At 35.2% G+C, this 255,038-nt stretch overlaps 1 protein-coding gene across 1 annotated transcript; it reads right to left on the bottom strand.

Annotated features, from left to right (window-relative positions):
• Window positions 1-2,249: 2,249 nt before the first annotated feature.
• TAF3 (TATA-box binding protein associated factor 3) lies at window positions 2,250-241,255 on the bottom strand. Its single transcript, XM_074194165.1, has 7 exons — window positions 241,059-241,255; window positions 222,700-222,942; window positions 80,137-81,968; window positions 66,231-66,313; window positions 20,143-20,398; window positions 6,263-6,369; window positions 2,250-4,167 (listed from the first exon to the last, which is right to left on the bottom strand). Exons 1-7 carry the CDS (start codon window positions 241,222-241,224, stop codon window positions 4,053-4,055), a joined length of 2,802 nt encoding a protein of 933 aa, XP_074050266.1. The 5' UTR covers window positions 241,225-241,255; the 3' UTR covers window positions 2,250-4,052.
• Between the last annotated feature and the right edge of the window lie 13,783 nt (window positions 241,256-255,038).

The following is a 255,038-nucleotide window of genomic DNA, read 5'->3' on the forward strand; positions in this document are numbered from 1 at the left end:
TTACTGAGAAAGAATAATGTCCAGGAGCTTTCACAGATCAGGTCATCATAAAAAACTTATCTAAAAACTATGTTCAAAACACTGGATTATAATATCAGGGTTGTTCATAGTGAAAAGTCTAAAAGCTGCTCATAATACTTAATATTTAAATTACATGCGTATGCTTAAATCAAATTGGGAACAAGCTGTTTAACTGTTCCTCTAACTCTCCTGTTACAATGCTTTCTATTGGACTACACACTCGGATTAATAGTTGCTTTATGCTTTTTAGGTTACAACTGATCCAAGATTCCCAATGAAATAGATAGTTTCCTAACAGAATGCCTGATACAATTGTGGAGAGAGACTTTATTCAGAACATTATCTAAATCATTCTACAGGCAAGGAAACCCATCTACTTTTAGATTTAAACTTCTAAAGAAAATTGCTATGATCTAAAGAGATTGGCCATAAAACTATTTGTATTGAAAACTTAGCCAGCATACCTTTAGTGAACTTCATTCATTAGCATTCTTGCTGGCAAGGTTTCTATATCTCAGTGTTCATTTTATACTTTAATTTGGTTAGTAGGTCTTTGTTTAATCGTCCTATTCAAAGGAGAACAAAGGCGGTTTAGGTGATACAGTGGAGTAATGCACTATATTTTATCTCTGAAAAAGCCAGACAAAGTCAGAATACTCAGATACCCTCTGATTTTTTTCAGGACATTTGGAATCACAAATCATTTGGAGGATAAAGATCCTCGCTGTACTTAACTGCAGACACCTTCAGAAAAGAAACACCTTGTCAACCATAGAAATTATGCTTTGTGGGCTACACATGGTTCTGAAGGAAGATTATCTCTCTAAAAGAGCTTCTCAGTTACCTGTGAGTGAGGGCATCTCTCCGAGTTCCTTAAATCCCCTCCAGTAAGATCACTTGTCAGGACAATTTTTCCCCTGTGCTTTTAAACTGGATTCTTCTTAAAAGTCTTGCTGCTAAGGTCACCTAATTTCCTGAGTGTAGAAGCCATTGCAGCAGTTTATAGTTGATGATTTTTTGCTACACCTGGAAAACTATTAACCACCTGTGGATGGGGGTGGGGGGACAGATGGGGAGGGAGCATTTTAATATCAAACCCTACAGAGAGATCTATCATATAATAAGCAACTGGTTCAAGCAAATATTTTCACTGGGATTTCAATTGTTGTGGTTCCCCCAACTGTTCTCTACACCCACTTACCTTTTTTTTTTTAAATTTAGGTTTTTGCAAGGCAATGGGGTTAAGTGGTTTGCCCAAGGCCACACAGCTAGCTAATTATTATGTGTCTGAGACTGGATTAGAACCCAGGTACTCCTGACTCCAGGGCTGGTGCTTTATTCACTGCGCCACCTAGCCGACCCTACCCACTTTCCTTCCAAAGTCAACTACCTTCCTTTGCTCTTTCAGGGGCTTCTGGTCTGAGCTCAGTAAAATTCCCCCAATTAATGTAACTAATTTAAAAAAATATAAAATGTAAGTTTTCCTTTTATTGTTCGCTTCACTAAATAAGATAAATTAATATATTTTCATTTGTAATATATTTTAATTTTTACATTACTATCTTTTATTAGCAATCTTAAGAAACCTATTATATGTTCATATTTTCCAACTTAGCCTTTTAAAGGTAGTGTTTCATTTTCTTAAATCAATTTTTCCTTGTATTTTCCTGAACTCTCCTTGGTTAGTGATATGGACAGTTGTCCACTAGAGACTGAGACTGAGCTCATTTCACACAGGCCACTGCACTGCATAGGATGGTAACGGCTTTTGGTCTCTAGTGACCTGGGCTGGATTCAACTCAGTGACCTAGAGGTGAAAGGCTCCGTATTCCATTACTAATCCCTTGAGCTATCCAGCCCCCTGAAAATGATTCTTTGGTTTTATTACTGCAAAGACCATTTATAAAATCATGAACTGGATTTAGGAAAGCAACCATGAAATAGCAAGGGACAACAAGCTGATTGAAATTCCTTAAATGTAGTAATGTAGTATGGACTGAAGTCTCTCAGTATGATTGGCAAAAAAAAAAAAAAAAAAAAAAAAGTTAGAGACTTCTTTTCTTATTTCACTAGCATGACCTGCTCCTTTAAATATGGCAACTTTGGTTCCACCACCCATGTCTCAGGGAACAAACTCCTAAAGGAAATAGCAAAGCAAACTATGAACCAACCACCAATTTTTATTTGACCTCCCTCCCTCCCTCCCTCCCACCCATACACACCCCAAAAGAAAAGGACTAATAAGGAGAGTGTCATGTGTGAGAAAATGTTACAAAATGAAGAAATAAAATACAGAATGATCCCAAATTAATACAAAACAAGACATATTCTCAGATTAGTTGAGTACTTGCATAGATGGAACAATCTTTAGGGGTAGCATTAAATAATGAGAGGGAAATGCCATATTGCACTCTAAATTAACCTCCACTGATTTGCAATTTAACAATCATAAGAGAAAAATCTTATTTCTCTATGCAGACTATGTTTCCAAATATAATAAATTCATACTTAATATCAATTAACTTAACTTGTTTGACAGGTTAAAATTCTGTATGCTACATTCAAGATATTTATCACTTCACCATCCAAGGATTATTTCAAAACTAACAAAATCAGCCTTTAATCCAAAGTCCCCAAAACATAAATGTTCAAATTAAGTTTGATGTTCTCTATTATAATTATTATTTCCTTTATTGCCAAAACACTCAAATGACACCCCATAATCCATGCTAAAATAAAATTTTGTGACACCCTGAAATTAGATTTTTCTTCTTTAAAAATATTCATAGCAATCTTTATTTTAGTCTCAAATGATAAAACCAGTTAACAATAGGTATGCAGAAACAAAACATTATAAACACAAACTGCTACAGCATTGGTTTTCTGACCTTTAATGAATCTACATTGGAAAGAAACAAAAGTTGACAAATAAACAATTTTAAAGCAAATGCTAGAGATTTAGATCTCCTTGCTATTCTTCCAACTTTGAGGGTCCTTCCTCCTTCACAATGCTATTAGGCTGTTCAGTTACTTCTTAACCTAAATTCTTTTGAAAAATAGTTCTTTCCCACTTCTGGGTTCATGGAAAACAGTAATTAGAGACATGGCTGAAATCACAGAGGATTTCAAAGACAACTAGAATTAAACACGATAAAAAAATTTAAAAATAAGTACTTCATAAATATTCAATATTTACATTAAGGGAAATCTTTTAATTTGAAGTATTTTTATACAAATTGATGAAATGTACAAGTAATGAGAAGAGACATCAGCAGCTTAAAGATCAACAAAATTATGAAACAACCAAAAATATAAAATATATTACAATTAACAAAAAACAATCTGCACAAAAGAAAACTGGTCACAATAAAACCTTTCTTTAAAAAAATAAGATATTTCACCAAAAAAGCATGAACATGTTTACATGTAAGTACTAAAAAATTGTGGTGGTGGGGGGGAAATCATATATTCTTATCACAAAAATATTTACCAGCATCCCAACTGGAATTTTCTTTCGTGTTATTATGATTATTTGACTATGCAAAGAAAAAAAGCAGAAAACTATATTCAGACTAATGAAATCACTCCTTAAATTACAATCAAAGCCATTTACACATTATCCTCTCATCTAACACCTTAATGAAAAGGCTCTGGAGAGAAGAAAATCAAAAGGGAAGAAAGATGATTTTTTTTTTATTTACAATACTTGTCATTGCTACTATAGAAATGTGAGAGTGGAAGATGAATCATCAATTCAATTAGCCCTCATGCCACTCTATTTGAGTTTATCTTCAGGAGATGAAAACTTGAGATCATACGAAAACTGTATCCCATGGGGGCCAAATGCATTCAGAAGTTAACAGTCCAAGGTGGACCGCTTATTCTTGTTGCTGAATCATTCAAGATTCATAATATTTGTAATGTAAAGGAAATTGAGATGGAAGAACTGCACCAAGAACTCCCTCTTAGACAACAGAGAAGAAGCCCAGATGTGACATTCAGCAGCTGAAACCATGCCCACCATGGAAACTTCAGTGTGCTCGATGCTTCCTCTTCTTATGCTTTTTGTCTTTCTTTTTGTTGGCACACATAGGACAGAACCATTGCATTTCTTCTGGGGGTGCAGCCATTAGTCCAACACAGGGCCTAAGAATTTTTACAGACAACCCAAAAAATTTCAGTTAAACAATTTACTACTTTAAAGTTAAAATTTCTTTTCTACATTCTTCAGGATTTCTTTCTAGCTTGGAACACAACTTATAAAATTCTAAACGGTCAAATTGTTTACGTATTTTATAACGAAGAATATTTTTATTTCTTCTTACTGTCAATAGCCAAATTTCACTTACTTAGAAAGAACTTCATAGTATACACAGAAATGCTTTTCCAACATACTGCCTTTTTTTAAACTTTAAGAATTTGAGATGCTACACTAATATTAACATATTTTTAGAATATAAATGCTTCAAGTTCCCATCCCATATTTAAGATTTTACACACACACACACACACACACACACACACACACACACACACACACACACACACCCCTTCAAGGATAATGAGATATATCTTAGCAGAATTTGAAATTCTATTTGTATCATAATCTTAATAATTTACAATATCTGCTAAATTACTTACTAGATATTTAATTATTACTTAGTAAATATTACAGTAGTAAGGAGATTGTTTTCCTATGGAACACAACAATAACAAATATTTATTCCATTAATTCTCTCTATCATTTTTATATGAAGACCCTTAAAAGAAATTGTTATAATTCTTTTAGTAAATTGTACCAAGTTGAACTCTGGATGGTGAGACTTTTAACTTCCTCTTTAGTAGTCTTGGTAACATCAAAAGATATGTGAACAGTGGAACAGTGGTTAAAGCCTTTTCAGTTTTTTAAGCAAATAAAGCCCTTTAAACATCTTCAACTACTTTACAAAATTTTAAATTTTTTCCTTCAACTGCTCCTATTTTTAGCTCCTTTGTGCAAACATTAAAGTTTCTGAAAAATAAATTATTCTTCGTTTGAAAGAGGGGGTTTGGGATGGAGAGGAAAGTTTGGGGGGGAGAAAAAAGAGAAAAACTTTATATTTCCTCCTAAAACAGCTGTTTCGGTAAACAGAATATATCCTAAGCTAGTCAAGAAATATTCGAAACGCTCAAAAGTTCCATTTCTGACACTTGCCTGTGTGACCTTTAGTAAGTAATTTCTTCCCCACTCCCCACTCTTGATCCCCTTTACTTTTTTTTCACTGGTAAAATGGTGGGACTGGATGGGAGTCCTTGAGCTCCCTTCCAGCTCTACAATTATGAACCTTTGAGTTCTCTTTAATTCAGGATAGGGATAACAATACTACTGTGAACTGATTACCACCTTCATTTAGTAAGATACAGGAGACACTTGGATTATTTCTATAGAGTTTTAAGCTTTATGAAGGGCTCTCCACACATGATACTATTTGAAAATAAGTCTCCCTTTGGTGTTATAGTTGCAGACTCTGAAGCTCAGGTTTCTATATTACTTGGTAGGAGAGATGAGAACAAATTTAGGTCTGCTAATTCTTGTAGCTAAGAGTAAATCTATAGATAATACTTTTTTTTTTGATACTATGGGAATCATTTTAGGGAGTCCTTTTTTGTGACAAGATGATAGTAATTTTTAATGTTGTGTTTCAACAGTGAGTATGTCTGATGAGAAAATTCTCTATCCGATGTAGATCAGCAGCTGTATTCTTTTCTTTTTTAAAAAATATAAAATGTTTTTTTCAGATTCATTTTAAAAATGTTGAGTTCTAAATGCTCTCTCTACCTTCTGCTTCTCCTCCAACCCATGAGAACATAGTTGATATTCTTAAAGAGTTACCTGGATACTGAAAAATTAAATTATTTTTCCAGTGTCATCTACTACATGCTAAAGATGGGGCACTAGAATCAGAATAAGAGACTGACTCTCCAGTCATTCTTTCAACTCCTCTCAAATAATTGTTGAAAGGCAGTATCTGCTAACTTTGAAGGGAGTGTTACAAGTCTTTTTCTTTTAAGAAATTCTGAATAAGGGGTAGCTAGGTGGCGCAGTGGATAGAGCACCGGCCCTGGAGTCAGGAGTACCTGAGTTCAAATCCAGCCTCAGTCACTTGATAATTACCTAGCTGTGTGGCCTTGGGCAAGGCACTTAACTCCATTGCCTTGCAAAAAAATCTTAAAAAAAAAAAAGAAATTCTGAATAACTTACCAATGGTACCAGTCATCACAGTCATCACAGCCAATCATTGGACTGCCATCATCTGGTTTGTTACATCCAGGACAGATCCAGATCTGATTGCCCCATTCATCTCTGATCTGTTTTTTCAGTAAAGGGGAGTGAGAGAAGAGGACAAAACCACAGAAAGTAACAAAGAGGTAGTCATTATTTTATATCTTAAATACAAAGAAGAGAAAAACAAAACTGAAACTGAAAAATAAACATTTCTAATTAAAGGCACTGCCATTCTTTCTGTTCTTGTACTAGAAAGAAAATAACTAATAACTGCTTAAATGTTATTTACCATTTAAATGTTATTTACCATTTACCATTCAACATGAACTCTGACTTTCTAAATTGTTTGACAAGGCAAAAAAAAGTGTTTTAGCATAGAATTACAGCTAAGAAAGCGATGTGGCTCAACTACATATAGTTTTCTGCATGAGATACATGGATTTAATATACATAGAAAAACATGCATGTATTACTTTATTACTTATTAGCCAAACCTTTCTCCTGAACCAGCTGATAAGATCAAGGATATAAAAAAGTTGTTACTAAGTAACTTTCCATTCCCATTATGACATTTATAGTACAGTACAATCTACTAAAGGGCAAATGAAAAAAATGTTAAGTAGGCCAAACATTTACTCATTTAAACACTGGTTAGCTATATGTCTATCATATCCTCTCAATTTTATTTTGATCACTTAGCAGTTCTAAATTGTTTTGTTTATAATTTTGTTAGAAATTTGTCAAGAATTTCCTCAGAGCTCCATGTAAATGAAAACAATTTTAGAAAAGAGTTCTACAGATGCTTTCAAAAAAGACATAAAATGGCAAGAGAAAAAATTAAGAATTCTTATGATGGGATAGCTTATAATTTCATTTAGATAATTTCACAAGCATTTATTTATTCCTCTAATGACATTTTACTTTTATAGAAGCTTTATATAACAAAAGGGGGAAGTTCTTTTTGTTTTGTTTGTTTTTTTGTTCTGCTGATTTGCTTCTCACATAAGGCTTGTTTAAAACATCAATTTTGAAAAAAAACCATCAATTTTGAAGGACCTGGAAAAACTGTTTTCATTGTACAGTATACAAAGGCATACTGTACAGGCATTAAAGATCTTTGTAGGCTACTTTTTAATTTTCCCTCACTTGATGTTTTCAAAGGAAGATGTAAAGTGGGGTGAAAATGCCAATCTTTGAAACAGTAGAATATTTAGCCCTTGTTGCCTAGTTATCATGAAGTTCCTGGGTATATCTCATTGTAAGGTAACTATTTTATTGTTCTGTTTCTAAATAAATTTATATTTATATTTATAAATAAAATTTAATTTTAGTTTTGTGTATATATTTTATTTCCTTATTACAATAACCTCTGTAAGGATAGGGATGGAACTGTTTCTAGTTCTATGTGATTTGCAAAAAATACTATTATAACTATTTTGGTGTATTTAAGAGTCTTTCTTTTTGTCAATGACCTTCTGATAGTATAAGCCTAGCAATGTAATTTCTTAGTGAAGAGTTATGAAAACTTTAGTCATTTTATTGGCATAAATTCAAATTGCTTTTCAGAATGGTCCACCCACAATGGATTAACAGATCTATTCTTCATGACCCCTCCAAAATGAACTATTCTCATCTTTTGTCATCTCTTTCAATTTGCTAAGTGTTAGGTTAAATTTCAAAGTTAAAAAAATTTCATTTCTCTTATTATTAGTGATTTAAAGCATTTTTATGATATGGTTGTTAGTTTGTAATTCTCTTTTGAAAACTATTTATTCAAATCTTTTGTTTACTTAGAGGCAATTGTGGTACAGAAGAGAGAGATCAGGCCTGAAGTCAGAAGATCTGAATTCAAATCCAACCTTAGATACCTGCTAGCTGTGTGTATGCCACAGGGCAAGTTGCTGTGTTTGCCTCAGTTTCCTTAAATAGGGATAACGATAGCACCTATCTTACAGGATTGCTGTGAGAAAAAATAAGATATTATTAAAAGTGCTTAGCAGAGTGACTGGCACATAAAAAGTGCAATATCAATGCTCATTTCCCTTTATTTATTGGGTAGTAGCTTTCTCCCCATATTTGTGGATATTAGATTCTCTTTAGAGATAAGATACAAAGATTTTTTTCCATGTGGATTGTTTTATTGTTTTTATTTTTAAATTTTTTAAATTTTTATTTAAGGCAATGGGGTTAAGCGACTTGCCCAAGGCCACACAACTAAGCAATTATTAAGTGTCTGAGGCAGGATTTGAACTCAGATCCTCCTAATTCCAAGGCCAGTACTCTATTCACTGTGCCATATAACTGCCCTGCTCTTATTGTTTTTTAATGCATTAATTATGTCTGTGTAAAAGTTTCATCTTCTGCAATGTCCTTTATTTCTTGTTTGGTTAGAAATCCTTCCCTATCCATAGTTGTGAAAAGCATAGGAGCTGCTTCACTTCTAACTTTCTAATGGCATAATCTTTAACATTCAGATTATATCTACTTTAATATTATTAAGAAATATAAGACATTGCTGCAAACATCATTTCTGAAAACAAGCTTGGCTAACCAGAGAGTTACAGTTTTTAGAAAGTCCATTTTTATGTCCTGTGGAGGGGCTCTTACAGTGGTGTTTGGTCCTTAGAGTCCAGTCAAACCAAACTTCAATAATAAGTGCTTATTGTGTGACAGGCAAAAGACTGATAGGGGACATATGCAAACAGTGATACAATACTTTTTACATATATATATATATATATATACATACATATGTATGTTTATATGGATATATGTATTAATGTATGTACACATACACAGAGCTTGGAGAGAGATAATTTACGTATTTTCCTTTCAAACCCCCTCCCTCTACATATTTGTGAATAAATGCTTTCTTACTGACTTACTAGTACAGCAAGTGGCCAAAAATCTATTGGTAAAAGAAAATTATCAACAACAAAAATCAAACCCTGCCCTGAAGTCATAAAGAAGGGTGTCAAGTGTGAACACAAAGAACTGGTAAAAGCCAACATCAGGGCATGTGGAAAGCAGCTAAACCAAGTCTTTAAAGACCTGATATTCCACTTCTTGTTCCAGTGTTCTCTAAAAGGTACCAGATAATTGGGCCAGACTGCTTTCTGACCTTTTGCTTGCTATTTCTCTACAAAAAATCATCATTTAGAGTCTTTTGCAATAATGGAATAGTTCCTTGTGGCACTATTCCTCCTACCCCATCTCAATTATGGACAACAAATACCAGAATTATAGTTAGCCTTTAATAACTTTCAGAAATGGTACTGTGATGAGAGTTTGTTTCTATCTCCTCAGCTTTTGTTCTCCCTTTCTGTTGTGTCTTACAAAGCAGAGGCCTGGCAGAAAAGACTTGCCAATCAACAGCTTTCTACCAATGATTTCTAGCTTATCTAATACCTTCAAGTAGTTTCTTCTTCTGTTCTTCCAAAGTCTTTCCCTAAATACAGTGAAATCATTTAAGTAAACCAATAGTTCCAAGTAATTAATGCCACAAACCATGAACTGCTAAAAAAGTAGGAAGGTGTCCAAACTCCCCCCCCCAAAAAACAAACCTTTTGTGATATGTTTAAATTGGTAGATATGTTTAATATAGATAGAAAACATTAAAGTATTTTAAATTTTATTAGCTTAAAACTACATTAAGACTTTTGGGACCCCTATATAGGAAAAGTAACCAAAATATCCATACCATTCCCCCCTGAGTGATCCCAATATTTTACAAATATTTCAAAATTCAAAGGAAATAAAAGAGAAATAAAGGTCATAAAGATTTAAAGTATACTAAAATAGTCATAGGAACAATCTTTATAACAGCAAAACAACTGTAGTAAGACTTTCTTCTGAGAAATTAATTATCATCAATTGATGAATGGCAAAAACAAACCAAAAGACTTCCATATGGACTAATGGGGTATTATTGTAAACTAAGATATGACAAACATGAAATAATCAGAGACATGGGAAAATCAGCATCAACTGATGCAGAGCAAAATAAAACAAACTAAACCAACAAAATACTCAATGACTACAACAAAGTAAATGGGAGGAAAAATCATTAAAGTGACATCTGGCTTTGAGGAACTGAAAAAAACAAGTTAATAAACATTCTTCTCTCTAGTGGCATGGCAACAGGAATGATTAAGATAGAAATACAACATGTGAGGGGGACAGCAAGGGGGCAGCTAGTTGGCACAGTAGATAGAGTACCAGCCCTGAAGTCGGGAGGACCTGAGTTCAAATCCAGCCTCAAACACTTAATAATTGCCTATCTGGGTGACCTTAGGCAAGTCACTTTTAACCCCAATGCCTTAGATAAATAAAATTTTAAAAAAATACAACATGCTGTCACAAGAGGTCCCTGGATCAGATGTTTTTATTTATTCTTCTTTGTCACAAAGGAGGGTTCAGAGGAGAGGGAGGGAAATGACTGTGATATAACAATAGAAAGTTTCAATGAAACATTTAGAATTTAATTGACATCTACACTTCCTCTTTGTCTTTCTCATTAGATTTCTTCTTATTTCTTCAGAATTTCATTCTTGAAAGTTATCTGTTGTTAAAACATGACTAAACGCATTTGTTTCATTTTTTAACTATAAATCTTTGTTATAATGGATGACCCTGTAAAAGGAGTTGAAGAGTCTAAGAGTCACTGGGGAGTTATTATGCTATTTTTAAATATGAAGCACACACATATTTATATTTATCAAAGCATTTGGTCTTCATGTTATTCTTGTAAAATGGAGGTTTAGGCTATATGTTGGTAAAATTAGATGAATTTAGAACTTGCCTTGTCAGAACCAAAGAATAGTCATGAATGTTCACTATCAAGTTGGATAAAGACTCAGAGAGTATGTTTAATAAATTTTCAGGAGTTGCAGAGTTGGTGGAAAGGACAGAGTGTTATATTTTCTAGATCTATGAAGTAGCTCTGTTAGTCTGATTGGCATGACACTGATTCAAGTTAAATAATTTAAATATAATAATTCAACTTTCATTTTTATGATATAGGTCTGAGTCAAACAAGAACATATAATTACAATCCAATTATTCTGACAAGTGCTAGCCGGCATTGGGAATTTATCAGTTCTCTTTTCAAAGGTGAATAGCATTTTTCGCCATGGATGCTTTAGAATTGTCTGAGGTCACTGTTATGATCAGGTTAGCTAAGTTTTCAACAGCTGTTCATCATTACAACATTGTAGTTATTGTGTATAATGCTTTAGTGATTTTGCTTACTTCACTTTGCTTCAGTTCATATCAGTCATTCCAGGTTTTCCTGAAATCATCCTTCCCATTCTTTCATTACAATTATATATCAAAACTTGTTCAGTCATTCCCCAGTTGACAGATATCTCAATTTCCAATTCTTTGTCACCACAAAAAAAGAAGTGATATAAATATTTGTGTAAAAATCTCTATGTAAATTTTAATTATTTTGGAATACAGACTTAATAGTGGTATTTCTGGGTCATAGGGTATGCACAGTTTGATAAACCCTTGGGTGTAGTTGTAAATTTTACTCCAGAATAGTTCTATTAGTTCTCAACTCCACTGACAAAACATCCACATGCCCACTTTCCCACATCCCTTCTAGTATTTGTCTTTTCCTTTTCGGTCATATTAGCCAATATGATAGGTATGAGGTGGTATCTCAGAATTGTTTGAATTTTCATTTTTCTAATCAGTAATGATTTTGAATATTTTTCATGTGACTATTGATAGTTTTGATTTCTTCATCTAAAAAACTGCATGCTCCTATACTTTGACCATTTATCAAAGAAAGGTCATAATCAAGGAAATTTTCCTTAAAAACCTCCCCCTTAATTTTCCTATTTTTCTTCTTTTGTTTCTTCCCCCCAAAGCAATGGGGTTAAGTGACTTGCCCAAGGTCACATGGCTAGGTAATTATTAAGTGGTTGAGGCCAATTTTGAACTCAGGTCCTCCTGCTCTATTCACTGCACCACCTAGCTATCCCTTTCTGCTTTTCTTCTAATTTGGGGTTGTATTAATTTTGATTATGCAAAACTTTTTAATTTCATGTAATCAAAATTATCTATTTTACTTCTTTTGAGTGTCTCTGTCTCTTGTTTGGTCAAAAACTTTTCCCTTACCCATAAGCCTGATATAGTTACACTTTCCCACTTTCCCACATTCCCTGAATTTACTTTTTGATGACAAAATGTCTAAATCATTCATTCACATTACCCATTTAATATAATTTATTATATATTTGTTCATTTTAATCTTATCTTTGTATGTGTTGTGAAATGTTGGTCTCTGCTGAACTGTTTTAGTTTTAGTTTTCCCAGTAATTTTTGTAAATTGTTGAATTCTTTCTCCAAAAGGTGGATACTTGAGTTTTATCAAACACTAGTCTACTTTGGTCATTTACTACTGTGTATTGTATCCCTAATCTATTGAATTTATACCATTATTCTATTTCTTAGCCAGTAAGATTATGGCTTTGTAATATAGTTTGAAATCTGGAACTGGTAGGCTACCTTCCTTAATTTTTTTTCATTGATTCTCTTGATATTCTTGATCTTTTTGTTCTTCCAGATGAATTCTGATTTTATTTTTTTTCCAACTCTCTAAAATAACTGTCTGGTAGTTTGATAGGGTATTGAATAAATTACCTTAAGTAGAATTGTCATTTTTATTATATTGGTTCAGCCAAGCTATATGCAATGAATTTCTCCAGTTTGTTTAGATCTGTTTTTATTTGTGTGAAAGGTGTTTTGTTTTCTTGGCAGGTGGATTCCCAAGTATTTTATATAGTCTGTATTTATTTTAAAGAGAAATTTTTCTGTCTCTTATTGTTTTTATTAGTAGTATATAAAAATAATTTCTATTTATGTGAGCTTATTTTATATCCTGCAACTTTGCTGAAGTTAATTGTTTCAACTACTTATTTAATTGATACTCTAGGGTTTTCTAAATATATCATCATATCATCTGTGAGGAGTGATAGCTTTATTTTCTCACTGACTATTTTTATTCCTGCAATTTCTTTTTTCTTGTCTTACTGTTTTAGCTAGCATTCCTAATACAATACTGAATAATAATGATGATAATGATGGACATCCTTACTTCACTCCTGATCTTAAAGGGAAGGATTCAAGCTTATTCCTAACAGAGATAAGGTTTGTTTTCTGATAGATACTTGAAGTTATTCCTATGCTTTCTAGTGTTTTTAATTAGAATGGTTATTATATTTCACCAAAGGCTTTTTATGCATCTATTGATATAATCATAAGATTTTTTTTGTTATTGATAGGGTCAATTATGATGATAGTTTTCCTAATATTGAACCAGCCCTGCATTCCTGTTATAAATCCTACCTGGTCAGAGTCTATAATCTTTATGATATATTGCTGTAATTTCTTTGCTGGTATTTTATTTAAAATTTTCCCCATTGATATTAAGGAAATTGGTCCAAAGTTTTCTGTTTTTGCTCTCCCTGGTTTGGGTATCAAAATCCTATTTATGTCATAGAAGGAATTTGATAGGACTCCTTCATTTATTTTTTTCAAATGGTTTATACATTGGATATATACAATATTGGAGTTAATTGTTCCTTTAGTGTTGGTAGAATTGACTTGTAAATCCATCTGGCACTGATGATGCTTTTCTTAGAGAGCTCATTGTTGGTTTGTTCAATTTCTTTTTTCTGAGATAGGGTTATATAAGCATGCTATTTCCTCTTCTGTTACTCTGGGCAGTTTATATTTTTGCAAATATTCATTCAATTTCACTTAGAATGTCAATTTTATTGTCATATAACTGGGTAAAATATTTCCATGGGGGATTTTAAATTTGTTTTCTAGTTTTTTTTTTTAGTTGATCTGCTCTTTCTCTCAGATGCATGCATTTAGAGATATAATGTTCCTCCTAAATACTACTTTGGCTGCATTCCACAAATTCTGGAATGCTGTCTCATTGTTGCCATTTTCTATACTGAAATTGATTGTTTCTATGATTTTTTTTTTTTTTTTTTTTAGTTTTTGCTAGGCAAATGGGGTTAAGTGGCTTGCCCAAGGCCACACAGCTAGGTAATTATTAAGTGTCTGAGGCTGGATTTGAACTCAGGTACTCCTGACTCCAGAGCCGGTGCTCTATCCACTGCGCCACCTAGCCATCCCGTTTCTATGATTTATTCTTTGACCCATTCATTCTTTAGAATTAGTTTCCAATTAACTTTTAATCTATACTTCTAGCATAAGTACATTTTTAAAAATTGCATTATGGTATGAAAAGGATTTTTCTGCAAAAGACTGTGAGGTTTTAATGGTTGACTTTTATAAAGGTGCCAAGCACAGCTAAGAAAAAGGTAGACTCCTTTCTATTCCCATTCAGTTTTCTCCAGAGGGCTAGTATATCTAACTTTTCTAAGATTCTATTCATCTCCTTGAACTCTTATTTATTTTATGGCTAGAATTATCTAGCTTGAAAAGGGGAAAGTTGAGCCCCCCCCCATTCACTGGTATAGTTTTGCTATTTTTTTCCTCCTATACTTCATTTAACTTTTCCTTTAAGCATTTGGATATTATACTATTTGTTGTACATATGTTTAGTGTTGATATTACTTCATTGTCTATGATTCCTTTTAGCAAGATGTAATTTCCCTGTTTATCCATTTTAATTAGGTCTATTTCAGCTTTTGCTTTCTTTGAAATCCTGATTGCTAGTCCTGCCTTTTTTATTTCAGCTGAACCACAATAGAATCCATGCCAGACTTTTATTTTAACTCTGTATTATTTCAAGTGTTTCTTGCTTACAAGAAATCTGGTTTCTAATTCATTTCCATATACTTCCATTTTAAGAGTGAGTTTCTCCCATTCACATTTATAGTTACGATTCCTAACTACATTTCCTTCTAGCCTATTTTTTTCTGTTTGGGGCAGCTGGATAGCACAGTGGATAGAGCCCTGGCCTTGGAGTCAAGAGGATGGGAGTGTGAATCCAGCTTCAGATACTTGATATTCACTAGCTGTGTGACCTAAGGCAAGTCACTGGACCCAGATGGGTTTGAAGGAGAAAAGTTGATGACTTAGCACAGCAGCCCCTCACTCAAATCCAATTCATGTGCATGTCATGGTGCTGTGGTCTTCTTCAAGAATGAAGGACAAACATCATCATTTTCTTCTGTTTATTGTTTCCTCTTTCTTCTGAATTTGTATTTGTCTGGCCCTTTTATTACCCCTACTCCCTTTCTCTTATTCCTTTTCCCTACTTACCTATTGGGTAAGATATATTTCTATTATCAATTGCTGTGTGTGTTTGTGTGTGTGTGTGTGTGTGTGTGTGTGTGTGTGTATTTCTCTCTTTAAATCAATTTGATGAGATTCACTAATATCCACCCCTCATACTGACATTTTCCTTTCCACTGCAAAAGCTCTTGTTTCATTCATTTGAGATAATTTCTCCCATTCTTTCTTTTCCTTCCCTCTTCTCCTAGGGCATCCCTCTTTTTTTTCATTTATCCAATTTTGTTTTACATAATCAATTTTATTCCTGCACCTTCTATGCAGAATTCTTCTAACTGCTCTAATAATGCTAAAGTTCTTAGAAGATACATATAGCATCTTCCCAAATAGAAAGGTAAACAGTTTAACCTTAATGAGTCCCTTAAGATATCTTTTATTTTACCTTTTTATGCTTCCCAAGTCTTTTGAAAATCAAAATTTCTATTTTATCTTATTTATTTTTTTGCAATGGTACATGCAATGGTAGTTTTCAACAATCATTTATTTGCAAGGTTTTAAGTTTTACATTTTTCTCCCTTCCCTCCTTTCCCTCCTCCCCAGACAGAATGCAATCTAATTAAACTATACATATATCAATTTTAATTATATTGTGAAAGAAGAATCAAATCCAAACAGAGGAAAAAAGACAACACAATTGAAAATACTAAGCTTTGGTCTGCATTTAAACTCCATAATTCCTTATCTGGATATGGATGCTGTTTTCCATCACAAGTCTTAGAATTAATTGTCTTGTATTACTATACTGCTGAAATTAATCCATCATGGTTGATCATCACCCAGTGCTGCTATTAGTGTGAATAATGTTCTTCTGGTACTGCTCACTTTACTCTGAATCAGTTCTTGCAAGTCTCTAAATTTCTATTTTGTTCTGATCTTTTCATCAGGAATGTTCTATTTCACTGTCTATTCTTTCCTTAAAAAATTATACTCAGTTTTGCTGGATAAGCTATTTTTGGTTGTAATCCCAGATCACTTGCTTTCATATTCCAAGTCCTCTGCTCTTTAACCTATCAGGCACTAGATTTTGTGGGATCCTGACTGTGGTTTCATGGTATTTGAGTGGTTGATTTCTAACTGCTTGAAGTATTTTATCTTTCTAGAATTTGGGTATAATATTTCTGGAAATTTCCATTTGAGGATCGCCTTCAGAGTGGTGATTGATGGATTCTATTAATATTCTACTTTATCCTCTAGTTCAAGGATATTGAGAAAGTTTACCTTGCTAAATTTTTGAAGTATGTCTAGGATTTTTCTTTTATCATGGTTTTTAGATAATTCAGTAATTCTTAAATATCTCTCTTTTATTTTCCAGGTCAGCTGTTTTTCTCAGGAGACATTTCACATATTCTTCTATTTTTTTTCATTCTTTTGAGTTTATTCTATTGGGTTCTCGATGTTTCATGAAGTCATTAGCTTTCACTTAACCAGTTCTTATTTTTATGGAATTCTTTTCCCTGGTGAACTTTTGTTCCTCTTTTTCCATTTGGTCAATTATTTTAAAGGCAAGATTTTAATGTTTTTCTTTTTACCCAGCCTTTTCATAATTTTCTTCCTTTGCTTTCATTTATTTACCTAATTTTTCCTCTATTGCTCTTATTTGATTCTGAAAATCAAGTTTTTAGCTTTTCTAGAAATTCTATTTGAGGCTTTGCTTGTAACTGTTTTGACTTCATTATTTTCTTCAGAATTTGTATTTTCATCTTTCCTATCACCAAAATAACTTTTTATGATCAGGTTCTTTTTTTTTTTTTTGTTATCTGTTCTTCTTTCAAAACCATTTCTTGATTTGGAACTTTGTGTTAATATTGAGTTTTGTTGCCAGTGTGAGGAACCTATCAAAGGTTTCATACTTTCTATGCTGTAAGTTTTTGGTGCTTCCAAGGTGGTATGATCTAGAGAAAGGAGTGGTCCCCGCTTTCCTGTTTTATACTCTGGTCCTTACCCAGGAAGGGCCCCCTTGATCCTTTGGGACTGGAAATGATGCTGCCCCTCATGGTTTCTACTCTCTCTTGACTGAAAGTGTTGCTCTTGAAATGATGACCCAGAAGTAGGTATATAGTCAATTGCTATTGCTGCTTGTTACCACCACCTTGTCCCACTACTGGTGTTTCAGGTAGCTTCTAGGTCAGTCTCCTAATCTATGGCACAGATCTCACTTTCTGACTTCTTATGTTGTCCTGGACTGGAAGAATGTCTTACTCGCACCTCTTGTTGGTTTACTCTGCCATTCCAGAATTTGATTTTTATTTTAAAGCTGTTTAAAAGGGAATGTTGGGAGAATTCTGTTCTAGGCTTTCTCTATACTGCCATCTTGACTCTGCCCCTAGAAGGCCTTCAGCAAACTCTTTATATGCATATATGTGCAATCCCCCTCCCATCTAACTCAGAAGAAGGTGAGATTCATGAAATATTTTCTCCTCTCACCCTTTTCTCCACTTTTCTTTATTATTATTCTTGTGCATACCAATTATGAGAAATACTAAGTTCCATTTCCTTCTTTCTTAGTATATTTCTTTCCTCTTTTTAAAATTCTCTTAAGACTCTCAAAATGGAACTAAATCTAATAATAATAGCAATGACGATGATGATGATGATAACTACAACATTTATATCACTTATTATTATGCTAAGTGCTTTACAATGATCACATTTGATTCTCACAACAAACCTGGTAGGAAGGTGCCATTATTATCCCCATTTTACAGATGAGAGAGAAGACAAATGACTTGCCTAGGGTCACACAGCTAGTAAATGACACAGTAAGTGTCTGAAGCCAATTTGAACTCCCAACTTCTTGACACCAAGCCTGGTTCTCTGTCCACTGCACCACCTGGATTCCCCCCCTCCTCCCAGTTTCCCATATTATTAGATTGAATTTCCTTAGTAGGGAGCTCCATTACATGGATGAAATCATTGGACTGAAGAAAAAGAAGACCTCCAAAGCACAGAGAGATTGCTGGGGATATAAACACACACACACACACACACACACAAAGTGTCCTAGTCTTCAAGAAGCTTACATTCCTAGTGAGGGGAAACAACAATTAGTACAGAGACAGGTGTACTATCTGCATTTTGGAATAGGAAGAACAGTTCTATCTGAGGTATAGGAAAGGTCTCAAGCAAGAGGTGATATGAACTAGCCTTAGATGGGATTTAGATAGGTTGTGATTTACCTAAAATCAGTAGGACACAAATCTATCTATGTAGTGAAGTGTAACTAGAAAGCATATTTGAAATTTTAAAATTTGGCTTTGTTTTACCATCAAAAGACCTCTACATTCAAATAACCATTGTACATCTTATACCCTTCATACAAATCACCAACTGTATCTAATTAATTGCATAAACACAGTTCTACTGATTCTTAAGTTCCTAAAAAACAGAGGTTAGTAATAAAGGTTAGTGTGATACACATGAAAGAATATCAGAGGGGTGGCTAGGTAGTGCAGTGGATAAAGCACCAGCCTTGGAGTCAGGAGTACCTGGGTTCAAATCCGGTCTCAGACACATAATAATTACTTAGCTGTGTGGCCTTGGGCAAGCCACTTAACCCCATTTGCCTTGCAAAAACCAAAAAAAAAAAAAAAAAAAAAAAAAATCAGACTTGGAGTGCCAGAACCTGATCTGATTTCTAGCTCTGCCATTGAGTTTTTCTGGAACCAAGTCAGGGAGCTTTTGCAGCCCTGCTTCTTGTTCTATAAATGAGGGAGGTGGATTATATGAACCCCAATGTCAATTCCACCTCTACATTTATGATCAGCCATTATTGAACTACCTTTGATAAAACTTTCACTCAAAATTTACATTGTAATAAGGCATGGTAAAACTTAATAATTTATCTCCAAAAAAAGCAAATGCTAGAGGTCCAGTTATTCTACAAAGAATTTTGGAAATATGTCCAAAAAGCTATTAAACTGTATAGCCTTTGACTCAGTAATACCTCTATTAGATGTAACTTCAAAGAAATCAAAGAGGAAAAGAATTCATTTGTACAAAAATATTTATAGAAGTTCTTTTTTGTGGTAGCAAAGAATTGGAACCTGAGGGTACTGATTAACCAGTGAATGGCTGAATCTGAATGTAATGAAATACTATTGTGCTATAAGAAATGATGGTTTGAGAAAAATGTGAGAAGACTTTTATGAACTGATACAAAATGAAGTGAGCAGCACCAGGAGAATAATTTATACAGCAACAATTACTAGGAAGATAATAAACTCTGGAAGACTCAGGAACTCTGATCATCACAATGACCAAACACAATTCTAAAGGACTCATAATTAAATATGTTATTTATTGATCTTCAGAAAGAGAGGTTATGGAGTCAGGGTGCAGACTGAAATGTGTGTGTGTGTGTGTGTGTGTGTGTGTGTGTGTGTGTGTGTGTGTATTAATGAGTATATGAATGTATTTTGACATGGCAAAGTTGGGAATTTGTTTTGCTTCACTATGCATATTTGTAAGAAGTTTAGTTTTTCTTGCCTTTTCAATGGGTAGGGAAGGGGATATGAGAGAATATGGAACTATAAATAAAATAAACAAGAATTTAAGAAAAAGTAAATATTACATACCACATAGTTACTGACTGTTTCTGTGACAACACTACGAACAGGTGCTTTGGAGCCTCCTGGAACCATGATTGCAGGAGAAGGTGGAGGAATCATGGCAGGTGATACAGAAGCTTGTGGAGGAGGTGGTACAGGCACTGGAGGAGGAGTCATGTGAACAGGAGCAGGTGCTGGGGATGGTGCAGGTGGTGGTGATTTCGGTCTAATAACAGAAGGAGATGGTTTAGCCTCTGGCGCTGGAACCACCTTGCTGATGACACTGTTAACCCGAAAGAAAGAAAATTAGTTTATATGTAAGAATAAAATTGAATATTTAATTCAACAAATATTTATCAAGGGCCTAGATTTTAGTAATACAAAGGTCAAAACAAACAGTTTTTGTCAACAAACAGTTTATAATTCACTGGAATGAAACAATATCTAAATAAGATAAATCAATACAAAGAATTTCAAGTGATACAGAGCAATGACTCCTGGAGGAATTAATGAAGACTCTCAACTAGGAGGAACCTAAACTGCTCCTTGAAAGGCAATAAGGATTCTAAGAGATGGAAGTGAGGAAAATAAGTATTCTGTTATGATGTAAACAATATAGTTAATTGATTTTACTCATCTTTTAACAATTTAAAAAAACATTTTGATATAGAGAAGAAAAACTTCAAATTCAAAAGCCTACATTATTATCCTCCAAAATAGCATATTATAATAAAATTCTTTTCAAGGATTATTCTCCAAGACCTCACTCCCATATATATGTTAGGCTACTAGGAAGTTGTCCCTAAGACTGGTCCAGAGGACTACAGTACAAGTCAAGTTTCTATGAGCTGGTTTCCTGGACACTTTAAGGATTTGGAATCCATGGAGTTCCAGAACTTCAGACTTGTACAATGTCTCAAGCACATATAAATATTTAATACAATCTGCCCTGAGTCACCACTCTTTGGCCTGCTGACCAGGCAAGTTTTCTTTTTAGGCTAATATGCGAAGTTATATTATAATATCGTTCTATTTATCAGTTCTTTCTCTGGAGGCAGATAGGATCTCTCTTTTTTTTTTTCTTTAGTTTTTGTTTTTTTTAAGGCAACGGGGTTAAGTGGCTTGCCCAAGACCACACAGCTAGGTAATTATTAAGTGTCTGAGACCAGATTTGAACCAGGTACTCCTGACTCTAGGGCCGGTGTTCTATCCACTGCACCACCTAGCCACCCCTGATAGCATCTTTCTTGATAAGTCCTTTGTAATTAATTTAGGTATTTATAATAATCAAAATATATATTTGCACAAAGTTGTTCTTAAAACATTATTGCTGTTACTTGTATACTTCAAATGATTCTGACATTTCCACCATTATTTCAAGCAAATCTTGTTTTTCTTTTTGGCAAGGCAATGTGGTTAAGTGGCTTGCCCAAGGTCACAAAGAGCTAGGCAATTATTAAGTGTCTGAGGCTGAATTTGAATTCAGATCCTCCCGACTCCAGGGTTGGTGCTCTATTCACTGCACCACCTAGCTGCCCCCAAATCTTGTTTTTCTAAAATCATCTTCTAGTGTAGTAGTATTCCAACAAAATCACATACTACATCTTGTTTAGAAATTCCCCAACTAATGGACAATACCATAATTTCCAGTTCTTTGCCATGACAAAAAAGAGCTGCTATAAATAATTTAGTTCATATAGGTTCTTTTCCTTTTCCCCCCTTGGGAAACAGACCTAATAATGGTATTACTGGGTCAAAGAGTATAGTCAGTTTTATAACTCTTTGGGCATAATTCCAAATTATTTTCCAAAATGGTGGGATCAGTTCAAAGTTTTAACAACAATGAATTAATGTCCCAAATTTTCCACATTCCCTCCAACATTTATCACTTTCTCCTATTATTTTAGCCAATCTGAAAAGTATAAACGATATCTCGATTATTTTAATTTGTATTTCTTTTATCAATAATGACTTAGAGCATTGTTATATGACTATAAATGGTTTTGATTTCTTCAACAAAAACTGCCTATTCAGGGGCGGCTAGGTGGCATAGTGGATAAAGCACCGGCCCTGGAGTCAGGAGTACCTGGGTTCAAATCCGGTCTCAGACACTTAATAATTAGCTAGCTGTGTGGCCTTGGGCAAGCCACTTAACCCTGTTTGCCTTGCAAAAACCTAAAACAAACAAACAAACAAAAAAAAAAAACCCTGCCTGTTCAGATCCTTTAACCTCTTATGACTTAGGGAATAATTTGTATTCTAAGAGATTTGACAATGTTCTTTATATATTTCAGATATGAGACCTTTATCTGAGAAATTATCTATAAAATTCCCCTCCCCCCAATTTTCTGCTTTCCTTTTGCTCAATTGGCTTTTCCTTTGGTTCAATTAGTTTTATTTGTTCTAAGTCTTTTAAATGCAAAGGAACATCTCCAGTTTATACTTCTCAAAGCTCTCTATCTCTGTTCATAAATTGTTTGCCTATACATAAGTCTGACATATTCTATGCTCTTCTAATTTTTCTTATATTTCCCTTTATAAACTAGGCCATATATCCTTTATGACCTTATCTTGGGTAAATGTTTAAAGTATTGGTCTATGCCCAATTTCTGCCAAACTGTATCCAGCTTTCCCAATAATTTTTACCAAATAAAGAATTCTTATCCCCCAGATTTAAGTATTTATACTTGCCAAACAAAATTACTAGTCATTGCTACAAAATTGCTAGTCATTGTAGGTCTATTCTATTCCACTCATCTACCTTTCTATTTCTTGGTTAGAAATGGATAGTTTTAATAATTATTACCTTATAATCTAGTTTATGATTTAGTACTGCTAAACTTTTTTTATTAGTTCCTTTGATTTTCTTGAACTTTTGTTCTTTCAACTAATTTATTATTTTTTCTAACTCAGTAAAATTTTTTTTGGTAATTTAACTGTGATGGCATTGAATAGATAATTTTAAATTATCATTTTTATTACACTGGCTTTGCATATCTATGAACTAATTTTTTCCAATTATTTAAATATGATTTTATTTCTGAGTTTTACAATCTTGTTCATATGGTTCCTGGGTTTGTTTTATAGATATACGCCAAGGTATTTTTATCCTGTGCAGAATTATTTTAAATTCTTACTATCTCTTTGCAGGTTTTTTTCCTTTTTTGGGTGATATGTAGGAATGTTGATGATTTATGTGAGTTTACTATATATTCTACTGTGCTAAAATTATTGTTTTAGCTAATTTTTAAGTCTTTAGAATTTTTGAAGTATATCATCTGGAAAAAGATAATTTTGTTACCTCATTGCCCATTACTATTCCTTCTACCTCTTTTTCTTTTCTTACTGCTATTGCTAGGATTTCCAATGCAATATGGAATAATATTGGTAATAATGGACATACTTGTTTCACACCTGATCTTCCTGGGAAGGTTTCTAGCCTATCCCCATTACTTTCCACTAAGTAGGTTCTGTCAGTTTCTGATGTTATACAATTTGTCAGTGCCAAGAACTCTTTTGATTAGGTCTTCAATAGATGTGTCTGTAGCATCTGTAGAAGCCATTGCCAGACTGTATTTGCTCAGGGGCTACTCCCCAGGATGAGAGCTGAGGGTTTTAGGTCTGAAACATTGTTATTCCCAAGATTCTTGAGTCTTGAGCTATCTCCTTTAAGGGTTTGAAGGGAGATGGTGGTCAAAGTAGGAGTGGTAGCTTGGGGTCTCTCACATTAGAAAAATGCCACCTGAGAGTAGAATTATTTCATTCTTTATATCTGCATCCCTAATAATTAGCTTAGTTTGTCACAAAGTTTTTGTTCAGTTGATTTTTCAGTCCTGTCCAATTCTTCATAACCCTTTTTGGAGTTTTCTTGGCAAAGATACTGGAGTAGTTTGCCATTTCCTTGTCCACCTCATTTTGTTGTTGTTTAGTTGTTTCAGTTGTGTCCAACTCTTTGTGACCCGTTCTGGGATTTTCTTAGAAAAACTGTTGGAGAAGATTGACACTTCCTTTTTCAATTCATTTTCCAGATGAGAAACTGAGGCAAACAGGATTAAGTGACTTGCCCTTAGTAAGGTCTGAAGTTGGATTTGAACTCATGTCTTCCTGACTCCAAGGCTGGTGCTCTATCCAGTGAATCACTGAACTGGCACAGACTACGTTTTTAATAAATGCCTGCTTGCTTGATGGGTTGTTTTATTTAACTCTTCCTTCCAAAGATATTTTTAATCTCATTTTTATGTCAACCTAGCATTTTCATCTTCTTCTCACCTCAAAGTTTGTCTCCCCCAGAGAGAACTGGTTAACTGAACAGAGTTCTAGAGTCAAAGGACTTGGACTCAAATACCATCTTTGACACTGACTGGCTGCTTGATCTTCCCAGATCTCAGCTACCTCAATCATAAAAAAGAGGAGAAACCTTATCACCAATATTATTTCACATTGTATTAGAAATCCAAGCAATAGCAGTAAGAAAAGAAAAAGAAATAGAAGGAATAATAATGGGCAATGAGGTAATAAAATTATCTTTTTTCCAGATGATATACTTTGAAAATTCTAAAGACTTAAAAGTTAGCTGAAACAATAATTTTAGCACAACAGAACATATAGTAAACTCACATAAATCACCAGCATTCCTACATATCACCAAATACAAGGATACTATGAAGAATTACATTGAAGGAATTCCCTAGTGATTTTCAGAATAAATCAGGTAATCATTCCTATGTTAGTCCAGTAAGAAAAGGACTCCAAGGTCCTTCCACTCTGATATTGCCTCCTCTTCACTCTACATATCACGTCTATGTACCTAGCTATTTAAATGATGTCACCAGACACCTGCTCCTTGACAGCAGGGATGATGCTTGGCTTCCTTTGTACCCTCCCTCCCCCTCCCCCAGCATCAACCCAGAGTCCAGCACATAGTCTATCATTTCTGACTGGATCCTGTCTCTATACCTGTGACCACCCTCACAGTCACTGTTCCTCATTTGTCCTTCTGTTACTATCTGTACAACTGGTTTATATCATCTCACCACATTTATACTCATGTGTTGCTCACATGTGATTTTGTAGTATTACATGAAAATACCTTTTGTCTTTCTAGTTTGTTCAATTCTTTGAGGTCAAGCAGTAAGTTTTTTCTGTAGCCCACAGCACTTATAATTCTATTGATGCCTTTTTTTCTTTCTATCTCTCTATCACCTCAGAATCTATATATTTACTGAATGAATACATTTCAAACTCACTTCACAAGCTCTAACTGTAATATTTGAATTTGGTGAGCAGACATCTAAATCTTCATTGTAAAGCTACCTTACAGGCAGATTTATCACAGAACATAATGCAAAGTCATGCATAAGTCATCATATGTTAAAGGGAAAATGATAAGAAATCTCAAATTTTAAAATTATTAGATGTTCACCAAGGAAGTTACAGAGGCAAAGTATTTGTGGGAAAGAAGAGCTTTAATTGCATGACTACGAACAGTACTGATTAATTCTTTTGGGTCTCTGTATTAAGAATTCAACAGGGTGGCTAGGTGGCGCAGTGGATAAAACACTGGTCCTGGAGTCAGGAGTACCTTGGTTCAAATCCAGTCTCAGACACTTAATAATTACCTAGCTGTGTGGCCTTGGGCAAGCCACTTAACCCCATCTGCCTCGCACAAAAAAAAAAAAGAGTTCAACAACAAGCTGTTAATTTAACATTTCCTTTTTTAAGACAAGTAGGGAAATTATCAGATGTTTCCTTAGTAAAGTGACAGATTACAGTAATAAATACAAGAAACATGATTGCAAGCATAGACTGAATTAAAACAAAAAAACTAAGTAATTAAAGTCTACTACTTAGATGACAAAACTTTCATTAAATTGTGAAAAAATAATCTTTAACATAAAACTGGATTCCCAAAATACAAGGATACTGCAAAGAATTACAATGAAGGAATTCCTTAGTGATTTTCAGAATAAATCAGGTAATCATTCCTGTAAGAAAAGGTATATTACTGGCAAGATATGAAACTAAAAAAAAAGTTTATCCTTTTATAATTAATGTACTATTACTTTACAAGTACTTATTTAATTTAGAATAAGAGTGGAAAAGATATGCAAAAATCATATTCATCATATATAAAAACCAAATAAATAACACAAAAAAGGAGTTTTTAGTTACTACCATTAATCACTGCTTTTACAGAGCTCTTCAAAGAATATGTTTAGTAGTACAGAAAAAGAATATACTAATAAAAAACAAACTCTCAGTTATCCATGCACTTGAAAGAGTGTATGGGAAAGAATGGAAATGAGCAGTTCTATCACTCATCTGGGATGGGAGAGAATCTTACTCTTAGAACCCAGCTTCTACTCTGTGGCTGTTTTTCTTGAAAGTAAGAAATGGCTCCAAATCCAAGGCTTAGAACACAATATCCTATTTACCTTTTAAATTTAATGTGACAATTATTATTATTACCTATTTAAAAATTCAATTTAATAAACATTTAATTAAAGTCTTTTGTATAAATTATTATGCTAGGTACTAGGTCCTAGGAAGTAAAAAAAGAAAAGTAGTTATTACCCTCAAGAAACTTACATTCTATGAAGAAGGAGAACATATAACATGTACACAAGTAAGTGTAGAATAAAATACATGGGTTCAGTTTTGTAGATTTATATAGTGATTATGCTGGGGGGAGATGCCACATTTTTGTCCAAAAGTCACCATCACTTATATTTTCGTTATTCGTTTTGCTCACACGATCCCAGTTCTCTATCCTTCCCTAACCTCCGCACTTCCTTTTTCAAATCCCCTTTCCTAATGTAGTGTTTGAGTATGACAATATACTTTCACAAGCAGAGTTAATAAATGTACCTTAAAAATACATGTGTTTCTTTTTGATTATTTAAAAAAGTAAAAAAGTCTATTTTCTGACTTAAAAACTGGAAATATATTTATAGCCACACAGTTAAAGGGATCAAAAGATGTGTTTGTAGAATTAGTGACTCAGCAAATGAATTTCTGAACATTAGCACAGGAGTGACTAAGACAAGTGATTTTTAAACATTTGCAAGTAGTGATATTGTACTGATTGTTTGATGAGATGTTTTCTCCTTTTCCTCAAGAATGCACCATGGAATATACTTTAAAAAGTCATTAAGATCTCTGGGATAACTCAAGACATTCTAGGCTATTCAAGGCCATGAATCATGATGGAGAAGGTACAGTATTTGTTTAAGTATATTATTCTCTTAGTAAAGGCAATGTGTTGTAGTAGAAAAAAACTAGTGGTTTTGGAGTGAGAATGTTTGGTTTTTAAGTATAGCTCAATCATCTATATGATTTAGAGAATATTACCAGCCTGTATGAATTAAACAAGCAAGCAAACATGTATTAAATGTCTATTATGTGCCATATATTGGGCTGGGTACTGAGGATACAAAAAAACCAAGATAATCCCTACCTTCAAGGAGTTTATAGTTTTTCCTAGGGAAAACTTGGGTCCTCCTAACTCCAGGTCTGACATTCTTTTCACCAAGGTGCCCATAAATAAGACTTTACATTAATTATCTCAATTAAATTTATCTTATTAGATTCAGGCCAAAATGTCTAGTCTGTGAAGATAGTTTGAATCCTGCTGTTACTAAATTCTTCCTAGCTTTATATCATCCACAAATCTGATAATCATGCCATTTATACTATGATACAAGTCACTGATAAAAATGTTAAATAGCACAGATCTTTAGGACATTCCAGGGGAGATTTTCCAAGCTGAGTATGAAACTCTGGGTTTGGCTATTAGCCAGTTCTGAATTGATTTACTTGAACTATTAGATTTGGCCCACATCTCTTAGTTTTTAAAAGAAGAATAACCTGGAAGAGTAAGTAAAAAAAAAAAATTTTAAATCTGAACAAAACATATCTACAGCATTCCCCTGACCCACCAGTTCAATAATCTTATCAAAAAGGAAATGAGGTTAGTCCACTGTGACATGCTCTTATAAAAAAAAAACAAGCTAGATTTTTGTTATTTTTTTTTTAAAAAGTAATCATCCTGGTTAAAATATGTTTTTATGGTTTTTCTAGGAATCAAAGCTTGATAAGTCTAGAGTATGAGAATTTCACTCTCCTATTAAAAAAAAGGAAAGCTGTCTTTCTCTAGTCTGTGGTTTTTCTCAGAATTAAAAGATCATTGACAGTAGGAGCTCAGCAATTATGCCTTCCCATTCTTTCACATACCCTAGGATGAAGATTTTCTGGTTTTGGTGACACGGATAGCTAGACAGACAGACAAATAATTTATTTATTTTTTGACAAATAATTTATTAAGTATTTATTATGTGTCACACACTTTAATAAATACTGGGGATATGAATACAAGCATGAATATATCTCTGTGCTAAAGGAGTTTATAGTTTAATGGGAGAAAACAAAACAAAAAAGGAGATGGGGGACATGGAGGTACAAATGAGAGCATGCATGGAGTGGGCAGTAAAGTGACTTCCCTGCATAAAAAACTTGGGCCCCTGCAAAATAATAAGGCAAAAAAAAAAAAAAAAAACTTATCAGAGTATGGGGAAGAAGTAGAGGTTCCTGGTCTGAATAGAGGCAGCAGGAGAGTTGGAAGTCATTGAGAGAACATCATCAGTAGGTGCTCTCTTACTAACTTCCTATTAGACATGTTTAGTCTATCCTTTACAATCCAAATTCTCCTTGTCAGAGAAAAAAAGAAGCAAAATAAAAACAGTTCAGTCTTCCCTCCATTCTATCCACCGTCAACATTTTCTTTACAACTGGTAATTATCTTCCTATCCCTTCTTGGATATTTCTGTTTTCTGAACTATGATTAAGAACATTCTATTTTGGTGTCCTTAGATTTCCTTATCAGCGTGTTTTACATTTCAATGTGTTTTACATTTTACAAAGTCAATGTTTTTTACATTTCCTGACATATTTTTACAGAGTGTGCCACATCTCTATATACATGCTACTTATACTTGTTTTTGTCTTGTATGTTTAAAATATACATATATGTATGTGTGTATGTTGGTCAATGAATTCCACATATGGTCATATGAATCTTCTTAGACAATTCTCTCTTCTTTCTCATCTCAATTGTTTTTCTTTTTGTCTTATATTATTCTTGAGAACTTCCAATAAGTTCTTTTATTTATTTTTTGAGTGTTTTGGTGGTGGTGGGGTAGGCAATGGGATTAAGTGACTTGCCTAGGGCCACACAGCTAGTAAATGTCAAGTGTCTGAGACCAGATTTGAACTCTGGTCCTCCTGGCTCCAGGCCAATGCCCTAACCATTGTCAACCACCTACCTTCTCCAATAAGCTCTTTTACAGAATTTTAGTGGATAAGATCTTATAATTTCTCTGAATTCTCTGAAAATTTCTTCTCTAAAAATCTAGGTGTTGAACTATGACCAGCTTCCCCTCTTCTTTACCACTCTCCAGACTTTATTAGCTTTCAATTCACTCTATTCTCCATTAATATCCTTTACTTCTTTCATTTTTTTTTTTTTTTGCAAGGCAGTGGGATTAAGTGGCTTGCCCAAGGCCACACAGCTAGGTAATTATTAAGTGTCTGAGGTCAGATTTGAACTCAGGTACTCCTGACTCCAGGACTGGTGCTCTATCCACTGCGCCACCTAGCCACCCCCCTTTACTTCTTTCAAAGTCCAACTCAAGAGCCATCTGCTCTGAGTCTATTAGTGATCATTCAGAATCACCAAATTCAGAATTTAAAGGGACCTAGTCAAATCTAACACATACCCAAATGGAACTTCTAAATGTTTCCTGATAAGTTGTCAATGGAATTTAAAAGTCTATTTGCAGGGTGGTACATTCTACTTCTGGAAAGCCCTAATCATTACTGAGTTCTTCCTTTATATCAAGCCTAAATTTCTTTCCTTGCAACTGCTACCCATTGCTTTTTTTTTTTTAGGTTTTTGCAAGGCAAATGGGGTTAAGTGGCTTGCCCAAGGCCACACAGCTAGGTAATTATTAAGTGTTTGAGACTGGATTTGAACCCAGGTACTTACTCCTGACTCCAGGGCCAGTGCTTTATCCACTGCTCCACCTAGCCGCCCCTGCTTTTTTTTTAAATGTGTGTTGAACTGCTGAACAACTCATATATGATAGTATGAACTCAGTGGAAATGAATAGATTTATTAAATCTAGGCTTCAAGATTCATATTAAGTGTGAACATATCTATTTCATGGAAGGGAACATAAGCAGAATCTTTAGTATAACCTCAGTTGGACCATTCTATCCTAAGTAGTGTATGGGAGCAGCTAGGTGGTGCAGTGGATAGAAGATAGGCCCTGGAGTCAGGAGGACCTGAGTGCAAATCCGGCCTCAGATATATAATAATTACCAAGCTGTGTAACGTTCAGCAAGTCACTTAGCCCCACTGCCTTGCCAAAAAAAAAGGCTCTAAAAAAAAAGTAGTGTTATAATGGTTGGGAGAAATGACAAAGCTGCTATTAGGCAAAGTACTGCCCCCTATGAAAGTAATCAAAGATATCTAGCAAATTCATCAGCCTACAGGTTTTATTCCCATAAGTCAGGAGTGGCATCCACTCCCTCTAGCCAGCTGGAGAGAAGACATTGATTCTAGGTTTTCTATTTGAGTACTGCATACCCCAAACCCACCCCACCCCACTTTTTAAAAATCATGAGTCATTCTCTGTTTTAGGGAGAAAGCCTCTATTAGCTAGTCAAATAATTTATCTTCTAAGCTCTATAGTTTCCTGATGATCTCCAGTAAAGAAGATGTGAATCAGAATACCTTGGTCTCCAAGGAATTAATTCTGTTCTCTGAGGTCAAGCAGAACAAAACAATTCCCTATTACACATGAGAACTTTTGAAGACAGCTCTATCAGTCTTCTCTTGTCTAGGCTAAATATTCCCAGTTCACTCAAATTGCTTTCCAGAATAGTGATGCTAATTCTCAGCTTCAACAACAGTACACCAATATGCTACTTTTCCTGCAGTTCCCCCAACACTTGTCATTTCCTATTTTTTAATCAGCTTTGCTAATCTGATGGATTTGAGATGGAAATCATGACTTTTGTAATTAAGGGCATTATTCGTTTTTTTGGATGCCACATCACATTATTGACTCATTTTGAGTTTGACACTATCTCCTCCTCTCGTTTGAGCTTGAACACTACCTTCCCAATCCCCTCCAAGTATCCTTCCCATGAACTGTTGTTTAGTTATTAAATTTTTGCTCTTTTAAAACTGATTATTTAGAAGCAGCCTGTGGAGCTAGCTACCCAGCAGAAACCACCTGGCAGCTGCTCCCTGAGTGCTCAGCCCATAGAAGGTAAGAGAGTGGAAGGAGACTGCTGAGGTCTGTCCTCTGTCCTCAGGACAGGACTCTGGGCTTTCACTACATTCAGACCCTGATTGGGACCCTGGGGCCCCAAAGGGGTGAGCTTGTGACCATTCAACAGACCAGAAGAGTAATCAAAGCCTCAAATACTGAGATCCTTGCAGGGGTGTCCCAATAATACTCAAAAGCGAACTAAGCACCCCTCCACACACACACAGGATAGGGAAATGAGCAAACAGAAAAAAAAAAAAAAGGAACCTGACCATAGACAATTACTTCAGTCTCAAGGAGGACCAAAATACACAATCTGAAGATGAGAGAGTTCAAGCTTCTGCATCTAAAGACTCCAAGAAATATAGAAGTTGGGCTCAGGCTATGACAGAGCTCAAAAAAGATTTTGAAAATCAAGTAAGGGAGGTACAAGAAAAATTGGGAAAACAAATGAGAGAGATGCAGGAAAACATGAAAATGAAGTCAGCAGCTTAGTCAAGGAGATCCAAAAAAAATGCTGAAGAAAAAAAACATTAAAAACCAATTTAGGTCAAATGGATAAAACAGTTCAAAAACTTATTGAGAAGAATAGTTTAAAAAAGCAGAACTGGATAGATGGAAAAGGAGATAAGAAAGCTCTCTGAGGAAAACAAATCCTTCAGGTGCAGAATAGAGCTCAAGGAAGCTGATGACTTTGCAAGAAATCAAGACACAATAGTTCAACACCAAAAGAATGAAAAACTAGAAGAAAATGTGAAATATCTAATTGGAAAAAAACAACTGATCTGGAAAATAGAACCAGGAAAGAGAATTTAAAAATTATTGGGCTACTTGAAAGTCATGATCAGGAAAAGAGCCTTGACCTCATTTTTAAAGAATTTCTACAAGAAAACTGGCCTGATATCCTAGAAGCAGAGGGTAAAATAGAAATTGAGAGAATCCACCAATCTCCTCCAGAAAAGAATATTATAGCCAAGTTCCAGAACTCCCAAGTCAAAGAGAAAATATTATAGGCAGTCAGAAGGAAACAATTCAAATATCAAGGAGCTATAGTCAGGATCACACAGGATTTAGCAGCATCCACATTAAGGGCTTGTAGGGCTTGGAATATAATACTCCGGAAGGCAAAAGAGCTCGGAATACAACCAAGAATCAACTACCCAGCAGAAATGAACATCCTCCTCTGGGGCAAAGATGGACTTTCAAGGAACCAGGGAAATTTTAAATGTTCCTGTTCAAATGACCAAAGCTGAACAGAAAGTTTGATCTTCAAATACAGGACTCAGGTGAAGCATAGAGAGGGTGGATGAGAAAGACTAATTATGAGGGACTTAATGATGATGGACTGCATGCATTCATGCATGGAAAGATGATACTGATAATACTCATATGATGCCTTTCAATTAATAGAGCAGGACAAAAAGGCTTTTATAGATGAGGCACAGGAAAGCTGAGTTTTAAGATAAATTGTAAAAATGGAGTCAATGGGTAAAAGGAAAATGTACTGGGAGTAAGAGAAAGGAGAGGTAGGACAGACTAAGATATTTCATGTAAATGATATTTCATGTAGCTTTTCCAAGGGTATGGAAGGGGGGCAGGAGAGGAGGAATGAGGGAGCCTTCATTCTCACTGAAAATGGCTCAGAGACTTCCGGCCAAGATGGCGGAGAGAAGCCAGGTTCTGTGCTAATGTCTCCGGATCTTCCCTCACAAACGATATGAAACAAACCTCTAAATGGGAGTTCTGTTGACAAAACCTAGATAGAGAAGCTAGAAAACAACACGAACCTCAAGGTCTGTCCTCGGGGATTGGGGGGGGCTGAGTGCAGAGAGCCCACAGCCAGTGGGGGAGGGGCGAGAGCTGGACTAATCTAGGATCAGCCCCGGGGGCTTTCACTGTGGGAACCACTTCACTCTGAGAAACAACCAGAGAGTGGAGACGGAGCCGTGGGACTGACAGGCTGGGACTTACAGGAAGGGCTGGAGGGTAGGTTCCGGTCTCGAGCACCGCCTACTGGCAGGGAGGAGATATTACATTCATGAGAAAAGCCTCCAACACCCCCCCACTAGCCACTCAGTAAGTAAAGTCTCTAGGGATCTCAATACCAAACCTCTGTGAACCAGTCCCTTCCCCAACACAAGATCTTAGGAAAATGAAGAAAGGCCAGCAGAAAGGAGGGACCATAGAAAAATTCCTAGAAGGAAAAGACCCTAATTCAGAGAGATGTAGAACTCCTGAGGAGAATACGATTTGGTCTCCAGCACAGAAAGATTTCCTTGAAGAAATCAGGAAGAAGTTTAAAAATGAATTGGAAAATTTTGGGGGAAAAAAACCAAGAGAAAATGAACATCTTGCAACAAGAAAACCTATCCTTGGAAAAATACAATTGGACAAATGCAAACCCCCCTGCTCTCAAATTTAGATAAATCTAACTATAAAATAAACAAGGGGGCGGCTAGGTGACGCAGTGGATAAAGCACCGGCCCTGGAGTCAGGAGTACCTGGGTTCAAATCCGGTCTCAGACACTAAAATAATTACCTAGCTGTGTGGCCTTGGGCAAAGCACTTAACCCATTTTGCCTTGCAGAAGCCTTAAAAAAAAAACCCCCCAAAACAGATATATGCATAAATGTATATCCATCTTTTCGGTGAACAGGTGGACACTTGATAATTACCTAGCTATATGGCCTTGGGCAAGCCACTTAACCCCATTTGCCTTAAATCTAACAATTGCAGAAAGGCAGAAATAGTGAATACCTCTTTCTCAGATCATAGTGCAATAAAAATCATATGCAATATTGGGCCAGGGAGATACAGAACCAAAACTAACTGGGAACTGAATAACCTCATTTTAAAGAATGAATGGATCAAACAACAAATTATAAAAAGAATTAATTATTTTATCCTAGATAATGACAATACTGAAACAACATACCAAAAAAAATTTTTGCAAATAGGGTTAAGGGGCTTGCCCAAGGCCACACAGCTAGGTAATTATTAAGTGTCTGAGACCGGATTTGAACCCAGGTACTCCTGACTCCAGGGCTGGTGCTTTATCCACTGTGCCACCTAGCCGCCTAACATACCAAAATTTATGAGATATGCTCAAGACAGCTGTCAGGGGATATATTATATCTTTAAATGCTTATATGAATAAATTAAAGAAAGAGGAAATCAATAAACTACATATGTAACTAAAAAATTGGAGAAAGAACAAATTAAAAACCCCCAGTTAAATAACAGATTAGGAATTCTAAAAATTAAAGGAGAAATTAATAAAATTGAAAGCAAGAAAATTATTGAACTAATAAATAAAACCAAGAGCTAGTTTTGTTAAAAAACCAATACAATTGATAAACCTCTGGTCAATTTGATTAAAAAAGAAGAAGAAAATAAAATTACTAGTATCATAAATGAAAAAAAGGTGAACCCACCCCTAATGAGGAAGAAATTAAAGGAATAATTTGGAATTATTTTGCCCAACTCTATGCTAATAAATTTGATAACCTAAATGAAATGGATGAATATTTACAAAAATATAAGTTGCCCAGGTTAAAGGAAGCAGAAATTAAATACCTAAATAACCCTATCTCAGAAAAAAAGAAATTCAACAAGCCATTATTGAACTCCCTAAGAAAAAATCTCCAGGGCCAGATGGATTCACAAGTGAATTCTATCAAACATTTAAGGAACAACTAGTTCCAATTCTATATAAACTTCTTGGAAAAATAGTTGAAGGCAGAACTAAGCCTAACTCTTTCTATAACACCAATATGGTGCTGATACCTAAACCAGGAAGAGTTAAAATCAGAGAAAGAAAATTATAGATCTATCTCCCTGATGAATATTGATGCAAAAATCTTAAAATCTTAGGAAAACAACTACAACAAGTTATATCATTAGGATAATACATTATGACCAAGTAGGATTTATCCCAGGAATGCAGGGTTGGTTCAATATTAGGAAAGCGTCAGTATAATTAACTAAATCAAAAACAAACCTATCAGAAATCATATGATTATATTAATAGATGTTGAAAAAGCTTTTGACATAATAACAGCACCCATTCCTACTAAAAACACTGGAGAGCAAAGGAATAAATGGATTGTTCCTTAGAATAATAAACAGCATCTATCTGAAACCATCAACAAGCATTATATGCAATGGGGATAGGCTAGAGGCATGCCCTAAAAGATCAGGGGTGAAACAAGAATGCCCGCTATCATCACTACTATTCAATATCATATTAGAAATGTTAGCTTCAGCAATAAGAGAAGAAAAAGAAATCGAAGGAATTAGAATAGGGAAGGAGAGACAAAACTCTCTTTGCAGATGATATGATGGTATACCTAGAGAATCACAAAAAAATCATCTTAAAAACTACTAGAAATAATTAGCAACTTTAGCAAAGTCACAGGATATAAAATAAATTCTCATAAACCCTCAACATTTCTAAATATGACTAGCAAGATGCAGCAGAAAGAGCTATAAAGAGAAATCCCATTCAAAGTAAATTCAGACAATATAAAATACCTGGGAGTCTACCTGTCAAGACAGACTCAGAAACTTTTTGAAAACAGTTACAAAGCACTTCTCACACAAATAAAATCAGAGTTAAATAACTGGGCAAATATTAACTGCTCATGGATAGGTCAAGCTAATATAATAAAAATGACAATTCTACAAAAATTAAAATACTTGTTTAGTGCCCTACCAATCAAATTTCCAAAAAATTACTTTGAGTTAGAAAAAATTGTAAGTAAATTCATATGGAGAAATAAAAAGTCGAGAATCTCCAGAGATTTAATGAAAAAAAGTGCAAAAGAAGGTGGCTTAGCCTTACCAGATCTAAAATTATATTATAAAGTATCAGTCATCAAAACTGTCTGGTATTCGCTAAGAACAGAGTGATAGATCAGTGGAATAGACTAGGTGTGATAGCAGGAAATGATTATAGTCATCTGCTGCTTGATAAACCCAAAGAGTCCAGCTATTGGGATAAAAACTCTCTCTTTGATAAAAACTGCTGGGAAAATTGGAAGTTTGTATGGAAAAAACTAAGATGAGACCAACACCTCATACCTTATACCAAGATAAAATGAAAATGGATACAGGATCTAGACATAAAAACAATGTTATAAGCAAATTAGATCAAGGAATAGTTTACCTGTCATATCTATGGAAAGGGAAGCAATTTATGACCCAAGGAAGAGATGGAGAACATCATTAAAAACAAACTAGATAATTTTGATTACATTAAATTAAAAAGCTTTTACACAGATAAAACCACTGTAACCAAGATCAAAAGAAATGTAGTAAATTGGGAAATAATTTTTATGACTACTGTCTCTGACAAGAGACTCATCTCTAAAATATACAGAAAACTGACTCAAATTTTTAAATTGACCAGTTGACAAATGGTCAAACAATATGTAAAGGCAATTTACATGTGAGGAAATCAAAGCAATCCACAGTCATATGAAAAATTGCTCTAAATCACTAATTATTAGAGATATGCAAATTAAAATGTCTCTGAAGTACCACCTCACACGTCTCAGACTGGCCAATATGACCAGAAAGGACAAAGATCAATGTTGGAATCAATGTGGGAAATCTGAGACACTGATACATTGTTGGTGGAGCTGTGAACTCATCCAACCTTTCTGGAGAGCAATTTGGAATTATGCCCCAAAGGCAACAAAAATGTGCATACCCTTTCATCCAGCAATACCACTACTGGGGTCTATACCCTGAAGAGATTGTTGGAAAAGGGTAAAAACATCACCTGGACAAAATGTTCATAGTAGCTCTGTTTTTGGTGGCAAAGAAATGGAAACTGAGGGAATATCCATCAATTGGGGAAAGGCTTAACAAACTGTGGAATATATACATATATATCTATGTATCTATATCTATATCTATATCTATCTATCTATCTATCTATGTAATGGAACACTATTGTTCTATTAGAAACTGGGGGGGGGATGGGAATTCAGGGAAGCCTGGAAGGGTTTGTGTGAACTGATGCTGAGTGAGATGAGCAGAACCAGAAGAACACTGTACACCCTAACAGCAACATGGGAGTGATGATCAACCTTAATGGACTTGTTCATACCAACAGGGCAACAATCAGGCACAATTTGGGGATATCTGCGATAGACAATGACATCTATATCCTGAGAAGGAATTATGGAGTTTGAACATAGACCAAAGATTTTCTATGTACCTTTAATTAAATTTTTAAAAAAATTGTCTTATTATGTAATCCTGCTTTATCTCATACTGTATGTTTCTTCCTTAAGGATATGATTTCTCTCTCATTGCATTTAACTTAGATCAAAGCATACTATGGGAATGATGTAAAGACTAACAAACTGCCTTCTGTGGGGGGGGGAAGCAAGATTGGGGCAAAAATTGTAAAACTAAAAATAAATAACCTTTCTAAAATAAGGAAAAAAGAAAATGGCTCAGAGAGGAAACAGCATACATAATCAATAGGGTATAGAAATCTAGAAGAAAAAGGAGAGAAGGGGACAAGGGGGAGGGGGTTGATGTAGGTGATAGAGGAGAGGGTAGATCATAGGAGAGGATAGTCAAATATAACACATTTTATTTTTTATTTTTTGCAAGGTGGTGGAATTGGGTAGCCTGTCTGGGACCACAGGGCCAAATGGTTGCTGGGTCTATGGGGAGGAATGTAAGCTTGGGGCCTCCTGGTCCCAGGGCCGGTGCACCACTCGGCTGCCCCACAACACACTTGAAGAGGGACTGAGTGAAAGGAGAGAGAAAATATAATAGACAGTAGTGGGGAGGAATGGCTGGAGGGAATTACAATCAGCAATAGCAAATGTGGAAAAAAATGGAAAAAACTTCTATGATGGACTTATGATAAAGAAAGTCACACACCTGAGACAGAGTTGATGGTATCAAACACAGACTGAAACACATTTTTTTTCCTCATGAGGTTTTATATTTTTTGTGGGGGGGGGGGGGTATTATGTTTTACTGTTAAACAGGAATATTTTAATAATGTGTAAATAAATTAAAGAAAAAACTGATTATTTAAACCCAAGTACAGAATTTTATAATATATGCTCACTGGGCTATTTTCTGAATTTATAATCATACTTACAAGTTGGTAACATAGCTTATGAACCCCTACTGGTCAGCTAGTTTACTTAATCAGCTCTTAGCAAAAGCATTTACTCAGATGATAATAACAGATAATAATACTCAGATAGTAAAAACAGTACTTAGAAGTCATTCTCCACCAATACTTCCCTTTTTAACTGCTAAGTGCTTCTGCTACAAGTCAACATTGCTGCTGAGGGTTGGTGGAGAAATCTTTTCCCTTCCATCCTTTGCTGGAATTTCAAGGGGGAGAAAGCTTGGGACAAAGGGAGAAGTAAGAACTTATCCAGAATTCCCTATGTAATACCAAAAGTCACATGTCTCTTAAGGATTCGTACTAATATCCATCTCCATGATTCCCTACCTTATGAAAAGATACCAACCATGATATCAAAATGCATCAAGAAGATGTTGATTTAAGTAGTTATTTTCTTGCTCAATCCTGCTACAATTCAATCTATTTATTCTTCTTACTGGTCCTCTTGCTGCCTAAGCTCAGGCACTTTTACTCTGTGTGTGTGTGTGTGTGTGTGTGTGTATACTTTCATATATTGTCCTTTTGAAAGAATTTTAAACAATTCCAATAAAATAGTCCATAAAGAAACTACTGATTCTGTTGCAAGACAACAGAACACTAGGATGAATCAAATTTACTTTATACAAACAAAACTGCTTCCTAATGCATTTTCCACTCCCAAAATAAGTCTATATATGTTTGTTTGTTGTATATATGTATGTATTAAGGAAGCATTTAATAGCTTAAAACTTTTAAATTTTCAAACAACTGAACTAGTGCTATTTGACTTGAATTAGGACAGCCTCTTAGAGGTTCATCTTTCCCATTTCTGATTTTACTTCAGCATTTATTAAAGTCTGCCTCTGTCCAACACTGGCTATGTAACTGGACAAATTATTTAATTTCACAGAGCTCTTAGAAAACTCTTTAAGACTAAAAGTAGCAGAGATTGTGCCAATTTGCATTGGCAGAAGGAGTTTCATGACCTGGGGCTTCTCTATACCAATAATATCTAGTCTAGTCCCTATTTCTAGTGATTAAAATATAAACTGTGTGCAAGGAAACCTGCTAGGACAATTAAGTGGCATTATAAGTAGACAAAGTGCCTGCTGGGGACCAGGAATGCCTAAGTTCAAAATAGGGTTCAGAAACTTCCTAGCCATGTGACTCTGGGTGAGTCACTTAATGTCTATTTGCCTCAGTTTCCTTTTTTTGGTAAAACAGAGTTAATAACAGTGTCTACTTCCCAAGGTTGTTAGGATCAAATGAGATAACTGTAAAGCACTCAGCAGTGCCTGACACATAGTAAGCACTGTATAAAGTTATCTATTATTATTCTTAGAAATGTTAGCTTATATTATTATTAGAAATTATTCTTAGAGTTTATAATCCAGGAAGAAGTTTATAATCCAGTAGGCATTCAAGATTATTTCAATCCTGAATTTCCACTGTCTGTGTGTGTGTATGAGACAATCATGTATAGTGTTAAAACTGCTGTTAAAATTATTCCCTATTATTAATTTTCTCTAATTTACAATATTTTACAGAGTAACATTTTATATATAGCATACAAGGTAATAATGCTAATTAAATTCATCTCCTAAAGTTCTATAAAGTAATTTAGATTCCTATTAGTGCTCCAGTGAATATGCACATATCATTTATTTATATTCTTCCAAATAGGTATTGGGTCACTACATTTTTCTCCTGAAATTATCAATTTTTCTCTCCTACTTATTAAATGTATAGTAAACTTTTCTCCACAGTTTTCATTTGAATGAGCAATTTCTCAAAAGAATAAAAAAACTACCCACAGCTGTGTCCCACAATTGCTCCATGTTGCTTGCATTACATCTTTTTGAGGATTTTTGTCCTAGACTGCTATAAATACTAGTGTTTTTAATAAAAATGAGCAGGAGGAGGGTGCTTTCAGCAGGATTCCTAGAACCTGTTTCCCCAACACAAAACAGCGAAATAAATAGAATGGGTCCTGAGCTATTTTGGTTATAATATGAACTCACAACTTTTCAAGTTCATAAAGAGTCAATTCTCCCTTCCTTAGTAATACTCAGAAAGTCTAGGTTAGAAGCAAACTAAATTTGGGGATGCTCATACAGAGAGTTTAATGATACTTATTATTTGGCCATTGGGTGGCAAACAGAAGTCAGTCATCTAAATTATCAAAGTCTGAACAACTGGCATACAGATTTCAAAGCTCCTTTCCAATGATTACACACACACACACACACACACACACACACACACACACACACATATACCACACTAAGGGCAAAAAGTCACTAAAAATGATAACACAATCATGATAATAGTAAAAATTAACAAAAGCTTATATAAATGAATGTTGGTTATTTCAAGCTGTCTGACTCTTCATGACCCCATTTGGGGTTTTTTGGGGCAAGGATAAACGTTTGGCACTTTTCTCCAACTCATTTTACAGATGAGGAAACTGAGGTTTAAGTCACTTGCCCCCCGGGTCATGCAGCTGGTAAATTACAAGTTACAAGCCCACAAGGACTGGGAGGATGGTGGTGTTCTCTTGATAGGAAAAGGAAAGTTAGAAAGAGGTGGGGGTAGGTATAAGCGGGAAAGATAATAAGCAAGTCTCTGATGCCATGTTAAAGGATACCATGACTAGTGGATTCTAGTTGATTTTTATAATGAGTGCAGTGTGATGATATAAAAAAAAAAATGATCAGTGAATAAGCCACCTTAATAGGATAGGTAAGGAAGTCAGGAGAAAAAACTTTTCCCCACCATTTTGAGCATGCTACTTGGAACTCTGTTCCTCTCCCTTAGACTTCCATTTGGAGATAGCTATGATATCCAAAACTTCATGGCTGCAATAAAATGTGCCTGCCTGTGTGCCTAGGTGGACCTAAGACTGAATCTCAAGTCCCTGATGTCTGTCTGTCTCTCTCTCTCTCTCTCTCTGTCTCTCTCTCTCTCTCTCTCTCTCTCTCTCTCTCTCTCTTTTTTTTAGGTTTTGCAAGGCAATGGGGTTAAGTGACTTGCCCAAGATCACAAAGTTAAGTAATTATTAAGTGTCTGAGGTCACATTTGAATTCAGGTCCTCCTGACTCTAGGGGCAGTACACTATCCATTGCACCACCTAGCTGCTCCCTAGATATCTCTTCTGCTTTGTGTTTCTTTGTGGACAAGTCACTGAAGAGCAAACCTCAGATGAATGTTTCCAGTTTCAACAGCCACTTAATGAGTGGAGGAGGTCCACAGTCTGGTTTTCCTATGTAAGATGTTTCCAGAAGGGGACTACTAAGAGGATGAATCAGGTACTGGCTGACCAATGGCTTGAGATGCTTTGTATTCAGACCATACAGACTAAGGTGAAAGAGGAAATCTGTCCAGCAGGCTGACAAGTTTTCCAGTAGTTCTTCCTCTTTCTCAAGTTAACACAGGAGGAGACCTGCATTACTATTTCTTGTTTTACATATTTCTTTGATGAAACAGAAAACAAATAGCAGTTCTAACTCTGGTCTGTACCACTTTGCATAGTGAGTGTCATTCCCTCTTTTTTTTTTTAAGGTTTTTTTTGCAAGGCAAATGGGGTTAAGTGGCTTGCCCAAGGCCACACAGCTAGGTAATTATTAAGTGTCTGAGACCGGATTTGAACCCAGGTACTCCTGACTCCAGGGCTGGTGCTTTATCCACTGTGCCACCTAGCCGCCCCTTTGTGTCCTTCCCTCTTAATCTTTTTTTTAGGGGAGATGATTTTCCCCAGAGTTCTAATGTGGGGAAAAGAAGTAATGTGACACAAAGGGTTAAGAAAATGCTTGAATCCTTCCTTCTTTTTGAGATTCCATAGGATTTTCTTGAGCAGAAAGCCACAGCCCCTTTTTGCAGGAAATTGTTGGCCAAGTAATATTGATAAATTAGTTTACAATGAGCTATTACCCACAAAGTCTCAACTGGTCCTTAAAATCCTGTGGGACAGCTTATTTTTATCTCCTTAAAGGTGAGAAAAATGAGGCACAAGAGAGTTTAAGAGGCTTGCTAAAAATCACACAATAAGTACTAGGGATCCCTAATAACTTCCAAGTCCAGCACTTCTCATAGTACCACACTGCCTTTTTATTTTGAAGTCAGTTCTCTCAGAATTAGCAGAAATGTATGCCTTTTTTGTTTTTTTAAATGTACTTTCTTTTAAACACTCTAGGCTGACAACTTCTCCTCTGAACAACCTTTTTTGCCATCAATATTGCCTGAATAGTAAAAGGCCATCTCTAAAACAACCAAAAATTATTTTTCTTAAGCAATATTGGTTAATAATAAATTAACTGTATACCTGGGTTTAAAATAAATGTTAGATTAATATCTAGTATAGACATGGACTGCTTGAAAAATGAAATCAATTTGATAAAGTAGAGTCAAAATTACCTTGAAAAGATGAAAATTTGAAAGAATTCTGTCTTTTACCAAAACTTCACTAGCAAGTTAGATAGGTGTTAAAACTGAATTTCTGATTTTGGAAAAGTCAGATGTTTAAATATACAAATTCTTAAAAGGGCTACAACTCGAGATAATTCATTATACAAGTTTGTTTTTTTTTTAAATAATCTCCAGGCTGGTTCAAGATATCAAAAGATGTGTAGTAAGGCACAAAAGACAATAGAAAGTAAAATGATATATGAAAGTTGATTTCACATAGGTGTTTTTTTTTTGGGGGGGGTGATTGAAATTGAGATAAAGGGACTTGCCCAGAATCTCACAGAACTAGGAAGTGTCAGGTGTTAAGTGTCTTAGGACAGATTTGAATTTAGGTCCTCCTGACTTCAGGGCCAGTACTCTACCCTCTGTACCACCAAGATACCCCCAATAAGTGGCTCTTTCTAATTCATTCCATTGAAACCTGGGAGATTACCAACAAAAATTGAAGTTTTATCATTTCAACTATATCTTAATTAAACATTTACTAAGCACCTCTGAGGAATAAGATTGTTAATTTTAATTTTGTTGTTAATTTACTCTTAATATGAAATTACTAAATGAAATTATATTAAGAAAAACTTCATGTGGCCAAATTTTATTTATACTCCTAGTCCTAGAGCCCTTAGAGTTAAGTGAAGGTTTAACAGAATAAGAACTTCTGAAAGGATCTTGTGACTTTCTGAAAGGCATTTTGCTGTTATTAATTTATTGAAATGATAGAGGAAGCTTTTGAAAAAGAAAAAACAAACCTTTTGAAATGAATAAATATTCATTTTCAATATCTTCTAAAAGAAGTATATATAGATACTCTACCGAGAAAGAAAAACAACCATTTACAAAAGTACTCCTCATTAGGGAATGCTAACTAATGTGAAAGCTAATGATAACAGCAAACTTTATTTTATGGGGTTAAATACCATCCCAAAATTTATCACATAATATTATGACAAAAGTCAATATCCAGTACACTTAAATAATGAATCAGACTATGCTTAAAATTTTAAATCATAGTCAAACACTCTAATAGAGATACCATAAAATATTTGAATATCAAAATCAGCTAGTCTTTTTATCACAGGAATAGGTACTATTAATTAAAATCTCATTTTCCTTCTAAGAAACTCAAAGAAAGAAATTTCATCTCGTGAACTGAATATATGAGTTTAAAAATAGTGCTTTGGGCACTCTCAGGGTATTTTTTTATTATTTTAAATTTATTTTTTATTAAAGATAATATTAGAATTTTACAATTTTCCCCCCAGTCTTACTCCCCCCCCCCCCACGGAAACCAATCTGTCAGTTTTTACTTTGTTTCCATGTTGTACCTTGATCTGAATTGGGTGTGATGAGAGGGAAATCATATCCTTAAAGAAGAGACAAGAAGTCTAAGAGGTAACAAGATCAGACAATAAGATATCTGTTTTTTTCTAAATTAAAGGGAATAGTCCTTGAACTTTGTTCAAACTCCACAGCTCCTTATGTGGATACAGATGGCATACTCCACTGCAGACAGCCCAAAGTTGTTCCCGATTGTTGCACTGATGGAATGAGTGAGTCCATCCACTCTCATGTTGCTGTTAGGGTATACAGTGTCTTTCTGGTTCTGCTCATCTCACTCAGCATCAGTTCATGAAAATCCCTCCAGGCTTCCCTGAAATCCTATCCCTCCTGGTTTCTAAATAGAGCAGTAGTGTTCCATGACATACATATACCACAGTTTGCCAAGCCATTCCCCAATTGAAGGGCATTTACTTGATTTCCAATTCTTTGCCACCACAAACAGGGCTGCTATAAATATTTTTGTACAAGTAATGTTTTTTACCCTTTTTCATCATCTCTTCAGGGTATGCACATCTTTGTTGCCCTTTGGGCATAGTTCCAAATAGCTCTCCAGAAGGGTTGGATGAGTTCACAGTTCCACCAACAGTGTAATAGTGTCCCAGATTTTCCACAACCCTTCCAACAATGATCATTATTGTTGGTCATATTGGCCAATCTGAGAGGTGTGAGGTGGTACCTCAGCGAAGCTTTAATTGCATTTCTCTAATAATTAATGATTTAGAGCATTTTTTCATATGGCTATGGATTGCTTTGATCTCCTCATCTGTAAATTGCCTTTGCATATCCTTTGACCATTTGTCAATTGGGGAATGACTTTTTTGTTTTAAAAATATGACTCAGTTTTCTGTATATTTTAGAAATGAGTCCTTTGTCAGAATCATTAGTTGTAAAGATTGTTTCCCAATTTACTACATTTCTTTTGATCTTGGTTACAGTGGTTTTATCTGTGCAAAAAGCTTTTTAATTTAATGTAATTGAAATCATCTAATTGGTTTTTGGTGATGTTCTCCAACTCTTCCTTAGTCATAAACTGCTCCCCTTTCCATAGATCTGACAGGTAAACTAGTCCTTGATCTTCTAATTTGCTTATAGTATTGTTTTTATGTCTATGTCCTGTAACCATTTGGATCTTATCTTGGTAAAGGGTGTTAGGTGTTGGTCTAATCTAAGTTTCTTCCATAATAACTTCCAATTATTCCAGCAGTTTTTATCAAAGAGGGAGTTTTTAACCCAATGGCTGGACTCTTTGGGTTTATCAAACAGCAGATTACTATAATCATCTCCTGCTTTTACACCTAGTTTATTCCACTGGTCCACCACTCTATTTCTTAGCCAATACCAAACAGTTTTGATGACTGATGCTTTAACTCTCAGGGTAATTCTTAAAAAAAATTTCCATTTGCTTTAATATCTTTATTGGGATAATGATCTGAAAGACCACAGTAGTCTATTTGGCACACTATTTTCATAAATATTATATATAAACTCTAACAAATTTAAAAGGATATATTTTTACTGTATTTAGAAGCTTAGTTGTTGAATAATCTTTTTAAAAATGGCCCCCTTTTTTTGCTTTTTTGCACTATACTTTTTTTTACTATTGATTATCAAAAAAGAACCCTCCCCATTGAAGAAATCACATAACAACCAATGAAGTTTGGAAACACAGGAATGGAATGAAATTATGGGATTTTCATCTTTTAAAACATAATATAGAAGATTCTAAACTAGTATGGTTTAAAGGTAAAGAAAGCTAATATCAAAGAAAGCTAATATCAAGAGTTTCTTAAGACCCATGACAGAATCTAAAAACAAAGTCCAAAAGAAAAGTCAGATTCAATAAAATAGACAAGGAATAAAACGATCTATATGTGCGCACGCGCGCGCACACACACACACACACACACACACACACACACACATTTGAGCATTATGGTTAGCTTTTCCTTTGCCCAACTATTATTAAAACCAAATTTAAAAATTTTTAAATACTCTTGAAGAAAATCTCTTTCTTCTTGAGTTTCATTCCTAATGCTTTCTGAAAAATGTTTTCAGTTCTCTCTATAATGGTTTCTGAATAATATGACAGTTGAGACATCCATTTTACTTCAAAATGGGGGGGGTTCTAAAACTTTTTTTGTGTAATAGACCACTTTGGCAGTCTAGTAAGCCTATGTACCTTTTATCAGAAGAATATTTATTGCATGTATTCATTGAAATGCTAAATTTCAGTTAGATATTAATGAAAATAAATATGCAATTTTCCTATCAAAATTTATAGGTAACTCCCATTCCCAGAAATTCATCCAAAGACCTCTTAAAAGTCTATAGGTCCCAAGTTATGAACCCCTGCCTTAAGGATACAAACATTTCATTAGATATTATTGTTATGGGTAGATAGATGGTACAGTAGAAAGACGGCTAGCTTGGGAGTCAGGAAGACCTGAGTTCAAATGCAACCTCAGACACTTAATAATTACCTAGCTGTATGACCTTGGACAAATCATTTAGAGATATTATTCTTTTCCAATACAATGCAATTCAATGTACAGCTGTAATATGCAATGCAATGCAAAACACATAACAGGCACTATCAAATTAAAAAAAAAAGACAATCCTTGTCCACAAAGAGTTTACAACCAACAACAACAACAACAAAAAAAAAACTGAAAATGAAAGAGGAAGCAGTTCCTAATCTGTAAAATAAACTGGAGAAGGAAATGGAAAACCACTTCAGTATCTTTGCCAAGAACATGATACCAAATAGGGTCATGAAGAGCCAGATATGAATGAAGCATAATAAATGTTCTTTGGGGCAGCTGGGTGTCACATTGGATAAAGTGCCAGGTTTGGAGTCAGGAAGACTCATCTTCCTGGGTTCAAATCTGGCCACAGATATTTACTCTCTGTGTGACCTTAGGCAAGCCACTTAGGCAAGACCTGCTTGCCTCAATTTCCTTTTCTGTAAAATGAGTTGGAGAAGGAAATGACAAACCACTCAGTATCTTTGCCAAGAAAATCCTTAATGGGTTCAATGCAGAGTCAGTTAGACACAACTGAATGACAACAAAATTCTTTTTACACTATTCACTTATCCATAACCTTCTCATACCAAATCCTTTCTTGTAACAAAGAAAAAAAGAAAGTCAGCAAACTTCACCCTTTTCAGACTTTGTACACATTACTACCTTTCAGAACCATTTCTTCAATCCAGGCCTTATTGCAGATCCTCACACCTGTTATTAAAATGTATTCCTTATTCATCTCAGACTCTTAGAATCTCTAGTTTCATTCAAAGTTCATTTCAAATATCATTTCCTACTTGAAAAGCTTTTCTGGTCCTCCTAACTGCTAGTTCCCTACATTCTCAAACCATATTCAGAGATGTACTGAAGCCATCTTGAATCAATTTGCCAGGGTTAATTGTTAAATTTCAGTATTAGCATTTGTACCTGGTTAGTCAACAAATACTACAAATCAGAGGTCAATTTATTGTTTTGTTGATTGTCTAGACTTGAGACGTGATGGAGAAAATATTAATAAAGCTGATTAAACTAAAAATGTGTCACTTAACCTTTTTCCCTAGCGAGTTGGTTGTTAAATATTTAGTGGCACATTCTGATTATCTTTTATTTGTTTTATATATGCTTATATGTGCTCATGTTGTCTTCTTCTACACAATATATGCTGCTTGAAATATCAGAAGCTGCTTTTGTTTTGATATGCCCCATTTGTATGCCCCATCAGACATTCCCACTTTTAATGGCATTAAGTAGGTTTTCAAACTGATCAAAACTAAGGTGATCCATTTATATGACTTCCAAACTAGATCTGATAAAAAAAAAATCCATTCATTCACACAGGTCTTAATTGTGCTTTACAGTACTACAAAGTATCTTAAAATAAATATAAAACAATTTAATAAAAATCTTTATCAGAGTCCAATGTGAATCAAAATTATATTCTGTTACTTATTTGTAACATACCAAGCAATTCCCTATATTAAAGGAAGTCTGACACTAATAAATGTATTTCAGACAAAGTTTGATATTAAATACAGTCTAATAAAATTTTATAACTAAAAATAGGTAAAATATACAATATTTTAACTGTGGTGACAAGTTTTTATTTAGGCATTCTTCTAAAATTAATTGTCTAAGTGCAGGATTCAACATGATAGAGTTATAATTAATATCACCTTCAAAATGGGACATGAAAAATCCAAATTACTGAACTAAAACTGTTTATGTAACAATCCTGTAACAAATGCAATTATGTTGCCTTAAAAAAGTTTTAAAAACATTATACCAGGGGCGGCTAGGTGGCGCAGTGCATAGAGCACTGGCCTTGGAGTTAGGAGTACCTGAATTCAAATCCAGCCTCAGACACCTAATAATTGCCTTGGGCAAGCCACTTAACCCCATTTGCCTTGCAAAATCCTAAAGCCACCACCACAACAACAAAAAAACATTTTACCAGGTCTCTTTTTCAGGTTAATGTGGTACAATATTCCATATAAACAATGAGGAAAATAACTAATTATTAGTACATATTCTTATATGCTATGGATGGCTATTACAGAAAAGTTTTTTTTTTAAAAGAACATCTAAGATAAGGGAAAATTCTTAGGAGTTTTATATTTCAAAAAATTCTTTGAGAAGAATATGAGTGGTCAAATTCATCAGAACCTAATTGAGTTAGCCAGACATCAAGCATTGATTTGGTGCTTATATGCATCAGGCCCTGTGCTAAGGACTCGATGTACAAAGAAGGCCAATATATGGTCCCCGACCTCGGGGGGGGGGGGGGGGGGGACTTCCATTCCAATTTCTAAAATGTATAAGATTATATACGTAGAAGACTCTTCTTGTTTGTCCTCTGTTCTTGAAGAGGACCAATGACATCAGCAATGGGGCTTGCATCAACTGGATTTAGACTCTGCTCTGGAGCCATATATACAATGTAAATGAGGAATAATCTCATAAGAAAGGCACTAAGAGAGAGAGAGAGAGAGAAGGACAAGAAAAGACCTCTTTCAGAAAGTGGGATTTGAGTTTAGTCTTGAAGGAAACTAGGGAAGCTATGAAACTGAGGGGAGGAAGCATAGGAAAGAATAGCAGGAGCAGTGAAAAAGCATGGAGCTGTGAGATGGAGAAATCATGTGAGGAGCAGCAACAAGGCAGTTGTGGTTAGCCCTGGGAGTACCAGAAGGGAATTAAAGGAAGACCAGAAAGGTAGAAACAGTGAGGTTGGAAAGGGCTTTAAAAGCCAAACAAGATTCTGTATTTCATCTTGGGGTAATAAGAGAAACCCTAGAATTGGGGATATGGGAGGGGTGTCATTTGGTCAGCCTTGGGCTTTATGAAGCTTGAGCTGGGGAGTATTAGAGTGAGATGAGCCTGGATACTGGGAGGCCAGCCAGAAAGTTCCTGACATATCCAGGAGTGAGGTCATAATGGTCCACATCAGGGTGGTGGAAAAAAGTAATGTATTTGGAATGTAAAGACAGAAATGACAAGACTACCCGGAGCAAGTACAAAACAAGGACACCACCAAACCTGAGTGACCGGGAGGACTGTGGTTCACTTCAAATTCTAGCTAAAAGCTCATATTTGCCAGAAAGCCTTTCCTGCTACCCCTTAAATGTAACACTTTCACTCTGTGGATGATCTACAATTTGTCTGGCATATAACTTGTATGTCCAGTTGTTTCTGTGGGAGAGCAGAGCCTGTCACATGCCGTTCTTTGTCCTGCCAGAGTTTAGTGTCGTTCCTGACGTACAGGAGACACTTAATTGACTGATACAAACATCTGATAGCAATACTCAAAACTTCAACAGGGGCATCTCTGTAGCTATCCATAGTGTCTGCCTCTGCTCCTTTTTCTAACAGATACCAGATGTGATTGTCTGTGATGCACCTACCTACATGAACAAGAACTGATACTGGTGCTGGACTATGGTTATAACTTCATTAAATAATCAGTTATTAAAATATTCTTTCACTACAAAAGGAATAACAATTTTAAAGGTTTCAATTTTATTTTATTTATTATTATTATTATTATTATTTTAGATTTTTCAAGGAAGTGGGATTAAGTGGCTTGCCCAAGGCCACTTGGCTAGGTAATTATTAAGTGTCTGAGGTCGGATTTGAACCCAGGTACTCCTGACTCCAAGGCCGGTGCTCTATCCACTGTGCCACCTAGCCGCCCCTAAGGTTTCAATTTTAAAGATGTCCAAAGGAAGAACAGGAAAAAATTGTAAGGGAGAATAGAAGTCACTTCCTAAATTTTTATCCTACTAATGGTAATCTGGTGCCACAAATGGGCCTACATGACATGTCTTTTTTCATGATAAAGAGCTTAGTTTTCATGTCATGTACTGTAATCCACAGAACACTTAACTTCAAATATTACCTATTACATGATCCTAAGATAGAATTTTTATTTTCAACTCTTACTAGCTGGGTGACCTTGGGCAAATCACTTAACCCTGATTGTCTCACACCCAGGGTCATCTCTAATTGTCCTGATTGGAGGAGCAAGTGAGACTGGTGACTTAGCACAGCATCCTCTCACTCAAATCTAATTCATGAGCTTGTCATATTACCTCCTTAATGTTGTGGTCTTTTTCAAAAATGAAGGACAAACATTATTAGCTCTAACACCACCTCCTATAGGAGGACTTTCCTGGTCCTCCCATCTACTAGTATCTCCCTCTTAAAATTTTCTTGTACTTACTTTAAATAGATCATGTATAAATTTGCATGTCTTCTCCTATATAATATTAGCTCCTTTGAGAAAAGAAACTACGTCATTGTTATCCTTCTATGTATAGGCCCTTGCAGACTTCACCTGACTATTAATAGATACTTTAATAAATGGTTGCTGGTAGACTGAAAAAAGAACCAAAAATATCAAGAGTCAATTTTGGAGGGGGTGTGGAAAGACAAACACACTAATACATTTTTGGTGGAGTTGCAAAATGATATAAACATTTTGAAAAGTCATTAAGAATTATGTAAATAAAGTGATTAAAATATCTATAACCTGTGACTCAGACTCCATTACTAGATTTATACTCTAAGGAAGCCACAGTTAAGAAGTCCTTAAATACACCAAAATATTGATAGCAGCACTTTTTGTGATGGCAAAGAATTGGAAACAAAGTGGATACCTGAATGAAATTGAGTATTACTGTACCTTAAGAAAGTATGTTGGTGATGAATTGAATGAAGCATAAACAGCTCTACAAGAACTGATGCAGAGTGAAGTAAGCAGAGTTAAGAAAACAATATACATAATAATTACAACAATGTAAATGGAAAGAAAACATACTAAAAATTAATGTAAATTTATGACGATTATATGATTTGAATGAAGACATATGAGATAACATCTCCAACTTACTCCTTCCTTAGTCCACAGAAACAATACACATGTTTCTAGACTTCTTAAGCTACATTGATCAATTGTGCTAAGTTTGTTTGTTTTGTTAAATCCTTAAAACACACTACTTGTCATATGGGGTGACTGGAGTGGGACAGAAGATATTGGGGATAACTAGGATGGTTTAAGAAATAGAATATCAATAAAAATTTATTTTAAAAAGTTAAGACATAACCAATGAATATTCTACCGATGTTTTTATAATGTCAACAGAATTCCAAGATGATTCCTAGCATATATACTTCCTCATTCTTTCCCCCTACCAAATTTACATGAGTATAAGATCCAGATTCACACAAAAATGGGCAGGTGGAAACTGTTGTGATCTGCATTATTAGAGAAAATAGCCACATGGAGAGATCATTGATCCAATAGACTATTACACCAAAATACAATCATCCTGCTTGTTTCATTTTAAGCAGCCTATAAATCACTTAAGGAATTAAGTAATACACTTATAGCTAAGGGACTAGGTAGAGGAAGCAAATATATTGATTAGCTCCCCCTCCTCCATTCCAAGTGGTCACCTGCTTTTATTCTGGGGTCAAAAGGTTAGCTTCCACAATCCCTCTTCTTAGAAATTACAAAACTATTTTTAAATTGACCAAAATCTACTCCATTTTGTTACCTTACAGATTTATATAAGCTTCTAGAATGAAGATCATTCAATTTAAAGTGTGGTTCAATAGGCAAGACTCTCTCTCTCTCTCTCTCTCTCTCTCTCTCTCTCTCTCTCTCTCTCTCACACACACACACACACACACACAAAGACACAGTCCAGGTAGTTTATGAGACAGCTAAACACTCTTAGTTTTTTTTACCCAATACTTTGAAATCACCTACTTGAGGTGCTTAAGGAAAGTTGACTAAATTGACTAAATTAGAGGACCAATACACAATCTACCTTATAAGCAGAAAGCCTTGGGAAAAACAATCAATCAATTGTCTAATGGGCCAAGAACATTTCATGGAAATATTCTTAATTAAAGTATCAAGTCTTATCAGGAATGAAAAAAGCTTCTAAGTCAATTGTAGTAAGAAGAAGACCATGTGAGTGTTTTCATCTATAGGTAAATATTCTTTTTATACACTAGAAATAAGAGTAGTTGGATCAATTGAGGGGTGGGGAGGGGAGAGAGAAACCAGAGGATAATTTAAAGATTTAAAGACAGCAGCAATATTGCTGAATTATCTGTCATGGGTTAAAGGACATTAAAATTCAGGAAGTCTACATCAGCTTCATCTAGATAACAAATCTTAAGTACTTTCCCATAGTCACTCAATTAGTGATTCTGTGCTTTGATAACACTGAGGAGAAAAACTTTCTAACTATCATTCAAATCATATCTAAAAAGGTGGTCATAAATATTTTAAAACCTAAGTGAACTAATAAGACTTGGGCCCATTAAGGATAAGATCTTTTACAACAAATTAAATAAAACAATTTATTGAAGCCTGGACTAAAGATAAGCTAGATTTACTAGGTGACCTTTTATTCATTTAAGGAACAAAATTAGCTCTAATTGCATTAGAATGGAATCCAGTAAATTTTCCCAAGTCTTCTAATGTGGCATCCATGCAAGAACTACTGTAATTGTTTACAACTAAGATGGAAAAGGCTTGATTATAATCTTTCCACTTCTTTTTACTCACAGCACTAAAAGATTGAACAGTATTCCCCAAAATCTAAAGCTAGTTTTCCTAACATTTTCTTACTGAAAATATCACATCTTTTATATCATATGTTTTGTTGTAAATACCATACATATAAATTGCAAAATGTCGGGAATCATTTTAAAATTTAAAGATTTTATCAGACTTTGTGTAATGAATACCTCAAATGGAAATAATTGTAGAATAGTTAAAATCTCTAAAAGAAATTACTTAAACACTTAAAAAGAAAATTCTGTAATCTATGAAGTCAGTAATTGCATCAGTTTAATTTATATTAGAAATATTAAGGTATAAGGTAACCTGAAGAACTTGCAAAATTACAATATGATGCAGTTCAGCTTAATGGCTATAGTGAGTTTATTTGGTAAATCTTTAATATTAATACATTCCACCAGCATAAGACAAATAGTTTACCATGTCTCTTGAAAACACATGAACTCTTGTACTGAATAAGGACTGAACCTGAGGTTTCACTAATATAGGGAACTCCCTCATGAGAAAACTACTAATCCAAATTAGTATCTTCTATGTAACTTCTAATCTTAGGGAATAACCTACAGCACTCCTGTCATTAAGTGGAAGACATATGGAAAGTTGAATTTTGAGGGGGGAATGAGTGAATTCAAATCTTAGTTTCTTGACTTAGAGGTCATCTAGTTTATGTATTCATTCATTTAATAAATTTACTAAGTATTTATTAAGCACTTATATTGCTAGGCCTTGACCTATATGCTAGGTATAGAAAGACAAAATGAAAATATCTACCCTCTATCTGAAGAACCAATTTCCTTCCAAAGTATAACAAATGATCATCTATTTTCAGGTTGAGAAATTTAACACCACACAGGGAAGTCCAAGACATTTCTGAGCATCTTTTATTGTAAGAAAATTCTTCCTTATGTTGAATCTAAATTTGCTCAACTATAACTTCTACCTATTATTCTTCCATGTGACATATATGTTGAATTGAATTCAAATATTTGAGAAAAGTTATCATGTTCCTGCTAACTCTTCTCTTTTTCAGGGACAATATATCTTGCACCTTCAACTGAAATTCACATAACATAGTTTTGATTTCTTCTAGGTTGTAAAAAGCCTAGAACACCAAGTACATAAAAACACAAATATTTGCTATCCCCTTACATAAGGCCACAAAACTCTTGACTCACCTTGAGTAGTCCATGTAATACATAAACTAAAAGGAAAACAGGGAGATAGGGGAGAAAATGCAGACAGATCAATCTTCCTTGCTTTTGCTTGTCTATAGTAATGCCTAGCTAATATTTAGCATAATAAAGTATTATTCTATACAATATTCATATGCTACAACAGGGCTGTCCAACATTACCTTTAAAAGTTTTTATTGAAACAATAAGACAACATTTTGATTTGCCATTTTAGTAAGAGCTCTGTATAGCTTAACTAAAGCATTTAAGTAAACCCACAAGGAGTCACATAATATCATACAGTAGGCTTCAAGGGCAGTTTGGGCAGCCCTATGCTACCACATAAAAGGATCATTTGCATTAAAATGTGACAGTTATTTTGGTTTTATGTTTCTATTTGCATAATCCAAATGCTTTAGCTGGGAAAAGAGAATAAGTATTTATATTATGGCTACTATGTGCCAGGCTCTGAGCTAATGCTTTACAAATATTATCTTACTTGAAACTCACAACAGCCCTGGGAGGTCAGCATAGTTGGATTTCCATTATACAGTTGAGGAAACCAAGACAGACAACAGTAATGAGACTTACCCAGGGTCACAGAAGTTAGTAAATAAAGTTGCCTGAGGTCATATTTGAACTCAGGTCTTCCTAACTCCAGGCCTAGGGCTTTATCTACAGTATCACCAACTGCCTCTTAAGAAGATGAGATTACACAGACACAAAAGTGTCTTCAACCTTATGTACACTGTCTTCTCTTATACTTTTGTTTTGTTTTAAATTAAAGACCAATGTTTTAGCTTATAGTCTTCAAAATATATATTGGTGTACTAGAAAGTATAACCGATGAAAAATTCATTAATTTTAGGTTAAATTTTAGAAGTTAATACAGAAAATTGTATGATTGATGTGAAAACAATAACATTTAAAAATATTTATTAATTAAAGGTTGTTTTAATGAAAAGATTGCTTTTAATGAAGACATTTAGTGACACCTATAGCTGGGTCTCACTAAAAATCATTGTATCTTTTTAAAAAAAGATATAAATACCAGAAGGCACTAGAAATTATTTGGAATTATGTGTAAATTTAAAAAAAAATCCTAGTTGGAAAAAAGTATACTAACTAAAAACTTATAAGTGAAAAATGAAATTTAGAAATCACTGATAAATAAAAGCATTATTTTTACATCTATTAAAAGTCAATTTGAGCAATTTTAGCTTTGTGATCCTGGGCAAATCACTTAACATCTCTCAACTTTAACTTCCTCGTCTGTTAAAGGGATGTGGATTTGATAGTTTCTAAGGTTTCCCTCCCAATAAATCTATAATCCTATGTATTAGTATTAAATATTACTTATTCAGGAAAAAATGACTATAATAAATTAATTTCTCAAAGGATAATCTTGAAGTGATCTTGATGCATAACTAATATATATAAATATCTTTAGTTGAAGAAAAATGCCCATAACAGAAACATGTGTGTTTAGTTAATAAATTAAGCTGCAAAGTTATTCTAAGGAAGTTAAATAATTACCTTTCATTCCATCTCTGTTCCTCATCATATATGTTATGGCTAAACTTTGACAAAAACTTATATATTAATAAACACTTGATCAAAACTCAACAGAGTATACAGTAGGTCAAAATTTCATTGCTAAACAAAAATTTTACATTTCAGTAAATTGCTAAATGTAATACCTTCTTCCAGCTAAGATACACTAAAAAACTTTTTGTCAGAAAGACAGTAATAAGATTTTAAGTGATTAAAAAAAATTTTAAGTTGACAAAATAACCCTGGGTAAGAAAAGAGACTATTATGTCAATTTTTAGATTGATTAAAAATGGATCTACATTCCCAGCATCAGAGTTAGAAAGCCTTTTATTTTTTAGGAAAAAGAATTAAGGGTTGTCAAACTTAAAAAAAAAAGACTGTGATACTATGTTTGGTACAGTAAAGTATCCTTTTCCTTTTCCCACTGTCTCTTTTAGTCGTATGTGGCTACCTAAAATTTTCACCATCAGTTTATTCCTTTGGAAAGAAATAACTTATTAATTTAATGAGCAATTCTATATTAGTTCACTAGGTAAATTAATGGGACACAGAATCAGAGAATTTTAAATCACATAAGAAAAGGATAACTGAAAAATAAGAATATAGTTATAATTATAACAGTTCTCAAAATAATAATTCCAATCTAAGTCACAAGGCAAAAATGATGGTGAAAATATACTGAAAATGTCTAAAACACTAATTTTAAAATCAGTGGTGTAAAAAAAGGGGTCAAATTTTAAAATGGGAAATTATTTTATATTTTATTAAATATTTGTCAATCACATTTTAATCCGGTTCTCGTGCACTCAAGAATGTTGCAGGTAACAGGGTTAAATGTTTGACACCTCTGAGTTAAACAACATCACTGGAAGTCCAGAAGCAAATGGAATGTGGAAAAAAGACGAATAAAGCACAGAAGGGACAGAGAAAAGGAAAAAAAGGGATAGTAGTGTTCCAACAAAAACTATCTCAGATACTGTTGACTAGGACTTGTTTCACAGTTTGCTCTATCCCAGGGATTTCTATGACTATAATTGGAATGAATGATTTTAATATCACAGTTCTAGACATTCTCACTATATTTTCACCATCTCTTTATACCTTGTAACTTAGGTTGGAACTATTATTTTGAGAATTGCTATTAATATAACTTCTCTTATTTTTTCAGTTATTTTCTTATGTGATTTAAAATTCACTTTTCTGAAACCTATAAATTAAGCTAATTAGTTCCTGAGTATACTAATCCTTATTGATATAGAATTGGTCATTAATGGTTTAATTATGATATTCTTCCCCAAAGGAATAAACAAATGGTAGAAATTTTAGGTAGCCATAGAAGACTAAATGAGATACAGTAGGATAGGGAAAAGGATAACTTATTATACTCAACATAGAATCACAGTTTTTCAAACCAGAAGGGACCTTTGTGATCACTTAATTTATGGTAGAGATTCAAGAGCTGAAATGCTTTGGTCATCATGTGAATACTAACAGAGATGGGATTTTCAATGACACCATGACTTCAAATACATGGTTCTTTCCATTATGTTAATATATCTGCCAATATAGATCTAAAAGTCAAACTGGTCTCAGTCCCAAAGTTTGGTAGATCTTATTTTCCTCAGTCTATTCCACACTAAGGAATGATTTCCTTCTTTAGGTTTCACTGCAGTTATCTATCCAGGGTTATTATCTCCTCTGCAAATTAACCTTTCTAAAATCCATTCTAACAGCCAGTATCTTTGATTGAAGAACAAGATTGAATGGGAAGTGAGCTCTGGGTTAATCACTAATAAAGTAATTATATTTTACATATTATAAATTTGCCTTCTGCCTAACTTTTTATACAATGCATAATGAACTATAGAGAAGATACTAAGAGAATAGAAAAACCATGGGCTCTCCTAATATTAAAAAAAACAAGAGAACTATAGAAAAACATATGATTATATTCTAATATTTTGAAAAATCTTTTAAAATCTGTTCCATACACATATCAATAGTATCTGTGATGGAAATACAAAAAAAAAAAAAAAACAGACAGGTTTTTACAAATAAGATTTTACAGGAAACAAAAGCAAGGCTCATATCAGAAAGATATAAGATCAACAAAGGTAGTCATCACTGTATTGTAAGATGTTTTAATTAAGGTCCTAAAGAAGCAGGAATCTCTAAATATGGTGGGTCAGAAACTCCTGATGCTCCTTTCTGCAGGATACAGGGTTTTTAATTATATCAAACCCCAGAACACTTAAAACAATACATGTAGGAAACACAGTAAACTTTTAAATGCTTGTTGAATTTAACTGAATGGATGTAAAATATGTATGGTTCCATTTATAAGTGGTTGGATGGGCACTATCAACTATACAATAATAAATTAGTACAAATATCTGAGATAGGCACTGCAGATGGACAATGAGTTGAGTCTAGAAAAGAAAAGGAAGGAGAATGGATTATATCTGGCAAATTACAGGTTTCAATGATTTTTGGCTTTCCTACTTATTTCTTGAATGACCTTGAGCAACTTGCTGAGTCTCAGTTCTCATTTCTAAAATGAGGTGGTTGAATATCTAAAGTCCCTTTTCTATGATCCTGAATACCCACTGTTTAAATATCAAGTTTCTCCTAGTTATACATTAACATTGCAAATCTCAGAAAACCACCATTTCATAAGAAGGCACCCAGAAGGGATGAGTTAAATATGGGAATTACTTTATAGCAGTATGTAGTTAATTCAATAACAGATTCATGATATCAATGATGATTATTCTTGTCCTGTACAACATCTGTCCATCAAGTTCTAATGTGCTATGAGATTTCCTCTAGATTTGAGACCATAGCAGGAGTACCAAAAGAGCCTTCAGACTAATCATTGGACACATCTTGCTCTTACTGCCTGATAAGCTACAGCTTATTTTTTTCCTGGTGAATAGTAAGGGGTGGGGGTGGGGGTGCGAGATATAAGACTGAATAAATCCATTAAAAAGCATTTATTAAGCTTACTATGTGCCAGGCATTGTTGATACAAAGAAAAACTTTTAAAAATAGTCTCTGCACTCAAAACATGCTCCTTTTAATGGGGAAAGCAACATGTATATGCCATGGGTGTTCCCCAAAGCTTGGACCTGAGCTCTCTTTTTTTCTCCTTAGACTATTTTCTTTAGTGATGTCATCAACTCTCACAGATTCATTTATCATCTCCATGCTCTTTCCCCTTTCTTTGTCTCCCCAGTGCTAAGTACAGTGAATGTTACATAGTAGGAAATTTGAAAACCTTTACTGACTGACTGGCTAACTATGCACGTTCAGGACATATATTGTAGAAGAGGGATTTGATCCTAGTGGGAAGACAGGAGCATTGAGGTGAGGAGGTTATAAACATGAGGACATGAGGAGGTGATAGGGATTTCTGAGCTGACTTTTGAAGGAAGTTAGGAGGCAGAAATGAGGAGGAAGAGAATACCAGACATGGAGTTGTGAGATGTAGTATCAAGTTCAAAAACAGCAAGAGGGGTAGTTTTACTGGACTGCAGTGTTACATAGAAGGAAGCAAAGTTTGAAGAAGGCTGGAAAGTTTGTTAGGATCCAGGTTGCAAGAGACTTTTTTTTTAGGTTTTTTTTTTTTGCAAGGCAAATGGGGTTAAGTGGTTTGCCCAAGGCCACACAGCTAGGTAATTATTAAGTGTCTGAGACTGCATTTGAACCCAGGTACTCCTGACTCTAGGGCCAGTGCTTTATCCACTGTGCCACTTAGCTGCCCCAGCAAGAGACTTTTAAAAGTCAAACAGATGATTTTATATTTGATCCTAAAGGTGATAGGGAATCACTGATGTTTCCTGAATAGGAAAGGGTGATTTGGTCAAGTTCTGTGCTTAGGAAGACTGCTTTGGGAGCTGAGTACAGGATGCACTGAAGCAGGGTGACCAAATTAACCTTTCTAAAATCCATTCTAATGGATGAGGGTCTCCACCTGGGTGATAGTGAGATGAGGATGGTTACCACCAAGACTGATAAGACCCGAACAAAAAGTACAAGGGGGGAAAACCAAAATCAAAAGAGGATAATACATAATTGAATTAATTAATGAGCAAATTGAAACTGTTAAGGAAAGCCAATAAAATCAGAACAAGGGAGATGGATTGAGAGAATAGGAAAGAATACAGGGACTAGATAGATGTATTGAGAAAAAATAAAATATTTCAGGAGTGAGGCAGATGAAAAAAAGAGGAAATTAAGGAGAAGGAACTTTCAGCATTCATAATCATGGTGGTGAAAGAGTTATGAGAGATGGTGATTATTCCTTTAAAAAAATGAGGTAAAGTGGTACATTAGGGGATTGAGGAGTGACAACCAACTGGGTTTAGATGTATAAAGCCATGTCATTTACATATTGAAATCTACAAGAATGAGGATACAGGTCGGCAAATATTCAGAGCAAATTTCACCCTTGAAATCAGAGATTCCAATTACCTGTTATTTCCTCCATCCTATGGTTAGCAAAGTCACACCTACTGCTTATCCCTGATCCTCATGTTGATTTTCATCTCTCTTTCCTCTGCTACCTATCCTCATCTAGTTTAATCCTACAATTCCTAGTTCTATTTCTTCCCTTTACCCCTAAATTTATTAATCATTATCAAGTTTTCTTTCATCTTCTTTTTATGCTTCTTCCATTCTTTTTTATATTTGTGATTGAGAAAATCTTGTTCTTATTCCTTTTCTAATCCTTCTGACTCACTGCATCAGGAATAAGTATTGTCTAATTTCCTTGATTATTTTTCATAAGCAATAATACAACACAAGGAATGCCTCCCCTTTCCATACTCTCTAGGCAGCCCGACTGCCTTCCATGCTGCTCCTCACCCATGATATTCCCTCTCCCTTCTCACTCTTTAGCATTGGTGGTCCCTATTGCCTGGAGGGCACTCCTCTCTTTAACCATGGAATCTTTTCCTTTTTTTAGAAACTCTGTTCAAGTTTCACCTGTATATGGAACCTTTCCTGAAGTCCCCAACTATGAGAGACCCCTATAAATTTATCTTGTATTTATTCTATCTTAAAGATTCATTCAAGTATATGTCTTCTTCTCAGATGTAAGACTGTCTTTGTACCTGCTGCATTCAGAAGACTGCTTCTAGTGTATAGCAGGTGTTATATAAATGCATATTGTCTTCCCCATCCCTTGTTTGTCCTCCTCCCTTCCTACAAAAGGAGATCAGTTTTCTGAAATGACTGAGGCTACCTCTCTTCCCATTGTATCATACTGCTTCTTTTCTCAAATAGCTTTGCTGCAAGATATAAAAGTTAGCTTTTATCTATCTGCAAAGAAACAAGGCTTTAGGAAATTTAACTATAGTGATCTATTAGGTAGATAATAACAAAAATAGCTAATCTGTCAAACCGGTATTCTTTTATTAAACATTAAAATGCCTTTTAAGCCTCTGAAAAACACCTCACTTGTACAAACATTTAAATTTTGCAAATATTTAATTTCCAGATGCCTACTGACATGCAAAATCAGAGACTTATATATATGTACTACTTTTTTAAAAGGAAAACAATCTAGCTGTATTTGATGTTTAATTTTGGAAATTGAAATAAAACTTGGAAACATTTAGATTTTTAAACAGGCAAAGAGATACAGATGATAGGATGATTTACTTAGAAAACTCAGATTCAATCAATTAATTGAAACAATCACTTCAGCATCATTGTAAGAAACAAAATAAATCCATTTACATCATTAGCATCACTTTATAACAGCAACAAAACCCAGCAGGAAGAGCAAGAATGAGACATTTCGCTCAAAATAACTGCAGAAGGTATAAAAAGTGATGCAATTGTATCTCACTAAGATATATACTGAGAAACTTTTTTGAGGAATCTATTCATAAAGTATTCTTTGAAGACATAAAAACAGGCCTATATAATTGAAGAAATGTTAACTACCTATGGGTAGGTTTGGCCAAAAAATATTACATAAATTAATTTATTTAAACAGTGCCATTTCAAAATATCAAAGATTATTTTATAGTTAGAAAAACGAATGAAATTAATATGAAGAGACAAAAGGACAAGAATCTCAAGGTAATAATGAAAACTAGCAATCTAACAGTATCAGAGATCTAACTACACTCCAAACTAGTAAAAAAAAAAATGTTTATCAGTAGGTCAAAGTAAGTATATAACATCAGAAGCAAGATAACACAGCAGCATAATGCTTAAACAAACACAAATATCTAAGTAACTGGGACAGAGTCTAAAAGTAATTTGACAGTAAGTGGGTACAGACAAACATCATACACCTTATGTCAAGATAAACTCCAAAGAGATACATAATTAAAACATAAAAGATGACATAATGAGCAAACTAGAAGAGAAAATAAGAAATTTTCTTTCAGATATATGAAGAGGTGAAGGATTTGTGATATAGAGTCAAGCAATAAGAAGGTTCACAGAAAACAAAATGACCAATGTTTAATTATATAAAATTGAAATTATTTTGCAGTAAAAACTCTAATGCAGTTACAATCAGAAAGGAAACATAACTGGGGGGAAAATATTCGCAGCAAGTTTCTCTAATAAAGGTATATGTACACGTGTACATGTGTATATTTGTATGTATATCTGTGAGTATATAAAATATATATATATATATATATATTCACACACATACATTTTTTTTCATGGAAACAATTCTTATAGCAAAAAATATGGAAAAAAGTGATTGCTATGTAAGTGGGGATAGCTGAAAACTTATACATATGAATTCAATGGAATACATTTATGTAGAAATGACAAATATGAAGAATACAGAGAAACATAAAAAGATTTCATGAAAGATGCAGAGTGAAATAAGAAGGCAGAATATAAAGAATACAAAAATATAAATGAAAAGATCAATTAAAGGAAGTCAATGCTACTGAAAAACCATGGAAAGCCTTCAAGAACAGAAAACAAGGCCCATCAGTACAAGGTGAGGAATACAGTACAAAATCAGGATGTTGTATTACTTGTCATATCTTAGTTACAAAGGAATCTTCAACATGAGGGAGGGAAATACTTGAAGCTATGACAGTAATATAAAAACAAAAGACATTAGCATCAAAAACAAAAGGCATGCTTGTAAGTGGAATCCCATTACTGTCAAAGTACTAGAACTACAAGAGGAATCTGGCTATATAATCCTTGTGAATTCCTAGTTCTGAAAGAGAACTGTGAGGTTTACAGTATCAATAGCAAACAATGACTTACTGAGAATGAGAAAAAAGTTTCAGTAAAAGATCAAAAGGAACAATAACTATTCTTCTTGGTATTTAAAATGAGTCTCAAATCATTTTCCATGGCAAATACATCTCTGCCATGTTTCTTTAATGAGAATGATACATTTAAAAGATCTATCATATGCTTAAATAGCTAATGCAGAATTATTTTAAAAGTTAGAATGTTAATGTTCTGTTGAATAAATGATCAAGAAATGGTTTCCTCTTTGAAAAGAAAGACTAATAAAGATAACATTTACAGAAATGGTGAGTAGTTCCTTTGGTATGCTACTTCTAGAGGGGACTACTTCCTTGCTCCTTTGTCTTGTGGTTGACAACTGTGGCTAATTCTTGATACGAAGTGAGAAGAACACTGTACACTTCAGAACCTTTCTGGAAAGAAATTCAATGAATTATATTTTCAAAGTCTTTCAACAGAAATGTCTCCCATTGGCAGTTCTTTATAATCAAAACGATAAAGAAAATAGGGAAAATTGCTTACACAATTTCAGCCAGAACACTTGTTTTTCTTCTTCATTTCCAATTCTAAAAAATTATGTCCTTTTCACAGAGACTGTGCCTCTGATAAATCATCAAAAGATAGCAATAAGTAATTTTCTTTCTTTCTTTCTTTCTTTCTTTCTTTCTTTCTTTCTTTCTTTCTTTTTTTGGTAAGGCAATGGGGTTAAGTGGCTTACCCAAGGCCACACGGCTAGGTACTTATTAAGTGTCTGAGGCTGGATTTGAACTCAGGTACTCCTGACTCAAAGGCCAGTGCTCTATCCACTGTACCACCTAGCCACCCCAATAGGTAATTTTCAAAGAAAGAAATCCAAATTACCAATAGCAGTATTAAAAAAAAGGTTCCAAATCATCAATAATTAGTAAAATGTAAACAAAGTCTGTTCTGAATATTGTCTCATATTCCCTTGTACCACAACTACCAGTGACAAGAAAAAAATGACAAATGTTAGAAGGACTACAGAAAAACAGATACAATAATATTCTATTGGTGAGACTGTAAATTGATCCAGTCATTCTGCAAAGCAATTTGAAACTATATATAAAAAGTCACTAAATCATATCTCTGCCTTGATCTAGCAATACTATTAAAATCTCTTCACCCCAAAAAGATCAACAAAAGAGGAAAAGGACTCAAATGTATAAAATATTTAAAGCAGCTCTTTTTATGGTGATAAAACTGGAATCTAATAAGATTTCCATTGATTTGGGGGAATGACTGAACAAATTAAATGGCATATGAATGTACCAGAATAGTACTAGACTACAAAAAAAAAGGTGAAAGGGAAGATTTCAGAGAAACATGGGAAGATTTGTATGAACTGACTCCAGGGCTGGTGCCCTAGCCACCCCCGCAAAAATATATTTAAACAAAAAAGAACCTTTGCCCCATGAGGACACTTTTCTCTTATTGTAGTACTTTGGTGCACATTACTGGGAAATGGTCTAGAGGAAGTAGTAGAAGAGTACAAAATAGATTTTGGATGACATGAACCATTGAGAACAGGAGAAACCCAATTTTCTGCTCTCTTTTCTAAGTCAATTCTTGGATTTGATTGAAGGATGCACTCATAAACTGGAGGGTACTTGAGGTACTTGAATGCCTGAGACTCTACTCGATACCATTCTTTGCTGTTTACAATTTAACCTATTCTGGTTTTAAGATTTTTGTCTCAGGGACAAAAATTGGGACAAAGTGGGGGTCTAACATGGAATTCTTCTGAAAGATATCTAATGTGACACCAAAATAATGAGAATGATTTTTCCTTGTTGCTTATAGCGATAACTAACATTTTTATAATGGTTAAATTTACAAAACATATTTCTGATATTAACTATATGAAGGCTTTATTCTTTCATAATTACATTATATATCAGTCTTCAATTATAAAAACACAAATGAAAATCTCCAATTCTTTTAACTTGAAATAAGGGTGGGTTGATCCTGTAACTTAGTGAAAGTCATTCAGGATAATTTGAAAACCTGGATTCACATTTCCAATTTTACTTTATTTCTTAGTCATTGAGGGCTTTAGTTATTATTTTTCCATATATGTCTAGACAAGCCTCTGTTAGACTTTTGTTCTCTCTCTACTACAAAAGTAAAAACATTTACTACTTAATCTAGGAAAGAATCTTTTTTTCCTGAGTGATATCATAAATCAAGGATTTGAGAAGATATGACATTATATACACATATTCATTAATTATGTGATAATTCATTCTCTAGTTATGAGGTTCTTAATCTTTTTTGTGTCATGGGCCCCTTGGGCCAATTGAAGAATCTTATAAAGCCTTTCTCAGAATATGGCTTTTAATTGCATAAAATACAAAGATTACAAAGAAAACCAAAGGTTAATAAAAATGAAGATGTAAAATTTTTCCCATCAGAATTTATGAATTCCTTTAAAGTCTATCAGATCAGATTTGATATTCTATTTAAAAAATGCCTTATACCAGGCTTGAAATAACAATAACAAAATTCTATAGCTCCAAATCAGCAAAAATAGCTACATAATATAGAGCAAATACAATAATCTATAATTTTAAAACTGAAACATACAAATAAAATATACCAAAAAAGGATTTTATGATTGCAAATTCAAAGGTTTCATGCAACTTTAGATAAAATTTAGAAAAAATTAAGAAAATTAAGAAAGAATTATTTTTCTTTCTTTGATCTAAAGCTCTTTGTACTTACATTTTGTCTTGACCAGCACCTACTCGTAGTGTCAATCGGGGAATAACTGGGGACGGAGCTGGAACAACTGGTTCTACTTTTATCTATACAAAAGAGCACATTTGAAAATTAAACATAATTTTCAAAAAACTATTCTATTCCTTCCTCCCCATCCCACTTCTTAAGAACTAGATAAACAAATTCAAGTCTCAACTTATGATTAAATTAAGGGGAAAGAAAAGGATTTATATTGCTTATATACATATATTTATTTATTTGTATTTAACCTAATGACAAAATCAAAGACAAATAATGTTCACTTGATTATTTACTTTCACTTGATTATTATGGGATTGAATCTTTTTTTAATTTTTTTTTTAGGTTTTTGCAAGGCAAACGGGGTTAAGTGGCTTGCCCAAAGGCCACACAGCTAGGTAATTATTAAATGTCTGAGACTGGATTTGAACCCAGGTACTCCTGACTCCAGGGCCAGTGCTTTATCCACTATGCCACCTAGCCGCCCCAGGGATTGAATCTTAACAGATTTCTCAAAGTGACTGTATATCCTTTACTTGTCAGTATGCATTCACTTAAAAATATAGTTGGAAAGATGCTCTGAGGATACTCCACTATATGGTCAATAATATATTTTATTATAATATATAAACTGTCATTTTTATAATATAAAATAACAAAATCCCAAAGTGCCTGGCACACAGCAAGTGTTAAATAAATGCTTGTGTCCTTCTAATCTAAATCCATTGAGGAGGATTCAGGGTTTTTTATACAGGACTTTTCTCTTACAATCCATGGCCAGGCTACACTGCACTTTGAGGGGTTTGAAATAAATTTCGATAAGACTTGACAAGACAGTTGTAGGTCAGACAGGCAAGACAGTTGTAGGTCAGACTATACTGATGAACAACAATCTGGCATTTGTTAAAGTTTTCTCAGCCTCCCAACTTTCTTTTTTCATTTTAGTGTTCACATGGACTCTGCCAGGCAATGCCCATCACTGGATAAGCCTGCATATGTCCTGTTGGATATGATGAGACAAATTCCCAGTGGTAGGGCATCTGTGCTGTTATTCAGAATGGGGCTACAAAAGTTAGTGGGAGAAAGGAAGTCAATTCAAGACAGTCCTATATTCCTGAAGAATAAGTTACTGATAAAAGGGGAACAAGATTCCAAGATTCCACTCTTTCCTGGTCCACTTGACCACACTATGGTGCTGCATACAGTCCTGGCTCCATCCCTGAAGGAAAACATGCAGGAAGCACAGGCACTGGCATGACCGGGAGGAGCAGGAGGATTTGATGAGGAATGGGACAGTTCAACTTGGAGAAGACTCAGGACCCAGAGAGTAACATGAGACCTGGCCTCCAGTGCTGCTCTCTGAAGAACAGGGAGGTGCTCCAGCCGGTGAGCTTGATCAGCAGCCCTATGAACATTGCATAGTTGTTTAGAAGGAGATATTGGCTTAATAGAAGGAAAAATTCCTGATAATTAGAAGAGTCCAAAAGTGGAATGGGTTACCTCTGGAAGTAGATAGCTTCTGACTACAAGTATTCAAGCAAAGATTAAATAATTATTTATCAGGCTTGTTGCACAATAGATTGGCCTAGATAGTCTCTGAGGATCCTTTCTAACCCAGAGAGTCTGGAAAATCTGTGAAATAAAAGTAAGGAATAAAATGTCCAGCTATATAGTCCATTTCATCTGAATAGTTCTCTTTTCTCTAACTGAGTAGTTGATACAAATTATCTGTAGGTGGGGGCCATAATCAATTAGCATCTGGCAGTACAGTATCTAATGACTTCATTTATAGTCCCACTTTGTAGAGTAGCAAAGGACCCCAAAGTAGAGAAGAGCTCTTTTAGTCAAGGAGTTCATTTGTTGTCCCTATTCCCTCTAATTCTCCAAATTCTAAATACTAAAAGTTAGTTACTTATTGTTTATACATATTTGATCCCATCTTTCATACAAGTGTAAAATAATCTTCCTCAGGCAAAGATATAACCACATCACTTTCTTGTTCAAAAAACTTTAGTGGCTACCTATTCTTCCTATAGATTAAAATTCAAAATCCTCATTCTGTAATTTTTTTTTTTTAGGTTTTTGCAAGGCAAATGGGGTTAAGTGGCTTGCTGAAGTCCACACAGCTAGGTAATTATTAAGTATCTGAGGCTGATTTGAACCCAGATACTCCTGACTCCAGGGCCAGTGCTCTATCTACTGCACCACCTAGCTGCCCCCTCATTCTGTAATTTGACAGCTTTTCAACGTACCCTTCCAGTATAATAACTGGAGTTAAAAGTAAAAAAGACCTGAGCTCAAGTCTGGCCTCAGATGCTAAATATAAGATCCTGGGCCAGTCACTTCACTTCTTGTCTTTAGAATAAGGATAATAATAATCTCTACCTTGCAGGGTAACTGTGAGCATCAAATGAGATTCAATTGTAAAGTACTTAGCAGAGAGCCTGGTCCATAGAAAGCATTTAATAAATGTTTATTCCCTGATTCCTTTGCTGTCCTATTTCTCATTAGTTCCCTTCACCTCTATGTTATAAGCTAAAGTGGATATTGGCTGTTTTTCAGATTTGCTACTCTACCTCCTGTATAGATGCATTGGTATAAGTTGTAACCAATATCTAGAATATGCTTCCTCCTCCTCCTTCCCATCTCCCCAGGTTCAATTAAAAATTTAATAGAAAGAATGAATTGCTTCAATTAAGTAACAGAATATATTAATGCACAAACATCAGCAATAAGCCAGGGACCAAACCTCGGCCCCAACACAAAAAGCCTGGGACTATTTATAACCTGAAGCACAGCTCAAACTCTCAAAATGGGGGGGGGGGGGAAGGAGTGCTAATCATAAAAAGCTACTTTCAGATAGAGATGATAAAAATGCCATCTCAGAAGAAAGCAGTGACAAATTACCTACATGGGCAGTCTCAAAGTAGTTTATAAATTGGACTCAAATCCAAGACATCATGATAAGAGCTTAAAAAAGATTTTAAAAACCAAAGCAGAGAGGAAGAAGAAAAATGGAAAACAAATGAGTCATGCAAGAGAATTATGAAAAACTGACTGAAGAAATCAACTCTTTTAACTGGAAAAAGAATGTAATTCATCAAAAAATAAAATCAACCAATTTGAAAAAAAAAAGATTTTAGGGCTCTAATCAAAGCAATGGCCAATAATGATTTCAGAAGACTAATGATATCATATGCTTCTTTGCCTCTGAATGAAGAGGATTCTAGATGTAAAAGGAGGTATTCAATTGATTTCAATACAAATGTTTATACTTTTGTAAAAAGGGGTGGCTTTTTTCTTTGCATCTTAGAGATAGAATTTTGTTTCTTTTTTCCCAGAAGGGAAGAGGAAAGAAATGGGTGTCAATGAAATATCTGAAAAATACTCAGAAATAACTGGGATTTATTTATAGGAGGTATGGACAAGCAAGGCAACAATGGCACCCTTGCCTTAAACTTAAAGAACATCAAAAAGAAAAGCTATCTATCTATCTATCTATCTATCTATCTATCTATCTATCATCTATCTATATAAAATATTTGAAGTTTCAAGCAAAACCCTTATTTTCTGGCCTTTTCTTTGTATGAAATGTTTAAAATTTTTGCATTATTTTCTAGTTCATAATAACTCTTCAAAAACAATTTGCACAGGGGCAACTAGGTGGCACAGTGGTTAGAGCACTGGCTCTAGAGTCAGGATGACCTGAATTCAAAATCAAGCTTCAGACACTTAATAATTGCCTAGCTATTTGAACTTGGGCAAGTCATTTAACCCCATTGCCTTAAATAAATTTTTTAAAAAAGAAAAAGAAAAAATTTGCATAAAAGAATAATTAAATTTGGAGTTTCAATAAAACCTCATATCATGTTGCTATAATGATAATCAGTATTTTAAACTTCAAATAATAAATTGTTTCCAGTGTACAAGGCTCTGTGATGCAGGGAATGTAAAAAAAAACCAGTCTGTGTCCTCAAATAGCTTGCAATCTACTTTGGGGTACACACCTTTAATACAATGCTGGGAGTGAAGGGGCCTAAGAAAATATCAGAGAAAAAGCTTTTAAAAAAATGTGATGAGGGAGAGGGTACTTAAAACTAGAGAGAACAGGAAAAGCTTCATGAAGAAAAGTACTAACTGGGGTGAGTCCAAAAAAATAAAAAGATGCTGAATTACAGAAATAAAGAGGGAATCAATCCCTCCAGGCATAAGGAATTTTATAAAGGTACACAGGTAGGAAATAAAAGGTAGGTTCAAGACTAGCTTCAGTTTTATCAGGGTTGTTTTAACATTTCAGGTTATACATGTTGCACCAAAAGTCTCAGTGCAATGCTAAGCTTTAGTACTCTAAATATCTACATGCTTCATTTGCAGATGTTGGGTGTTTTCATGTTGAAGCAAGATAACTTCAAGTTCACATTTTAAAGATCAGAAATTTGTTTTTTAGCAACCAAAGGCTAAAGGCACTGAGCTGATAATAAAATAAAAAATGAGAAGATAGGCTCTACTAGTAGGGCACTTTACTAAGATCTTGTCTGCAGCTGATTACTGCCATCTATGTACATACATAATGTTCATAATACTGAGTCCCTTTCCTCATTAAGTATAGTGTTTATATGAATCAACTTGTTTGTGGGAATTATGTTCATACACATATAAATAATATAAACCCTACTGTTTGCTAGAGTGTGTCCTGCCTTGATATGAAATATTTTTTCAAAAACTTTTTGGCATATGGGACACCTGTCATATAGGAAAGATAATCCTTTCCCAAAAATATATACTTCTATAAGTTTCTGCTCAAACTAGAATTGAGACATCATTGTCAGTTAATGTATAATTATATATTTTACTTTCCTAAAAGTCTCTCTTATTTAATAAGCACATATTCATTGGTGAAGATGAAAGTATTTCAGCTACCTCCCAATATGCCTTTTAAGTATTCAGTTCAATGATTTCTCCTCTCTCCCCAAAAACCCCTTCTGATTGAAGTTATCTTCCTAGCAAGGAAAATAAAAATTCTGGCCTTTACAAAGGAAAAGGACTTTTATAAAATAATTTCTATACTTTTACAACTAAAATAAGAACATTACAGCTTGACATCTTTATGAAATACCTTGCATTTTTAATTTTTTCAATTTCTTGTCTTTGTTTTACCATTTCTTACTATCTCATGGAGTCAATTTTCCAGGTTTTTCTTCCGTAAATCTCATTTCTTTTTCAGTTCTTTCTTTTGAGCACTCTCATTTCACTTTAAAAATCATTTAAATTTGAGGGCCAGCTAGGTAGTGTAGTGGATAGAACACTGGCCCTGGAGTCGGGAGGACCCAAGTTCAAATCTGAACTCAGATACTTATTAATCTAGCTGTGTGACTTTAGGCAAGTCATTTAACCCCATTATCTTGCAAAAGTAAAAAAAAATCATTTTAACTCTTAAAAAATAACTAATCTTCACGTCTTCCAGGAATTCTACTTGAACTTGTGTTCAAGTTGTGTTTGGGGTTTGTTTGGTTTTTTTTTTTTGAGGCTTTACTTATAATGTTTTGGAGTAATTTTTTTTCCTTGGGTTTATATGTTAAGCATCCATGTCACCATAAGGCTCTTTATGATAGGATTCTTTTTTTTTTTCATTTCCTTCATTCAGATTTATTTCAGACTTATATTAGGGACAGGTTCTGCACTCTTTTGGAGAAAATGCTTAGATTGTGCTTGGTCCTGTGTTTTGTATTCTTTTCAGTTCTGCTATTGCTTTCTCTGGGTTTTGAATATTGTACTATTCTAGGATCTCAGGAACATCTCAGCCTGGGGATCTATACTGATAGACTGTCTGATCTTGGGTAAAGTGTGATCTTTACCCTCATGAGCTGAATTCTGCAAACTCCTGATCTCAGTTTGGGTCTAAGCAACATTACTGTTGGTTTTCCCCTAAATACAAAAGACCAGTAGATTTCTGCTAGACAATGCCACAGTCAGCCAGTTGCAAAGTTCTGTAGATTCAAAGTGACAGAACTTCAGCCTTTCTTTTGATTTGAGTTCTCAGTCATGAGAACTCAAGGTCATTCTAGTAAAGGCTATTAAATGAACTAAAGGTTGAATCTGAGATTCTAATTCTACTCTTTTGAATTAGAGTTACAGAGTTACTGATCTCTTTTGTTCCTGATCCTTTCCCTATATATACAGACTCAGGCCGAGGTCTACTGCTGACCATCATTTGGGATAAGATAGTCCTGCTATTTGCCCTCCCTCTAATGATAATAAAAACTAACATTATAATTGCTATTGCAAAGGATGACAGACTACTGCCCTATAGATCCACTCAAAATGTCTAGGATTTAAAGTTGAAGGTTACTTAAATAGAATATCCCTTCTTTGGCAATCACTACCTAATCTGTCATATGCTTGCTCGTGTTTTGTCTCCATCCAACTCTATCTTCCCCTTATATAACCATATTACTTCCTTAGGAAAAAGTTTAAAGTTTTTTGAGGGCAACTACTGTTTCACCTTCAACACTAAGCACAAAGTAGATGTTTAATGTTTGCTGAATGAGTGAGTTCCCTGATCTCCCTAGTTTATGTTCTTTTTTCTCTAACACTTTAGAATACATTATATAATCTCCCCTTTCTTCCAATAATTTTTCTGCCTATATCCTCTGTTTGTCCTCACCAACCTAATACAAGTTCCTCACAGCTGGTGTGTGTGTTGGGGGGGGGGGGGGAGCCATTTTATTTTTGGTTTGTATTCTTAGAGCTTAATACAGTGTCTTGCACAGAGTGCGTGCTTATTCAAATAGACATGAAGGGACCACCTGACTAGCTGAGAGTGTGTGAGGGCTAGGAATGTGGCTTTGAGTATGTTAGCATCACTGTCAGAGATAGAGATGTCAAAAAGAGGAACAAGTTATGGGAAAAGATGGTCAGTCCACTTTATGCATGTTCAGGGAGAGGTGCTGGTAGAATATCTAAATGAAATGTCCAACAGGCAGCTAGAAATTCAGAAAGATCAGAGCTTTAGTTACAAATTTGAGAGTTGTCCAAATAAAGGTGAAGTAGATGAGATTTCTAAAAGGAAAAGCAGCAGAAGAATGCCAAAGTCTACCCACATTAAACAGATGGAAAGAAATTAGCAAAGGAATAGGAATTAATTATTTTGTAATTGTTATAACAGATAACTGTTAGAATGACATGCCAATTTATAAATAAATATTGGTATACTCATATTTATGCTATACTTATCCTAGTAGAAATTAAAATGTCATATCTTAGAAATACAACTTGCCTCTCATATGTACCTTATTATTTTTTAACTAAATGAACAAAATCTAAAATGTTAAATCAAGCAATCAAAAATAACAGTCATGGACTGTATCCTTTGCAGCAGCAGAAGAAATATTTACAGGGAAATTGTGTGCAAGTAGGGGTTAAAATAAAAGAGCAGAACTCTGGAATAATACTGAGAATTGGGGCCAGCAGAAGAGCATTTACAGTGGATTACTAAGCTTCCCAAATCACCAAAGAGGTAAAGTCCAGCAATATAAGACTCCTTTGTAGCTAACTAAAAATACATTGTCAGTGGATTTGTCCAGTTTTATGTATAAGCAATACTTCTTTCACCTGAACTAATACTAGTAGTCATATAAGCCCCTTATTGCCATGTGCTGCATTTTTTTTGCTAATCTTCAAGGATTTAGCTTCTTTTCCACATACCTCAGGGCACCAACTGATAAAGCTCTAACTCTCCATTTTTCCAGGACACCAGCAGTGCGGCCTTGCAAAAAATGAAAATCGCTCAGGAGATTTAAGGGGGGAAATATATTTTTAAAATCCTGACTTGCAGCAAAGAGGTGGATTTAAAAAAAGCTTATCTATCAGGAATCAGTTTAAATTTTAATTCTATCTGGGAACTCTTTCATGCATTCTAGCTTTAAAGTTTATCTTTTGACAGGGACTTTTTGCCAAGGTAATGGGCAGCTTTGTCAATATAATCTATCCAAGTTGGGGGTTTTTTTATGTTAAATTCCTTTCCTTACAAATACACACACACACACACACACACACACACACACACACACAGAGCTAGGAAGGAAAGTGACACTAAATTCTTGATAGATCCAATTTCCTTGTATGAAAATATATTCAAAAATATAATTAACAGAAAAAACACATTTAATAATCTGTTATTTTAAATTATATAATGTGAACCTTGTAATTGTTACTATTCAATAAATAACTGTTGTTTTCAATTAGAACCATTCTCTGATCACAGAATACTTCAACTAAGAACAAGTCAATTTTATCATTCATTACACTGCAACAGCACAACTCACAGTCAATACAGGTATGAGACTAGTTTCTATTATATCTGGCAGGTAATTCTTACCCTGTAATACAAACTTCTGGGGAACAATAATCTTTTTATACTGAAGGTAAAATAAAAACTTGAGATGACAACCTGTTTAGAAGACACTTGAGAAAACACCCCTTCTCCCCCAAATTATAAACCCATAGAGAAAAAACTACTTTAGAAACAAAAGCATGCCAATATGCACAACACAAAAAGTGAAATGGCATAAGGAATACCTTCTTACTCTTTTTTTTTGGTTATTCTGAATTCTTCCATTTCAATAGCTGAATACTATTCAAAGGAAGGCAAGATAAAAGGTAATAACAGTTTAAACTCAATCTAAGGTAGATTTTTATAATCATGGGAAAATCAACTCTGTACTGAAAAACTTTCCTTCTTCTGGCTTCTGGAGACCTTCAGCAAATGGCAAAACTGAGACACATAATTGATGGTAAACCAAAATGACTGATGTTTATTGAGGGTGGGAGGGGGGATGGTTTATTCAGTGATCAATATCAATTTATCTCTGCTACTGGAAAAGCAATGACAATCGACTGCCCTATAATTCCACTGACAATATTTATGATTGTGAACCCATTCCCACATTAGAATGCAATCTCCTTGAGGTCAAGAACTGTCTCATTTTTATATTTCTAGCACCCTGCTACATTGCAAACTCTTAATAAATGATTGTTCATTCATGTCAAACTAAAACATCAACAATTACTATCAAAATTTGCATATTTTTCCTGGGAATTTACACATTAAAAAGAATACAGAGAAAAGAACAGAAGGAAACACAAACAAGGACAACTTTAAAAAGGGAAAAGCAAGTTATATACATTAGCAATTCACATTTCGTGTACAATCCTCTTTTTCTGTTATATTTTGTATAAGAAAGTGCTCATTTTAGTTGATGTTTGTTAAGTTCAAAATTAAAAAAAAACAATATGCCAGTCTCCTACTCTTTTTTCTGGTCCATCTCTCTCCATGACTTTGCTTAGATCACTCTACCAAGTTTTGGGCTTAATTTTCCTCTCTTCACCCTTAACTCTTATATTTATATTCTTCCCTTCCTTCAAGGCTACAAACTGAACACCTATAATCTCAAATAAATTAGAAATATCAATCTTTAGGAAAGGAAGAATGCTCACAAAAATGGAGAAATGGTCTTCATTATACTAACTGAACACCTACTAAATTTAATGCTATTAATACTATGGCATTGGCAAGGGGTGAAAGATGTCAAATTTTACATATGTATAGGTAAGTTAGCTTTTGTTTGTATTCTATGACCAGGTTTGGGCCCCTAAATTTGGCTAGTTGTATTGTAAAAACACATTTTTGCCTAGCATTGAACTATTAGGAATACTTCTAATAGTTCAATGCTAGGCAAAAATGTGTTGTATGGATTATTTTTATACAAAAATATAAATTTTTGCAGTGGCAAAGTAGTGGAAAATGAAGGAATGATCATCAATTGAGGAATGGCAGAACAAGCTATGGCATATGATTTTGATGGAACACCATTTTTGCTTTAAAAAATGATGAAGGTGGATTACCTAAATGGTGCAGTAGAAGAAGCACTGGCCCCAGAGTCAGGAGGATCTCAATTCAAATCTGACCTCAGACACTTCCTAGAAATATGACCCTAGACAAGTCACTTAACCCCAACTGCCTCATACCTCCCCTTCTCCCCTTCCCTCAAAATTATGAAGGGGACACAGTTTGAAAAAATCTACAAAGACATATGTGAAATGACACAATGTGTAGTACACAGAATCCAAAGAACAATGTTCACAGTAACAGCAATGCTGTAATATTAATTAAATTTGAAAGACTTAGCCCATCTGATCAATACAATGGTCCATGAAAGAAAACTGATGGATTCTGAGTGTAGCCTGAAATTTCTTTCTTTTTTCCCCACAATATGCCTAATGTGGAAATGTTTTGTGTGACTTCATATGTATAATGAGTATCTTATTTTTGTGCTTTCCCAATGGGTGGGAGAGGGATAGAGAAAAGGAGAGAATTTGGAACTGAAAAGAAAAAAATGTTCTTGGCCATAAGAATTTGTTGAGAATATGTTGAAAGAACAATATGTGTGTGTGTGTGTGTGTGTGTGTGTGTGTGTGTGTGATCATTATTTAAATGAAGGATAGTATCATTGTCTTTGCTGATGAGCAGCTTTACTGACATTGATAAATTTGATTAGAACTGAAAAAACTAATCTTGGTGCAAACCAGTTTTAACAGCTAGTTTTTGAAATGTTTTTGAAAAATGCTTTGTTGATGACTCAAGTCCATGTTTGAACCATTAAATGTTTATATACTCTTATGAGTAGATCAGGATGATGGCACTTTCACTCCCATGACTATCTACATTAAATATAGTTTAGAGAGGGCCATTCTTTCATTTATCCAAAGGGCCTGATTACTGAGTTAATGAGTCCCTGAAAGTCATTGTGGTTCTAGAACAGTGGTCTTCAAATATTTTTGATCAGGTATTATTATTGTAAATAAAACTTTGAATATGCTTCCCTAATTTTTGCTTAATCAAAATAATATATATCCTACTTTATTAACAATTATATACATTATAAAAATTATACAAAAAATAGAAAATAAAAAGACAAAATATAATTAAAATAATAGTTGTTTCTAGTGTCATTTGGGAGCTACTGGAATTCAGTAGAGTGCTAACAGGATTAGATTTGCCTTTTGAGAACACCAACTCAACAGCTGTGTGGAAAACAAGTTGGAGTGGGAATAAAGGTCTGAGGTAAGGAGATCAATCAGGAAGCTATTTCAATAGTCTAGGCAAGAGGTAATGGCAGTGGTAAAGAATACAATAGGTAGGAGATACATTGATGAAACAATAAGACTTAGAAAACTGTATAAGTGGAATAATTGACAAAGAAGAGTCAAGAAGACAGTGAGAAAGGAAAACTGGGTGACTGAAAAGATGGTGATTTCTTTAGTAGAAAAGATGGAAGTTCAGATGAAGGGTAGGTTTGCAGGAAGAAAAAAATGTAATGAAATCTACAATTTAAGAAGCAACCCATCTATGCTGGCTCACCATACAACTCACTTTCTTACATAAAACAAACAGGAGAGGAGGGAGGAGTTCTTACTCCCTGAGCAATAGGACCTACCCCTGCAGTGATAAGATTATCTAGGGAGCAAGGATTTTTCCTGAGCAATTATTTAAGATTTGTATTCAGTTAGATTATATATTCCTCTAGGCTCTGAGAAGTCTACAGTCAAATGGTCAAAGGTGGTAGGGGGTAAAATATAACTATAAAGTGATCTGTAAAGGATATGATACAGTACTATAGGAGATAAGATCACTTGAGCTACTGTGGGGAGAGAGTCATCCCTTCCTCCAATTGGCTGAATGATTCTCACTTTGGAGAACAGCAGTCCAGACCCTGCTTCATTATTTCAAGCATATTTTTGTTGGTGTAGTTTTGTTGGTGTGCATATTCCCTCTGCTAATATAGATCTTAATTCCTTTATAACTTATGATCAAAGGTTCCTAGATGAATAACTAAGAGATTATCAAGTCTAACCCCCTAGCCTACCCCCATTTTACATATAAGGTAAGTAAGGTCCAAGGAAATCAAATGACTTGTAATTTATGTCTTCCTAACTTTAAGTCCACCATTCTAACTGCTGGCTCTGGGACAGTTTCCTATTTCATGCATCTCCCATCTTAGACAATATATACACTCTAATATTTTTCAGAAGAGTCAAAGCTCTACTTCCTTATAGCCCATGTTACCTCCAGACTATGATGAAGTATTTTAGTAGACCTGAAAGTAAATGGCACTAATAAGAGGATGAACAGGGTTAGAAAAGAACGACAACCATAGCACTGCTCCAAATTAATGTCCTATATTTCACTTCTAACAAATTTTTCACGTATCTTACTTGGGTTTTGACCTTTTGAGTAGGGCTCAGATGTAACTAATGGCAAGGTAGCAAATAAGATTTTAACAGGGAAATTTAAAAGCACAGCTGATTTGTGTTACCACACCAGATAGAGAATTAATAGGGAAAATGTCTATGTTTCTATTGAATCTGAAGTTGCCAATATGAGATCTAAATTGATAAGAAGTAAGCTATAAGGCAGGGCTACCATTTCTGCAAATTTTGTCAATTTTCCTAATCTTGAAGTGATTAGAAATTAAAAAGTGGGGAGGAAAATAAAACATAAAAAATTCATCAAAATTCATGAATATTTAACAATTACTCTGAAATCTGTCCTAAAATGTGTCACATCTGACCTATGTGTCACATAACGGACGTGATCTATATTTAAAAGTATTATATAAAACTTTGCTTAAATCATGAAGGTCTATGGGATAAGCATGACAACAAAATAATAATTCAAATTTATATGGTACTTTATGATTTATAAATGGGACTACTGAATTTCATTTAGGGACTAATATCAAAACTATATTCCAAATGACTATTCATACTCCTTAATGTAAAGCAAAGATGATAGCAAAAGAATGAATGCCCTACTTGATTCCCTATGAGATTAGTGGCCAGAGAAGAAGCCATGTGACTAGCAAGAGACCAATAAATTTTCTTTAAAGTAACCAAGATACATGAAACCAAATTGAATAGAAGTAAAATGTAAAACACTAAAATGTTAATGAAATCAACTGGGTTAGCCACCAAGTGGAGAGCTTTTTCCATCAGAATTCTTCACCTGCCAACTAGTTTGGTGCAAATAATCACCATGAAAAAAACTGCCTTACTTACCTCAATATGCCCTGATGTAGACACTTGAATCTAAAATTCTATTTCATTTAAGAGGCATCTGATAAGATAATGTATGTAAGATATCAATTTAAGGATTGAGAGAGTACTAACAATTAGAGATCTCAGGAAAAGTTTTAAGAGATAGCACCTGAAATGAGTCTTGAAGAAAGGATTCTGACACATGACAATGACAAAATCTAATCCAGGTATGAGTTTTCATAAATGAATGGAGGGAAGAGATGAGCAACTCCATTTTAGAAACAATTGATCAATTTGTTTAGAATATAGAATTTGGGAAGGGAAGTAGTATGGAATAGATCTGAAAAAAGTCAGTTTAAAAGTCAGACTAAGATGTTTTTATTTTAATCTAGAATCAAGTGAATAATGTTGATAAGATTTGAATATTACTTCCATAGTATTGTTCAAGCCAAGTTATGAATTTTAATATGCTTTTCATTGTATAGAATGCCCAATCACAAGTAATAAGAATCACCAAATAATATGTGTAGTGCTGAAAGGGACTTCAAAGGTTAATTCATCCTCTTCATTCTGAAGAAGAGGAAACTGAGACAGTTAAGTGACATGTCCAAGAATACACAGATAGTAATAACAGGATTTAACATTTTCAAATGTTAGGTAGATCAATCTAAAAATACATCGTGAACTGATTCCCCCTCCCATTTTAAAATCAGCCCTTTTAGTAAGGATAACTGGTTTACACTCAGTTTTCAATACACTTTTGTTCAGATAATGTATAAGGATAAAAATGGCTTACCTTTTCATGCTTGTGTTTTTCCCTTTCCTTTTCTTTTTTCTCTTTTTCCTTTTTCTCTTTTTCCTTTTCTTTCTTTTCCTTTTCCTTTTCCTTTTCCTTCTCTTTCTTTTTCTTCTTCTCCTTTTTGTCTTTTTTCTTATCTTTCTCTTTAGGCTTTTCTTTTTCCTCAAACAACTTTTCAGGAAGAATTGGGGACAAAGAAGGCAGCATTGAAGGTAACCTCATTGCTGCTGCAGGACTGAACATGGGCAAAGCCATCTCTTTAGGAGGTAATACAACAGGAGTTTGTGGAGTTTTTACCTTATCTTCCTTTCCTTTATCTTTTACTTTCTCTTTCTCTTTCTCCTTCTTCTCCTTTTCTTTTTTGCCTTTCTCTTTTTCTTTCTTTTTATCTTTATGCTTCTCTTTCTCCCGCTTCATGATACCATCCTTCAACCTTACTTTTGCATCAACATCATCAAAGTCTTTTATTTTGAATTTGTAGGGATCTGAATCTTCATCTTTAATAAGGTCCTTCCAAGGAAATTTTGTTTCCCGGTTGACTTCTTTCTCTTTCTCCTTGATTTTTTCTTTCTCTTTGCTTTTCTCTCTTCCTTTTTCCTTCTCCTTCTCCTTGTCTCTCTCTTTCTGTTTTTCTTTCTTTCTCATTTTTGTCTTAAGCTCCTTTTTCAATTTCTTTTTCACTTCCACTGATGAAGCCAGCTTGGTTTTCTCTTCATATACTTTGAGAAGAGGTTCTGGGGTAGGGGGAGAAGCAGAAGGCGAAGAAAAATATGGAAAATTGGTGGGGATATTGGAAGGAGTTCCCATGTTTGCTTTTCGAATAACCTCATCAATGGAATCATCCATTGTCCATGAAATATCTGAGCTTGAAGTTCCTCCTGAGGGAGGGATAGGGGTGGATCCAGCCTTATTGAAACTGTTGGAAGATACTGAGGCTTTGGGAGTAGTAGTCTCTGAAACAGAAATCCTCTTAGGGCTGGTAAAAATTTCTCCTTCTGATTCTGAGCCTGAGGAAAATTCAAAGGGATCTGGTTCACGTTCAGCACAAGCTCGTGCAATCACAGCATCAATCGAATCATCAATAGTTTTGTCAGTTACAACAACCTTTTTAGATTGATTCTCACTGTTCAGTTTCCCAGAATCGGGCGGTGTTTGAGTTTGTTTTACCTGGATATTCTCTTTACCAATTTTGTCACTTAATGCAGCCAAAGGAGTTCTATTTGGAGTTTCAACTTTGACTGGTACTTGAGAAGTATGAATTAGAGCTTTAGGACTCTTGGGACTCTTGGGACTCTTAGCCCGTCCAGGTGATTTTTTCTCTTTGGATACAGTTTTTGGTGAACGGATAGGACTTCCAACCATTGCTGGTGATTGAGAGGTTTTAGGTGATTTTGTCTTTTGTCCAGGAGAGCTAGTTTTGGCCTTGGTTTTGGGTGTTAATGTTTTTGTTTCTAATGTTTTTGGAGTTGGCATCTGTGATTTTGCAACTGGAGCCAACATTGGTGGTTCTGGTGAGGGAGGGACTAAGTCTGTATTGTCTTGTACATGAACTGGAGAAAGCATCGGTGGAACCTTTTGGGTATTTATTGAACTAAGTGGTTCTCTTGGTTCCAATACCATATCAAAGGTGTCTCCTTTAGTACTTGCTAGTCGTGGTCGTTTCATGGCAGGCAGTTCTTCAGCTTCAGGACTATCTAATGGTCTCTTGCTCAAGAAATTTTCATCATTAATGGTTTCATCCTCCTCCATCTCTCCTTCTTCCTCCAAAGGAACCTGCATGGCTTCTGCTGATGTGCCCCCATCAGTAGGCACCTGTTCCTCTTCTTCCTCTGTTATAAAGCAAAAAACAGAAATTGCTTTTGGAATTTGCCTAATGCATAATAACAGTGCCTCAAAACTGGATCACTAATAGAAATGTTGCTAACATAATAGATAATAATCAAAAGCTTCTCTAAATTGCAAAATCTAAAATACTAGGTTAACAAGTGAAAGAGATTAAAATAGTGAATATATAAATAAAAGAAACAATATAAAAATAATAAAATTCTATCATCAATTAAAAGCATAATTTTGGATGTCTTAGAGACTGTTAGGAAGCTAACTGTAAAATTCTTTATTGATATAAACATGTGTCAAAATAAAGACCTCACATGTTTTAGGATGACTATAAAATGTACACAAATAAGTAGTATTAAAAGTTTGAATTGATACATTTAGTTAAAAGTAGGAGTGGTCTTGACAATAATTTGTTAAAATGTTTTCCTTTGCACTTCTATCTATCTATCTAATAATCATTAGTTGATACTTATTACAAGAAAATAATATAATACATATTCTGTTTCTCCCTTTTCCATAAATGTAGCCTCCTGAACTTTTATTCTAGCACTTTTTAATTTCATAGAAATTTATTATAAAGCAATGAGCACAAAGGAAAATTAAAAATGTGAATTCAACTGTTTTAAAAAAGAGAGAGACTCAGATGTAGTATTATAAATGAATAACTAGGATGGGGGCACAGTTGAAAATATACATAAACTGGGGGCAGCTAGGTGGCGCACTGTATAGAGCATTGGTTCTGGAGTCAGGAGTACCTGAGGTCAAATCCAGCCTAGACACTTAATAATTACCTAGTTGTGTGGCCTTCGGCAAGCCACTTGACCCTGTTTGCCTTGCAAAAACCTAAAAAGAAAAGAAAATATATGTAATCTGAATTTTTTATTTTTAGGTTTTTGCAAGGCAAATAGGGTTAAGTGGCTTGCCCAAGGCCACACAGCTAGGTGTCTGAGACCGGATTTGAACTTAGGTACTCCTGACTCCAAGGCTGGTGCTTTATCCACTACACCACCTAGCTGCCCCGCAATCTGAATTTAAGACAAAAAAGCATAACTTTATAAATGTAGTCTTTAAAACAGCCTTTTCTTCTACAAAATATTTTACTCAGTACAGAGAAGTTCGAAATTGACTCTACAGTAGAAGTGTAAGTCTAAGAGTTGTGCTCCTATAATTCAACTTTGATGAGAAGCATCATGACACATGTCCAAAACTGAACTTATCTCCACCACCTCCACCACCCTCCTTTCTTTCAAACTTCCTTATCATTTTCAAGGGCACCACAATCATTCCAGTCATCCAGGCTCAAAATCTAAGTCTCATCTTTGACTCCTTACTCTCTTTCTTTCCCATATGTAACCTGTGCTAAGGCCTAGCAATTCTACCTTAATGATAATTCTCTTATATGCCTCCTTCCCTTCTCCATCATGGTATAGACTTCTATTATCTCAGGTTCATTCACCTTCACCCCAGATATTCAATCTATTGCCAAATCTTGTTTTTATCTCTGCAATATTTCTTACATCTAATCCCTTTTCTATTTATATGACCAACACCCCTTTTTTTTGGTCCTCATCACTTCTTGCCTAGACAATGGCAAAAATCTCATAATTGTTTCCCCAGTCTCAAGGCTCTCTGCTCTCCAATCCAAGATACTAACATGATTTTTTCCTAAAGTTCAAGTTCAACTTTTTATACATTTTATATATATTTACTTTTTTATATAAATATACATATAAAAACCTATGTCATTCCTCTATTCCTCTCAGCTGCCCCATTTTTCTGTTTGGTTTTTGAAAAGCATTTCACTACCTGACAAAAATTCCTTCTCCCATTTTCTACATGCCATACAAACTGGTCCATTTGCAATTCCTAGCACATAATACTACATCTATGGGTATTTGCACAGGTTTCATGCCTGAAATACATTCTCTCTCATCTTCACCTCTCAGAACCAATACCTTGTTTCTTTGCAAAATTGCTCAGGTGCCACATTCTACATGAATCAAAAGTTACTAATGTCCTAGTCCCCTTACCACAAAATAATATTCTTTTTATTTTGTAATACTTGTTCATATATACATTGTCCCTTCAAATTAATGTCTCCCTGAGGACAAGTTCTACATCACTTTTGTGTCTATATACCCCAGAACAATCCTTGGCATATATTAAGTGCTTAATAAATGCTTATTGGCTAACTAATAAATACTTGGGGCACAAAACAACAGTCTTCTATGACATTCAGAAAGGACTTGAAGGTTATGTTTTTCTTGTAATGGATTCTCAGCTTTGCAAATTCTATGAATTATAGTTTATTTTAGAATATTCAGAAGATTATAAAATGGAAAAATAAATCTAATCTACATTTGGATTGGAGAATTGGTTTTAATCTATGTTTCCCATGAAAAACCTCAAAGCTGTGCTCTAGCTGACAATAAGAAAACAAATGTAAATTGAATATTTGATAGCTGCTGCTTATTACTTGAATAACTTCTTTATCCTCAGCAATCTGCCCATTCAAAGTTGATTTTTTTTGGAAACAGTAATATAAAATGTATGTACCTATGGCTAAGCAATATTTTAGTATCATAAAACATTGGATTTTAACATGCTAAACAAGAAAAAAATGATAACAGGGAACACAAGATTCATTTCTGAGACACAGACATTTTAATACAAGTACCAAGTCTGTATGATCAAGAATTAAAAAGAATGATGCAACAAATTTTAAGTTCATGTAAATACCACTCAATTGAAATGCTTTAGAAAGTATTCACAGCTGAAATGATCATATTTATTTGTCTTCTAAAATGCCAATATTTTGAGGTAAGAAGACAAAATTGATTTTTTTGCATCCCTTTTCACTGAAAACATTGGTTTCATACTACTGTCTAATTGCCTGGAAACTCTCTTCTCTCTTTTCTTCCCTCAACACATATGAAGTTCACATTTCAGAATACAGATCTATCTATAAACTCCCATAAAAATATATGTATTTGGTGTGGATCACTTTATCAACATTCTAGTTTTTTTCTTTTGGGTGACATAAAGCTATGGCTTTAGATCATCCAAAATATTCTAGGTCATTCAGTGGACAGAGCACTAGCCTTGAAGTCAGGAGGACAGGAATTCGAGTCTGACCTCAGACACTTGATTCTTACTAGCTGGGTGTCCTTGGATAAGTCACTTAATCCTGGTGGCCTCACATCCAGGGTCATCTTCAGTTGTTCTGATTCATATCTGGTCACTGAACCCAGATGGTTCTGGAGGAGAAAGTGATACTGGTGTCTTAGCACAGCATCTCCCTCACTCAAATCTAATTCACATGCTTGTCATGGCATCACCTCCCTGATGTCATGGTCTTCTTCAAAAATGAATAACAAGGGTAGTTAGGTGTCACAGTAGATAAAGCACCAGCCCTGGAGTCAGGAGGACCCAAGTTCAAATCCAGTCTCAGATACTTAATAATTGCCCAGCTGTGTGACCTTGGGCAAGTCACTTTAACCCCTCTGCCTTGCCAAAAAAAAAATGAAGGACAAACATTATAACATTTACCCTCTCAAATAACCTCTATTTTAACAAGGACTTATGAACTCATGACCTTAATCAATAAAAAAGAAATCTCAAATTTCTACAGGTCAATAAGCATAATACAAAAACAAATAAGAATCAAATAGGGAGAAAGGTGAACTATTTGTTGCTAGATTTTTAAGCAAGTAGCCAAAGCTCTTGGAAGTTAAATTCATTTATCTTGAATTTATCATCAATGATAGAAATATATACAAAGAAGGAATAGAAAGAGTAGGATTCACTTGATCTTCACTTACATCTGAACTAGTCAAACAGGTCTTCTTTGAAAATGAATAACAAGGGCAGTTAGGTGTCACAGTAGATAGAGCACCTGCCCTGGAGTCAGGAGGACTTGAGTTCAAATTTGGCCTCAGACATTTAATAATTACCTAGCTGTGTGACCTTTGGCAAGTCACTTAACCCCTAGCCCCCCCAAAAGGAATTAGTTATAAGTCAAACAAACCATAATCTTGAAAAGTGAATATTAAAAGGAAAAAGAAAAGGTAAGAACTTGTCATAAAGAGGGAGCAAGTTGTAGTTAGAAGAGAATAAAAATGAATAGAAAGGGAGGAAATATATTATTACCTCTTCTAATTGTGAATGTGAACAGTATGAACAATTAATCAACAAAAATTTATTAAGAGACCACTTTGTGCCAGGTGCTAGTAATACTGATAAAAATGAAAAATGTCTCTACTCAGAATGAATTTAGGGGGAGTTAAAAACGCTAAAAAATGCCTACAGCATAAAGTTAACAAATATAAATGTATGCAAAATTATTTAAACACAAGGTAGTTTAGGAAGGAGGACATTAGCAATCAGGGGAGTACCAGAAAAGGTCTCAGGCAGAAGACAGTGACCAGGCTGCACTTTCAAGGAGGAGGACAATTCTGTGAGGTGGAGGTATGAAAGGAGTAGCTTTCAAATATAGAGAGTAGCTAATGCTAAGGCACAGGCATGGGAAATAGACCACCCCGCATACAAAAGAGGGAAAGGTGCAGTTTGTCTGGATTAAAGAATACAGAAGGATAGTAATATCCAATGAAACTGAAAAAGATAGGCTGGGGCTAGGATCTTTAAAAGCTAAGCAGATGAGACACTGGAGTTGACTGAATAGAAGGAGCACATAATCTAGTCTTTGCTTAAGGAAAATGGCTTCAGCAGCAGTGTGTAGTATAGACTGGAGTGGTGAAAGACTGGAGGTAGGAAGGTTCATTGGGAAGCTGTTGTAATGACACAGATGAAAGGTGAAATAAGGTGGGAATTGTGTAAGTGAAGAAAAGGTGCATGACATGAGCAGTAGTATGAAAGTAGAAACAGAAAGATTTAGCAACTGATTGAATATATGGGATGAAAGAAGGTAAGGAATCTATGATAATGCTAAGATAACAAACCAGAAATTTTGAATGATTGTGGTACCTCCAATAAAAATATGGAAATCAGAGAAGGGAAAATTTAAGAGCAAAAATGAGTTCAGCTTTAGACATGTTGAGCAGATTTTGTTGGGATATCAAATATGTAATATTCAAAAGGCAACTAGTGATATGGGACCAAATCTCAAGGGTGAAACTGTGGCTTTGCTATGTAGATCTGGAGGGTCATATGTATAGGGATGATAGTTTTTAAAAGTTTTGTATTTAAGTCAATGGGATTAAGTGACTTGTCAAAGGTCACACGGCTAGGGAATTATTATCAGAGGCCAAATTTAAACTCAAGTCCTCCTGACTCCAGGGCCAGTGCTCTATCCACTGAACCACTTAGTTGCTCCCCCACTCCCCACCAAGGGATGATAGTTAAGTAGATAGTAGATGATGATCTAATCAAGACAGACAATAGAATAAGAAAAGTCCCAAATCAGAATCTCAGGGGTCACTCATAGCTAGTGGATAATATGGATTTTGACTCAGGAAAAGAACATGAAAAAGAGCAGTCAGATATGTAGAAGGTGAATCAGGAAAGAATAAATGCAATGAAAACCCACAACAAGAATATCCTAAAAGAGAAAAGTAGTAATAATGTAAAGTAGAGAAGAATGCTCAAGAAGGATTAGAACAAAGAAAAGATCATAAGATTTGGCAAATAAAAGATCACTAGTAACTTTGGAGAAAACAGAGATGACCAAATGGAACCAGAGATAGGACCCCTTTACACTGTAAGGCTGTTTCTAGAAGCAGTGAGAAGGGAGATGATCTTGGAAGGAGGAGAGCCAAGGGGTCCAGCAACTAGCACAATGCCAGATCTGGAAAGTACTGATATACTGTACTTAAGGTCCCTAATACTCTGATCTGAGACACCAAACAAATTCCTGAAGATCCTATGATCTTTGAATTACTATGAACTTCAAAAACTCAGAGGATCCAGAGTAAGTCAAAGCAAAGTTGAGTAACCCAAAGTCAAGAATAAAGGGGGCAGCTAGGTGGTACAGTGGACAGAGCACCGGCCCTGGAGTCAGGAGTGCCTGAGTTCAAGTGCAGCCTCAGATGCTTAGTAGTTGCCTGGCTGTGTGACCTTGGGCAAGCTACTTAACCCCAATGCCTTGCAAAAAAACTAAAAAAAAAAAAAAGGGGGGGGGGGGGGGACCTGGTTCAGATACAAAGATCTAACTTAGGAATTAAAGGCAGAAAGATGTCAAATCAAAGAAAAAAGTAATCAGTATAAAAAAAATTGTAATCCAAACTCTATTAACAGCAAGCAGAGACTTAAAAGGAGGAAAAAAAAAGAATTTAAGAGAAAAAAATTTTAAGACTATCTTCCACTCTTTGCTTAGGCTAATGGTATAAGGACCACCAGACTAACCCCTCTGCTGCTCAGCATAGAAGCTTTGATCTGTGATGTTCAATCATCCCTTTTTGAATCCTTGGTAAGTTCCCAGGGACTCGTCAAGTTGTCAAGAGACTTAACACAAGTACCTCTCAAATTCAAATAATTCACTAGTCTGAAGCATGGACTATGTGTGCAGTTATGCCTAGTTAGAAAAACAGCTATTCATATATTTCCATGAGGACTACATAAATATCTGGAAGAAATGAAGAGATTTTTTTAAATGAAGTAAATGCTCTTAAAAGAAATGAAAGAACACTGAGGAACTTGTAAGAGAAATGGCAAACATAAAAAAATGGAAAACTAGAATAGTCAAAATCAAATCCAAATAGAATCCATGAGATATCAAGAAACATTAGAACAAAATCATAAGACAGAAGAAAAAGTAATATATAAAATATAAAAAACAACTATCTTGGAAATCAGACTATGAAGAGAAATAATTTAAGAGTCAATGGAAAAAAAAAGCGTCAATGGACTCGGGGAGGCTAAGTGGTACAGTAGATAGAGCATTGGCCCTGGAGTCAGGAGGACCTGAGTTCAAATGCGGCCTCAGACACTTAATAATTACCTAGCTGTGTGGCCTTGGGCAATCCACTTAGCCCCATTGCCTTGCAAAAACCTTAAAAAAAAGTCAATGGACTCTTAGAAAATTATTTTTTTAAAAGCCTGGACACTACATTTTAAGAAATACGAACTGAAAACTGCCCATATATATTAAAACTAAAGGGCAAAAGTCAAGACAGAAAGAATTCATTGATTACCTCCTAACATAAAAGTAAAGAAAGAAAAGTCTTAAGAATATCAAGAGTCCAAATCCAAAATAAAAGATCCATATCAAAATTCTATATCAAAGAAAATATAGAACAAGCATCCAGAAATATGTTATTCAAATATGAAGGATAAAAAAGATTACAATTTTCCCTTCCACATCACAAGGGCAAGGGGTAGGGGTAGAATGTTCCCCCCACCCTGAGATCTGAAAAATCCCCTTAAATTGTTTGGCTCCCTTTGTACCACAGAAGAAATATGAATTTTTCTTTTTTTCTTTTAAGGAATGTTTATAAAATTGCCATAGGCTCTGTGCCATCTGCTGGTCTTTGAGTATCACCTGTAGCTTCCACAAAACTCCCCTAAAATTTCCATTTAATTTCTTATGCTAATCCACAATACAGTGGAACTGTGATGCAGTGTAGAAGGAATAATTGTACATAAAACTTAAAACCTGAGGATATTTTAAAATATATTCCAAAAGGTAAAAGCTATTGGCCCACAATTAAGAGCACCTTACCCTACAAAAGCTGAACATTACTCTGGTTAGGGAAATGGATCTTTATTGAAATAAAAGATTTTCAAACATTCCTGATGAAAAGACCAGGGAGCTTCAGAAGAATTCTGAAATAGAAACACAAAAGTACAGAGAAACCTAGAAAGGTAAATTTAGTTGAACTGGACAGTTATATGATGATGTAGGTATTAACATGCTAATAAGGGGAGAAAAAATAAGTCTCTTCAGAAAAACAGACTTTCTGGGAAGTAGTGGGGAGGGGGACTGTTTCTTTTTCAATGGTTTTAAGATAGGAGGTAAAAGGAGTACAGAAAGGAGAAAGAAAAGGGTGGAACTTGATAGTTCTCATAATTGGAATGTGAGAGAATTGTATACAAATATGAAGAAGGACTTAGGGAGAGTGAATGGTTACCAGATGAATGTCATTCTTATCTGAAATGGGCACATACATTGGGCACATATATATCCATGTGGCTTGGTAAAGAAATACATCAAACGTAACAAGGAGACAAGTGGGAATAGGAGAGAGGTTAATAACAGAGAGGGAACACTCACAAGAAAAACAAACTTACTATCCTTAAAGAGAAATTCTTAGAGGGGATCAGAAGGAAGGACAGAGAAAAGAACTAGAATTAAATAGGGACTTAGATTGTCTCAAACAATTGGGGAAAGACTGAACACTTGTAAAAATTGTAATAAGAAGATTACTGTGCCATAAGAAGATGATTTCAGATCATCTTGGATGGTATGAAATGATAGAGAATAAAAGTAAGCAGAACCAGAATAATTTATATAAAGCCAACACTGAAAAGCAAAATAAAGATGAAAGTCTTAAGAGGTCTAAATTCAATTATTTACCATTTCTCTAGAGCATTTCTCAACTCCAAGAGGAAAGATAATAAGCACAAACATGGGGCAGACAAATGAATTTTTTGACATGATCACTGTTTGATTGCTTTTGTTTGAGTATATTTATTTGTTCCACAAAAAATTCTCTCCTTTTTTTATTCTCAGTTTATGGCAGAGATGGGGATGGGGGAGAAGAATGTGCAACAGAGAAGGGAGGGAAGCAAAAGTGATGTACAAAAAGGAAGTACAATTGCAAGAAGGAAAACAGAAAAGTTCAGAAGAAAGAACAAACAAGACTGAAAGTAAAATGCTAAATTTATTTTATACATTTTTTAAAACTAGAGAGTTATGGTTTCACAAGAAATACATTTTGTGGCATAAGAAAGTGAACCTTTTTGATGTGTATGTTTAGAATTTTTTAAAAGTCTCAAACAACCATTTTTACAATATGCTCTCCTTAGCTTAGCAATGGCTTGTCTTGTACTTTTTTTTTTTTTTTAAGATTTTTGCAAGGCAATGGGGTTTACTGGCTTGCCCAAGGCCACACAGCTAGGTAATTATTAAGTGTCTGAGGCCAGATTTGAACTCAGGTACTCCTGACTCCAGGGCTGGTACTCTATCCATTGCGCCACCTAGCTGCCCCCTGTCTTGTACTTTCAATGGAAAAACAAAAAACAAATTAAAAAAACAAATTTCACTAACTTACAAAAAGATGGTCCCCAAGGACAGCCAATTTGGGGAACGCATTTTTTATTTTGTAAAACATATTTATTATAAACAGTACAGAACACTAATGTGATCAATTAAACTTGCTGTGCAACTACTTACATTTAGAACAATACAATTGGATACACAAAATTGTAAATCAAATTTACAGTCACTACTTCCTTATTTGCATCAAGATTCTTACATGTCACATTTAATAATTATTTAATGGGTGATAAATCTTCAATCTTGAATCTTTACTCAACAACTTTTTATTTATTTCATTCAAATGAAGGAAGGTTATATTCCCTACAAGAACAATATACATACTCTCACAAATAAATGTTTAATTTCATTGTTTAGACTATATTGTTAATTATTAACAAAATTATGGATTTATTTCTCCAAAAGTCAGCTTGCATCATGGAATTGAAATTGTGTAAAAAGATTATACTCCTAACTGTGGCTCACAGTTCCCCATGTATGCTTTTCTATTGATGAGAGAATGTGGATGTTTCATCACAGATCTATTATTACTATTAAAAATGAGAGGTTCTTTTGAGGGTTAATCAGTTGATTATGTTAAATTTGTATCAAATTTAAGATGATTATGTTAAATTTGCATCAAATAAACAATCTTTTTAATTAGAATGGTGCCTCTGGAGTCAAAAGATCTGGGTTTAACATTCAGTTTTGATCAATGTATAGCACGGAAACAATGTAAAGACTAACAAACTTCCTTCTGTGGGGGTCGGGGGAGGGAAGTGAGATTTGGATAAAAATTATAAAATTCAAAAATAAATTAATAAATTTTTTTAAAAGATCTGGGTTTAGACCATACTTCTGATATTTACCATCTTGGTAACTTTGGCTAGTCATTTCTCCTCTTCAGGACTCAGTTTCTTCATCTGTAAAATGAAGAAATTAGACTAGGTGGCCACTGAAGTCCCTTCAAGTTCTACATTTATGACCCTACTTTGTAAAAAAATCCCCAAATGGAGATATCTTCTATATGTTACACTATTTCCCCTCCTTCAATTTCTAAAATAAATTACTCAAATTCTAAGCATAATATATATATATACACATATGTACATATATACATATAAAGTTTACAACTCCACAAATAACAATAAGACAATGAAAATGAAAAAAACAAAGATAAGAAAAAGCATAAAAAGTTTCAAGTCCAAGAGGTAGCTTGAGGGTTAAATTCTAAGCCAGTGTAAATATTGACTTAGAACAAAATACTTTCTTAACCAAAACTCCAAGTGTACTTAAAGCAACACTTATAATCTAAAAAGCTTCTGGACATAAAAAAGGGAAATTGTTTTCATATGGCATGAAAGCTTTTTATCTCCTTAACTACACAGATGCATGCAACTTTCAAAAGCCATGGCATTTCCCCAAAATAAACAGAAAAGGCACTTGCAAATCCGATCCTAACTTGTATCCCTAAAGCCTAAACATATAGAAAAAAATGCTATTTACCCATATTTATCAGAATCAAATGTAGTGCTCTTTCTTTCTTTATTGTTATTCTTTATTATATTAAAATTGCACATTACTCAGATTGAAATTTCAAGTCACAAATCCTTCATGTAAGCAGTACTTAGTATTCGTCAATGGTGACAAAAATGTATTAGACAATTAGAAGTCCTCATTAGTTTATGCTTCATATTACTTTTATGTTATATATTCTTCTTATATATTTGAAACCTCATATTTTTGAGCCTCATATAGTCCTCTGAGCTCCTCTAATCCATTTACCTGTAATACTCCGTATTATCCTCATCTATAAGGGCATATTTGAAACATAAAAATTAAATATACCTGCAAACATATTAAGCTCCTTCAAGTGACTTAGTCTAGCTAATATTCTTGGGTGGGGTCACCAGATGATCACATCAGACATCCACTTAATAGCAGAATGATATAATAATTAATGATAATTTGGTGCTATGGAAAGAAAACCTCGAAGATAGTAATTCAAAGTCCATTAGGTGACTAACTTACTTTACAACTGAGCAATTTATCTGAATATGTGTTTCTTCATTTGTAAAAAGGAGCTATGAAATCATGGGTCAAGATCAAGAGGGTGAAATTAAATAACATAGTTATTTTATTTTCAAGGCTACAAGATGATGAAATGTTTATATTCTAATTGGGGAGAAGTTTTCTCTTAGAAAACTAATGTCTTCAAGGGTCATAAAGAAAGTTAAATAAACCATTTGGAAGATCTGGGATTGGTTTTATTTATCTATTTTATTACACTAAGAAGGAAATTAAAGGAAAAGAATACAAGGGGAATAGCAAGGAGGAGAACTTACTATATTAAGAATATGTTGAGATAAACAATATACAAACATAGAAGGAGTGACAGAAAAACAGGCATATCCCATGAATCTCAGCTTCATATATACTAGACTAAGGAAAGCTGAATATAGTCAGGCACTAAAGTTCCTTCCAGTACTAACAGGCTGTGTGATTCTACACTCAAAAGAAAAGAGAGCAAAGCCAATCATTAAATAGCTATGTGGTATGACCAAAAGGTGAGAGAGCAAGACACAACTTTTGAAATTTCTACTAAAATAATTTTTCCTGTTTCCTGAGAGTCCCAGTTAGATTACCTGAGAGGGGAAATGTTAACAAATTAGCATACAAGGGAAGCACAGAAGACTGGCTCTGGAGTAGGAGTACTGATGCTGCTGTTCAGTCTTGTCTGACTCTTCATGGCCTTATTTAGGGATTCTTAACAAAGATGTTGAAGAGGTTTGCCATTTCATACAGGAGGAAAGTGAGGCAAACAGGGTTAAGCCTTGCCCAGTGTCACACAGCTAATGTTTAAGGCCAAATCTGAACTCAGGAAGATGAGTTTTCCTGACTCCAGGTCTAGTGCTCTATCCACAAGCATACCTGGCTGCTCTGGAGTAAGAGTACCTGGATTCTCTGACTGCTAACCACATCTGTGAATTTGGGCAAATCACTTAACTTTTGAAGTTTGAGTTTCCTCATCTGTAAAAAATGGATGAGGTAACTTCAGAAGTCCTTCCGACTCAAGTTCTATGGCACTAATATTCTTTTAGGATCCTGTGAACACTTATGAATTTTCACCTAAAATGAACAGAAGAGTCCTAAAGAAAGGAAAATAAAAAGAAAACCAAACCCCTATCTGGAAGTTGGGGGTGGGTGGGTGAAGGAATTGTGTAGGACTACTTTTCAAATAGGGGAAAAGGTGAAATATCAAATTATTCTGTAGCTTTTTACAAAATAATTTTTAATCTGTCATATCAATACTGTATCAATTTAATCAAATGAGCATTCAACAGGTATTTATTAAGTGGCTACTATGTGCCAGGAATTCTACAAGGCACTAGGGATACAGAAACAAATAAGATACTTAGATACAAAGATAAATTAGACACTTATCACTCCATGTACAGGTTACAGTTTTTCAAATGAACCTATTTGACTTTTAAAAATGAAATTATTGACAAAGACAAGATAATTAGGCAATGACAATTCATACAATATAACCAATCAATAACACAGTATGTTAAGAAGAATAGACAGAAGTATGAAGATGATGATATGTTATAAATAGCTACATATATATATATATATATATATATATATATATATATATATATATGTTGACCCGTAAAAAATGCAGTTTCCCTAACATTCTGTACAATGAAAAACTAAAATGCTATATAAGCAAGCCAACCTGCAATGACACCTAGTATTATAAATGGCCTAATCTATATGTTAATACTGTTGTATCACATAACTGCAGCAAGACTAAGATAACAATATGACTTTGGGGTTTCTATGGCTACATCCTGGGCTAGCGTGCCTGAAAGGGTTTAACTGCTGACACCACACACACATTCTGAGTGCTTCTCTTTGGTTATTTATGATATGATTTATGATAACGACAACATCTCCTATTTTCTCTCCTTGTCAGATAGAATAAATTGCTATCGTTAATCACCCTTCTTGGTTCAGCTATGATTACAATAATATAATAGGACCTACCTATGGGTAATATCACGTATTAATTTTTTAAAGAAATGCACAAAAGTAGATTTCTTTGGGCAGTGTCACTGAATTATTTCTTAAATCTTCATTTAATTACTTTTGAATAAATTCTATTTATTGATTCTATGTCCAAGATTCTATGCAGTTACTATCCTCTACATAGATTGAATTCATCATCAGATCTTACAAATCACTATTTCTTACTTTCTTAAACTTACGACAAATAAAACATTTTCCCTTTAAATTTAAAAATAATGGCAAATTTTTCTATATTGCCTTGATGCTAAATTTTTTCACATATACACAAAAATTCAAATTCCTATTGTGAATAGTATCAAATTATTTTGCATGCAACTGTTTTAAAATAAAAATCACAGGGTATTTCCAGGATTTGATTATTTAACATATATGAAATGCATACTTTATAGAAAAAAGTGACATTAAGAACTCTACTTTAAAAAAGCTCATTTTTCTAAATCAAGCTCGATATATTTTATTTAGGAATCAAAGAACTTGCCATTTATCTAAATAACTTCTGAATTTTCATGTTTTGATTTTTGATATTTTCTTAACTATCAATAAATTTGACTTTTCTAAAATTCACTGCAATCACTTCATTTACACTAAGCAAGCCAACCAAATTAAAGTATAGATCTCAGATTATTGTTCAAGCTATGAATGGTAGTTTCACTTAGTGATGCAGTGCAAAATATTATTATTTTAATTAAAATTACTTTAATACTTAAAAAACTAATCATTAAACTTTTAGAATGAAGAAAAAAGAAATTTTGAAATGTATGAAATAATTGAAACTAAAATATGTCTAACATTAAGGGAAAAAATCTAAGCTACTACTACTGTTAAATCACTTTTATGCCTCTCTATATTCTTGAATTCTACTTTTTCTTTCTCTTTCATTTTGCATATCTATACAGAAAAGACTTCACCAAGTAATGGGTCTTAAATATTAAATGCTTTTTTACTAGTGTACCTTGCCACATTGTCACTGAATTTGGACTAGAAATTATAGGAATAAAGCTTTTAATTTTAAGCCTTTCCTAAAAATTATACCATTACTAGTTCTTCTCATTTTCTACTATTACTCTTGTTTGTTAAAGTTTTTTGCCTCAGTTTCCTCAGTTATAAAATGAATTGGAGAAGAAAATGGCAAATGCTCCAGTATCTTTGCCAAGAAAATCCCAAATAGGATTATGAAAATTCAGAAAAGACTTTAAAAAAATGACTGAGCCACAACGACAACAAAATTTATAAGACATTCTACAAAAATGGAGGAAAACAAGTCGATATGATTACTTAAACTTTAGAATGAGAATAGTCTAAGGCAGAGCTGTCCAACCTGATTTTTAAAAGTTTTTATTGAAACAATCGACAATATATTTTGATTTACTATCTTAATGAGAGCTCCGCAGTAGCTTGGTTTCATTTACTAAAGCATTTAGGTCAGTTGCAATAAACTGCACTGCCAGACACTGGCATTTTGGACAGTCCTGGTCTAAAATGCTAACACATATGGCACAAGAATATATGTACAATATACCTTCCCAAGCTTTGCAGATAGAAATAAAATAGCCAACTCAACAGGTTATGGGGGTGTGGGGGAAAGAAATAAAATTTTAAGCCTCTGCTCTTAGTGAAAATATTTCTGTACTATGCTCCAACTCTTAAAAGTCACAATCTTCAGGAGATGGTCTATAAAATATGCTCCCCCACAGCACTTCATTGACCATGAAAATATTCTCAAATTTTAACATTCAATGCTGCCACCAGCAAAGGTAAAGCACAAAATAAACATTCACATAAGCTTCCTAAGTTGTAGTTAGGAAAACACTGGAAATTATAGAAAACTAAACTGTTATGACATGGCAAATAATTAGGAATTCTGGTTAATGAAACCTGAGACTGAATTTTTTCATATACAAGAATAACTTTTTTTTTTAACAAAGGATCAGAATACAATAAAACATATAACATTAAAACTAATAACCTTTAATAGATGAAGTCATAGCAGAAGTCACTACAAGATGTTACTATGCCTCAGAGTTGTTATTACAAAAATCAATATGTGTGAATACTGAAATAGAAAGTTCTAGCTAAAAGAATGTCTGATTAAGATGTTTGTTACTGAGATTATGCTAGAAATAAAATTTTTATATATTAAATTCAGCCTGAATTAAAAAAGGTGAATGTGTACTATAGACAACAATAAGTCTGACCAAAAGAAGCACAATATGATTTTACTTTTACATAGTACTTTTTTTCTGGATTGACTTATGATTCTTGTTGAAAAAGTTGGAATTTCTGATCCTGCTCGGCAACTGAGAGTTATAGAGAGTTGTCTGAGGGCACTGAGAGATTGTGACTAGTCCAAGATCACACAGTCAGTTTTATGTCAGAGATGAAATTTGAATCCAGGACTATGAGACTAACTTTAACCACTAAGTCTCTATTGGCACTTGAATATCTGTAAAGCACTTTTGATACAGGATTTCATTTGAGTCTTACAACAATTATTTCAAGTACTATAGACATTATTACCCCATTTTTCCAAATAAGGATAATGAGATGCAAAAAAATTAAGTACCTTGTCCAAAGATGTTTTATTTATTTTATTTTATGTTTTTGCAAGGCAATGGGGTTAAGTGGTTTGGCCAAGGCCACACAGCTAGGTAATTATTAAGTGTCTGAGGCTGGATTTGAACTCAGGTACTCCTGACTCCAGGGCCGGTGCTTTATCCACTCACCACCTAGCTGCCCCGTCCAAAGATGTTTTTAACTGTTTTCTTTTTGTGGGGTAATGGGGATAAGTGACTTTCCCACGGTCACACAGTGAAGTAAGTATTAAATATCTGAATCTGAATTTGAACTCAGTTCCTCCTAACTCCAGCACTGGTGCTCTATTTACTGCAACCTAGCTGTCTCCAAACTAATATTTGTAAGTGTTAAGGAACTGAATTAAGGTCTTTCTTGAATTCAAGTCCAAGACCCTTTCTATTATAAAATGTGCCTCTTTCAAAGTATATAGTAATCAGAGGAGAAAACAATAGAGAAAAGGATGAGAAAAACATTTTTGTTCTCAGATGTCTCTGTAGTGGATATATAGAGTGAAAGTTACAAATCAAGTCAAATTGAAAAGTTACTACAAGGAAATAAATATAAAGTGATAGATATAGATATAAATATAGATATAGATATAGATATATCACTGGACCTTGGGAAGGCAATCATGACTGGAAATTACCACTGGAACAATGTGTTGATTTGTTTTGTTTAACTATCTGCATTTGCTATAAGGGAGAGTTTGATTTGAGGGAGGGAAATTAATAGGCAGTGATAAATCTGCAAAAAAGGGAAATAAAAAGGACATAAAATGTACAAAAGAATGTAAAAAGAAATGTACAAGGAGAACACAGAGCAATTTTGTTAAAACTTGACCAAATTTTATATATAATATATATGTATTTTAAAAAACACAGAACATAAATTCTATTTCTTTTTATAATCTTTTCTTGTTCTCCGTATACTAAATTTTATGTTTATTGAGTCAACAATAAAAAGAAATATCAGAGACGAAAATGATGTATAAGAGTTTGCCAGTTAAAAGAAATAGGGCTAATAGAATAAATAAGAATAGTATTTGATTTGGAAAGGACCCTGGGCACCTCTTACCTTACTCTCTCACTTCAACATCCTTCAGGTGCACCAACTTATCTTCACCTGCCACAATAAACCCTGGGGCCTTTCCCTTCTCATTGATGATCCCTCTCTCTGGGACAACTATTTTGAGAGACTCCAACCATGCTAGCCTTCAGTCTAGCCTTGTCTATCTCTAGACTCTACCTCCTTTTCCTTCCCTGCAGCACAGCCAGTGCAGGTACTTTTCTTCACTCTCCAACACCTCTTCATGTGTTAGAAAATGTAAGCTCCTTGAGGATAGGAATTCTGTTCTGCTTTTTTTGTTTTTATTTCTCCATCAGTTAGCATAGTGCCCAGTACATGATAAGGACTAAATGCACTTTCACTTTCTCTCTCTCTCTCTCTCTCTCTCTCTCTCTCTCTCTCTCTCTCTCTCTCTCTCTCTCTCTCTCTCTCTCCCTCCCTCCCTCCCTCCCTTGCTCTGTTGAAAATATAAACTTGCAAGAAAATTCATGCACCTTAAGGTAAATATGTGAATGCTCTGCATTCACTTTCGTTTTTTTGCAAGGCAATGGGGTTAAGTGGCTTGCTCAAGGCCACACAGCTAGATAATTATTAAGTGTCTGAGACCAGATTTGAACTCAGGTCCTCCTGACTCCAGGGCCTGTGCTCTATCCACTGCACCACCTAGCCGCCCCTTCTGCATTCAATTTCAAACAAAAGGTGAAAGAAATCAAAAAACGACTAAGGACACAAATCACAAACCACTCTGTGAGAAGAGTATAAAGAGGATGTTTTCCTATTACAGATCATAAAGTGAGCACACAAAAAATTAAGCATTCATCATCTGAAACTCACCATGTTCCACAGTGAACCCATCAAGCTCTGTATCCCCAAACCCCAACTCTCTCCTGGCCTTCCCACTGAAGCAACATCCTCCCAGACCTCAAACTCACAACCAAAATGTCATCCTTGCTTCCTTATTCTCCTTCCCCATTTTCTGTTAAGTTTAACTCTGCTACATGTCTCAACGACCCCCTTTTTTCCTCCTCTGACAGTGTTACCACTCTAGGGCAGGCATCACCTGCTACTTGGACTACTGAAATAGCCTGTTGGTGGCTCAGCCTGCTCCATCTTCCCCCACTCCAAACCATCCTTTATTCAGCCACTAAAGTGATTTTCATAAAACATGGGCACAATATCATGCCACCCCCCCAGATCCCCTCCCCATACATACTCAACAAAATGCAGTGGTTTGTAGTGAGTATCAAATGAAATAACTGTAAAGCACTTAGCACAGTATTGACTCACAATAAATTTAAAAAGGTTTGTAACTATTATTATTATTAAATAAAATTGTTCTTTAAGTATTAATATTATTAAATCATTATCATAAAATAGAAATTTTCTTTGGGACTGCTAGGTGAATAGAGAGCACTGAGTGTGGCATCAGAAAGATTCTCCTTAGCTCAAATCTGACCTCAGATATTTTGAAGCTGTGTGACCAGGGACAGGTCCTTCACCCTGTTTACCTTGGTTTCCTTATCTGTAAAATAAACTGAAGGGGGAAATGAAAAACCACTCTAGTACCTTGCCAAGAAAACTCCAAATGGGGCCACTGAATAACAACAAAATTTCTTTGCTATTCAGAACCTGCCCCCCCCATTACCAGTCTTTTTAATACCTTAAATACCACACCCTTCTATATATTCTTTGATGATCTCCTTGCTATTTCTCAAACAAGACACTTCCAACTGGCAGTGCCTCATGCTTTCCCTCATCTCTTCTTCCTGGCTTCCTTCAAGTCCCAAATAAAATCTATCTTCTATAGGAAGCCTTTCCCTATCCTTCTGGATTCTAGTACATTTCCCCTGTTGCTTATTCAATCTTTATACCATATATAACTTGTTTGATTTGTACAAAGTTGCTTGTATGCTTTCTCCTCTGTAAGGTTATAAGTTCTTGGTGGAAGTGAGGGAGAAGACTTGTTTTTTGCCTTTCTTTGTAATTCCAGCACTTCTCATTGTGCTTGGTACATAGTAAACACTTAAATGTTAACTATCTATTATGTTCAAATCACTGTGCCAGGCACTTAAGATACACATTGATGAATATGGCACTGTTCCTACTCTTTAGGATGAAACTTAGAAATAGATAACCACATTATCTTACTTAAATATTTTACTTAGATTCATGATTTCATTGATGTAGTTGTTCAGTTGTTTAATGTTTACTAACTTTCTGATCCCCATTTGAAGTTATCCTAGCAAAAAAACCTGGAATTTGCCAAGAAATAGTTTGCCATTTCCTTCTCCAGCTAATTTTACAAATGAGGAAACTGAGACAAATAGGGTGAAGGACTTGTCCAGGGTCACCAAGCTAGTAAGACCAGATCTGAGGTCAGATCTGACCTCAGGTCTTCCTGACTTCAGGTCAGGTGCTCTATCCACTGTGCTAGCTACCTGTCGCTCGTTGATGTAGCATTCCTTTTATTGATTCAGATGACAACTCAACCATCTTCCTCATTCTGGGTAACTTGTCCATAATTCCCCAAAAGAGATGGGAAATCATATATTTTTTTGATGCCATCCCTTATATTTCACCTGAGACTAAGGGAATGACAAGTACTTTTAGACCTGTAACTAACTTAACTTTTAAGAAAAAAGATTCAAAACGTTTTAAGAAAAGCAACTAAAGTGACCAAGAAGCTGTACAGTGATTTAATAATGAGTGAAAACCTAGGATTACTCCTGTGCTATTCTATAAGATTCTGTCCTTGGTCCTAGATGGTTACAGATTTTTATCAGTAACAGATAAAGATGCAGAAGGGAACAGTTAAATTTTTGGATGATGCCAAGCTAAGCAGAACAGCTTATGTGATGATAGATGGTAGATAGAATTTGAATCCAAGAATACCCTGAAAAGCTGACACTACAAAAGAAATTTAATAGGAAAAAAAATAAACTTTTACCATTTAAAAAAATCAAATGCATAAGTATAAAATAGATGGAAGAAATCTGACTAAATAGGAATTCAAAGAAAAAGAGTTGAGAGTTTCTATTAACCATAAGCTCTGTAGGAGAGGCTGCATCATTTAATAGTAATGGAACTGATCTTGGAGTCTTGAAGACCTGGGTTCAAGTTCTGACTAATATCTATGGACTTTGTAATTCTGGAAAAGTTGCTTAACCCCACAGAACCCCAGGCAACATTCCAAGACTATAATTGCAGTTCAGCTACAAATCCATATTAATAGAGAAGGTTGCTTCACTCACTAAGTGTTCCAAATATCAATGAAATCACTGATGCAGAAACACACACACACACACACACACACACACACACACACACACACACACACACACACACAATGAGCTAAGTAAACATCCATAATATGGTGTGAGGGTTTTAAAAGCCTAATCAAAGGCTGCATTACCAGAACTATGACACAAAGAACAAAGGAGATAAGAGTTCTACTGACCAAACTATAATCTAGAAAATATTCAATTCTAGGTTCCACATTTTTGGTGGGGCATTTAATGACTGGCACATAGCCAGAGAAAAGTAGAGGTCTGGAAAGAATGTTGCTTAAAAAAAGATGAAGGAACAGGGGAAAAAAAGATCAGAAAGGATAAAACAAGGGAAAAATATGACAACCATAAACATCTTATGGGTTTTTATCATACAGAGAAGTGCATAAACTGGTTGTTCTGGCAGGCTGATCTAATACCAATGAGTAGAAGTTACAGGTAGACAGATTCTGACACTACACCTGGATGAATTTTCCTCAACTTATCCAATCAAAAAACAGAATTGGGGGGGTGGCTGGGTGGCACAATGGATAGAGCACCAGCCCTGGAGTCAGGAGTACCTGAGTTCAAATCCGGCTTCAGACACATAATAATTCCCTAGCTATATGGCCTTGGGCAAGCCACTTAGCCCCATTGCCTTGCAAAAACCTTAAAAAAAAAAAACAGAATTGGTTCACCTGGGAGTAGTTAATTTTGGCTTCCTATCAAAAATTTAGACAAAAAAAAAAGAAAGAATACTGGACTTGCAGTCAGAATAGAGCTATGTTCTAGTTCTAGTTGGTTCATCGATGGAACAAGGGAATTAGAATAAAGGATCTTTAAATTTAAAGTCACTTCCAACCCTAACTGAAGTGAATTTTATTCTCTTCTATTCTATACCAGAATAGATGATTTCTAAAGAATTCTAATTCTTTCATTCATTAAAAAAATATGTAAAATAATTTCTATAATGCTAACTACAAATTTTGACAAGCTTCAAACTAATTTCTCAATCAGCTGAACCAATTTTACATTCATTAAAATTGAGATGTATGGTCATATAGTAGCAGAATAAGAAAAAGTCTTACAATTTTTACATACATCCAGAAATTGTTAGGGGGGAAAAAACCATGAGAAATGAAAAAACTCATTCTACCAATGCAAAAATATTTATAAAACAAAAGAAGCTTAAAGTAACATAAAATAATCACAATTGAAATAGCCAAGATTTTTTAAAAAGTTCTTCAATATAAAGTTGATACAGCAGGGGGAAAAAATCAAGAGTTACATAAACTACTACCCACATAAAATACATTAAACATGCAAGACCAACACTACTATCCAACAGTTGCATGGTAAGGTAAATAACTCAACTACAAAACTTCCAAACCATTCCTCTAATGCTGTTATAAAAAGCCTGAAGCCCTGCCGACTAAGGAATTTAGATCAAGAGAATTTGTTTATCTTTGAGAAAATATTCCTATTCTGTTCTGCACAAGTCTCACTACCATGAAAATGAATATAAAATGAAGAATTTTCAAGTGTCATTATGATGTTTGATGCTGCATTATCATATAGTACTTTTTCTTACTTTTACCCATACCTCTTTATTTCATTGCAAGATTTTTCCAGTGCTATGATTGACCTTGACAAAATTCTAGAAAAAATACCTTAGGTCCTGGGGCTGTAAAGCTATTTTAGAATTAGCTCTGAATAATTGTCCCACAATATGAGTTTCTTGATTAATTGCTTAAGATAAGGTCTCATTTTCCTTGCTGGCCTCCAGTGGCTCCCTCTACTTCCCATAATCACTTTTGTCTCATTCTTTATATTGGAAAACTAAGAGAAAAATCTGATAGGCAATTCCATTACTTGAGGATTAGCTAAGAGATAACCCTTTGTATTCCATTACTGACCATTATTTGAGTAATTATTCAATCAACTTTTATATATTTGAAAGATGCACTAATTGTTTTCTAAAGCTCAGTCTGGTTATATAACAACCTGAAAAAAAGTATGTCCTTTAACACTGTAAAACTATTTAGGTTACAAAAGAAATAGTAGTAGTAGTAGTACTTTTTTTATTTAGTTCTATATTATTTTTTCAGGCAAATAGGAAAAACCAAACTAATCATGATTAGATAGACATTGAGACACTTCAACAATCTAACTAGGAAGGTGGGACTCTATTTTGACTAGATTTATACCTTATGAGGGCCATATTTCTGCATAATATAGACAGAAAACTGGCAAGAGACAGTTATTCCATCTAATTTTAACAAAATTACTATTCACCCCCCTGAATTTTGGCAGAATTACAGAATATATATATATATATATGCATATATAATATATATGTATATACATACAAACACTCACTCTGTGTGTGTGTGTGTGTGTGTGTGTGTGTGTGTGTATGCATACATACACATATACACATATACGTATTCAGGAAGCAAGAATTACACTGAAAGAGGAAAACTGGCAACCATACCTAAACAAGTCAATTTCCACATTTTTTAAAAAACAAAAAAATAAAGCTTAGAACATTTAAAAGTCCCAGATATTTACATGAATAATTCCACAATGTCTTATTTACCCCCTTTAGGATTGAGTTGGATTAGAGATCATCTATTCCAATCTCTTTAAGGTTGGAAAAAAATGAGATCTGGAGGGGTCACTTGATTTGTCTAAGCCTATATAGATAATAAGTAGTCAGGATCTAAACTTAAGATCTTGTGACTCCAACTCAGCACTCTGGTAAAGATAGAATCAAATATATCAGCTGTTGCTTTGAAATGTATCACAGAAAACCAAAAATTGGCATGACTAAAATCTTTAACATTCAAAAAACCTTTTCAATTCTCTTCCATTCAAAAAAATTTTTTCTGTTTCCTACCATAATCAGTGTTAGGCTTGATGATATAAATACAGAAACAAAACAGTTCCTGTCCTCAAGTAGTTAACATTCTGTTTGGGACATTTAACTTATATACAGATTATTAATAAACAGAAAGGAGGGAAAAGGGAGGAAAGGGGAAGGGGGGGGAAGAAGGCTAACATATCATAAGTTTAGAGGGTAGGAGACTCAGAGATATCTAGTTTTAATCCCTTCAATTTCCAAATGAGGAACTGAAGTCCAGAAAGATTTATCCAGGAGGCACATACGGAAAGGAGAAAGAAGGAAAGGCACTTTGGATCCCAGTCCTGTCCCCATCTCCCCAAAAATAGAAGGGACAAAAACATGGTGCCGCTTTAGGGCAAAATCTTGGCCCAGATAAAAAAGACAATCAAAACTCCAAAACTATATGTTATTTGGGCTTAAGTCTCCTATTATATAAGCTTTTGCAGTATACAGGAGCACACACACACACACACACACACACACACAATCAATGGGAATGTCACCCCCTCTTCAGTCCACTTCTTGTCATCTTATATTATTAATTTCCCCAAACATAGTATAATGCTAGGGATCATATTTCATATTATTATATATTATCTCTACTTTAATAAAATTTGGTCTTTAAAATTAATATGTAGAAAGAAATAGAAATTACTTTGTCCAGTTCTCTCAACTAAGACCTATGTTCCACAGTACAATTCCTAACATAATTAATTTAAGAGTATCACGAAGTGATTTTTTTCTCCTTCATTCTAGTCCTTAAAAAGATAACAGAATACACCCACAAATAAATCATGATTCAAAAATCCTGATAATGCTGGACATTAAATTTAAAATATTGCCTTGGCCAAATAATAATTTTAAAAGTCCTAATTTAGAAGTAATCAAGAAAAATAAAGAAAACCCCAATTTTCAACAAATTTTCCTGCTGCTTTACTCGCTATATTTTTGTGTTATTACAATGTCATTCCATTCATTTTGCTTAGTATATAGTATAAGCCCACAAGATTAATCTGTTCTTATGTTTCATAATGTTTCTTGGCATTCAATATACTTTAGAAATGGGTAAGATTCCATTGCTGGATACATTACTACTTTCATGTATCAAATTAGAAATCCAAAAAGTAAAACAAATTGTCAGAGAATTTTGTCATTTTTCCCATTTAATAATATTTCTGTTCATTTTGAGCAGCTAGGTGGCACAGTGGATAGAGCACTGACCTTGGAGTCAGGAGGACTGGAGTTCGAATCCAGCCTCAGACACTTGATACTAACTAGCTGTGTGACTTTTGGCAAATCACTTCACTGTGGTTGCCTTGCATCCAGGGTCATCTCTAGTTGTCCTGATTTCTATCTGGCCACTGGATTCAGATGACACTAGAGAAGAAAGTAAGGTTAATGACTTAGCACAGCCCCCCCCCCCCAAAAATCCAATTTATGTGTTTATCATGACATCACCTCCCTGATATCATGGTCCTCTTCAAGAACGAGGGACAACAACCATCAAATGAAGGACAACCATCATTTATTAAAAATTATTTCTACGGGGCAGCTAGGTTGCACAGTGGATAGAGCATCAGCCCTGGAGTCAGGAGGACCTGAGTTCAAATTGAACCTCAGATACTTTAAAAATTACCTAGTTGTGTTTACTTGGGCAAGTCACTTTAACCCCATTGCTTTGCAAAAACAAAAAAATTTAAAAATTATTTCTAAATTATTTCCTAATAAAATAAATCATATAAATTAATATACATCAAAATATAAACTTTTTGTGAAAATATACTCATTTTCCAGTCCTAAACCAATCAAGTGTTCCATCTTCAGTTCTGTTGTTTGTTTCTTGATGTACATACAGGTTTCTCAGGAGACAAATTAAGTTGATTCGGTACTCCCATCTCTTTGAGGATTGGGCACATTTTGTTGTGATCTACATAGTCAAAGACTTAATGTTGTCAAAGTAACAGAAGTAGATTTTTTTTTGGAACTTCCTTGCTTTTCTCCATAATTCAGCAAATTGCTGGCAATTTGGTCCCTAGTTCTGCCTCTTTGAAAATCAGCATGTTCTTTCGGTAATTTTCATTCTGGTTCAAATATTGCTAAAGACTAGATTGCAAAATCTTATGCATAATCTTGCTGACACGTGAAATCAGTGCAACTATTGGGTAATTTTAACATTCCTTGGTGAAAAGGTACAGAATAAATAGAGAAGAGGGGCCAAGAAAGGGTTGGAGATACCCATGGTTTTCTAACAAGGATGTGATAAAGAAACAACAAAGGAGAAGTGGTCAGACAGAGAAAGGGAAAAAATGGAAGACAGTGAATGAAAACCCAGGAAGAATAAAGTATTCTGGAAATAATCATAAGCATTACATGCAATGAAGAAATAATGGAAACTCTCCAAGTAAAGTCAACAATGAAGCAAGGATCCCCATTGTCACCACTGTTGCTTGACATAAAAATACCACAATCTGGGAGTTAACCTAACAAGACATACAAAGAATTTACATAAATATGACTATAAAACAAATTTCTCACAAATAAAGGAAGACTTGTGAATAAAGAGAGGTTCAGTGTTCAAGGATAAGTTGAACCTACATAAGAAAAATTATAAAATTCCCTATTTAATCTACAGACTTACAACCACAGAGTAATTAATCAACTAAGTGGATATATCATTATAACTAAGTTTTATGGAATAACTAACATGAAGAATTCAGAGAACAAGGAAGGATAAATTATTAATAAGAAACTATCAGCTGGTCAACTAGCATTTATTAAACACCAATTATGTACCAGCCATGGGGGGATAAATGAAAAGCAAAAAATAAAATAGCCTTTCCTCCCAAGTAGTTTACATTCACCTGGGGGGATACAACATATATACAAAGAAATAAATATAAATCAGTAAATACAAAGTGATTTGGGGGAGAAAACTAGTTAACACCTAGAGGAAACCAGCAAAGGTCTATTAAAGATGGTACTTCAGTTGAGCCTTGATCTGAGCTAGGGTCTTCCAAGAAGCAGAGATGAGGAGAAAAAATATTCCAATCATAGAAAATACCAAGATAATGAGGAAGAAGACAGAATGTTGTTTATGGAAAATAGCAAGAAGACTAGTGTGGCTAGTCAGTAAGGGAATCGTGTAGTCAAACAAAGAGATTAGCCAGTGCCAAAAAGAGGGGTTTGTATTTTATCATAAAAACAACAGGTAGCAAATAAAGCTTCTTGAGAAGGGGAATAACATGGATAGAACTGTGATTTCAAAAAACTAATTTGGCATGCTTGTGGAGAACAGTCTGGAAAAGGAAAGAAGCTGGATGAGGAAGGCTACTGTAGGAGTCCAAGAATGAGGTGATGATGGCCTGGACTAAGATGAATGTGGTGAAAAGAAGAAAAATGCAAGAAACATCGAAAATAATGTGAGATAAAGCCAGAAATGTATACAGAAGAGAAAGAACCATCTTCTTCCTCAGCATCAACTCATCCATGTCACTCTTCTTTACCTATACAAGACAAGCCCTAAATGCTCAACTTAAGCCTGGCCTCTTCCAAGTCATTTAAAAACCATAGTACAAAATTATAGGTTTTATAGCACAAAATTCTAGGTTATTCTATCCACTGCTTCCATAAACCTAAAGTATTCTTTCTGTTCTACAAACCATTACTAGCCTAAAGTGGTCCTTTTTCTTCTTTGAATTCTAGCAGAATTTTATTTATTGCTATTTATTTATATATATTATATATAATGTTATAATTATTTATTTATTGACCGTATCACTATATTAGCACTTAATCAAATGACATGCACAAATAAAATCAGTTCTGTTATAATATCACATATCATTCTCAAAATCACTATGCTATACAAAATCGTGTATTCAAAGCCACAGGGCTGATGGGGAAACTAGGATTGGAACAAAACACTCAAAAAATGTATGTAATAAAAAATATTAGCACAATTTTATATATGGTAAATGGTTAAAAGATACACAAATAATACAATAAATAGTGTCAATATCTGCAGTTCCACTTTCACCAAAGACCCAGTCTTAACAAGCAGACAGCTGAGGTCAAGTCCTCTTCAATTCAGAATTCCTATTGCACCAGAAGATATACAATAAAGATAGCATTTTACTTTGAGATAGATCTAAAATTTGCTTATGGATGTGGCATAGGAAGGGTGGCAGCTTGTGAATTATTGTGAAGTACTATGGTTTTTTTACATGATAAAATTATGTATAAATAAATGAGAATTTACCTTATGCTCAAATTGTCCCCTAATACATCAATTGTGTTGGAACAAATTGTGTCACAGAAGAACTAATTATATTTAATTTTGCATTAATAAATTTCATGTTTGTTCCAAATACTGTGTAAGTTGAAGGCTAGGTATGTCTTCAATAAAAATAAGCTGAATGAATTAATTTTAATTTAGGTGGAGGCATAAAAATATTGCCACTTTTAGATTTCATTATTTTATATATTATATAGAAATTCCATACTAAATGAATCATATAATTTATATTTAAATATAAATTGTATATTTCATATATTATATTAAACTATATTTATCTTATAGTATTTTACATTAAAAATATTGCCATTTCTAGATTTTTATTTCCCACAATTTGGTGAAACAGTAAGAATAATATAAACTATCTATTGTTGCATATTAGTCGCCTAATCTTTCCAGAATTTCAATTTATTGTCCTTTTTGTACTTTATTGTCTTATTTGTACTATGGATCCAGTAAGATTGAAAATATAATTTATCTTCAAGTTAATATAACATCTAATAAACTGGAAAATGTAAGAAGCTGGATGAAGAATCAGAAGATTACTGAAGGAGTTCAAGAAAGAGGTGGCCATGACCTGGACTAAGGTGAGTGTGGTATGAATGGGCAAAAGAAGAGAAATGACATTAAGTAAATATTTAGTAGTTGTATTAATACCACAAAAACTACATCTTTTTTTTATTTTTAAGGCACTGAAGAATGTTTTCTTATTGCAGATAATGGCCCAAAAAGTCATGATGGGAGAGAATATTTCTGAACATCTATTTTTATGATCTCCTTTCTTTGTCCTATTAAAGATTACAGAAGAAAGAAACATCAACTTTGAAGACTAATAAAAGATAGCATTGATTTAGGGGAGTAAGAATGCTGGAAAAGTTCTTAATATCATTTCATCTTTATGAATGGATAATAGTCTTCTTTTTCTCCCTGAGAGGAAACCTAGCATATATATTCTCCTTGAAGATATTATCTGAATCAGAAAAGTTTCGTTCTGGTACAGAAAAACATCATGAAATGTAACTCCTTAGGCTGTATCTATCACAACTGGCAATACAACATTTGACTCTACATTGGATATTTCTATTCTTTGGGTAGTTCAAGAGGATTGCTGCATTGAAGAAAAAAAAAGCATAATGTGAAGATGAAGCTATGGAGTCTTTCCATTCTGTACTTACATTATAGAATTTATTTTATCCAATCACTTGTATATTCAGCATAACTGACCCTTCACACAATATGAATGTCTAACTGAGCAAAATCCAAAATTTGAGTTTTTAAATGCAATTCATGTTTTACTTTTAAGAATATTTTGTTTGCTTTTACATCACTTTGATTTCAAAATTTATTTCTCTTCCTCTGTTCCTCACAGAACCATCCCCTGATAACAAAAGAATTAAAAAAAAGAAAAAGAAAAAAAGCAGTTCAGCAAAAACTAACCAACATATTGGGTGAATCTGTCAGAATAATCTGTGTTTCACACCCATAGACCCCCATTTCCTCAAAGAAAAGAGAGAGAGAGAGAGAGAGAGAGGTACAGATTCTCAATTCATCTTTAGAGTCAAGTATGGACATTATAATTCTTTTGTTATATTTTTTTTAGGTTTGTTTTTTTTTACAAGGCAAACAGGGTTAAGTGGCTTGCCCAAGGCCACACAGCTAGGTAATTATTAAGCGGTTGAGACCTGATTTGAACCCAGGTACTCCTGACTCCAAGGCCAGTGCTTTATCCACTACGCCACCTAGCTGCCCCTAATTACCTTTGTTATAAAGCACAGGTTTGCATCACCGCACAAAAAAGTAAAAGATACCTTATTGGTTTGCAGCAACGATTTTGTACCATCCAACACCTTAATTTTCAAGCTCAAACTATCTTCCTTTTAAATGAAACACAGGTCTTCTTCCAGACCTACTTACATAGTAATTAACTGGAGTCCAAGCTTTTAATAAAATGAGTTCTAAGCACTTACTAGCTAGGCAAGGGACCCTGGGCAAGTCACTTAACCTCTCTGCTTGGTTCAGTTTCCTCAAATGGAAAATGAGGATAATAGCACCTAACTCACAAGGTTATTGTCAGGATCAAATGACATAATTTATGCAAAGTGCTTTAGCACAGCATCTGATTAATAGTAAAAATAAATCCATAAATACTTATTCCTTTCTTCTTCTTCTTCTTCTTCTTGTCTTTTTAGTACTAAGAACAGAATTAATGCTCAATTTTAGGATGACTTCAGGAGGCAGATTTAACTGCAGAGTACACTTTTTTAAAAAATGAGCTTTCCTTATTTTGGTGATAATATAGCTCATTCCTGATTCTGTTTTGTATAATTTACCAACGAACACATGGCATTTTTTAACTTTGGTGATTGTTCACTGAAGCAAAATATGTTGGCACTTTGAGAATGTCTTTAACCTCATGAAATACTGACTAGTTGAAACACCCAATGGCAGTTCATTAAATGAGTTATATTCTTTAGGACAAAAAAGAAATTTTTCTGTCCAGGTAAAAATTAATAGTTTTTTTTTGAGGTGAATGATCTGTTCATTTAAGTATAAGTTGGTTGTTATATTGTTTAATATTAATTATTTATCCTTACCAAAAAAAAATAGGAATACATCTTAAGGGGAAGCATTTCAAGACTTAAAGCAATAAGGAATATGGAGCAAAACTAAACAAAACCAAAAAACCCTGAAATTTGAGCCTTACTTTTAACTGTGGCTTATTTATCACACTGTAGTTTTCAAAGTCTTGTCTATTTGCCTCAAAATGAATTTTAAAAATCCTACTCACTTCACTTTTGAGAAAGCACCTAAAATATGAATTCATTAGTCTGTGACCTCCTTGACGGCAGAGATTATCTTCTACCTATTTTGATACTGTACCCTTTAATACAGTCCCTGGCAAACGATAGGTGCTTAATAAATGTTTTATTAATTGGTTGACTAAATGAATCCAAGAAAAATTCTTTTCCTTCCTTTTTTTTATTCCCAAGGATAGGTACATTTCCTACTGAAATTTAGGAATTAAAATCTGTAAGAAATTAAAAACTACATAAAAAATTAAACTACATATTTTTGCAGGTCAATCTGAGAGTTCATTAATTGAATGTTCCTTCCACTGGTGTTGATCACAACTCATGCTGCCTTGTCATTCTCTGCAGTTCTCATCAATATAATCTGATATTCTCAATAATTGTTATATACCTTCCTAAAGGTCTTTCCTATTAAGACTTGCATAAATTGATGCTGAGTGAAATGAGCAGAACCAGAACATTATACACACCAACAACATGGGATGATGATCAACCATGATGAACTTGTTCATTTCAGCAGTACAATAATTAAGGACAATTTTAAAAGACTTGTGATGGAAAATACCATCCATATCCAAAGAAGGAACTGAGGAGTTTTAAATGAAGACCAGAGCTTATTATCTTCAATTTTTAAAAGTAGTCTTATATATTATTTCAATTTTTTCCCCCTCTAATGTTTTCTGTTTGGATCTGATTCTTCTCTCACAACATGATCAATAAGGACCTATGTTTAACATGGTTATAAATGTAAAGTCTATATCAGATTGCTTTCTGTCAGGGGTACAGGGGGTAGGAAGAAAAATGTAAAACTCAAAACCTTGCAAAAAAAATGATTGGCAAACACTACCAATGCATGTAGTTGGAAAAACAAATAAATAAATAAAATAGTAAAAATAAAAAGGCCTTTCCTATTTGTGGAAACTAGTTTTGTACTCAGCCTATACTATCTGTTTATTCTTCATTCTTACACATTTCTATACTACTATTTCCCCACTCAAATTTGCTGGATGTCTTTTGATATTCTGAATTCAATATGTAAAATTGATCAAATTTTCAAAGTTTACTCTGACATCATCAGAAATCCTAGAACAATTTAAACATATATTTTTTTCTTATTCCCTTGTTTCATATAAACTACCTAAAAAAGAAAAAAAGGAAAGAAAGATGATGGAAAAAAGTCTATTTTTTTGAATCACTAACTCCGATTGTACTTGTTTATTCCACATTCACATTCTGGAGACTAAATGTTCTCATTTCTTACAGCTGTTGTTTCTATGTAGCTAGACTGCAACCTCCTTCAGGACTGGTCAAGTGTCCTGATGCCTTACAGAGATGCCTTATATAGTGTGCTTGTATTCATCAAATAAAAGAGAAAATTCCATGCATCTAACCAGTCATCAAATATGTCAAGACTGATCAAAAACAATTTTCTTTTACAAACATTTATTAAGCCCTAATCATGTATAGAAAGCTCAGTAGGAAAAGATTCAATCCCACATATTATCAATTTATGACTCAGTAAGAGAGCTATACACAAAAATTCTTCTAATATACAAATATTTAATTTTTTTTAACGTAATTTGCTTGAGAGGAGAAATTGCTTCATTCTTTGTACTTGTATAAAAAGGATCTATCACAGTGCCTGGTACATAGTAGGGACTTAATAAATGCTTGATATTTGATAAAATTTATAAATATTTTATATAATTAATATTAACATAAAATAGCTATGTAAATGTAAAATGTTATGAACAATGAAGAACTCTTATAATGTGCGATATTCGCAACACTATAACATCAGATTCTGGGAATATGCACTTCTTAGCCAACAAATCATCTTAAGTCTTCAAGTTTATTATTAGAACCACCATAGTAAGATGCAGCATTGCATAGGGATAGAGATCTAGCATTAGAGCCAGAAAGACATGGATTTGAATCCTGACTTTCATATTTACTAGCTCTTTGGCCCCAGGCAAATCACTTACTTAAACTGAAAACACACTAGGCAAGTCTCTATGACTACAAGTTGCAGAAAAGGTGCTGACTTCCAATTGGTGGAGGAAGTTATTCCCTAAGAATTTCCTATACTAATGAAATTAAAGGTCCTATTTCTAGGACCTCCTCTTACCAACTGTGCATCACATGACCCCTAATTACTGTTCGAAATCTTCACTTCTTTTCTCCACCCATCTATAACATCCCTACAACTGCTCTCTCTTTGAAGAGGATATTACATCACATTTCACCTAAGATATGGAGGATATCCATTTCAAATTTCTTCTTTTCAATTCCTCATTTTATACCACCCTATTCACTCTTCCTTTGCTCTAGGTTTCATAGAAAGAAGTAGTTCTTTTCTTAGATATCATCTACTTTTCTTCTTCTGCCCTTGTCATCTCCTTTGGGAGTCTGAACATTTTGTTTTTTTCACTTTCTAAATTTCAGTCTCTCTTAAAATTAGTTCTACATACAAATGTGTCCAGATGTGCTCCAAACAAAACAAACAAAAAAACCCTTTCATTAGACCAAGTCAATCCTTTAAACTACCATCCTATATTGCCACACCCCTTTAAAGTCAAATTCATAGAAGTAAAAATTTGTTACCTCTCCACTCTGTCATTTCTCAAAACCTTTCAATCTGGCCAGTCTTCATAAAGATTCCCGAATAATTAAAATAAGGGGCTGGTACCAATCTATCATGGTATACCTAAACTCAAAAAAGCATGTGTAGAAATTATCCTCAACAAGAAAAAAAGTAAAAATATACTTGATTAAACGAGGAAATAAAAGAAACTACACTGCACTTAAAGGCACCATAGATAATGAATTAGTATAAATACTTTATATATAAACTTAAATACTTAAAGAAAAATACTTAAATACTTAAAGAAAATACAAACCAGAAGGAGAAACATGCCACTGTGGTGGCAGCAATTCTCCCCTTTCAGATTTACATAAACTGAGGAAGAAAGGAAAGAAGGGAAGAAAGGAGGAAGAAAGAGAGGGAGGGAAGGAAGGAAGAAGGAAGGGATCTGAATAAAATTTTAGGAGTAGTGGTCACAACAAAGAGAATTATCTAACCCTGATCAGAAATAAGTTCTGTGCTGAGAGATTAACAAGGTTATAGATGTATTCATATTAAAATGTATAAATGACTTACAAATTTGGCTTATATTTTTGTTACTGTTTGATGGGTTGGGTGTCAGACTTAATAAGCAAAGTTTACAGGGACTCCAAACCATTATAAAATAAACAAAGATACAGTTGACTCCATTACAAGCCACTGATGCATGTAATTTAGAAAAACTAGCTATAGACAGAAGGCCTAAGGAGAAAAGTCCTAATTACTGGAAGTAGTTCAAAATTTTAAAAAATAAAACAAAGAAACTTTAACTCCCTCAATACTATATGTGGAGCAAAATACATCATAACTAATTTTTCCAAAACAATACAGATTTTCTCTCCAAAAATAAGATTCAATTTGTTTCCTCAATGTATTCTCTAAAACACCATGGTACCAAACACAGAATGATATATAATAAACACGTGTCAGATTGCGATCTTCAGAATTATACATACCTTGGATTCTTTTTCTTATATTTTATGACAATTATTGCTCAAGTTACTTCCTTGACTCTACCAAGGTTTTCTAGTGGATGTACTCTATTACTTTCCAACGCCTACCAAAAATAACAAAATCCAAGACCTTTTAGTATTATATTTATGCTATCAATCAAAATGAAAAGAGAAGATATGAGGGGAGGGGAGTCAAAGAGAGGGAAGGAGAAGAAGGGAGGAAAGAAAGAGTAAGGAGGAAAAGAGAAGGAAGGAGTTGTGTTGTTCAACTGAAACTGGTCAGTTGGGTCCCCAGTGGGGCAGCTTGTACTATTCACGTACATTGTTCGTCCATTTTCCAAGAGAACCAAGACATCAGGAAGATGATGATTTGCAAGTGAATAGGTTAAGTTATTGAATAAGCATTACCTCAGTCAAACTGAAGCCTGGGAAAGATTTTGGTTTAAAAAGGCCAAGGTCTCTCACTGTATCCTGGGGCATCTATATGATCTGATTTATATCTTACCACTCAAGGAGAAAGTCAGGCTGGAGATTTTGCACAGCTCTCCCTCTTTTAAATCCAATTCACTTGCAAATCATGGCATCATCTTCCTGATGTGCCAGACCTCATTGAGAACAAAAGGGGCTAGAACAAAAAATAGCTAGAAACAACAAAACAGGACTCAGAATTGTTCATATTTCAACGAATTTTGTTTTAAGAAAAGTCTTAGAAAATCATGTGTGTATAGAAATATTAGAATAGGTTATATGCATTTTAAATGCATTAGCAGAACCAAGCACTTAGTACAGAAAAAATATAAAGATTAGTTCACATATATGTTATCAAGGTTATTAATTATTTGAAAAACTGAATAGATTAGATATTATATTCTCTTTTTACTATACTCAGAGTTAATGATAAAATAGTATGTAGCTTTGAACGACTATTTGAATGTCTATGTCACAGATTTTACTAGTCTAAAAATGAAACTAGAGCACTATTTACAAAATTAGCTTATGGTAATTATACATACTAAAGCACTTAGAAATAAACAAGCTCATGTGATTTAATCTGCCTTTAAAACTTATTATATGGAAGGAGCAGAGTAATCTGCTTTGTGTAAACAATAAAATCTGAATTTCATGGAAGTAAAAGTTAAAGTACTTTGTATCTCTATTCAAAAATTAAATTTCATTAATCAACACATTTTAATGTATTGTATGTGAGGATCTTAAATGATATCTATTGCATTTCCTTTTTTAATATCCCTGTACTTCTTCTCTTTAGACTTATCATCTCTATTTTAGAGATGAAGACCCACAAATCTAGAGATATTAAGAAATTAGACATTATAAGCCTGAACAACAGCACCAAGAAAAACTTCTACAAATTTCTAACTGCCAATTTAAACCCTCCATAACCTTATATTAACTACTAATAGAGTCATTTACTATATTTAAAACCCAAGGGCAAAGGTTTTCCAAAGTACTTTACCAACTAATAATGCTCACAATTTAAATGAGCCAAGATAGAATCAAACTGGAAGGTATAAGGGAAGGAAGAAAGAAAGTTTACATCTAATACAGAGGCAATCAATTAGGAAGAAATCTTCAGCAATGGGATTACTTTGCAAAAATTAAATAATTTTTCAAGATTCTGGGAATCAGTATTTGTCTTAATTGCCTTAGCATTTAAGAGAAATAATAGTCCATGATTAATTTTAAAGGAAAAAAATACACTAAGATTTACTACTAATGCTCACATATTCACTGGTCATAAATAAATGATAGAGGGTAGAGCCAAGATGGCAGAATGGAGGGAGCAACCTAACTGAATTCTTCTAACAAATGTTTGAGTCATTAAGCTTCCATCTGACCTTCAAACAACTTTTAAATAAAGCCTCAAATTGAATTCTGAAGCAGGAAAGCCAAGTCAAGGTCAGAGTGAGATATTATTCTAGTTTAGGACAACTTAGGAGGCTGGCAAGAGAGGTTGGTGAGACCAAGATGGGGACTGGACTAGAGTACCAGCAGAGTGCCTTGAAGAAGGCTGCGACAAACACAGCAGCAGCTTCAGGAGCACTCTGGCAAGAGACAATAAGGAGAAATGTATGACTCAACAGAAAGGGATTACAGAGGACCTTGTGCTGGCACCGAACCCCAGGAAGGACCCTGTTGCATTGCCATTTTGAGGGCAGAGAAGAATGCTTGTCATAACGGAGCAGGAGCCTTGTTTGCAGTCCCAGGAGCAATAGGAGTACTCACACTTGCAGTTGCAGTGTGGCAGGGGTCATTCTTGGGTCAAGAACCTGAGCACAAACAAAGACAGCAGGGGACCGTACCTTCTCCCAAATCACACAACCTTGGAAGAACCAAAAACTTCCCAGAACCTCAGAACTAGGTCTTAAAAACAGCAGCACAAAAAAAAAAAAAAAATCTAAGGCTTGGGCCAATGTTTCCCTATAGCCAGGTGAGCAGAACCCAAATTTAACATAAACTTTAAAATCAAGAAATAGGCTAAGAAAATAACTAAACAACAATAGAATTTGATCATGAAAAGCTACTATAGCTGGCAGGGAAGATCAAGACATAATCTCAGGTGAAAATAAAATGGAAATAGCTAGAAGCAAAGACTCAAAGAAAATAGTTAATAGAACATAAGCCCAACAAGAATTCCAGGAAAGCTAAAGAGAGAGATAAGAAATAGTAAAGGAAAAATTGGGAAAACAAGAGAGATACAAGAAAATTATGAAAAGAGAATTAACAACTTACATAAAAATGCTGAAGAAAATAACATCTTAAAAATAGAATTGGTAAAAAGAATCATAAAAATTCACTGAGGAAAAGAACTCCTTAAAAAAGAATAGGTCAAATAGAAAAAAGGTACAAAAGTTCACTGAAGATCATAATTACTTAAAAATTAGAACTAGGCAAGTGGAAGTTAATGACTCAAGGAGAAATCACGAAACACTAAAACAGTCAAAAGGGAATTTAAAAATAGAAGAAAATATGAAATATCTCATCAGAAAAACAACTGACCTACAAAATTGATCAAGGTAATATCATTTAAGAATTGTTAAACTACCCAAAAGTCATGGTTTTGAAAGGAGACTAGATATTACATTTCAAGAAATTATTTTTAAAAAGCTGCCCTGCTACTTTAGATGTAGAAGGTAAAATAGTAATTGAAAGGATCCATTTATCACCTCCTGAAAGAGATCACAAAACAAAAACTTCCAGGAATATTATAGCCAAACTCAAGAACTTCCTGGAAGAAAGGGAGAAAACATACATTTAATGAAAAAAAAAAAAGAGGGTTTTTCAAACATTCATGTTGTAAAAATTAGAGCCAAAGAGAAAATCTGACACTGAAACACAAGACTCAAGAAAAGCATAAAAGATAAACATGAAAGAAAAATCAAAAGGGACTCGATATTGTTAAACTATTTATATTCTTATAGGGGATGATGATACATATTGCTCCTAAGAACTTTACCATTATTAGGGCCATTAGGAGCAGCCTATTTAGACAGAAGGCATGGCTGTGAATTGATTTTATTGGGATAATCTAAAAAAAACACAGAGCTAAAGAAAAGGATGCACAAGAGAAGGTAAAAAAAGGGAGAGGTAAAATAGGGAAAATCATCTCACATAAAAGAAATGCAAAAATAAGAGCTTTTAGAATGAAAGGGAAAATGGGGAGTGGCAGGCAATACCTGAACCACTTCTCAAAGGTATTGGCTCAAAGAGAGAAAAAATTATACGTGGATGTGTATGTGCAAGTTTAGAAAATCCAATCCAGGTGTTCACATGGTATATTTGTACCCAATCTATGGTACAGCATTCCAAGCTCATATGGTCTAATCAAAGTCCCACACACTGTAATTTGTCTCTACATAGTGAAATCATTTTGATCTTCTCTGACAAAAAAGGACAAGGATCAACCAACCAATGAAACATAACTCAGTAGAATAAAGACATTTATTTTACCCAATAGGGAAGCAAAAAGGAAAAAAGGTAGCAGAAGGGGAAAGGAGATGGAGTGGGTGTAGTAAGAATCAAAACAGTCTTTTGAGGGGGATAAAAAGAGAGAGAATAAATAGAAGAAAATAAAATGGAAAGAAATACACAGTAACAATAACCTATAAATGAGTAGGATTAATAGATAACAGAATGGATTAGAAACCAGAACCTAACAACAGGCTGGTTATAATTATTATTATTATTATTATTATACACTTGAAACAAAAAAAGACACATTGAGTTAAAATAAGGGTTGGAGCAGAATCTATTATATGCTTTAGCTGAAATAAAAGGCAGGATTAGAATCAACATCTCAAAATAAAAGGAAAAATAGACCTAATTAAAAGACTTAATTAAAGATACTACATTTTGTTAAAAGATACTCATAGACAAATAATATCAAAAATTTTGGCAGCAAGTTTCTCAAGTTTCTGATAAAAGCCTCATTTTTATGAGAAATAGTCAAGGAACAGGTAATTTTCAGAAGGAAAAAATCAAAATTATCTAGTCATATAAAAAATGCTCTAAATCACTACTGATAAGAAAAATGTAAAATTAAAACAACTTTGAGGTACTACCTCATATGGATCAAAAATTACAAATGCTGGAGGGAATGTGGAAAAATAAGTACATTAATGAACTACTGGTGGAGTCGTGTACTGGTCTGATAACTGGAGAAGAATTTGGAATCATGCCCAAAGGGCTATATGTGCATATCCTTTGACCCAACAATTCTATTACTAGATCTGCATCCCAATGCCATCAAAGAGAAGGGAAAGGAACCTCTATATACAAAAATATTTATAGCAGCTCTTTTGTGGCAAAGATTTGGAAACTGAGGGGATGGTAATCAGAGAATGACTAAAGAAGTTGTGGCATATGATTGTGTTCTAAGAAGTGATGAGGAGGATGGTTTCAGGAAAACATGGTAAAATCTATATGAAATTTCAGATGAAAAAAGGAAGTAAGCAGAACCAGGAGACCATTGTACAAAGTAATAATGCTGTAATGATAATTAACTGTGAAAGAATTGGCTACTTTGATCAATATAACAATCCAAGAAAATTCCAAAGGACTAATGATGAAAAATACCATAAACTTACGGAGAAAGAACTGATGAATGCAAACTAAAGTACAATATTCTCATTTATTTTTCCTTCTTTTTGTGATATGACTAATATGGAAACGTTTTACATGATTTCACATACAGAACTAATATACTGCTAAGTCTCCTCAGTGGGTGGGAAGGGGCAAGAGAAAGAATTTGGAACTCGAAATTTTAAAAAATGCTCAAGATAAACTAATAAATATAAAAATAAATGAATAATAAAAGTAGGAAAACAAAAGATACTTCAGATCTTTTAAAAATATTATTCCTCCTAAAAGCCAAAAGTCCTCAGAACTTTCTTTTAAGCCTTCAAAATAATTTGGCCATAGTAATCAATAAAACCATCATGTTTCTAGATATCCAATATTTCAAGTGAAAATACCTTAAACTATGCATATAGAACAATAGTTAAACCTAACTTGAAAAGAATTAACAAATATCAAGGAATATTTTTTAAATGTTCCAAAAAGCTTTAGGTCTCATTTGTTTAAAAAAAAAAAGCAATGTACTATTTTTTGAGGGGGAGGATTTTCAAAAGAAGTGGCAGTGAATCATGAACTAAAACAATACTGTATCAGAATTTTAAAAAAATCATGAATGGGTTAAGGAGAAAGGTGAGAAAACTTCAAATCCATTATTTCTTTCCCTTAATTTTTTAAAGCTAATTATGTCATAATAATTACATTTTCAAAACACAGCAGGTATTAGCAAAAAAAAAATCAAAGTTTAATTTAAAAAATAAGAAAAATAAAGCAATTTCTAAGATTTAAGTCTTAGAAAGAAGCTCTTGAGAATTATCCAGGGAATCTAACTTCTTTTAAATGGAACACCACTAATATTCTCCAGATTTGCTGACCCTGCCTGGAACCGTCTAGCAAAAATGTTTATGTTAAAATCAGGTTCAAATGAAAGGTCACCTAACTTGAAGACTTAGAAAAGAGTAGTGACTTTTTAACTATAAAGTGAAATATATCCTGTAGAAAATAATTCTGCACACCAGTGAAAACTAATTTCATTATATTTTTAAGTCACTAAGTTCCTTACAAACATTTTTTTCCACTTATAAACATTTTTTGATAAAAAGTCAACTACATTTCCAAAAAGGTACTATCTACACATAAAAAAAGCTTTTGAGATTCTCTCACTTTTCCCCCTAAAACTATAATATGGAAATAATAGACACAGTCTTGTACAATTAGCTGTGATTTTTATCTCCTTTGTGACTTTGAAACTGCACATGTATATCAAGTGAACAAGATAAGGCATTTATATTATGCAAATTAATACACTATTCTTTAAAAATTACCTCTGTGAACAATGTACACCAGACAACAGGAGATTATTTCCTATTTCATTATATACCACACAAAAATCAATACAAGTTCATTTTATTTGGACAATACTGTTAGATACACATTTTATCATTTATATCTTGAGACTAAAAGGACAACACTAAAGTGTAACGTTTCATATAAAGATTGAGATCATGTAATTCATCTAATCACACTGCAAAGCAAGCACCAAAAAAAAACAAAACAGGAAGTACATCATATAGAAAATAGAAAAAAGAGTTCTCAATGAAAGACAATAATTAAGTTACTCAGTTATTAACATGACTTTAAAAAGTTATTTATTGAGTAAAGGGAAAGGGACCAATAAAAAGAAAACTATAGACAGCATAATTTTTGAATGCAGATAACTATATAAATAGGTAAGTCCTCATTTAATAAGACAATTTCATTCCTTTAATCATTCATTCACAAATCATTTACTAAACACCTACATGCAAAGTATTTTAGGTGCTTAATTTTAAAGCTATGCTAATGAAATATTTATTTGTGCAGCTTAAACATGTTTAAGAATAGGAATTCGTAATCTACTTGGGTTACTTTACAAGTATTAAATTCATTAGCATAATGAAACAAATGAAAAAGTATAAGAGGGAATTGTTAGCTTTAGTTTTTATCCTAAAAAATAAACACTGGGTATAAACAACTTTCCAACTGAAATTTTTCAAATTGCATTTAAACAATTTAAAGGTGTTTGTATTTTGCTGCAAAGAGTAGACAGACCAATTAGTCTGCAAACATAAAGCTTTTTTAGTCATACATAACAATTTAGTCATACGTACATACATACAATACAATTATTAAGCTGAGCCAAGAAAACAAACTTCACTGAGTTAAAAAAAAAAACCTCCTCAAAGGAATTTTTCATAATGTTTTTTACAACACAAGAAAAACAAACATACACACACACACATAAACTTATTTATTCAAATCAATTGGGAATTAGATAGCCTTTGGGGGCTATGTAGTTTTAAAGAACATTAGCCCAAGTCAGAATTCTTGTTTAAATATTGATTCTGACATTTAGTACCTCTATGAACTTGGGCATGTGTAACCTTTCTAAGATACAGTTTTCTTATCAATGAATTCATCAACAAGAATTTATTATTAAGCTTCTTTTCCTAACACATAGTACTGTGCTATGTACTGGGTACATAAAGGCAAAACAAAACAGATGCTATCTTCAAGACTCATACATTTTAGAGTGGAAACAATATGCATACTTCTTGATCAGTCTGTAGCATTTGACAATTGTGGACCTCCTGGATACTCCATTCTCTCTTTAGGATTCTTTCTATTTTCCTGGCTGTTCTCAGTTTTCCTTGATATAATATCACCCATGTCATACTCTTTTACTACAGAGCACAAGGCTCTGTTCTGGACCCCCCCCCCCCAATTTGTTGATCTCAATAGGTCCTAGTGAGTTCAAAATTATCATTTCTGGGCAAATAACCCCCAAATCTATATTTCTAGCCCCTAGCTTTTCTCTGGTCTGATATCAATAACTGTCTATTGGGAACTTCAAATGAATGTCTAATCAGTATTTGAAACTCCGCTTAACCAAAACAGAACCCAATCATTAATTACCTTTGCCCCCAAATTGACATCTTAAAAAACTTCACTATTTCTGCAGAGGAAACCATCATCCTTCTAATCACCCAGACTGCAAAGCCTAGCTAGCATCATGTTCCACTCCACTATTTATATGTCAGAAAGATTCCCTTCTCTCCACGCATCCACAAATAAAATACCCTGGTTGTTCAGACCATAATCACCTCCTGCTTGAACTACTGCAATAACCTCTGAATTTTACTCCCTGGCTTTAAAGCTGCCAAAGTAAGATTCCAAAGCACAACTCTGTCTATGTCATACTTCTGGCTCAACAATAAGCAGCAGTGGCTTCCTATCACCTCTAGGATTAAACATAAAACTCCTGTTTGATAGTTAAAGTTCTTCACCAGCTGGTCCCAAGCCATCTTTCCAGTTTTATTCCACAACTCATCTCCATACATACTCTATCCAGCTCAGTCACAGGGGCCTTCTTATTTCTTTTAGTACATAAGATCTCATTTTTTGTCTCCATATCCTGCACTGGTCATTCTCCAGGTCTCTGATGACTTCTTATTTCACCTTGATATCTTAGAATCCCAGATACCTTTAAGACTCTGCTCCAAACTTCATTTACTACATGAGGTGAGTGCATGTGGTGATCAAGAAGACAACTCTGGTGTAAGAGCTGGTCATCTATTTTTGGTGTCCACCTTTTACCCCACTTTCATATGTGACCTCCAGAAGGAGTCACACCTAGTAAAACTGTCTTGGCAGATAAACTAAAACTGATTTAGGGCAACCAATAGGTTACATTGATGAGGTAGGGGAATGGCTAGACCAAAGATGAGAACATTTTCCCCATCAGAATGGGTGGATGAGAACAATTTGTTCCAAAGACCATGAAGGCGGCTGAAGCAGACACTGCGGAGTGCTTAGAGTTTGGTCAGATAGCAAAGAGGCCAAAGGCATCCACTGCATCCCAGGCTTTGGCAAGTAGTCTTCACTTTTGTCCTGCCACTGGACTACAACTTTGTACTACTCTGTCTCACTTAAATTCAATTCATATATAAATCAAGACAACACTCATGCTGTCATTAGTCCTCTTCAAAAATGAAGGACCACCAACAACTATTAAGAACTACATGAAGCCTTTTCTGACTCCCCCAACAACTTATGCCTTCCCCATCAAAATTATCTAGAAGCTATTCTACATCCTATCTCGTTAGAATGCAAAAACCCTTGAGATTAACAGACAAGACAGTTGCCTGAACAAAAACAGACTGCCCAGATAACACCATACCTACTCTTAATAGAAATCTGATATTTATACTGGCCTAATGCTCCAGAAGTCCAATGAAATACTACAGTAAGTGATTACTTTGATACCAGAAATGCACGAGTCACTCTGAAGGCCAATAGGAAAGAAGGTTGCCAGCAAAGTCATCTAAAGCACAGAAAAATAGGACATCCAAAGGTGATCTGGAGTCACCTAAAGCCTGCACGGTTCTATATCCAGAAGTACTGAGAGGAAAGGGCTCTCACCAGAAAATTCTGGGAGAGGAGGAGGCGAAATGGAATCTTTGGAAGCTCAATAGTGTAACAGCAACCAATGCAATGCAATAGTGCTCACACATGAGTTGCTTGGAGTACCATAAACTTGGATAGGAAAAAAAATTACATTTGTTTCACTATAACTAGGCTTCATGACCAAAAAAAAAAAAAAAAAAGAAACCCTGCAATCCAGGGGAAAAAATAAACCTTTAGTAGAAAAAAAAAAAGGCCTTTAAGTATTTCTGATACAAACACAAAAGTCCAGAAAAACTTAGAAAAGCATTATTTCAGCATTTGGAAAGGGCTATATGATGACCTAAGTGCTAATACTAGTAGTAAGAGGAGAAATAAGTATCCCTTTGGAACTCTTAAGTTTACAAAGAGTCCTGAGTTAAACAAGAAAAATAAAATGGGGGAGGGGAAGAGAAGAGAACAAAATGTTCTGTTCTAAAGAAGAGTGTAACTTACCATTATTCATGACTGGGAAGTGTAAGAAGAGTATACATAAAAGAAGTGATGGAAGGAACAAACATCAGTTGGACCTCTCATCAGAAATGGACAAAGGAAGGGTGAACACACATATGCATAAGTACTTGGTGTATAAATGCATCAAAATGATAAAGAAAAAGGAAAATCTTTTTAGGAAGGCAAAGAACTGAATAATTGCAAAGATGACTATCAAATGGGGAATGCTGAACAAGTTGTGGTATATGACTTTGATGGAAAACTACTGAACTATAAGAAATGATGAGCTTGGTGGTCTTAGAAAAACATAGATAGACTTGGACAAAATAATAAAGAGAAAAATGAGCAAAACCAGGAGAACACTGTATATAGTAACAGTAATATTTTTTTAAGAACAACTTTGAGTGACTAATTCATTTTGACTTCTACAAATACCCAAAATAACCACAAAGAACTTATAAAGGAAAAGACTATACACAGAATGGTTTTACACACACACACACACACACACACACACACACACACACACATATTTGGGCCTAATGGTAGACATTTCTAGGGTAGGGGGGAATGGAGAGGGAAGGAAAAAAGTTTAACAATAACTTTATTATATATTTAAAAGGAATAGCAAGTTACATATGGATTTGCAATTTCATGTATAATTATCTTTTTTATATTCTATCATACTATGGAAATGTTTGTTTTTTTTTTTATTAAAGTTGAGAATTAAATAAATAAAAATTATCAATTTAGCGGGGGGAAAGGAAATACCTCAAACTCAGAGGGAGACAACAAGGATAGAGTGGAGTGGGAGTGCAGTAAGGTTTTAGAGGAAGGATAATGATAAGAAGGAAACAACCAAAAATTCACATGTTCAAATATGGCCTCAGATACTAACTAGCTTTGTGACCCTGGGCACATGATTTAATCCTGTTTGCCTCACTTCCTTATTTGTAAATTGAACTCAAGAAGGAATTAGCAAAACACTTTTATATCTTAGGCAAGAAAAATCCAAATGGGTCATAAGTCAGGTACAACTGAAATAACTCAATAATTATCAATTTGTAGGATGACTGAACAAACTGTGGTACATGAACAATAAATGCTTATTAATGTGCTATAAAAATCAATGATTATTTAGAATTTTGAGTAATATGAACTGATGCAGAGTAAAATCAGCCAACCAGGAGAAAAATTTATGAAATAATAATAATAATAATAATAATATTGAAAATCTAAACAGCTTTGAAGGAATTAAGAATTATGATCAAGGCAATGAGCAGTCATAGCTCCAGGAAACCTATGATGAAACATTACCCACCTCCTGATCAAAGGGTACATGAAGAAAAATATATTTTGGAGTATAGTCACAGTATGAATTTATTTGCCTTGAACATTTGTAAACAAGTTTCCCTCTCTCCCATTCATGTTCGTTCTCACTCTCTCTCTCTCTCTCTCTCTCTCTCAAAGGTTGGCTACCTACAGTGATTTAAAAAAGCAAACTACTGAAATATTAGTTTTTAAAATCATAAAAGAGGGAGCAGAAATAAAAAGGCACTGTTAAAAATAATGTGTAGAATATTAACACCAAATACTTTTTTTAGAATGTAGGCAGTTTGAAATAGATATTCATAGTTTCATTCAATCCTCTTTAGGTTCTACTCTGCATATAGAAATATTCAATTTTTTATTTAAGTTCAAAATTTTAAAAATCAAAAAAATTTTAAAAGAAAAAATAAGCAAGTTTCTTCAAGACAGCTGAAGACAATGTCTTTGTGTCCTCAAGGCCTAACATATAGTAGAGGTTTTATAAATATTTGTTGAGTGAATGAATAAAAGATCTAAGTAAAATTCCATATATATCTAAAAAAAACTAATATTTTTGGAGAGATGTTATTAGCTAGGGAAAATCAAAAAAGATCTTGGGGGGGGCAGAGCTAAGTTGGCAGCATGAAGGCAGGAATTCCCAGAAACTCCTTCCCCCCCCCCGCCCAAAACTCCAAAAGTTGTCATATTATGACTCTAGCCAAAATTTGGAGGGGTAGATCCCACAGAAAGACTTAGTGATACAATTTCCCAGTCCTAGACAACTTGGAAGTTCTGCAGGAAAGGTCTGTTTCACTGGGATTAGGGGTTGGAAAAAGCCACTGCAAGCAGCTAATGCAGTGCAGCTAGGCAGGTGCCGAGATTGCTGAGGGCACCTGGGTCCCGGAAAAGGGTGCAGTTTCTAGACTTCCTGGCCCCAGGATCATCGAGAACAGCTTGAAAGAGTGGGAAGAGAACTGCTGAACCAGAGTTGAGTGCAGAGCAAGCACCGACCTCAAAGCAGCCCTGTGGTGAGCATCTGTAGCCTGGATCAGGGAAGCCAGCCTGTATCTCCAGGCCACAGATGGGAAGGGGGTCGGGGGAGACTGCAAAGGTCTTTCTTCTCTCCCTGGGGCAGGACTCTGCTATATGCCCACACTCAAATCCAGGTTGCAGTCTGGACCCCCATACTACCACAGCTGGGCAAGGACCATCCTCACAGTAATGGGCAGAGGGGAGGCCCTGTGGTCAACCACATACCAAAACACAGGCAAGAGAGCAGTCAGAGCCTTTCATAAGACCTTGAAGGAATTAAAGTCCCAGTGGGTTGTCCCAAAATTTCCCCAAAGCCTTGGAAGCGCAGTAAGTCAGTCATAGGCTGAGGAAATGAGCAAACAAAAGAAATCTGACCATAAAAAATTATTCTGATCCTTTGGAAGATTCAGAAGATGACAAAATTGAAGCTTCTGTATTCAAAACCTCCAAGAGAAATAGAAAATGGGCTCAGGATATGGATGAACTCAAAAAAGACTGTGAAAAGTAGTTAAGAGAGGTAGAAGAAAAATTGGGCGGAGAAATGAGAGTAATGCAGGTAAATCATGAAAACCAAATCAGCAACCTGGTGAAAGAAATACAAAAAAATACTGAAGAAAATAACAAGTTAAAAATCAGTTTAGGTCAAATGGAAAAAAACAACCCAAAAGGCAAATGAGAAGAATGCCTTAAAAGAAAAACTGGAAAAGGAGATTAAAATTTTCTGAAGAAAATAACTTTTAAATGAGAATGGAACTAAAGGAAACTGATAACTTTGCAAGAAATCAGGAAGAAATAAAACTATTCCGAAAAAAAAAATCCCAAAATTAGTAGAAAATGTGAAATATCTCATTGGAAAAATAACAACATCGAAAACAGATCCAAGAGAGATAATTTAAAAATTATTGGGATACCTGAAAGTCACATCCAGAAAAAAGTCAAGACTAAAAAAATTATCTTCAAGAAATAACACAGCAAAATTGCCCTGAGATCCTAGAGGCAGAGGGTAAAACAGAAATTGAGGGAATTTACCGATCACCTCCAGAAAGAGATCCCAAAAGGAAAACTTTCAGGAATATTATAGCCAAATTCCAAAACTCCCAAGTCAAAGAAAAAATACTAAAAGTTACCAGAAAGAAACAATTCAGCTACCATGGCTCTATAGTCAGGATTACATCTACATTAAAGGCTTGCAGGGCTTGGAATATGATATTCTAGAAGGCAAAAGATCTTGGATTACAATCAAGAATCAACTACCCAGTGAAACGGAACATTCTCTTTCAAGGGAAAAGATGAATTTTCAATGAAACAGGGACTTCCAAACTTTCCTATTGAAAACAAGCAGAGCTGAAAAGAAAGATCTCCAAGTACAGGACTCAGGTGAACTAAAGAGAGGGCAGATGAGAAGTACTAACTATGAGGAACTCAATGATGTTGAATTGTTTATATTCCTGCATGGGAAGTAAAATACTGATAACTCATGAACTTTCTAATTTGTAAGAGGAGTTAGAAGGAGCACACATAGACAAGGCACAGGAAGGAGCTGAATATAATGGTATAATAGAGTAAAAAGATGGAGTCAATGAGTGATAAAGGAAAGCACTGGGAGGAAGCGAAAGAAGAAGTGGCTAAGGTACTTCACATCAAAGAGTCAAGAAAAAGCTTTTACAATGGAGTAGAGGAGGGAAAGTGAGGGAGAATGAGTGAGACTTTACTCTCATCAGAAGTGGCTCAGAGAGAAAATAACATACACACTTAATAGGGTATAGAAGTCTATCTTACCCTAGAGAAAAATGCGAAGAAAGGGATGGGGTAAGAGGGAATGGGGAGAGGAAGGGAGGAATAGGTGACAGAAGAGAGGGAAGATCATGGGAGTGGGTACTCAGATACCACACACTTTTGAACAGAGACAGAGTGAAAGGAGAGAGAGTAGAATAAATGAAAATGGGAAAGAATAAAGTGGAGGAAATTACAGCTAATAATAGCAACTGTTGGAAAAATATTGAAGCAACTTCTTTGGTGGACTTATGATAAAGAAGACAACTCATCCTAGAGACAGAGCTGTTGGAATCTGAACAGACTAAAGTATGCTTTTTTCCCCCCTCTCATTATTCTTGAATTTTCTCATCTTTTTTTTTGGGGGGGGGGGTTTACATTACTCTAACAACTAGATTATTGTAATAATATAAAATAAATAAACCAAAAAAAAGGGAAAAAAATTCTTATGGGGAAGGAACTACCTGAACTTTGGAAAAAAAATGGGGATTCTAAAGAGTAGTAAAAGGAAGAAGTGACAGATTCCAAGAATGAGATGCATCCTGCACAAAGACATAGAGAGACAGGAGATTGAATGCATGTATAAGTTACAACAGATAGACCAGTTTGTCAAAAAAAAATAATAAGACTGTAACATGCAGTAGGTTCTGGAAAGATAGCCTTGTGGCAGACTATAAAATGCCTTAAATGCCAAATCTTTGAGTTTGTATTTTATTACAGAAGAAAGAGAGAGCCACTTTTTGAACAAAGGAATGAAATGATTAGACTAGTACATTAGGACCCACTTTGGCAGCTCTGAGGAAGATAGATTGGAAAGAAAAAAAGATATAAGGGCAGGAGAATAATTTGTAGTCCAGATAACAGGTGATGATTACTTTTCTACTCTGATTTAAAACAAGAATAAAATGAAAATAGTCATCCTCAACTTTCATAGTAGTAGCATTCCTGAATGCTGATACATTGAACCTAAAGGAAATATATAATAGGTACTTTTCCTAGCACAGTAACCAAAAAAGACCCAATAAATGTAATCCCCAGAATAAAATTGGTAAAATGAAAATCATCGTTTCTCATTAGTAATTCCCTAGAATTCTATGATCTTTTGTGCTAACATCTCAGTTTTTTAATAATTTATTTCATACATTATTTATTTTTCATAACACATGAAATGTATAATATCATAAATACAGCAGAGCAAATAAAATTCTTAAAACTAAAACTCTTTTTTTGACAGTGTGAATGCACTGCACTGTATACTACATTACTATAAACCTCTTTACTTTGACCACCCTTTGAAAACCAGGAGAGAGGTTGCTGGGATTTTAGTTGCTACTGTAGGAAGAAGTCAAGACTAGAGAGTTCTTAATATCACCTCTAACACTATTCTTTTTGATTAGTGGATGGCACTGGAGACTGTGAAAGAGACACCAGCTTAAAGTAATGTTAGTGACATTGTTTAAGATCCTTAAGGATCGGGACAGCTGAGTGGATAGAACACTGGTCCTGGAGTCAGGAGGGCCTGGGTTCAAATCCAGCCTCAGATACTTGATAATTACCTAGCTTTGTGACCTTGGGCAAATCACTTTAACCCCACTGCCTTTAAAAAAAAAGATCCTTAAGGATCTCATGGCTAGCAACAGCTGCAAACAATCCAAGCACAAAGTTTATCACCTTCTTTTTTTTTTAACTGTCACATCACCAATCATGCCAATAACTATCCTTTGAGATTCCAGGTTGAGAAATTTATGATTGTATTAGCAGACTTGATGATCTATTACCTATCAGCCATTGCTGAAAGAGTTCTAAGCTACAGCATGAAAACTTTATGATCTTTAAGTAATTGTCTTTCAAATGACAAAGAAAGAACTAGGGCTAACATAAGTTAGTGGTGGAACCAACATATCAGTATCTTAATTCAACCTAAAAGGGCCAGCTAGTCAATTGTTGAGTGTACTCTTTTCAGAAAACAAACCCTTTTACAATCTGGAATGGTAAGAATAAGAAGGAAGAAAGAATACCTGAAGTCACACTGTTCTGAGTCCTAAGAAGACCTCCTTCTTATAAGGTTTAATTATCACCATTAAGTTTTAAGATATTTAATTTGAATTCTTAAATGATATGAAGCGATTTGAGCCTGGAGACAAAGTGGGTGTCACAATATTGAACATACTGAATATCTCCACCTCATTTGAATTGATCTTTAAGCAGATGTTATAATACAGCAATATCTACAATTTTGAAGAACTTTGAATTTTGTCTTCAAAGAAGAAATTACACATCTCTGCTTCTTGGAAGGTGTCTATAATATTGTCAAGTGTCTTTTTGCAGACTGGATTAGTAATCTGTTGCACCATTATCCCCAGTCTATCATAAAGGAAGAGTAGGAGGAGTCTGATTAAGACATGAGTTTTTTTTCCTATTTAATTAGCCTACAGGAAACAACTATTTCAGCTAGGTTTGTCTTTGGAACAATGAAATAAAAGTACTCATTTATCTCTGTCAAAAAAAAAGGAAAAGAAAATTTATGATCAAACGTGAAGATGGGATGGTCACGTGGTCAGCATGGATAATCAGAGGAATGAATTTATGAAGGAAAGACTGAAGGAATGAATGAATGAGTAAGCATTTACTAATTGCAATCTTGCTCTAAACACTCTGTTCTAAGTGCTGGGGATATAAATAAAAAAATTAGAGAGTACCTATCCTTGAGGAACTTAACTGAAAATAAGTGGCAGGTAGGTGGCACAGTGGATAGCTCATTGGTCTTGAAGTCAGGACAGGAGTTCAAATCTCTTACTAGCTGTGTGACCTTGGACAAATCATTTAACTTTGACTACCTAGCATCCAGGGTCATCTTCAGTCACCTTGAACTATACCTGGCCACTAGACTCAGATGGCTCTGGAGGAGAATGTGAGGCTGGTGACTTAACACATCACGTCCTCACTCAAATCCAATTCACATGCTTGTCATGGCATCATATCCCTGCTGTTGTGGTCTTCTTTGAAAATAAAGAACAAACATTAAACTGAAAACAATTTGTATAAAGGAGTGATGACCCAGGGAAGGGTACTTGGCCCGGGAAGTTGTGGGAGGATTGCAGCAGTAGGTAGTTACATAACATGCTTTTTTCAAGAAGCAACTAAAAATCTTGATTTGATTATAGTCCTCATTATAAGAGATAAAAGGAGAAGGGAGAGATTACATGAAGAAACTCAAGATTGAAAAAAAGCCAGGATGAAGAGGTCCATCCCAAGAAGCTCAGAGCTGAATGGACTAGTTCTTCCTAAGCAGGTTTCTGGAAGACATTCTCTAGAGCAGAGCATTAAAACACAGAGCAGTCACACTGCTACTTTGTGGTTATAATACCCCTAGTACATCTTGACCAGATTAAATGTAACTGGGAAATATTATGGAATGATTCAACCTTTTAGTAGAGCAATTTGAAACTATGCCCAAAGGTCTTTTAAAACCATGCCTACTCCCAATGCCACTACTAAGTCTGTATTCCAGGAGAGATGCAAAAAAAAAAAAAGGATCTATATGTACAAGGATATTTATAACAAATCTTTTCCGGTGGCAAGGAACTGGAAATTGAGGGGATGCACATCAGCTGGGGAATGGTTGAACAAATTATGATATGTAATTATGATGGAATGCTAATCTGCTATAAGACTGGATAAGCAGGATACTCTGAGCAAAACCAGGAAAAACTTACATGAGCAGATGGCAAGTGAAATGTACTGAGTATAAAGTAACAGCAACATTGTAGGATGAACAATTGGGAATGACAACGTTTTTCTCAGCAATACTGTGACTCAAGACAACTATGAAGGACTTACGATAAAGAATCTTATCCATCCCCAGAGAAAGAGAGAAAGAGCAGGTGGTGTTCAAATACAAATTGAAACATTTTTTTTACTTTATTTTTCTTGAGGTTTCGTGTGTGTGTGTGTGTGTGTGTGTGTGTGTGTGTGTGTGTGTTTAGCAGGAGGGGGGGACATCATGTTTTTCATGACTATACATTTATAATCTATATCAGATTAATTGTTTTCTCAATTGGGGTGGGGAAAGAGGACAGAAGGGAGACAATTTGAACCTCAAAGTTTTAAAAGCAAATGTTAAAAATTATTTTTCTATGCCACTGGGGAAAAGCACTAAATAAATTAATTTTAGAAATCCTAGAATACTCTAGATTGCTAGAGCTAACATCCCTGAAAAGATTTTTTAGAGATAACATTCTGAAATAGGATGGTAACTTTACCTTCTTGTCACTAAGAGTAAGGGCAAACATAAAACTTTTTTTTACTTATATATTAATAAAAAAACATTGCTACTAGTAATAGACATTTTAATAGCAATAATAAAAATAACAATAATAAATAGCATTTTAATAGTATTGCGGATATGGCAAATTAAGTCATTAAAAAGATAACTAAGCTAATATTAGGAATCAGAGGTAGGACATGAACTCAGATCTTCCTAGCTTGAAGACAGGCTCTCTAAGCTATGTCACACTGATGTGATTTAGAGTGGGGGACTGTCAACTGAGTAGCACAACAGTGACAATCCTGGAGTCAGAAAGACTTATCTTCTTGAGTTCAAATCTAGCCTCAGTCACTTGTGTCTCTTAGACAAGTCACTTAACCCTGTTTACCTCAGTTTCCTCATCTGTAAAGTGCAACTGGAGAAGGAAATGGTAAATCACACCAATACCTTTGCCAAGAAAACCCCAAATGGGGTCATACAAATGAAATAAAAAGTAGCCCAGTATGGCTAGATGTAAGAGACTGTGGAAAAGAGTAATGTCTAAAGAGAATTTGAAAAATAAGAATAGTTGAGAATATTTCAAAGGAGAAACATGGAATAACTGAAGCAATAAAATGAAGCCACTAGAGTTTATTGAGAAAGAGTAGGAGATGAGCAACAAAGTGAGACTTTTGCATCAGGAAAATCACTTTAATAGTTGTGTGGAATTCTGAAGAGTAGAGGCAAAAGAGACAAATTAGAAGGCTGTTGGAGCAGTAAGGAAGTCTCAGGAGGAAAAAAAAAAAGCAGCATGTCCCAGACAAGTCAAACCACCACCACCTTGACCAAAAATTCCCTTCAGACAACTAATGCTCCTGATAGAAACAACTCAGGACCCTGAACTTAAGAGCTTTTGGAATAGCAAAGCTTCCAACTCACTATCTAAGCTATCATCCTGGGAAGCAATTCCTGTGGAGATGTGGCCTTGAAATTATGTCTGCAGGTACTATAGCTGTATTTATTGAGATCGCAGACAGCAAAGTTCTAGGCACTATCAAATGATATCCAAAAAAATATTAGAAAAAGATATGACTTTATCAGTGTAAGTTAAATTAAAGAAAAAAACCATTTATACCTGATTTGCCACTGAACCCTAAGGACCTCAGGACTTTTGCCATCTGATTTGCAACTGAAACCTTCCATATCTGTTTCCAAGGACTTGTACAGGTGAGGAGGAGGCAGAGGGGGCAGAATTGAGCCTCCTCACCGCTGACTGGGATGGGTTGAGGACATCTCTGCATCCCCTCACTGCATGTCCCTGTTATTGTCTTAGCTTTTTGTATTCTCCACACACACTTAGCACAGACTTTTGCACATAGTAAATGCTTAATAAATTTTTCATTAATTCATTCATTGGGTTTCCCAATTAAACAGTTCCAGTATAGATGAGCTCCCACGTTCTACCAGTGGAAAGGTACTTGTGACAATGGAATTAAAGATGCAGACTACTATTACTCCCCAACCAAACAAAAAGAAACCCCCAAAACCAACCACCTTCACTAAGGTATCCAATATCTCAACTCTTTCTAATCAATTCAATTCAATCATTCCTTTCTGGCTATATTTGATTTGCCAAGTTGGAATTTTGGGTCAGTCACAGTTGCTATTTTCCTTTCTAACATTCTAGCCTTCTGATGAAATAATCTCCTTGGTCTGAATCATCCTTACCATCTCCTTTGTTCTTTCTGACAGTAAATTAAAATGTCCCTAAACAAAGACATAGGATGCTACTAACTTGGATTAATAAAATATGTTAAATCCATCTGCCAGTCATTGTTGTCTGGAAACCTTTTAAAAAATATTAATCTCTTGTTAATTACCTAGAACTACAAACCTTTTCTAATCTCAAGGCCTCTACCATCTCCTAACACCTACATTCTTTTTTAAAAAATATTTAGAAGGTTGATCATTTATTTTCAAAATTGATTTATTTATTTTTCAAACTACATGTAAAGATAGTTTTCAACAATCATTTTTGGTAAGGTTTTAAGTTCTACATTTTTCTCTCTCCCTTCCTTCCCTACTCTCTCCTCTAAAAAGAGAATATAATCTAATATAGGTAATTCATGTATAACTATTCTAAACATATTTCCTTTTTAATCATATTGTAACATCTACATTCTTGACAAATAATGAATGCTTCTATTTTATGACAGACAATCATCTTCTTTCCTCTTTACCTCAAGATATTTTCCTCTTTGTCTCCTATCTCAGTGGAGGTAATTTCCCTTTCCAAAACTAACTTGCTCCATCTGTACCCTTATTCCTATTTCCTTTGACCTGTATGAACTAATACAGAGAAAAGTAAGCAGAAAAATAAATTATACAATAGTAACACTAGAAAGAAAAATAATTTTTAAAGATTTGAGAATTCAGTGCAAAGACAACCATATTCTAGAACTGCAATGATGAAGCCTGGTATGGACTTCCTGAAAAAGAGGTTCCTGATTCAAGATGCAAAATTAGACATATAATTTTGGATAGGGCCAATACAGGTATTTGCTTTGCTTGACTATGAGCAGGTGTTACAAGGTCTCTTTTGTTCCTTCTTATTACTTTCTTCCTTTCTTTACTCATTGAGGAGAAAGAGAGAAAATAAATGTTTGATAATTGACAAAAAATAAAATTAAAATCTGTTCTCTCTTCTCTAAATTTGCCTAAAAATTATTGTATTTCCATTAATAGCCACTATTGGCTCCTTCACTTCAGCAGTCTTTAAGTATGTAAAGCTCTTCCCTATTGTGAAAAACAATTAAAAAACCTTATACTTGGTCTGCTCCATCTAGTCTATCTTTCCCCTTCCTTCCCTGTTAAACTTCTTAAACCAGCATTCTACTTCCATTTTCTCTTTTTCATCAAACACCAACAATTTCTCCCACCCTGACAATTTAATTGAACATAGTTACAAATTTTAATATCCCTTCCTCACTGTTCATTCTCTGAAATCTCCAAGTATCATATGAAAGAGTTGATCATTGTTCTTGAAAGTCTCTGGGTTTCTGTAATATCATACCAGTTTGAGATTCTCTTTCTACATCCTTGAGCTCTTTTTTTTAAAAAATGCTTTAACTATGGAATACTTTAACTATGGAATATTCCCTACTTTTAAAAGTTTATCCTTTGGAGCACTAATATAGTCACAATTTAATAACTATTTCTATGTGGATAATTCTGAGATCTATCTCTAGACTTGACTTTAGATCTTTATACCTGGATATGCTCTCATAACCTCAAACTTAACTTACTTTGCTTGCAAAAGAGGCCCTGCCTCCAGCCTTCTCCCCAGTTCAGTAATAGTACTAAAACTCTCATAAATCACCTTATCCAACATCTATGAATGATCTTTGACTCCTCTTTCTCACATACTCTGCTTGCCATTTTCAAAAATTAAGTAATGAAGACCAGTCAATTATTTAGAGAAAAACAAGTGAAAAGGTTGGAGGTACTAAAAAAATTTTAGAGTAGTAAAAACAAAACAAAACAAAACAAAAAAAAAAAAAAACTTTAGGCTAAAGTAGGTTAGGGGAGACAAGAAAAAGGAAGTTGGACTTGAGATGGACATTTAAAACTGTACAGGTGAACTAAGAGTATGATCATCAATTGAGGAATGGCTGAATATATGATTGTGAAGGAATACTACTGCACTATAAGAAATGATGAGGGAATTGGGTTCAGAAAAACTTTGGAAAGATTTATATGGACTGATGCAATGTGAAGTGAGCAGAACCAGAACATTGTACAGAGAAACAGTAATGTTGAAACAATAATCAACTCAGAGACTTAGCTATTCTGATTAAGACATTGATCCATGATAACTCCAAAAGGACTTAAGATGAAAAGTGCTATCCACCACCTCTTGATAGGGAATTGATGAAGTCTAACTGCTGCTTGAAGCATTTTTTTCCCCACTCTACTTTTTTTCCTTTTTTTTCCTTAAACAACAAGGCTAATATTGTTGGAAATTTTTTGCATGATGACAATAAGCAGGATCATCACTACCCCCATTCACATTTATAATAAATATACTATATGCCTTCTCATTGGTGGGGAAAAGGCTAAATACAGAGAGAAAATCTTAACCAATTTTTAAAAAATGTTTTTAAAAAAATCTATGGGAGAGGCTAGGTGGCACGGTGGATACAGCACTGCCCTGGAGTCAGGAGTACCTGAGTTCAAATCCAGCCTCAGACACTTTCTAATTACCTAGCTGTGTGGCCTTGGGCAAGCCACTTAACCCCATTACCTTGCAAAAAAATTTTAAAAAAATCTATGAGCTAAAAATGCCAAATGACAAAAGGAGAAGAAATAGGAAAAGTCACTGGGTAGACAATCTAGTTACCACATATCTATTCTAGCAAAATACTACAATTCGACTTCCAGCCAAGATGGCGGAGAGAAGACAGGCACAGTTCTAAAGTCCCCTGATCTCTTCCCCATCTATCACATGAAACAAACCTCTTAAAAGAAATCTGAACCAGGAAACCCAGAAAGAAAAGCCAGGAGAGGAAAATCTACCTCAGGATTTGTCTCCCGCAGCAGCCTTGGCTGAGTACCAGCAGGTGAATCTGGGCTCCGAGGGAAGATCAGCTCGGGATCAGCCAGATTAACAGCTGAATTGGAACCTGGAGTCTGAGGGCCGGAGGGCCGGAGAGCCGGACCTGCTGGATCAGCGGTGGGACTGGACTAAGGGGGCTTGGGTCTGCGGGGAAGCAGAGGCGCTAGTGTTGGGGCTGTCACCCTGGAGCTCCGGGACCAGGCTGGGGGAAGAGTTCTGGTGCAGGAGAACAGCAGATACCATCCCTAGGCTTCCAGGGTCTGAGAGACTCTGAGGGCACTTCTCCATAGTACAGAGGCTTCTCCTCAAACAAATGCAAATTACTTCTGCCTCAGGCCCAGGTGTGTGAGCAGAAGAACCAGCCCAGCTGAGGAATGACCTCAGGCCAGGGTAAAGCCCACCATTGATTAAAGGCAAAAGAATTCAATAGCTCCAACTCCTGCCTTCCAGCAAAGGTAGAAGGCCTCCCAACCAAGGTCACAGACACTCCAGAGAGGGCAACCAGCACCTCCTACTGGCCAGCCAGAGAAACTGCACTCAGTAAAGCCTTTAGCGATCCCAAGCCCAGGTGAACCAGCACCCCCCCACTCAAGGTCTTAGCATATTGAAGAAGGGTCAGCAGAAAGGTGGATGCATAGAAAAATTCCTGGAAGGGAAAGACCCCAACTCAGAGAAACCTGGAACCTCTAAGGAGAATACAATCTGGTCTCCAGCACAGAAAGACTTCCTCGAAGAAATAAGGAAGGAGCTTAAAAATTTGGGAGACAATACCTTGCAACAAAAAACAAAACCTTAGAAAGTACAATTGGACAAACACAAAAGGAGAATAAATCTCTCAGATCTTCAAATGATCAAATACAAAAAGAAATTAATTCTCTCAAAACCTCAATTGGTCAAATGGAAAGCTCTTTCAAAAGTAGCATTGACCAATTGGAAAAGGAGTTGCAAAAGGTTAATGAAGAAAACTCCTCCCCTCAAAAAAGAACAGAGTCTACAGAAACTAATGACTCCATGAGACAGCAAGAGTCAGTTAAACAAAATCAAAAAATAGAAAAAATAGAAGCAAATGTAAAATATCTCATCAACAAAACCACTGACCTCGAGAATAAATCGAGGAGGGGCAACCTGAATATTATAGGACTTCCTGAAAACATTAAAGAGAAAAAAAGCCTGGACTTAATATTACAGGATCTAGTGATGGAAAACTGCCCTGACATCATGGAATCAGAGGGCAAAAGTAGTTATTGAAAGAGTACATCAATCCCCACAAGAAAAAGATCCTAAAATGAAAACACCAAGGACTGTTGTGGCCAAACTCCAGAATTATCAGATAAAAGAGAAAATCCTGCAAGCAGCCAGAAAGAAACAATTGAAATATCAAGGTGCCACAGTAAGGATCATGCAGGACCTGGCTGCATCAACATTAAGGGATCGAAGGGCCTGGAACAAAATATTTTGAAGAGCAAGGGAGCTTGGAATGCAGCCAAGAATCCACTTTCCTGCAAAGCTGAGCCTTCCCTTCCAGGGAAAAGGATGGACATTTAACAAAATGGAAGAATTCCAAAATTTTCTGATGAAAAGACCAGAGCTAAACAGAAAATTTGGATATCAAACAGGAGGTTCAAGAGACACATGAAAAGGTAAAAAAAAAAGGGGGGGGGGCGGTAAAAGGAAAAAAATGCAATCCAGTAAGTTGAAACTGGCTATATTCCAGCATTGGGGGGGGGGGGGACTCTCATAAATCCTGAGAAATATAACTCTAACAGAGAGAATACACCTAGCCAGAAATGATGGACATCCATGACCTACCCATGAGACTGCTATCTAATGGGATGTAACTGGCTTTAACCCCACTTGGGAGAAAGAATAATAACTCTCAGGAATTTTGACTCTATTCGATAGAATATACTGAACTAGAAGGGACAGACACTCAGCATTTTCTATGACTTAGATAGAATGATCTAAAAAACACTAACTCCTTAGAAAGGGGGACAGGAAAGAGACTGGAGGAGGGAGGAGATTGAATGGGGTAAATCTCATTACACTAAGAGGTACAAAAAACCTATGGTAATAGTGGGGAAGAAGGGAGCAGAGGAGAAACACCTGAATCTTCTTCTCATCAGACTTGGCTTAAAGTCAACCTACACATACTCAGTTAACATACAAAACATCTAACCTTTCAAGTATTAAAAGGGGAGGGGGGGAACAGAGAAAGGAAGGGGAATGGGGTAAAAAAGGGGAAATAACAAAAGGGAAAAAAGGGGAGGGTGTGATATAGGAGGGCAAACACACTGAAGGGGGTGGTATTCAGAAACAAAATACTGGGGAATATGGATAAAGGGGGGGAAGGGGAAAAATACAAACAGAGGGAAGATAGAAATCCTATATAAACTCTTTGGAAAAACAGGGAAAGATGGAACTCTGCCTAATTCTTTCTATGAAACCAATATGGTACTGTTACCTAAACCAGGAAGAGTTAAAACAGAGAAAGAAAATTATAGACCTATTTCCCTGATGAATATAGATGCAAAAATCCTAAATAAAATCTTAGCAAAACAACTACAACAAGTCATCACTAGGATAATACATTATGATCAAGTAGGATTTATTCAAGGAATGCAGGGATGGTTCAATATTAGGAAAACTGTTAGTATACTCAATTATATCAATAAAAAACCTATCAGAAATCATCTGATCATATCAATAGATGCTGAAAAAGCTTTTGACAAAATACAGTATCCATTCCTATTAAAAACACTAGACAGTGTAGGAATAAATGAACTGTTCCTTAAAATAATTAGCAGTATCTATCTGAAACCATCAACAAGCATTATATTCAATGGGGAGAGGCTAAAGGCATTCCCAATAAGATCAGGGGTCAAACAAGGGTGCCCATTATCACCACTACTATTCAATATCATATTAGAAATGTTAGCTTCAGCACTTAGAGAAGAAAAAGAAATTGAAGGAATTAGAATTGGGAAGGAAGAGACAAAACTCTCACTCTTTGCAGATGACATGATGGTCTACCTAGAGAATCCCAAGAAATCATCTAAAAAACTACTGGAAACAATTAGCAATTTTAGCAAAGTTGCAGGTTATAAAATAAACCCCCATAAATCCTCAACTTTTCTATATATGTCTAGCAAGAAACAGCAGGAAGAGCTAGAAAGAGAAATCCCATTCAAAGTAACCTTAGACAATATAAAATATTGGGTAGTCTATTTGCCAAGACAGAATCAGAATCTTTTTGAAAACAATTATAAAACACTTCTCACACAAATTAAATCAGATTTAAATAACTGGGCAAATATCAACTGCTCATGGATAGGGAGAGCTAATATAATAAAAATGACAATTCTACCAAAACTAAACTATCTGTTTAGTGCCCTAACAATCAAAATTCCAAAAAATTACTTTAATGAGTTAGAAAAAATTGTAAGTAAATTCATATGGAGAAATAAAAAGTCAAGAATTGCCAGGAGCTTAATGAAAAAAAAAAATGCAAACGAAGGTGGCTTAGCACTACCCGATCTAAAATTATATTATAAAGCATCAGTCATCAAAACTGTTTGGTATTGGCTAAGAAATAGAGTGGTGGACCAGTGGAATAGACTAGGTGTAAAAGCAGGAGATGATTATAGTAATCTGCTGTTTGTTAAACCCAAAGAGTCCGGCCACTGGGATAAAAACTCCCTCTTTGATAAAAACTGCTGGGATATTTGGAAGTTAGTATGGAAGAAACTTAGATTAGACCAACACCTCACACCCTTTACCAAGATAAGATCCAAATGGTTACAGGACACAGACATAAAAAACAATACTATAAGCAAATTAGAAGATCAAGGACTAGTCTACCTGTCAGATCTAAGGAAAGGGGAACAGTTTATGACTAAGGAAGAGTTGGAGAACATCACCTAAAACCAATCAGATGATTTCAATTACATTAAATTAAAAAGCTTTTGCACAGATAAAACCAATGTAATCACGATCAAAAGAAAAGTAGTAAATTGGGAAACAATCTTTACAATGAATGATTCTGACAAAGGACTCATTTCTAAAATATACAGAGAACTGAGTCATAGTTTTAAAACTCATCCAACCCTTCTGGAGAACTATTTGGAACTATGCCCAAAGGGCAACAAAAATGTGCATACCCTTTGACTCAGCAATACCACTACTGGGTCTATACCCTGAAGAGATGATGAAAAAGGGTAAAAGCATTACTTGTACAAAAATATTTATAGCAGCCCTGTTTGTGGTGGCAAAGAATTGGAAATCCAGTAAATGTCCTTCAACTGGGGAATGGCTTAGCAAACTGTGGTATATGTATGTGATGGAACACTATTATTCTATTAGAAACCAGGAGGGATGGGATTTCAGGGAAACCTGGAGGGATTTGCATGAACTGATGCTGAGTGAGATGAGCAGAACCAGAAAAACACTGTACACCCTAACAGCAACATGGGAGTGATGTTCAACCTTGAAGGACTTGCTCATTCCATCAGTGCAACAATAGGGAACAATACTGTGCTGTCTGCAAAGGAGAGTACCATCTGTATCCAGATAAGGAGCTGTGGAGTTTAAACAAAGTGCAAGGACTATTCCCTTTAATTTGGAAAAACAAAAAATAAATATCTTATTGTCTGATCTGGTTACCTCTGAGAATTTTGTTCTCTTTAAGGATATGATTTCTCTCTCATCACACCCAATTTGGATCAAGGTACAACATGGAAACAAAGTAAAGACTGATGGAGTGCTATCTGTGGGGTGGGGGGAGGGAAGCAAGATTGGGAGAAAATTGTAAAACTCAAATAATATCCTTAATAAAAAAAAAAAAAAGAAAAAAATACTACAATTCAAACCAGCCAAAACAATGATCAAGAAATACAAAAAGTAACAATAGCTTTAAGTGACTTCACTCACCCCAGAACTGCAAAAAATGTTGGTTATGCTCTCCAGGCAATCACCAGTGCAATCAGAAATAGGACATATATAGCTAGAAAAGTTCTGTGTCTCAAGGTATCAAGAAAAGAAGACTCCCTGAGAAAATCCTAGAGTGATTAAAAAAAAAAATCCTAGTCCTTCTAGGAAGGGTAGTTTGGAAGTCCTGGGGGAAAAAGAAACTAGTAGAAACCAGCAATCTGCATAGTACCGACCGGCATGGTAGTCATAGCGGTCATATCAGATCAAATGAAGGACTCTGAACTTCCAAGATCCAAAGGTGCTGAACTCCAAAAGGTGCCCAGCCTAAGGGATTCAATGATGACAATAAGCAGGATCATATCACTCCCCCAAAACTCAGGAAGGAACAATGCCTAGTCTTGGCACAAATACCTAATTCAAAGACTAAGGTTGTAAAGATGAGTAAACCAAAGAAACTATCAACCATAACAAAAATTAATGCAAATCAGGGCAGCTAAGTGGCACAGTGGATAGAACACTGGTCCTGGAGTCAGGAAGACCTGAGTTCAAATTTGAGCTTGGACATTTAATAATTGCCAAGCTGTGTGACCTTGGGCAAGTCACTTAACCCCATTGCCTTAAATTAAAAAAAATAAAAATGAATAAACCTTTATTAAATACCTCTATGTATTAGGCCCTGTGTCTAATACTGGGCACACAAAAAAGGGTAAAAGACAATCCTGTCATCCAAGAGCTCACAATCTGTTGGGGGGGCAACATGTAAAGAACTCTTTACAAACAAGTGGTAAGGCAGGGGAAGGCTCCGGGAAAGGTTGCCTTGCAGAAAGTGAAGTTGTATCTGAGTCTTTTTTTTTGTTTTTGTTTTTTTTGCAAAGAAAATGGGGGTTAAGTGGCTTGCCCAAGGCCACACAGCTATGTAATTATTAAGTGTCTGAGGCTGGATTTGAACTCAGGTACTCCTGACTCCAGGACCGGTGCTCTACCCACTGAGTCACCTAGTCATCCCTGTAGTTGAATCTTGAAGGAAGGCCCAGAGACCTAGTGATGAAGTGATGAAGGAGGGCACACCAGGCATGAGGACAGCTATGGAGGTGGGAGCTGGGAAGCTGTACTAGAGCAACAGCCCAGAGACCAGGGTCACTGGATGCCAGAACATTGTGGGAGGTGGGAAGGAAGAAGCAGGTATATGAAGACTGGAAGGAGGGCTGTGAACACCAAACAAAAGATTTCTATTTGGTACTGGAAGTTTTAAGGAACTGAATTTCACTGAGAAAGGTGGGCTGTGTGGACAGGTTGAAACTGTGCTGAGTAAAACAAAGAGGGCAGCACACTACCTTAGTAGTTCCAGCTGAAGTGATGACAGCTGGGTCAGAAGAGAGAAGACATATGATAAAGAGGGCAACTCATCCCAGAGGCAGTACCACTGGAATCTGAATAAAGACTGAAGTACAGTTTTTTCCTTTGTCACTATTCTTGAGGTTTCTCTATGGGGGGGAGGGATGTTTACTTTCACAACACGATTATTGTAATAATATAAAATAAACTGTCAAAAAAAAAGAAAAATTAAAAAAATAAGAGAGAAGACATTAGATACAACTGGTATTTCAAAGATAAAATATGGTGCTTAAGTTCAAAATTTAAAACACTTTTTTAAAAAAGAATTTGCTAGACAGAACTAGAATAACATTATACACACTAATAGCAACACTGAGAGATGATCAATTATGATGATTTGTTCATTTCAGTTGTACAGTTATACAGCAGTATAATAATCAAGACAATTCTAAAATCGAGTGATGGAAAACACTATTCATATCGAGAGAAGGAGCAGTGGAGTTCAAAGGAAAGGGGGGAGCAAAAGAAAGGAGAGAAAAAATGTAAAACTCAAAATCTTGCCCCCCCCAAAAAAGATTGTTGAAAACTACCATTCTATGGAGTAGAAAAAATAAATATTTATTTTAAAAAAAAAGTGAATTTTCTGAGATGAATAAGTACATGGCTTAAAATCCTATGTGACAAACCTGCAAGCAGATAAGGAGAAGCAGTAAAGTAGAGTGGGCAAAGAGCTGGAGCTCTGATTGACATGACCTAGCAATGTGAAATTGTGTTATTCCTTTAACCTCTCTTGGACTCAGTTTTCTTATTTGCAAAGTTAGGATATTATATTGGAGGTCTTCTACAATCCCATTCTACTATAAAATGACATTTATCACCTGTATTTCTAATACTTGTTCTTAAGTCCTAGTGTGCTCCAGTCAGTTAGAATCATGTGAACTCAGATCTTCAGCTTCATTTGCAAACTAATACATGGGGGGCTTATTATAAACATAGAATCAGAATTTTATGGCACAAGTTGAAACCCAACTGACTACATCCCCATTGGTAAACACTTTTTGGTTGACTGATTGATGGGGAAAGCAAACAAATTGATCCCAAGCAAAATAAGTCACACCTATCATTCATTGTTTACCTAGTAGCACTCAAATTGCAGGTACAATTGTTCTTAAGAAATAAACAGCTTTGGAAGAACAAACCTGGCAAACCAAAAACAAATGTATTAAGCATAATCACACTAAACACCACATATGGAAAAGCCTTTAAGATATCAAAACTAGGGAAACTAAGGAACTTTGTACCAAGGCTATGTTGTTTCTCCTAATTTAAAAAAAAAGGGGAGGGAAATACAATGACCAGAAATCTTTAAAATTCCATAAAACAGAGAATTTACTGTAACTGTGTAAATTTATACAGCAAAATAATTCAAGTAAGCCAAGGATCTTAATGAAATTATATCATATGCTGTTACCATGCACTGATCCTGTATAAGAATTATACACCTACCATCAGTTCAACTACTTATCTCTACCTGAAAGAAAATAGTGGCACACAAAAAACAATTAACCTATCTTAGTTCTTTCAAGTTTAGGTATTAGCCATTTGACCTTGCTATATTACCTGTTATTTTACTGATAAGGTAGTAATGTCACTAACTGAGTAGAATGCCATCTTTCAAAAATCAAATTAAAGGTACTATGTTATAAAACAATAGCCACTGCCAAAATGAAAGAAGAATAGGGAAGTTATTGAAAAGGAAACAGTAATTACAAAAGGGAGGAAAAAACATCACATACAAAACTGCTAAAGCAATCACTTCAAATGATTTAAAAGAAAAATGATCATATTTTCTAGGAGCATTCTTAATCATTCTTAATGCCATTTTATTAAACCAAATTCTATTTACTTTCCTTATATCCAACTAAGCAATATAATAGTTACTTACTAATCACTTTCTAGTCTTCATCAACTTTTTCTATTAAAATTCACTTCCAAGAATTTGTCCAGGCATTTATCAGAGCATTTCCAAAAGAGCGTCTGCTCTGTGATGTAGAATGTTGAGCTCCAATCTTTTCATTTTCAACTTAAATAATTTTGTTTCCAAAAGATCAACAGATAAGTCTTTCCTTATTAAAACTCTCAGTACATACTGAGATTTTGTGGACCTAATATCTTAATTTCAGAACAACTTTGGAATATGACATTTGACTAGAAAAATATTTAGGACCTTCTCTGACATTTTAGGCATTGTGGAGGAGAACTGAAATCAGGATCAGACCTGGGTTAAATGTCCTTGGTCTATCATCTCTTAGTAGTGAAACACTGAACAAATGATTAACCTCTTTATACATTAAATTTCCAATCTATAAAATTGTAGTAATAATAATAATCAACTTTCTATCTCACAGAGCTCTTGTTAGAAAGCTCTTTTATTTAACTTAAAATGGTATATAAATTTGAACTGTTATTATTTCAAGGAAATGGAACATCACTTTAAAGCCATATATTTGAAATAGATACTTGTGAGACAAAGCATCATAAAAATGTTGAATCTGACATGTTGGTTCAGACAGAAAAAAGTTCCTAATATTATAAATTATTTTCTGTAACTACAGTTGTATGGTAAAATCTAATTTTGAAAAAGACAGGAATAAAAGTAGCAACTTTCATACATATGAGCTCTGCATCATCAAACCGATTTAGTCAGCATTTACTAAGCACTTTCTAGATATCCTGACAATCATGTAAAGAAAGCATTATTAATATCAGTATTATATTTATATGATTTCTTCACACGATTGTCAGGATACCTAGAAAGTATGAATGTGACAATGTGAAATTATTACCAAAAACAAATATTAGAACTGCATTTACTTTCAAAGTGAAGTCATAAATTGTCCTTTATTAAAAAGGGGGGGGGGGCGGCTTAGGTGGTGCAGTGGATAAAGCACCAGCCCTGGAGTCAGGAGTACCTGGGTTCAAATCCAGTCTCAGATACTTAATAATTACCTAGCTGTGTGGCCTTGGGCAAGCCACTTAACCCCCATTTTCCTTGCAAAAAAAAAAAACTAAAAAAAAGAATCTGGAAATTGCCTTCTTTTATGTTAAAAAAAATAAAAACATGAAGATGAAAAATGAGGGAAAACTTCAGAAATGATACAGAAATGCAAATAGGAGCAATTTATATAAGAAAAACTATTTTGAAGTTGATTGGCCTTTATACCCCCCTTTCAGTTAATAAGATATGAAAGTTCATGCTATTACATTTTTGCAATGTCTTAACACAGAACAACCATTGATTTAAAACTATTTGTTTGCCACTAACAAATTACTGAGGCTAATTCTGCTCTATGTAAAATGTCCATAAATTAACCATCCCAAATGCACTGCATCTTACACTGAGGATAAAATATAATTAGTTACTGAACTCAAAGATCATGGGAAAAAATGTTGATGGCCAACAGTAACTGACCATCTAAACAGATTCAATACAATAAATACCGTTCCACTTAAGACCAGTTTCAAAGGAAAGTAATTTTCAATGGTTGGCTGGTCAAACACAACATTAAATAGCAAGCACTAAAAAGTTAATTGAATGTTTGCCAGGAGAAGTATGACCCATTTTTATACTGGATAATTAATTTCTTTGTTTTTATAAGAATTTTAAAGAGTGACCAACATGCACCCTGAGGGTAATTAGCTTCATTCAAGGGAGACTCCTAACTTGCCTCCTTTATATTTGGAAATACTCCAAGAATAATTTACATGAGCATTTGTTTTTATCAACTTACACCTTGTAATATCTATTTTATCTTGTGTTATCTTAAGGAATACATTATTGTGGTGTAGTCTTTAAACTCAATTATCATTTTATAAATCATTTGCAAATTATTCCTGTCAGTCCTATGTAAAATAGACATGGATAAAGAATAATATATTTTAAAATACAATCCCTGAGGAAAAAAGGCTATTATAAATTGAATGCATTCAAAAGGAACAATACTGCTCAACCTACAACAAAATGATTTATTTTATGCAACTGTCATGCTCTTAGAAAATGACAGACAGGAAGTAGGCAGGATGAGACTGGTAAATTGTTTGAGTTCAAGAGTTCTGAGCTTCAATAGGGTTAAAATTGATCAGGTCACTGCATTAAATCTGGCGCTAGTAAGGTGAGCCTTAGGAAAAAGTATACCCCAGGTTGCCCAAGGAGGAGTAAACTGTCCAAGACAGAAAAACAGTAGGTTAAAGCTTCTCTGTTGATCAGAATTAGGTTTCTCCCTGTGAATGGCTGCCTCACTTCCTGGGGCAAAGAAGGAGATCCAGTAAGAAGGGGGGGATAAATTATAGAGACTGCTATTTAAAAAAAAATACTATGATGAATTTCTTTATAAACATTAAGAAATTAGTAATAATATGAAAATATGCCTCCTAATATTCTGGTTTGATCATCTGAATGTTTTTCACAAATCATTAAAACAAAGTATTCACATGATCACAAATTCGGAACTGGAAGGGATGCTACACGAGGAACTGAGGTTAAATTAATAGCACAATGTCACACAGGAAATAACAGAGGTAGGATTTGAAGCCAGATTCTCGAACTACAAAGTCATTGCTTTTCCCCAAAAAACCAGAACACCTCTCTCAATACAACATTATATTCCTAAAAAGCATCCTTTGGAAGTTTTCAAACTACATGTCTTGTGTTTTGAAGTTGTTTTAAAACTGTTCATTTAAAATGAACGGACAATCATGATTGATATGATGTTTGCTACTCCAGGAGAAATGCCAGAAGCAGAACAAAAGTTCATTGATCTGACCAAGTTAATGTTAGGCAGAATTCACTTGTGAATCTATCTGGCCCTGGGGTAAAGTGACAATCTTTCAAACTCTACTGCAGAAAGTATAACTCCAATGGGCTGGTCATGTTCCATTGCCAAACTCATGTTTGCCTTAAAGACTATTTTATGTAGAACTCACACAAAGCAAGTGTTCACATAGAGATCAGAAGAAGCAATGCAAGGACACTTCTCATGGTCTCTCTGAAGAATTCTGGAATCGATTGCAGGACATGGTAAACACTGGAATGCTCAGCATAGCATGTCTGCATCAAAGAAGGTGCTGTGATCTATGTGAGCAAAGCAGAATTGTAGTAGCTTTAAAAAAAAACCCCAAAACAAAACCTGAGATAAACCCATTTAGAGACACCTTCACTCCAAATGTTTGTGTGAACTACTTATACCCAAACCTGTGGCAGAGTATTCTGAGCTCATGTTGTTTGGCCTAGCCAGAATTGGATACACTATACTTGATTCCACTAGAGTGATGTCATTTTGATCTTCTTTGAGAAGGAAGGACAATAACCCCCACCATAAAACAATTTCTGATTTAGAGCGTTTGATCATTTTATTTTCAACCATGAGGCAACAAAAGATTACTTGAAAAATACTAAAATATTATATTTCTCTTTGATTAACACTCAAAATAATTTAAAACTAAAGTGTTTACTAAGCAAGATTGGAGGGGAATTGTAAAACTCAAATAATATCTTTAATAAAAATTAATTTAAAAAAGTAAAAAAAGTGTTTACTAAAAGCTGTGGTAGTTATTCAAGGATTCTTGAGATTTATAAAATACAACAAATCTTATTTTTCAATAAGAAATGACATGAAAAGGATTATAATATGTTACTGAATTATATAATACTAGGTCCAAGGTAAAGATTAAAAAAAAAAAAGTCACAAGAAAATATTCTTGTTTACCTTGAGTGTATCTCACTGTTATAATAGTTGGAGGATCTTAAAAACTGGCAATAAAAGGAGCACAGTTTAAAACTAAAATGAAATTTCATTTAGTGCCAACAGTTTTCAACTATTTCATTTTTTAAAAAAATCAAACCCAGTCCAATTCAGCTCAACAACTATGTGCCTGGTACTCATGGAAATTTAAAATAAAAAAATCACTCTTTTCCCAGGAGTTTACATTCTATTAGAAACTAAATATCTGGAAGTAAAAATAAGTAATCTCCACCATACTTGATATTTATGAGTGCTGGTTAATAGCAATATAACAAAACAGACAAAAACTAACAGAAAAATTTTCAGATATCAATCAAAATGAAAAAGAGGGGCACTTTTGGTGATTGTAAATTTAAATTACAACAATGAAATTTTCTCACTTATTTTTACTCATGGCCCAAGGAAAAAATTTCACTGAAACCAACCTCTTCAAAGAAAAAAATAAGATCATAATACTTAAAAAGAATTAAAGCAATAGTTAGATTAGTACACTAATTTATTTTGAATGCTTACCTAGTGATACTACTACCTTGTCATTATCTGATGTTAAAAACTACAGCATTGTATCTCTTATACTTTATTTTTTTTTCTTAAGGATGTTTTCTCTCTAATCACATTCAACTTAGATCAATGTATACCATGGAAACAACTTAAAGACTAACAGACAGCCTTCTATGGGGGTGGGGGGAGGGGGTCAAGATTAGGGGAAAAATTGTAAAATTCAAAATAAATAAATTTAAAAAATTACAGTGTGTGATACTTAAGAACTTAAAGCAATCTGTTGTTGGGACAACAGCAGAAAATTTAAATCAATTTGTTATTGGGACACAAGTGCAGAAAATTTCACAATTGTTTGCTTTCAACAAATAATGACAGCTCTCATAAGTTTCTAACAGACCTACTCACAGACTAACCCCCCAACTAAACTGGACTTCATTTTTTTCAAGTGATTAATTACCTCAGTCACTGTTTATTTTAATGATTCATAACTTGCTTATTTTTTCTATTTATTTGCTTGTGGGACATTAAAAAGTAATAGAAAGAATACTGGACTAAGGATTCAGAGATTTATCAAATCTTAACTCTGTTACTACTGGTGGTACATAGCCTGAGTAAAATCACTTTATCTCCTAGGCTATGGGAAAGGAGAGGTTTGGAGAAAATGATCTTTAAGACTCCTCCCAACTCTGAAAATCTAGAATGATTTTGTTTATATTTCAGCTTCCTGAAGACAGCCCTAAGGCTTAACCCTCACAGATGAATTTAGTGATTTGGTGATGAATTCCTTGACCATAACAACCCCTGAAATAAAGAAATACAAAGTACCTCTCAGTCCCAAGCACACTTCTTCCATATACATTTGCAGTGACTATGACAGAGGGACAGAAAGTGGGATAATTTATAGGGTACTAGGGATCACATAGTATTTAGATCATTTTAAACTTAACTGTATTCCGAGCATAAAACCCTGCTAGTAGAGCATAAAAAGTAATAGAGGAATTGGATCATAATGAGAGGGTCATTCAATAAGTCAACAATTATATTATTTATTAATCACTTATTATATGCCAGCTACCATGATGGATAAAAAAGAAAGGCAAAAAATACAGTTTCTGCTTTCAAGAGACTCACATGCTAATGTGGGGGAGATAATACAAACTATGTACATATAAGATATAAATAGTGTAAAACTGGAGATCATTTTAGAAAGAAGGCATTAATTAGCAATAGAGGAAAAAGAGAAAGTGACATGAAAAACTAAAACATAAGTTTATGTAAAAAAAATTACTTTAAAATGAAAAATGTAGGATTTCACTTGGTCTTAAGAAGTCAGGAAACAGAGGTTAGAAGGAAAAGTACTGTATTATATGTATGGACAGCAGCCAACGAAAAAGGCACAGAGTTGCAAGATGAATACAATGTGCCAAGAAATAGCAAATAGCCCTCTGTAGTTGGATCTCAAAATACATGAGAGGGAGTAAAGTGGGCAGGTAGGAGGTAGGAAGGGGCTGGGTTGTAAAGCAAGAGTGTCCAACCTGCTGCCCTAGGGTTGCATTCAGTCCTCAAAGCCTATTCATGTGGCCTATGATCCATAACAGGAAAATGAAGGAAAGGGCGAGAGCATGAGTCAATACTACAACATCACACTCCAGCTTAACCCTTAACTAACAAGGCTCAACTTTTTCACATAATTAACAATGTTCGGTGTCACAGACCTCCAGAATTATATTTTAATTTTTTTATTAAAGATATTATTTGAGTTTTGCAATTTTCTCCCCAATCTTACTCCCCCCCCGCCCACGGAAAGCAATCTGTCAGTCTTTACTTAGTTTCCATGTTGTACATTGATCCAAATTAAATGTGATGAGAGAGAAATCATATCCTTAAGGAAGAGACAAGACTTCTAAGGACCTCCAGAATTTTAAAAGAAAAATCTACACCTCAATTTGAAAATGAGTACTGGTTGGCTGATTTGGTATTTTTAGTAGATCACTGTTCATTTAAAAGAATTGAACACACATTTCCAAGGTGAATATCAAATAATAAATAATGTTTCAAACAGTGATGGCACTCAAAATGAAACTGAAATTGTGGCAAACTCAGATTAAGAACGGTAACTTTATTCACTTTAAAACATTTTCTGAACAAAGCAATGTAAACAATGAAAAATATACAAAAATTTCAGACAAGTATCTTGAAAATATTCTACAACATCTATCAAACCAGATAAAGACAGATACAGTTAGATCAAAAAAGCAGACTTAACAATGGCATGTTCTTTTTTTGTTTAAAAAATAAATTTTTGTTATATTATTTTTATTATCACACTCATGGGTAACATGAGTTACACTGTAGTCATAAATATTAAAATCTATATGTAGTTGCTGACAAATTTTTGTTGGGTGCTGCTGCCTAGAGCTAAAAGAATGGATAACTACAATGTAAAGATTTTTTAAAGCCAAATAGAGAAATTTATCTTTGATCCTGAAGGTAACAAGAACTTTAGAGTTTATTGAGTAAGATGACCTGGGCAGGCCTGTGCCTTGAGAAAAATCACTTTTACAGGAGGATGGAATAGAGTAGAGAAAGACTTGAATCAAGCAGACTAACCAGACAACTCCAGTAATATTCGAACTTTAAGCAAAGGAGACAAAGCACAAAGGTGGCAGCTAAGTGAATAGAGAGAAGGGGAATACACTGGAGATGTTATAAAGATAGAAACAAGAAGACCTGACAAAAGATTGGCTATGTAAGATGAGAATGAGGCTTTGAGGATGACATTTAAGTTGTCAACCTAGATGATTGGAAGGATGTTTAAACAGTACTGACAGGGAAGTTCAGAAGAAAAAAATGGTTCTGGAGAACAGAATGATTTGTTGTGGTCATGTTGACTTTGAGATTCCTATGGGTATCAATGTCCAAAAGGTAATATAAAATAGAATTCATGAAAGTGATAGGGTTGGAGATATATATATATATATATATATATATATATGTATATCCTGGGAATGATCTGTATAAGAATGACAACTAAACCCATTGCAATTGATGAGATCATCTATCAACATAGTATAGAGGAAAATGGGGTCTTGGAGGGCACTCACTGGATGTCAAAAAATGAAGCAAAGGAGACCAAGAAGGAGCAATCAAACATGGAGAATGAGGAGCAATAATCTAGGAGAAAAGAGTAATTAACAATGTCAAATGTTGCAGGGAGGTCAACAAGAATAGCAGAATTAATATTTTTGTTGTAAATTAAGAAAAGTAAAAGCTGCACCAAATGAATAGATGGCTTATGGGCTCTCCTAAAAAAAGGCAAATAAAGGACAGTTGCTTTTATTGTTATGCACAAAAAACAGTTTAGAAGATGAGAGAATCAAGAATAGGAATATTCTTGATGCAAAAAAATCTCAAATAAAATCTTAGCAAAATGATTACAAGTTATCACTAGGATGATACAGTATGACCAAGTAGGATTTATCCCAGGAACGCAGGGTTGGTTCAATATTAGGAAAACTGTTAGTTATAATTAATTATATCAACAAAACATCTATCAGAAATTATAGGATTTATATCAATAGATGCTGAAAAAAGCTTCTTATAAAATGCAACACCCATTACTACTAAAAACACCAAGAGAGTGTAGGAATAAATGAACTGTTCCTTAGAATAATAAACAGTATCTATCTGAAACCATCAACAAGCATTATATTCATGGGAATAGAATAGAAGCATTCCCAATAAGATCAGGGGTGAAACAAGAATGCCCACTATCACCACTACTATTCAGTATCATATTAGAAATGTTAACTTCAGCAATAAGATCAGAAAAAGAAATAGAAGGAATTAGAATTGGAAAGGAAGAAACAAAACTCTCACTCTTTGCAGATGACATGATGGTATACCTAGAGAATCCCAAGAAATTATCCAAAAAAAAAAGTACTGGAAACAATTAGCAACTTTAGCAAAGTTGCAGGATATAAAATAAACCCTCATAAATCCTCAACCTTTCTATATATTACTAGCAAGATACAGCAGAAAGAACTAGAAAGAGAAATGCCATTCAAAGTAGCCTCAGACAATATAAAATACCTGGGAGTCTATTTGCCAAGGCAGACTCAGAAACTTTTTGAAAACAATTATAAAACACTTCTCACACAAATTAAATCAGATTTAAATAACTGGGCAAACATCAACTGCTCATGCATAGGTCAAACTAATATAATAAAAATGACAATTCTACCAAAACCAAACTACCTATTTAGTGCCCTACCAATCAAATTCTCAAAAAATTACTGTAATGAGTTAGAAAAAGTTGTAAGTAAATTCATATGGAGAAATAAAAAGTCAAGAATTTCCAGGGATTCAATGAAAAAAAGTGCAAAAGAAGGTGGCTTAGCCTTACAAGATATAAAATTATATTATAAAACATTAGTCATCAAAACTATCTGGTATTGGCTAAGAAATAGAATGGTGAATCAGTGGAATAGACCAGGTGCAATAGCAGGAAATGATTATAGCAATCTGCTGTTTGATAAACCCAAAGAGTCCAGCTATTGGGATAAAAACTTTCTCTTCCATAAAAATTTTTGGGAAAATTGGAAGTTAGTATGGAAGAAACTTGGATAGGACCAATAGCTCACACCCTATACCAAGATAAGATCAAAATGGATACAGGATTTAGACATAAAAAACAATATTATAAGCAAACCAGGAGATCAAGGAATAGTTTGCATGTCAGATCTATGGAAAGGGAAACAGTTTATGATCAAGGAAGAGACAGAGAACATCATTAAAAACAAACTAGATAATTTCAATTAAAAAACTTTTGCACAGGGGCAGCTAGGTGGTACAGTGGATAGAGCACCGGTCCTGGAGTCAGGAGTACCTGAGTTCAAATGCGGCCTCAGACACTTAATAATTACCTAGTTGTATGGCCTTGGGTAAGCCACTTAACCCCATTTGCCTTGCAAAAACCTAAAAAAAAAAAAGCTTTTGCAAAGACAAAACCACTGTAACCAAGATCAAAAGAAATGTAGTAAATTGGGGAAACAACTTTACAACTAGTATTTCTGACAAAGGACTCATTTCTAAAATATACAGAGAACTGTGCAGATTTTTTTTAAAAACAAGGTATTCCCCAATTGACAAATGATCAAAGGATAAGCAATTTACAAATGAGGAAATCAAAGCGACCCATAGTCACATGAAAAACTGCTCTAAATCACTACTTATTAGAGAAATGCAAATTAAACCATCTCTGAGGTACCACCTCACACCTCTCACACTGGCCAATATGACCAGAAAGGACAATGATCAACGTTGGAAGGGATGTGGGAAATCTGGGACAATAATACATTGCTGGTGGAACTGTGAACCCATCCAACTTTTCTGGAAAGCAATTTGGAATTATGCCCAAAGGGCAACAAAAATGTGCATCCCCTTTGATCCAGCAATACCGCTACTGGGTCTACACCCTGAAGAGATGATGAAAAAGGGCAAAAACACCTCTTGTACAAAAATATTGATAGCAGACCTGTTTGTGGTGGCAAAGAATTAGAAATTGAGTGAATGTCCATCAATTGGGGACCGGCTTAATAAACTGTGGTATATGTATGTGATGGAACACTATTGTTCTATTAGAAACCAGGAGGGATGGGAATTCAGGGAAGCCTGGAAGGATTTGCATGAAATGATGCTGAGAGAGTTGAGCAGAACCAGAAAAACACTGTACACACTAACAGCAACATGGGGGTGATGATCAATCTTGATGGATTCACTCATTCTATCAGAGCAACAATCAGGGACATTTGGGGCTATCTGCAATGGAGAATACCATCTTTATCCAGAGAAAGAATTTTGGAGTTTGAACAAAGATCAAAGTCTATTACTTTTAATTTTAAAAAAACCCATTATTTTATTATGTAATTTTGCTCTCTCTAATACTTTATTTTTTCTTTATGGATATGATTTCTCTCTCATCACATTCAACTGAGATCAATGTATACCATGGAAATAATGTAAAGATTAACAGACTGCTTTCTGTGGAGGGTGGGAAAGGGAAGCAAGATTAGGGGGAAAATTGTAAAATTCAATATAAATAAATAAATTTTTGAAAAAACAATAGGAATATTCTCTTTTATCTTACTCAAGCCTATAGATTATAAATTCTTTTTTTAGAAAGATTACTGGGAGACATTGAAGATGGCAAGCTTAAAATACCCCTCCAAAATGAAAATGACTCAGACAAGAAACATCTAGGTAGGAATACAGGAGTCATTTTCAAATCAGTTGTAGGTGTAGAGTGAGGGTATCAATTGATTGGAACAAAGATTAAAATGAATACCATAACAAGATGAAAGATTTAAAATGAAAAAAAAATGCATCATGAAAGATGTGACAACTCTAATCCAATCTATTTCTTTTTTTAAAATTTTACTTATTTAAGGCAATGGGGTTAGGTGGCTTGCCCAAGGTCACACAGCTAGGCAATTACTAAGTGTCCGAGGCCAGATTTGAATTCAGGTACTCCTGACTCCAGGGCCAGTGCTCTATCCACCACGCCACCTACTTGCCCCCAACCTATTTCTTTTTAATTAAAGGAAATCTATTTTCTCTCTTACCCTCTCCTCATCCTGTTGGGTAAAAAAAAGGAAAGAAAAATGAATTCCTTGTGACAAATATTCACAGTCACACAAAATAACTTCCTTGATTGAGTTTGTTCAAAAAATGAATGTCTCTGGGGCAGCTCGGTGGTGCAGTGTATAGAGCACTGGCCCTGGAGTAAGGAGTGCCTGGGTTCAAATCCGGCCTCAGACACATAATAATTACCTAGCTGTGTGGCCTTGTGCAATCCACTTAACCCCACTGCCTTGCAAAAAAAAGAAAAATTAAAAAAAAAAGAATGTCTCAATCCATCCTGAATCCATCACCTATCTTTCAGAAAGTAGAAAGCATGCTTCATCATTAATTCTATTGAATAACAGATGGACAAAAAATCAGTTGTTACAGCTTTCAAAGTTGTTTACTTTGCTGATTGTTGTGGGTATTACATAGATTGTTCTACTGGTTTTGTCCACTTTATTCATCGCCAGTTTGTAGCAGTCTTCAAATAAGCAGTCTTCTGCTCATTTTATAATAATCAAATTATAGTATAAGTTGGTGTCCTGGTTCTGCTCACTTAACTCTGCATCAGTTCACATATGCCTTTCCCTGTCTCTACGAATAAAATTGTCTAATTCCTCATTTCCTACAGCTCTAGAACTTTACATTTATATATATTTTAAGTCATTCCCCAAATAACAGCATTCCCTTAGTTTCCAATTTTTGCCTCCACAAAAAGAGCTGCTATAAATATCATTCTATATAAGACTTTATCCTTTTTCTTTTATTTATTTTGAAAACAGGATTAGCAATTGTATGGCTGCATCAAAGTGAACATGTACAGTTCAGCAATGTGTGTGTGTGTGTGTGTGTCTGTATGCATGTTTGGATACCTATGATCTTGAGCAAATCACTAAATCTCTCTTGGCTTGTTTTTCCCATTTGTAAAATGAGGGGGTTGGACTATAACCTCTAATGTACTGTCTAGTCTAACCTATAATCACTATATGACACAACAAAACTAGAACCATTAAGATATAGCATAATATGAGTTTTGGCCATGTCACAAGAATACTTTTTCATCTTGAAAATTGTTATATCTCACTAATACCATATTCAATCCAATTCCCATGTATTAACTACCTAGGATCAGAAAGTACTTGTTTCCAAAATCAATCCCTCTCTCCCCTCAAAAAATTTATAATTTAACAGGGAATATTTGACATACACATAAACGAAGCAATGCAAAGCATAATTTAGGGAGTGGAAAAACACTAATGTCTAGTCAGGGGTGAAGACCGTGGTGAGGGGAAGGTGAAACGGGTAAAGTTTTACAGCAGTATTTATAGTAAGGAAGAAGTACATTTCAGGTATGGGAGACTTAGTGATTTTAAAGAGAAGAGTAGAGCAGGAAATAGCCCATTTCACTGGAATGGAAACTGTGAAATACAATAAAGTAAAATCTGAAAAGGTGGGTTGGAGATAGTTAATACAGGGTCTTAAAGGTCAGGTGGAAAAAGGTTTATTTTATTCTATATGCAATAGGGAGCTACTGAATGAACATGTCAAAACTGTGCCTTAAGAAGGTTATTTTGGCAATTATGTGGAGATCCTGTGATCTCTGAATCTAAGTGTTACCCATATTCAGATGACTCCCAAATTTAATGTAACCAGTCCCAATTTTTCTCGCCTTAATTGCACTCTCACACTGCTAAATAAATATCAGTAAATGGCTGCTGGCATCTCAACTTAAACATTTTTAAATTGAAGTTACCATCTTTTCCTTTAAACTTCCACTTTTCTATACTTCCTTATTTCTGATTCTTTCCCTCTCTTTACTGCCCCCACCACAGTCATTTGACAGTTTTTGCTGTCAATTCTACCTTCTCAAATTTGCCTCCCTTTATTCTCTTCACTTTGCTGCCCCCTCAAATTCAGATTCTTGTCATGTCTCAAGAGAACTATCCTGATATTTTCCTAATTTGTTTTCTTTCTTCTAGTGTCATCAGTCTTCAATTCATTCTTTGTTGTTGTTTGTCATTCATTCTCAAAAAAGACAGGATCATATTTATTTAGAATTGGAAAGAAATTTAGAGGTCACAGAATCGTAGAGCTAAAGCTAGAAGGGAACTTGTTGCTTGTCCTTCATTTTCTCTCTCTCTCTCTCTCTCTCTCTCTCTCTCTCTCTCTCTCTCTCTCTCTCTCTCTCTTAAGGTTTTTGCAAGGCAAATGGGGTTAAATGGCTTGCCCAAGGCCACACAGCTTGGTAATTATTAAGTGTCTGAGGCTGGATTTGAACTTAGGTACTCCTGACTCCAGGGTTCGTTCTCTGCCCACTGTGCCACCCAGCCACCCCCTTGTCCTTCATTCTCAAAGAAGACAATGACATCAGGGAAGTGATGCCATGACATATAACAAAAATTGGATTTTGACTGTGCTATGCAATGTCACCAACCTCACTTTCTCCTCCAGAGCCATCTGGCCAGATACAAACAACAGGACAACTATACTGGCCCAGGATTTGAGACAATCAAGGTTAAGTGACTTGTCCAAGTTTACACAGTCAGTATCAAGTGTGGAGGCTGGATTTGAACTCAGGTCCTCTTGACTTTAGGGTCAGCACTCTATCTACTGCATCACCTAAGAGGTCACTGTACGACACCCCCCCTTTATTTTATAGAGGAGCAATGTGAGGCACAAGAAGTCTTAGTGACTTGCCTAAGATCACAAGAAGTTAAGTATTAGAGTCGGATTCAAAAATTAGCAATCACCAAGAGGGACTACAGTGAAGAAATGTGGACAAAGAGTAAAGGCCTGGGGGTCACATGCTCAGGGTCTGGGAAATAGATGGTAATCAAGTAAAAACTGAGAAGAAATGATAAGAAAATCAAAAAACAAGAAAGTGAGACAATCCAGAATAGGTTAATGGTGGAAAATGTCCCAGGAGCTCAAAAATAATAAATACCGAGAAACAGTCACTGAAATTCAAAGTTCAGGCACAACTGAACAAAGTATTTTCAATATAATGGCAATCAGAAGCCTGATTGGCAGAAAAGAGTTAAGGAACTGGAAGCATAGAGCAATGTTAAGTGACTAAGTTGTGCAATGCAGAATAAAATTACATAAATAAAAAGGTTCTCGAAATGAAAATTTATCATAAATGACCCCAATTTTTTTCAGTAAAGTAGGACCATCTGCTGGGAAGGAAGTGCTTAAGGATAAATAATTAGTTGGTTCTTGTCCTTCATTATTGAAGAAGACCAAAATGACTTCACTCACTAAGGTTTAAAATGTCAACTTAGGAGGCAATAAGCATGCAGAAAAAAATAAAATTATTGAATAACAGTGAGGTTTGGCCATGTTCTTTGACACATTTTTCTTGTTCATTTATACTTTTTTACTTGTTTATCTCATCCACTCCTATGGATTCAAATACCATCTCACTTTAGAAGCATTCAGAAGCTTGGAACAGGAACTCAGAGAGAGAAAGATGATTGCTAAGGATGATTTATGCTAATGAGGCTGCCAGAGCCCAAATATGTTGAGGGCAAATACTTTTAGAGTCATATATGGTCATTGAATCATAGATTAATAAGGATCTTATTAAAAGTCACCTAGTATAATGCCTTTGTTTTGAAAATAAGGAAAATTATCTTTCTAGGTAGAGTTCAACAGTGCGTGATACACTGAATGAATGAAGCATTAATTAAGGGTTTATTACATAAGCATCATGTTAAGTGTTAGGGATAGAAAATAGAAAAGAGATTTTCCAAGGAGCTTACATTCTAATGGGGTAGACAAAACATGGAAGATTTCAGCTACAATTTAGATGGAAAAGTTCTTTAGTCTTTAGAATACAATGACAAAGCAGGTGATGATGATGATGATTTTTTGTTTTCAGGATTAGAATCTTTTATTAGCCCAGGACATATGGCAGCCCAGAACAAGTCTCCCCAAAAGCTTGGGCCTCCCCACATCTGCTCCTGTCCACCTGCTTCCCCCTTTGGGGAGCGCCCTGGCCCCATATCTGAGCCAGAGCTAACTTGGGGCCTTAGGATTTCAACTTTCTGATTTGAAGCAGGGGAAACCCCAGGCCAATGCTTGTTCAATGCTCGTTCCTGCTCTGGTCCTCCCTCCCAAGGACCTGTCCTGGAGTCAGTCTGGTCTGACATAGGTTGGCCTAACCATGCTGCTTTGAGCTCCCTCCTTGCCAGCCAGCCACTCCAACTGCTTTGATCCATAAAGTGCTTTGAGATCCCCAGTGGCTTGTCTCCAGAAAAGTGGGGTCCTATTTGGAAGAATGGGTCTGAGTAGCCCCTACTCATATTCTTCTCTATCTCCTGGATGCAGTAAATCAGTTAAGTTAAATGACAATCTCTGATTAGGTTTCTAGGGACCACAAGTATTTAGCAAGCTCATGGCCAGTCTTGTTCCAAGCTCAGGCCCAGATGCCCAGTTCCCTGCCAGGTGCTTGGCTCCTCCTGGTAGCTCAGTCGGTACGGGAGGCAAGGGCCCTGTGGCCAGGGAGGCAGTCCCAGTGCTTGAGGTAGGACAGGTAGGTATCCCAGCCCAAGGTCATGCTGTTTACATACATCACTCGGTAATGGGTGGGCACATAAAGGAAGTTCACCAGCTGAGTTGCCAGCCACAACCACCAATCAGCCTTGTAAAACTCCCAGAATTTCTCCTGCAGCTCCTGGCAGGCACTGTCCAGGCTCTGGCCCTCTAAGCAGCCCATCCCCAGGAAGTACCAGACGCCCAGGAGTGGGGAGGACACCAGCTGGGCCATGAGGACCTTCTTCAAGATGGTCTGGATGCCTTTAAAGCCCACGGCAGGGAAGAGCTTGTTCAGCCACTGGTACCAGTAGTGCAGGAAGGGGCCCATGCTGCAGCCCACAGCAAACATGCGAGCTGCGCCGTCACTCCCAAGCCTGGCACACACCATCCCCCGCTGCCATCAGGCCACTGCAGCCCAGCATGTTGATGAGCAGCAGCAGGCGGCCCCGGAACAGCAGCCCACAGGCGGCCAGCAACCCCGCGGCGCTGCCCAGGGTGGAGGCATCGCCGCCCCTGAGACCCGCTCAGCTCGGCTCCGATGCCTCATCTTTAATGGCATTTCCAATAACAAAATAATTTCAGTTATGATGCTGAACAATTTTAAGTGTCAATAATGTTGATGACAAGAACTTTTTTTCTTCTGAGTCTTTAAAAGATATGGTCATAGAATCAGCAGAATAGTCGCAAGGCTGCATCCCCTAATAATTGCTTTCCAGGAGATTGATTTCAGACAGTAGGATGGAATCACTAACATTTCAAAAGTGCTTGGACTCAGGGGAATCAGTTGTCTCCATCAAGAGTTTTATCAAGATGATGGTTAAGGTGGTAGTAGTAGTGTAGGCTGACTTGTCTGGAACATAACATAGCCTCCTGTTTCTTACTCAGGTAGTCTTGCCACCTCAGCTAGACTGGCTTGTCTGCCCTGTGCATGGCAGTTGGTACTAGCTAGTGGGGATGGCTTGCCCTTTCACTTCAGACGTCACTTCCCCAGAAGACTGAAGTGAGGACTGAACTACAACTAACTAAAAATCAACTAGATATCTTAAATATCCAATCTCAGAAAAGGAAAGAAGAATCACAAAAGGGAAAAAATTACTGGTCCTCATGGATTCACAGGACGATTTTATCAAAATCTGCATTTTGCAAAAAATATATTTCCACAGAACAATTACTACTTAATGGTATACACATTATTCTAAAAAACTGAAAGAACTCTATTCCAATTCCACTCATTAGAATTGGTTCATATAGGCAAGAGTATATATACTCAGTTGAGTAGAGATCTAGCTTACTATTAGAGAAATAAGAAGAGAACAAGAGATGAGATATAAGGAAGGGGGTAAGGATAATAAAAGGGAGGACGGCTTAAGAGAGATAGTGGTTGCAAGCAAAACAGTTTGGGGGGGGGATAGAGGAGGAGGAGGAGCATAAATGGAAGAAAATAGAATGAAGGGCCATAGACAGTATCATAACTCTGAATATGAATGGGATGAGTTCAACTAAAATCTAAGCAGAGAACAATCAATTTAGAAACTAGAATGCAACAACATGCTGATTACAAGAAACACACTTGAAACAGTAAGACACATATAGAGATAAAATAAAGAATTGCAGCAGAATATGCTTAAGCTGAAGTTAAAATAGTAGGAAAAGCATTCACTATCTTAGACAAAACAAAAGCAAAAGGATATCTAATTTAAAAAAGATAAAGTAACAAAATACTGCTGAAATAAAATCCATACCCTCTACCAAGAGAAGATCAAAATGAGAACATAACTTCGAGATAAAGGGGTGATACCCTAAGTCAATTAAGAGAACAAGGAATAATTTATCAGATCTATGGAGAGGAAAGGAGTTTATGACCAAATGAGAGAAAGAAAATATTACAAAAATATAGAATCTGTTATTTTGATTACATTAAAAAGGTTTTGCACAAATAAAAACAATATGATCAAGATTAGAAGAAACACAGAATGGTGCAGAAAAATTTTAAAATCAATATTTCTGATAAAGGACACATTTCTAAAATATTTAGAGAATTGAGTCAAATTTATAAGAATACAAGTCAATTGGGGCGGCTAGGTGGCATAATGGATAAAGCACCAGCCCTGGAGTCAGGAGTACCCAGGCTCAAATCCGGTCTCAGACGCTTAATAATTACCTAGCTGTGTGGCCTTGAGCAAGCCACTTAACCCCGTTTGCCTTACAAAAAATAAAAAAAAACCCTAAAAAAAAAAATACAAGTCAATCCTCAACTGATAGTCAAAGATTATGAATAGGCAGTCTTCAGATGAAGAAATTAAAGTTATCTATAGTCATATGAAAAAATGCTCTAAATCATTACTGATTAGAGAAATGCAAATTAAAACAACTGAGTACCATCTCATACCTATCAGATTGGTTAATATAACAGAAAAGATCCATGAAAAAAGTTAGGGGGGATACTAATGCTGATGGAGTTGTGAACTGATCCAGTCATTATGAAGAGCAATTTAAACTATGCCCAAAAAACTAAAAACTGTGCCTACCCTTTGATCTAACAATACCACTATTAGGTCTATAGCCCAAAGAGATCATAAAAATGGAGGAAAGACTCACATGTACAAAAATATTTATAGCAATTCTTTTTGTAGTTTCAAAAAATTGAAAATTGAGGGGATGTCCAGCAGTTGGGGAATGGCTATGGTGGTATATGAATGTGATAGACTACTATTGTTCTAAGAAATCAGAAGCAGGTTGATTTCAGAAAAGTCTGAAATACATGAACTGATGCTGAATGAAGTGAACAAAATCATTGTACACATTAACAGCAACACTGTGTGATGATCAATATTGAAGTGCAACAATCAAAAATAATTCTAAAAGGCTTGTGATGGAAAATATCAACCACATCCAGAGAAAGAACTATGGAGTCTGAATACAGAACAAAGCACACTATTTTCACTTTTTAAAATTTGTTTTATGTTCTTTTTCTTTCTTTCTCATGTTTTCCCCCCTTTATTCTGCTTCCTTCACAACATGTCTAATATGAAAACATGTTTAACATGATTGTATATCTATAACCTATATCAGATTACTTGCTGTCAGGAAGAGAGGGGGAATGGAAGGGAGTTAGAAAAAATGTGGAACTCAGAATTTTACAAAAAAACGAATGTTGAAAAACTACCTTTACATGTAATTGGAAAAAGCAAAATAAAATAAAAAGTAACTTCAGACAATGAAATAATAATTGATAGGCAATATCAAAAATCTTTTCAGCTAGTTTCTGTAATAAAGGCCTCATTTCTTATATAGGAAACTAAGTCAATTTTTTTAAAGTCATTCCCAATTGATAATGTCAAAGGTTATCAACAGGTGGTATTCAGAAAAAGAATGCTCTAAATCACTATAGATTAAGAGAAATGAAAATTAAAACATCTCTAAGGTAGTACCTCACACCTATCAGAAATGAGGAGATTAAGGAAAATAGATAAACCAATAAATTGTTGGTAGAGTGGTGAACTGAACCAATAATTCTAAAGAACAACTTGGAACTAGATTCAAAGAGTCATAAAACTATGTATACCCTTAGCAATATTACTACTTTGTCCCCAAAAACGATCAAAGAGAGAGAAAAGGACCTATATGTATAAAAATATTTACAGTAGCTGTTTTTACAGTGGCAAAGAATTAGAAATTGAAGAGAAGCTTATCAACTGGAGAACTGACAAATTATGACATATGATTATGATAGAGTACTATTGTGCTATAAGAAATGACAAGGGGAATGGTTTCAGGAAAAAAAACAACACAGAACTATATGAACAGATGCAAAGTGAGGGAGAAGCAGAAGATCACTGGACACAATAATAGCAATGTTGTAATGATCATCAACCATAAAAGACTTGACAAATCTGAACAATACAATGATCCTAGACAATTCCAAAGGACTCATGCAAACCATCTTCAGAGAGTAAGAGAAACTATGAACTTTGAGTGCAAAAATGAAGTGTAATTTTCTCATTTTTTGGATATACATCTTATAAGGAAATATGTTTTACATGACTTCACATTTTTAACTGAAATCACTTTATCTGCCTTCTCAATGGGTGGGGGGATTGGTGGGTGAGAAGGAATTTGGAATTCAAAATATAAAAAAAAGAATAGAAGGTTAAAAAATAAATTTACTTTAAATGAAAATAAAAATAAAAATATATTGGATGTCTTTTGATAAGGACAGATATTGGGAGAAAGTCTGATATAAATTTTAAAAGATATCAATAATATTTTTAAGAATTTTTTTAAAGAAATCTTTTCAAACATCATAGACATGAACAACAATATTGTGAGGTGATCAACCTTAATGGGTGCAGCTCCTCTCAGCAGTTCAGAGAACTAGGACAACCCTTGGAAACCTGTTATGGACAATGCTATCCCTACCCAGAGGAAGAAAAATAAAAAAAACAAAAAACCTTCAGAATCTGAATGAACACTACATTCACTTTTTAAAAAATTTCTCTTATGTATTTCTTTCCTATCTCATGGTTTTTTTTCTTTTCCCTTAATCCTAATTCCTCATACTGAAAATGACTAATTTGTAAACATGTTAAACACAAATGTTTTTGTTCAATATTCACCTGTTCACCACTGGAGGGGGAGTGGGAAGGAAGGGTGGAAGGAAATTATGTAACTTAAAAATATGCATATGCATGTGGATGAATGTTGTAAAACTTTCATAACATGTGATTGGAAAAATAAAATAACAAGTGTAAAAAAATCTCTTCATTATACTCTACCATCTACTATAGTTATTGCCCTAAACTGATCTTCTATCATCCAAACTCCTTGAAAAAAATGATCTCATTACTTCCATTTCATCTCTTCTCACTCCTCAACACTGTGCAGTCTGGTTTCTTACCTTATCACTTAACTGAAACTGTTTTTCCAAAGGTCATTTCTCAGTTCTAACTATCCTTAGCCTATCTGCTATATTTAGCACTCTGACCACTCTTCTCCCTGGATATTCTTTCCTCTCTGGGTTTCTGTAAACCTACCCCCTCTCCTGGTTCCCCTTCCTCCATGTCTGACCACTCCCAACGTTTTCAGTCTTAAAATCCATATTCAAAGTATAAGAGCTGCTCTTCCTTCTATATTCTCTTTCTTGGTAACCTCATCAGCTCTCATGGATTTAACTATCATCTCTACGCAAACGATTCCTAAATCTATATACATAGGCTCAATCTGGACTGAGCTTTAAAATTCTATCACCAGTTGCCTATTTGACATTTCAAATATATTATCTTTCCTTCTCCCCAAATATCCCAGTTCTGTCAAAGTTATCATCTCTTTTGTATCTTAGATTTGTATTCAGAATTATTCTGGAATTTTCTCTCTCTGTCATTTCACAAACTCAATTTTCTTATTTCTTATTTTCTTTAAATTTCTTATTTTTATCCTCACAATATTTCTCATATGTGACACTTCCCCTTGTCACATTTTACAATCAAATCAGTCAATAAACATTTATTAGCTACCTGTTTTATATACACTAGGAACTGTTATAAATACTGGAGATTCCAAGAAAAGCAGCAGTTGCTATTCTCAACAATCTTGCATTGTAATGGGAGAGATAATATGCAAACAACTACATGTTCAAATAAGATAAATACACAATAAACAAGAACTAATCAATAGTGCAAGCGCTAGTATTTAGAGGAATCCAGAAAGTCTCTTAGTATAAGGGCAAAAGTTGAGAAAAGAAAATTCAATCAAGTATTGAACCATTGAGAAAAGAAGTGGAATCTCCTGAAGGTCTGAAGAACTCTGACTGGGTGGTAGAGAGATGGACTGAATGAAACTCAAAGAGATTATTGAGTAAAGATAGCAGAAGGTGAGCCTGCAAGTGGCAAAGGAAATCAAGGGATGGTCCAACTCCTCACCTTGATGAGTCAGAGTGCCCCCTCCCCCAGTATCACCATGGACTTGAGTGAAAGTATAATTAATGCTACAAAGGGTCATCAATGAAGTTGTGTCTTCAGAAGGAAGTTAGGACTCAACGAAAACCACAAGATGAAAGGAGTGAGAAAGGAAAATATTTAAGATAAAGAAAGTTTGTTATCTATGGAACAAGCATTGCAGAGAGCATAGTTTAGAATAGGACATCTGGATTAAGGGAGGACCAAAGAGAGGCAATGGGTAAAGGAGAATCAAGTTTGCATAATGACAGCCTGAAGTTCAATATAACTAGGATGAGGAGGGGGAGGTTAATCATGACAAACTAGTTTTTACCTGACAAATGACTTCCTATTAACATAATTAGAAACTTAAGGCAGGGTAGAATATTCTCAGGTTGTCAAGCAGCACAGGTGAGAGGACAGGTGAGAGGAACTGAAGGAATAGTATTTCTCTTCTTTTCCTGAAGGCAGGTCTGGCCAAACTACATTTAGGTGATAGTCAAAGTAGGACAGAATAGTATCACTCTACCCCCACAGGAAGGGTACCTTGCAAGTGGGCAGAGGTCAGTCTTGGAGACTGATTGATGCTAGAAGGTCAAACTGGCTTTCTTGGTTCTTCATATATATAACAATCAATCTTCAATGTCTGTGCCATTATACTGGCTATCCCACATGCCTAGAATTCCTTCCTTTTTTAGGAACTTCTGTCTCACAGTGCTACTCTTCCATCCAAGATACAGTTTAGGTACCTTCCTTCTTCTGAATAAAGTCTTTCCTGATTCCCCCTACTTATTAGTGATCTCCCTCCTATTCTATATTGTATATAGACACTTAGAATATATTTGTATTTATTCACTTTACATGTATGCTGTACAAATTTTTATACATACTTATCTCTCTCAGTAAGTTTACTAGGATGATTTCATTCTTTGTTCTTGTTTCCAACCTAGCACAGCGCCAGGTCTAAAGAAAACATCAAATAAATACTTTTAAGTTGAGAATACAATTAATTATTTGACAAATTGAATAGACAAAAATTATTGCTTGGACTAATAAATAAATAAATATATATATATATATATATATATATATATATATATATATATATGTATATAGACACAGGCTTTGTGAAGGAGATCAGAAAAGACCTCATGGGAGATCAGAAAAGTCCCTCATGGGAGTTAAGCTACATCTTGATGGGGACAGGAGCTCTCTGAGGCAAAAGAGAAAAGAAAATTCCAAGAATGGGAGATAGCCATAACATTCAACTCAATAAACACGTGGCTGAGATGATGATGCTTTTGAAAACAGTCAAGAACTTTCAACAACACCACATATAAATAGCATGCATTTATATAACATTTTTAAAGTTAACAAAGTGTTTTCCAAATATTTATCCTCATTTATCCTCACAACAAGTCTGGGGTGTAAGTGCTATTATTATTCCCATACTGCTGTTGAAGAAATTGTGACAAAAAAAGGTTAAGTGAGTAGCCCAGAATTGCACCATTACATAAATGTAGAAAGCAAATATAAATAAAGGGCAGGACCTTAACTCAAGTCTTTCTGACTCCATGTCCAGCATTCTACTTTTATCCAACAATGTGGGGAAAATAAAAACAGAAAAAAATCATTGGCAGTATTATTACTCATGAAAAGGTTACTGACATATCAACAAAGATTTACCACTTTAACTTCTAAGAAGTCAGTATGAAGTCATTACATATATTGAATACCACTATAAAGAAAATATGAGACATGAACCAAGTAAGTTTTCAAATACTATTTCCCTTTGGCAAATGTCATCAGATTCAAATCAATTAAAGATGTCTAATAAGTACCTATTACGTGCAATATACATGGTTAGGCACTGAGGACACAAAGACAAAAACGGAACAGTTCTTTTTAACAAGAATTAACTAATAAAACTATCTGAAAGGTAACAAGAATACAAGATATTCCTGTGTGGATTGTTTATTGATTTTTTTTTAATTTAAAAGAATCCAAGTCAGTAAACCAAAAAGCAGATTTAAAGTTCTCCTGTTTCCAGTAACTTTTTAAAGTTCACACAAAATGTACTTAAAGATTCACTAGGGGAAACTTTATTCAATAATTTTATGTTCAATAATTGTATGCTGAATGAGTTTACCATCTTAATGAAGGATATCCTTCAAAGCATCCAAAGGGAAGAAAGTTTCCCCTCAGGATGACTGTACATGGCATAGAAACTTCTTAATCTCTTCAATGAACTCCAAAATAAATTGGGCTAGAAATTCACACTGGAAAAATAAATAGGAAAATAAGTACTGCCCAGATTATGACCATAAAGCTGGATGATCATTCCAATAAATTAGCCCATTAGTATATTCAATTTGAGTGAGCCTTAGAGACGGACAATTATTTGGGCCAAAAAAATGACCTAGAAGAAAAGAATTTAGAACTAGGATTAAAAATATTTGGTAAAGATTAGTACAGACCCTCCAGAAGGAAAGAAGTTAGTAGATATAAAAGAAAACCTTGATTAAAAAGTATAATACATAGAAACATGATACCAGATCAGGGAAGTAAAAAAGAAGAAAATGGCAACAAAGGGGAAGATGACCAGACAAGAGAGATGGAGAAAAACTAAGGCACAGAATGACTGAATGACTTGTCCAGTGTCAAAAAGTCTGATAGGAATCTGAACTCAAACTCATCCATTCTGACTTTGCAAAAAAAGTGCTTCCCCACCCAAATTCTATCATACTTGAGAGTTTATCTGCTAACACAAAAACACACTCAAATTTAAACACCCATTCATTCATGCACACAATTTTTCTGATAAAATTCTCTTTTCAAAGGCACATAAGGAACTGACTGGATAAGTAATAAAAACCAATCCCTAAATAATTAATGGTCAAAGCATATGAACAGGTAGTTTCCAGTGGGAGAAATACAAGCTATCAACAGCAATGTGAGAAAAAAAAATGATCTAAATCACTAAGAATTAGAAAAAAGAAAACACAGTATATGAATATCATGGAGTATGATTGTCTCTAGGAACTTTTGGAGAGAGTTGGAGAGAAGACTAGAAAGTGAAATTAGTAGAACCAGGAAAATAATTTATGTAACACCTATACTGCAAAGGCAAACAATATTAAAATATTTAAGAACTGATTAATGCAATGACGAACCATGATTCCAGAGAACTCATAAAGAAACATACTCTCTTCTCAGAAAGATGATGAATTCAAAGTGCATACTGACACCTAGTTTTGTTTTTCTCTTCTTATTTTTAACAGTCAATAAAGGAATTTGTTTTACTTGACTAAAGCATCTGTAACAAGAGTTTTGTTTTTCTTTCTTTTTCAATATGTAGAAGTGGGAGGGAAAGGAAATAGTCATTAATTGAAAGAAATTTATTTTTTAAAAATAAAATACTTAATAAACCCTTAAAGTACAATATAAGTTAATATTAATACCAGTCCAGCAGGAATTCTTGCATAGTCCAACAGAAAATACTAGTAGAAGAAAATTGAAATTTTTATAATTGACTTTATGCTCATCTTTCTTGACTTTATGCTCATCCTTTTCCAAAAATGAATGCAAGTAGAATAACCTGAAAAAAATTTTTTTTATAACAAAGCATCTTAAATACTTGAATACAGCAGATGCCTATATCTGCAGAGTTTAAATAAGTTGCCTTGTTGAACTCCTTTTCTTTTCCTTATTTCCTGTAAACCTATGTTTGAGATTTTTTTTACCAAATATATAACAAGAAATTTTTTCATAATTAAAAGTATCTAAAATGTCAACAAATTATGTAATTAAACTTTACTATGATAAACCAAAAAGCATGGCCACCACATAGAGATAATCTTCTAAGGAAAAGAGAAAAAAAATAACATAATCACAATGCATAGCTGGAGTTCTACTATACCAGAGAGTTTTCAAAAATAAACAGGCTGGAAATACTGCTACAACCAAGGAGAAAAGCTGTGTCTACTATGTATGCATACTCTGTACATGGTAGCTATTCAATAATTTTTATGGAATAATTAAATATTTAGGATTAAGAATTAATGAGACAAAAAAACTGAGAGAAATTTATTTTTTTAATATATAAGATCACAAAATTGGTTTAAATTTTAAAGTTTGCTACACTTTAAGTAACCCTCAGTAAATACATATATAATGCCATGTATTGCTACTGTACTGAATTAACAAAGCAATAGCCTATTTATATTGGCAAGACTCCACATATAACAAAGCCAAGTCCAGTAGATGCAACATTTTAGAAATGCATGTAAACTATTTAGATGAATTCTTTCTACTGACAATCCCAAGGGAGAAAAGAGAAAATGAAGTGTTTTACCCCCTAGAGCTCAACATTCTCTTGGGAAGTAATTCAATTGAAATTTTACATTCAGTCTAGCCAGGCAGTGATAAACAGATGCATAAATTAGCTGTATTATGCCATAATCAAATCTTTTTTAAAATAAGTTTCCAATAAACAAGTACCAATGGAAAATAGAAAGGAGAAAAGGTTTTCTGATTTTTTGAAAAAACAGTTTTCACATCTTTCAGAAATATAATATGGCTACAACCACTTCTCAAAATACACTTCATTTGACAGCATACTGATTTATTTCTAAGGCACCATTATTTTAGTATTCATAGTAATGACACCCCAAATCCCATTATTTGCTAGTAAATTTTATGATAATCTATTTCTTTTTGAAAATAATATATTTGGATTCTATTATCTTCTTTTTTAAATGACTTTATATATAATACAAAGTTTCATTTTAGATGGGTTGATCTGAGGAGAAAAAGATTATTTTCAAATTAGTTGTATATATAAGATGAAATATCTCAAAAGGTTATCTTACTGTGGCTATTATTTGCTTTTTTATCTGGGCATTCTTTGTTGTCTAATCTATAAAAGGTTGAAAAAAGTACTATAAGGGAAAAAATAAATTTCTGAATTTTCTTCAACAGTAAGCTATATATAAATTTGCCAAAAATTGATTTGGGGAAGATTGTTTTATGCTTTGGCAAAAAAAGTTTTTTTTAAAGCAGAAGTTAAAAGATTTTATTAAATCATTCTCATAACAAATTATGTGTAGAGATAGAAATTATTTGCCAAAAAGTTCTGTTAATGCACTGTGAAAACTATCTTCATTGAAAGCCATTATATTCTATATAATATAGAATCTAAATCTCCAATCTATTTTTATGAGTTATTGTCCCCAAAGTATCCTCTCAATTTTTCCCCATTACAGATCAACTTTTCATGATACCGCCTAAGTATCCTTTCAATTAGTCACTCAACACATATTTACTAAATGATTACTAAGTGACAGACACTGTACTAAGTGCTAAGAATAAAAATGTTTGTCATTCATTTTCAAGGAGGACCACAACATCAGGGAGGTGATACCATGACAAGCACATGAATTGGATTTGAATGAGGGCATGCTGTGCCAAGTCAGCAGCCTCACTTTCTCCTCCACAGTCATCTGGGTTCAATGACCTGATATAAGTTAGGACCATTAGAGATGGCTCAGGATGTGAGGCAAACAGGGTTAAGTGACCTGACTGAGGAAACACAGCAAGTAAGAGCCCAGGCTGTATTCAAACTCCCATCCTCCTGACTCCAGCGTTGATGCTCGATCCACTGTGCCACCCAGTTAATGAAAAAATAGCAATATTTCTGACTTCAAAAAGCTTGCATTTTATATACAAATAATAATGTATATATAAGATATATAAAAGAGGAGGTACTGTTGGGGATGGGCAGGAAAGACCACCTGCATCTAAAATAACTACAGAATTCATCTATTCATCATAAAAGCAGCAACAACTCAGAAAATCTAGGACTTCCAAGCATCAGCTATTCACCACCTGGCTCTTTCTTCCTCTTTGAGCACATATCCTACAACCAGTCACATTATTCTTCCTTTTCTCTGACATTCCATCTCCTATTTCTGTGTCTTTTCATCAGCTATTGCCATGGACTTGAATGCTTCTCCTCCCAATCTCCAACTCTAAGAATTCCTAGTTTCCTTCAAAATCCTCATGCTCCCCTTCTCCAGGCCTTTCCATATCCTCTTAGCCATTAATGTCACTCCCTCAAAAGCTATCTTCCATCTACTTTGCATTTATCTTTTATGTGCTGATGAATATATACAGTCCCCCATTAATTTGTAAGTTCCTTGACAGTAGGGTCTTGATGTTGCTTTTTAGGTTTGCAGAATGCCTGACACATAGTGGGAGCTTAATAAATGCTAGTTGTCTGAAGGATAATCTTACATTTAACACCACCCCCCTTCTATATGGAGTTATTCAGATCTCTCACATGTATATTCTTACTAAATTCTAGCAACCATCTAACCAATAACAAATCAGTGAATTTATCAAATATAAAATTTCCTTCATCCCTATTATATACAGAACAATGTATTAAACTCTGAGAGAGATAAGAAATGGAATTTATGGTTTAGTAGAAGAATGAAAAATAAACACAAAATAAACATACCTCTATGACTGAAGTAATTAGTTCCTGGAGGAACTAATATTTGAGTTAGAATTTTAAGAATGTACAAGCATTCAAACTGTGAATATCAGAGAATGAAAGGAAAGAAAAAGAGGAAGAATTCCAATATCACCTAAGCACATCAAAGTAAAACATTATCACATTGGTCACAATGAAAAATGCACTTTTTATTCTGCATATGAGTCCTTTATTTTTGTCATGAAGTGCACAACATTCTTTCTTTTGATCAGTCTTCCGTAATCTAGTTTATCATTTAGGGTCCAGAGTTTTTAAATCTCTCAAAAAATTACTTTTTAAAATAATACTGATGAGAAGCAGCTAGGTAACACAGTGGCTAGAGCACCAGCCCTGGAGTCAGGAGGACTTAAGTTCAAATTTGACTTTAGACACTTAATGATTACCTAGGGCAAGTCACTTAACCCCACTGATTTGCAAAAATCCAAAATAACAACAACAACAACAACAACAACAACAACACTGATGGAAGTGCTGTTCTGCTCTTTTCAGTCTGCATTCACAGTTCTTTGAAGCCATCTTTACCCTTATTTCTTATAGCATAACAGCATTCTATTACATTCACATGACACCATTTGTTCGTTCATTTCTTAACTGATGGGCTTCTGCTTAAATTTCCAGTTTTTTGTTACTATTAAAATGACATATAGATTTCTTTTCTGTTTCTTTCCTCTTTTGGGGTACAGGGCTATATCTTCTGAGGAGTGGGTTTAGTCATGAAATAGTTGAACCAAAGATATGCACTGTTTAATGATGTTTTGTGCATAATTCCAAACTGATTTCCAGAATAATCATTCCACAAAAACTGCAATGTGCCCATTTCCCCAAAGTCCCTTAAATATTTGAAATTTTTCTTTTTTTCCCTTATCTTTGCCAATCTGATGAATGTGGCAGAATCTCAGAAATGTTTTAATTTGTATTTCTCTAAATTACTGATTTGGAGCATTTTTCTCTTTGATAATTCCCTCCCCTCTAGTTGTTACCCTCCTAATTTTTGTTATATTGGATTTGTTTTTTTATAAATTTTTGTTTTTCCAACAACATGCAATTTTTTACCAGTCATCTTTTGCAAGGTTTTGAGTTTTACATTTTCTCCCTTCCTTCCCTTACCCCTCCCCCTAAAGGAAAGCAATCTAATAATATAAGCTCTACATGTGTAATTATGCTAACCATAGATACAGATTAGTCATGTTGTAAAAGAAGATGTTGTATTTGTTTCTGCAAAAAAACCTTTTTAGTTTTATGTAATTAAAATTATCCACCTTATCTTCTGGGATCCTCTCTATCCCTTGTTTGGTCATGAATTAATTCCTATGCATAAATGTGATAATTTAGTAATTTGTTTATGATGTAACCTGGTAGGTAGAGAGACAGATACTCCACAAATTTGTTGAAAGTGATATTTAAAAATATCAGTACTCTCTTAATTGTACCCATTCTTTCAATTTTTACTCTTTGCAATTCTGGAAATAATGAAAACTTTCTTTCCTCCTGGATTCTATCTCATACTTGATTTTCATAACATTGCTCATTGTAGGTTCTACTGTTTCCTGTCTATTCTTTCTCAAGAGAATCTCCTTAGATGGATATCTGATCAGAAGTATAAATAGCTCCTTTTTTCTCTCTATATCCTCTCTTTTGATGATCTTATTCATTCTCATGAGTTTATAGCATTGCCTCATACATTGGAGGTTATTTAATAAATGTTTACTAGTTGACTGGTGACTGTCAGATTTATAATATGTATTCTAAATACTCTTCTGTACTTGAAAAGTTCAACATTTAAGAGCAGCTAGGTGGTACAGTGGATAAAGCACCAACCCTGCAGTTAAGGGGATCTGAGTTCAAATCTGACCTCAGACACATAATAATTATCTAACTGTGTGATCTTGGGTAAGTCACTAAACCCCATTGCCCTGCAAAAAAAAAACATTTAAAAATGTATTTGGAAAATATTTAACAAAAAATACACTAAAAAATAATATTACAATTTAAAACTAAATCAATATGTGGCAGGCAGGGATCCTTAATGTACAAATTAGTCACTGCCATTTCTAGTTGACACCACTGATGTGGAAGACAGAATGAAGGAAAGAGATCAATTAAGAAGCTACTGCAGAGGCGGCTAGGTGGTGCAGTGGATAAAGCACTGGCCCTGGAGTCAGGAGTACCTGAGTTCAAACCTCAGATACTTAATAATTACCTAGCTGTGTGGCCTTGGGCAAGCCACTTAACTCCATTTGCCTTGCAAAAACCTTAAAAAAAAAGGAGGAGGAGGAGGAGGAGGAGGAGGAGGAGGAGGAGGAAGGAGCTACTGCAATAGGACAGGTGAAAAGTGATGAATTTTTGCATGAGTAAATAAAAGAATGAATGAATGAATGATAAATGAATAAATGGGAAGGGTGCAAGATATAATAGCAGATGACTACTTTGAGTTTTTGTCCAGTATTTCCATTTTAAACATACAACATTTTTATTTTGTGCCATGGGAAATATCTACAACATTGAAGAAGAGAATTTAAGTTTCTACTATAGGAGAAATGGTTGGAGAGTTGGGTATTTTAGAATTTGAGATTTTCTTAAATTAAACTGTTGAGCAATTCATCATTATAGAATACCTTCCAATTAATCAATTATTTTCATTTCTCTCAGGTTCTTTTAACTACTGCATTTATATTTCAAAATTTCTATAACGTATAGGCTTTTTCATCAGGAATATTTGAAAAGTCCTCTATTTTATTAAAGTTCCATTTTTCCTTCTAGAATTATACTGTTTTGATGGATAGTATATTCTTTGGTCAAGTCTTTATCTTTTGTCTTTTAAAATATTGTATTTAAATTCTCTTTTCCTTTAGATTGGAAGTGTCAAGTCCTTTGTAATATGTCTGTTCCCTGGAACTTGACCTCATTCTTTTCTGCTGCCTGCAGTTTCTCCCTTGACCTGGAACGGTGGATTTTAGATATAACATTCCTTTAAGTTTTCATTCTGAGGTTTCTTTCAGGAGATGATCAATGGAGTCTTTCTATAGTTCTGGTATTTTTTTTTTTATTGTGAGTTACTGAATTATGATTATCTAGACCTTTTTCTTGTTATAAGTTTCTGAGAGTTTAGTGTTTATTCAATAATTTCTCCTTCATCTGTTTCCCACACTGGGTTTCTTTTTGATACCATAATCTCAACATAGATAGGCAAATATACATGTATGTGTGTGTGTATATATATATATATATATATATACACACACACACACATGTTTGAATGATCACTTTGATCACTGAGTGAAAGTTGGACCAGAATAGGGAGAGACTTAGTTTAGAATGACTAACAAGCAAATTACTGCAATAGTCTAGTCATGAGGTGATTAGGAACAGGACCTAAGGTGGCAGTTTCAGAAGAGAAAAAGTGACATATATGAGAAATATAAAAGTCAAACAACAGGCCTTAGCAATGGAGTGGATTATGGGGAAGGAGTGAGAGGGTAAGGAATTACAGATAACACCTAGGTTTCAAGTTTAAGTGCCTAAGAGATGGCATCCTCAACAGAGTTAGGGAAGTTTGAGAAAGGGGAAGTTTTGTGAGAAACAAAATGAGCTCAGTTTTGGATGTAATGAGTTTAAGATAAATGTAGAATGTTCAGTCCAACAGGCAGTTAAGAGATGATAGAAAGGAGACAGAGAGATTAAGCTGAATAGGTAGATATGAGAATCATCAGCCCAAAGATGGCAACTGAATCCCTAGGAGCAAATGAGATCATCAAACGAAGTAGTCATAGAGTTAAAAAAAAAAAATAGAACCCAGAACAGAGCCCTGGGAACAAATGGAATAATGTAGATAAAGATCCAGCACAGAGGACTGAGAAACAGCAATCAGATAAGTAGGAAGAGAACCAGAAGTCCGTAGTGTCACAAAAACGTAGAGAGAGAGGTATCAAGAAAAGAATGATCAATATTGTGAAAGACTGCAAAAGGATGAAACAGAGAAAAGTCATTAGATTTGGTAATTAAGAAATCATTAATTATTTTGGAGAGAGCAGTTTCACTTCAAGGATGAGACTGGAAGGCACCTTGAAGAAAATTAAGAGACTAAAAAGAAGTGGATGAACTGATTGTAGTTAGTCTTAAAGGAAGTAATTCAAAGAAGGGAGGAGAGATATCAGAGTTAGCAGGGATGAAGAGTCTAAATCAGGGGTATGTGAAGATGGGGAAACATGTTTATAAGCAATAGAGAAGCAGCCAGAAGATAGTAAGAGATTGAAAATGGATGATAGGGGAGATAATCCATTTGAAAAGATGGTATGAAAAAGAAATACTTGTGCATGTAGAGAAGTTAACCTTGGCAAGGAAAAGAGCCACCTTATCTCAAAGAGATAAAGCTGAAAGAGAAGATAGTGGTGGAATTGATCTGAATATTGTGAGGTGAGGAAAAAAGAGGGAACCTTTAGTGAACAGGCTAATTTTTTTTTTTTTTTTTTAGTAAAATATGAGGAAAGGTTCCCAGCTAAAAGGGAAGAACAAGGAAAACCATGAGCGGTCTGAGAAGGTATTAAATGGAAAAGAGTAAACACTTATTAAATGTGCCAATTTTGATCCTCACAACAACCCTAGGAAATAGATGGTATTGCTATTTATCCCCATTTTACAGTTGAAGAAACTGAAGCAGGTGGCAGTTAAGTGACTTGCCCAGGGTCACATAGCAGGTATCTGGAAGAAACTGATGCAGGTGGCAGTTAAGTGACTTGCCCAGGGTCACACAGCAGGTATCTGAAGCATGATTTGAACACGGATCTTCCTGACTCCAAAATGAGCAATCTTCCCCACTGTGCCATCTAGTTAGGAATGGAAGAACCACGACAGTGAGTGGAACAGTAAGGTAATTAAGGAAGTATAAAAGTATTACCAGTTGAGATTATACAACATAAATTTAAACGAATTTAGTCACAGATTGTGGTTTTCTTTTTTCTTTTTTCTTTATTCTTATTTTCTACAAATTTTTTTTATACATTACTACAATATTCTTGTTTAAGAGTAAACATAAGGGGTGGCTAGGTGGCACAGTGGATAAAGCACTGGCCCTGGAGTCAGGAGTACCTGGGTTCAAATCCAGTCTCAGACATTTAATAATTACCTAGCTGTGTGGCCTTGGGCAAGCCATGTAACCTCATTTGCCTTGCAAAAACCTTAAAAAAAAAAGAGTAAACATAACCCCCCCCAAAAAAATAGACCTGCATGGGCGATAAAGTAAAGGAGGGGAATTAAAATTAAAAGAAAATAATAATAATAATAATATAATAATAATAACAATAATAATTATGGCCAGGTGGCACAGTGGACGGAGCACTAGCCCTGGAGTCAGGAGTACCCAAGCCCAAATCCAGTCCCAGACACCCAACAATCACCCAGCTGTGTGACCCCATGAAAGCCACCCCAACCCCACTGCCCTGCAGAAACCAAAAATAAAATAAAATAGTAATAATAATAATAATAGTAGTAGGGGCGGCTGAGTGGTAGACAGAGCACTGGCCCTTGGGCCAGGAGCACCCAGGGCCAAATCCAGCCTCAGACACCCAACAATCACCCAGCTGTGAGGCCCCAGGCAAGCCACCCAGCCCCATTTGCCCTGCACCCCCCTCCAAAAAATAATAACAAAATTGTGCTTCAGTCTGTGTTCCAACACCACCAGCTCTGTCACAGGTGGATCACATTCTTTATGGTAAGTCCATCACAAAAGTTACTTCCATATTTTTCCACCATAGCCATTGCTGATCGCAACTCCCTCCATTCGTATTTCTCCACTACAATGTACTATATTTTCTCTCTCCTTTCACTCTGACTCTGCTGTAGGGTAGCTGAGTGGTGCAGCAGACAGATCCCTGGTCCTGGGGCCAAGAGGCCTTGAGCCCACATACCACCCCATAGGCCCAGCATCCACCTGGCCCTATGGTCCTGGACAGGCCAACCAATCCCAGCCCCTTGCAAGAAGTAAAAAAAGAAAATGTGTTATATTTGACCACTCTCCTCCCATGGTCCATCCTCTCCTCCATCACTCCCATACCCCCCCCCTTCTCCCTGTCCCCCTTCTCTCCTTCTTACTCCAGATGTCTATACCCCATTGAGTATATATGCTGTTTCCTCTCCTAGCCACCTTTGATGAGAGCTAAGTTTCCCTCATTCCCCCTTGCCTTCCCCCTTCCATATCATTGCAATAGCTCATTGTAATAAAGAAAAATCTTATTATATGAAATATCTTAACCTATTCCTCTTCTTTTTTCTTTCTCCTATTACATTTCCCTTTTATTTATTTATTGACTCTATTTTTACACCACAATATATCTTCAAATTCATCTTTCTCCTGTGCTTCATCTATAAAAGCTCCTTCTACCTGCTCTATTAAATGAGAAGGTTCATATGAGTATTATCAGTGTTATTTTTCTATACAGGAATACATGTAGTTCATCATCATTGAGTCCCTCATATTTTCCCCTTCTCCACTCTCTATGCTTCACCTGAGTCCTGTATTTGAAGATCAAACCTTCTGTTCAGCTCTGGCCATTCCAAAAGGAACATTTGAAATTCTCCTGGTTCATTGAAAATCCATCTTTTTCCCTGGAAGAGGACGTTCAGTTTTGCTGGGTAGTTGATTCTCAGCTGCATTCTAAGCTCTTTTGCCTTCCGGTCTATTATGTTCCAAGCCCTACGAGCTTTTAATGTAGTTGTTGCTAAATCCTGTGTGATCTGACTGCAGCTCCATGATATTTTAATTGTGTCCTTCTGGCTGCTTGTAATATTTTCTCTTTGACCTGGGAGTTCTGGAACTTGGCTATAATATTCCTCAGGGTTGGTTTTTTTTTTTGGATCTCTTTCTCAGGGAGATCGGTGGATTCTCTCAATTTCTATTTGAAGTATTGAGTCCTGATTTCTCATAAAATCAGCAACCTCCCTCAATTCCATTCTTTGTCTGAAGGATTTGTGTTACTCAGAGAGCTTTCTTATCTCTTTTTCCATCTGGCCAATTCTGATTTTTAAAGCATTCTTCTCCTCAATAACTTTTTGAACTGTTTTATCCATTTTACCTTAAGCTGGTTTTTAGCATGTTATTTTCTTCAGCATTTTTTTGGATCTCCTTGACTAGGCTGCTGACTTCTTTTTCATGTTTTTCCTATATCTCTCTCATTTCTTTTCCCAATTTTTCTTCTATCTCCCTCACTTGATTTTCAAAGTCTTTTTTGAGCTCTGTCATAGCCTGGGCCCAATTTCCATTTTTTCTTGGAGTCTTTAGATGCAGATACCTCCTCATCTTCAGATTGAGTGCTCTGATACTTCTTGGGATCACAAGCAAAGTATTTCTCAATGGTGCTCCTCTTTTTTTCTCTGCTTACTCATTTCTCTAGCCTGTTCTTGGTTTTGGGGTGCTTCCTGAGCCTTTGAGTGTGTGAGGCTCTGTCTTCCCTCCTGGTCTGTGAATGACCTTAAGTGCCCCCCTCTCTGCCACAGGGCTCAGGTGGGGGGGGGGCCTGCTGTTCTATGGGGGGGCCTAGACTGTGATCAGGTTCTGAATGTGGTCAGAGCCCCAGAGTCCTGTTCTAGGGACAGAGGACAGAGCTTGGCAGTCTCTCTCCACTCCCCTACCTAGGCTCAGCACTCAAACCCTGGGGGCTCCTGCTTACTGGCTCTGCCTGCTTCCGGTTTCTGGATCCTGGCTGCCAAGACCACGCTGCTCGCTGTGTACCCTGAGGACTGGGCTTCACGTGCTCGCTCTGACAGAGGTACCCCGCTGATCCCCCAAGTTGTGCCTGGTGCTCCCTGGGGTGTAGATCAGGAAACTGGCCTCACTGCCATGAGCCATGGCTCCCAGCACCCTGGGGATGCCTCCAGGAGGCTGAAGTTCCTTTGCTCTGGCGCGCCACCCCTCTGGTGGACCACCTCCCCCTGTGGAGCCGAGCCTTTCCGCTCTTTTTTCAGGTTACCTTGGGTTGGAGAACTGCCTCACTGGGTCCCTCTGTGGATTCTGTCTCTCGAAAATTTAGTTAAGAGTCCTTAGTTTATAAGTTTTGATCGAGAGCACCTAAGAGATGGTGCTCTGTTACCATCTTGGCTCTGCCCCCAGATTGTGATTTTTCTAAAGCTTCATTTGGGAACACATAAATAGAAGTAAAAGCAACAGGTACTAAAAGTAATATAAGGCTGAGACTTGATAGGGCAAGATCATTGGTAAGGACTTCAGAGACTTCAGTGTAGAAATGAAATGGTTCACCAATGGGTCAGGATGCTGAGAAAAGAGTGGCTAATAGAGTCTGAGAAAGAACTGAGGGGATGAGGGACTAGAAGTCAAAGTGTGGACAAAGAATAGAGTTTGGGGTTGCAAGACAGAGGAAGACTATCAGATAAGAAAATGTCAGTTCATGAACATGGTAGAAGTGAATTTGTGATAACAAATTGTGATAACAAAATGAAGGGCTTCTTTAGGAGTAAGTCATAAGAAATAAGTAAGCTGAGGAACTATGATATTAGGGTATTTGAGGTTGAGAAAAAGACAAGAAATTGGTCAATGAACCCACTGAGGAAAGAAGGACAGTGCCCTGGAAGTCAGAAGTCAAAAGCTATCAGAATTGGGATTGGGAAGTCATTCTAGATTGATTGAACCTCAAAGGAGTGACAGTGAGAGGAGTACCTGAAACTGACAATGGAAAAAAAAGTACATTCAAACTCCCCCATTTCAACCAGTTATGGGGGGGGGGGAATGAGGAAATGATTGCAGGAGCAATTATGGCTGGAAAGGAAGGGGGGGAGGCTGAATCATCAAAAGGGATTCAGATCTCAGTGAAAGCAAGAGGAGGAAGAGTAGGGAAGAAAAAGATTTAAAAATAAAAGCAAGTTTCACCTCTAGAGCAGGCAAATCCAGAAAACACAGTGGAAATGGTAGATGGCAATCTAACCCATTCATCATTTTGCTGTCACAGTAATATTTCTCAACTGCACATCTGATCATGTCACTGAAATAAACTCCAGTAGTTTCCTAGGACTCCCCACGATCAAATATAAAATCCTCTGACTAATCAAGTACTTCATAACTTGCTGCCTTCCTATATCTTCAGGCTTCTTACAACTCACTTCCCTCTGTGTACCAGTGACATTGGCCTCTTTACTGTTTGTTCCTTGAATGTGACACTTCAGCTCCCAACTCTAGGTATTTTCATTCACTGATTCTCTCCCTCTTGATCTCCAAGCTTCCTTCAAGTCACAGCTAAAATTCCACCTTCTACAAGTAGTTTTTCTCCATGTTCCTTAATCTGAGTACATTCCTTCTAAGATTATCAATTCACAGATATATCTTGTTTATACATAGGTATTTACATGTTGTCTCTCCCCATTAGATTGTTAGGTCCCCAGAGAGCAGAGTTTATTTTTAAATTTTGCCTCTGTGTCCCCAGGATTTTACACAAAGGATACAATTAATAGTGGTTATTGACTTTAGGAAGTTCAATTCCTCAGTAAGGTTTAGCATTGCCTATTCTATGCTTTTCCATGCCATTCTACCCTTCCCAGGTGTCATTTCCTTTGGCATTATATTGTGTTATTTCATTTTTTTGCTGGTATTCTTGGTAGCTGGGCATTTTTCCTCTCTGAAGTTCCACTTAGAATTGTAGTGCAGCTGTCTAAATCTTCAAGTTTTATGCTTGAGCTTTTCTTAGTCCAGAGGCACTATTAATTATTTAGACCAGGGGACAATGCTGTTAGCTTTCAAAACTATCAGGTATGTAATGAACTGTTGGTGGAGTTGTGAACTGATCCAGTATTTCTGGAGAGTAATTTGAATATATACCCAAAGGCAGTCAAACTGTGCATATCTCTTGATCCAGCAATACCACTACTAGGACTATAGCCCAAAAAGATCATAAAAAGGGAAAAAGACCCACATGAACAAAAACATTTATAGCAACTCTTTTTGTAGTGACAAAGACCTGTACATTGAGGGAATGGCTGAAAAATTGTGGTATATGAATATGATGGAATACTATTGTTCTGTAAGAAATCAGGGGCAGGTTGATTTCAGAAAAGCCAGGAAAGAACTAATGCTGAGTGAAGTGAGCAGAATCAGGAGAACATGGTACACATTAACAGCAACACTGTATGATAATCTACTGTGAGCTCTTCTCAACAATGCAGTGATCAAAGACAATTCTAAAAGACTTGTCATCACATCCATTGAAAAGACCAATCACATCTAGAGAAAGAACTATGGAGTCTGAAAGAAGACCAATATTATTTTCAATTTTTAAAATTTTTTTTGTTTTTCTTTCTCATGTTTTTTCCCCTTCTATTCTGAGTCTTCTTTCATAACGTGACTAATAAGGAAATACGATTATTTCTCCTATGCTCTTGGATACTGTATGTAGAAGCCTTGTTTGGTCCTAGAAATAGTAGTTAAGGCTGGCCCTGAACTCCTATAGGAATGGCTTTTGGCTCAGTATCTTGACTCTATCTGTGTCTTTCTCATTTCACAGTCTCAACCCTCAGAGATGGCTCCATTCCTTACTGTGACTGACTGGCACCAACCAAACCAAATGTTAACTGTACTAACTGGTAGCAAATTCCTTCAAGACCTGGGAGATCTGGTCTGAACTTGTTCTCTTGATACGGACTGGTTAAGAACAGCCCCAATCTATGCACTGCTCTGGCCCAATATCCTGCCAGGGTTGCAGGGTAGCTAGAGCATTTTGCCTTTTACCTACACTGAATTTCCAAAGATCATGGCAGCCTCCAAACAACCTGCACTGAGCTGAGGCACTTGTAGCTATTTCTTTTGGAGTTTTCTTTATTATTGTTCCTTCTGGTGAATTTTTGGAGCTTTATTAGAATGTTTGTAGAGGATCCCTAGATGCTATCATTTTGAGTTCATACTATATATTCATTCAAAAACATTGCAATTTCCTCTTCATAATAATCCTGTGAAATGGGCTAGAGGAAGAACTGTTCTGCTGATTTTTGTCCTTCATTCTCAAAGAAGACCATGATCAGGGAGGTGATGTTAAGCACATGAATTGGATATGACTCAGGAGGGGTACTGTGCTAAGTTCATCAGTTCCATTTTTCTCCTCCAATGACATCTGAGTCTAGTGGCCAGATATGGATCATGATGACTGGAGATGGCCCTAGATTAGAAGTAATCAGAGTTAAGTGACTTGCCTAAGGTCACAAAGCTATTAAGTGTCAAGTGTCTGAGGCTGAATTTGAACTCCAGTCCTCCTGACTTGAATACCAGTGCTCTATTCACCCAGCTAGAAGCACTGTTCTAAAAATGAGAAAAGGCACAGGCAGCCAGGTCTAGCCTATAACTATTTGCTTAGTTGTACAGGATAGGAAGAAAGAGATCTCTTTATTCACTATAATTAATTGTCACACAAACCAAAAATTACTATAAAAACTTTCAGCAAAAGAATAATGATCTTATTAAAAGTGGAGGATAAGCAATGCAAAAGACAGTATTTTTGGATTAGCCTCCATGCTTTGATGATGCCTCTAGAAATGGTGGGTGCTAACCATTAAGTGCCACCATTCCTCAGAAAGATTAATTATAAATGACCAGTCAGCACGGAGATAACAATGTGAATATTCTCTGAGTTCTTAGCCTTGAGATTTCAGAACGATCCGGTCCTAATACACTTTTTGATCTTCACATCATAATGCTTACTTTCAGGATTCCACATCATAGCTACTGGATTGCTGGATTACTAGCTGCTCCCTAAAATACAATACTTCATCTCCTACTCCTTTACATTCCCAGAAGATCCTGCTATGTCTAGAATGCATTTTCCTCATATTCCTCTCTAAGAATCCCTACTCCCAAAAAGTCTGCTCAAATGTTATTGCCTCATTGAAAAAATTCCTGATCTCTTGCCACCAAACATTACTCTCTACCATGGATGTCTCCCTCATCTCTATTTCTTAACCTGGATGGGAGGGGAGAGGAGAATTTTTGTTTTTGCCTTATCTCTAAAGCACCTAAGAAAATGTCTTGAATGTAGTGAGGAATTAATAAATGATCATTAAATGTAAAATGCTTTTCTCCAGGTATTTGGAGGAGTGGAATAAAATATGAGATAATAAGACTATTTGAAAACAGCAGATATCTTTAATAAGTTCCAAAATAATAGAAAATAAAAGACCAGATATTCACACAAGCACTAGAAATATAATATGGTTTTTTATATTACAAATATTTCAGAATTAAATGGCAAAGTGCCCCAGCAATACTTTTTCAATATGTACTAGAGAACAGGACCACTTAAATAAACATTATCAGTCCCACTAACAAATTATGATGAAATATATATTTATTTCCTCTATTTAAAGTTTTAAATGGAAAAATGTTCAACAGGTAGGAAAAGTCCTTGGATATGTCCCCCACAAATTTTTAATAAGGTTTTAAAAGTTTGCTGTTCTAGTACCCTATTAATTTCTTTAAAAAGAATTTATAGGTGATGTTTATAGATCCAAAACTGAAAATTTTTTACTTCTCTTACCTGCTTTCTCTCCAGACTATTCCCAACTAAGAGATTCCTTTATTATTCTATAAACTCACTATGATTATGCCTGTAGGTATGAAGAAGGGTAAGATTAAGGAAAAGGAAGAAAATTGGAAAGCCCCTGAGAAAAGATTTAATATACAGGAAAAAAGACAGAAAGAGAACCCCCAAAGGAAATCCAAAAGAAAAAAAAAAACTTTAGATTTAATTTACAGATTTTTAAAATGAATAATAAGGTATAATTTGAGTAAGAGAATTCTAAAAAAAAAGAATGGAAAATGAGCTGAGTTTTAAGTTAATGAGATAAAGATAGGGGCAGCTAGGTGGCGCAATGGATAGAGCACCGGCCCTGGAGTCAGGAGGACCAGAGTTCAAATCCTACTTCAGATACTTAATAGTGACTTAGCTGTGTGGCCATGGGCAAGCCACTTAACCCCATTGCCTTGCAAAAAAACCCCAAACAAACCTAAAAAAAAAAACCTAAAGAAAAAGATAAAGGGAACAAATCATATTAAAATGGTCAAAAAGAAAATTAAGAGTAGATTCTGAATCTCCTAAAGTATAATAGCTATTTTAGAAAGGGCAAATAAGCTGTGGAAGAATAGATTTTGCCTCATGATGAAAATGAAAACACATAAAGAGAAAAATATTTAACTATTTATTTTTTTTCTTTGGATTAATTACCCACTTACCAAAGTATTAAGTGATTACTGCTAAAGTATATCAGTTGTTTTCAGACTAACTCCAAAAGTAATCTTCTGACCAGTGATTTAATGGGTTTAAGGAAATAAGGATGCAGGGAATATATTCCATCTATACAGATCAACAGCTCCTGCTTAACTTATAGTCTGATGCAGTCGCCTGAGGCACTGAATGGTTAAATGACCTGCTCTGGTTCACAAGATCTGACCACTTGTTGTCCTCTCTTTATTCACTATATTTAATTGTCACACAAACCAAAAATTGGTGTAAAAACTTTCAGTAAAAGAATAATGATCTTAAAATGTCTGCAAAATAGACTGTTTCTCTTCAAATAAGACAAAAAATCACCACATCCCTAGCTAAGGTTCAATTTAGAAACTGAAATGTTAATATAATAGAATAAAATATCCCTGTAGGCAAGCCCTGTTTGGCTTTTGTCTTTATATGCTCAGCACTAGTATGGTGCATAGGACATAAAACTGGCACTTAATAAGTGCCTGATGAATTGAAGTGGGATTGAACTGAAGTGTGAAATGAGAAAACTATCTTCTACTTTGTACCCTTAAAATGAAGCCTCTTTTCTGGGTAAGAAGAAAATGATTAAAACAAGATGAACACTTAATGTGCCTTCATTTAGGAAATCAGGAGTATATATGGTAGTGTTAATTAGATGTAACATCTTTTTGAGGTTTTTAGTATTTGAAGTTTTTTCCCTATGGATAAATTTAGGCAGTGATATAACAAGAATCTATAAACAGAGAACATTATATAAGATTATTTGATAAGTTATATAAATGTAAACATTTTCAGTTTACTAAAAATAATTGTCACTTATCCCCTTTTGAAAATCCATTATCAAGAATGTCAACTAATTAATAGGATGGTTTTTTAAAACAATATAGGTTTCAATATACTATAAAATAAAAATTAAAACTTAAATCAGTATAACATTAATTTCACCTCTGAAAGTAGTTTTGAATGACTGAATTCAGTCTTATGACCTATATATTTTTATTTGTTTTCTTTTGAATTCCAAGTACTTTCATTGTCTTTATGATTAAGTGTAATGAATTAAAAACTTCTCCATGTAATGACATGAAATCGTTACTTTTTTTTGTCCCATACTTTTTCCTTTAGTAGTAGATAAGGGTTCCGCTCTCCCCCACACACACTCCCCCTTCTTTCCTTCCTTCCCCGTCCTTTTTTCATTTTTAAGTCACAGACACCAGATACTTTAGGGGAGGGGGGTTGTGAGGAAGGAGAGCAAATTAACTAAACTAGTAACATTTTTTAAAAGGACCATTGTTCTATTTTTAAAGCTCTAATTTTCTGAATATTGGATTAGGACTGCCTTACAAAGATAACCTTTGAAAACAGTCAGCCAATTTTTATTTCATGTTACTTTACAACTAGATTCCAGCAAGCTTTCTATGTCTACTCCAGGAAAACTTCTATAGTAGCTGTCCCCCACTGTGATACCCCACCCTTTATTTGTTTTATTCTCCCCACCCAAGTAACTCCCAAATAAAAATAAATAAAAAGTAATGCAGTACTAAATGGAAATTTCATTCTTTTGTAGAGGAAGAAATGGAAAAGCCAAAGATTCAGACACCTTGTAATATATGTATTTAAGAGTGATTCAAAGCATAAAAAAGTATAAAAGCAATTTAAGATTCAGCATAAAACTTATTTTAAAAAATTTGATTGTCTCTGGAAAAAGTGCTAGATGTGTGAATTACTTTCAATTTCACCGGTTGAATAAGAAATCAAGAACAAAACTACAGAGAAAATAGTGGAAAACAAGAATTATGAAATTCTAAATTGTGACATACAGTATTCATCTACATTCTTAAATGAAAAAAAAAGAGGGAGTACCACCATCTTAGTTCAATTAAAAGCTTTAGTTAATCAAACTTCAAATGTAATCATGAGAAAACTTGCAAAACAAATATCCAAGGGTTCATACTGTTTCTCAGAATCAAGTATTAAAAGTCGGCAACTGCAGGACAATTTGAGATTCTTTCTATATTAAATTTATATGGTCTTACCATTTAAAAATCATAGTATTAAATAAATAATAAAATCTGGGATACATTGCACAAATTGTAAATATTTATTATATTAAACCTTTCTTTACTGGGAACTAGTCTTAAAAGGAATTTCTTTGTAACCTAAAGCTAGAGATCAAAGAAATTTAAATCAATAAACCTGCTAACATTTTTTGAATGTTATATTCCTCACTTTAAATTGAGGGGCAAAAAAACAGATAAAAAAATAGAACACCAAAAATATTTCCTTTGTACAATACATACATACATACATACATATATACATTTAAACATAAAGATTGTATCTCATTATTTTACCAATAAAAAGGATGAAAACTTTTCACAAACATATCAACTCTAAGTATTTAAATAAAGAAAAAGTTTACATTCAAACCAAAGTAGTTTGAAAATTCTTTGAAAAAACTATAAACTATATCAAAATTAAAAATATTACCTTTAAATGACATCTCAGTATATTTAATGAATTTTGACAAAACAGAAAAATTGATGCAAGCCATAGTAGCCCATAGCTGATAAATACGAATTGCATTTGTAAAACTGAGACCTTAGCTTGCAAGTAGTATAAGACCATCATTACATTTGCTAAAATTAAATTAATATACCTTTAATTATCAGTAGTGCTCACTTGTAGTTTATGTGTTCCACTTAGGTAACTCATTTTTCTTCTGAAAAGGAGAGATCTCATACTGTCACTTTTTTCTTTAAAATCTACAGATTTAAATCTACAGAAATGTATCCACTTTATGTGTATAAACATACAGAAATTTATCTACTTTACAATTAGGGAGTTTACTAAACGTTGTTTTAAAACAATTCCAGATTTTTTTCAAAATTCCCATAAAACTAAGAGTATTAATGACTGTCTAACATAAATGCAGAATTCTATGTTTTATTTTACAATAACATAACCTTTAATACTTCATTTAGAGTTCCGTAATAAATACTGTCAATGTATTTTACTGAAACCTATTGATCCTAATGCACTTGACTTATCTGTAGTGATAAAATGTATCTTGATCCTGTTGAATACAAATAGCCTCAACTAAAAACCTTTGATAGCCTCTAGAGAATAAACCACTGTGATAACAGAGAGATGATATAAGAACTGTAGTAGTTCGTTAGTAATGCTTCAAAGTGGAAATTTATTTCAACAATGCTTTAAGATTGAGAAATAAGAACAATAATAATGTCTATGCCCAAAATATTTTAAAATGTTTGTAATGATAATAAATTCATGGACTAAATAAAGCAAAACCTCTCTCATGCTATTTTGCTGCATGTTCCTCATTCCTTATAAAATGTGTCAACATTCACTGAAACAAGTATACTTTTCACAAAGGATGGGCAAAGAGGAATAGTACTAATAAGGAGGAAAAGTACTATATAGCTTAATTTTGTGATCATAGCCAGATCAACCACAACAACAACAACAAAAAGCAACTCTGCCTTTTTTGAGTTACATTAAAAATTTAACATCAGAATTTCTCATTTCAAGTCCCTCTAAAATTTCATTTTGCAGTAATTATTTTGTAATAATACTTGTAAGCTTCTAATGTAGAGGATGCTATAAAAAAAGAAAAAATTTTTACAGTTATCTCAGAGAACTGCAGGGGAGGACTTTCATCCGATGCTTTTTCTTATATCATAATCTAAATGTTGTCATTTATATTCTTGTTTTATAAGCAAGAAATTATATATATGTATATACATATGTGTGTGTGCTAATAAATCACTTTCCACTTACACAGGTCTAACAAATTAAATGACTTCAGCTGTGTACCTCTCTATTTGTAAAATAAAGTAGATTAGAGGTAAAAATAAACAACCACTTAACTTTTAGATAGGAGAAACTAAGTTCTAAAAGAAAATGATAGTTCAATTTTTATACTTAAGTCTATATGCAAATTTAGCAATTAAAGAATAACTGGAGAAAACCATTAAAATGCCTAACTCCCAAAAATATGTTATTTGGGAAATCATTTTTAAGTAGAATGAAATTAATTTGGAAATAATTATATGGACAGATAAAGAAATATTTTGAATAAAATAGTTCAGTGACAACAAAATTTTACTAAAATGAGTTGCTTGTACACAAGCATACAATATCTGGATATGTGGATAAATCGTAAGTTTATAAGATACCTTCTTAATTTAAGATTCAATGGCTTAATTCATTCTATTCCAAATTCCTCAATAACAACAACAGGTAAGTAACATTAGCTCAATTTAAAGTCATAGTTACACCCTGTTTAAAAGAATTAATATAATTTTAATGAGTTCTTATATTCCATTTTTTCAGTCTCCAAATATCAGGATGATACCATATGATTTTTGAAAGCACACAGAAGAAATTATATAGAGGAAAATTTCTAAGAAAATAGACTAAGTTTCTCAACCCAGAGCATTAATGCAGGTTTTGTTTTTATTTTTTTTTTTGTTTTTTTCCCAAACAACCTGCAAGAATTAGTTGTTCTCTATTATTATTCAAGGCACCTGAACACAAGATATTATTACTATGGCACATTAACTCTGCTATTTCTCAGCCAGAACTCAGAATTTTAAACATTCTCTATCAAACAATTTGCTCAGAGCAACTAAGTGAAACAGACTGCAATTTTATATGTTTCTATCTATAAATATATTACTAAGTTTTTGATAAACAGCAATATAACTTTCTATATTTTAATAGGCAATAGTCTGGCATTAACTATGGGCAAGTACAGACTGAAAAATAATGCTATCCACCAACTGTGCCACAAAGAAAAAGGCTCCATTGCTAATTATACAGGGAACTGAATTTAATTACATGGAGAACATTACTTTTAAAAACACTTTCCAAATTGCAAGGGGAAAAAAAAAATTGAAAATCTTCTTTCATGTTACAACAGTGCCCTCTACTGATAAAATACATAATGTACAGCTAAAGTAATGCATTTGATTGAAGGAAAAGAAAATAAGTTCTTTCTTTAATCACTGAAATTTCAATGATTTCTTTAAGATAAATGTGTATTATTTTTGTGTCCTTTAAAACTAGAGTAATATTTAAAATCTTTGTTTCTTCTTGATCTTATGCTGATGTTTGAAGTTCCAAACAATAATTAGCTAAGATTAATTTAAATTTAGGAAAAATTATGGAATCCACTTTTTTATACACATATCACATTACTACCTACAAGAAATGTGGAATGAGATGTCTCAAAATAGCTAAAGAGTTCTCTTCCATTAGAGACCTTCAAGCAAAGGCTAAACGATCATGTTTTAGAAGAGATACTTTTTTCAGGTGATTCTATGATTGATTTCATTTTTATCATACAGTGACAACCATAAATAGTATATGGTTTTTCAGAACAAAACACAGTGATAATGTCACTAGCTTTCATTTTAAGTAAACAAAGTACAAAGTAAACTATAAACTATAAAATTTATAGTGAAGTGTCCCTGTGTGCTTTTTTCATAACTCTAACTGCATGATATAATTTATAAATAAAATGTTAAAATGAATTTATTCAAGTTTAATAACTTCACAACATAAGTAGCAGATATAGTAACAGCTTTGAACTGAGAGGAACTAAGTTGTAATCCTCACTTGTGTCTACTATCTTGGGACAATCTCTCTGGGCCTCAGTTTCTTCATATGTAAAGTGAGGGAATTAAACTGTATGTATATCTTTAAAAGTGTCACTTCTGGATCTAAAACATGATTTTATTATGAGTTCATACACACATACAAATATATACATATACACACACAGGAACTATGTCCTATGGTTGATAAATTTAACTGTAAGGCAGAAATTACATTTGTTTATACATATGGTTCTTTTTTTTTAGGTTTTTTGCAAGGCAATGGGGTTAAGTGGCTTGCCAAAGGTCACACAGCTAGGTAATTATTAAGTGTCTGAGGCCGGATTTGAACTCAGGGATTCCTGACTCCAGGGCCGGTGCTCTATCCACTGCGCCACCTAGCCACCCCTATTCATATGCTTTTATAGACTGTTTCCAATATTCATACAAGTTAAACAAGGACTTTATTACAACATATTATGGAGAACCTATTTGTTTCCTATATGCTGAAGTCTCCAAGTTAAAGAATTTTTTAAGTCTAAATATACTATTATCAACTCCTATCACTCATAATAGCATAGAGGTAACCCTGGATTCAGGCAAACTTTGCCAGGGTCCTGAAAGCTCTGATATTCTAGCTAGAAAAGCTTTAATTATGATTAGGGCGGTATTAGACTACTGTCGGTCTAAGTTACTAGAAATTCATTGCCATAAATCTGATCAATAAAACAAGTTTTGGACACAGCAATATATGAAACCATTTGCTAAGACATGTGGGATGGTGAAGAATTTGTGAATGTGCAAGGAGTACCAACATTTATGAAATTACAATTCTTCTAAAATATTAAAGTATTGAGTCGACAACTGATAATATGACACTATAGTCCAGAACAACTAGACACAATTATGGAATGAAAATCAGAAAGCCTGGGGACAAGGTAAATTTCTATTTTTCTTTAGTTTCTTAGGAAAGAGAAAAGTAGGACTTAGGGAAAAAAACAGCAGGCAAAAAAATTCAGCTATAAAAGAAAAATGGGGGAGGGAGGAGCAGGAAGGAGGAAGCGGTATTAAAATCCCTAAACTGGTGACGTGATTCTCATACTCCATAACACCTAACTTTTCACTGCAATGGTTGCCATTTGAGTTTCTACTTTTTCTAATTTTACCAATTTGCACCCCCACTCCTAAAAGTAAATTTGCAGATTTATAATGCTAGTTGCAATCAATGAGAAATCCGCTGAATGTATATTCACTTCATAGATAATTTTCCATAATGTAACTAGTTTATAAAGCAAAGGAAACTTGTATAAAACAAATATTCAAAAACTCATAACTGACTGATCATTAAGAAAATGGGTTGAATCAAAGTAATGAAAAGTAGAAGAAAACTTTGTCAGAAGTAAGCATGGAGAAAAACCCATCTGACAGGTTTGTATATTCAAAGGAAATTCCCAGGATGAAAGGACAAAAAAAAGATCTTGAGGGTATTTTTTCCTTTTCCACTCTTTTCCCATTCATCATATTATGATAAAGAAAAAAACAGGTTAAGTTGTCAAAGTAGATGTTAGTTATAGTAATTATATTTGTCCCTGTTGACATTTCTATTCAGATTAACCAGCATGCTCTCTTGGAGATCTTTAAAAGTAAAATCAGGGTTAATGCAACCATATGGTTTTCCACATAGAACTTATCGTTCTAAACAGTTTGCTATCTGAGTCTAACAAAGCTTATGCATCAGGAATGAGCACATGAAATATGCTTATATTTCTTGGATAATGAACAGATTGGATAGTGGAATAAGTAAAGAACATGAGAAAAATTGATGGTGATTTTGTCTCATTAATGTGAATAAACTCAGAAGCCAAAGTATTTTTATTTAAGTTGCCCAATGTAATAAGATTCTACCACCTGCCTTTGGCTAACAGATAAGACAAGGGAAAGAACAAATGAACAAATCCTCTCTCCTACCTAAAGCTGTGAAAGAAAAACAGCTCCTTCCCTTAAAAAATCTTTAGCTGTCTCTTCCCCATTGTATTTATATGCCAAGAGAATGGAGTGTACTTTCTCTATATTCTAGACAATATCTACCATATTTCAGGATATAAAAAGTTGATCGATAATAAATAACTTGTACAGAAGAAAAAGAAGTTCATCAGGAAAGACAGACAAGCAAAACATCTTTGAAAAAATGTCTATTATAAAGCAAATTTAAAGAACGAAAAAGAAAATTAAACTATATATTATATATATTTACATCTTCAAGTAAAATCTGCTTTTTTGTTCTATTTTGTGAATGGTAATGTTTACCTTATTTATTATGTTCAGAATAAGAAAAAAGAATAATAATAAAAGTAATATATAGTTACAAATCATGACTCATCAAAAAAGAAATATTTGTCAAGCATAAATAGGCTGCCTTATGTTACCAAAGGTGACTTGTGAGCCAGTGAAATAAAAAAATAGTATCCAAGAAATCTATAATCATAAAAAGACATAAGACCAGTAATAGAATATTAAGAAGGAATAATAGCTAGATAGCCAAGTGCTACATAGGTATCTAGTAAAGATAGAGATGATGTCATCCAGAGCTTTGAATAAATTTTCTGTGGGGAATTTATGAAGAGATAGGAACAAAAAAGGTCCAGGAGAAAAAGATGTAAGATGGGAGTACCCCTGAAATGGTATCACAGATCCATGAAGGTAACAAAGTTTAAACTCACTTACCAGCCCCACTTACCAGATTCAGATAAAGCCAAGAGATGAAATCAATTAATAATATTAGCATTACTCAAGGAAATACTGAATCATTAGAGTAAGTTAAGCATGTCCTAGTCTGAAAAATGGAAATGATAATAAATTAAAAATTGTAAGGAATTCTGGGGTCATGTAAATAAGATAGAAAGGTAGACTTTTTCCTCTGATCCCATAACCTCTCAAATATCTCCAAAATATAAAGTTAAAGATAAAGCAATTTCAGCTGTCTACATGGTCTAGGATACCCAGAATCCAAAAGAAGGTTAAAAAAAAAACTATCAACTGATGCCCCTTGACCCTGAGGCTCACTCAATATTCCTCTAATTACCTCTCATTTTACCAGCTACATTAGCAGACTCAAGGAATTGACACATGGTTCAGGGCTTACAACAAAATCCAACACCATACTCTGGTTGTTCCCTTTCCTCCTTCCCCCCCAACTCCCCGAATGCCTTGGAAAGGCCTCAGCTCCAAGCTAGTGAAATTTGCTTGGCCAGTGTCAGCCAGTTTGGCAAGAAGCAACATTTCAGAAACAAAAGTCTGCTGGGAGTCCCCAATCCTGTCAGCACCAAGGTGGATAACTTTCAAAGCACCAGGGTGATAACCCTCCTGTTGTAGGGGTAGACAACCCTGGAGCACTAGTGCTGCAAAATTCTGAACAGTGCAGGTATAGGGATGGACATCCCCAGAGCAGCAGCAAGGTAATTCTTTGAACTGTCCAGAGGAAGCAGGCAGGACACTAAGAAAGGGGAGGACAGAGAAGGGTAGGAAGAGAGCTATGCAGCACCCTACTATGACTGAAGAAGAGCAGTCAATTCTTACCACCCAAAGGACAGCTGGGGCAGAGACCTTGGCTGCCATAAATTGCCCAGTGTTAGAAGAGGCTGACACACTTTCAGATCCAGTCTCTAAGGAAACCACCATTAGAGGGGAAGGAGTCAGAAAATATATATATGAAAATCAGAAGTATTTTTTTTAAAAAGACAGAAATTACCAAATATTTCAGGAAGAAGTAAAAAAAAATTGGGGGGCAGCTAAGATGACATAGTGGATAGAGCACCAGTCCTGGAAATAATAAATGATCAAGAGAAAGACTTTCAAATACAAAAGATATTCAAATTCAAACTACTCTGAACCCCCTAAGGAAAAAAAAAAGATGGAAAAATGTGTCCTAAAGAGCAATGGAACATTAGAAACAGTTTTAGAAAAAAAAAAATCACAACTGAAGAGATTATTTACTTCTTGAATAGGTGAAGGCAGATAATAGTGAGATATTTTGGATAGAACCTGGCAACCTGGCTGCCCTCAGGTGAGTGAATGTTGTTTGTTTTTATGGACTACTTTATATAACATTAGCATTGTGTGAGAGTGGACAGGAGAGCAAGGTGATAGAGATGAATGTAGGATATACTGGGGGCAAATCGAGGGACAGCAATATTAGGAAGATGATCCCCACTTTTTCATAAAAGAGCCTACAAGAAAGTGAGGAGGAGAGAGGACTGAAAAAGGAAGGAAACAGAATTTGCTTTGGTGGTGATGGGGGGGGCGGGATGTTTCAACAGATGAATACTACCACAGAAGAAGAGAAATGGTCTGGAAAGGGAGCTAGGGACCTTGCTCTAGGTATAGTTTGGATAATTTGGTGCTTGAAGTCTACTCATCCTGCCTCGGGATGGGGGGTAGGGGTATGGGGAGACATGAACAGAGTTGGAACTGGGGACGGAGGGGTGTATAATTGGCAGCTGGTTAAGTGGAAGAAAAAAGAGTCAGAAAAAGATTTAAGGCAATTGGAGAAGAAAAAGGTAACTATGAGAATATTACGGATCAGTGATGGGCCTCATAATGAGGTATTAAGGAAGAGCCCCAAAATGAAGCAGGGTCCTCTCTGACACCTGAAATAACAGGTTTTATTCCCTGAGTGATGCACACAAAAGGAGACTCTACAAGACAAGCTCTACAAGGCAATAACAGAAACTGCCTAGAATGGATACCTGAGAAGCTTTGATTACACTAAAAATACCAAGAAGAAAGAAATCAAATAAATATAGTGCTCATAAATCAAAGAATAAAGGTTTAGAGTAAACACTGAAGATGGATAATGAATAGAGTCCGAAACTTTCATTTTGAAAAGGGTGCAAAGAAATGAACATTTAAAAATTAATGATCAGGGCAGCTAGATGGCGCAGTGGGTAGAGCATCAGCCCTGGAGTCAGGAGGATCTGATTTTCAAATCTAGTCTCAGACACTTTATAATTTACCTAGGTGTGTGACCTTGGACAAGTCACTTAACCTCATCGTCTTGCAAATGCAAAAAAAACCGAACAGAACTACTTGAAGGTAAGGAAAGGAAAGGGGAAATTTATTTGACTGAGAGTTAAGAACTACAAAGTCAGATAAAATCAAGGAAGAAAAAGAAAAAAATAGGCAAAACTCCAAAGGGAAATGGGTAAAAAATGAGAAGAGGAGATGAAGACAGGGAATGAGGAGAGGGGATGAGGAAAACAAAAGCCAATGGGAAAAGGACCATCTTAAAAAATAAATTGTTAAAAATAAATAAATAAATGAATAAATGAATGAATAAATAAATAAATAGATAGATGAATAAATAAATAGATTGTTTATAGCAGAAGGGAAAAAAATTATAACATGCAAAAAAGATATTGGAGGGGTGGCTAGGTGGCGTAGTGGAGAAAGCACAGACCTTGGAGTCAGGAGTACCTGGGTTCAAATCTGGTCTCAGACACTTAATAATTACCTAGCTGTGTGGCCATGGGCAAGCCACTTAACCCCATTTGCCTTGCAAAAAAATCTAACAATAAAATAAAATAAAATAAAATAAAGATATTGGAGACAAACTGGGGAAAATAATGAACCTAACTTTAAATGTGAATGGATTAGATAACTAAATAAAACAAAAAAAAGAGGGATAGCTTGAATAAAAAAAACCTACAATCTGCTGCTTCAAGAAATACATTTAAAGAATAAAGACCTATACAAAATCTAAATAAGGGAATGGAAAAAAATTGTACTATGTATCTAGTGAATTAAAAACAGTAAGAATTGCAATTATGCTATCTGACAAAGACATTTAAAAAATAAAAATAAACAAACAAGGAAATGATATCATTTTGAAAGAAACCATATAGGTGGAAAGCAGATAGAGCAGCAGCCCTGGTGTTAGTAGGACCTGAGTTCAAATCTGATCTCAGACACTTGACACTTACTAGTTCTGTGAACTTGAGCAAGTGACTTAACCTCAGTGTCCCAAAAAACCAAGGAGAGAGAACAAACAAAAAAACTGACAATGCATTGATTTCTGTAATAAATTTAAACTCTCCAAATATCTCAGCATTCAAATTCATTAAGAGAACATTGCATAAGAAAATAGTTACAGGGCGGCTAGGTGGCACAGTGGATAGAGCACCGGCCCTGGAGTCAGGAGTACCTGAGTTCAAATCCAGCCTCAGACACATAATAATTACCTAGCTGTGTGGCCTTGGGCAAGCCACTTAACCCCCACTGCCTTGCAAAAACTAAAAAAAGAAAAAAGAAAAGAAAATAGAGTTACACAATAGTAATAGAAGACTTCAATATCCCTCCCTCTCGGTTTTAGATAAGTCTAATAGGAAAAATAAGCAAAAGGGATTATATAAAACTGAACAAAAATCCTGGAGAAACTAGAATTAAAAGATTTACAGTATCTTCCAAATAGGACCACAAAATAATATACACGTGTGTGTGTGTATGTACTTTTACATATACATTACTGAAAACAAATGTAAAATGCAAAATTGGTTAATGCAACATTTGCAGATCATAGAAACAAACCAAAAAAAAGATACTTAACAATGAAATCCTGAGTGGGTAAAAGAACAAAACACAAAAACAATAACTACATAAAAGTATAACAACAATAATACAGTAAAATTTATTTTCCTTGAAAGTAAGCTGGTTTCAGAGATGTTATAAATACTTAAGCAGCACTGGCAGCTGTGAACATCAATCATTAGTTTTTTGCCTGTATTGATGTAAGATGTGTCTTTAAAGGTGAAATGAAACAGACAAATAAATGTAACATAAATTAAAAGTACCAAACCATACAACCAGAAGATAATCCAGTAGCTAGTTTTGGATTTTCTGACTACCAGTCCAGTATCCTTAATCAACACTGGTGGTATAACATAAAAATACTTAATATCTGTTGAATAGAACTTAATCTTAGTTAACCTAATATAACCAAGAATAGAGAAAAATTAGCTCAAGTTAAGTCTATATCAAGAAAGCTACATCCAAGAATAAAATGAACTTGTCAATGACTGACTCTGTCAAGTTAAAGGATCTAAAAAGCTGTATTAAAGTTATGTCATGCAGAATAAGAATTAGAATTCTAATACTAATTAGAAAAAGCAATTTGCTTTCCTGAAAAGTACTTATCTAAAAATCACTTCTTTATTTGAAGACTTGTGGAATCAAATGTAGCATTTTATAATAGATATGTAAGTTTCACTAATCTACCTTTAACATCCTAGGACCAATGAACACACAGAAAGGACAGAGTAGTTTTATATTTTGTTACTCTGGAATTTAAAGAAAAGTTTAGTGTATGATATGATCTGGAGTTGCTGGCAGCAATAAAATAAAACATTAGGAATATTCCAAAATTAATTTTATGGTAAGATCATTCAAACCTATTTGTAGCAATTAAATCACTCAACCCACACCACCTCTTGTTTTCTTTCCTTTCTTCCCTTCCCCTACAATTAAACTGACAAATAATTATTTGGGGATAGTCCCAAAAAGAGGCTATTTTAAAAAGTGGACCATATAAATAATGAAGATTAGAATATACAATACTATGCAATAACACCATTATAAACTTCTCTAATTTTCTCTTAACTCTCTTTGTTAAAACTCCTTAACAAAGCATCAAATAAGGTACTGAAGTAAACAATCATGATTAAAAGCTAGGAGAAACTAAGAGGCTTTGCTAGAATGACATTTATACCTGTGTGAAAGGAAAAACTCATTATTTCTCTCAAATAAAAATACAATTACCCTTTCATGAAATAATCTACAAAAAAGGATGAAGAATTCAAGCAACATAAAATTGAAATGCCTTTTTAAACTTAGAAAAGGGCCGAGTAGAGTTCTGTAACATTCTACCAAATAATGCACTATCTTGTATCTACTTTAATACTCCAAGGACTGTCAGGCACCAACATTCCTACACCTTGAGAGTAGTTCTTGCAATAAGGCTGGCACAATGCCAATTTCTCTAATTCCACAAAATTCATGTCTAGGCTATCTTATGAGAGACTAATGGTGATAACCCGCTCTAATTTGCAAAATAAGACAGACATATAACAAATAAGAAAAGACCAGTTTAAAAAAAAAAGCAGCAGGTAGGAAGTCAATCCCCTGAGATTCTGAAGTTTAATCCAATTAAAATTTGTTCTTCCCCCTCTGCCCACCCCCTTCACAATAATTTATCAGGTACCATTATGACTAGCAAAATAAGTCACATCAAAAACAAAAGTGATCCCAAAAGCTTTTCAAAGTAAAGAGTGAACAGATCTGATTCCACTGTCAAAGCAGACTGAAGAAATTCCATAACTTTAGTTATTGAAATTCAAAGACTATATGATGTGTTCTTTTTTGTAAATTAAGAGACTATAACATCTTTTCCATGGTGTTGCTGGTTATATCGTCCTCATTACTCTAGTGAATAAATAATTTAAATTTAAGAGACTGTTTTTAGTGTCATATTCTCAAACTCTTATGAACATAAAGATTTAGAATAATCTGAATATAGGTGATACTTGAAGTCATGGAAATGGCTGAGTTCACTCATAGAATGGAAACAAAGTAAGTAAGTGCAAAAGGCTAAAGACAAAGGAGAGAGCTTGTGGGGGAAAGGGGATAAGAGATTCTTGACTATGAAATTGGGAAGAGAAATCAGAAAGTTGAATCCATACACAACAAAAGAATAAACAATCAGGGAATTCTGTATGTTTTCCCTAGCCATCTGTTCAAACAAGAATAATTAGGAATATAATAAGAATTAGGAAAGTGTATGACTTGAAGATGGGGGGGCAGTACAAGCAGCTAGGAGCAAAGAATTAAGCAATCTGAAACAATACAGGTTATGTAAAATATCATAGAGGAGACATAAAGGATTGGCACCCAGATATACAATAAGTATTAATCCTCCTTTAGGATTAATTATTAATTAGTATTAATATTAACCATTAGTATTAATCCTGCCCAATTAGGCAAATGTAATTAATAAATTACACTTACTCAAATTTTAAAATTTTCCTAGAGGAAGAATTCCTTTTAAAAAAATTATAAAAAATTCCAGCCAAGATGGCGGAGAGAAGACAGGCACAGTTCTAAAGTCTCCTGATCTCTTCCCCATCTATCACATGAAACAAACCTCTTAAAAGAAATCCAACCCACAAAACCCAAAAAGAAAAGCTAGAAGAAAGAACATCTACCTAAGGATTTATTTCAGGCAGCAGCTTTGGCCAAATTTGGGTGGGTGAGTTTCGGCTCAGAGGGAGGATCAGCCCGAATCAGCCCCAATCAGTGAGATTAGCAGCTGAACTGGAACCTGGAGTCTGAGAGCTGGAGAACCAGAGAGCCAGAGAACCGGACCTGCTGGATTAGCAGTGGGGCTGGACGCCAGGCTTGAATCAACTAGGGAGCAGAGGCTTTGGTGTTGGTGCTGCCTCCTGGGAGCTTGCAGGCAGGGCTCGGGGGAGAGTTCTGGTGCAGGAGAGCTAAGGACTTCATCCTGGGCTCCTCTGGTCCCATTACAACTCAGACCTCCTCAAAAACAAACAAATGCAAACTATTTCTGCCTCAGGCCCAGGTGTGTGAGCAGAAGAACCAGCCCAGCTGAGGAATGACCTCAGGCCAGGGTAAAGCCCACCATTGATTGAAGGCAAAAGGATTCAATAGCTCCAACTCCTCCCTTCAAGCAAAGGTAGAAGGCCTCAGCCAAGGTCACAGACACTCCAGAGAAAGCAACCAGCACCTCCTACTGGCCAGCCAGCGGAACTGCACTCAGTGAGTAAAGCCTTTAGCAATACCAAGCCCCAGTGAACCAGCCCCTCCCCAACTCGAAGTCTTACCAAAATGAAGAAGGGTCAGCAGAAAGGTGGATGCATAGAAAAATTCCTGGAAGGGAAAGACCCCAACTCAGAGAGACCTGGAACCTCTGAGGAGAATACAATCTGGTCTCCAGCCCAGAAAGACTTCCTTGAAGAAATAAGGAAGGAGCTTAAATATTTGGGAGAGACAATTAATACCTTGCAACAAGAAAACAAAACCTTAGAAAGTACAATTGGACAAACACAAAATGAGAATAAATCTCTCGGATCATCAATTGGACAATTACAAAATGAGAATAAATCTCTCAGATCCTTAAATGAGCAAATGCAAAAAGAAATTATCTCTCTCAAAAACTGCAATTGGTCAAATAGAAAGCTCTTTCAAAAGTAGAATTGACCAATTGGAAAAGGAGTTGCAAAAGGTTAATGAAGAAAACTCCCCCCCCCAAAAAAAAGAATGGTGTCTACAGAAACTAATGACTCCATGAGACAGCAAGAGTAAGGCAAACAAAATCAAAAAATAGAAAAAATGGAAGAAAATGTAAAATACCTCATCAACAAAACCACTGACCTCGAGAATAGATCAAGGAGGGGCAAACTGAAAATTATAGGACTTCCTGAAAACATTGAAGAAAAAAAACCTGGACTTAATATTACAGGATCTACTGATGGAAAACTGCCCTGATATCATGGAATTGAAGGGCAAAGTAGTTATTAAAAGAGTACATCGATCCCCACAAGAAAAAGATCCTAAAATGAAAACACCAAGGACTGTTGTGGCCAAACTCCAGAATTATCAGATAAAAGAGAAAATCCTGCAAGCAGCCAGAAAGAAACAATTGAAATATCAAGGTGCCACAGTAAGGATCATGCAGGACCTGGCTGCATCAACATTAAGGGATCGGAGGGCCTGGAACGAGATATTTCGAAGAGCAAGGGAGCTTGGAATGCAGCCAAGAATCCACTTTCCTGCAAAGCTGAACCTTCCCTTCCAGGGGAAAAGGATGGACATTTAACAAAATGGAAGAATTCCAAAAATTTCTGATGAAAAGACCAGAGCTAAACAGAAAATTTGGACATCAAACGGGAGTTTCAAGAAACACATGAAAAGGTAAAAAAAAAAAAAAAAAAAAAATCCGTGGCAGTAAAAGGAAAAAAAAATGTAGTCCAGTAAGTTGAAACTGGCTATATCCTACCATGAGGGGAAAAAAAAAAAGATTCTCATAAATCTTGAGAATTGTAACTCTAACACAGAGAATACACCTAGCCAGAAATGATGGACATTCATAACCTATCAATGAGACTACTATCCAATGGGATGTAACTGGCTTTAATCCACTTGGAAGACAGACTAATAACTCTCAGGAATTTCAACTCTATTCGACAGAATATACTTAACTAGAAGGGACAGACACTCAGCATTTTCTATGACTTAGATAGAATGATCTAAAAAACACTACCTCCTTAAAAAGGGGGACAGGAAAGAGACTGGAGGAGGGAGGAGATTGAATGGGGGTAAATCTCATTACACTAAGAGAGACAAAAAACCTATGGTAACAGTGGGGAAGAAGGAAGCAGAGAAGAAACACCTGAATCCTCTTCTCATCAGACTTGGCTTAAAGTCAACCTACACATACTCAGTTAACATATAAAACATCTAACCTTTCAAGTATTAAAAGGGGAAAAGGGGAGGGGGGACAGAGAAAGGGAAGGGGAGTGGGGGAAATAAGGGGAAATAACAAAAGGAAGGGAAGGAAAAAGGGAAAAAAGGGAAAGGGGAAAGAAAGTGGAGGGTGTGATATAGGAGGGCAAACACACTGAAGGGGGTGGTATTCAGAAACAAAATACTGGGGAATATGGATAAAGGGGGGGGAATACAAACAGAGGGAAGATAGCAATCCTATATAAATTCTTTGGAAAAATAGGGAAAGATGGAACTCTGCCTAACTCTTTCTATGAAACCAATATGGTACTGTTACCTAAACCAGGAAGAGTTAAAACAGAGAAAGAAAATTATAGACCTATTTCCCTGATGAATATAGATGCAAAAATTCTAAATAAAATCTTAGCAAAACGATTACAAGTCATCACTAGGATAATACATTATGATCAAGTAGGATTTATTCCAGGAATTCAGGATTGGTTCAATACTAGGAAAAATGTTAGTATAATTATATCAACAACAAACCTATCAGAAATCATATGATCATTATCAATAGATGCTGAAAAAGCTTTTGACAAAATACAGTATCCATTCCTATTAAAAACACTAGACAGTGTAGGAATAAATGAACTGTTCCTTAAAATAATTAGCAGTATCTATCTGAAACCATCAACAAGCATTATATTCAATGGGGAGAGGCTAAAGGCATTCCCAATAAGATCAGGGGTCAAACAAGGGTGCCCATTATCACCACTACTATTCAATATCATATTAGAAATGTTAGCTTCAGCAATCAGAGAAGAAAAAGAAATTGAAGGAATTAGAATTGGGAAGGAAGAGACAAAACTCTCACTCTTTGCAGATGACATGATGATCTACCTAGAGAATCCCAAGAAATCATCTAAAAAACTACTGGAAACAATTAGCAATTTTAGCAAAGTTGCAGGTTATAAAATAAACCCCCATAAATCCTCAACTTTTCTATATATGTCCAGCAAGAAACAGCAGGAAGAGCTAGAAAGAGAAATCCCATTCAAAGTAACCTTAGACAATATAAAATATTGGGTAGTCTATTTGCCAAGACAGAATCAGAATCTTTTTGAAAACAATTATAAAACACTTCTCACACAAATTAAATCAGATTTAAATAACTGGGCAAATATCGGCTGCTCATGGATAGATAGAGCTAATATAATAAAAATGACAATTCTACCAAAACTAAACTATCTGTTTAGTACCCTACCAATCAAAATTCCAAAAAATCACTTTAATGAGTTAGAAAAAATTGTAAGTAAATTCATATGGAGAAATAAAAAAATCAAGAATTGCTAGGAGCTTAATGAAAAAAAAGTGCAAAAGAAGGTGGCTTAGCCCTACCTAATCTAAAATTATATTATAAAGCATCAGTCATCAAAACTGTTTGGTACTGGCTAAGAAATAGAGTGGTGGACCAGTGTAATAGACTAGGTGTAAAAGCAGGAGATGATTATAGTAATCTGCTGTTTGATAAACCCAAAGAGTCCAGCCATTGGGATAAAAACTCCCTCTTTGATAAAAATTGCTGGGAAAATTGGAAGTTAGTATGGAAGAAACTTATATTAGACCAACACCTCACATCCTTTACCAAGATAAGATCCAAATGGTTACAGGACATAGACATAAAAAAACAATACTATAAACAAATTAGAAGATCAAGGACTAGTCTACCTGTCAGATCTATGGAAAGGGGAACAGTTTATGACTAAGGAAGAGCTGGAGAACATCACCAAAAACCAATTAGATGATTTCCATTACATTAAACTAAAAAGCTTTTGCACAGATAAAACCAATGTAGCCAAGATCAAAAGAAATGTAGTAAATTGGGAAACAATCTTTACAACTAATGATTCTGACAAAGTACTCATTTCTAAAATATACAGAAAACTGAGTCATATTTTTAAAACAAAAAAGTCATTCCCCAATTGACAAATGGTCAAAGGACATGCAAAGGCAATTTACAGATGAGGAGATCAAAGCAATCCATAGCCATATGAAAAAATGCTCTAAATCATTCATTATTAGAGAAATGCAAATTAAAGCTTCTCTGAGGTACCACCTAACACCTCTCAGATTGGCCAATAAGAGCAAGAAGGATAATGATCATTGTTGGAAGAGTTGTGGGAAATCTGGGACACTATTACACTGTTGGTGGAGCTGTGAACTCATCCAACTTTTCTGGAGACAAATTTGGAACTACACCCAAAGGGGAACAAAAATGTGCATACCCTTTGACCCAGCAATACCACTACTGGGTCTATACCCTGAAGAGATGATGAGAAAGGTTAAAAACATTACTTGTACAAAAATATTCATACTAGCCCTGTTTGTGGTGGCAAAGAATTGGAAATCAAATAAATGTTCTTCAATTGGGGAATGGCTTAGCAAACTGTGGTATATGTATGTCATGGAACACTATTGTTCTATTAGAAACCAGAAAGGACGGGATTTCAGGGAAGCCTGGAGGGATTTGCATGAACTGATGCTGAGTGAGATGAGCAGAACCAGAAAAACACTGTACACCCTAACAGCAACATGGGAGTGATGTTCAACCTTGAAGGACTTGCTCATTCCATCAGTGCAACAATAGGGAACAATATTGGGCTGTCTGCAAAGGAGAGTACCATCTGTATCCAGATAAGGAGATGTGGAGTTTGAACAAAGTGCAAGGACTATTCCCTTTAATTTAGAAAAAAACAGATATCTTATTGTTTGATCTTGTTACCTCTTAGACTTCTCTTCTCCTCTTTAAGTATATTTCTCTCTCATCACACCCAATTTGGATCAAGGTACAACATGGAAACAAAGTAAATACTGACAGAGTGCTTTCCATAGGGGGTGGAGGGAGGGAAGCAAGATTGGGGGGGAAATTATAAAACTCAAATAATATCTTTAATAAAAATTAATTTAAAAAAATGAAAAAAAATTATAAAAAGAGGGGCAGTGTGGTGGTACAGTGGATAGAACACTGGCCCTGGAGTCAGGGGTACCTGACTTCAAATCCGGCCTCAGACACTTAATAATTACCTAGCTGTGTGGCCTTGGGCAAGCCACTTAACCCCATGGCTTTGCAAAAAAACTAAAAAAAAAAAAAAGAAAAAATTATAAAAATAGCCTAATTCAGATTATGATTGCTCCTAAAAATGGTACCAATATCAACAAAGAAAACCTAAAACTATTTTAAAAAGATAATTTATAAACTACAAAGCACCATAAAAACCTTTAATAATATGTAATACTAATATCATCTAGATAGAAAAGTTTCATTTATAATAAAATGACAACTGTTTATAATGTATGTTCATCACATAATTTTTCTATACTAAATAATTATTTCAGACAGTGAGGATTTTAAAAAATGAAAAATTACATAGTCTCCAATTTCAAGAAACTAAAAATCTAATAAAGAATTAAGATGAGTACAAATAACTAAAATCAATTTTGGAATGTAATAAATACCTAATAGAAATTAAACAGAGCAGGATAAATGGAGAAGGGATTATTTCAGGGGTAAGAGAGGAAAAAAGAGAATCAAGGTTTTGAAGGAAGAGAAGGATTATTTCACTAGGTAATGTTATATACATGGAGCCTGCTCCAGGCAAGGGGGGGAAAAGGCCCATGCAGATGAAGAAGGCTAGAAAAGGTAAAAAACAAAGTTAGGTTTGGTATTACAGTTTGTGAAAATGGGGTGAAATAAGGCAAGGCAAGGCAGGCAGGAAGGAAGGAAGGAAGGAAAGGGAGGGAGGGAGGGAGGGAAAGAAGGAGAAATGAATGAAGGAACTGGGAAAGGGTTAGGTTAACAATTTTAAGGTAAAAAAAAGCAGAGTCATTATAAAATTTTTTCAAAAATGCACAAAGAACAGAGGAAAATTCAGAAGGCAGCAAATAAACAGAATAGTTTTTAAAGTAATGCAAAAAATTTATTATATGTTTTGTTTTAAAAAGTAAGGCATATAAAATGTACATTCATAGTCTTGTATAGAATCTTTCAGTTCTGCTACACATGGAAATGCTCTATTTTTTTTTATTTCTGAATTCAGAATAAAAAAGAATCTACTCATCAAACAAAATACTGAATGATATTGGTTAACTGTAGAAAAACAGATCCATGAAGCAGACCTAATGATCAAACTCAACAGAGTTTGATAAAACTTTTGATAAACATAAAAATATAATAAAGTTGGGGAAGAACTCATCTGATTTTTTTTAATCTTGATAGAAAATAGTTTAAAAGAAAATAGGTTCTGATCAATAATTTTATACTATTTACCACATTAAGAACCAAATGAATATATGATGAAACTCTAAAAAATCATATCTTTTTTTTAAAAGGGGGGCATTAGGGGTGAGAAGAAATGAATGGTGATATCTTTCACGACTGTAACTGGGAGAAAATTTCTTTATTACACAAGAGATAATGCACAGATCAGTGGTTCCAAACTCAAATAGAATCAACTCCCTATTGCTCCCATATTGACTTAGAAAAATACAAATTAACATTATGTTATAGTGTATCTTTAATCTTTTTTCCATTTGCCTATTACATTTTAATCTGGTTTTAGATGCACTAAGGAGATTTGCTATATTAGTGTGAGACCTCTACAGTGGATGGATCACAAAATACAGATTATATTGTATTTATTGTATGAAATTAACAAACTTGGGCAGCTTGGTAGTGTGGTGGATAGAAGGCTAGACCTAGAATTAGGAAGACCTGAGTTCAAATTTGACCTCGCACACTTAGAAACTGTGTGACAATGGGCACATCTCTTGGAACCTGTCTGCCTCTGTTTTCTAATGTGAATAAAAATAGTTCCTAATTCACAAGGTTATTATGAGGATAAAATGAGATAATAGTTGCAAAGTGCTAGCATAGGGCCTGACATATTATGGGTAGTTAATAAATAATGCTCACTTTTTTCTCTCCTTTTTAGAAACAAAATCAATGTGTTTGTTTCTTTCTATCCAGCATCTCTGATAAAGGTTTGATATCAAATATATAAGGGATAAAAACATGTATATATATAAAATACCAAGAAATACAAAGTAAATGCCCAACAATTATGGGCATTTTATTATTATGGACAGTTTAATATAATGGACAATTATGAACAGAAATATTGTAGTATATGAATGCAATGGAATATTGCTGTGCTGTAATAAAAATGATCAATCCAGAGAAGTACAAGAATATTTATATTACCTGACAAAGTGAAAAAATGAAACCAGGAAGGAACAACATCAACAAAAACAACCAAAAATGAATGCTGTAAAAATGATAAATAATAATCATGGCCCTAAACAAGAAATATGAGAAGATACCTGACCATGCTACTCCTTTATAGAAGTAAAAAGGTCTATTATGTGGAAAATCACGTATCTTTTCTAACTTTTTCAAAAAGCAATTGCTTTTTATTTACCCTTTTCCTCTTTTTTCTTTAAAAAAGTCTTTATTGTATGGGATGCCCTAGTGAGAGAGAGAGAGAATAGGAATACCAGGGAAAATTTAAGCAATATTAAACAAAGATATCAATAATCTTTGTTTTATTAGAAAAAGGCCAAGAATAGTTTCCCAATAGAAAAATGGTTCAAGGATATAAATAGTCCTCAAAAGAAGAATTACAAAATTACTAACAACCATATGAAATAATTATGGGGGGGGGAAAAATTAAAAAATTCTAAAGTCTCATCTCACACCTTAGAAATTGATTTTTAAAAATTGGGGTTTTTGGTGTATGTGTGTATAAGAGAGAGAGATGAAAGATAAAAAGAGTAAATGATAAAGAGGAAGAGAAGTATACCAGTAATGTTGTGGAATTATGAATTCCAACCAATCCAGAAAAAATAATTTGAAATTATGCTAACAAAGTATTTAAAATGTCCATATTCTTGGAATCAGCTGTTCTATTCCTTGTATATTGTGTAAAAACATTAGAAATAGAAAGAAAATATTTATAGCAGCACTTCTTTGTAGAAGCACAGAATTAATAACAAAGTTAAATTCTATCAATCAGAAAATAACTAAACAAAATGTAGCACATTAATTTAGAGGAATATTACACAAAACAATAAAAGTAAGCAAGAGAAACATCGTAGAAAACTAGGCAGCAGGAGTCAGGAGGACCTGAGTTCAAATCTGCCCTCAGACACTTAATAACTGCCTAGCTGTATGACCTTGGGCAAGTCACGTAACCTCATTGCCTTAAAAAAATAAAAGTTTAATTAAAAAAAGATTAAACAGTAAAACCAGCAGAAACACAAAAATAGATAAATACAACAATACAAACAGAAATAAATAAAACAAAAAGAAACGCTTGATAATTTTCAAAGTATCTTAAAGTAGTTCCAACCTACTTTTCAGATGCAAGCTGTACTGGGCAGAGTATTAAATATTATTATTTCTATTTCCCAGATGAGGAAATAAGATAGATTAGATGTCATCAACAACTTAAAGAAACATTTATTAAGAATCCATTATGTGCTGATTATGTATCTATAACCTATATTAGACTATTAGCTGTCATATGGAGGGGAGAGAAATGCTCACCAAAAAAAAAAAAAAATGAATGTTGGAAACTATCTTTGCATGTGATTGGAAAAAATAAAATAACATCCAAAAAGAAGAACCCATTCTGTACAAGGCTTTGTGCTAATCGCTGGGGAAACCAGATGAAAAATGAAACTGACCATACATAACACAAGGGCTAGAACATGTACACAAATAATTGTAACACATGGTACTTTGAAAAGGAAAAGTTTGTTTTCTATATATGACTAGCAAGATACAGCAAGAAGAGCTAGAAAGAAAAACCCCAAAGAAACTGCAGACAACATAAAATCCTGGGCGTCTTATTTGCCAAGGCAGACTCAGAAACTTTTTGAAAACAATTACAAAACACTTCTCACACAAATTAAATCAGATTTAAATAACTGGGCAAACATCAACTGCTCATGGATAGGTCAAACTAATATAATAAAAATGACAATTCAAGCAAAACTAAACTATCTGTTTAGTGCCCTACCAATCAAAATTCCAAAAAATTATTTTAATGAGTTAGAAAAAAGTTTTAAGTAAATTCATATGAAGAAATGAAAAAGGGATTAAATGAAAAAAAGTGCAAAAGAAGGTGGCTTAGCCCTACCTGATCTAAAATTATATTATAAAGCATCAGTCATCAAAACTGTCTGGTATTGGCTAAGAAATAGGGTGGTGGATCAGTGGAATAGACTAAGTGCAATAGCAGGAAACAATTATAGTAATCTGCTGTTTGATAAACCCAGAGTCCAGCTATTGGGATAAAAACTCTCTTCGATAAAAACTGCTAGGAAAATTGGAAGTTAGTATGGAAGAAACTTAGATTAGACCAACATCTCACACCCTATACCAAGGTAAGATCCAAATGGATAGAGGATTTAGACATAAAAAACAATACTACAAGCAAACTAGAAGATCAAGGACTAGTTTACCTGTCAGATCTATGAAAAGGGGAGCAGTTTATGACTAAGGAAGAGATGGAGAACATCACTAAAAACAAACTAGATGATTTCAATGACAATAAATTAAAAAGCTTTTGAACACACAAAACCACTGTAACCAAGATCAAAAGAAATGTATTAAACTGGGAAACAATCTTTACAACTAATGTTTCTAAAGGTCTCATTTCTAAAATATACAGAGAACTGAGTCAAATTTAAAAAAAAAGCCCTTCCCCAATTGACAAATAGTCAAAGGATATGCAAAGGTAATTTACAGATGAGGAGATCAAAGCAATCCATAGTCATATGAAAAATTACTGCAATCATTACTTATTAGAGAAATGCAAATTAAAGTTGCTCTGAGGTACCACCTCACACCTCTCAGACTGGCCAATATGACCAGAAAGGACAATGATCATTGTTGGAAGGGTTGTGGGAAATCTGGGACACTATTACATTGCTGGTGGAGCTGTGAACTCATCCAACCTTTCTGGAGAACAATTTGGAATTACACCCAAAGGACAACAAAAATGTGCATACCCTCTGATCCAGCAATACCACTGCTGGGTCTATACCCTGAAGAGATTATGAAAAAAGGGCAAAAATATCACTTGTACAAAAATATTCATACTAGCCCTGTTTGTGGTGGCAAAGAAATGGAAATCAAGTAAATGTCCTTCAATTGGGAAATGGCTTAGCAAACTGTGCTATATTTATGTCATGGAACACTATTGTTCTATTAGAAACCAGGAAGGATGGGAATTCAGGGAAGCCTGGAAGGATTTGCATGAACTGATACTATGCAACATGAGCAGAACTAGAAAAACACTGTACACCCTAACAGCAACATGGGGGTGATGATCAACCTTGATGGACTCACTCATTCCATCAGTGCAAACTCAGGGACAATTTGGGGCTGTCTGCAATGGAGAATACCATCTGTATCCAGAGAAAGAACTGTGGCGTTTGAACACAAAGAACAAGGACTTTACCTTTAATTTAGGAAAAAAAAAAAAACAACAAACCTGATATCTTATTGTCTTATACCTTATGCTTCTTCCTTAAAGATATGATTTCTCTCTCATTACATTCAATTTGGATCAATGTATACCATGGAAACAATGTAAAGACTGGCAAATTGCCTTCTGGGGGGGAGGGGGAGGGAAGTAATATTAGGGGAAAAATCATAAAACTCAAAAGTAAATAAAATCTTTTAAAAAAAAGGAAAAGTTTACAGAAAGAAAGGCCACTTCACAAATTTTTATGTCATCTATGTAGATCACATAAATAATGAGTAGTGGAGCTAATCTTGAGCAGAGAGCTACAGATTCCATGTCAATGCTCTGAGTTGCTGAAATTCTAATCTGTACACTCAATACTTCAAGAAGCATGTGACAGTGCATTTGATCTAACTTTGATTTTCTTTTTTTTTTAATATAACTTTGATTTTCTTTCAGATGGTTGGACAGACTCAATTTTGGGGTGATGATAGTGAAGCCTTCCAACTTACAGGGTCAATCTTCATGAATTAGATGATTATATTCTCAGTACTGAACCTGTCATATCTCCACATCAAATTCCTTCATTTCTTATTAGCAAGAATAATGTACTTCAATTTCCTCAATCCAGGAGTAAAGATGCAGAAGAAAGGAAAGATTAAATTCCTGATTATATGCCACCCATAGTCTCAATTTAGAAAGGTATGCAAGAAGGAAACAGTCAATGTTGGAGGAATGGTGAGAGTTTAAGATGGTGACAGAAAATGTCACAGAGGAACATAGTTCTCCCATATATTCCAGAAAACATATCTATAATGGCATCAAAAAGAGCAAGAATCAAGAAGACTAAAAAGATACACCAATACAGTACAAGAAGATGACCAGAAGTTCACAAATGTTTTGCAAGCAACTGAGATAGAGACAGGGAAACCAATAAAAATACTTAAAAATGGCTTGAAGCTTAAGGTTATTAGAATCAGAGATGTATCAGGGCAGCTTGTCAAAGTAAAGGCAGGTGTCTTCTCTAACTCACATTTGAGGCCAAGCTTATACATTATAATATTACAATATTCAGTTTCTATTGTTTTGTGTTGGCTATTTTTTTCATTTGCATTGCTATAATCATTGTGTATGTTGTTTTTCTGGTTCTGTTTTCTTCACTTTACATCAGTTCATGTAAGGTTTCCCAAGCTTTTCTATAGTCACCTTGCTCTTGGTTTCTTAAAGCACAGAAATATTTCATCACATTCATACGTCACAATCTGTTTAGCCATTCCCCAAGTGGTGGACATCTATAGTCTAGTTCTTTGACATCACAAAAAAGGGCTATCATAAATTATTTTGGTAGAAATAAAGTCTTTTTTTATTTTTTTGCCATACTTGCCTCCTTGGGGTACAATGCTTAACGGCAAATTCTCTAGCTTAAACAATTTAGTCACAAAATTTTCATAATTGCAATTTGCTAAGCAGTCATCTTGGAAGTTCATGAAGTTGTTAATAGCTTTCATTTCTTTTGATAAGTGCCTGTTCATATTCTCTGACCACTTCAATAATGAGGTACATAGTACCTGTAAATAATAGGCATTTTAATAAATGTTTGATTATTAAGTGACTGATTAAAGATAAACTGGAAAACCACAATAACAATGCTAGTTTCAAATGTGTTTCAGCATCCTTTCTGTATTATTTCAAATTGAGCATTTTTGTTTTCTGACCACATAAAGTCAATTTAAGCAAAGTGGACAAAGAAATGGATCTGTACATAGAAGCTGACTCCCAGTTCTGTCAGGTGTAAGTTACTTTTAACGCTCCAAATGTCATTTTCCTACTTTCTTAAATAGGAATAACAATAGCACTACCAGGCTGTTTTGGGGGATTGGTAGGTTAACAAGCATTATTAAGTGCTTACCATATTCTAAACATTGTAACAAACACTAATATAGGCAAACATAAAAATAGTCCCTGCTCTTAAAAAGTTTACATTCTAATTGAGGAGACAACATATCAAGAGTTGATAATATAAAGCATTATGTAATCAGGAAGCACTATACAGAGCCTATCATTAATATTATCATAGAAAGCACATATGAGGCAGCTAGGTGGCACAGTGGATAGAGCATGGGCCCTAGAGTCAGGAGGACCTGAGTTCAAATGCAACCTCAGACACATAATAATTGCCTAGCTGTGTGACCTTGGGCAAGCCACTTAACCCCATTACCTTAAATAATGGTAATATGACATATGACCAATTCTAATAGAGAAAGCCAGAAAAAGTCACAATGAATCATTGCCCAGTCTAGGTCATCATTAGGAGATAAATGTCTATAAATTCCAGACAGGGTCTAGCTAGGAGCATGCAACTCTTAGAGTAACACCTAGGGAAAGCTGTAACTAAAGGCAAGAGGAGGTCCCAAACCCATTGGGGGACCCTAAGGAAGAGTCCACAGCTTTGGAAGGAACTACCCAGTTCAAAATCGTAGAACCAGTATGGACTAGGAAGAGGACCTTGCACTTTGGAGATGATAAGACACTGAAAAAGAGTACCAAGTAAGGAAGACATAAAGAAGCAGGTAGTAGTATTGTATTGTATTTCAGACCCCAGAAGAACAGAGAGAGATCTCAATATAAGCACTCATCCCAGTTTTAAGCTAGCAGATGAATAACCAGGGCAGGAACACCAGGACAAAAGGAAGACTACAATTCTATCACTCTGAACCTACATAACTTTCCAGCTAATTGATAGTGCTTGAGTGTAGTACCATTCTGCTGTTGCTAGGGCCAAATTCAGATAAGAAATTTGAAAAATTCCTGCTTGGGGCGGGGGGGGGGGGGGGGGGGGGGGGGGGGGCGGCCCACAATCAGATATCAACCTGGAACCAAACACTCAGGGAACAATGAAAGTTTGTAATTCTCTGAACTGTCCCTCAGATCCTGGAATAACACAATATTCAATACCCCAAGAAAGCAGCAACAGGACTACTTTAGACCTTCCCTCCAAAATACGCGAGGAACCTGGCTCTAATATCAAGTCTCAAGAGAGGAAACCAGTTAAAGAACAAAAAAAACTTCTAACATAATAAAGTAACAAAAAGCTACTACAATTACAGGGATGCCCAAGATATAAACCCAGAAAAAAAGAATAACTCCAAACTATCTACTAACAAGCTTCAGAGAAAAATACAGTTTGAACACAAATCCAACTAGGATTCCTGTAAGAGATTAAGCAAGAATTTTTAAATGCTTTTATAAATGAAATGAGTGTTTAAGGAAAAAATGGAAAAACAAATAAGAACTATGGAAGAAAGAATCTGAAAGGGAATTAATAGCTTGGCACAGGAGGCCAAAGTAACAAACTCTCTGAAAATCAAAGTAGACTAAATAAAAAAGTAAATGATTCCATGAGACAAGAAACACTGGGAAAAGAAGTCAAAAATTGAAAAAGGAGGAGGAGGAGGAGAAAATGTAAAGTATCTCATAGCAAAAACTGACCTAGAAAACAGATTAAGTACATATATTAAGAATCATGGGGGTGGCTAGGTGGCACAGTGGATAGAGCACTGGCCTTGGAGTCAGGAGTACCTGGGTTCAAATCTGACCTCAGACACTTAATAATTACCTAGCCGTGTGGCCTTGGGCAAGCCACTTCACCCCATTACCTTGCAAAATCTTTTTTTTTCTTTTTAGGTTTTTGCAAGGCAAAATGGGGTGAAGTGGCTTGCCCAAGGCCACATGGCTAGGTAATTATTAAGTATCTGAGACCAGATTTGAACCCAGGTACTCCTGACTCCAGGGCCAGTGTGCCTTGCAAAATCTAAAAAAAAAAAAAAAAATAAGAAAAAAAGAAAAAAAAAGAGAAGAATCATAGGACTCGGGGCAGCTAGATGGCACAGTAGATGGAGCACTGATCCTGGAGTGAGGAGGATTTGAGTTCAAATTTGACCCCAGACACTTAATAATTACCTAGCTAGGTGACCTTGAGCAAGTCACTTAATCCCACTGCCTTCTGCCAAAAAAAAAATCATAAGACTATCTGAAAGCCATCATCAAAAAAAAAGTCTAGATATCATGTTTCAAGAAATCATAAAACTGCCCAATTTTTTCAAATCAGAAAACAAAGTAAAAACAGTATCAATCACTTCCTGAAAGAAACTCTAAAATGAAAACATGATAGTCAAAAATTCCATTTCCACATTAAGGAAAAATATTGAAAACAGAAAGAACTCCAGAACCAAGAAACCAATCAGAATCACACATGGCTTAGCAGTCATCCCTATGAGGGAACAGAAAGCCTGGAATACAATATTATAGAAAATGTATAGTCAATAATGATTTACCCAGCAAAACCGCCAATAATCTTACAGGGCAAAAAAAAAATGACTCTTTAAGGAAGCAGAGAGACTCTCCAAGAATTTCTGATGAAAAGATCAGAGCTTTGTAGAAAATCTGGTGTTCAATCAAAGGTGTTAAGAGAAATATAAAAAAGGTAAAGAAAAACACTAAACTAAACAAGGATAAACTAGTTACATTCAAATATGGGGAGAAGATACATATATCCCCTTGTAACTCTAACATCATCAGGGTTTTAGAGGAAGTCTAATTAGAAAAGGCTGGGAGGGTTTCTGTTATATCTTTTTGAGCTTAAGAGAGAAATAGAAAAGTGAGAGGAGTAATAAACTGAGAGGTTGGAAAGGAGAAAAGAAGGGAAAGAAAGGTTAGGGAAAATTATCTTACATAATTAAGATCCACAAGAATCTATACAAACAAGGAGAAGGCACAGCTGACATTTCAAACTGATCTTTTCAAAGGAGAAATAATATATGAACATAAATACAGAAAAATACAGAATTGGGTACAGAAATACATTTCATTCAAGAAAAAAGATGAGGGAAGAAAGATAAAAGAGGAGGATATACTAAGGGAAGGATTAGATCTAAGCAAAACCAACCCCTAACTAAAAGTGTGCAAAAATATTTCTCTTTGAGGGACAAAGGATAGGAATCTGAGGGGGGGGTGCCCATAAACAGAGTAATGACTGAAAAAGTTTTGGTAAATAAATGTGAAGGAAAACTCTTGAGCTGTAAGAAATGATGAAGGGAATGATTTCAGAGGAACCTGGAAAGAACGGTATGAACTGAAGCAAAATGAAGTAAGCAAAACCAGAAATAAAATGTATATACAATAATGACAATATGGTAAAGACCAACAGCTTTGAAAAAAATTAGGAATTCTGATAGGCATAATGTCCAATAACAATTATAGATGATTAATGATAAAATATGCTACCCACCTCATAGAGAAGTAAAAGATTTAGACTTACAAAATTAGATTTTTTGGGGGGGATATGATCAATACAAACTTTGTTTTGCTTGATTATACACATTTATAACAAAGGTTTGGTTTTTTCTTTTGCTCTAAATTGGGGGAAGAGAGGGAAGGCTGAGCAAATTTTTACTCCTTGAAAAAAATGCAATTTTTTTAAAAAAGAAAGGAGGTAGGTGGCTAGGTGGCACAGTGGATAGAGCACCGGTCCTGGAGCCAGTCAGATCCGAGTTCAAATCCAGCCTCAGACACTTAATAATTACCTAGCTGTGTGGCCTTGGGCAAGCCACTTAACCCCATTGCCTTGCAAAAACCTTAAAAAAAAAAGAGGGTGGAGCCAAGATGGTGGCATGAAGGCAGGAATTCCCAGAAACTCATTCCCCAAAAGCTCCAAAAGCCATCAAATTATGACTCTAGTAAAAATTCAGAGGGGCAGAACCCACAGAAAAGACTGATACAATTTCCCAGTCCTAGACAACTTGTAAGTTCTGCAGGAAAGGTCTGTTTCACCAGGACCAAGAGTCGGAAAGAGCTGCAGAACAACGCAGCCGGGCAGAGAAAACCAGCTCCAGCCTTACAGGAGCAGCCCATATGATACCTGGGCCCCTGGCAGAGGGAGTGGTTTCCAGTGGTTTCCCCTTGGCCCAGGGATCAATGGGGACATCTAGAAAGAGTGGTGAGAGAACTCAGCTGCACCAGAGTGAGCGCTGAACAGAGTGTCGGCCTCAGAGCATTCCTGCAATGAGAACCTGCCGTGGGAATCAGGGAAGCCACCCAGCACTTCCAAAGCTCCTAGTCCACAGATGGTAAGGGGGTCCAGGGAGACTGCAGAGGTCTCTCTGCTCTCCCTGGGGCAGGACTCTGCCGTTTGCCTACACTCAGATCCAGGTTGCAGTTTGAGCCCCCACAACACCACCATAGCTGAGCAGGGACCAACCTCATAGTTCTAGGGCAGAGGGTAGGGCACCTCCCAAAACCCCACCAAAGCCTTGTAAACCACTCATAGACTGAGGAAATGAGCAAACAACAGAAAAGAAGAAATATGACCATAGAAAATCACTTTGTTTCCATGGAGGAACAAAACATACTCAGATGATGACAAAATTAAAGCTTCTGCATCCAAAACCTCCAAGGGAAATAGAAAATAAGCTCAGGCTATGGATGAGCTCAAAAAAAGATTTTTGAAAAGCAATTAAAGGAGGTAGAGGAAAAATTGGGAGGAGAAACAAGAGCTACACAGATAAATCATGAAAACTAAATCAGCAGCTTGGTGAAAGAAATACAAAAAAATGCTGAAGAAAATAACAAGTTAAAAATCAGTTTAGGTCAAATGGAAAAAAACAACCCAAAAGGCAAATGAGGAGAAGAATGACTTAAAAAAAGTAGAAAAGCTAGAAAAGGAGATTTAAAAAGCTCTCTGAAGAAAATAACTTCTTCAAATGTTGAATGGAACTAAAGGAAATTGATCCCCAACTAGTACCATGCCTTATGATAATCCAGTATATTATAAAAGTAAAGCAAATGAAATTTTATTAATAAAATTTAAGTCAGAAAAGGTTATTGTAATTGCTTTTCAGTTAAGTATAAGTCAATGCTTTCAAAGAAAAAATTTTTTTTTAAAAATTCAAAAGTTCATTACCATCAATTACCAATTATTCATGTATGTCTCACTGGCACATATAAATAAATCTAAGGATTGTGTGAGATAAAAATCCACTTAAAAAAATAGAGACTCCTCTGAGCAAAAAAAAAAAAAAAGGTTATTTTGGCTTTTCCCAAGAAAAGGGCACACTCCAAGTCTCACAAAGGTAATAAAGATCAAGGAGCTGCTCCAAACTGACAGTCAAGCAAGATTATGTGGCCTAATGCAATCCCCTCCTCCTCCTTATCGTCCCTCTCTGTTCACTCATTGATTAGTCTTCAGAGTTACATTCTACTTGTGAAAATCTACCCCAGCAACAAAGAAAAGAATGAAAGGTTTTCATAAAATAGCACCTCACCATCCAGATGGTGAGAATAACCTTCAAGATTTTAACTATCTTAACTGAAGTAATGTAATTATGAGCTTCTTTGGAATGCAAGGTTTTTCTCATGGGGAAAAAAGTAGTCTTATCAAAAGTTAGGAGAGTGAGCCACCTGTTTGGAATACAAGGGGCTTTCTTCTAGAAATAGTTTAAGAACAATAGTTTGTTCTTTCTTTAATATTTCTTAACCCTGAGAGGACCTTCACTAGGAATATTAACCCTGAAATGGTTTTACTGGGAAAATTCCACTCAGGACTAATATATAAATTCATGCACTTAACATAAACAAATGATTTTATTTTCTTCTTCAAGAAGACTGTTCTAATTGATGATGATTGTTCTCATAAACTTTTCTTCTAAACTGTGTGCATTTTGAAAGAATCAAGAACTCTGATCAACATAATCAACCAAAATCCCAAAGGATTCATGATGTCATATGCTATCTACCTACCTCAAGACAGAGTGCACCCTGAAGAATATTTTCTTTCTTTTTCTTTTTTTTTTGACATACAGGGATTTGTTTTACATAACTATAACATATTTGTTTTTCTTGCCTTCTCAATGGGTAGAAGGGGGGAGCAGGGGGAAAAAGAGAATTCAGAACTAAAATAAAACTATTTGTATGACAAACCTACCAATCGATATAGAGATATGTATGCCATTCAAATAAAAACACTGAATAATTTAAGTGAATGAATTAGCTGAAAATAATAGGGTTTAATTTACAATATTACAAATAAAAAAAAGGAAAGATCACTTTTGTTCTTCTTTATGTTTCAAATTTTCTAGCCAGATTATTCTAGTCAATTCTTATGTGATAAATTTATTAAAAACATATTTTTCTTTGAACACATTTTGTTCTCCTTAAACTACTAATATCAAAGGAAATAAATGCTTCAATAGGAAAACTTTGGTCACAGAATTGGCAAAAAGTAGTTTGCATTTAGTTTTTTGCTATGTAGTTAATAATATTATAATTAATAATAATAATTATTATTATTATTATTAATAACATTAAAAGATGTTATCTACATTTTTAAAATTTGCTCTTCAGCAAAGCACTTGAAGGGTTTAAGTTTTAAGAAATCTGATATGGGGGCAGCCTGGAATCCCAGGGGAAACCCAGGAATTCCATGTATAACTCTGGAATCAGGAGGACCTGTGTTCAAATCCAGACTCAAACATTTAGTATCTGACTGACCCTAGGCAAGTCACTTAACCTCAATTGCCTCCCCCAAAAAGAAGTCATGATACATACTAAATACTTTAAGCTTGTAAAAACTAAGAATATAGAGCAAAGATCAAAAATTACATACCTTGAGGCAGTTAGGTGGCGCAGCAGATAGAGCACCAGCCCTGAAGTCAGGAGTACCTGAGTTCAAATCCGGCCTCAGACACTTAATAATTACCTAGCTGTGTGGCCTTGGGCAAGCCACTTAACCCCATTGCCTTGCAAAAAAAAAAAAAATACATACCTTCCTGAGAAGAGACAATGGGTGGCATATAATCAGGAATATATTCTTTTCTTTCTTCTGCATCTTTACTCCCGGGTTGAGGAAATTGAAGTACATTGTTCTTGCTGACAGGAAATGAAGGAATTTGATGTGGAAATGTGACAGGTTCAATATTGTGAATGTAATCTTCTAATTCATGAAGATTGACCCCCATAAGTTGGAAGGCTTCACTAACATCATCCAAAATTGGATCTGTCCGGCCATCTGAAAGAAAATCAAAATCAGATCAAATGTACTGTCATACTTCTGAAGCACTGAGTGTGCAGATTAGAATCCAGAGTACTGGATATAGACTCAGTAGCCCTGTGCTCAAGGCTAGCTCCATTACTCATTATTTATGTGACCCACCTATGGATGACATAGACATTTGTGAAGTGGTCTTTATTTATGTAAGCTTTCTGTCTTCAAATCCATATGTTACAATTATTTGTGTACATGTTCTATTCCTTCTGTACAATGGATGCTCTTTGAGTACAGGGTCGATTTCAATTTTTTGTTCAGGTATCTGTAGCGACTAGACTTTGCTATATATAGCAGTGAATATAAAAGTGCTACAATTATCTGATGTATCAAGACTTGCTTTCTATTTTGACATCTTTGGGTCAAAGGATACTGACATTTTAGGCACTTTGTAAACATAATTCCAGGCAGCTAGGTGCCTGGAATCAATGAGCCATCTTTATTAGTTCAAACTGGTCTCAAACACTTACTAATTGTGTGACCCTGAACAAATTATTTTATTAACCCTGTTTGTCTCATCTGTAAAATGAGCTGGAGAAGGAAACTTATCTTTGCCAAGAAAACCCTCAAAAGGGGTCACAAAAGAGTCAGACAGGACTAAAATGATTCAACAACAAACATAATTTCAAATTATTTTTTGAAAAGATTAGAACAATTCACAGGTTCTCTAAGGGTGTATTACTATGACTATCCTTCCCTCTATCTTCACCAACACTGACTGTTCCATCTTTTGTCATTACTGCCTATTTACTGAGTGTATGAGTTGTCTAAATTTACATTTCTAAAGGGGTGCCTTAAGGCAGTGGATAGAGTACTGGCAGTGGAAAGAGCACCAGCACAGGAGTCAAGAGGACCTGAGTTCAAATTTGACCTCAGTCACTTAATAATTGCCTAGCTGTGTGACCTTGGGACATGTCTCTTAACCCCACTGCCTTGCAAAAATATAAATAAATTTACATTCCTATTATTAATGTAGAACAATCTCTCATATAGTTATTGTTAACTTGTAATCTTCTTTAGTGAACTGTGGGTTCATAGTCTTTTGCCTATCTACTGGGGAATGGTTTATGGTCTTATACATTTGCATTAATTCCCTGTGTTCAAAATGGGTCCCTAAGAGTCAGACACAACTAAATGACTACATAATAACAAACTAATTCCCTATATAGCTCCAATATTAATCCCTTACTGGAATTTTTGTGAGAGGATTGTGAGTCAAAATGGTAAAGAGGAAACATTTTTACCTATCTCACCCAGCATCCATTTTCTACAACAACCCAGAAACATACCACACTCAAATTTGGAGAAACCAATAAAAAGACAGTTGGGTTGTTTTTTCCCCCATGGCTACTTGGAAAAACAGAAAGATTTACAGCCACTGGGGTAGGGGCTGGCAAGAATGCAGCACAGGAGCAGTGAAAACATCCACAGATAGAGAACCAAAGCAGGAATCACCAGGGCAGAAGGCAATCCCAGGAAACCTTAAACTATTACTGAGAGCAAGAACGGGGACTCTAATGATCATTACCCAGTTCCAGGGCAGAGAAGAATGGTTCTAAGTGGGTGTGTGGGAAACTAACTGTGTATTGAGCAAAAAATAAGTCCGAGAAAGTTAGCTGTGTGACTGTGCCCAACAGCAGAGCAGCAACTCAGTTCCATCCTGTAGCCCAGTACATAAGTCTAAAGTAGAATAACCAGGGCAGAAGACCAAGACCATGAGGGAACCAGCAGTTCAGTTGCTCTGACTCTACAAAACTAGAATGCTAACAATGCTTGAGTCTAACAGCAGAGGATCAGGAACTCGCAGAACTCAGACCAAGAGGGCAGTGAATGACCTCTCCCTAAATCACACCACATCAAAAGCATTGAAAACTTGCAGGTCCCCCCAGGCTGAACTGAAAACAGCAGGACATAAAGATCAGAATCTGAAACCAGACCTTCCCCAATTCCCCAGAAGTAAGCAGAGACAAACCCTAACCTAAAGTTTAAAATCAAGGATTAGGCTGTTAGAATGAGTGTAAAGAGCCACTATGGTGACAGGGAAGCTCAAGACACAAGTACAGAAGAAAATGAAAAGGAACAGAGGGCACAGAATGATATTCCAGAAAGCAAAGGATCTAGGATTACAATAAGAATAACTTATTCTGCAAAACTGAATATAATTCTATGGGGGAGGGGGATGTTACAATAAAGAATTTTCAAGCATTGAAAATGATGAAAAAAGAAAATTTGACATTCAAGCACAGAACCCAAAAGAAATTCAAAAAAAGGTAAATGATTGCAAAATCATAAGGAACTAAAGTTTAAAGTGTTTTCATTCTTATATGGGAAAATGATACATGTAATTCTCAGAACTTTAACATCACTAAGGGTCTGAGAGGGAATCTAATTAGAAAGAAGACATGGGTGTGAGTCTATTGCATTTGCGACACTCCAAAAGAAGAATGAAAGAATGAGAAAAGAACTGCACTGTGAAGAGGAAGGAGAATAAGGAAAATTACTTCATATAAATGGAGAATGTAAAGAGTTTACATAATGGGGTAAACAGTGAGATAGAAAAAGATTTGAGGGAGACAAAGCTGCGCTCCTATACACTGTGGTGGTTTCCAGTAGCTCCTGCACTTAACCCATTCAGTCAGAATAGCCACCAGCTCCCAAGGTTTGTGCTTCACTGCAGTGGCTGTGCACCTGGCCAGGTGAATCCAAGTGCTCTGGCCAGCTGACCCCTCCCTTTGCTTCGCCTCTTCTCAGGAAGAGTCATGGAGTTTACCAGAAGATGCAATCAACTTTCTTCAAACTAATCACCCCAGGACTGTGGGAGACGGTGTCTGGAAAAGGAGAGTCTTGTCTTCTCTCCCATAATACATTACCATATGTAATTACCAGCTAAAAATATCAAATCACTGTACTGTAAAGTTTAGTCAATAAAGAAGGCTTATTTCAGGCTTAAAAAAAAAAAAGATTTGATCTTCTCCCTCATCCGAATTGGTTACCAAGGAAGGAAGAATACTTATACAGATACCCCTGGGTACAGAAATTCATCTCACCCAATAGAAAAGTTGGAGGAAAAGGGATTAATTAAGAATTAAGGTCCTGAGACAAGCCAACATCTAGCATTTAAATTCATCTCAAAACTAAATTTTGATACCTGGTCTGATAATACAGTTTATGCTAGATTAGGTCAACAATATAGAATTAATCATGATCAAATACTTTTTTATGAATTGGAAACTGAGGGGATGTCCATCAATTGGGGAATGGTTAAACTAATTGTGGTATATTAATGTGATGAAATACTACTCTTCTATAAGAAATCATGAGCAGATGGATTTCAGAACAATCTGGAAAGAATTACATGAACTAATGCCAAGTGAAGTGAGCAGAATCAAGAGAACATTGTACACAGTAACAGCAATATTGTGTGATGATCAACTATGACAGACTTAACTCCTATCAACAGTTCAATGAGCAAAGATAATTCTAAAAGACCTGTGATGGAAAATGCCAAACATATTCAGAGAAAAAGCTAAGGAGACTGAAGCACACTATTTTCACTTAAAAAATTTTTTTTCTTAAACATGATTAAAAAATTTTTTTATATTAAACATGATTATATTATATTAAACAGATTACTCACTGTCATGGAGAAGGGGAAGGTCAGGAGGGAGGCAGAAAACTGGAATTCAGAATCTTACAAAAAAATCAATGTTTACATGTAATTAAAAAAATAGAAATTTTTTTATAAAGTACCATTAGCTTAGAAAAAATAATAATTTATACTGATTTTGAGCAGCATTCCAATTATTTAAAAATGAAAGACCATAAGAATAGAAGTAAAAGCAAAATAAAAATGAAATAGATCTCTTGACTGTTTATTCTTTTTTTCCCCTAGGTCAGATGAGATGTAATTCATTTTTTTTAATACTTCTCACTTAGAATTCTGGGTATAACAAAATTAAATTAATTTAAACCTACTACTGGAAATATTCAACAGCCATGCAAGAAACCAAATAGAATTATTTAGGAGGGGATGGACATTCCCTTCAATTTCCAATTCATAAAAAAGTATTTGATCATGATTAATTCTATATTGTTGACCTAATCTAGCATAAACTGTATTATCAGACCAGGTGTCAAATGGGCAGAAGAGCTATGACTCTATGTATTTCTTAACAACTTAAATAGTAACTTAGAATGCTCTAAGTTTATAATGGTAATTACAAACAAAACATCAAATTAACTTTTAAAATGTCATAATGAACAATAAATGAAGAGTCCTATGAAGATACAGGTAAAATAATTTTCTCATAAATTCATGTTTTATCAGAAAACAATGCATTAAATGGATGGACAAATAGCATAATACTGGCATACTTGATAAAAATGTGTTATGATATTTTTTAAAGGGAAACTTTTTCTACCTTTAATGGATGCTAGGATTTGAAAACCTCAAAGTTCCATACCACTAATCATAACTTCTCACTTTACCTCCAGTCCTATATTAATAACACTCAGCTAAGAAATGTTTTTACTTGGATTTTTGATCATTGCCTTAAAATCAAACTGTTTTAACTAATCACATTTACCCCCATGCCAAACTGCCTACTCTTTTGAACATAACTCTAATACAATAATTATTCCAATCCAGAAAAAGTGAGCTCATCTTTAAATCATTTCTCCTTTGCCCTAATACCCAATCAGTCAACATATCTTGTGTTAAATGTCATTCAGATTTATTCTTTCCTCTCTATTCCTAGGGATACAATCCTTCCTAACTCTAGCATTTTCCTTCTTAAACATGCTTTCACACTACCACATACTAATTTTCCCCAAAGGCACAACTATTCCTTTGTTCTAGATCAATAGCTTTTAATGCTTCATATTGATTACTTTGAGTTTAAAATGTCTTTAAAAGCGAAAGAAAATCTGGTTTCATTGTATTTGTCAAACCTTTCTCTCTACCATAAACCCTCTACAAGATTCAAAAGAGACTGATTCCAAGTTCTCGTGATTTCAACCTACCTTTCTGGACTATCACACATTCATTACTTTCACTGAAATACATTTTAGCCAAACTTAAGTATTCATGAAATCTCATTCATGCCCTTTCTCTTTCACTCACTTTCATCTTCATCTCCTTGATTTATAGTCTTCCATTCCCACCTTCCTTATTTCCTTAAAAGTTCAATTTAAAAAGTACAAGTTAAATCACCTCTTCCACAATGTCTTCCCCAATCCCCCCCATATAAATGTACCTTTTAATCATATTCAAAATTCATATGAAAGTTTTTTCAGATCTCTACTTTGCCCTTTTCAGTGTCTGTTCTACATTATAGATTTGTGTATATATATATATCTTATTAGTCTATAACTTCCCCTATGAACTGGTCCAACTATTCCAGAAAACAAGTTTGGAATCATGCTTTAAAAGAGAACAAATAGTCCTTATTCTGAGGTCCCCCTGGAAGGTATATAGGAAGATCCCATGTACCCTGAAATATCTTACAAAAAAGCAAAGTCAAAGTCCACTGACTGGGTAATATCAAAAGTAAATGTGAAACATGAATGTAATGGAATATTAGTGCATTATAAAAGATAATGACTATGAAGCATATAATAATGGGAACTTATATGAACTGATGCAAAGAGAAGTAAACTAAACCAAAAAAGCAACATACACAGTTATGTTGATTTCTTTTGCTGGATAATCATGTTACAAGAGAGGACTTCTATTTAGGAAAGAGGAAGGAAGGTAGTAGGTTAATAAACAGAGACAGACATGCCCCCCAAAAAAGTGACCAAAAAAACTTCTTTCATTCACAAAAGTACCAAGACATAGGGCAGTTTTGTTACCTACCTGCCATATTTAACTTCTCTCTTAAAACAGATAAATTTTATTTTCATTTCCAAATTCTCTACCTCCTCCTTACTGTCTTACTCACTGAGAGATCAAGAAAAATAAATCCATATCAAATACATATAGTAATACAAAACAAATTTCCTCATTTAGCTATGTTTCCCTGTCCAAAAAAAAGTCAAGAAAAAGAATCGTTGAAAATTTACTTTAAACTGGACTGAGTCCATCAAGTACTCTATCTGGAAACTGAGTTCTTTTCTTCATCATGGAATCGTAGTTGGTCTTTCTGCTGATTAGTTACTGTATTTCAAAGTTGAGAATCTTTGCAATATTGCTATTACTGTATAAATTGTTCTCCTGGTTTTACTCATTTCACATTGTATCAGAAATCTCAGATTTTTCTAAAACCATCCCTTTTATCATTCCTAGCACAATAATATTCCATCACATTCCTATACCATAACATGTTTAGTCATTTCTCAATTGATGGGCATTCCAGCCCCTCAATTTCTGATTCATTGTGACAACAAATAGAGCTGTTATATTTGTGTGTGTGTGTGTGTGTGTGTGTGTGTGTGTGTGTGTGTGTGTGTGTGTTCCTTGATCTTTGGGATATAGAACAAATAAGAAGTATTACTGGAACAAAGGGAATGCACAAATTTGGAACATGGTTCCAAATAGCTATTCAGAATGGTAAGATTAGTTCAAAGTTGTACCAAAAAGTGCACCTGGTTTGCCAAATCCCCTGTAGTATTTGACATGTTCCTTTTCTCTGTTTATTGTGTACATAATATATTTCACTGATCAATCTTTATAACCAAGAACAAATATTATCTGTAATTGGGATATGCTAGAAGCTTTTCTAATACAGTCAGGGGTACCCTGGATAACTAAATAATAGATAACTAAACTGATAACAGATAACTAAAGTCAGATTGTAGAGAGCTTTAAATGCTGATCAGAGGTATTTTATATTATCTCAATGAAAACATAGTCACTGAAGCTTTGAAAGCAATCATTCAATAAGTATTTAGTAAGCATCTTCAATTAGTCATTAGACTTAGGAGTTCCTGGAGAACAAGGAATATCTTTTGCCTTGTTTTATATACCAAGCATTTAGCAGAGTTTGAAACATCAAAGGCACATATCAAATGTTTACTGACAACAAAAAAAAAATCATGTATTATGCTATGATACAAAGAAAAAAAAAGATACAAAGGAAAAAAAGTGTTGCCCTACAGAAAAAAAATATTCAGTAATTCTGGAAGGGAAAGTATCAAGAGATAGGGGATCAACAAGAGTTTCATGTAATAAACTGCTTGAGCTAAGAGGAGAAGAAAAATAAGGGATTCTGAAAGGGGAAAGGAGTGAATTCCAGGCAAGTGGGACAGGATGTACAAAGGTACAGGAGATCGAGATGGAGTATCCTCTGAGAAGAAGAGAGAAAATCCAATTTTGCCAAACTGCAGAAATTGGGAAGAAGACTTATATATAATCAATAGGGAAAGAAAAATTGGGACCAGGCTGTGAAAGTCTATAAAGAAAAGACAAATATTTAGATTTATCCTAGAGATGATAGAGAACCACAGGAATTTATTAAGAAATAGAGTACCAGCCATGGAGTCAGGGGACCCTGAGTTCAAATCCAGCCTCAGATACTTATTATCTGGCTGTGTGACCTTGGGCAAGTCACTTAACTCCATTGCCTTACTTAAAAAAAAAGAAAATCACTAAAAGGGGCAGCTAGATGGTGCAGTGAATAGAATACCAACCTTGGAGTCCAGAGGACCTGAGTTCAAATCCATTCTCAGATACTTAATAATTACTTAGCTGTGTGACCTTGGGCAAGTCATTTAACCCCATAGCCTTGCAAAAATCCCCCACCAAAAAAATCACTAGACCAAGAAGCAATAAGGAGGGGGCAGCTAGGTGGCGAAGTAGATGGAGCACCGGCCTTGGAGTCAGGAGTACCTGGGTTCAAATCTGCCTTCAGACACTTAAATAATTACCTTACTAATTACCTAGTTGTGCGGCCTTGGGCAAGCCACTTAACCCCATTTGCCTTGCAAAATCTTAAAAAAAAAAAAAGCAATAAGGATCTGAATCATAAAAGTAAAGAGTAAGAACGAGTTCTGAGGTCTATTTTGGAGGTAGAAATTAAAAAATTTGGCAAATGGACAGATATAGAGGGTACAGAGAGTGAGGAATAAAGGATAATGACAAAGCTGTAAATTTGGAGTAGGGAAAGTTCAGTGGTGCCCTTGACAGAAACAAAGAAATTGGGAAGAAGGGTGAGTTTTAGGTAAAGGTAAAATTTCTGTTTTAAACATGTTGAATTTGAGATGTTTATGGGATATCTATTCGAAAATGTCACCTAGTGATGCAGAAGAGAAATGTAGGAGAGAAAACAGGACTGGATATAAAGACCTGGGACTTATCTGCATGGAAATTATAAAAACACAGGAGCTGATAAAATCATAAGAAACCATAAAAAAAAAAGAAAAAAACACCAAGGACAGAAGTTGGGGTATATCCACAATAGGGGCGAATATGAAGAGCAGGGAGTAAGACATGATCAAAGATTTGCAGAAGTGTTACTTTCCCAACTTTGTGCAAGGATGGATTAAAAAAGGAGAGATGAAATGCAAGAATCAATTAGGAAAAACAATTAGGAGACTATTGCAATAATTCAGCAGAGAAGTGATGTATGGATATTTTGAATTGTTCAATTCCATCAACAAAAATCATAAACTGGTGCTTGACTGGCAATGATAGTACACTGAGGTGCCTCAGTGATAAGGGAGGAAGAGAAACTAACGCAAAGGCCAAGTGACTCCTACAGAAAAAAGTATTCAGTAATTCTGGAAGGGGAAAGTATCAAGAGATAGGGGATCAATAAGACTTTCATGTAGTAAACTTCTTGAGCTAAGAGGTGAAGAAAAATAAGGGATTCTGAAAGGGGAAAGGAGTGAATTCTAGGCAAGTGGGACAAGAAGCACAAAGGTACAAGAGATCAAGATGGAGTATCCTCTGAGAAGAAGAGAGAAATCAAAATAGTCCTGTTTCCTATCAAATCAGGTCATGGGGTAATTCTGGAAAAGGCAGGTGAGAAGGATGCATCACATAGCCTAGCACTCACTATAATAAACACAACTGTGAACGCCTCCATTAATTTGGTCAGTGTGGTCATCTTTGAAATCAAAGGACAACTATCTGGACTATGGTAGTTGTAGTAAGAATAGTGAGAAAAAGACAGATGCAAAAGATGTTGTGAAGGTCAGTCCGTCAATACACATTTATTCAGTGACTATTATGTGCCAGGCATTCTGCTAAGCACTAGGCAAGCAAAAAAAAAAAAAAACCCGTAAAAGACAGTCCCTACCCTCAAGCAAGTCACAATCTAATTAGAAATACAAGCAAACAATATGTACAAAACAAGTTGTATAAAGGATAAAAAGGAAATAATTAGGAGAGAACCTAGAATTAAAAGAGATTGGGAGGGGTGGCTAGGTGGCACAGTGGACACAGCACTGGCCCTGAAGTCAGGAGTACCTGAGTTCAAACCCGACCTCAGACACTTAATAATTAACTAGCTGTGTGGACTTGGGCAAGCCACTTAACCCCATTGCCTTGCAAAAATCTAAAAACAAAAAAACAGCAAGGAAGCCAGTATCACTGAATAGAAGAATATATGCAAGAGAAGAAGACATAAGAAAAGTGGAACATTAAGTGGGGCTAGATTTTGAAAGGTTTTGAATTCTAGAGGAATGAGATAACAGGAGGGGGGGGCAATAGTTGGGGAAATCACATTGATGGCTAATTGGAGGGAGAGACTTGGGGTAGGCTGATTCAAAGAAGGGGATGTTGCAGAAATCTGACAAAAGTGAACTTGACAGATATTAGGCAACAGAATGGATATTAGAGATGAGAAATACAAGATGACCCCTAGGTTGTGAGCCTGAAAAACTGAGGGGATGGTGTTGCTCTCATCAGTAACAGGGAAGTTAAGGGGTAAGATCTAGGGCAGATGTTTCCACGAAAGCCCATTCATATAACTGGGAAATGAAGGAATAAGTGCAAGTACCAACATCACAGAACAGCTTAATTCTTAACACAGTTACACTTTTTTACTTAACTAATATTGTACAGCCTCACAGACTACAAGAATTTTGGTTTTTTTACAAAAAGATATGCACATAGGAATTAGAATATTTATTTTTAAAACTTTATATGACTGCTCATAATTGCAACAGACAATTTTATTGCAAGCAGAATTGCTATTTTGTCTTGGGACTCTGAGAACAGATTTCAAGATTTTAGAAAACTTCAACCACATTTCAGTGTATTTGCTTTCCATTCATTCTCAGTTGACATTAACACATTGCCTGCAAACTTGCAAATTGAATGTATAGAGTTGGAATCGGATATGTAACTTAAAGGAAAAATTATTCCAAGTGTCTCTATTAGACTTTTGCCTAAAGATAAATATTCAACATTTCATGAACATGCCCTATTCATGACATCTCTTTTGAGGAGCACATATATTTGGAAGCAGCATTTTTCCTATATGAAGCATACAAAAAAAAGTAAGATATTCTTCACATCACTACAACTTATCAAAGCAGATACAGATGCATAAAGCAGGCTCAGTATTCACATAAAAATGGTATGCTCTTAATTTTTCTTTTAAAAATAAATGCCTTATTATAGTCATTCTTTACTATTATATTTTATTATACTTTTCTATATTATTACACTTCATTATTCTACTCTTTAGTAATATGTGTTATATATTACATTACACTGTAATCATAAATATTAAATGCTATATGTGACCTTTGACAAATTTTTGTCGGGCAATGAGGTCCAAGAAAGGACTAAAAGACTAAACACCCTTAGTATTCAATTTTAGTCATATTGAGTTTAAGATGACTGATATTAAGCACCCAGTTTGAAATATCTGAATGGTAACTAGGAGTTCTGATAAAGGTCTCATTTCTAAAATATAGAGAGAGGGGTGGCTAGGTGGCACAGTGGATAGAGCACCGGCCCTGGAGTCAGGAGTACCAGAGTTCAAATCCGGCCTCAGACACTTAATAATTACCTAGCTGTGTGGCCTTGGGCAAGCCACTTAACCCCACTGCCTTGCAAAAAAACTAAAAAAAAAAAACTAAAATAAAAAATAAAATAAAATATATAGAGAATTGCATCAAATTTATAAGGTCACAAGTCATTCCCTAATTGATAAATTGTCAAAGGATATGAACAGACATTTTTCAAATGAAGAAATTAAAGTTTTATATATAATCTTATGAAAAAATGCTCTAAATAATTATTGATAAGAAAAATGCAAATTAAAACAACAATGAGGTATCATCTCATACCTATCAGATTGACCAAGTTAAGAAAAAGGGAAGATGATCAATGTTGGAAAGGTTGAGGGAGGATTAGGACATTGATGCATTGCTGGTACAGGTATGAACAGATCCAACCTTTCTGGAGAGCAATATGGAACTACACTCAAAGAGCAAGAAAACTGTTCATATCCTTTGACCCAGCAATTCCAGTTCTAAGTCTAAATCCAGGAGAAATTATTAAAAAGGGAAAAGTCCACATGTTCCAAAATATTCATAGCAGCCGTTTTTGTAGCGGCAAAGAATTGGAAATTGAAGGGATGCCCATCAATTGGGGAATGGTTAAACAAGTTACAGTACATGAATACTATGGGAATATTATTGTTCTATAAGAAACCACAAATGGCTTCTAGAGACTCTACAGAAACATGGAATGACTTGCAGGATCTGTTGCTGAGTGAAGGGAGCAGAACCAAGAAAACAATGTACGCATTAACAACAACATCATGAGATGATCAAACTTGATCCTCCCAGAAGTCCAGAGAGCTAGGACAACTATATTTGATTGGCTATGGACAATATTATTCCCATCCAGAGGAAGAAAAACAAAAACAAAACAAAACATATAAAAAAAAAACAACCATTCTGAATCTGATGAACTTTATAAAAATTATCTCTTATGTATCTCTTTCCCTCAATCCTAATTCCTCATATCGAAAATCACTAATTTGTAAACATGTTTATCAAAATATGTATATACAATACTAGCGTGACTTTTCACCACTGAGGGGAGGAGGGTGGGAAGGGAGGGCAAAAGGAAATTTTGTAACTTAAAAATATACATGTGCATATGGATGAAAATAAACAAATTTTTTAAAAAAGAAATAATTGAACAGTAGTCTGAGATGCTAGACTGAAGGTCAACAGAGAGGCTAATGCAGGAAAGGTAAAGTTGAGAATCATCAGCATAGAGGTAATAATTAAAACTATGAAAGCTGATGAGTTCACTAAGTAAAATATAATAGTGGAAGAAGAGAAAAGGACCCAGGACAAAACCAGGAAGGATACATACGATTAGAGAGTATAATCTGACGGAGGATACAGAAGAGGACAAATTGTAATTTTGTTTACTACTTTATTAAATATATTTTTAAAAAACAACCTATACATAGAAGTTTATAGCTTTATATTTAATTCTCTTTTTGTTCTTTGTTATTGAAACAGTTATGTTTAGGTTCATAATAAAAAAAGAAAACTTTTTTTTAAATGATATAAAAAGTCTCAGTGAATGAGTATACCAAAGATCAGTTTGATATAGAAAGTTGCCAAATATGATGAGTAGTCATGAAAGAAAATAAAAAATAAATAACTTACCTTAACAAAAATGAGAAGATTGTCAAATTTAGTTGAATTATAAAGAGATCCACATAAATATATGTGTGTGTATATATATATGTGATAGATGCACATGTGTCTATATATATTTGTATGCATATATATATATATATATATGTATACAAGCATGTATAGAGGAAGAAAAAAACTTACTTCTCTCATTTTCTACCAGTTTAATATTAGATAAATAATAACTTCTGAGTCTCAGTTTCCTCATTTGTAAAATGTAGTAATTGTAGCATATGGTCTCTGAGGTTCTTACCTAAACTGCCCTTTCACTAACCCCCAAGTTTCACTCCCTGGTCCAGGCATGAGATTTATAATACTCCTTAGTTTCCAGTTACTTTCATGCTCTTCCTCTACATCTTTTACCTTTCCTCCAGAGTGTGAGCTAATCCATATTTATCACCCAATTGTCAGCTGTTAGCTACCAACCTCCAGGACACTCCGCTTTTCTCAAGAGTTTCAGTGCCTGACTCACACTCTTTCTCACCTCCCTAACTCCTGCCCTCATACTAGGGGACTTCAACATACATACATACATACATACATACATATATACATACATACAGACGCTTCCTTAAGTTCTCAAATCTACCAGTTCCTCAACTCACTCATTTCCCATGACTTACTCCTCCACTCCATCTCAGTTACACACAGATATTCATACCCTTGCTATTACCATTACCCACAAATATTCCTCTTCCATGTTCATGAACTGATATTCCCCATCTGATCAGTCTACTATTATTCCCCTTGTCCCTCTCCCTTATTACCTCAAACTCTATTTTTCATCCTCATCAAGACTTCCAATCCTTCAATCTTTTAGTCATTTCCCAGGTCACCCACTCCTGCATTAACAACACTCTCCTCCCTTCCCAAACATGGTGAAACCTTGGTGAACTAGTTCAAAACTATGCTCAAGTCTCCAAAGTTCTTTACTCCCTTATCTCACCATCAATTTGCTCAGCCAAGTCTCAGATTTGGATTATTCCTACCATCCACTGCCTTTGCTCCTATTCACATGCTACTAAATGAAGCCATTAAAAAAAAATCTTGAAATCATGAGCCTATTACAAATCTGTTACAAAATCTCAACTGGGTTCTTATTTTGGCAAATAAAGCCCTTTATATATCTCACTAATCCATTCTCACAGTCTTTTCCAAACCTTTACATTTCTCTTAAAACTTCCCATGGCTTCCCCAGCTCCACCCTCTCAGCTGAGAACTTTCCCTCTTACTTCACTGAAAATATTGAAGCACTTCACTAAGAGCTCCATCTTCTCCCCTTTTCCTCATCTTACATCACTCAGGTGCTTTGTGATACAGTATATTCCTTCCTCTAACTCACATGAAGAGACAGTCCTCCTTTACTAAGGCAACACTCTCTATATCCATAAGCCATCCCATTGCATCTTGTCTTCTCCTACAGAGTACAGCCTCTATTCTATCTATACTCATAATCTTCAGTCTCTCCTTATCTACTGATTCTATCTCTAATGACAATAAGCAAATCCATAACTCCACTAATCTCAAAAAAGCATCACTTGATATGATTTCTCTCTCATCACATTCAACTTAGATCAATGTATACCATGGAAACAATGTAAAGACTAACAGACTGCCTTCTATGGGGGGGTGGGGGGAGAAGAAGCAAGAATAGGGGGAAAAATTGTAAAATTCAAAATAAATAAAATCTTTCTTTAAAAAAATTTTAAAAATAAAGTGAAAAGAAAAATCCATCACTTGAGCCATCCATCCCTGCTAGCTGTCTTATCTCTCCCTTCCCTTTTGAGTCTAAACTTTTTGAAAAGGCCTTTTTATCCAGGGTTTCAATGAAAAAAAGTGCAAAAGAAGGTGGCTTAGCCCTACCTGATCTAATTATATTATAAAGCATCAGTCATCAAAACTGTCTGGTATTGGCTAAGAAATAGGGTGGTGGATCAGTGGAATAGACTAGATGCAATAACAAGAAACGATTATAGTAATCTGCTGTTTGATAAACCCAAGGAGTCCAGCTATTGGGATAAAAACTCTCTCTTTAATAAAAACTGCTGGGAAAATTGGAAGTTAGTATGGAAAAAACTTAGATTAGACCAACACTTCACACCCTATACCAAGATAAGATCCAAACAGATACAGGATTTAGACATTAAAAAAACAACAGTATAAGCAAACTAGAAGAACAAGGACTAGTTTACCTGTCAGATCTATGAAAAAGGAAGGAGTTTATGACTAAGGAAGAGATGGAGAACATCACTAAAAACAAACTAGATGATTTTGATTACATAAAATAAAAATGTTATTGCACAGACAAAACCACTGTAACCAAGAACAAAAGAAATGTAGTAAACTGGGAAACAATCTTTACAACTAATGTTTCTGACAAAGTATAAAAATATACAGAGAACTGAGTCAAATTTAAAAAAAAGCCATTCCCCAAATGACAAATGGTCAAAGGATGTGCAAAGGCAATTTACAGATGAGGAGATCAAAGCAATCCACAGTCATAAGAAAAATTGCTCCAAATCATTACTTATTAGAGAAATGCCAATCAAAGCTTATCTGAGGTACCACCTCACACCTCTCAGATTAGCCAATATGACCAGAAAGGACAATGATCATTGTTGGAAGGGTTGTGGGAAATCTGGGACACTATTACACTGTTGGTGGAGCTGTGAAAATACCCAACTTTTCTGGAGATAAATTTGGAACTACACCCAAAGGGCAACAAAAATGTGCATACCCTTTGATCCAGCAATACCACTACTGGGTCTATACCCTGAAGAGATGATGAAAAAGGGTAAAAACATCATTTATACAAAAATATTCATAGCATCCCTCTTTGTGGTGGCAAAGAATTGGAAATCAAGTAAATGTCCTTCAATTGGGGAATGGCTTAGCAAACTATGCTGTATTTATGTCATGGAACAATATTGTTCTATTAGAAACCAGGAGGGATGGGAATTCAAGGAAGCCTGGAGGGATTTGCATGAACTGATGCTGAGTGAGATGAGCAGAACCAGAAAAACACTGTACAGCCTAACAGCAACATGGAGGTGATGATCAACCTTGATGGACTTGCTCATTCCATCGGTGCAACAATCTAGAACAATTTGGGGCTGTCTGCAATGGAGAGTACCATCTGTATCCAGAGAAAGAGCTGTGGAGTTTGAACAGAGACCAAGGACTATTACCTTTAACTGAGAAAAAAACTGATATCTTATCATCTGATCTTGCTATCTCTTATACTTTATGTTTCTTCCTTAAGGATATGATTTCTCTCTCATCACATTCAATTTGGATCAATGTATACCATGGAAACAATGTAAATTTAGACTGGCAAATTGCCTTCTGTGGGGAGTGGGGGGAGAGAAGTAAGATTGGGGGGGGGGGGGGATTGTAAAACTCAAATAAAATCTTTAAAAAAAATCCTTTCTATAACAGCTGCCTCCATTTCCTTTCATCCCACTGTCTTCTTAACTGTAAAGTATTGAAGTCTGACTTCCAACATCATTATTCAATTGAATCCGCTCTCCCCAAAGTTACTAATCATCTCTTAATTAGTAAAACTAATGGCCTTTTCTCAATCTTCATTGTTCTTACTGTCTTGGCAGTCATTGCGGACACTGACCCTTGTCTATCACACTGTTCCTGATCTTTATTTCTAAGTTTCCATGATAGCTCTCCTCCAACCTCTCTGACTTCTTTTTAATCTCCCTTGCTAGACCTATGATTGGGTCACACTTGACAACTCTGGGTGTCCCCTAATACTCTGTTTTAACCCCCCCTTTTTTTGTTTTTGCAAGGCAAATGGGGTTAAGTAAGTTGCCCAAGGCCAGCTAGGTAATTATTAAGTGTGTGAGGCTGGATTTGAACCCAGGTACTCCTGACTCCAGGGTGGGTACTCTGTCCACTGTGCCGCCTAGCCGCCCCCCCCTTTTTCTTTTCCTGTATACTTTATTTAGTAATCTCATCAGCTCCCATAGATTCAATATGCTGTGGATTCTCAGATCAATGTATCCAGCCTTAAGTAATTTCCAGAGTTCAAGTTTCCAATCTCTAGAGTCTCCAACTGTCTAAAGGGATATATCAAACAGGATATCATGTATACATATTAAACATAATATATCTAAAACTCAACTCATCATTTTCCCTCCTTCCCTCACTCTTTCTTAAAAACGACCGTCTTCTATCGTTAGGAAGAGGAGCACCACCAATCCTTCCAAGTCAAGGAGGCTCAGGATGTAGGTGTAATAGTCAGCTCCTCACTCCCTCTCACAGACATACCCCCATATCCAATCAGGGATCAAGTCCTATCATTTGCACTTTCATAAAATTCCTAAGGGTGTCTGGTTCTCTCCTGACAGTGCAATCATATATCATCACTGGATTGTTGCAATTAAGCCTACTGGCCAATCTCTTTGCCTCAAGTTTTTCCTTTTCTCCGATCCATGCTCAAGTCATTTGTCTAACTGATCTTCTTATAAACGAGAGGTCTGACCTTAATAGTCCCTCTTCCATTCAATAAACTCTAATGGTTCCATACTACCATCCGGTTCATAACCTGGCCCATTTTACTTTTGTAACAAATTATTCATCTCTGTATAATCTTGCATCCTTGGACACTGACCTGGCTGCGCCCTGGATACTCATCTACCATCTGCAAATGGTTTCACAGGTTATCCCCCGGGGCTTCCTCTTTATTTTACTGACTTCCTTTCAATCTCTGCTAAATTCTGACATCCTGCAAGAAGCCTTGCCCGGTCCTCCTCCTCCTCAATGTGAGTGTTCACCTTCCCCGAGGTTGCCCTCACTTTCTCTGGGGTGTGTGTGTCTTCCCCAGCAGACCGAGTTTCTGGAAGCTCGGACCCTGTCTGATCTTCGTCTTCCTTGTGCCCTTCTTCGCGTCCCTGGCACCTGGGAGGGCAGTCATTGCACGGCTCGGGTCATCACTGGGCAGCGGCTAGCTGACTCACTCAAGCACCGGCAAAAGCCACGCTTCTGAGTTGTCAGAAAATTAAGAGGCCGCCCAAAAAGCCATTTTGCAGTCTTTTTAAGGCTAATTCCGACAGCAAAAGCCCCTTTCTGCATTGATGAAATAACAAATCGCCAACTTACGGCACCAACAAAAGCCCAGGCTCGGAGAGGGATGTCATGTTGACACCCGGGGCAGCCTCGTGAACTTGCCCTGAACTCCTCGTCCTCCCCTCCCCCTCCCCCTCCCTGGGAACCGGGCAGGAAAGGAAGGTGGGGGCCGCCCGGCGCGGGGCCTGGGGGCGGCGCAGGAGGTGCCCGCGGGGGGGTGAGGAGGGGGCGCCCGGCACCGGCCCGGAAGGAGCGGGGCGCGCGGATGCCGGCGGGAAGTCGGCGGCCCGCAGCGCTGCCCCCCCCCCCGGAGCGGGTCGGAGGTCACGGGCGGAGGGCGGAGGGCAAGGGTCAGGGGGCGCCTCCCGCCGCGGCCCTCCACTCACACAGCTCCGAGTAGCGATGGCAGCCCCGGCCCAGCTGCTGCAGGTACAGCTGCAGGACGTCCGTGAGGAGGTGGCAGGCGCTGAGCTGCACCGAGTCCCAGCCCAGCGCCTGGCAGATCTGCGCCACCGACACCCGCAGCAGCGACCGCGAGTAGCTCTCGCACATCCCGCTCCGCCGACTCCCGCGCCGCCGCCGCCGCCGCCGCCGCCCCGCGCCCCTCGCGCCCCCGCCCTCAGCGGGCCTCCCGGGCCATCGTCCGGGGCTCCCCTCCGCCGCCGCCGCCGCCGCCGCCGCCGCGCACGGGAAGACCGTTTCCCGGGCTCCCGGCGTCCGCCTCAGCGCTGGGGCTCCGCCGGGCGCGCCAGCCTGAGAGCAGCCATCTTGGATCGGCCCCGCCTCCGCCCGGGGGCGGGCCCTCGGGCCAGGCAGCGCCGGCCCGCGGCCGAGAGCATCGATCGGGGCCGCGCCGCCCCGCCCTCCGCTCACGGGCCGCCCCGGCCGCCGGCCCGGCCCCGCCGCGTGCACGGCCGCCCGGTCCCGCCGCGTGTCCGGCCGCCGCCTGCCGGGGACAAGAACGCCGAGCCCGAGCCGGGGGCCGAGCCCGAGCCCCGCCGCGGGGGCCCAGACCCCGGGCCGGCACGCCGGCGTGTGGGCAGCGCAGTGCCAGGCCCGCCAGCACGCCCTCACCAGCACCCCGCTTTTGACCTTCATTTTTTACCGATTAACGAACCTGCGGCCCGCCCTCCCCAGCCAGCGGCGCTGCCCTTTACTTCTCTCTACACTTCTCTCTCCTCTTTACTTCTTTACTTCTCTCTCTCTCTCTCTCTCTCTCTCTCTCTCTCCACTCTCTTTACTTCTCTCTCTCCTCTCTTTACTTCTCTCTCTCTCCCCTCCTCCTCCTCTCTCTCTCCTCTTTACTTCTTTACTTCTCTCTCTCTCTCTCTCCTCCTCCTCCTCTCTCTCTCCTCTCTTTACTCTCTTTACTTCTCTCTCTCCCTTGTCTCTCTCCTCTCTGTACTCTCTCTCTCTCTCTCTACTCTCTCTCTCTCTCTCTCTCTCTCTCTCTCCCCTCTCTTTACTTCTCTCTCTTTCTCTCTCTCCTCTCTTTACTTCTCTCTCTCCCTCCTCTCTTTCTCTCTCTCCTCTCTTTACTTCTCTCTCTCTCTCCCCTCCTCCTCCACTCTCTCTCCTCTTTACTTATTTCTCTCTCTCTCCTCCTACTCTCTCTTACTTCTCTCTCTCTTTCTCTCTTTCTCTTTACTTCTCTCTCTCTCTCTCTTGCTCTCTCTCTCTCTCTCTCTCCTCTCTCTTTCTCTCTCTCCTCTCTTTACTTCTCTCTCTTCTTTCTCTCTCTCCTCTCTTTACTTCTCTCTCTCTCTTTACTCTCTCTCTCTCTCCTCTCTTTACTTCTCTCTCTCTCTCCTTGTCTCTCTCCTCTCTTTACTTCTCTCTCTCTCTCTCTCTCTCTCTCTCTCTCTCTCTCTCTCTCTCTCCCCTCTCTTTACTCTCTTTACTTCTCTCTCTCCTCTCTTTACTTCTCTCTCTCTCTCTCCTCTCTTTACTTCTCTCTCTCCCTCCTCTCTTTCTCTCCTCTCTTTACTTCTCTCTCTCCCCTCCTCCTCCTCTCTCTCTCCTCTTTACTTCTTTACTTCTCTCTCTCTCTCCTCCTCCTCTCTCTCTCTCCCTCTCTTTACTTCTCTCTCTCTCTCCTCCTCCTCCTCTCTCTCTCCTCTCTTCTCTCTCTCTCTCTCTCTCTCTCTCTCTCCTCTCTCTCTCTCTCTCCTCTCTTTACTCTCTTTACTCTCTTTTCTTCTCTCTCTCCCTCCTCTCTTTCCCTCTCTCCTCTCTTTACTTCTCTCTCTTTCTCTTTACTCTCTTTACTTCTCTCCTCTCTTTCTCTCTTTACTCTCTTTGCTTCTCTCTCTCTCTCCCTCCTCTCTCTCCTCTCTTTACTTCTCTCTCTCTTCTCTTTACTTCTCTCTCTCCTCTCTTTACTTCTCTCTCTCCTCTCTTCTCTCTCTCCTCTCTTTCTCTCTTTACTCTCTTTACTTCTCTCTCTCTCCTCTCTTTCTCTCTTTCCTCTCCTTACTTCTCTCTCCTCTCTTTCTCTCTTTACTTCTCTCTCTCTCTCTCTCCTCTCTTCCTCTCTTTACTCTCTTTACTTCTCTCTCTCCCTCCTCTTTCTCTCCTCTCTTTACTTCTCTCTCTCTCCCTCCTCTCTTTCTCTCCTCTCTTCTCTCTCTCCTTTCTTTCTCTCTTTACTCTCTTTACTTCTCTCTCCCTCTTCTCTTTACTTCTCCCTCTCTCCCTCTCTTTCTCTCTCTCCTCTCTTCTCTCTCTCCTCTCTTTCTCTCTTTACTCCTCTCTCTCTCTCCTCTCTTTCTCTCCTTGCTTTACTTCTCTCTCCCTCTCTCTCTTTCTCTCTCTCCTCTCTTTCTCTTTACTCTCTTTACTTCTCTCTCTTTCTCTTGTCTCTCTCTCTCTCCTCTCTTTCTCTCCTCTCTTTACTTCTCTCTCTCTCTCTACTCTCTGACTCTCTCTCCTTGCCTTTCTACTCTCTTTTCTTCTCTTTCTCTGACTCAAGAAAAAGAAGTTTCCCACCTTAACCACATTCCCTTCCGAATACAGTGACTCCGACTTCCTGCCCCATGAAACAAAACACTTATCCTTGGGATCTGAGCATTTTTTTCTGCCTGACCCCCCATGCCTGGAATCTTCTCCCTTCCTCATCTCTCCCAATTAACTTCTCTGACTTAAGTCTCACCTGCTAAAGGAATACTCCAATTCATCTTTATAATTCTAGAGTTTACCAGCTCTTTTAATTACAGACATTTCTCGTTTTATTGCTTTGCTTCAGATACTTTGCTTTTTTTTTTAACAAATTGAAATTCTGTAACCACCCTGTCTCAATCAAATCTATCAGCAACCATTTTTTCCAACAACACATGTTCACTTTATCTCTATGTTACATTTTGTTAATCTCATGTTTTAAACTTTATTATTGTTATCGATATTATTATTGTTATTATAATACCTATTATGGCAATCTGTGATTAGTGACCTTTGATGTTACTATTGTAATTGTTTTTAAACCCCACAAATACTTCATCAGTTAATGTTGTGTATGTTCTGTCGGGCCTCCCTATTTCCTGAGATCCAAAAAGTATAGAAGAATATTACATAAACTTTGATGATAAAGCAGCTGCAGGAATTGAGAGGATTGACTCCAATTTGAAAGAAATTATAATGAGCAAAATGCAATCAAAAAGCATTCCATGCCTCAGAGAAATCTTTCCTGAAAGAAGAAATCCATGTGGCAAACTTCATTATTATCTTATTTTAAGAAATTGCCACAGCTACCCCATCCTTCTGCAAGCAGTACTCTGATCAGTCGGCATCCATCTACTTTGAGGGAAGACTCTCCACCAGCAAAAATGATTATGATTAACAAAGGACTCAGATGATGGTTAACATTTTTAGCAATAAAGTATTTTTAATTAATGTACATACACTTTTTTTTTTCAAGGCAATGGGGTTAAGTGGCTTGCCCAAGGCCACATAGCTAGGTAATTATTCACTGCGCCACCTAGCCGCCCCCACAGCTAGGTAATTATTAAGTGTCTGTCTGAAATCAGATTTGAACTCGGGTCCTACTGACTCCAGGACTGGTGCCCTATTCACTGTGCCACCTAACTGCCCCAGTATATACACTTTTAAGACATAATACTATTTTACTTTTAATAGACTACAGTATAATGTAAACAAGTCTGGAACCAGTTCTTTAATATTTCTACAGTATACCTGTATTTCCTGTTTATCCCATGTGTACCTCACCTTGCAAACATTTCTTTACATATTGTCTTCCACCTTTACATTGTAAGCTCCTTGAGGGCAGTCTGCTTGGTGGCATAAGATAAATTTCCAAGGCTATAAATTACAAATGAGTTATGGATCTACATTAATTTAATTGAGGAGGTCTGAATAAATCCTTACTCAATTCACAATTACTCAGTCTACAAGCATTTATTTAGTATTTACAATGCACCTGATCTCTTAGCTAGGTGCTGAGAATTTAAATACAAGTTATTTCCAGCTGATAGTGAAATGTTTTATATTTCTTTGGTATATAAAGCTTGAAGTAGGGATATGAAATAAGCATGTGAGGTCTGAGAAGATAATTTGTATATGAAAAGCAAATGAGCGAGACCATAAGATTTCCTGTTTCTTTTCTCCATCTATTTATTTGCATGGACCTCAGAGTTCCTTGGTAATTATTGGACAAATGAACATTGTTTATGTCCTAGTCCTTGGAGATGAAGATTTGGAAAATATACTCAATCTTTATCTTCTGTCTTTGACATTGTTGACCACCCTCTCCTGAGTACTCTCTCCTCTGGATTTTCATAGCACTGCTCTTTTTTGTTTTCCTCTTACCAGTATGCTCATTTCTCAGTAACCTTTGTTCATTATCTGTCCTAGCCCATCTTTTCTTATCCCTCAATACTTTCTTTTTATAACCGATTCACCTATTATCATCTCTGCAGATGACTTACAGATCTATTCTGTATATTCAGCTCTAGTCTTTCCCCTGAACTTGTCTTGAAACACCAGTTCATGCATTAGATATTTCAAACAGGAATCCTAGAGATATCTTAAACTCAACATGCCCAAACCTGAGCTCATTATCTCTCCTAAAAAACCTCCACCTTTCAAGTCCCAATTTCTGTTAAAGTCATGACCATCCTTCCAATCTCACACATTTAAAATCTTTTTTTTTTTAGGTTTTTGCAAGGAAAATGGGGTTAAGTGGCTTGCCCAAGGCCACACAGCAAGGGTAATTATTAAGTGTTTGAGACTGGATTTGAACCCAGGTACTCCTGACTCCAGGGCCGGTGCTTTATCCACTGCACCACCTAGCTGCCCCACATTTAAAATCTTAAAATTATCCTGGACTCGTATCATTTCTTCATCCTACATATCCAATTCATTGCCAAATTTGCTGCTTAAATCTGCAAATCTCTCAAATCCAAACCCTTCTCTTCACTCACACAAGAAAATTCTGACCTTCATCACCTTTCACCAAGAGTCCAGATAATTGCAAATACTTCCTAAGGAGTGCTTGTGCCTGCAAAGTCTTACCACTCCTGTAAATCCTACACACTGCTGCCAAAGTAATTTTCCTAAATGCAGATCTGATCCTGTCATTCCCTTTTTCAATCAGTGACTTCCAATTGCCTCTAAGATAAAATGTAAACTCCTTTATCTTTTAAAAGCCTGTACCTCCAGGCCCTAGCTTTTTACAATCTCATTGGACATTGCTTTCCTTATTGCACACTGTGATTCAGCCAAAATGAGCTTCTCTCTCTCTTACAAACGATGCTTTATCTCCCATCTGGGATTATTTGTGCTGTTCATACAGCATGCCCAAAATTCCCTTCCTTCTTTGCTTTACCTCCTAGAGTCCCTCTCTTCTTTTTAGAATATAGTTCAAGTAACCATCTACTGAATGAAACCTTTCCTGATCCCCCCAACTATAAATACCCCTCTTGTGTAGGATTGCTTGTGCTGCCCCATGTATTCCACGTGGATTTTTCTAAGTACAGTTTGCAGGAGGTGTGAAGTGATATCTCTGGACTCTTATCACCTCTCTTCAAAGGAAACTTTGATTCTTGCCAAGAGGAGAGCAGAAAATAGGTGCCACAATCTTGGCTCACTCTGCACTTCTCAAAAAGGGAATTGAATTAGAATTATATCTAATTGCCTTCCTAGTATTACTTTGTTTATTGTTCAGTTGTTTCAGTGGTCCAACTCTTCATGACTCCATTTGGGGCTTTCTTGGCCAAGTTACTGGAGTAGCTTGTCACTTCCTTCTCCAACTCATTTTACAGATAAAGAAACCGAGGCAAACAGGGTTAAATGACTTGCCCAGAGTCTAGGAAGTATCTGGGGTCAGATTTGAAAAATGAGTCTTCCTGACTCCAGGTCCAGCCTGTTCACTGTGTCACCTAGTACCACAAACATTGCTAATCTAGGAGAAATGATTTTTAGGTCAAGTCACTCTTCTAATAGATATCCGAAACCATATATAAATAGAATACCCCAAACCTTATGTAAAGACTTGACTCCCTTCCCACCCAGTGATAGAATAACAACAGTACTTGCAAATAAACTCATTTATCAAACCCAATAATCTCAAACAGAAATTAGAGAAGTCATATAAATTAGAATATATTGGACAATATGCAGATTATATATATCCATACCCAGCAGGAATGATACCTGGATTAAAAGAGAGAGAGTCCCCTTCATGTATTCTTTGGTGACACTAACTTCTTTGCTATTTCTGAACTGACCCAATCTCATCTAAGAAGAAATTTTCTAGTATAGCAAACTGGAATTCTAGGGTTTTTTGAGGCACCAGCCCTTCTACAAGTTATCTTCTTCCTAAAGTCTTTCTCTCCCTTCAGGGTTTTCTCCCTAAAGAAAACCTGGACTAGACAACTTTTAAGATCCCTAACTATGCAGAAATAGCTGAATAGTACGTGCAGTGGACAGAACCCTGGATCTGGAGTCAGGAAGAATTGAGTTTAAATTCAGTTTCAGACACTAACCAACCGTCTTATCCTGGACAAGTCATTTAACCTCTGTCCACTTCAATTCCTCAGTTGTAACATGGGGATGATAATAGAACCTAACTCCCAGGGTTGTTGTGAGGATCTAATAAGACAATATTTATAAAGTGATTTAACACAGTATCTGGCACATAATAGTCTCTTAATAGATGCTTGTTTCCTTGTGATTTCAAGTCATCACTTCTTTAGAAAGGTAGCTATGCTTACCTTTAGAGACTGAGAAACTGAAGTAGTGAGATCTAAGGAAGAGTTTGATAACAGCAAAGTCACAGTGCTTCAGTTATGAAGCTTCCTTTTCTGAGACATTAATTATAAAAGACAATAACTTGAGACATCTGATGAATGATGCTTTCACAAGCACCTAATTATAAATTTATCTTCTATAATAATAATGTTCAAATTCTTCCATCTGTAGGCCTCTAAATGTAGTTTAGTTGAAAGATTTTGGAGTGAAGACATCTGGATTTGCTTCCCAGTATGGGACTTTCTTATATGAGAAGGTCACTTCATCCTTCTAGTATTCAGAATCCTCATCTGTAAGGTGGGAAGATTTGGACTGGATTATCTCTATGGTCTGGTCTAGCTTTGATATTCTGATTCTAAATAGCAAAACATATTCCAGCACTTTGGAATATCATAGCATTTTGACCCTCATTTTGTACTGCAGAAAAGGATAATGGAAGTGTAGAGCTGGGGAAAGGGGAAAAAAGAAGGGATAAAATTAATGTAACCTCTGTCAGTATAACCTCTTTCAATTGGAATTTTCCTTTAAAAATTTGTATATAAAAATCTTTGTTTTTATATTACTTTCATATCCAAATATAACTTTTACTTCCATCCCCATCCTAGCTAGTCATCCCTGTAATAAAAAAATCTGAAATGAAAGAGGAAAATAAACAGTTCAACAAAACAAATTGTTCAACCAGTATTTGAATTTTTTTTCAAGGCAATGGGGTTAAGTGACTTACTCAAGATCACATAGCTAGATAATTATTAAGTGTCTGAGGTCAAATTTGAATTCAGGTCCTCCTGACTCCAAGGCTGGTGCTCTATGCACTGCACCACCTAGCTGCCCCCCCCAACGCCATTTATTAATCCCTAGTTATAACATCTCTCCCAACCTCTAACCTCACATTTCAACTACTCTTTTAGACATCTTGAATTAGATATCCCTCAAATTCCTTAAATTGAATGTGTCAGAGACTGAATTCATTATCTTTCCCTCCAAATCTCCTCTTCTTGACTTTCCTATTACTGTCAAAGGCACCTCCACAATTCTCTCAGTTACCCAGGCTTGAGACATAAGGATCATTCTTGACTCCATATCCAGTCAATTGTCAATCTTTGGAACATTCTAAGAAGCTGTCTTCTCTAACACCACCACCACCCTAGTGAAGATCCCTTTGCTTCAAATTTCTCCCCACCACAATTTACCCTTTGTTGAGCTGTTAAATTTATCTTCCTAAAAACACAAATCTGAAAGTAGACTGTTAGCTCCCTATCATTCCAGTATTTAAAATAATTTCCTCTGTTTGTCTTTCATAATCCTTTCATAACCTGGTCTCTAGTGCTATTGTTCCAGTCTTCATACACCTTACCCCCTTCGTGTATTCTTTGGTGATGCTGGCCTCCTTGCTATTCCTAGAATAAGCTACCCTGTCTCCAAACTTCAGGTGTTTAGAATGGCTGTTCCCAAAAACTTGGAACACTGTGCCTCTTCATCTCTGCCTCCTGGTTTCCTTCAAGTCCTGGTTAATGCTTCTTTCAGAAGCCTTTTCCTGTCCCCCTTCATATTAGTGTCTTCACTCTGAGATCATTCCCAATTTATTCTGCATATAACTTGTTTATATATAGTTATATACCTAGCCTTCCCCATTACACTATGAGCTCTTTGAAAACAAGGACTATTTATTCTGCCTTTCTCTTTGTCTTCAGCATGTAAATGACTGATACTATGGATGGGTTCTGGAGATACAAAGACAAAACACAAAATAGTTCTGATCTCAAGTAGCTTACATTCTCTTAGGGAAAGACAACATGTATATGTATAAGCATGTTTGTAGCAAATATTTTTGTGAACTCACTATCTCAGAGTCACTCCCTCAGGCTGCTAACTCAACTCATGAGGGATTGAGATGCCTCTTCTCTAATGCTATCAGCTTGAATCTTCATTCTCAATTCTAATACTATCAGAATTCTGTCACTATTACCTACCATCTATTGATCTTAAATGGAGAGGAGTCCAGGAGTCTAGAATCTTCTCTCCTTATAGTCAGGTGATGAAGCAAAGTCAAAGATAAGCCAATAAGAGAGAGCAGTCAAAAACAACTGAAGCCTTTCGAAAGTGCCTTCAGACCTGTTTCACAACTGCAGGCATCAAAACTGATGTCCACCATGTCATTAGCAGAACGGAACCAATTGGTGGAGCTTTATGTGCTTCCAATGCCTCTCCTAGATGTTCCATTATGTACCATCTTGACTTCTGGATTCCGGCTCACCAGCTTCCTTTGACTAAGGAATTGCAGCTGCCAAGATACTGATACACTATGCCCAGGCTCATAAGGACTGGGCTTTTTGACCAACCCCTTGAAACACATGAAACTAATACAAAGAGGGAAGGTTCTAGCACTTGGAGAATGAAGGAAAGAATTGAATAGATGATATGCTTGAGTTGAATCTTGAAGGAAACAGAGTTCTAGGAGATGGGGTTTAGAAGGAAGTGCTTTACAGTCACGGCAAACAACCATACAAAGACATAGAAAATGGAGTATTCTATGTGAGGAAGAGGAACAAAGTCAGATTAACTGAACCTTAGATTTCAAGAGAGAAAGAAAATATAATAAAGATAGGTAAATTGAGGCAAGGATGCAAAGGGTTCTAAAAACAAGAGTTTATATTTTATCCTAGAGACAATAGGCAAACACTGGAATGTAATAAGTAGTCTAATACTATGTCTGCTTAAGAAAAGTATGTGGAAGAAGACATGGAGTGAGGAGACAGTTAAAGGAGAAAACTAGAAAAAGGCCATTGTAATACTCTAGGTGAAAGCTGATAAGGGTGACTATATGAATATAAATGTGATAGACATAGTAGAGGAAGAAATGGTAGAATTTAGCAACTGATTGAATATATGGGTTGAAAGAAAGAGAGGAGTTAAAGAAAAACCTGTCAAGGTGCCCTTGGCCACAAATAGTTCAGTAGGTGGTTTGGGAAGAAATATGGAGAGTTCTATGTTGGGTTGAGTTTAAAATGTCTAGGGAACATCCAGTTTGAAATGTCCAATCGGCAGTGGACTCAGGAAAAAAGACTAGGGCAAGATGTATACATCTGTGTAACTAATCATGGTTGAAAGAAAAAGAGGGAAGAGAACAACATATGGGTATATGTCAGTTTAAAAAAAATGTTGAAAGAACATAGTTTACTTCTGAGCTTCTTATCAGATAGGGGAAAAGGTAAAATAAAAAAGGAGATATCACCTGATCAAAGAAAACAGAAGTTCATCTGAGGGCAAACTTTTGTGCTACTAAATTCTAGGTGTAATTCATCACATAGGTTCTCATGTAAGAGTAACATTTAGGTATTTCCAACAACTGATTTCAAAAGACACCAAGTGGATGTTGTATCGATCCTCTATAAAAGCTCAGGGCATAACATTAAATCTTAACTCAGCAAAGCAATTTCTACAGGAAACTAAGATAATATTGGGCAGGTAGATAGCTTTTTAGTGATATAACAATAGAGGTATACAGTTTGAAAAATCTAGGGAATAGAGTTAACCTGTTTCTTTTGCTTTTATTTTGAAATATAAAATATTGCAAGGAGGATGCTGGTAAATGCTAGATTAGTCAATTATTAGTTCAATTCTTGGTCAAGTGTTTGTATTCTCTGTTATTGGTTAAAGAGATGTCCATGTGCTTTCTTAAAAAAAAAATTCTGAACTAGAAAAACAACAAACATCTTTTCCATGTAAAAGTCAGGAGGAAGGGAGGAAGTCATTTTTTTTAAAATTCGGGATTGAAGAGAGTAGTCTAGGAGAAATGGGATTGTGACAGAGTTTGTAATGTTAAAAGGCTCAGATATCTTTTCTTCATTTAAGATTCTTATAAATGTTACTGAAATTGTCTTGGAGCACAGTCATGTTGGAGGGCATGGGATCTATATTAGTTTGGAGCTTGTTCTCTCTTTCCAAAATAGAAGTGGCTTGGAAATAGATTCATGTAAATTAAATAAAAGTATTTCTGGCAAACTCAAGTCTAAATCACAGAGTATAGAATTAGTATTGATTTCTTCTTTGACTATTTAAATTTAAAAAAAAATTAAATGGCATAAATTCTTCTAAAAGACCACAGGATTTTATTACCAAGGGATGTGGTGTGATAGAAGGAACACCTAGCTAGCTTATTTTTTCCTTAAGGAATGAAAGTTTTTCTTGAGACTTGATTGGTTCAAGGGGCTTAGTCTTAAGTCATTTTTATGATTACTGCATCAAAAGGGTAATTTACAAGGAATCAACACTCCTTCAGAATCAATAGAGGACCCACTGTCATGGAAGTACTATAAAAATAACCACATTCATCTGACCCCAATATACCCTGCTAACTATTCTAAGTTTCTATAAAGAAACAGAGGCTTGTGTTTACCTGAATCAAATTTGAGTCTTTTCCATATTATTTTTAAATGTTGGAAGGTGAATGCATATTTAATTTCATTACAATTCTTAGCTTGGACCACTGGAATGGTAACCCAAAGAGATAGATACAGGGAGGTTTGGAGAAGTGTCTTTGGAAGAAGCTGTGAGTTCCATTTTAGGTGTGTTGACTTTGAAAGGAAGAAAAAGTGTACAGGAGAAGAAAGCTGGCCAAAAGCTACATAAAGTCAAGTAGGTTTAGAGTTGAAAACAGGCCACCAATTAAAAGACTGTAGGTGATCTTGAAGGGACATAGGGTAGTAAAAGCCTCACTACAAAGGGTTAGGACATGAGTGGGAGGTAAGTGATATAAACATAGCCATCTATCTATCTATCTATCTATCTATCTATCTATCTATCTATCTATCTATGTATCTATCTATCTATCTGTCTGTCTGTCTGTCTGTCTGTCTATCTATCTATCTGTCTGTCTATCTTTATACACACATACATGTTTCCCTTCCAGCTTAAAATTGCCTTAAAAAACCACAGGTTAATATCACCTATGTTTTCTTGCATTTTTATTTTGGAAGGGGGCAGCTAGATGGCACAGTGGATAGAGCACAGGCCCTGAATTAGAAGGACCTGAGTTCAAATATGGCCACAGACACTTAATAATTGCCTAGCTGTGTGACCTTGGGCAAGTCACTTTAACCCTATTGCCTTAAATAAATAAAAAAAATTATTTTGGAAAATATTTCCCAATTTCATTTTAATCTGGTTCTTATCCACTATGACAGGTGGTGCATGTTTGACATCTTTGTTCTAGGAGTCATTCACTGTGTGATTTTATTATTCCTGGCATTAAACATTCTCTAAGTACTTCAATAAGTTAATCATAAGGGCCCACATAGGCAAAATATATAACCAGTTATCTGAAGATACATACAGCTATATCCAGATGGTACGGACTGACTTTGGAACAAGTAACATAAACTTTTTTTCTCTATTATTTTTTCCAATTACATGCGAAGGAAGTTTTCAAGATCCATCCATTTACAAGTTTAGACAAGTTCCACATTTTTCTACCACCCTCCATTTGCTTCCCCTCCTCCCCATATCAGCCAACAATCTGGTAAAACAAACTTTTGAAATATTTCTGCAGGAAGTCTTCAATTGTTTCCTAGACTCATGTAACTATACCTTATTTATGCTGTACCACTGGGGTCTTATCTTCTGTGGGAATGAGTGAATGGAATGGAAAAAATTATTAAATATTTACTATATACAAAGTATTATGCTAAGCTCTGGGAATAAGAATAGAAAAGCAAGACATTCCTTGCACTCAAAGAGTTGACATGCTTATTGTAGAAAACTATATCTGAGTCCTTAGGGTACATTCCATCTTAACTAGAAGCATTATTGTAATAATAATAATAATAATAATATTTATATTACATTTACTAATTATTAGGCACTTTACAATTATTTCTCATTTGATCATCACAACCATCCTGGAAGGTAAACCATCCTGGAAGGTAGGTCCTGTTTATTCCCTATTTTGCAGATGAGGAAACTGAGGCCAATAAAGATTAAGTGACTTGTACAAGGTCATACATAGTATCTGAGCCTAGATTTGAACTTGTCTTCCTGACTCTGGGCCCGACACTTTATCTTTTGTGCCATTTAGCTGCATTTTAATGATGCTCATAAAAATATTTTCTTTAGTCATCTCTCTTCCAGATTCAGGAGTCTAGACCCACAACTGTTGGAGATAGGATATGACTAGGAGGCACTGGGGGAAAAACTCTGGAAAGTTGGAAGTTGGGTTAGGACCATTAGGGGAAAGGGGTCAGACACCTGCTCCAGGTATACATAGGGCCTAGTGATATATCATACTTTACGCTGTTATATCTACTTTATACATTGTTCCATTCAAGCAGGCTTTAGACATTGTTGTCTTTATTCCTCTTCAGGTTGTACTATTGACCCAGGTCTATTTTCTTAACATGGGAAGTTACTTTCCATCTCTGTGAACTTCAACTTGGCTGGTTCCTCCAGGACCTTTGATTTAAATCCCTTTCTACGCTGCAATGTGGATTCATTTCCACAAGACTTTCTCTACCATGCCCCAGCAAGATACTTTCTTCCCCCTCCCTCCCTATTTTTAGCTCCCTTTTCTTTTTGAGCTTTATAAATGCTTATGAAATGATTAATCAATGGAACAGAACATGGAAATAAGAAAAATGTATCATTCAATCCCTTGAGAAGTCATGAGCTGTTCCTTGCCACAACTAACCTTAATTTGATTATGTAGTCTTGTTTATATAAGCCATAGTAAGAGAAACCAGGAGTGTGGCATCTTCTTTATTGTATTGATGGGGCAGAAATTTGGAGTATTCCAGAGTGAAGTATTTGGCAAGGTGTCTTTGTTTATAAGACAAAGGGCCAAGGAATTCAATGTTACCTTATATTTATGTTTGAATTGGTCAATATCAGGTCAAAACTGGAGGAAGAAAAGTGAGGCCAGACCAGGACTAGAAACACATGTAAGACTGGTGGACTGAAGGCCATGGTAAGGATGAAAGATGAACTTAGGAGTGAGACAGAGGAGCAACAAGGGAGGTCTAGTCAAGGATGTATTTTAAAATTCTGAATTGTGAAGATATAGGTTATCTATGATGGTCAGATCAAGAATATGAACATTCCTTTGTATGGAT

The sequence above is a fragment of the Macrotis lagotis genome, chromosome 7, assembly GCF_037893015.1.
Source record: "Macrotis lagotis isolate mMagLag1 chromosome 7, bilby.v1.9.chrom.fasta, whole genome shotgun sequence".
In the NCBI taxonomy this organism is placed as follows: Eukaryota; Metazoa; Chordata; class Mammalia; order Peramelemorphia; family Peramelidae; genus Macrotis; species Macrotis lagotis.

Excerpts from the sequence above, each read along its gene's own strand:
- TAF3 (XM_074194165.1), bottom strand. The coding sequence starts at position 241,224 with ATGTGCGAGAGCTACTCGCGGTCGCTGCTGCGGGTGTCGGTGGCGCAG. Across the intron at positions 81,969-222,699 it reads CATTGTCTCTTCTCAGGAAG|AGGAAGAAGAGGAACAGGTG; the intron begins GTATGTATTTTT and ends GCTTTATAACAG. Across the intron at positions 20,399-66,230 it reads GGTGCTGGTCAAGACAAAAT|TGTCATCAGCAAGGTGGTTC; the intron begins GTAAGTACAAAG and ends TCGGGTTAACAG.